General features: G+C 58.1%; 2 protein-coding genes across 4 annotated transcripts; one reads left to right on the plus strand and one right to left on the minus strand.

Annotated features, from left to right (window-relative positions):
- The first annotated feature begins 23919 nt into the window (after positions 1-23919).
- On the plus strand, positions 23920-206218 carry INPP5A (inositol polyphosphate-5-phosphatase A). 3 transcript variants are annotated; one of them, XM_032607390.1, is made up of 16 exons: positions 23920-24269; positions 87789-87830; positions 108207-108307; positions 111792-111879; positions 144211-144274; positions 152037-152140; positions 157951-158003; positions 159438-159557; positions 169924-170008; positions 185270-185365; positions 185461-185535; positions 191329-191402; positions 201073-201184; positions 203780-203848; positions 204660-204747; positions 204834-206218. In XM_032607390.1, the coding sequence occupies exons 1-15, from the start codon at positions 24195-24197 to the stop codon at positions 204738-204740; spliced, it is 1239 nt and encodes a 412-aa protein (XP_032463281.1). In that variant the 5' UTR covers positions 23920-24194; the 3' UTR covers positions 204741-204747; positions 204834-206218. The 3 variants fall into 3 exon arrangements, with proteins under 3 accessions (XP_032463281.1, XP_032463280.1, XP_032463282.1); XM_032607389.1 differs by having other exon boundaries at positions 204660-204696; XM_032607391.1 differs by lacking the exons at positions 144211-144274; positions 152037-152140 and having other exon boundaries at positions 204660-204696.
- A 1740-nt stretch (positions 206219-207958) lies between these two features.
- NKX6-2 (NK6 homeobox 2) lies at positions 207959-209409 on the minus strand. Its single transcript, XM_032608888.1, has 3 exons — positions 209004-209409; positions 208741-208913; positions 207959-208462 (listed from the first exon to the last, which is right to left on the minus strand). The coding sequence occupies exons 1-3, from the start codon at positions 209407-209409 to the stop codon at positions 208208-208210; spliced, it is 834 nt and encodes a 277-aa protein (XP_032464779.1). The 3' UTR covers positions 207959-208207.
- Positions 209410-220431: the final 11022 nt, after the last annotated feature.

Raw genomic sequence — 220431 nt, forward strand, 5'->3', positions numbered from 1 at the left:
GTCTCTGCGTCCTTTCCCGATGACCCCGGGTGATCTGAGTTGGCCAAACTGGGATTTGAAGTGACTTGAGGAAGGTTGGGGAGAGCAGAGGGGCTGCAGTGAGGGGGGCTGTGGTGAGGGGGGCACTCAGCTTCTCACTCCCCATGACGTCAGCCAGTGGTTGGCCTCCTGGAGCCCAGCGTCCTGGGCTGTGGATGGCAAGGCGTGAGGTTCCGCAAGCAGGAGTGTGTGAAAGCACCTTGTGAGCTGTCAGCATGTTCCCAGTCTTTGTCACAGAGGAGATGTCCTGAGTCCAGGCTACACCTCGGACCCCCTGGGGTGGGCCCCAGCATCAGCATTTCTATGAAGAGGCCCTGGTCCTTGAGAAGCCTGACACCCCGACAAACCAACACAGGTGTGCACGCCCCCGGCCGTGCCAGGAGCACCCGGGCCCCGCGAGCAGCAGGCAGCCTCACAGATCCAGTGGGCGAGCCTGGCTGGGAGGACTGGAGAGCGAGGCTCCGGGCACCACGCAGGCCGTCTGGCAGGTGACCACGTCTCAGGCCTTATTAGCAGTTGGATTCTCAGCAGCCAGTTCCGGGCCAAGCGCCCTGGGAACCAATCTCACGCACCTGCTGGGAGCTGACGACAGAAGCCGGCCCAGCTTCCTGCCCACCAGCCCCAGGTGGTCCCAGGGAGGCTCACCACAGGCCCGGAGGTCAGAACCGGCTGGCCTGGCTCTCCGTCTGCCGGTCCCGGCCAATTTGAGTTTATAGTTTACTACGCAGACCAGGCAGAAACCCTCCAAATTTCACAGAACGGTCAGTAATGTCCCAAGTCAGCACACACGGGGACCGTGGACATCTGGACAGACGGGCCCTCCCGGTGGACAGGAAGTGGTCATGTCCCAGGCAGAGTGACTTCTCCACACAAGCGTCAGCAGGAGACAGAAACATTCCCGAAACAAAAGCAGTTTCCTCGTTTGCTTCTTTGAGCCTGAGGAATGACATGGGGAGCGAACGCGGGGTCACCTGGGGTGTCCTCGGGGGATGCTGAGTGCACCTCCTGGAGAGAAGAAAATCTAGCAACGGTGGGGACATGGCAGGGCAGCCCCTGGCTTTCCGCAGGGGCGCTGGCCAACTGGAGGCCACGGCAAGGCACACGCAGAGCCCAGTGGAACCCGGATCCGCTGTGCTGGCCCTGGGGGCTGGCCGGGTCAGCCAGGGAAAGAGCGTTTGCCCCCGGACGAACGGGGTAGGGAGGTCCTGGGGCCGAGGGTAGGTGCACACCCAGCCCCGCCTGACCCCGAGGACGGTCATCCTGGCCACCCCCATCTGCCCACAGAGCCACCGGCCCTGCCCTCCTGCTCCCTGGGCACCAGTGGGACAGTCTGTGGGCCTCCAGTGGTGCAGACGGTCCAACGTGCCAGCTGCAGCTCCTGAGAAACGGCCTGGCCGCTCAGGGCTCAGTAGGGTCCCCGACCCCTGGGCCCTTCGGGGCTCTGGACTCTTCTCAGCAAACAGGGATGCAGCTGACAGCTTTCAGCCACGTGCAGATGACCCTCCTTCGTGGAGCTCCCGAGGGTCCCGGTCCCCACGTGCTTCACCCTCAGGGCCAGGAAGCCAGGAGTGTGCCTGCCAGGAGGCAGCCCCCAGACTCGGACTCCCTGACCTGCTCTCGGGCCCCATCGAGTGGGGCGGATTACCTGAGTGCAAACCCGGGAGCAGTGCTGGGCCCCGGGCTCACTGCATCAATGAGGGGAAGGTTGAGGGGCGAGAAGCCAGCTACTGCTGGGCCAGGGAGGCGAGCTCCAGGGAGGGAACGGCAAGTGCAAAGGCCCGGAGGCAGGATGAAGTCGGCAGTTTCTTGGGACAGACAGAAGGGTGGAGGGACGGAGGGAGAGAGCTGGGCAGGCGGCACAAGGCAGCTCCCTCTGCTGGGCCAGGGCCGGCCCGCAGAGCCCCCTGCAGCCCCAGGGTGGCGTGAGGGCAGCCCGACCCCCACTGTGTCTGCGGGTCAGGCGTGCAGGCTGGAACGTGTCAGACTCTGCGGCTGGGGAGGGATGGGGCCTCCACCCAGGACTCAGGAAGGAAGACCCATTATCCTTGGAAGGAGAGCCCATCTGGCTTCCAACGTCCAAGTCAGCATGGTCAGGAGTGAGATTCCGGCTGCGGAGAGGGGGCCTGGACCTGGGCGTCTCGTCCCCGATGAGCTGGCCCTGCAGGCTGCTCTGGGCAGAGTGTCTGTGTTGAAGTGATCCCCTCAGCTGGTGGGGCAAGGTGGTGAGTGTTCTCTGCTGCTGCAAGCTGCGCGGTTGGGTCTTGGATGGAGGTTGGCGCCTCCCAAGCAAGCACAGACATCCATCTACCATGGAACCTCACAGCCACCCTCACCCCAGCCCTGGCTCCTGTCGACCCAGGCTCGGCCCAAACGGCTCCTTCTCAGGAGGCACCGACCAGCAGCTCAGGTGACCTAATGCTGCACCAGACCTTGAGCCCTGACCTTTTGGCCACACCCTCACCTGGGACCCCGAGACTGGGCGGGGCCCTGTCCCATCGTCCCTGCCCCCACCACCTGGGACACACGTGTTCTCAAGCCGGAAACACTCAGGCAGAAAGCACCAAGAGCCTCGCTGGGCCACACGGCACCCACCTGTGACCTCAGGCCAGCCAGTTGTGTCCCTAAGCCCGGGACACGTCTCAGGTGGAGCGGGGATGCGGCCTCCTCCCCCTCGTAGGATTAATGGGACGGTCCCAGGGCCCTTGTCATGACCCATGGCACACAGTGAACACCTGAGGGATGTCAGCCAGGTTTGGGCATGATTAGGGATCCGGGGAGGTGAGCTGGGAGCTACTGATCCTTCTAGAATAAAATGATGTCTTCATCGTGTAGAACTACAAATAGCTGGAATTTTCAGAACGATATTAATTAACAGTGGTGAAGGGATAGGTCTGTTGTGACTGAAGCCGTATCAGTCTAGACTCTTAATTACAAAAGACGGAAAAGCCAACTGAACTAGCTTCAAGGGCATTTATTCACTCACATGGCTTTGAGATTCAGGCATGGCTTGATCAAGCATCCCAGTCTAGCTTCTAAGTGTGTTTCTATGTTCCAGCTCAGCTCTCTTCTTTGTCATAACATGCCTACAACAGCTCTAGACCATATGTCCACTCGGGGAAAAATTCAAGGGAAGGGTGAGCATGTTTCTTCCAAAATTCCCCAAAAAGTCTCGTTATTTTCCATTGGCTATCGCTGGGTCAGTTGCCCATTTCTGGCCAGGAGAACAGGACGTTTTGATTGACACACCTGGGTCACATGCCCACCCCAGGATGGGCTGGGGAGGAGAGAGAAGAAGTCTGGCAGGCAAGCATTGACCAGCATAACTGTTGTTCCACATTCTGTAATATTCTGTTCAGAGTTTGCTAAGAATGCTGGGAAAGAATTTCGAAGTTTATCAAAGGCTCTTTGGCATTTGCTGAGAGGATAAGAGTTTTCTTCTTTGACCTTTGGCCGTTGTAGAGCTTATACGCTCCTTGAAATTCAACTATCTTTGCATTCCTGGGCTAAACCTTACTTCATAGGTTATTCTTTTCATTATCTTCTTGAATTTGATTTGCTAGTGTTCCGTTTATGATTTTTGCACCTGGGCGGTCTATAATTTTCTTTTTTGAATCAGTTTCAATTTCTTGATCAAGATTATGCTAACATCATAAATTGAATTAGGAATTATCTAGTCTTTTTCTTTTTTTCGGTACGCGGGCATCTCACTGTTGTGGCCTCTCCCGTTGCAGAGCACAGGCTCCGGACGCGCAGGCTCGGCGGCCATGGCTCACGGGCCCAGCCGCTGGGCAGCATGTGGGATCCTCCCGGACCAGGGCACGGACCCGTGTCCCCTGCATCGGCAGGCGGACTCTCAACCACTGTGCCACCAGGGAAGCCCTATCTAGTCTTTTTATCAAAAAGTTTTTATACCTTGGGAATTGCCTGTTCTTTAAATGTTTGAGAGGATTACTTGGGAAAACTTGAGAACATTCTTCAAAAATCTTCTACTGTTATTTCCATGTCTAGTCTTTCTCATGCTTCTTAAAGCCATTTTGCTAATTTATATTTTTATAAAATTACTTTCATTGGGATTTTTATATTTTAATTCCATGTCTGCTGTTATTTTAATTTTGCTTACTTATATTTTAGTTCTTTTTCTGGATTCTGATTGCCATGGATGTCCTCATTTCTTGCTATTTTGTCCATAGACCAGCAGCTGGAGTTATCGATCAGTTTTTTTTTTCTAATTTTGTAGCTTTTTCTTCTGGGATGATCTGTTCTTTCCCCAATTTTGTTTTTAACTGCTGCAGCTGGTTGATTCCAGATCTTCAGTCTCATTTAGAATGGCAACATGCCAGAGTTGTGACAAGTAGTGTTTTCCATTTCACTGTGTCTTACGCACCCTGGGATTGCGCCTTTGCTGGTCTCTTTGACCCAAGAGCTATTTTGGAGGATTTGCTTTAATTGCTAGCTGCTGGGGTCTCCCTGTAAGCCACGAGAGGTGGCACAGCCCAGCGGGGAGTAGAGGCTCCGGGGCTGGCGGCCACTGGCCCTTGGGGGGCCCTGGTCTGGAGCAGGACGGCTCTGTCCCTTCGCCTGGTGGTGGGGGACACCACGGGTCCCTTGTCCAGGGAAGCGATGGGTTAACGTACCTGTGGCCTGGGCCCAGTGCCACAAGCTTAAGCTGCTTCAGGGTCGGTATCATGCTGTTATTCATGTCGAGTTTACTTCGTTGTGGCGAAAAAATGTGGTCTCTACGAGAATATTTTTTGGAATTATTGAGGTCTATTATATGAACAAACTTGAGAAAGATCTAACACATGCTTGCAAAGAAATGTATTCTTTATATGACACACGGCATTTGACGAAACAAACTTAGGTCAAACTTGTTATTTAAATCTTAAATCTCCTTCACGTGTCAAAAGTGGGCAGAAGGACGTCGTCATCTCCCGGCACCAATGGACCCCCGTGAGCGGGCCTCGGTGTTCAGAGTGTTTGCTCCTTATACTTGCTGTGCTATTATCCAAAGCCGGGGCTTCAAGCCCTTTATCCCCCATCACGTCCTGTTACTTCCATCTCGGCTCACCTCACCTTGCTCACCTCACCAAGAGCTGTCTCTCTTAATGGCACCTCTTGCCTCACGGAAACCATGGCTCCTCCTCGACCTTATGGCCTCCCCGCCTTCCTGCAGGTTCCTCAGCTCCAAAGATGTGCTCTTCTGGTTGAATCACCAGAATGATGACACTTTGTTGCCCTTAAACAGGGCTATGGTGTGAGCTCTGTGGTGTGTGTGCACGTGTGTGCTGTCGGCGGCGTGCGGGGGGGTGTGTGTGCACGTGTGTGCTGTCGGCGGCGTGCCCGGGTGTGTGTGCTATTCTGTTGTGTGTGTGTGTAGGGATCCACCCGTGTTAGCCGGCAGCACGTGGGCATTGGTTTTCTTCCTCCGGGTCCACCTGGGGGCTGGTTGCACCCTGTCCCACAGCTGGACAGAGCCCCTGGGGGCACCAGCCCCATGTCCAGGGTTCCTGGGTCCTCCAGTCACCTTTGCCCCAGGCCCCGAGGTCACGGCTGCTGCTCGCCTGGCCTACAGTCCCCTTGGGGGGCTTCCGAGCAGGGTCCACGTGCACCCAGAGGAGGTCCTCAGCCCTCCGCCTGCCTGGCAGGGTTCGGAAGGAACAGAGTCTCGAGGGGTCCTCAGGAATCAACACAGCTGCCTCACAAAGCAGTCCCCATGGCTGAGGGGGCCACACGGGTTTCCAGCGAGCACAGGCCGGGGGTCCTGAGTGGGAGGCCATCCAGCCTCCTGGGGTGCCGGCAGAGGGATGGCTGCCAGCCGCACTTCCCGGGATATCTGCCAGATTCTCAGAGGAACGCGTAAGCTCTGGTTTCCCCAGCTGCTGTGGGGTTTTGTGTTTTTCCTTGTCTTCGAGGGTATCTTAGTGGGAAGTTTAAGAGGACGCCTGGGACGCGGCAGGGAACCAGATAGTTTTAATGGAAGACTCTTTTCCAAGTGATTTTGAAGTTAATGAAAAGCAGCACAATGCTTTCATCGTGGAAAATGGCTCTTATACATCTTTTTATTTTCCCTTACTTCCTAAAAGACAGACTTAGGAATAAAAAAAAAAGATGCAGAATCAACAAGGTATAACTTACTGTCATTATCCATCTTTAGGAAGCAGTTTCTTCCCTAAATATAACAGCATCCTGATACTTGAAGCAGAGAAAACAACCAACAGACACGGCAAAGACTGTGAGTCCAAGGTCAACACCAGCAGAGCTGTCTCTCTTAATGACCTCATTCTGGGAAACGCATGACAACGTGCACCCCGCAGCTGCACAGCATCGGGACACTGTGGGCCGGTGGGAAGACACCGCAGGCAGACTGGGAGGCAAGGCCGCCGTCCCTTCCCTGGGACATGTGTTTGTCGAGGCCGTGGCAGCCAAAACTACAAGGAACTGCTGGGAAGGTGCAGCGCCAGGGCCTGTAAGAACTGCCCTTTCCAGCCGGAGGGCTCTGGGGTCTCGGGTGGGCTCACCAAGTCCACCCCCACCCCCAGCTCCAGGTGTCCCGTCAGTTCAGCCCCGCCCACGGCAGAGTCGCCCCAGTGCCCCTCCCCACCTCCGAGCCCAGCGTCCCCACAGAGCCGCTGCCCCGACCTGGGGCCGGCCCTGGCTGCCAGGGTCCTCCTCCCATCTCAGTCCAGGGGTGCCGGAAGGCCTGACCACACAGAGACAGGCTGGGCCCACGCAAACCTCCTGCTGGGTGGGAAGGTGGTGGTGAGACGGACGTCCCTCTCTGGACCAGAGGATGCTGAAGAAACGGTAGTTTACTCCAAAGGGACCAAAGCTCCCACACACACGAGTACGCACATGTGCACACGTGAGCATGAGTTTGCCCACACGTGCCTGTGTGTCCACCGCCCTCCCCGTAACCCACACGTGCTTCTCCTAGGAGGGGACGGAAGCGGGGCCTCCGGACCGCCCAGGTGGTCGAGTGACACAGCTGGGCGGGAGTCCGGCTCCTCGGCCCCGCTCCGCTCTGGTGACCTGCTCTAGAAACCCTTCCAGTAATAAATGGCCCAGCGGCCGGCTGCTCACAGGAACTGGGCTGCTGGGGGCAGGACCAGCCTGGGGACACTCGGGAAGGCACCTCGGGCACCCAGTGCCAGAGTGAGACCGCCCGCCAGAGGCAGCTGGGTCAGGACCGCATTGGGGGCCAGGGAGGGGAGAAGGGTGGGTGGCCCCCAGGACTCCCAGATGCCTGCAGGGAGCGGGGAGACCCAGGCCCAGCCCCCCTGGGGCTCAGCACGGCTCCCCAGGAGGTGAAGGTCAGGCCACATTCTTTGCTGAGGCTGGAATTCTGACATCAGATTTTCCATGCTCTGCTTGGGGGAGGAGCTGGCAACGCAGGGAGGGAGGAAAGGGGTGGGTGGGGCGGACAGAGGGCCGGAGGCTGCCAAGCACCCACGGCTCCAGGCCCAAGGCGGGAGGGCTCCACTGGCCCTGGCCTGACTGTGCCCAGGGCCCGGCCTGCCCACACTCGGTCGCCTGGCGCGTCCCGGCCACTGGCCACCGTGTGACTTTCTCATCCCAGCGCAGGGCCTTGCTGAGTCACATGGGGCTGGGTTAGGGACTCTAAAAATAGCCTGGCAGCCGGGGCCAGCGCGGGAGTTATTATTAGGTTGGGACGGAGCCCTCCTCCCGGGGGGCTCTCCCTTCTAGGGGGCCCGGAAGAGCTGGGGCCTTGGCCAGGGGAGGCCGGGCTGCTGAACACCCCACCCTGGACACTCAGGCCGATCCCTCCTTCCTGGGGCCCAGGGCTGCAGCTCCTCCACCTGAAATCTCCCTGGACACCCCCTTCTTCCCCTGCTCCCATGGTGCACCCTAGGGTGGGGGGCGCTTCTGGACCCTCTCAGAGGTCAGAGTGCCCCCAGAGAGCCTGCAGACGGGAGTGACCTTTGCTCAAAGAGAAATCACAGCCGAGGAGCCTACAGCAGCTTTGGCCACATCGGGGTGCAGGTCCCCGAAATGCCCAGACCTGCAGTGTGTTTCCTTGGAAAAGCAGCTGCCAGGCCAGCACCTCTCGGGGCACCTCGAGCCGTTCACGTGAGGCCATCGACCTCAGGGTGGCCATGTCGGCCAGTGAAGGAACAGTGGCCCCCAGATGTGGCTCTGTGAGCAGACCCCGGATGAGAGGGCTGTGCTCTGAGCCCCTCCCGCAGAAACTCTTTGGTTAACTTCTGAGACCCTGTAGGGCACTGACCCAAGGGCATGCTCACTGGGCCTCCTGCGGGCTGGCCCCCTCCGGGCCAGAAGGATCACCCCAGGGCTCAGGCCCCTTTCCCCCTCACCCCACCCTCACCCCACCCTCACGCACCATCTGACCCAGCACTTTTGGAACCAGAGGCCTCGGTGGCTGAGAAAGCCCCGATCCAAGCTCAGCCTCCGTACCTCCAATCCAGAGACCCTTCAGGGGTGAGCCCACTCGAAGGCCGGACTCTGGCCTGGCCCCAGAGCAGACCCGTCCCCATCCCGCCCACACGGGTCATCTCTGGTGCTAAAGCTGCATCCACGTGGTGGTGCAAGAAAGCGCTCGTGTGCCAGAGTGGACTTCTGGACTCAGAAGGAAAGAACCGACAGCCTGGGGCAGGGCCACCTGCTTCCAGAAAGGGAGTGAGGTCCATGTGGCTGGCGGGGCTCACCGGAGCAGCAGCTCCCCGGACCGGCTGCTGTGACTTACCAAATACTAATAGGGAGAGCCCCTAGGTCGGGCTGCCAAAAAGGTACTCAGGCCACAGATGCTCAGTGCCTCCCAGAGAGATGGCAGCTCCCAGGAAGCAAGAGACAGCATCGCAATCACACCCGCGAGCTGTCCCAAAGCACAGCAGACACCCGAGGGCGACATGGCTGGTGGCTGAGGTCGAGGCTGGCCCCCCGGTGGTGGGCTCACCTCTGACCCTACAGCGGTCGCTTTCAGACACCCCTCCTGGTCCTTTGACATTCTAAAAGAAGAAAGCATTTCCACACTTGCCTCCCACACCTTCTGAACTTCAGACTTTTCCTGCTGAAAAAGTAATTTGCAGCCTGAAAGAGGCTGCCAGCTGGTCCTCGCCTGCCGCCTCCTGATGTCCTCACGCCGGGCCGTAAGCGCGAGCAGTGCGCGCGCCGGGTGGCTGTTGAGCCCCCGCATCAGTCAGCCCCCCTCCCCAGCAGAGATCCCCCGGGTGCACAGCGGCCAGCTCTGCTGGGCGAAGGTCGGCGTCCACGCCGCACTGAGCGTCGTGAGACAGCAGATCTGAGCTGTTGGGACGAGAACAAGTTTGTCCTGGGGCTCAGAGCTGCCCATGGTGTGGGCTGCAGCCATCACGTGCTGGAGGCAGCCACCTGCAAATGTCCCACTTTCCTTCCACTCGCCGTCACGTACATCACCAAGAGCATCGAATCTTCCCAGAGGTCGAGGGGAAAGCGGGAATTCTGCACCTGATTTCTGGTGCTGTGGGCTGCTGCCCTGACAGGCCCATCTTCCCAGGCGTCCTGCCCTCAGCCCCGTGCTCCGCAGCTGAGGCCTGGGGAATGGGGCGGGGCAGCACAGCCCCTGCTGGGCCACAGGATGAGGTGACCCTGAAACAGACGCTGCCCCGCAGGACCTGCCCTAGCATCAGGACTGAGGGAAACCAGCACCCCAGGCTGCCTCTGCCCTGTGCCACCAAAATGCCCTTAGTGCCTGGAGCCCAGGTCAGGACAGTAACCTGCCCACACCCTCCCTCAGGGGATCAAGGTGTGCGCAGGTGAGATGCTGAGGAAACGTTTCAGGAGGGATGGACATCTCTTGAGAGGGAGCTGGGTGGGTTCTGAGTCCGGCGTGGAGGAGATGGGGGAGGAGATGGGGCCGGAGGGCGGGGTCGTGCCCACTTGCCCTCAAGCCTCGATGAGGAATTAAAACCCCACATTTACCTTTTTGCTCAAAGTGCGTGCCACCCTTTGAAAGGAGACATCTGTTTTCAGGTGAAGAGAAGACTGACAAGGGGACAGGTGTGACATTTATGCAGCCAAGATCAAGGTCTCGGCCCGGGCAGAGGGAGGCTGTGGAGAGGAAACAGAGCAGGAGGGGGACGGAGCCACCTGCCGTCGGGGAGCTGGGGGTCCCTGGTGGCGGCTGAGGGGGCGTCTGACATGGCCCTGGCACCTCTGCACAGCTAGCAGCTGCCACCAGGCGTCCCACCCCGGGGTCCACCCGGCCCTGCCTCACCAGCCAGACGTGCGCTGAGGACAGCTGAGCGCAGGGCCCCGGCCTCGACCGGGAGGAGGAGGGAAGAAGGGTGCTGGGCTGCCCTGGAGCTGGGCTTCTCCTGAAACTGTGGGGCAGGGGGGCCTTGCACAGCAGACCTGGAGAGCAGCAACGGCGCCGACCCGCTTAACAACTTGAACAGACCGGCCTTCCTGCTCCAAGGGCTCGGCTGCGCTTTGGAAATTCCACTTGCGGACCAGAGCTCCAGGAGGGCTGGATTCCCGCCACTTCCATCGCCATCCCCGCCTCCTTCCTCCTGCCACCTCCCTCTCCTCCCCCTCCCCCCTTCCCCTTCCAGAGTGTGGGAACCTCCCCCCATTTCTAGGCCTCCAGGGGGCCAGACAGAGTCCAGAGGCCTGGGGTCGGGGTGGGCATAAGAGGCTGAGACAGAGGAGACGCAGGGAAGTGGGAAAGCCCGGGAGGTGATACACCAGGAGGCCCCCCAGTGAGCAGGGACCCTGTGTCCCGCCTCAGGACAGGGCCCGGGGCCCTGGACCAGATGACGTCCAGGCCTCTGCGGTGCTCGAGGTGGGGCGGGGCAGGGGGCACTCAGGCAGAGAGCTGCTCTCCTTGGGGAGGTGAGAGACCAGCAGTCAGGCCCCAAACCGGGGGAAGCCCGGTGCCTGAGACTGAAGACCCCGGCCTGGGGGTGAGCACCCCACGGTGGGCTCCCGCCGGCTCAGAGCCCCCCTGTGAGCACAGCCGAGTAGGAACCAGAGACAGGACCCTCAGCACCGACCTCTCTCTGCACACGGGCTAACGGGGGTCCTGAGACCTGGTGCTTCACGGCCTCACCAAGGTCTCCACTGGGGGAGGTACCACCCTAAGCCCTGCCGTCTGTGTCTAGGTGTCCAGCTCCATACACGCCGGGCGGGACGTGGCCACCGGGGACCCTGCAGCAGTGGGGTGGGGGGCACAGGGAGGGAGAGGTAGCCAAGGGCGCAGGCACCTGGTGGCAGAGGAATGCAGGAAGGGTCCCCAGACCCCATCAGGGACCGTGGCCTGAGCCCTAGGGGCGGTCCTAGGGAAAGATCCGGCCACATGGGCCCCCGCCGGCCGGCTCTGGGAGGGTCGGGCAGGGCGTGCTCTCTTCTCGCCATCCTGGGTGGTGGTGGGGCCCCGCTGGGCACACCCGCCCTGGCCTCTGTCCAGCCCCTCACCGGGTGAGTCACTGCCCCTCGGTGCTTGCAGGGCCTGCCAGACCGGACTGCCTGCCGCGTCCAGGACGCACCACACACGGAGCGGGGCTGGCGGTGGAGGCCTGGACGCACAGCTTGGCCAGCAGAGGACTCAGGCCTCTGGGCCCGCTGGCCAGGTCCTCGGCTCCAACACGCCAGGAGATGGAAATGTTCCTAAACCCGTTCACTTCACAGCTGCTTTTACTTCTAAGTCTGTGCTTAAAATAGCCTGGAGTGGCCGCTCTGGCTCCCCTTTTCCGCGGTTGAAAAGCGGTGCAGCCCGCGGGGAGTGCTTCTGTCACGGTGGCGCGTGCGCTGCAAGGCCTCTATCTGAAAGCCAGGTGAAGAGTTTGCTCCATAAACTTGCTCTTTGACTCGGACCAGAGGCCTGGCGGGGAGGAGGAGGCAGCACAAGGCCGTGCAGTGGGTGCGAGGGCTGCTTCCCTCACGCGGTTGCGCTCAGAGCCAGGACCGCACCCAGCGGGCAGCCTGGTGCCCAGGCTAGAAGCTGGCTGGGCCCTCACCTCACCTGCCGGCCGCGGGCGCTTCTCAGCGGCTTTGCCGAGGTCGCACGGGGGCTGAGGGAGACGCCTGGAGGCCCCGCACACACCCGCCGGCCAGGACCGCGCTCCTGTGGGGATGTCCGAGGGCCCGCCACGTCTCCTCTTGCAGGGGAGGGCGGCGGTCTTCCCGTCTACCTGCGAGAGTCAGGCTGCCCGCAGGGAGCCCCTGTGTCCCCCTCCAACCCCAGGGCTCACCTTCCTGCATCTGGGGTTTGGAGGGGAGCCCAGCAGAGTTCCCTGGCCAGCCTGGATAAGGGCCCCTGGGTTCTGCAGGCGCAGGTGACAGGTAAGCTGTCCCCCGTGGGGCAACAGTGAGCACCCGCCCCAGCTGTGCTGGTCACAAGTAGCCCCTGGACGCCAAGGAGACTCCCCGGGCCTGGAAACGGGTGACACCCAAGGCCTAGTTTAGAGCAGGTGCACGGCCCAGAAGTGCGCACGCGGGGCACCTGTGAGGGTGGTCTGGGCCTGAGCAGAGGCCACCCACCACACAGCTGACACCCTGGACACACTCCTCAGTGCTGGCACAGACGGTGCTCATCCATGAGCAGGTTTCCTCGTGCGACTCTGATTCTGGTCTCATGAAGGTTTTATTTCTGGTCTCGTGAATATTTCATGCCATGCTTAATTAACATCGGCCCTTTGCTTCTGCACAAAAACAATTGCATGGCCTCTCGTTTGGCAGCCACTGCCCTGCCCCTTCTGTCCCTGGTTTTGGTCACAACAAGGAACTTCACAGTCATGCTGTCACTCAGGCCAGTGGTTGGGGACTTTGGCGCTGTGCCCCCGATTTGCACGAGAGGTCCCAGTGTGTTGAGGGTCACCGCTGAGAGCTCTGCCCGGGGTGGGGTCCCCTGAGAAGGGGGGACAAAGCTGACCATGGCGGACACCTGGCTGGACGGCGCGTCCTGGGTGCCGATGCGCTGGGGCTGCCAGGGGCAGCAGCGGCCTCCGGGCCTCAGGCTGTCTCTGCCTCTGAGGCTCTAGCTGTCCCAGGCTCCACTGGCCTGCCTGTCTGCAGGCTCCTGCTCTGCGTCCTCGCAGGCGGCCGCTTCTTTCCTTCCGCAGACGGCTTCTTCGGTGGCTTGGGGAAGTTGGCTGAAGCGGCTGCAGCCGGGGAGGTGAATCCCCCTGGACCCTGCACCCCCATGAAAGGACAAGCCCAGTCACTGGCACCAGCGGAACAGGGGAGGGGTCCCCGAGGAAAGGGACCTGGAAGAGCCTGAGGGGACGAGTGAAGGCCACGAGGGGGCAGGGGGCCCCCAGACAGTGGAGGGGGTGGTCCCGCCTTGGCTCAGCGCCCTCGGAAGCCGGAAGCCGTGCTGCTCAGGAGTCAGCCAGGAAGGGGAAGGGAGCGTCCCGGCTGGGAGGAGCCAGTGGGCTCTGAAGGATGAGGACAGCTGTGTCCAGAGGCTGGGTCCCTGTCTCTCCCTCCCCGGGTCGGCAGGAGAGCGGGGCCCTGTGGGCGCCCACGGTGTCAGGTTTACCTCTCCCCTAAGCACCCTTGGGGAGCTGGGAAGCATCTGTGCTCTGTGCCTTGAATGAGGACCTGGGTCGGAAAGTCCGGCCAGAGAAACACAGCGCTTTGCCCGGGACCAGGATGGTGGCCTTCTCTAAACCGTGCGTGTGGTTAGAAGTACAGCCAATCTCCTATACCCACAGGGTCAGTCTCTGAGTCCTGGGAAGAGCCCCACGCCGCCACCCAAGCAGCCCCAGCTGCCCCCGGGGAGTCTGTGTCCTCTCTGGGTGTGGCCCACTGTCCCACTCCGCACCCCCCCACCCCATGGCCTGCTCCCCTAGGCCTCCCCAGGGCACCGCTGGAGCGCCATCCCCTTCGCGGGTCAAGCACCGAGACCCCAAGGGAGCCCGGAGAAGCTGGCCTGGAGCCGTGAGGGGGACGGGACTGTGGTTCTCTGTTTCCCCGAAATTTCAGGGGCTCCTGTCTGGTTTGTCTCCTGGGCTCTGGCTGGGAAAGGCGGAATCTGCAGCTTTAAGCAGGCTTTTAGTTTCGAATGGATCTTCTAACTAACAAGACTGTTCCAGGAATTGATCCTGGACTCACTTGGGAGGTTGGAGGGTGAGGCTGCCGGCTGTGGTGCGGGTGGGTAATCGTACCCGCTGCAGCTCGGCTGTGAGCTCTGGGCGATGCCTCCTGCTGGCCCACGAGCGTGGGCAGAGGTGGCTGCTGAGCCCAGCACGGCGACAGCAGAGGAAACCGCACGGTGAGGTCGAGGCTTGAAGACCCAGGCCCCCAGCGCCGCCCTGGCCGGGCCAGCAGGACCTGCCAGGAAGGCTGTTCTTCTTAAAGAATTGCTGGAAATGGTTTATTATTCACGGCAGGGCATTTAACATGTTCCGATAGGACAAGTTGTAAAGTAAATATGTCGTTGGCCTCATTTCAAAAAATAAACAGTTTAATTAAATCTATTTGTGGTTTGAAAAACTATCTGTCATGCTTTTTCCATTCTTGGGGATATCTTAATTTAGCTTTAAATAGCATTAACACCGTCATTTCAAATCAGTTAATGTGATTCCCTGCCTGAAAAATCCAAGAGAATGTCTAATAAATAATCGAAGAGAGAAAACCAGAAGCAATAGTTTCAACGTTTTAAATGTATGTTTAGATTAGTAGCATTTCTATTTACAAACCACACGAGTTGGACTGTGTGACTGAAGACAGTCACATTCCTAATGACAGTACAAAAGATGAAAATACCCAGGAATAGATGAAAAAAGTATGCATGACATTAAACGTTTAAAAAGGAAATTACACCAGAGGATATATAAGAACCCTTGCATTAATAGAAAGTCTTGTTTTTTATATTAACACATTTTAACTTTATATTTAAGGGGAGAGTAAACACTTCCTACTAAACAAACAATGCACAGTATAATATTAGAATACTCTTAATATTACTAACAGTATATTTCTGTTTAATAGAGGAACAAACAACATAAATACATATAACAAGAAAATGAAACGTTTGGTTTTTACTAATTTTTCTTATTAGACTTGAATTTTCCTAAGATATGAACAAATGGTGAATTCAAGTAGCTCATGTAACGAGCAAAGAGGTATTCCTAATTAATTATAATTATACCCCAGACATCCCTGCTTTTAGGAGTGAACCTGTTTCAATAAGATATTACCGGGTAGAAATAAGTAAATATTTTAAATAGAAGAAGATTTGAAAACACGTGGCCTTTGTAACAGAGGTGAGGCCAGTGTCTGGGGTCACCCTAAAAGGACCACCCACATCAGGACACTGGAATTACCTTCGGCCACTAGGGGATGGGGCTTTGAGTAGTGACTTAATAACCATCCGCAAATGTGTGAAAAAGGCTTTCAGGGGACCAGGTGACCAACCTTTTTTTTCCTTTTTTCTTTCTTCCTTCCTTCCTTTCTTTTTTTCTTTCTCTCTTTCCCTTTCTTTCTTTCTTTCTCTCTTCCCTCCTCCCTCCCTCCCTCCCTCCCTTCCTACTTTCCTTCCTTCCTCAGAAAAACTGGCTCTAAAATACAGTCCAGGTGACGTTAGCCTGCATCCAAGAACACACAGGGACACACTTCCTTCACCGAAGGCTGGTGGAGGTGCTTCGGTGTTTCCTACCATTTCCCTTAAAAACAGAGGAAATAATACAGCTGACAGTAAGTGATTTACGAGGATCCACCAAAGCAAAGATGTAGTCTGTTGGCAAAAACGAATCACTGAGAAGTTCATTTTAATAGAGAGACATATGTAATGCACATAAGTAGTGAGATTTAATTTTGAGCAGGCCCCTACTCAAAATAGTGTCAACATTTAACAGAATGGTATCTTCTCATTAAACCATTTCCACTTAGTGGACCCTTTATTCCCGTGTTTACCTGCTCCTTCACCAACCATTCACTTCCACGCAGGGCTGAGTCTCCACATCAACAAATAAAACCAACAGGATCCTGTCTATACAGACCTCAGGAAAGAAGGGGAAAGAAGAGACGTGTGCTCACAAACTGCTGTTGATTAAGGGCTAAGATACCTGTGGAGGGTTTTTTCTTGTAAAATAAAGTTCGGGTATTTTTGTATTCTTCTGAAGATTCGAGCAAGGGACAATGGAGACGAATCTTCTTAAAGCCGATTTGATAAATACAAAGTTGCAAAATAGAAATGACAGCTGAGTTGAGAATCCTTGAAAAATGGAGGCTGTGGGTTGCCTGTGCGAGCAACGCTGATTATTGAAGCAAGAGCTGGTACTTCCTCAAGAGCCGGTCAGCGGGAGGAACACCAGCTTCTCGCTTGAGCCTCAAGAGGACCTGAGACACGTCGGGAGCTTCGACAGCTTTAAAAGAGCAGTGCCAACTCAGAGACAGATCCTCCTTGTACGATATTCCTGACTTTGTTTCAGTTATCATTTGGGACTCAACAACTCGGGAACCAATTCGTCCTTTTGGCTACAAAGGATTAACCTCTGGCCGGGTGGTCCCTGGGCAGGGCTGGCCCACCGTGGACAGCCCCATGCGGAAATGTGAGCACTTGCCAGCCGGAATCATGGAAACGCCAACATTTCTGCCTGCGCGATATTATGTAAATAATCTGGTCCCGTCAGCAATCTGTCTCTGCCAAAGGAGAGGAGTTACGCACCTTCGCCAAAGCAGCAGGCCTCGCGTGTGCTCGGAGGCGGCTGATTGCAGAGGCTGCTGAGACTTTGCCACGAGGACCCCCAATTCACTCTAATTTCCTCCAAAGGCGAGTGACGGTCTCACCCCCTGGTAGGGCCGCAGGGAAGGTCAGGATCGGTCAGTGCTCTCCGGGTGAGTGGCCGAGGGGTCCAGACTGCAAGGCCCAGGCCGGGCATGTTGCCTCAAACCTTAGGAAAATTTTGGGAACAGTTATGGTGCCGTTAATCTTATGGAGCGGATTAAGAACAAACGAAAAAGAGGAGCTAGAGAGGACCTCTGAAGGCAGAACAGGCGTCCTGCAGACCAAGCATCAGGCCTGCTGGTGAGGGCTCACTCTCCAAGAGCCAGCTTCCTCAACGTCCAGGGTTTGCAGAGTGTGTCCTGGGACGCTGGAGCCCCAGTCTCCCTGGTTAGCGACTCCCTTCCGTGGAGGTTCTGCTTCAGCTGCTGGAGCAGGCCATGAGGTGTGAGGTCCAGGCCAGGGCTCTCAGCCTCTCATCCTGGCGCCCCCTCCCTCGCGGGCGCCCTCCCCGTGTGGGTGAGGAGGAAGCCCTGCTCCCAGCCAGTGGCTGCTGCTCTGCAGGCCCGGATGGAGACCAGCCTCTTGCGACTATGTTTTGAGACTCACGACACTGGGAGTGCGTTTTCTAAGAATGAAAGTGCAGGTCTGAACGGGGGCTGTTTTCTCAGGAGCTGTCACAATTAAAGCTCCACATCGCTTATTTGAAACCCTTGGGACCAGATATAATTTAGGATCCAGATCTTAGAAAGATGATAGTCTACGCACCCCACGTATCACGTACCACAAACAGCAGGGGTTGGGGGAACCCACATCTGAGCCCATATCCAAGCGTTTCAACCTATGGGAAACAATACAGTTGCATTCTCAGGCTGAGCAGGGCATGAAGACTGTTTTGCTGTATTTTCCAGGTTATGACTTTCCAGGTTATGCCAATAAACAAATTAAAAAACGACTTCCCAATTTTAGAGGATTTGGGTTTATGTTACTCTGCATAAGAAATTGTAGATGTACATAATCGTAATGATTAATTCCTTTTCCTTTTCAAACATTTTAGATTCACCTTATTGAGGTATGATTTTCTTACATAAAATGCACCTTTGTTCAGTGGACATTTCCGTGAGTTTTGACGAACGTATACACCATGTAATACCACTACAATCGAGATCAGGAATGTTTCCTTCTCTCCAAAAAGTTCCTTCCTGTGCCCCTTGCACGAAATCCTCCCCCACCCGGCCCAGCAACCACTGATCCATTTTCTGTCACTGGAGAGAGAGTTACCTTTTTCAGAAGTTATGTAAATGTTGTCACCCCTTTGTGTGCGTTTGTGTCTGGTGTTCCTGAGCCTGTCTTATGTCATTTCTGTTACTGAATAACAGAATAATAGAACAATAATAGTATAGTCCATTGTGTGCAGACTCCAGGATTCTTATTCTGGCCATTTCTTGATGGACGTTGGAGTGTAAAAAGGGTGGCTCTTTTCATTTTTTTAACGGTGTTTCTCAAAGAACAGAGTTTAAAATTTTCGATAAAGTGCAACGTTTTTCTTTTTCATTTATGAGCAGTGCTTTTGGTGTCTTCTCTAAGAAATCCTCACTTGCTCCAAGTCTCAAAAATGTCCTCATGTGCTCCTAGAAGTGTCATAACTTTAGCTTTTGTGTTTGTGATCCATTTTTAGGTTAATTTTGGTATCGTGTGCATCAAGGTTTATTTTGTCTCCTATGGATGTCCAATTGATCCCAGCACTATCCACTGAAAAGACTATTCTTTTCCCATTGAATTAGCACCTTTGTCTAAATCGATGACCACATAAATGTGGGTTCTCTGTTCTGCACCATTTATTTACGTGTCTGTCCTCGTGCCAACAGAACTGTCTTCATTTCTGTAGCTTCATGGTAAGTCTTGAATCAAGCAGTGTAAGTACCCAAACTTTGTTCTTTTTCAAAACTCTTCTATGTATTTTACATTTCCATATATATTTTAGAATCAACCTGTTAATTTCTAAAAAAAAATTCAAACAGAAAAAGCCTTCTGAGATTAGACTGGGGTTGCATGAAATCTATGCATCAGCTGAGGAGAACTGACACTTCAGTATCTCTGAATCTTCCAACCTACAAACATGGTGTATCTCCCCATTTACTTAGGTCTTCTTTAATTTTAATCCTCCATGTTTTGTAGGTTTCTCGTACAACGTTTGTTACATTTATTCCTACACATTTAAATTTTCATGCTATTGTGAACGGGAATGGTTTAAAATTTTATTTTCCCTTCTTTAGTTACATTTATTCCTACCCATTTTAATTTTCACGTTACCGTAAATGGAAATGATTTAAAATTTTATTTTTCTAGTGTTCGTTTCTGATATATAGCCGTATAGTTGATTTCTGAATATTAACTTGCATTCCATGACCTTGTTAAATTCACTTATTCAGTGACATTTTCTGTAGATGGCTTAGGTTTTCCTACGTAGGTGATCATGCTGCCTGAAAGCAAAGGAAGCTTTACTTCTTCCTTTCCAATCTGTATGACCTTTATTTCTTTTCCTTATTTTATTGTACAGACAGCTCTTTCGTTCATGTTGAATAGAAGGGGTGAGAGTGGCCACTCCTGCCTTGTTCCAAGACTCAGGGAGCAAGTGTTCAGTCTGTCAGCACTAAATATGATGTTAGCTGTGAACTCTTCCCAGATGCACTTTATCAGATTTAGGAAGTTCCCTTTATTTTTAGTGTGTGGAGAGTTTTTATCCTAAAAAGGATGTTCCACTTTGTCAAATACCTTTTCTGAATTCCTTGACCTAATCACGCAAAACTGGAAACGACCTCAACTTACAACACTAGGGTGTCACTGGTCAGGTGAATGGCAATTAATGTAAATACTTCACATTAATAACACATAGGGAGAGTTTTCAGTGGTGCCGAGTGTGCAGGAGGGTCAGAGCGCTGGGGATGGGGCTGAGTGTAAACAAACCTCGACAGAAGTGCTACGGAGATGGTGAGATGCTGGGGATGTGTCGTGAAGTCCTGAGTGGCTGCTTCCCCTTGTCCCGCTCTGTGTACAACTCTCTTGTTTCAGACATCCTACGGTGAGCGTTTGGCTTCCACGAGGAAACGTCCAGTAAGCTGGCAGGGCACCACCTCAGCGAGTCCCTGCGCACGCATTCCCTGCCTGCTCTCCTGCGGGAACCTCGGGCTTCCTGCGGACCTTTGCCGTCTTAGCCATGGCGTCCAGAATAGCACACAGCACAGAGGAGGTGCTCGATAAATGTCAGCTGAAGGAATAATGAATGAATGGCTGGATGGAGGTGAAGGCTGCGTGATGCTGCTGGGGACCAGCTGGGCCTGGAGGCCTGGCCCCGTACCAGTTGGCATGTGAAGCTGGGCAGCTTTTTAATCTTGAAGGCTTGGTTTTCTTATCTATAAAACAGGGATACATACCTCTTAAGGCTGCTGTGAGGCCTAGAAATAAGAATTGAAAGCACCTCACACACAACCGGTGGCTGCCAAGTGATAGAATTACTAAGCTGATTAATGAGGAGAGTATCCAGATATTTCAGAGGGAAAGAAACCTCACTTGCTCGGATGAATTTGAGGCCAGGGAGTAAAATTCCCATTACCTTACTAATGGCAAAAAATACCTCTGGCTAAAGCAACTGAGTCCAGCCCCTCAAAAAGAGGACAGAGCCCTAGATTCCTTGCACTGTGCGTCCAGCCAGCCTGTCTGCCTACAGAAAATTAGCTTGAGTGAGTCAGTTAACCTAGTGTTTTTACATACAATAGAATAAGGTTGACCCACCCTGCAGGAGTATTGAAGATGGATTATTAAATGATTGAAGCACATTTCGCAGCTACAAAGTGCCTGCTATCTATCTGTCCATCCATCTGTCTGTCCATCTGAAGAAGAAGAACTCTTTTTTTTTTAAATTTTTATAAATTTATATATTTAATTTAGTTTTGGCTGTGTTGGGTCTTTGTAGTTGTGGCTCGCAGGCTCTAGAGCACGGGCTCAGCAGTTGTGGCTCACGGGCTCAGTTGCTCCGCGGCATGTGGGATCTTCCCGGACCAGGGCACGAACCCGTGTCCCCTGCATTGGCAGGCGGACTCAGCCACCGTGCCACCAGGGAAGCCCCTGAGGGAGGATAACTTCTAAGCCTGTGGAGGAGGAATCCCAGCTGTAAACCTCTCAACCATCGGCTAATCTGAATCCATAAGTAAATTGGTTACTATCTTAAACGAAGTAAACATGTGATACACTTAGTGGCTAACATACTATCCTTTTTTAAAAAAAGCTTACATATTGCTGTTTAATCAAAGAATTGGGTCAGCCTCCCTCCTGGGAGCCCAGAGGGTGTCTGGCTGAGTGGGCCGGGTCGCAGTGGGCTGGCTCCCCTGAGGAGCCCGTGCCGCAGCCCTGGCTGCCTCCACCTACCCTCCACCGCCCTCGAACACTGAGGGGCTGAGCCAGGCCTCTCCTGGGCCAGGAAAGCAGCCTTTGCAGAACGTCTTCTTTCTCCTCCTCTTGCTTCTTCTTACTATGATTGCAAAGGTAACAGACATGGAACGGTTTTCCAAAGGTAAGAAGGGAGTCAAGCAAAAATGATTTTAGGAACGTGGCTTCTAACACAGGTGGTCAATGTTCCACGTCTCTGAAAGTTGGAAAGCCCTGGCCCCGGGCATGGTGATGGCTTCGGCGTGTCATCGATTCCTGTGATACATATTCACGGAGTGTTTCTTTGTGACAGGCTGTGCCTAGGCGGCGGGGGAGGGGAGGCAGTCAACAGGCAGAGGGGAAAGGAGAGCCTGGCTTCCATGGTGAGATGGGTGATGTGAGGGGGATGCATGGGGTGCACTGGGGGCGCTCAGAGGGGTCTGATGGAGGAAGGGGCATTGGAGAAGCCAAAGCAGAAGAGGTCAGTCAAGTCACCTCTGGGGCACAGAGACGAACACGGCTGCCATGGCCTTGACACGGCCGCGGGCCCACGAGGCAGCGCGAAATCAGGGGTGTGCGGCCACCCGCTGGGTTTGAGGTGGCTCTGCCCAGTGCGGCGGTCGGGCACACGGCTGAACCAGGAGACAGCGATCACGGTGAGCACGGCCCCAGTGGGCTGTGTGCACAAAGAGGCGCAGTCTGAGGGCCTGGAGGTGAGGGGGCCACGGGTCCCGGGGCGAAGGCTGGTTGACTTTAAGGAGTGGGTTGGCAGCAAAGGGAGTGGAGACATGGGAGAAAATGGTGGATGATGGCACCACCCTGAGGGGGTGGCCAGACGGAGGAGGCCCAGCTGCTGGGGGGCCTCAGACTGCAAATGTTCCCCTGTGAAGGGTAAGGGCATCCCTGGGCAGGGAGGACCCGCTGGCGGCTGGGAGAGAGAGGGGAAGGGGTGCCATCTTGGAGCGAGGGGGGCACCTGTGCAGAGGCCAGGAGTTCCGGTGCTCAGCACAGACACCCCCTGGGACCTGAGCTAGGGCCGTGGGGCTGGAGTTTCTCTAGTTAATTTTCTCTAATTTAGGCGCAGTCTCAGAGTGAGTGTGTGTGTGTGTGTGTGTGCGTGTGTGCGTGTGCGTGTGCATGCGCGCCAGCGCATGTGTACCTATGTGCCGGTGTGCACGTGGGCAGTGGTGTTTCTGGGCCACAGAGGGCTGGGGAGGGAGTAAGAAAACAGCTCGAGGGGAGGGGAGGGGAGGAGGCGATGCCATTTCCTAGGAAATAGGTCCCAGGCATCAGTGATGCCCTTGCATATGGCTTCTGCTAAGGGCATCCCTGGCATGTGCTGCTTTTGTAAAAAAGTAAAACAAGAGATGCTGTGTCAGTCAGCTCACGCTGCCGTAACAGACTGGGCAACCTAAACAACAGAGGTTTATTTCTCACAGTTCTGGAGGCTAGAATCGGGGATGCTGTTCCAAAGGGTCCTGTGTCTGGTTTGTGGATGGCCACCTTCTTGCTGTGTGTTCCCATGACCTCTTCTCTGTCCTCTGTTCAGGGTGGGAGGCTGTGGGTGAGGGACAGCAGGTGCTCTGTGGTCTTTCCTTATAGAGACGCCAACACTGTTGGAAGAGGGCCCCACCCTTAAGACCCCATTTATCCTGAATTAGCCCCCAGGAGGCCCCGTCCCCACAGGCAGCCACACTGGGGGTTGGGCTTCAATCTACGAATTCTGGGGACACATTCAGTCCACAGCCGACAGCTGCTGCATGGACGGGACAGCGGTTTTAAGTGAAATGGGTTCAAGTTGTCAGGCTGAGCGGTCGCTGTAGGCAGGAGGGGATGCCTTCCCTACAGGGCCCGCAGCCCAGGGCCTGCGCCCCAGCTCCTGACGGGTGGTGGTGTCGCCTGCCCTAAGCGAGCAGCGCGCACATCTCTCGTCTCCCCGTGGACACTGTCCAAACCGGCGCCGTGGAAAGGCGGCCGCGCGGCCGAGATGCGCCTTCAGAGCCTTGAGAACCGTCCTGGATACGCGGTCACCGTCACCTGCAAAGACCGGGTGGACAGAACCTAGTGCCACCGTCAGTGTTGGCGGCTACTTGTCATTTTTCACTGCACTGTCCGCGCGTCTCCCGTCACCAGTGGCCATTTCATTTCCGCGGACGGCCTGGCGCGGAGGGTGGGCTGGGGAGACCCCACCGACCCCAGCGCGCCTGCTGCCTTCAGCCGTCCGGTCCGGCGGCCCGGCCTCGCCGCCCTCCTCTCCGTGGGTCCGGCGCAGTCCGCACAGGGCCACGCGCTCCCACTGCAACCCCTGCCCGGCAGCAAGAGGGTCGCGCCCGGTCGAGCCCGGAGCAGCGCGCGGCCCCTTTAAGAAGCGCCGTCGAAGCAGGGCCATGACGTCATGGGGTGCGGGAGGAGTCAGTGCGCCGCCGCGGCGTGGGGTAAGGCGGGGAGGCCGCTGACTGACAGGAGCTTGGCTGAGAGCGCCGAGGCCGTCGCAGGAGCGCCCCGCGCAGGCCCCACCCCTCAGGCCCTGCCTCGATTCCACACCCCGCCCCCCCACACCCTCTCCGCCTTCCCCGCAGTCCCCGCCCCTGCAGTCTCACCCCGCCCACATGCCCCTCCCCGCCCCTCATATCTCTGTTCCTCCCCCCTCAGGCTCCGCCCTGCCTCTCGTATCCCCGTCCCACCTCCCTCAGGCCCCGCCCCTGAAGCCTGCCACGCCCCCTGGCGGTCCCGCCCCACCCCCGCGCTCGCCCCGCCCCCGGCCCGGGCGGGCCTCGTCTCAGCTATCGGCAGCGGCGGCGCTGCGGGAGCTCCGGCGGCCGCGATCCTAATGGCTGCGCGCGGGCCGCGCTGAGCGCGGGCGGAGAGCGACGGGCGTGGGGCTGCGGAGAGCGAGAGCGAGCGCGGCCGGACCCTGGCCAGGCCCCGCCCGACCGGCCGAGCCCGCGATGCGCCCCGGGGTCTGCCCCCGGCGCAGCTGACGCCGCGGCCCGCGGAGACCCCGGCCGGTCGGCCCCGAAGAGCGGCCACCCCGGCCCAGGCCGCGATGGCGGGGAAGGCAGCCGCCCCGGGCACCGCGGTGCTGCTGGTCACGGCCAACGTGGGCTCGCTCTTCGACGACGTAAGTGCGGCGCCGGACGCGGCACCCTGGACCCCGGACCCCGAGCCCCGGGACCCCGGACCCCTGTCCTGAAGCCCGAAATCCCGGGACCCAGACACTGACCCCAGAGCCCCGGGACCCCGGACTCGGGCCTGAAGCCTGGGACCCTGGGACCCTGGGACCCAGACACTGAGTCCTGAGCCCTGGGACCCTGGAACCGAGACACTGAAACTTGAGCCCTGGACCCAGGACCCCAGCCCTGAACCCTGGCCCTGGGCGCTGGAATTCTGGTCTCCTGGTCCAGCCTTCACACTCCATAGGTTGAACCCGGAGCCCAGTCCCTGAACCCAGGTCCCTAAACACCAGTCCTAATCCCTGTCCAAGGTCCCCAAATCCTGGCCCCCGAGCCCTAGTCCGAGGGCCCCATACCCTGAACCTGGTCCCAACCCTGGTACTGAATTTTGTCCCCAGAAGCTCAGCCCTGAATCCTGGTCCCCAAACCGTAGCCCGTGTCTCCCGAGCCCCAGCCCCTGACTTCTGGCCTGTGACTCCCGACCCGGCCCTCCGTGGCCCTTGCCCCTGCCCGTCTGCCTGCTTTGTCTGCAGAGCTGTCTGTGGCTGCTCGGAGGTGTAGGCACCCTCATTTTACCTTGTAACTTAGTAGCTCTCTAGTTCTCAAACAAGGGGTTTCTGTTGAAAGCCCTGGAGGACTTTATGTTTCTTGTCTGTTAAAGAGAAAGATGCAAGAAGCTTTTCAAGGCCAGAGAAAAGGATGCTGACTGCCCAAGGCCTTTACCTTCTGAGACCTCCCACCCAGGCACCCGAGGCCTTTGGGAGAAGAGTCTGCCAAGGCCCGGCGCTCCCCCGGCTCCCGAGGCCGGCGGAGGCTGACCCAGTTCGGCGTTGCAGCCACGGTGCCACCCCGCTGTTGGTACTTATACTGCCAACCCAAATAAAGCAGAATGTGGCTCAAGTGGCGTGCTTGTTTAAGAAAAAAGGGTGATGGCCCAGATGGAGCCTGAGGCGGCCTCGCACTACCCGCCCCCTCCTCCCCCAGCTCCTCCCGCGGTGAGGGTGCGGCCACTGACCACGCAGACCACTGGTGCAAACATGACTTGCATCCCTGCCTCTTCCGAGCCTCCCTTTGCTGGCAGCGAGCATGGGTGAGATGTTTCTGTAGGCTAAGTTCATGTACAGGCGAGGTGTGATTTTATTAATCAAAGGTAGGCGCTATTTTTGTGTTTTTCTTTTTTTAACTTCCAAGCGCCATGTATTATACTTCCCTGCTGGAGATGAACTGCTGGCCCTCTGACTTGGGCACAGACAGGACAACTTTATCTAGTTTCGTGATTGATCATTTTCTACAAAAGTGCCCGGTATGGGTGTGTGTCTGTATATTTAGCATTCTATTCTCGGCTTTGCAGTAACATCCACGCTAACATGGTTTTACTCAGATGATTCAGATCCGTTAGCTGTGGCTTCAAAGCCTCAGAAATGTCAGGAAAATTAAGCACGGTGGGGGCATTTCAGTCTCAAAGGGAGGAGAATTTTGCTGTGCAGACATTCTTTCCAGTAATCTTTGATTCCAAGTTAGAGCATTTTTGTTGTGTTCCGACTGTATACACACACTTCTCTCTGTGGACATTAAAGTGGATCCCTTAATTTACTTTTGTTTAGCAACAGGTTCTCTCTGAGTCTTCATTTTTCTTAAAGGCTGTATGGAGTTTTGCATCTTGTTTGTATCGGGAAGGAACCTTTGTTTTGGTAAGCAGTGCGTGGGTTAATTCTGCAAGGTGGCTTCTGACTTAAGGGCCAGTAGAGACATATCTGTCCTCACCCACAGCTTTCTTAACGTGTGCAGCTTGGTCTGGGGCCGCTCTTCCCCAGTGGCCTGGAAAAGCAGGGGTGGGTGTTAACCAGTCCCCTGTAGCATGGCTGGTGAGAGCAGCCGGTTCTTGAGTGAAGGACATTTTAACTCCTTGGTTTATAGTAGGTTTCAGAAGAGCTGCTTGGTGACTCTGTCTTTGTGTGACATGCGCCCCTGTTGACCCACTGTTCAGACGGTGGCCCGGCCTGGGCAGGGATTTGTTCTTGCCCAGTTTCATCGTCTGGAAACCAAGCTCCACTGAGGGGCCAGGCCTCACAGTGTGTGGCATCGGCCTCTTTCTGGAGGGTGCGGGCCGAGGAGGAGGGGTCTGAGTTAGAAACAGGCCCTGCTGGGAAGGGCGGGCACTGTTGCCTTTCGTGCTCAAGTGACGGGTGATGCGTATCTGCTTCCGTAGTTTCGTGGTCTCCCCTCACTACCTCTTCGCCATCCAGAGGCGATCCCGTTAAAGCTCTGGATGTGGACTTTCACCATGGTTTGGCCCTGACGTCCTGAGACCCACAGGGCGTCTCGTCTGGCAGGCAGCTCTTTCCTCGTCTGCCCGCCCGGCTTGGTTGGGTCTGGGACAGTGCGGCTACTTTAGTCCCCACACAGGGCCCTCGGGTCGCTCCTCACCCTGTGATGTGACACACGAGGGGGTGGTCACCGTCCAGAGTACATTGGTTCTCAGGCTTTCACCCCTTACACCCTTAGAAACTATGGAGAGCCCCACAGAGTCCTTGGTCTCGTCGGTCATAACCACCAGTGTCTGCCAGGTCAGTGGGTGGACCCTGAGGCAAGTGGAAACTGAGACAGTTTCAGTAGCTCTCCGAAGGGTGATGTCATCGCATGTCACAGCCCTGGAAAGCTCCACCGTTCGTGCTTGAGACGGCGGGATGGAAAGCGAGCCACGGTGCTGCACTGTTGAGGGCATAGCCGTGACCTGCTGAAGCCCTGACCTCCAGGGCCCCTGTCTGAGCTGGGGCCCGTCCTGAGCCTGCGGGGAGGGGCCTGGCCTGGCTGGGCTGCCTGGGCCTGTTCCAGGGGGCCCCCAGAGAGCCCGGAGCTCTTCCCGGCAGTCCCCAGTCGGACCGTGCTGCCACCCCCCCACCCCGTCGCTGGCAAGGGGTGGCTAGGCTTGCAAACCTAATTGCTTTGCTCGAGATAGCTGGATTTTTGACAAGGGAGGTTTCTAGCTTTTGGTTCTTTACGTGGTTTTGTTGTCGTTGTTGTTTTGCTAGAAGTGAACTGAGAAGGTGGATTCTTGCAGGCTGTCGTTTCAGAACTCAGTCCCACCCTTACATGGTAAGACTGTTGCTTGGGAAAGAGACGTAGCCAAGCGGTAGGATTCTGAGAGCACAGCTCGCTCTTGGGTGTCTGCCTGGAGGGCCGTTGTCCTGCTGCGTATTCGGAGCTAAACGTCAGTTTGGAGCTGGTTCCCTTTTTGCTGGGCCAGCTCCTGAGCAGCCCCTCTTTCCGCCCGGACCTGGGGACAGCAGCTCGCTGCGCATGTGGCTCTGTGTCGGGAGTCCGCGAGCCCCTCCCCTGGGCTGGGCACCTTGGGCACTTGTCCTCTGTCTCCCCCGCCCCAGCCCCGTGTGTGTGTAGGGCCTCCCCCCTCCATCCCGGGGTGCGGGGGGCCCGCTGGGGCCTCATGCGGGGCCAGCCTCGGGTCCGGGCCTTCTCACTTGCTCTAATGGTGTGGATCCCTCCCCTTCTTTGAGGAATTTCGTTTGGTGACGGCTTCACTGAGGCGTCACTCACACGCACGGACTTCACCGTGTAAAGTGTACGACTCAGTGGTTTTTAGTGTGTTCTCAGAGCTGTGCTACTATCACCGCAGTCAGTTGTAGAATTTGTTTTGTACCTGAAAAAGAAACTCTGTATGCCATAGCCGTGCCCCGCCCCCCGCCCAATTCCCTCCATCTCCCCTGAAACCCCCACAGCCCCTGATAATCACCAGTCTGCTTCCTGTCTGTGCGTCTGCCTATCCTGAATGTTTCACGTAAGCGGAATCACGCACGCGGCCTTCTGCATCTGGTACCGTGTTTTCAGAGCTCAGCATGTCACTCCTGTTGGTGGCTGAGCACCGTTCCACTGTATGGCTGTGCCCTGCTGTGTTTATCCAGCGCCAGGTGATGGGTATTTGGGCAGCCTGCACCTCTGGGCTGCTGGGGACGTTTACTTACAAGTCTTCGTGTGGACGTGTTTTGCTTCTCCTGGGCACATTCCTGGGGTGGGGACTGCTGGGTCTGCGGTGACTCGTGTTTAGCCTCTTGAGGAACTGCGCTCTGTTTCCCCGTGTCGGCCCCGTCCTGCGTTCCCACCAGCGGCGCACGAGGGTTCCGATTCCTCCACGCGCTCCAGTGCCGGGTGTTATCTGTCTTTTCTCGAAGACTTGCATTGGGGCCCCCACCTCCCAGCCTCCTGGGGAGTTAGTTTCTCTAGTCGCAGGTCTTTCACTAGCATCTCTTATGTGGATGCCCAGGACGCAGGGAGGAGACCCAGACCCAGTGAGGACCGCCTCCCTCCTCCTGCCTTTGCCTGGGAAGGTCCAGCGCTTTCGGCCAGTGCCGTGAAGCAGGGGCCGGTTCTCGTCAAAGACATTGGGTTTTCCGAATTTCGAATTTTGGAGGTGGCGGTTCCTCTGTTGTCCATGCAGCCCCTGAAGCCCCCAAGGGCTCTGCTGTGCTGGGGCAGGGGTGGGGCTGAGCGGGCCAGGCCTTTTCACAGGCCCCCTTCTGGGCTCTCCCGGCTCCTGTCCCGTGGGGATGGCCGCGGGGCCATGGCCGCGGGGAGGTGTCTCCACATTCTTCTGGCATTACTGCCTCTGACCTGAGATCTCAGTGTCCTTTCTCTGTGGGAATTTGGTCTGTTTGTCCCAGTTGGGGACTCTCCGTAGATGGGGGCCTGCCCGTCCCGTCCCCAGGGTGGTGGGGTCAGAGGAGTCGGTGGGCTCATACTGGTGGTGTTTCAGAACTGCTTCCTCCACGCTGGGAAGCTGTGCCTGCACCCCGCACGCCTCCAGCCAGCGCCGACGAGCTCCTGTCAGGCCTGCCTTGGATGCGGCTGGAATTTAAACCGACGTGCGGTCATCCGTCTGGGGCCGTGCCTGCCTCCTGGTCCCTCCTGCCCTCGTCCCCGATCTCTGCCGGCCCTGGACCGGCCGCGAGAGCACACTTTCATCTGCCGCGCCTCCCGCTTTACCGGCTCTGGAGATGCTGAGGGAGGGTTTAGGTTACTGGTGGGGGAGGCACTTCTTAGGTTTGAGGTCTTAAATGCTTTGCGTGTCCTGAGTCCAGAGGAGTGAGCACTGCCGGGGGACCTGCTGGACAGCCCTGGAGGATGCTGACACGGGGCGCGTTCACGTCCACTGCCTCTCAGCCTGCGCCACTCCGCGAGCTCACGCTCTGGGCCCACGTCGGGAACTCCGTCAGCACGTGGACTGCGTGCCCTTCTGGGAGTGAGCGGGCAGGGGAGGAGGGGCCGGCGCTGCTGCCCTGGGGTTGTCTCTGGTGGGAGTCTCTTTCTGGGGAGAGAGGCCCCTGCTGGGGGTGATGCCATGTGTGTCGGGTCTGATTCGGAAGTTACAGGACTCGGACCAGGCCTGCCTGCCCGCAGCTTGCCCTTGTTTAAAGAGCCTCCTGTTTGACCCGAAGGGAGGGATGCGGAAGCCGGGGAGGCTGCCTGGGGGAGGGGGCAGGGCTTGCTAAGGGACTAGGGTGGGGTGCCTCCTTAAATGTTGACCTCCTCAGTGTTTGCCCCGGCGGGCGGGTGGGCGGGAGCATCTCCTGTTGGGAGGCGAGCTTGGTCCAGGAATGGGGTCCAGTAGGTGGGGGTCAGCACAGGGCCAGGAGGCTAGTCAGAAAGGCAACGTAGGGTCTGAGTGGAGTCTCGGTCCCCTGTCTGTTGTCACTTCTCGGACGCGGCCCTGCTCTCCCTGTGTTTATACGGGGCGGGGAGGGGAACCCTTCTGATGTGAGCGAGCTGAAGGAGGATGAGCGTGGGCCCGGGGAGGAGAGGAGTGGAGAGAACGTGGCGAGTGCCCCAGGTGGACACGGAGGCGACTTTCGGGTTCTGTCTTTTGTTGCTGCTTCGGGTAATCGGGGCACACGGGACTCTCCTGTCTGAGCCTGAGAAGTGTCCAGACGTGAGCTCCTCTGCAGGCTGGGGCTGGGCAGGTCCACTCCCAGCGTGGCTCTGAGCTCGTCGGAGAGCTCATCCTGACGAAGGTACCGCCGAGAATGCCATCGGGTCTCGTCTCTGGTGGCGAGCGAGGGTGAAGCAGCAGCTCGTCTGGGGTGTCTGGAGTGTGGGACCAGCACAGGGCCACCACCCAGCCGTGTGACTCCAGAGTTGGAGCGGGCGGGGTAGCCTGTGGGAGCCCCATCCCTGTGCGTCTGGGGAAGGCCGGGCACACGTGGGCCTCTGTTTGGGAGCATCCAGGCCCTTGTTTAGTCATGGTCCCTGCGTCTGCTTGGCCTCTGGTGATTAGACCTGTTTTCTAAAACTTAAAATTTGAGTTTACAAGGTTTGTTTTGGGAGATGGATGTGGCCCTGGGACAGGGCATCCCCTTGGATCTGCTGCACTGCTGGGGGCGGGGAACAGTGTGGAGGGCTCACGGCTCCGTCGTGGGAGGAGGTGAGCAGGGTGAGTGAGGTCCGTGGAGGCGTGGCGTGCGCCATGCACACCTGACCTGAGATGCTCCGGGAGGCGGCTCGGCCTGCACAGCTGTCGGCATCTGAGGATCTGGGGCAGGTCAGGGAGGGACCAGCCTTGTGCCATGGCTGGTCTTGGTGCTCTCACACAGCAGGGGGTTCCCGGGCTGACGGTGTGCCTTGACCATCAGGGAAGCACGCTGGTGCCGACCAGGCTCAAGGAGTTTTGGTTTTCCCTTGAGTAAGAATAAGCCAGCTCCATTTCTGGAAGCATGGCTGTGGGGTCATGATGGGTCATCGTGACCTTAGGCCCTTTTTTTCCTGGTCCTTTGCTGAGCAGAACGCCCCGAGCTCTGGCCCCGTCTGAACTACCCAGGACACCTCTTGGGTCTCCGGGCACTGCAGAGCCCACGCTGAGTCTTCCTCCCTCTTCGTGTGCATCCTGGCCCGGTCACTGCATGTCGTGCCGGCCCTCCCGGCTCATCTGGCCTGCGAGCACGGGAGCTGGTGTCTGGAGCTGTATCCTGGAGGTCGGGGGCCCCCGTGTCCCCCCTTGGAAGAGTCTGGCCACAGCCCTGCTTTCAAGACAGCCCTCAAACAGCCCTCCTTTTCTGCCCCGCCTCTCGGGGCCTCTGAATGATGAGCAGTTATTCTAGGAACTGAAAGGGCTTTGAAAGCAGAAGGCCCGGCTTGGGCCTGGGTCTCGGTGGAGGGGCAGCTCCACCTTTAGTGCCTGTCCAAGGCGGTGCACTCCAGGGTCTGCAGGGACGAGCGGGGACGCAGGACAGCTCCACCTCTGTGTACACGTGACGGGGCGTGTGATTCACCTTTTTATCGCCATTTGCACGTCAGGGAGTGTGGAATGACAGCGGCACACTGGCCGCAGCGGGGCAAGGAGGGAATGGATGCCCTGGCGGTCGTGAGGCACCTGTGCTGGCGGGGCCCCGTCCTCTCCTTCCCCACAAGGCCTCCGTGGGCGGCAGTCTTGTCCTCACCTGTGTCCAGGGCTGAGCTGCGCTTGGGCTGCTTAGCCGGTCTGTCCCAGCTGCTCCCCGCCTGGGGTCCTGACGTGTGGCTCCTGCCCTCGCCTCCCACGAGCACCTGCAGCTATCCCGGTTCCCGCTGCCCGGACGGAACACGCGTCTCCGTGCTTTGGCCTAAGCCCCTCTTTTCCCAGGAGCCCCCCAGCGTCCGGGAAGGCAGGATCGCACCTCCCTCCCGGCGCAGCTCTGCCGCCTTGTCCGCCCCACATCCCTTCCCCACCTCCAGTAATTACAAGCTTTGGGCTTTTGTCATGTCTCATTACATTTGCTTGTGCTGGCCTCTGACCAGCAGTGCAGGGGCGGGATTTGGGGCTCAGCCCTGATGAGCACAGGGGCAGAGCGGACGTGGCTGTAGGGAACCAGAGTTGCTGCCAGCCTGCTGGTTGCTGGACCCCCCTGTCAGAGCTGGGTGGGGGCTGAGTTGGGAAAGGTGCGTGCCCCACTGGCCTGGCACCTCGCGGGCACCGGGGGACCAGTGTTAGAGCCGCTCTCGGAGGTCGGTGGACAGGTCTGTGGATGCCTGGGCTCCGGCTGGCTTTTCCTTCTCGCTGGGACAGTCTGGTGGAGGCACGATTTGCGTCTCGCACGGTTCACCCAGCGTAAGCGTGTGGTTCGATGGTCTTCAGAAAACGTTTGCCATCGCTCAGCTGTCACCACGGTCCAGATTGAAACACTGCCCTCCTGGCCTTTCGCAGAGCTCAGCCCCAGCCCCTGGGCGGCTCTCCCCTCCACCTGCCCTCACCGCGGATCCCACAGCACCGACAGTCCGTGGCCCTCGTGGTGCTTCTCCTGCTGAGCGCTCGTGGGTGGATGCACCGGCAGCGGACTCGGGGTTGTTCCCGGCTGGGCTGCTGCGCGTGGCAGGGTGCAGCCTCTGGGTGCCAGGCCTGGTTGTGTGGCGGGTGAACGTTTACCCTTTCTGGGCACCGCTCACCTGCTGTCAGAGCGGCGGCTCCACTTCCCGCCTCTGGCTGCGTGGGCTCCAGCTAAGTGTGCTCCGGCCCCTCCGCGCGGGGCCACTCGTGCTGACGTCCCTTTGATGGTGGGTGTGGGCGGAATGTCCTTGTGGCCTCTGCTTCTGAACAGTAGGCCTCCCACTCAGATGGACGGTTTGGCATATTTGTGACAGTTTTTGGCAAACTGTTGACTGGGTTGACAGGGGTGGCTCCTTGGGGCTGTCGCCCTTCTCACTTCCTGGCGGGGGGACAGAGGGTGCCAGAATCCCCCCCAAGAGGCCTGCTTTGCCCAGGCAGAAGGGGGCTGTGGTCATGGCGCACCTCTGAGCACAGTTGCGGGGGAGGCGGGGCGAGGACAGGGCCGCTGTACGGCGGAGCCCGGCGTGGACGGCGGGACGGCATGTCTCCCGGCAGGGCTGGCGTGCTGGCCGCGTCCCACGCCCTCCCTGGAGGGTGCTGAGCAGTCTGTTCGAGGGGGCAGTGGTGGCGAGGGCTCCCTGGAAGGGACTCGGGTGTCCTCCCCGCCCACTGTCCCCGGACATGGGGGACACCACCCCAGGTTAGGGGCAGAGCGTGCCTCTCCCAGGGGAATTCTTTTCTCCCAGCCCCTGAGGTGTGATGGCCCATCTTGGGGGCTGTCCTCCACCCCCTCCCCTTTGCCTTTCTCCCCCGGCTGACTGGCTGTTAAGCCCAGTACAGGTCTCAGAACGTCTCCGATAGGCCTGCTGGTGCATCGCCCGCCACCTGCCAGGCTGCCATCCCTCGGGGCCCTCACCGGGGCAGCGGGGATGCTCTCAGGGGGAGCATCTCCGTGAAGCTGCCCAAGATCGCCTGCCTGTGGGACAGAAGCCCAGCCCCGCAGGTGCGTCACCTCCTGGCAGGCACGCGGCTGTCCTGGTCTGGGCTCGAGGTCCAGTGAGGAAGTGCCTCCGCAGGACGGTGGGGGTGGGTGTCAGATGCCAACGTTTCCAGCGACTTCATGGTAGAAGAGCAGGAGCCGCCACTTTGGCCTGTTCCTCCTTTAGGGAAAACCTTGTGTGACCGCAGAGGCGACAGGTCTTCAGGCTCTGAGAGGCCTGTCCCCAGCCTGGCCTGGCCTCCTGCCGTCTGTGTCACACCTGGCGGTCGTTTCTTTGCAGCTGGACTTCATGGAGGCCTTTGGGGGTGCAGCTGCCCCTGCTGGGGCCTGGCCGTCCTTCGGGGGCAGGGGTGCGTGTGCTCAGGGCCCACCTGCAAGGGGCCGCACTGGGGTCCACTTGGACCAGCGTCTTAGTTAGCTACACGGCCCGTTAGTCCTGGGGTCCTGAGGATGAGTTGGGGGCAGCTGCCCCGACCCCAGCACGGACCCAAGCTCCGAGCACCCTACCGTGCCTACGTGGGCTTTGGGGTGGCTGTCAGTGGTCGGATGTTGAGTAGAGAGTTGGGTGGGGGGAGCTCTGGCCACGCGGGTGAGCCTGTGTGTGTGAAACAGACCTGGCTCGAGTGCTCAGTGCTTTGAAAACCATCACGAGGCTCCCTCTGCAGCATCCCCGGGAGCCGTTGCACTGAGAGGCCGCTGCGAAGGCTTATGAGCAGACAGACCCACCTGTCCTAGTTTGCCTGACGATGTCCCGGGTGCTCTCAAGTCCTGTACCTATTCTGCCTCCCAGGGCTTCATTGGGGTGTCCTAGGGGGCACTTACTTTGTCCAGTTCAGGGCAGAGCACGCTCTATGTTCGATGTATTGTAATTTGGGGTGATGTGGGCTTTACTTTCAGTTGGATTTGTTCTGTTAAGAATGACATCTGTCCAAGTAACAAACAAATTTGTGGGGACATGTGTTTTGCTTTTATTTTCTCCTTCATCACTGTAACGGTTTTTCAGATCTGTTGCAACTTCCTGTTTTTGCTGTAGCACGACCGCTCCCCTCGCCGCTGCGTCCAGGCGGGGTGCTCTGTGTGCGTTCCAGGCGGGAGGTGGCAGGCTGGGCCGTGAGGGGCGAGGGTCATGGTTAGTAGTGGTGCTGACAGAACATGGGTGAGCGGCCAGAGCTGACCAGCAGGGGAACCAAAGCAGGGCCCGGGGGCCCATCTGGGGACTGTCTCACCAGGGCAGGCGGCGTCTCACCTCAGCTGCTGAACCCTTGCCCCGAGGACTCCAGCCTTACATATGGGGCCCGGGGCACGCTTGGTGCTTTTGGGGGTCGTTCGGGCTCCCAGGTTCCATGGGGTTCTGCTGTGTCCCCTGCCGAGATTGCAGGCGCACGGTGACACGGGGACCGGGAGAGCTTGTCTTTAAGGGCTCCTAGTAGCGTGGCCCCAGGGGCCCCGGGCTCCTGTGTCTCTCCAGAGCCAGGCCCTCTTCGAGGGGCTGGAGCCGCCCCTCCCCACGCCGCGCTCCCGCCAGCCCGGCCGCCAGGCCCGTCTGGGGCGTCCTCTGAACTGGTGGGCGCGGCAGCCAAGCGCTGGGAGCCTCCCCGAGGCCCCTCGCGTGGCGCGCTGCACCCTGGCCCCGCACCTCCCGCGCCTTTTCCGTCCGTCCTGGACCGAGACAGGAGGAGGGGTTGGCGGGAGGTCACGGGCAGGTGGAGGCCTGGAGAGGAGAGGACGGTGAGGAGGGCCCTGGGAGGGGCGTTTTGGGAGTTCGAGGAGGAGTACTTCGAGAAGGGCGTGCTGGGGGTCTGAGGCGCGGGGCCCGGGCGGCCCCAGAAGCTGACAGGTCCGACTGCTCGTAGCCTGAGGCGCCTGTCCTCCGGGGCACGGCGCCTCTGTCCTGGCCGTCCAGGGACGGGCACAGTCCACCTTCAGGGCACGGGGGACCTTGCACCGGGTCGCCTGGCTCATGGCTTGTGTGCGGGGCCCAAGCCGCCCCAGCTGCCGAGCAGAAGCAGGAGGTGAACAGGGATCTGGCTGGTGACTCGGGGTGGCTTAGGATGCCCAGAGATGCCCTGAGCGCAGAGACCACGGAGGGCCCCCCGGGGCGAGAAGCAGGGGCCGGGCCTGACGGCTTTGGGAGAACTAAGGAAGGGGGGCCGTTGGGGCCACTGTGGGGCAGGAGCAGTGGCAGGAAACGGGGAGCTGGGTGCGCTGGAGAAGCCACGTGGCCGGCGTGGGTGGCGAGCGCGGAAGCCTGGCGCTGCAGGCTGAGAGGCCGTGCCTCCGATTGTGCAGGAGCCCCTGTTTCTGTCGCTCACGGGGGACGCAGCTGGTGACGCAGCTTCTGCAGCCGGTGGGAGGAGGCCCTGAGGTGCGGGTGCTGCCCCGGCCCCCTGTCTCCCGCACGGGCCTTGGGTGCGGACAGTCGGCTCCCTCCTCCAGGGAGCTGCCTGGGACCTGTCTGTAGTTTTTAATGACTGATAAGCGAGTCAGTCCGGAAAGGGAAGAAGGGGGAACTCGGGGCCGGGCCCAGCCGGGAGGGTGAGCAGCTCTGAGCCACTCAGGGAGATGCAGCCAGAGGTTACTGGCGCCCCTGAGGTGCGCCCTGAGGTGTACGGGAGGGGCCCTTGAGGATGGGGTCCGTCGGGAATGGCGCTGGAGGAACCCGGGACGGCAAAGCGGAAGCACCGACGTGCGTGCTTTCCATTGCTGTTTTTCCAGTACAATAAAACTCCACTCAGAAATGTAAAAATTTATGCTAGTTCCTAGGAGAAAGTTGACGTCTCTGAACCTTGATAACCTTGATAGTTTTAGTTTCCTCTAATGAGAAAGATTGTGTGGTGTGACCCACAAAGGCTCTGAAATGTCTCCCCTGTATTCTGCACGGTGTTGCCTTCAACGCTACCAACCCGGACAGACCGCAGAATGACTTCAGCGTTTTGTGGCAACGGCTGCATTCCGGACCTGTGCTGTGTGAAAGCAAAGTTCTAACTGTGTTCTGTCAGAGAATGAGCACCCGCCTACCGCTGGGTGGAGCCACCTGGGGGTCTGCGGGAGCCTCTGGGGCCCAGTGGGCTGCGGAGCTGGGCACGCATGCTGGACTCCCTCAGGAAGGAGGGGGGCACCGGGGCCCAGACACCTGTCGCGGCGTCCGTGTGTTCTGGGGCGCAGAGCTTGTGGCGGAGGCACCCCCAGGCCGGCCCTTCCTGTTGCAGGTGGGCCGTTGAGTCCTTGTGCTGGGGTCACAAAGCGCAAGGGTCCTGGGGCACTCCTGCCGCTCCCACCCTGTGCTGCGTCCCCTCTCGATGTTGCGCCACTTCCTTGGCGTTGTAGCAGCCGTGGGATCCACTCTCCCGCACACAGCGCACTGCCTTCGCGGGGGGACCCCGAGGGCCAGTGAGCGCCCTTTTCCTGCGGTCACAGTGCCGAGCCCCCGGCATCTGGAGGGCCTGGCCCACGGGCTGGTGTGAGCCGCCGTCCTGCGCGCCTGGGCAGTGTCACGTGCCTGCGTGTCACGTCCACCCCATGCACACGTGCATGGGCGTCACACACGTGCACGTGCACCCACGCCTCTAGTGATGTGGGGACGCCTGGTAATCACATCACACCAGCTGTTGGTTCTGTCAGATGGTATGACGTGGAGTCTGTTATCATTTACTTTGTTACCCTGCTTGCTTGTAGTATCATTTTTGAGCCTTTTTCCTTGGATTTTCCAGGATGTCTGTTTTAGAATTATGTAGCTCCTATGGATCTTGTATCTAAATTATTAATAGAGTTATTTGGTCAGGGAGGTGATCATAGGGTCTATAGAATAGCTACTGTTCTTTTTGTTACTGACACTGTTATCTGGGGTCATTTATCTCCTCAGGGCTGCGATTACACAGAAGTCCAGGGAGGTCTGTTTGTATAGGACTTTCGACTGCAATTTCTTTCCTGTATCTCATGTTGTGCTCGCGAAATTTTGCAACTTTCTTGTGTTTTTTCTTCCTGTGCCGTGGCACTGTTTGAAAGCCCCTGACCAGAGATTGGTGAGTCTACCTGCCTAAAAGCACTCGGAGTTCCCGAGCGATCCTCCCCACTTGGTCCAAGGGCACCTTTCTGTTTCCTGCCGTGGGTGACTTCCTCGGACCTGAGACTTGGGCAGCCTCGGGCAGCGCGGTTGGGACCTGCTGATGAAGTAGGAGTCTCTGTATCTGGCCGGGGGCAGATGAGTGCGCTTGGAGCAGGTAAGCTTAGGGAGAGTGTCGGCCCTGGGAGCAACCCCTCCGCAGGAGAGGCCTTCTCCTGCTGTCCCCCAGCACCAGCCGTGAGTGGCCCCGGTGCTGTGGGTGGAGGGTTCCAGGCTCCCGGAAGCTCCTTAGCTTGAATGAGAGACTGCAGAAATCTGAAGACGACGACCATTTGTCACTTTGGGGCTTAGTTCGCTCCCTTTGTGTAGGGCTGAGTAGATTTGTCTCTTCTGGCTCTTTCCCGAGTTGCTGTGACTGTGGGGTGGCAGGGGCCCCACCGAGGGCCTGCAGGCCCGCTGTTTGTCAGCCTTGGGCTGTGATGGTCCTGAGGTCAGACCGCATCCGAGTTACAAGGTGAGTGAGAGCGAGTGTGGCTTGCAGTGGGCGAGGGCCACCTGGGGCTCTGTGTCAGCTTTCTGTCTGACAGGGGTGGCACAGTGCAGGGTCACAACCTCAGATGGGCTTTTTACCCCGGGTGTCTGTCAGAGCATGGAAGCCGCTGCCCCCACTGCCCTCCTGGTCGGTCCCCCGCGGCCTGGCTGGTGGGGTGCCCGGCTGACCCCTCTGAGATGGGCCTCCATCCCCTCCTGCTTCAGTCACTGCTTTCCCAGGGAGCCTGTTACTGTGAAAGTGAGCAGATCCTCCGCCACGATGAATCACAAAATAAGGGGTGATTGAACATAAATGTGACAACCAAGACTTTTTAGCTTACAGAAAAAGCAGCCTGGTTGCCAGATGTCGAGTTTCTGCAGGGCGGGCAGGGGACTTCAGAGGTCCCCTTCCCTGGGCGGTCCTTCCTGCCCCCCACCCGTGCGTCCTGCTCTGCCCCGCGAGGCTCTCGCTCCACGGAGAGGGTTAGCGCCCTGATCGGGATGGTCCCGTGGTGCCCGCCGGTTCGGATCTCCTGCCTGGACCCTGAGCCCAGCGTGGCGCACGCGGCTAAGGTCGCCGTCGCCGTCCCTCCTCTGCTCTGGAGACCTGAGTCCCCGATGGGCAGGCTGCCTTTGGAGGGGGGGCCTGGTGTGTGTGGCCCCTCCCGTGGCGGCGGGATGGGGAGGGCACCGGCGGCTCCAGTGCGGGGGAATGTTCGGTGCGGAATCCCGTTGCTCTTCTCTCCACGGGGCGGGGCGGGGGCGAGCACAGTCCACGTCACCGCATGTTCACCCACCTCGCCGCGGTTGACGTGCCTTGACTCTAGCTCCTGCACTGTTCAGAGGCAGATCGGCCCCGGGTGGCGCGTCCCCGCAGCTTGGCGCCCTCTGTCGGCAGAGCTTCTGGGCGCTCGCCGGCTCCGGCGCACGTCCAGCCCCACCAGGGCCCCGGCCGGGGCTCTGCCTGCCCCTGCGGGCGCCCCACATCCAGGAGGCACCAGGGCCCGTGGACGTGTGTTCTCGTGGGAACCAGTCATCTCAACGGCCCCAACATGAGGCCTCTCGTCGCTGTGCCCACCAGCCCCCTTCAGCCCGAGGCGGCCTCCGCCGGGAGCCTCCCAGCTCCCCCCGGACCCCTAAGCTGGCCTCTCCCCGTCTCAGGGTCCCTGATGAGGACCCGATGAGCTGCTACTGAGCCAGGGTGGGTGGTGGGGGAGTCCCTCCTGGCTTGGGAGGAAAGCTGGCGCACCATGGGTGGGGTGCTGTGCTCTAGCCTTTGTGCGTGCTGTCAGGTGGGTGGGTTGTAAAGGGTTCGCACGGTGGAGGATGAGTCATTCCATCTGGAGGGCTGTATCAGCGGCATTTATCGTTGTTGTTGTTGTTATTTAAAGGTTGGGACAAAATTCAGGTACCGTAAGGTTCGCTCTTTCTGTGCATGCAGTTCAGTGTTTAACATATTCTCAGGGTTGCGCAACCATCACCACTAACCCCAGAATGTTTTCGTCACCCCTAAAAGAGACCCGGTACCCCTTAGCAGTCACTCCCCGTTTCTCCCTCCCCCCAACCCTGGCCACCACTAGTCTACTCTGTGTCTATGAATTGGCCTGTTCTGGACGCCTCATATACGTGGAATCAGACAACATGTCTGACTTCTTTTTCTTATCAGGTGTTCAAGGCTCATCCACGTCGTACCTGTGTCAGCACCTCACCCCATGTAGTGACCGAGTGCTGCTTCGTTGCATGCCAGACCGCGCTTTGTGCATTCAGCAGTGGATGAAGCCAAAGCTTCTGTGAATAGTGTTGCTGTGAACGTTTGTGTACACGTTTTTGTGTGAACATGTTTTTAATGCCCTTGGGCGTATAGCTAGGCATGGAATTGCCGAGTCATATGATAAGTCCTTGTATAACTTCTCGAGGAGCTGCCAGACTATTTTCCAAAGTGTCTGTACCATTTTGAATTCCTACCAGCAGAGCACAACGGTTCCAATTTTTCCACATCCAAAACAACCCTTGTTGTTCATCTCTTTGAGTCTATAGCTGTCCTGGTGGGTGTGAAGTGGCGCTGTTTTGCGTTTCCCTGATGACTATTCGTATAGATATTGAGTGTTCCCTCCATGTGCGAATTAGGTACTCGTGTATGTACTTGGGAAAAATGTTTATCATTTAAATCTTCTGCCTGGTTTAAAATTTTTTTAAATTGTTGAATTTTTCTTTATATATTCTGGATACTAGATTCTTATCATATATATGATTTGCAAATATTTTTTCCTGTTCTTTGTGCTGTCTTTTCACATCCTTGATAGTGTCCTTTGAAGCACAAGCGTTTAAAATTTTGATGAAGTCCAATTTATCTGTTTTTTTCTTTGGTTGCATGTGCTTCACATTGTCACATCTAAGAAACCATTGCCAACCCTCCTGCACTGTTGATGAGAATGTAAACTGGTGCAGCCACTACGGGGAACTGAATGGAGGTTCCTTCAAAAATTAAAAATACAACTCATATGATCCTGCAATCCCACTCCTGGGCATGTGTCCAGAAAAGACAGAAACTCTAATTTGAAAAGATCCATGCACCCCTATATTCATAGCAGCACTATTCACAATAGCCAAGGCATGGAAACAACCTAAATGTCCACTGACAGGTGAATGGATAGAGAAGATGTGGTCCATATACACAATGGAATATTACTCAGCCATAAAGAAGAATGAAGTAATGCCATTTGCCACAACATGAATGGACCTAAAGATGATCATACTAAGTGAAGTAAGTCAGACAGGGAAAGACAAATATCATACGATATCACTTATATGTGGAATCTAAAAAAATGATACAAATAAACTTATTTACAAAACAGAAATAGACTTACAGACACAGAAAACAAACTTACGGTTACAAAGGGGAAATGGGGGGAGGGATAACTTGGGAATTTGGGATGAACAGATACACACTACTATGTATAAAACACATAAACAGGGCTTCCCTGGTGGCGCAGTGGTTGAGAGTCCGCCTGCCGATGCAGGGGACACGGGTTCGTGCCCCGGTCCGGGGGGATCCCACATGCCGCGGAGCGGCTGGGCCTGTGAGCCATGGCCGCTGAGCCTGCGCGTCTGGAGCCTGTGCTCCGCAACGGGAGAGGCCACAGCAGTGAGAGGCCTGCGTACCGCAAAAAGAACCAAAGCAAAACACATAAACAACAAGATCCTGCTGTATAGCACAGCGAACTGTATTCAATATCTTGTAACAACCTGTAATGGAAAAGAACATGAAAAAGAATATATGTATGTATGTATGTGTGTGTGTATATACATGTATATATATGTGTGTACATATATATACACACACACACATATATGATGGAATCACTTTGCTATACACCTGAAACAGCGTAACTCAAATATACTTCAATTAAAAAAATACCAATAAAGATGTATTAAAAAAATACACATAGGGAAAAAAAAGAGAGACAGCAAAGAAAAAGGAAACCATTGCATATCCAAGGTCACAAAGACCCCATCTTTTCTTCTAAGGCTTATAGTTTCAGCTCTTAAAGTCACGTCCTTGATCCGTCTTGAATTAATTTTTATATATGGTGTGAGGTAGGGCTGCCCCCTCATTCCTCTGCGTGTGTGCATATCTAGCTGCCCCAGCACCGTTTGTTGGAAAGACTAGTCTTCCCCGTTGAATTGCCTTCTTGAAGATTAATTGATCACAGATACATAGATTATTTTCCTGGACTCTCAATTCTGTTTTCTTCATCTGTATGTCTGTCCCTGTGCCAGGACCGCAGAGTCTTGATAACTGTAGTTTGTAGTAAGATTTTTTTTTTTATTTTTGAGGTACACGGGCCTCTCACTGTTCTGGCCTCTCCCGTTGTGGAGCACAGGCTCCGGACGCACAGGCCCAGCGGCCATGGCTCATGGGCCCAGCCGCTCTGCGGCATGTGGGATCTTCCCGGACCAGGGCACGAACCCATGTCCGCTGCATCGGCAGGCAGACTCTGAACCACTGCGCCACCAGGGAAGCCCTAATTGTCTTTTTATTACTGAGTTTGTGAAAATTAATAAAAGGAAACCTCATTTAAAATGGAGTTGGGAGGCCAGCAGAGGGAGCTCCCAGGCAGGTACCCATTTTTATTTTTATTTTACTTTTGGCTGTGTTGGGTCTTCTCTGCTGTGTGTGGGTTTCCCCTAGTTGCGGCGAGCGGGGGCTACTCTTCGTTGCGGTGCACGGGCTTCTCATTGAAGTGGCTTCTCTTGTTGCGGAGCACAGGCTTCAGTAGTTGTGGCGCATGGGCATAGTTGCTCCGCAGCATGTGGGATCTTCCCGGACCGGGGCACGAACCCATGTCCCCTGCATCGGCAGGCGGACTCTCAACCACTGCGCCACCAGGGAAGCCCTGTAGTAAGTTTTGAAATGGGGAAGTGTGAGTCCTCCAACTTTGTACTTCTTTTTCAAGCTTCTTTTGTCTGTTCTGGGTGTCTTCCATTTCCACATGAATTCTAGGATTAGCTTGTCACTTTCCACAGAAGAGGCCGCTGGAAGTTTGATGGGGATGGCTTGAATCTGCAGATTGCTTTGGGGAGCGTTGCCGTCTTAACATTACGTCTTGCTGTCCATGGACCCAGGATGTCTTTCCATTTATTGAGGTCTCTTTAATTTCTTCCAGTGATGTTTATACTTTTCAGGACAAGTCTTACACGTCTTTTGTTTACCCTATTCCTAATCTTTTTACTTGTAATTAGGTCTGCTCGGATTTCCTGTTTTTTTCTGGGTTAGTTTCAGAGTTTGTCTTTCTGGGAATTTGTCATCTCATCTAGGTTACCAGTTTGTTGGCAGACCTTTGTTCATCTTATTCCCTTGTGATCCTTTTTATTTCTGTAGGGTTGGTAGTACTATTCTCGCTTTCATTCCCGATTTTAATAATTTGAGTCGTCTGACTTTTGTCAGTGTAGCTAAAAATTTGTCAATGTCATTGATCTTTTTAAAGGACCAACTCTTGGTTCCACGGACGTCTCTCTGTTGCTTTTGTGTTCTTTGCGTTGGCCGCGTTCCGGGTTAGATCACACAGAAGCCTGTCTTGGACGTCTCGTTGCTGCCGTGGCTCCCGGGGAGGATTCCATTCTCTCCTTCTGTCTTGCCTTGCCTTGTGTCTGGTCGACACTGAGCCGTCCTCTACTTGTTCCTGAGGCAAGTGGCTGCCCTTCTCCTGAGCCGCTTGTGGTGGCCACAGGTGGCACGTGGCTCTGACTTTGGGTCCTCTTCCCATGCGATGAGCTTCGGGGCAGTTTTCCTCTGTGCCCGGGCGAGGTGGCCCTCACTGCAGGTTCATTGGCTTCGCCTGTTGCTTGAATGAATGCAAAGTCAGCGCAAGCCTGCTTCCAGCCTGGTGCCCCTCTGGGCACTCTGGCGTCCCTGGGACCTGTGCCCGCAGCTCCGAGACCCTGAGGGTTGTCACGGATGCACGTGCTCCCTTCTGCGTGCGGGCTGTCCTCTCCAACGTAGGAAGGCGCAGCGCGTGCCTGGGGTTGTCTGCAGCCAGCCTCCCGCTGGCCCGCGGAGGCCATGGACCGAGGGGAGCCCGCACAGTGCGAGCTTGGTTTACCCATCTGATTCCGGAGGATGACCCTGCAGTTGGCCCTGGTCTCCAGGGCGTGTGGACACTTCCTGACTCAGGGGCAGTTTTCCAGAGCCCATTAGGACCAGAGGTGGCCGTGAACCCTGCTGTCCGACCCCGTGTGTCTGCCCAGGAGGGAACCGGCTTCTCACAACGAGGCAGGTCTTGCTTAACCAGTGTGAGCAAGAGATTGACTTGAATCCGCGAAAAATGGAGCTTCTCGTGGAACACACTGACCCCAGTGTCCCCCACTCTTCCTTTCCCAGTGAGACTGTCAGCGGCCCCCTGCTGCGGCTCGGCCACTGCACGGTTGCCAGGAGCCCTGAAGGTTAAGGTCACAGTTCCCAGTGTGGAACCTCTTTGGGGGTGACCTGAGGGAGTCTCAGCTCTGAGGCTCGGCCGCAGTGGTGGGCTGGCCCTTGCCGACCGCAGCCCTGGCCCCTGCCTGGCCTAGGAAGAGGCCCGCCTCAGCCTGCGTGGTCAGCCTGGCGTCCACACCTGGCACTTGAGGTCCTCGGTGGTCCGAGCTCCGTCCTGTGTGCGTGGGTTCTGTCTGAGGGCGAGTGCTGGGGCCTCCTCGGAGTGGAGCCCGCTCCGGGGGGCGACTCTGCCCACCCCCGCTGACTTGGGGTCTGAGCCCTGCCCTCAGTGGGGCGGAGTGAGGGGAGGATCATGGCCAGGTTACCTGCTGCCAGCGCAGGGCTTGAGGTGCAGGAGACAGAGCTGCTCTTGCACGTCTGAGCAGAAACGGAAGTTTTAACAAGCAGGTGGCTTCCTTGTCAGGCCGAGTCTGCCCCACCTCGGGCCCTCGCACTGCCGTCGGGCAGAGGGCACCACTGCCGGCCCCGCCTGGCGGCTTTGGACAGCTGGGTCCTCCGCCCCTGCCCTCGCCGAGGTGGGTGCCAGGCAGGCCTCTTCCCGTCACCGGTGTTGGGCTCGGCGGTGTGGGTGGAGCCCAGGGAACCACAGTGACAGGAGGACGGCCATGTGGGCCCTGCCAGGGGCACCGTCACCATCAGGCTGCGCTTCTCCCCCTGCCGGGCATTCAGACTGGTAGGTCGTTGACACACCCCAGTTTTAAATTCTGGTTACTGTGAAAGACAGTAATACTTTAGCTTAAAGTATTCTTTTCCAACAGCTTGTCATTAGCTGCCTGAAAACAGACATTTTAGTCTAAAATGTGAAAAGAAGAATTAGAAAGTGAAAACTCACTTCGTGGCTCCTGTTTGACTGACTGACAGGTGCTTCTGTGCAGCGCCTGAGACAGCAACCGCGGGGGCGAATGCAGGGCCGTGTCCTCGGCATCTCGGGGGCCCGGCCAGGACCTGCGGCCCCCAGGCGCGGAGCTGCCCGTGCGTCCCCTCTGCTACCCACGATGTTTGGAATCGGTTTGCGATGGAACACAGGGTGTTTGTTTGTATTTTCCTAGACATTTTAAAAAGTGGCATTTGCTGGGTTCTGAGATGGAGACCACATGAGTGTGTGTAAATTTAACACATCTGTCTGTAAATAGGTGTTGTTTAAACATAAACTACCTTCCATTTACTGTTCCTTAGTATACACTGGTTTTTAAAAATACACGAGTGGTGAGCAGTGTGGTCTCTGAGTTTCACTTCAGGGTGACAAAGGATGCAGAGCAAAGTGTTGATTTTAAGGAGGGGCATTGGTCCTGGCGGGGCTAGAAGGCCTGGAAGTGTATGCCCTTCACCTTGGGCCTCTCCTTCCTGAGTCTGCGTCACGAGAAGGAGTGGGCGGCCAGAGCCTCATGGACATCGTTCCTGGGTTCAGACGTGGCCTGGGCACCGTCGCTGAGCGGCAAGATCCCGGACGTTTGGCCCAGGCCGTTGACCCGGGAAGGGAGGAGGGAGGCCCTCCTGCCGGTCGGGGTCTCAAGGAGCAGCGAGGCCCCAGCAGGACTGTCTCTGTGTCTGGGCTCCTCTCAGAGGCCAGCGCAGACGTGGCGCCCACACCCAGCACCCCTGCCCCGCCACGCCTTGTGTACCCGCCGTCTGCGCGTTCCCAGACGGCCCACCTGGCTCCTCCCTCGTGTCCCTGCGAGGGCCGGGGCGACCGTAGCTGGCTTAGGTGCCACAGAGGCCTCGCTTTGCTGCTGGGGATCCGTGCCCATCCCAGAACTGGTCGTGTTTGGAGGCGGCTAGTCCGCCGCCCACCCTCGAGGTAAAGGGCAGTGACACCCACTGGTCACAAGGGGGCGAGGGATGGCATCCTTGAGGAAAGGGGGCGCCCCGAGGGGCTGTCCTGGCAGCAGCACGCTGTCTCCTCCGAGACTCGCCGAGGCTCTCCCATTGCCCGGTGGCCGGCCGTGGGCCTTTCTTCCCGCACTTTGCTCACTTGGGGGCACCCACCTGTGGGCTCCCACCTGTGGGCTAGGGCTCGCGCGGCTGGCGCCCTGGTGTCTGTGCGTGTGCTGGCCAGCTGGGAAGCCCTCAGAGGCTTAGCCAGAGTCTGCCAGAGGCTGAGGGGTGGCTTTGCCCAGTACTTTGAGGTTGGGAACTTTGACTTTGAGCTGGATGTGGACCGATAAGACGTGACAGGAATGGATGAACTTGCACTTGTGTGCAGCCCGCTCTCGTCTGTGGACCAGCTCCTGTGTCCACGGTCATCTGTGGGCCAGCTCTCATGTCCGTGGGCCAGATGTGTCAAGTGCTGGGGTGGCACCTGGGAGCTCGAGCACCTCGGAGCTGGGAGGGCTGTGGCTGGGCTGGCCGGGGCCTTCGGTGCCGTCCTCCCCGTCAGGGCCACTCGTGTCGTGGGGTCAGTTGGCCAGTTTTCCAGCTGCAGGAACTTGAGAGCTACTCCTGGCCCTGCTTGACTGGTCGGCCCCGCCTTTGTTCTTTTAAGACAACAAGCTTCGGGCGTGAATGTCTGTGACTCAGCTTCTGAGTCCAGCCTGGCAGAGTGCACTGTGGCATCCCTGAGGGCGCCCTGCTGAGCCTGGGCCAGTGGAATGCTCACTGGTCCACCCACCTCCCGGGTCCCCCGCGCACCCAGGCAGCCCTCCTCCCCGCTGCGGCCCCTCCTGACCCTGACTCCTCTCCTCGGCACCTTCTCCTGAGGGGCGCGGCCCCAGGCAGGTTCCTGGGGGTGGGAGGGCCAGCGGAAGGAGCAGTGCCCGAGGCTGCTCCCCCCAGAACTGCCCCCGGTCCGGACCTTCCTCTGAGCTCCCGGCAGCCGTCCCCCCCTTCCCAAGGTGCTCAGCCAGTCCACACCCGAGCTCTGGTCCAGACGTCCCCCAGCCCAGGCCACGCCAACTCCTTCAGTCACGAGCTGACCAGCTCTTTCCCAGATCCAGTCTGTTAGCACAGCGCTTCCCAGCTCGCGGGGCCATTGTCTGCCTGGGGCCCCGCAGGGCCGTCCGAGGCGCTCAGTGCTCCCCCTCCCCTGGCAGGTGCACTGTAGGGCCGGGGGCCGGGGGCGCATCCTGGAGTTCACTGGGGACGTGCGAAGGCCTTGACATTGATCGTGTCAGCTCTGTATCTTGGTCTCCAACCCTGGGAAGAAAACCTGAGTCAGAGACGAAGGCTGTGGCCTTTCCTTGAGGTGACACGTGTCAGGCCCGGACCACTGACTGTGGTGGACTGTGCTGTCGCTGGGACGTGGAAAGACCGGGGGTCAAGGCCAGACCCTGGGAGGCCCCAAGGGCCACTTCCTGCCGGAGCCTGAACGGAGGAAGGTCCGGCGGGGCGCCCGCTTCCCGGCCCACGAGCCCCTGGGGCCCGGCCTGCTCCCCGCTCAGCCTGGGCCCGCCTGGCCCTCGCAACTGAGCTGCCCTCGGCCTGTTGCAAGCGGAGCAGAACCTCCTGGAAAGTCTTCAGAGGAACAGTCGTCAGGCTGGAACAGTGTTCCAGTGCTTGCGACGGTGGACTGCCCTGGGCCGGGTCCCCTTCGGGGGGATCCCCGCGGCCCTAGTCTCTGGTGGCGCTGACATCTGGGGACACGGCAGAGTCAGGACAAGCTCCGGGGCCCTGGCGAGCGGGAGCCGCAGGGCCTGCTGGGAGGAGGCGCCCGAGGACCTGGGGAGACCCCACCCCGGGTGGAGGGCCCAGTCGGGGGAGGGCGCCAGCTGCAGGCCTGCCCTGCAGCTCTTGCAGGAGGTCCGGGCGTGGGAGGAGCTTCTGGGAGGCCGAGTCTCCTTGGCCGGCCTGGGCTGGGCATCTGTGTCCTGGGCCCGGGGCGGCAGCGAGGTATGGGGGTCTGAGGGTGTGGTGCTTCTGGGACCCCTGGCCACGAGGAGGGGAGCAGATGACGGGGGCCTGCGTCCTTGTGGTCTCCATGTATGCGTTCTCTCTGAAACGTTCTCCGGACTCCTGCTGTGGCTGTACGAGTAGAGGGGTGATGGGTGGTAATAGTCTGACTTGGGAGCTTGGGCAGGACCGGAAAGCAGCGTGAGCTTTGTTCAGAGTCTGGGCTGTGAAGCCGCTGAGGCCCCTGGAGCCGGCCGAGGGGTCAGGCCGGCGCCGGGTCTGCTTGTTGCCCTCCCCCCTGCCCCCCCCCCCCCCCCCCCCCCCGCCCCGCCCTAGAGTTCTGGTTCTGGCGTTTCCGCGGCCCTGCGGGGGCGGCTCCATCTTTCCTGGCCAATCAGGTGTCTCAAATGCAGATGTTGGCTTCGTATTTACAGCAAGGGAATTAAACGGGAGCGTGTTCGTGTTCGCTAGTTTTACAGAAAAGCTCACGTTTTGTTTTGTGTGTCAGGGCAGGAGAGCAACAGAAAATACCAGTAAGTCTGAAAGGATCATAATTATGGGTTGCCGTGGTGAATAACTTTAAAATCGAGAAGAATTCTCAGGGCTGCTACTGAAAACGAAGCATGAGGGGGTGTCCCCAGAAAGATGACACCAGAAAAAGGAGCGGAAAGAGGAAAACAAGCCCAAAGTCTCCCCGGCACACGGGGTCAGCTTTATGGTTCCACCGTGATTGCTGGTCGGGACTGACACGCAGGGGCTCTAGTGCCTGGTCTTCATTACTCCGTGCTTTGGTCGAGGCGTCAAGGACGTACATCCACTCGAAGTTCATCTGTCAGGGCCCCCAGCACAGGCTCGCAGACGCCACCTCGGAGGGCAGGCGTGCGGGCCAGGCACATCTTCGGGCCCTGGATCTGCGGCCTCCTCTCCTGTCATCGTGCTGGTCGCCGTCCTCTGAGTGTGGCAGTGTGTCCTGGGGGGCCTCTCGGTGACCTCGTCAAGCCCTGGGCTTCCTCCTTGGCCTGGGCAGCCCTGCGTGTTGTGAAGAGCATCTTGAGTGTGTCTGGGCAGTTGTGACCTTGCCTCTGGGGGCGTGTGACTCAGGGCGTGGGTCGTCCCTGGCTGTCAGGCCAGCGCCTCTCATGCCGCTCCTGCCCCCCCCCCACCCCGGCCTGTCGGTCACCTAGTCAGTCCTTACGCACCCACGTGATTGAGAGTCAGTTCTAAAAGTTCTGGAGTTGTTTGGAATAGAATGTATACATCAAGAGTGTTGTTTAAGTGGCTGAAAGCTCCTGATGAGAACTCAGCAGTGGGGTGGGGCAGCACGGGGGTGTGCAGTGGGATTTCTGGGCACCCAGCACGGCTGTTAGCGGGGTGGCTTTCCCCGGGGCCTGGGCACTCCAGCCTTTGAGGTGCTACGTTCAGGGTTTATTCACGCGGCACGTGTGTACCGTGTGCCGGACCCCACGTGGCCCGCGGGGTGGTGCTTGTGGGCAAGCTGTGCTCGGAGAGGCCGCTGGCTGAGCCTCACGGAGCCACCCCTGCTCCGCGGGGAGCAGCGCGGATACGGCGAGCCGTCTCTAGGGCGCTGTCCTACAGCCTCCGTGCTGAGCAGTTTGACATGTCTCCACATGTTTCGTAGAGCTTGTTTTAAGTGGTGCCTATTTGAAGATTTATTTTAATTCCAAATCTAAAAACATGAAATGAGCCAGACTTTTCTCTAAGGCACTTTTCCTCTCTTGGTCTTCAACCTACAGCCGTGGAGGCACGCCTGCTGGTGTGGACGAGACTCCAGATGTTTGGGGTTTGCCGTCGTTCTGAGCGCGGCCCTTGCAGGTGCCCCTGGACTCGAGTGTTAGCCGGTGGGCGAGGTCGGGGCTGGAGCATCCGTTTTGGCCTAGACCTTTAGATCAGCAGCATCGCCTTCTCCACACACACGGATACGGCTCTTCCCCCTGATTTACAGGCTCTCAGTTTGGGCCTATGTCTTGGAGGCGACTTCAGCAGGACCTCGGGGCAGGCCGTGCCGGGGTGGTCTGGGGGTGTGGCTGCCGCCTTGCCGCTTGCACTGCTCCCCTTGGTTCTCCAGGGACCCTTATCAAACCTAAAACAGCTCTAAGGCATTAATTTGTTCAAATATGTTCAAATAATTTTGAAAAAATTAATGAAAGGGATACTTTTCTAGCAAAATATACATGACCACGTTGACCCTAGAGGAGAGAGAAAAGCTGAACCAGCCAGTTATTTGAGAAGAAAAGATCAGTCGATTTGTCAAGGCCACGGCCCCAGAAAGCCTCCAGGTGCAGATGTTCCAGAGTGGGTCCCACCAAACGGTCAAGGGACAGCCACCTGCAGTTCTGCTTGACCTGTCCCCGCTCCAGAGTGACTCCAGGGCCACGGAGGCAGGACCGTAGACAGCTGCAGTCCCCCTTCTGCCTGGTGGCGGGATGGCCCCAAAGAGGGTCAGCAGCAAATAAGAGGGGTTAGACCCGTAAGCACTGCTTCGTATTCAGAAAGTTTGGGCCGTGTAGTTCGGCGTGTTATAGTTAATAACTTATCAATAGGAAGAACCCCTCGCTTGGTCACCTCTATAGCTGCTAAAGATGTATTTGATAAAGTTCAACATCTCTGGCTTAAAATTGGTTACTCTTAATAAAATTGAAACAGGCAGCTATTTCCTTAATATGATTTAAAACATGGAAAGCAAACATCTGCAGTAGATTCAGGGGTAAGACAAAGATATTTGCTCGAACCGTGATTATTTAATATGTTCTAGAAGCTCTAGCGAGTGTAACTAGCAAATAAACAAGAAGAGTGTAGCTATTGAAACGTTAGAATGGACAAAGTGATCCACGTCTGGAAAAGTCAAGAGAGTCTACCGCAAACCTACAGTGTACAATAAAAGGAGTTAGTAGTGAATTTAATACATAAAGTCGGTAGCATTCTTATATATCCAAACAGTAAACAGAGGAGATCCCATGTGTGATCATAAAATACACAGGCATGAACTTAAGAAATATGCTGTCATTATGTCACGTCAGGGTGGGTGACCTCGGTGGGACTTGGGGCCATGATGCTGGCCCCCATCTCCGGTTAATCTGGTGCCTGCGTCTCCCCACCATCAGGTGACCCTCTTCCTGTCCTGCCCTGCAGTGGGGGCCGGTCACCAGGTCCCCAGCCCCCTACACTCGAGGGGGTAACAAGCCTCACCTCCTGGGGCATCCACTTGTACTGTTGGGTATCTCCCAGTTCTTCCCGTTTATTTATTCTTTCAGTTGTCCGTTTACGCCAGTGTGGATTCATGGACATTTGTCGTATTCCTGGGTCACAGCCCATCACTGTCATACATGGGGGCTCAGACGGCCCGACTCTGGCCGTGGCTCTGTGTTCACGCCCATCCTGCCGTTTTCTGAGCACTTCCTGACTTTGCAACCCGACAAGATGCTCCGAGCAGCTCGGCTTGGAATTTCCCTGCCCAGCCCTGAGTCGGCCACTTCTCCAAAGAGTCTGGTTCTTCATTGGAGAATGGTATTTAGAGACAGGATCTGGGCGCTGGTGTGCCCGTTTACCCCAGCGGTGTCACGTGCCGCTTCCTATCAGGGAGGGAGTCTTCCTGGAAGGCACCCCAGGATTCCCCGGTCTTGTCCAGACTGTCTGCTACCTGCCCCAGGCCAGCCGGCCGAGGGAAGTGGGATTGCACAGCCCTGGGATACCCCTGGGTGGGCACATTTGCATCTGCAAATGTCTGGGCCCTTGCCCCCCTAGACTACCCGCAGTGCTGTCTCACATCTCTTCTGCACTGCTTTGGAATTCGACAGGTACAGGGACATGCAGTGGCAGCCAGGAACACTCTATAAGAAGAGTGGTGACTCAGAAGGGATGCTTGAGCAGATGTTACAGTGGACCACAGAGCTGTGGGACTCAGACAGTTTGGAACCGATATCAAACAGAGGTCAGGGGACTACAGTTGCCCAGGCCGAGTTGTACATTTGAAAGTTGCCAAGAGAGTAGAGGTTAAACGTTGTTGTCACAAGGGAAACTGTGTAACTGTGAGGCGATGGCTGTCACCTAAACCTACTGTGGTGATTATTTTGCAACAGATACAGATATCAGTCCATCACATTGTTCACCTGAAAACGTACACAGTGTTCTGTGTCAATTACATCTCAGAAAAGCTGGGGGAAAAGAGAGGTGGGTCAGGGGGACGTGACAGTGCTAGAAAGAGACACAAAAGTGCACGGGAACTTGCCACGTGACGGAGGCGGCGTTTCCCTCCCAGCAGACAAGTTTCAGTGAGGGTTTCTGAGGCGGCCTGGTGGCCCGTGAAGAGCAGAGCTGAGTCAGAGACTGACTGTATTTCACCACATCTGAGAGCGTCACTGGGGCAGGGGACCAGGAAGGAGAAAGAAAACCACTGCCACAGTAGGATCACCCACCACGCGTTCGCTGGTAAATTTGCACGTGAAAATAGATAGAATAGCGAATTGGAGAAACAGGAGCAGAAAAAGTACCAAAATAATTTTAAAAATCTCGGCGTAGAGAAGACCTCTTTGAGTAGCACACGCGCACACGCACACGTACATGTGTGCACACACACGCACAGAATCCACAGGCATCTTAGGAAAGTCGGTACGTTTGTTCTACATGTGTTGGCCTGTCTGTTCTGTTCCAGCCCCGTTCTGGGCTCTGGGGAGAAGCTGGTGAACTGAACAGAACAGAACAGAAAGCCCTTGTGTTCGAGCATCTTATATTCCAGCCAGTGTCTAACTCATGTTCATGTTCAGAATGATTATTTCCATTTAGAACTGCCTGTTCAGGTGAGGCTGCAAGGCTTGGTATGCTTCTGAAAGCCACTCTTGCACCCGAGGCCCTGCCATCTGCCCCGAGGTCCAGCTGACCTTCCGGTTTTATTATTCCAGTGCCTGGTTATTTAAAATACATGATTTAATTTTCTCTAAATACAAAGTTTATTGTAATGTGAATTATACTCCCACTTTTTTGTGAGTCATCACGTGATAACTTAGTGCTCAATGACAACATATGGAAAGCATTTTTGAAAATTTTGGCGAGACCCCAGCTGTTCTTGTGTCCATCTGCTGCCGCCCGTGTGAGGTCCGGCCGACGCTGTGTGGCCAAGTCCTCACGGAGACCGTCTGCACGAGCGCTGCTGGTCAGCTTTGTCCTGATAGTTCAGAAGAGTGCCTAGCAGCTCCATGAGATCAACAGGACTTTTAACCTGTCGTTAAGTAAGCCCTGAGTTTTCCATTTCAAGCAAATTGTTAAGAATTTTTCAGAAACAATTGAAGCTTAGTTAATAAAGATTGAAATTTTATTGCCCAAAACATGTAAATTCATTACATGTATTTGCAAAAGTAAACATAGATTGCAATGGTATATTATTTGTACGTTTTGGAAATTCTTTTAAATACTGGACATCTGAAAACACCTGATTAATTCTACTCGCGCAATAAACTGCTAAATTCTGATACTGCATCTTTTTCTTTTGGACCGTCATTGATTCTCTGTGGTTAAAAACAATTTAAGTTTTACTTAAATGTCTCATTTTATGAGGCTGACTTAGGATAAATCTTGTAAGGTCTTCCTCATTGGTGAGCCCCGTTTGTACTCTTGCCGTGAGCCGTGGCCGCCTGGACCCCCACTGGGACTCAGGGCACGGCGAACCACTGGCCCTCGGCACGGGCGTGGGGAGCAGCGTCCCTTGTGGGGGGTGGTTTCCTTCCAGATTCTGTTCATAGACTCTTCCTGGTGCCCCGTGCTTCTGGGCAGTGTCACAGGCTGCGGGGAGGGCTTGGGGCCGGGGAGCTGTCCTCCGGTGTCCCTCGGTCTCCTCGTACCCCTCCCCTGGTGCACCTGAGGACGAGCCACCTACCCACACAGAGGCCTTCGCTGTCTCTTCATTTTGGGTGTTTGCATTTAGCATTCTGTTAGATGTTCTTGTCTTTCTAAGTATCAGCGTCCTCACGCTTCCCCCCAAATTGCAGAGCACTGGTGGTAAAACCAAGGGCCAGCTGAACCGTCTGGAAGGGGCAGTAATTGTAGTTTGGGGTGGTGATGAGGGAGTGGCTCTTCTGGAGGGACAGGGTAACTGACGGAAGCTGGGTGTCTCTCAGCTGTCGGGACAGCGGGAGGCTGGACCCCGACCTCAGGGGTGTCCACGCACGTACTCAGGGGCACACGGCAGTCCCCCTCCCTCCTGCGCTGTCGTTCACCGCCGAGGCCGGCATCCCGAGGGCTGAGGGCTGAGACAACGTTGCAGCTCCGCCCGGCTGCCCGGCCAGGGCTGGCTCTCCCGCCAGGGGCTCAGGCCCTGGGTCCTTCGGGCACATTGCCTGGCCCTGACCAGCGGCCGCCTGGGCCTGCCGACGGGGCAGGGACCCTGGGCTGGAGGCCGTAGGTGAGCAGAGGGAAGGGCAGACGAGCAGCGGAGGTGGGTCCCCAGATTCCAGGTTGAGGTCCAGGACCGGCCCGTGGGGCAGGTGGCGGACGCCCGTGCGTGCACGTGCCTCCCGAGCCCCCAGGGCCGGCCAGGGTGCCCCGCTGGTGGCCCGACGGCTGCCGGCCGCTCTGTGCGGCCACACGTGCTTCTGTGAGCTCGAGACCGTGGAGAGTCAGGACCACCACCTCGGACGCAAACAGCTGTTAGGGAGCTTACCTGACTCAACCCCAAAATAGCCAGAGTGGGTCTGGGAGCCGCGGGCCGAGCGGCGCCGGGGGCAGGGCCAGGCCACCCCTCTCCGCTGCTGCTGGCTTCCTCCCTCCTCTGTGGCCCCGTGGAGTCGGGCTGCGGGTCGAGGGCCTCCGTGCAAGTGCGCGTGGGGAGTTGCAGCTCATGTCTGTGTCAGACGCCCAGCTGAGGACGGTCATCCAGTGAGAGCGTCGTCCAGGGAGCCAGGGCTCTGGAAGCCCCAGGCTCCGGACCCGGGCACCCCGACCCTCGAGCCCCGGAGAGGCCTGCCCCGATCCAGGTGTATCGGGAGTCCGGCCCTGCGTGCGTGTGGCCCAGTGCTGTGCCCATGTGAGGCCGGAGGCTTCAGTGGAGAAAGTTAGTGACAGGACAGTGCCCTTGGCCCAGTGGTGTGTCCTTTGGGAGAACACTGAGAGTGTCTTTCTCAGCGGTGTGACCCCCTAAGCGTGGGGCTGAAGACGGCTGGATGGAGAGGTTTTCCCTGCGGTTCTCATAGGCGAGGCGGACGTTGGGTGTTGGGGGAAGCCACGTCCGAGCGGCCGGCAGAAGCAGAGGGCGTGGCGCTAGGGATGCTCGGAACCGTTTTTCCCTCGAGTCCACGGGTTCACGGTGAGGTGCATCTCATTTGCTCTTTTCAGCGCGTCTGTTTTCATGAAGCATTTTAATGTTGCGTGTGGTTGTCTGCTCACGCACGTGGGCTCAGGGGCTCATCTGGCTTTCCTCTGTCGCTTTTGTCACCGGGACAGAATTCAGGGGAGGCTGCGGCTAGGCAGGGAGCGGGGTGCTCCCTCGTCGTGCTGAGGGCTGACATGTCGAGACCTGGATCATTTCCTGAGTCAGAACGAAAGTCCCTTTTACACGTCAGCTGAGCTTAGTTGTGTATATGCTGCTTTTTGCAGACGTTGGGTTTCCTTGAGCTGTTGCTTGCGGTAGACGTGGCATGTGGGCCCCGTGAGGACGGGCATCGTTCCTGTTTAGGGCGCCCCCGGGGCTGGCACGGGCCCAGTGGACACAGGCTGGGGGAGGCTGTTTTTCCTTCTAACTTAAAGGGGTCTGTGAAGGCGGCTTCAGCGAGATGCACCTGGAGCTCCGGGGCACGGGAGCAGGTGGCAGGCAGGACACGTGCTTTCCCGGTGGGGAGGAGCCTCCCGTCTAGAAGCCTGAGAGCTGAACGGACGATAAAAAGTGCAAAGCACGACTCGGGCTGCTTTCGGGGCCCCTGCACATGAGCAGACATCGTCTGCAGTGTGGCAGGTGAGGTTTCTCTCCAGCACAGGCGTGCCGAGTGAGGGGTCTGCTCCTGGAATTTTGAAAGCCGGTTAGGCAGTTTTAACGGTAACTCGAGGAGGGAGCCCCTGCAGACGGGGGTCGCAGGCCCACTGGCTGTCCGGGCTCCTCTGTGCGTCACCTAAAGGCCCGCGGTCTTCCTGGCGGCCTGGGGTTTGCTGGCCTCTGAAGGGTTGCCAGACGCCTGCCTCTGTGGCGTGGGCGGCACCTGCTTTCCGCGTGTTGGTTGCTTTTACCTGATACCTGGGCCCCTTGCAGATACCCACGGACAGCCCCGTCCCAGACAGGGTTTTCGGTGGCCACCGGCTTTGGCCCAGTGAGCTCACGGGGTCAAAGCAGGTGGGGGGGCAGGGGGTGCACAGGCAGAGGCCCCGGCGGGACCCGCAGGAGGGAGCAGCGCCCTCGACAGACACGCCATCGGAGCGTCAGGCTGGCTAGAGACCGTAAGATGAGTCACCGAGCGATGTGACCACATCCACAGTCATCTGGAAACTAGTGAGAAAGGGGAAAGACCACATCATCCCACTTCCTCACCCGACCACAGCATTTGAGTGTATTTACTTCTAGGCTTTTTCTTGTAGAAATCCGTTTATTTGAAATTCTGTAAGCAGTGTTTACACTGGTTAGGAGCGGCCAAGAGTGAACATGAGCCCTTGGCTCGCGGGTGCCCCCGCTGTTGGCCAGCACAGCTGCCCTGCTTGTGCCCGGTGGCCTCGCGTATCCGCGCGCCCGGGTCCAGCGGGCGGCCTCTCTTTGGCTTCTTTCTTTCTTGTTGAATCGCTTGCTGCCAAAGGGCCGTCTGATGTAATTAACGTCGTGGCTCTTGTGGATTTAAAAACCCGTGGCTCCTCTCCACTCCTGGACACGGTACTTTGGGGAAAGGATTTCCCCTGCTCCACCCCAGGCCTCTATGCACTGCAGCTGCAGGCTCGCCCGCGAAGCCCCTGCAGCAGTCTTCTTTCTGCCCTTCCCCGCTCGCCCTTGGTCATGTTGGCGGAGGCCAGGCCCGGTGTGCAGCCCTGACGCAGCAGCGGGCTGTGGGCTGGGAGTGCTGAGGGCCCCATCTCTCCCCCTGAGGGCCGGCCCCTCTCTCCTGTGCTGGTCACGGCAGATGGAGCTCTGGGTTGGTAGGGTTTTGGTTCTGTTTGCAGGCTCAGGATGGGGGGACCTATGTTTCTAGGACCTAGTCCTGGGGGAGTTGGGGGGTCCCTCCAGCCTGCGTGGACAGAGGGAGAGAGCCTGGGCCTGGTCCCCGGGGCAGCATCTTCCTCCTGTCCCTCCGTCACTCCCCGACCCTCGGCCCCGCCCCAGGCCTGCACTGCATGATACGGCCACCTGCCTTCTCACCGGCTCGGCCAGCAGTGCACGTGCAATGTTTCGGGCTGTCCTGGAACATGGACCATCTGCGTTACTTTTAAGTGTTGTGTTCACCTTCAAGATCAAGCGGATGTCTCAACGGGCTCGTGCCCTGCCCTCACTGACCAGAGTGCACGCTGTCCTCTTGGACCAGGGCCTGGGAGAGGCCGGCTAAGAGGTGGGCGGCGGCCTCCACTCTATCTTAGAGAAGATCTGGTCCTCGTGGGTAGGGTGTCGTTCCCGGTGCTTCTCTTGCGTGCTGGGCGGCTCTCTCCGTCCCCCTCCGTCCCCCTCGGGCCCCTCTCTCTCCCTGGTTCCTGGGCAGCCTTGGAGCTCCTGATATGAGAGAGAAGCGTGGGTTTCCAGGCCTTTAGGGGCTCAGCGGCTGATACTCAGGGGCGAGCAGCCGTGACGTTGTGATTTCCGGTTATTTTAGTCGCGGGTGTATTTGCTAACGTCAGCAGTTTGGCCTCACTCAAAATTTGTTTTGAGATTAGACTCAATATTGAACTTGAATTGAAAGGAGAAAACTAGGGCCCTCAAATTAAAATAGTACAGAAAAAGTTATTTTACCCTGGGGAGGTAATTATGCCCCCAGCAAAATACGTTGCAAACTTGGACTCGGCATCAATAAAAGAAGACAAGCACCCTCGTGTCTTTGTGCCTGTTGCTGATGCTGTGGCACGTGACCCTGCACGGGACCAGGACTGAGTAGCTCCACCTCCCGCCCCAACACTCAGCCTCGGATCGCCCTTCACGTTGTTATGGCAGGTTTTGCAGCACAGACAAAACTTTACGAAGGCCCGCGTGCGTGCGTGTGGGGGGGCGGGCACTTCAGTGAACGCTGGGGACACGTGCTGCTCACCCCTCTGCTGGCCTCTGGAAACCGGAGGGAGTGAGACCCCTGGCTGGAGGGGCTCTGGCTGGGGCAGGGTGGAGGCCCGCGAGGAGGAGGGTGGGTTGTGACCGACACCCGGGAAGGTGTGCAGAGGGGCTGGACCACAGGCCCTGGAGAGCAGGGTGGGCAGCCGGGAGTTAGGGGGCCAGGGGCGAGGGCGGCGTCGGGCTCGGCGTGGGCAGGGGGTGGGAGAGTGGTCCAGCGCGGGATGGCCTGGCCGCGGGGCTGTGGCCCTGGGAAGGGTGTCCCAAAGCCTGCTGGGGAGCTCGGTCCCGCTGTGGGTGAGGCGAGCCGGGGAAGCTTAGGGTTGCCTGGGTTCACATCTTCCTGGCTGTGACCCTGGGTTTCCTCCGTGTCCAGGGGGGGTCCGAGGACCCATCCTCCAGGTGGCGGTGAGAGTAGCCACCACTCCCACCCCTGGGGGTGGTGGCGCTGGTGGGGTGCAGCGGGAGGGGCGAGCGGGGCAGCTGGGGGGCCCCTGGGGTGAGAGTGCTCCTGGGAAGTAAGGTCACAGATCCCGGCCCCTGTGTGAGAGCTGGTGGGAGCCACGTGGGAGCCAAGGGGGTGCTGGGGCCGCAGGAAGGGCCACGTCTAAGGAACAGGCAGAGAAAAGGGCAGAAGCACGTGCCCGGCCAGGGGTGCAAGACCGGCCCCCTGCGGCGGCAGGAAGAGCGGTCCCTGGTGGCCTTGCGTTCTCTGTGCAGGGTTGAAACCCACGGGGAAGGGGGCGTGGCAGGCCCTGGGCGCTTCTAGAGTTCTCCATGGGTGGGGACGGGGGTGGGGGAGAGAGTTCGTGATTTTCAGCGTTCTCTGTTCCGTACCACACGCCGTCCAGAGGGCCCCGGAGGGTTGACCCGCCATCGTGGAGGCGCCCGCGGTGACTCGGCGCGTCCCGCAGGTGTCCCGAGCAGAGTAGGCGTGGTTTGTGTCCTGTGGTCCCTGGGGGGCTGCTGCTGGGCTCCAACAGTGACGCTGTCACCCATACCACTCCTCCGGGGCTGGTCTGTGTCGACTGGGCCTTTGGTGATGACCTGAGGGGGTGATGCTGTGGCTCCAGACAAGCCACAGCCTCTCGGGCAGGACAGGACGGCGGGATCGAGTGGCTCTGGACAGAAGCAGGGACAGGAACGACTTCCACGGGGTGGTGACGCTTCATTTCAGGAAGCTGCTGCATCCAGACTTCCTTCTAGCCTGTTACCGCTTGCGCGTCGGGATCACACTTGACACTTCTGCAGCCTCTCTCGCCATGGCTGGAAGCTTTCTGCTCCCGGGAGCAGGCGGGGAGAGGGGGGCGGGAGGGTGGCGCCCGTCCTCTGTGGCCTCCCCGGCTCAGTCACTGACCCCACTCCCCCCTCACTCATTGTTCGTGGATGCTCCTTTGCTTTACTTAATAGGAATTTTGGAAAAGTGCGTGTTTTATGAATTTACTTTATTTTCAGGAAGATGTTTTCCACTTTTTGCTTTGGAAATATGATAAGATTTGTAAAAGCGTATGCCCTGTCCCTCAGGACCCCACGCCTTTCCTGCCCCAGTTTCTCCTGACCCCAGTCCACGCCCCTTCACCCCTGCCCCCCACTCCTGCCCCATCCTCATCCCGCACCCCGTCTGGTGTGAGGTTGGGGGTACCACTGTGGACCTTCGGGGCAGGGGACCAGGAAGCGGGTGTCACATGACACAGCGCTGGCTCCCGTGTGCGTCAGGGTTGGAGCGGAAGACTGTCCACCCAGAGCTCAGTGGAGCTGGGGTCCGCGGGTCCCTCAGTCCCCATTCCGGGCCCGTTGTGTGTATTGACTGGGGCGCTCACCTCCACCCTGCACCGGGAGTATCGGCCAGTGCTGAGCGGGGGTCCCAGAGTGTTCTAGGTCAGGGGAGGGGACGCTCTGAGTCCTTGGGGGGCTGTTGTATGTTCTGTGTCCAAGGGGTCTTCTATGTGGAGGAGGAATGTTGTAGTGGCAGGGGGAGATGCTCCAGGTCTGGAGAGATGCTCTAGGTCCAGGGAGGAATGTCCTGAGTCCTGGGGTTGTCCTAGGTCTGGGCAGGGAGTGTTGCAGGTTGAGGGAGCCCTGGAGGGGGAGGGGCTCCCAGGCAGGGCCAAGACCTCGGTGTTGCGCTGCCCCCGTGGCCACCTTCCCCCAGCCCCGGCCTCTGTGCTTTGGCAGCCCAGCACTCAGCTGTGCGCCTCGGCCGTGGGACGCGGTGCTCATTCTTTGAACTGGTGCAGTTTTGACTTAGTTTCCCCCAAAGCAGTGGGGGCCTGTTGGGGGTTTTCAGTAAGAGTGTAAGGGTGGGAGTGCGGAAGGGTCGCTCTGGAGAGTGAGCTGGTGGGAAGGGGGGGGTCCCAGGGGAGGGCGATTGGGCGTCAGGTGGCCTCCAGGTGACCTCAGGGAAGACTGAGGCTTACTAAGGTGAGGGCACCCTGAGGCGCTGGGGCAAGGTCACGCGAGGTCACGCATTCTCTTGGGGGTCAGCAGGCCTGGAGGGGCAGGGTCTGCTGCAGGACACGTCATGAATAACAGGAGAGGCTGTTGGTCCGGAGTAGCGTTCTCTGCGAGCCCGGGTGGCCAGAAGAAGGGCTGTGCTGGCTGGAAGCAGCGGGCGGTGCTTGTTTGTTCGGGAACGTGTGGACAGGAGGGGCTCTGTCTTGTACTGACCATCTGATAACTTTGAAAACAAAACCATGATTTGGGGAAAGCACAGATTTTTTTCCAGGTGTATGTTTAGAGCTGGATGGGGTGAAGCCTGCCTTCTCGGAGCCCGTCCCGCTGCTGCCGTGGTCACGAGCCTCCATGTGCACCAGGAGGCTGGGGCCACAGACACTGCCAAGGGTTCCGGCGGGAGCTGGCTCCACTCAGGGCCTCCTCTCTGCTGAGACTCAGGGGGGCAGCCTGGGGCGCCCAGCCCTGAGGGGGAGGCTGCCAGCCAGGCCGGCCGGGCAGAGGTGGGCGCCCAGGTGTGGCCTCCAGGTTGCGTTATGTGACAGGTGTTTCTGTTCCGTGCATCAGATCTAGTCCTGACGGATTCACATGGTTTAGGGGAGTTGGTGACTCAGCCAGTGCCTGCTTACCCGGCTGCAGGCTAGCTCCCCAGAGGGGGCCCTGGCTCCTCAGAAAGCCGATGTCTGCACAGAATTCCTCAGCAGGAGAGGCCTTGTCTGAGTGGGTTCTGAAAGCTCCGGCCTCCCGGGGGGTAGGGGGACTCTGGGGACACAGCGGGTAGGATGCTGAGTCTGGCGTGTCGTCTGCAGGGCACGTTCACGCGGGTTTCATCTGCCGGGGACAGCGGTGGGGTGAGATCCTGCCGGGCCACGCTTCCACAGAGGCACATGTGCACACACCGTACGTCACAGGCGTCGGTGACCCCATGTCCTGCGGGCACAGGGGGGACTGACCCCGCATCCCTGCTCGAGCCTGTGCTCGAGCTGCCCATGTGCCCTCCTCCCCACTTGCCTTCCTTTCCTTCCACGGTTCAGGGTCCTTGTAACAGTGCACTCTGGGCACCATATTCTCTATCAGTCAGGCAGCTTTGGGTGAGAGGGGCAGGAACCCCGACTTGGAGAGGCTTGAGTCCACGTGGGATCTCCTGGCTCATGTGACTCTCTCCACGCTGGGTTGGCTTGGGCCACAGGCTGTCTTGCCTCCTGGTTGCAAAGTGGCTGCAGCCTTGCAAACTGAGCTACACTCACCATATCACCCAGGGCGGGGTGGGGAGATAGAGGCAGGGAGTCCTTGGCCCCCAGGGCTTCACACTGACCGGATGGCTGGTCGTGGGGCTCACCCCACCCAGGACACCCCCTGTCCCTCAGCAGTTGTGTGCTTTCTGTTTCGGGACCGGGCTGCACGTCGGGTGTTTTGTGTTTGCTGGGGCATCCCTCGGGGCTGGGGAGCCCAGGGCCGTGCGTGAGACTCCCACCGCACCCCCTGCCGCCCCCGTCCCCTGGGCCTTGACTCTTTCTGGACCTGGGGTCGGGCATCGGGCTCTGGGGGCTCTGAGCCGTCTCCCAGCACTCCCGGTAGCTCGAGGGCATGTGCAGAGCTACCCTGGCAGGGGTGGTGCGGGGTGATAGCCGTGGTTTCCCACCAGGAATGCCGTGCACCGCTGCCAGTGGTGGTCCTGGGCCGGGGGCTGGCGGGGCGGGCGGGCGAGTGCGCAGCTGGCTTACGCATTTCCCCGCGTGTGTGTGTCAGAGGCCATGGGAGGACGATGCGGGGAAGAGGCAGGGCCTCCCGTGCGCTGGCGGGAGCCTCGTGGGCTGGGCTGGTCAGATGGTCGTCGGACGTGGGGAGGCCCGGCCCTCGATCTCCTCCCCACGCCCTCCCGTTCCATACCTCGGCTGCCCTCACCATCCCTTCTCTCGTCCCCAGCAGGCGCTCGTGTGGAGAGCGGGCCTCTCTCTTGGCAGTGGGCAGGCTCGTGTGGGTGCCGCTCCATTGAGCGCACGCGGCCCTGCGGTTTTTCAGCTGAGCGCTGATGGCAGGGCCACTGAAAACTGGGTTCGGGCGACCGGGGCTCCTTGGCTCCAGCTGTGGGGAGGTCAGAGGGACAGCGTCCCGGGAAGTACCTGGGGCGATCTGGCTCCCTCACAGGAGGGACGTGTGCGTGGGGGAAGGTCAAGGGGAGGGTGCCAGCCCTTGACCTTGGAGGTTGGACGCTGTTGGGGGTCTGCCTTCCCTGAGCCCGGGAAAGGGCCTCCAGCGCACAGAGCTGGCGCCCCTCTTGCTGAGTTGGGCTTAGGTGGGCCGGTGCTGGCGGTGGGCCGGGGGAACTTGAGGGGCCGTGCCCCTGGGGGCTGCCGCGTCTCCCCTGCTCATCAGCCGGGCCCTTTGGGGCCAATACGCCCCCTCCTCTGCGGCCTGATTCCCGCCTGCTGTGCCCAGCGGGGAAAGCCGGGGCGTGGGAGGTGCTTGTGCGCGTGAACCAGCCCTGCCTGCAGCTGGGGGCTTCAGGCACCCCCGGCACCGTAGACCTGTCCCTCTCCAGCCTGCGGACCCCGCGGGGCTTGGGGTGGGGCTGTGACGCTCAGCACTGCTCAGGGCCTGGCGCCGTTGTGATTGCCAGTGAGAAGGAAAGGAGAAGCTGGAAACATTTTGCATGTATTTATTTTACAGCCGCCCTATTTTTAGACTTAAGTTACTTTGGACTTGAATTTACAAATTTTCAGAACTCTCCGGAGACTCAGAATTAGCATGTCTGATGGTTGCAGGCAGGATGTCGGGCTTTGCCGCTTCGTGACCCTGACCGTCCTTCCTTCCGTGGCTCCCGACTCCTGGCCTCCTCTTCGGCCCCCAGCTGTCCTGGCTCACGGGGGCCACTCCCTCCGTCCCCCAGCATGGGCTGCAGAGGGCCCCTGCCTGGAAAGACGCCCACCCCTGCTGCGGTGCTCTCCTCCTGGTGGGGACTTATGGTGGCTCTTGGGTTGGGGCTGGATCAGCTTTATCAAGTAACCTGCCCAGAGGTCCCCGGGGCTGTGTCTGCTTGGTGTGAGAGGAGGGTTCATTCAGTTTGAGAAAAAGAAAAGCAAAATCTGTCGTCCTGGAGCTGGCCATGCTCTGTGGCAGAAGTCACAGAGAGGACCTTGGAGACCATCAACTTCAGCCCTTTAGTTTTTCTTTTAAACTCTTTTCCAACGTTTTATTATACAAATTCCAAGAATGCAATCAAGTTGAAACTTTTATCATTAGCACTCGTTTGTCAACCACTTAGATTCTGTCACTAACATATCACTAGGCTTGTTTTATCACACGTTTATTACACGCCTATTCATCCATCAATCACTCTTGTCTCTTGTGCATTTCAAAGTCCCGGGCTCCTTCCCCTGTCTCCTTGGGCAGATCCCTCTGCCGAGTTCCCCTCGTGCTGTGGTGGCTTTGGCTCTTCTCCCGGAGACACACACCTGCGCTGTTTCCACGTGCGGCCATTAGGGGCAAAGACACCGTGAACGTCCTTGTACAGACCTTTTTGTGAGCATGTGTTTTCACTTCTCTTCGGCAGCTCCACCTGGGAGTTGAATTGGGTTGTCGTGGGCTGCGTGTGGGTTTAGTTTCCCAGGTGACCCAGCCGCCTCCCCCCCCGCACGCCTGTCCCGCCGTCACTGTGGACGTTGCGTTGCTCCTCACTGTCCCCCCCCCTCCCCGGGGGCTCAGGTCTTTGCAGTCTTAGCCCTTCCGGGGGGTGTGCGCTGGCACCTCGTTGCTTTGCTTCGTGTCTCCCTGACGACTAATGGTTGTAGGCGTCTTTTCAGGGGCTTGTTAGCCATTCGTGTATTTTGAGGGGGGGGTAAAGTATCTGTTGCTATCTTTTGCCTATTTTGTTTGCTGAGCTGTTTGTTTTTATTACTGAGTTGTACGAGTTCTCTATGTATCCTGGATGCCAGTCCTTTGTCAGATGCATTTTTGCAAGTTCTCCCAGACTGTGGTTTGCCTGCTCGTTTTCTTAATGGTGATTTCAACCCCCGGAAGTTCTTACCTGTGACTCTTTCATGAGTGATTCTCGCTTTTTGTGCCCTAAGAAATCTTTGCTTACCAGCAAGTCGTGAGGACGTTTTTCTTGCTTCTTTCAGGAACTCTGCATTTAGGAGTTCCATTCATCCCAGATTAATTTTGTGTGTGATGTGAGGTCTGGGTTGAGGTGCGTTGTCCCCACATGGATGTCAGCTGGTTCATTGCTACCTGTTATAAGAGTTTGTTTTCCGCCGTGCATTGCTTTAGCACCTTTGTGGAAAATCACAGTATCAATGTGTGTCTCTTTCTGGACTCTGTTCTGTCCCATTGATATGTTCAGTGAGTTTTACTGCAGGACCACCTGTCTTGATGAGTGTAGCTTGATCGTAAGTGTTAATGTCAGGGCAAGTCCTCTGTTATTCTTTGAAGATTGCTTTGGGTATCCTAGGCCTGTTGCATTTCTGTACATGTTTTAGAGTTGGTGTGTCAGTTTCTACAGGAAACCTGCAGAGGCCATGGCTGTGGGGTTGCACTGAATCCATAGGCCAATGCGGGGAGAATTGACATCTTAGCTATTCTGTGTCCTCTGCTCGTGGACCAGGCGTCACTTCCTTTAGGTAGGTCGTTAATTTTTCCCGCAGTATTTCGTGGTTTTCAGCGTAGAGGGCTTGCATGGCTTTTGTTAAATGTATTCGTATGTAATTTACATTTTTTAGATGCTGCTGTAAATGGTATTTTTAAACATTTCATATTCCAGTTGTTTGCTGTTGTTACATGAAAATGCAAATGAGTTTTTGTGTATTAATCTCGTGTCCCATGACCTTGCTAAATTGTAGCTCTTTAGAGAAGTTAGGACTCTGTGTCGGCTCCACATCTGCAGACAGACGGGCTGCCCACCCCTCTCTGTGCCTCCCTGCCCAGTCAGGACCTTCCGCACCGCGTGAGACAGGTAGTGAGTGTGGGCCTCCACATCCGTCTCTTCTTTTAGGGGAAAGGATTTAGTAGCTCATCAGTAACAATGGTGGTGGCTGGAGGATTATTTTTTTCTTCTTTTTTTTCAGTTGTCCCATATCAAACTGAGGAAGTTTCTAATTCTTACTTTGCTGAGAGGTTTTTTTTTTTAACCACGAAAGAATGTTGAATGCTGTAAAATGCTTTTTCTGCATCTATTGAAATAATCCTGTAGTTTTTTTTTTTAGTCTGTCAATTTGGTGGATTATATCCGTTTTTCAGGTGTTGAACCAAACTACTGCATTCCTGGGCTACTTTGTCATGTTATATTCTTTTTTCTTTTTCTTTTTTTTTAATGTATTTCTGCACTTGGTTTCTGTATGTATTCATAAGAGACATTGGTCTGTAATTTTCTTTCTTTGCCATGCCTTTGAAGGCCTTTGGTATTAGGGTTGTGTTGGCTTCTTAGAAGAAACTGGAGAGTATTCTCTCATCTATATTTTCAAAGAGCCCTGTGCGATGGTTGGTGTTTCTTCCTTAAGTGATCAACGGAATTCACTAGTGAAATTAGTGAAATCCACTAGTGAAATTAGAAACACTAGTCTGTGTTTTGTGGGAAGGTTTTTGGTACAAATCCAATTTCTTTAACAGATAAAAGTGTTTGGTTGTGTGTCGTTTTATTTTTAAGGACTGTGTTCATTTCACCTGCATTGTCGAAGCCCGTGGTGTGATGTTCATATTTCCTGTTATTACTTCTGCGTCTGTAGTGATAGCAGCTCCTTGTTGATTCCTGACACTGATTATTTGTGTCCTTTCTTCTTGCTCGTTCTACTCAGGGCTCAGCAGTCTCACTAGTCTGTCCTCTTGCTGCCATCTTGGCTGAGGGTGGTGATGGCAGCTTCCTTCTGCTCAGGACTCCCTGGCCCGGCTGGGGCTGCTTTGTTTTTGTAGGTTGAAGTGGAGGGTCCGGGCCCCACTTTAATGTTTCCAGTGTAAAATGTGGCTTGTTTACAAACCAGAGTGAATTGAGTGTTGGCCCTGCGTCCTCGCCATCCCTCCCGGGCCTGCCTGCGGCTGCCTCTGGGAGAGGCTGTCCTGCTGCCTGAATTTCTGCCTGTGACCGAGCCGTCCGTGTGGCGGGGAGGGCGCTTGCCGTCCGTGTGGCGGGGAGGGCGCGTGCCGTCCGTGTGGCGGGGAGGGCGCGTGCCGTCCGTGTGGCGGGGAGGGCGCGTGCCGTCCGTGTGGCGGGGAGGGCGCTTGCCGTCCGTGTGGCGGGGAGGGCGCTTGCCGTCCGTGTGGCGGGGAGGGCGCTTGCCGTCCGTGTGGCGGGGAGGGCGCTTGCCGTCCGTGTGGCGGGGAGGGCGCTTGCTGGGGCTCTGGCTCTGGCTGGACCAGGGCGAGTTCTCCCCTCTCACTTTTCCATGGACCTGCGATCGTGTTCTTCAGACACCCACGCTGCCTTTTCCCCTGAACTCTATGCATTTTGTAATTTTCCCTGGGAACGCGCTCCCCATGACGTGGACGATCTGCAGTCCAGCCCGGCGGGAGTCTCGCCCTTGCTCCGCGACCGCTTCTCCTGGCCCTGAGCCAGGCCACCTGCTGCGGCGGAAGGTCACACGGGACGGCTGGCCTCCCCAGGGTCCCCGCGACAGCATCAGTCCACCGTGATCAGAGCCGGGAACTGGCCACGTGTCCCCAGACCCCAGCGTCCGTGTTTGTGTGCAGACGAGGGATGGTGTTGTGTTGCAGGTGGGAAAGCCTGTCGCTGAGCGTGGGGTGTGTCCTGCGGGAGAGCCGGGTAGGGGCTGCCTGGCCAGGCCGGGTTGGGCCTGTTCTCCCTTCGGGGTCTTCAGAGAGGCAGAGGGAGCTCCGTCAGAGGTCACGTCATCTCCTGTCCTCCCAGGACCGTCTCTGGCTCTCGTGCTGCACCTGGGTCCACCCGGCAGGGGTGAGGGGCCCTCAAGCCCACCGACAGGGCCGCTGTGGAGTCCTGTCCTCGCGACGGTCACCTGGACAGTCCCCTCCCGGAGAGGGATGTGTGAGCCTGTCCCCGGAATCCTGCGGGGACTCCTCACCCCGCACTCAGAGGGGTGCCCACTGTCACTTGTCACATGGGGTTGGGAGGCCCCCTGACTGAGCAGCCGCGCTGGACAGCCAGCTGGAAGGGTGGGGGGCAGGGGACCAGGGACTGTCCCGCCACCGATGGTGTGGTGATGGGTCTGAGGTCCCCAGGGGGACAGCAGCTTAATTGTATTTCTGGGCTCCCCTCTTGCTGAATTTCCCAAAATTTCTGAAAAGACTGTGATTCCCTTTTGAAAAGAAACCTCCTTGTAAATGAGACAGAAAGGCATCGGTGCCCTGACTCGGGAGAGGGGCAGGTGGACCTCCACCCGTCTCTTCCCCAGGCAGCCCCCCCACCTCGGGGTTTCCTCTGTTGCCCTCCCGTGTTTCTAAGTACAGGCTCATGTTTGGGGTCTGTGGCGTCTGTGGACTGAGCTGCTCTGAGCCCCGCCCTCCCATGCAGTTCTGGGCCAGGGCTCCATCAGGTCTGAGGTCCTTGGGACCACGCGCACGTTGTTCATGGCTCAGCTGCATGGCCTGCTCTCATTTTATTTCTGCTCAATCACGTTTTTATTAAAAAGAAAACAGAAGCAGTGGGAGGAGAACAGCACAGGAACCGTGTTAACGGGCTTTGGAGGGTGGGAAGGGGACGGCCGGGCGGCAGCTCAGGTGTGGGCCCCTGCACCAGCTGATGCCACATGGGGGCAGCAGGATGGAGGCAGGCCTGCGGGAGGCGGGTGTGGGGCAGGACGGGCAGTGAAGGCCAGGTGCCCGAGAGGAGCCCCACCCCTCCTCTGTGTCCCCAGGCACCGCCCCCAGTGCTCCGGCAGTGCTGGCCAGGGGTCCTGGCGCGCCCCACTTGCTGTTCTAGCCAGAGCGACGTCTTGGAAGGATGTCGTGGTGCCAGAGGGAAGCGTGGTCCTGGGGAGAGGTACACACGCGTGAGGCTCTGTAATGCGGATGCGCTCAGATCGGAAGCTGAGGTGTGTTTCCATGCCGATGTGCACACCTGCCTCGGGTGTCAGCCTTTTAGCTATTTCCCTCTGCATCTGCTGCTTACGCTCCAGCTGGATGGGTCTCTGTTAAACGGGCTCAGCTTGGTCTTAGCCCTAATGGCTGGCCTGAAAGGTGGATAATTTCATTTTTTATAGGCCGCTATTTCAAAGTTAAACTTGCCTTGTTTCTTAGAATTTGATCCTGTTTGATGATTCACTGTCATTTAAATATACTATGTTCCAGGGCACTCTTTAGGGGAAAATGTTGATTTTGTTATAAAAGTCCCCAAGCCCTCCTTCCCAATGACTACGGTTCTCAGAGTTTCCGTCTTTGTGAGAGGTTGTGGCGTAATTTATCGAGACGTGCACTGGCTTTTTGCTTTTCTTTAATTAGAGGAGGATGTTGTTGAGTTATCCTTCATGGGAAAACCTCTCTCGCAGTTCTTATTTTCATTTTGTCCTGATTCTCTTACTCTGCCAGGTTTATCTAAAGGCACAACGTGTGAAGAGGAGAGACGGGTTTCAGGGCGTGCGGGCTGCAGGCCGGACCGCTGTGCGGCTTGCCCTTGCCATTTGGTGGAAGGCCCATCGTTACTTCCTTCTGCAGAACTATTTTTAACCTCAGTATTTGTGACTGCACAGACAAGATTTCCTTTCTCTTGAAAGGAAACGGTTTTCCGCAGGGATAAGCGGGTGGCGTGGGGCAGGATTTCCTGAGGAATCGGGCAGCAGGGCGGGTGCACGCCTCGGGGCGTGTCCCCAGGGGCCTTGCCCGCAGGATGAGGGAGCCCAGGGCCCTCGTTTGTTTCTAAATGACTCCCGTTTGAAAGTTTTAGGAAGTGCTTGAGAAAGACGAGCTTGTGTCCTGTGTCCACGGTCCTGGGGTGTCACCGTTTCCTCGGAAGGCAGGTGCGCTCAGCTCTCTCGTGGGCTGGGGCTGCTGCAGCCGGGACTCTGGGGCTTTGGTGGCCTTGAGTCCACATCTGCCCCGGGCCTGGGCTCCAGCGCCATGCGGCCCCTTTCCTGCCGGTCACAGTCGTGCTTCCCGGCTGAAGGACAGCGCCCGCGCCAAGCAAGTGGGCAGGCTTCCTCCTCTTCCAGCAGGTCCAGAGGAGAGGGATCTCGGGAGGCGGGGGAAGGGCCAGAACTGGGGTGGGGGCCTCCTGGTTCCCGGCCCTGAGAGCCCCCAGGAGGACAAGATGCCCCAGGGGCCGGTCAGCTGCAGAGGCGGCCCGCCCGCTGCTTTGCGGCGCCTTTGCGGCCACGCGGCCCCTGCCCCTTCCCGCCGGCCGCCTGCCCTGACGGGCTCCCCTGCGTCCTCTCCTCGGGGGGCCTGCCTCTGCCAGTTCTGCCCCTGCTCCCCGCGTCCGTCCTCAGGCCTTCCGGGTGGAGGGGATGCTTGCTTCTGCGCAGCCGCCGCCGCCCCCAGCACTGTCCTCCCCGGAGCCAGTGGACTCTCGTGGCCCCGGGCTGTTGGCCTCCTTCGGGGACCCTCCTTGCGGACGCGTCTGCAGGATTCATGACACTGCAGTCAGTCGGTCGATGTCTGAGCACCTGCTGTGTTCCCTGCCTGCGAGGCCCAGGCAGTAACAGAGGGACAGAGGGGCAGAGGGGGCGGGGCCCATCCTGTCCTCTCCTGGCCCTGAAGGGACTGATCTGAGGTGCTCTCTCCGGCCCGGCTCTCGCACCTGGCGCATGTGCACGGTGTCTGGGGTGGAGGGGGGCTCCCCGTCGCCCGTCTGGCGCCCTGCAGCCTCCTCCGGGACGGCACCGGTGAAGAAGGAGTCAGGGTGGCCCTGTGATGGGTGGACGCCCGGGCACATGGCTGCCAGCGCAGCTCCCTCAGAGTCCTGAAGCCACGTTTCATGGATTCTCAAAGAACGTTTTCTCCACATTTTCCGTCTGTCTGAATTGAGACTAGTCTCCAAAGTTCAAAACCTCATGGGGTGGCTGACGTAGGGGCGTGTTGGACGCGTGAAAGTGACCGTCATCACTGGTGGAGGCGTGCCGTGGCTGAGGGACCATCCCAGAGCTGGCGGCCTTCTCAAGCGGCCGGAGTCTGTCCTGCGGGAAGAGGGGGCACTCGGCTCTGTTCCCGGTGGGGGCCCTGGGCTGGCGGGGCAGTGCCTTTCTAGGGCCCTGGGGGGGGAGCTGGGATCTGGCCCCTGGCTCCCTGGTGCCTCGTCCTAGGCGTCCCTCTGCCGCTCTCAGCCTGGCTCCCTCCGTGACGCGGAACCCTGGGCCGCGGAGAGAGCGGGGCTGGGAAAGCGGGCGGCCGCACAGGCTCAGCTGAGCCCCCGGCTGGGAGGGCGGGTGCAGAGGCTGGGGGGCCCAGGCCAGCGGGAAGCAGAGGCCCCTCAGGATGTTGGGCGGCGGTTGCTCAGGGAGACCACTGGCTGGTGTGGGCAGGATGAGGCGCCAGGACCAGTGCCGCCCTCCAGGCCGGCCAGGCTGTCACCCCAAGGTGACCACCGAGGGGTCGGGGTGGGAGAGGGAGGGGGATGGAGGGGGCACTCGGTGAGAGCTGGGACCTCCGCTGAGGGTCACAGCTGCTGTCGGGATGCACGCGCCCTGCTCACGCTCTGTTGGCCTGGGGTCACGGTTTGTCTTTCAGTCCCGTCCCCACCCTGGGTCCTTCTGCCGCTGACCGTGGAGGCTGCTCGTCCTGCAGGGGGCCCGCAGTTTGGGTCCCTGGTTGTGTCTCCCTCTTGGTTTCGGGTTGGATATTGGGGGCCAGGTGCCCCCTGCCCCACCTCGGGAGCCCAGCTCCAGGAAGAGGGTGGCCTCCGTGCAAACGGAAGGTCAGTCAGGGGTCTTCTTTGCGAGGCTCTGTTTGGGTTTTCTCATATTTTGCCTTCTTTTTTTTCCTGGATGTTAAGAGTTCTTCAAATATTAGGAAGATTAACTCTTCATCTGTGATATATATGACAGATATTTTCAATCGGTTTGACAGTTTTTGATTTTGCTAATTTTTTTGCCATGCAAAAGTTGTTTGTTTTTTTTTTAATTGTAGACGAACATATCATTCTCTTTAAAAATTGTATTTGGATTTGAGTCATAGTTTGTTTCTCCGAATGAACTTTAGAATCAGCTTATCTAGTCGAGCTGGGTGTGGGCGGTTCACTTATTGGCATCGTCTGGGGGAGAACTACTGCCTTTATGGTGCCGAGTCACCCTCTGAGGACCAGAGAGGGCTCTCCAGTGATCCACATCTGTTTCTTGTCTCTGCCCGGAATGTCATAACACTTTTCTCTTATAAAATTGTCACATTTTAAAATTTATCCCTAACTTGTGCCTTTTCTTACGTTGCTGCTATAAATGGGGCTTTCTTTCCCAGCGCATCTTCCTACTGGCTATTGTTTGTGTTTACGATGGCTGTTGATTTTGGTATGTTAACTTTATATCCTGCTATTTTCCCTGAATTCTTCTGTTGTTTGTTTTAGTCTTACCATCGATTCCCTGGGCTTCCCAGATGCACTGTCGTGTCATCTGTGGATGCAGGCAGCCCCGCCTTCCGTTCAGCTGTTATACCCGTAGTTGTTTTCTCGCTTTGATCTCATTCCCTAGTATCTTCGATGTAAGGTTATGTGGACGTGGGAATAATGGGCATCTTTGCCAAGTTCTCGACCTTAGTGGGAGGGGCTAGTGTTTCCCCTACAAAGAAGGGGCTAGCTTTAGGATGAGGTGCGAAGGTGTGCGTGGTGTATAACTTTTCCAATACATATATTCTGTGATATTCAAAGTTGTTGCTATTAAATAAGAAGCAATAAAAACAAAGAAAGCTTTTCAGTCCAAAATAAAATACAGAACTATGCCATTAACTGAAGGAACACAGGAAGGATAAACATAAATCCAAATATTGTTGAATAAGAAAACAGGAAAAACCCAGGAAAACAGTAAATTAAGGAAATGTTAAGAGTTGTTTGTTTGAATACGTTAAGTGAGATAAATATCTGATAAGCTGATTATTGGAGGGAGGGAGGAAGGGAGGGACAGGCAGATAGACTAACCACACAGTATCACTTGGGGACAAGGATTACTCATACAGTTTAACCATTTGGATTACATTGTAAATTAGATCCTTACCGTAGACGTTATACCAAAATAAAATCTGAGCAGAGAAAAATGTTTAGAGTGACATGTTTCATTTCATTATACGCACACAGACATGTTTGTAATAGCAAGGACATGTATGGGTTTTCTATGCTGTGTAACAAATCATCACAGACCTTGTGGTTAGGATAAGCAACCGTTCACTATGTCAAGTTTCTGTGGGGTAGGAGTCGGGACAGCTGAGCTGGGTCCTCTGCACAGGGTCTCATCTGGAGACCCCAGGAGGGAAGGTCTGTGGATCAGCTCCCTCAGGCTGTTAGCAGAAATCATTTCCTTGTGGCTGTAGAATTCATGGTATCTTGCTTCTTCGGGGCCAGCAGGAGAGAGAGAGAGAAAGCCCTTTGCTCCCAGCCTCTGACGTTAGATCCTCCTTTAAATGGCTCACCCGATATCTGATAAGGTCGGACCTACCCAGCATAATCCCACTCTGATTAACTTAAGATCAGCTAATTACGGGATTTCATTACATCTGCAAAATCCCTTCACCTTTGCCATATGTTACCCAATCATGAGAGTGACATCTTACCGTATTCACAGCCCCACCCCCACTCGAGTGGGAGGGGTGGTGCAGGAGCGAAAGCCTGGGTGGGGCACCTGCAGGCTTGTTGGGGTTCTACCTGCTCAGGGAGCACCTATCAATTCTTGGTTCATTACAGTTTTATCATAAATGTTGCTTTTATTGAAAAACTTCTCAGTTCATTTTTTAACCTTCATTTATTTCTTCTCCATCATTTTCCCCTTATTTAAATCCAAATATTTGACCTATATAATTTTCCTTCTCCCTGAAAAACTTTTGAAAACATTACTTTCAGGTCATGTCTACCTGTGATGAATTTCCTCAGTTTTGTTTGTCCAAGTAAGTCTATTTCCCCTTCTTTTGAAAGATGATTTTGCCGGATACATAATTCTAGGTTGGTGTTTCGGTCTTCTTCTTTCACCACTTGAAAGATTTCACTTCACTCTCTCCTTGCTCATGTGGTTTCTGTTGAGAAGTTCATGTAATTTTCATCCTTGTTCCTCTATAGATGAGGTGACTTTTTCCCCCTTCCTTCTTTCAAAGTCCCCTTGTCTTTGGCTTTCAGCAGTTTGTGCCTAGGTTCAGACATTTTGGTACTTATCCTACTTGGTGTTCTCTAAGGCTTTTGGATCTGGTTTGGTGTATGTCCTGAGTTTTGCAAAGTTCTTGGCCATTGTTTCTTGAAACTTTTCTTCTGCTCTCTTCTCTCTTTCTCCTTCTGCTATTCCTGTTACATGTACGTTCTGTCTTTTGAAATTGTCCTACAGTTCTTGGATGTTCTGTAATTTTTTCATTTTTTTAATCTCCACATTTCAGTTTTGGAAGTTTCTGTTGACGTATCTTCAAGCTCACTAATTGTTTCCTTGGCTGTGTCTAGTCTGTTAATGAGCCCATCGAAGGCATTCTTCATTTTGTTACTGTTTTCGATTTCTAGTATTTCCTTTTGACTCTAAGAGTTTCCATCACTCTGCTTATATTACCCATCTGTTCTTGCATCTTGTCCACTTTTTCCATCACAGTTATTTTAAACCCCCTTTCTGATAATTCCAAAATCTGTGTCGTAATTGAGTCTGATTCTGATGCGTTTTAAAAATGTCTTTAGGGAATTCCCTGGCAGTCCAGTGATTAGGACTGTGCACTTCCACTGCCAAGGGCCCGGGTTTGATCCCTGGTTAGGGAACTAAGATCCTGCAAGCTGCTAGGTGCAGCCAAAAAATAAATAAATAAATAAAATAAAATGTCTTCAGACTGTTTTTTTTTTTTTTCCTTGCCTTTTACTATGGCTTGTAATTTTTTTTTTTGAAACCTGGACATGATGTATTGGGTAATAGGGACTGAGGCCTTCAGTGTGAGGCAGGAGCTGGACTGTGTTTACTGTTTGCTGTAGCTGTGGTGTCAGAGGCTTCACATCCCCCAGTGTCCTGGTTTTGGGGTTCCCCTAAGTACTCCTCCTACATCTGACCCCTGTTTCGGCTGGAGTCACTGCCATTGCACTGGAGCCCTCCTGGTGTGGTGGTAAGGAGTGGGGGAAGGGGTGTTCTACAGTCTGTGATTAAATCTCAGTCTGCTAGTGGCCCCGTGTCCCTGGGCTGTGACCCTCACACATTTCTTATTTCCTTCTCCCCATCCCTTAGATGAGGTAGGGAGGCTAGGAGTGGGAAACGTCCTTCCCGCAGGTGGGCTAAGGCTCCGGCAAAGTCCTTCTCTGCCAAGTGGGCTTTTGAGAACACGTTGGGTGTATTTCACAAAGGTTACTCTTGCCCTCCTTCTGCCAGAGCCAGGAGGGGATCTTCACTGTGAGCACTCTGTGGGGTACCTGGAAGTAAAGCCTAGAAATGTGCAGGCCTGCTTAGAACTGTGGTCCCAAGGAGTTCCCCACGTTCATGCTGTCTGCACCCAGCCTCCAGCCTTTCTTCAAAATTACCATCTATTATAAAGTCTTCCAGTGATGTTCTGACTCAAGCAGCTTCTCCTCCAGGTCTCAGGGAGGTGGTTTCCTAGCCATTGCAGCTCTCTGATGGGTCCAAGAAAAGACGTTGTAAGGATAAAAGTGAGGACTTGCAAGCTCTTTACGTCATGGGTCTGCAGCTGCAAGTTTCTAGTTAACATTTCGGTTCATTTTAGAGATAATCATTTGATTTTCTTAGTCTTGTTAGTATGGTAGGTTGTATCAGGGGCTTTCCTCATATCGAACCGTCCATGCATTCATGGTTTATTTCACTTAGCTCTGGTTGTGAATTTTCAATGTGCTGCTGCATTCTTTGTGGTAGGGTATTTGCACTGACAGCCATACGTGAGACTGGCTTGAAGTTCCCCCTCTTTATGTATGCTGTCTTTATCTTGTATATATGTCAGTATTACACCCTTTTATCATGATAGAGACTTTAAAGTTTTTCTTCTTTTTCTGTGACCTAGAGCTGTACTGTCTAATAATGGCTAATTATATGTGACTGTTATACTTAAATTAATCAAAGTAAAATAAAAAATTTTTAATTCAGTTATTTAGTCCACACTAGCCACATTTCAAGTGGAAATTTAGCTGGTGCCAATAGAGAGCATCTTTATCGTCACATGAAGTTTCACTGGACAGAGTCAGAGAAACTTCCCATGTCTCTGAAATCTGCACTGTCCAGGCCAGTGGTCACTAGCCACAGGTGGCTTTTGAGGAGATTTGTATGTGTGGTGTGTGTGTGTGGTGTACTTGTGGTGTGTGTGTGTATGGTGTGTATGTGTTTGTGGTGTGTGTTTGGTGTGTGTTTGGTGTGTTTGTGGTGTGTGTGGTGTGTGTGTGTGTATGGTGTGTATGTGTTTGTGGTGTGTGTTTGGTGTGTTTGTGGTGTGTGCGGTGTGTGTCTGTGTGTGTATGCTCTGTGTGTGTGGTGTGTGTGTAGTGTGTATAGTGTATGTGTGTGGTGTGTATGGTGTGTGTAGCGTATGTCTGTATTTATGGTGTGTGTGTGGTGTGTGTTTGGTGTGTGTGTTTGTGGTGTGCTTGTGGTGTGTGTAGTGTATGTCTGTGTGTGCTTGTGGTGTGTGTGTCGTGTGTGTATGGCGTGTGTGTTTGTGGTGTTTGGTGTGTGTGGTATATGTCTGTGTGTGTATGGTGTGTGTGTGGTGTGTGTGTTTGTGGTGTCCTTGTGTGTGTGTGTGGTGTGTGTCTGGTGTGTGTGGTATGTCTGTGTGTGTATGGTGTGTGTGTGTGTGTGTGTGGTGTGTGTGTGTGGTGTGTGTGGTGTATGTGTCGTGTGCTTGTCTGTGTGTGGTGTGTGTATGGTGTGTGTGTGTGTGTGTGTGTGGTGTGGTATGTGTCTGTGTGGTGTGTGTGGTGTGTGTATGGTGTGTGTGGTGTGTTTGGTGTGTGTGTGGTGTGTGTATGGTGTGTGTGGTGTGTGTGTATGGTGTGTGTGTGTGGTGTGTGTATGGTGTGTGTGTGTGGTGTGTGTGTGGAGTGTGTATGGTGTGTGTGTGTGGTGTGTGCTGTGTGTCTGTGTGGTGTGTGTGTGGTGTGTGTGTCGTGTGCTTGTGTGTGTGTGGTGTGTGTCTGTGTGGTGTGCGTGTGGTGTCTGTGTGTGGTGTCTGTGTGGTGTGTGTGTGTGGTGTGTGTCTGTGTGGTGTGTGTATGGTGTGTGTATGCTGTGTGTGGTGTGTGTGTGGTGTGTGTATGGTGTGTGTCTGTGTGGTGTGTGTGTCTGTGTGGTGTGTGTGGCGTGTGTGTGGTGTGCTTGTGTGTGGTGTGTGTGTCTGTGTGGTGTGTGTGTGGTGTGTGCTTGGTGTGTGTGTGGTGTGTGTATGGTGTGTGTGTGTGGTGTGTGTATGCTCTGTGTGTGGTGTATGCTGTGTGTGTGGTGTGTGTGGTGTGCTTGTGTGTGGTGTATCGTGTGTGTGTGGTGTGTGTGTGGTGTGTGTATGGTGTGTGTGTGTGGTGTCTGTGGTGTGTGTGGTGTGTGTGTGGTGTCTGTGGTGTGTGTGGTGTGTGTGTGGTGTGTGTATGGTGTGTGTGTGTGGTGTGTGTGGTGTGTGTATGGTGTGTGTGCGTGTGTGGTGTGTTTGGTGTGTGTATGGGGTGTGTGTGTGTGGTGTGTGTGGTGTGTGTATGGTGTGTGTGCGTGTGTGGTGTGTTTGGTGTGTGTATGGGGTGTGTGTGTGTGGTGTGTGTGGTGTGTGTGTGGTGTGTGTGGTGTGTGTATGGTGTGTGTGTGGTGTGTGTGTGGTGTGTGTGTGGTGTGTGTATGGTGTGTGTGCGTGTGTGGTGTGTTTGGTGTGTGTATGGTGTGTGTGGTGTGTGTATGCTGTGTGTGGTGTGTGTGTGGTGTGTGTGGTGTGTGGTGTGTGTGTGTGGTGTGTGTATGCTGTGTGTGGTGTGTGTGTGGTGTGTGTGTGGTGTGTGTGTGTGTGTGGTGTGTGTGTGGTGTGTGTGGTGTGTGTGTGGTGTGTGGTGTGTGGGTGTGTGGGGTGTGTGTGTGTGGTGTGTGTGTGGTGTGTGGTGTGTGTGTGGTGTGTGGTGTGTGTGTGTGTGGTGTGTGTATGCTGTGTGTGTATGCTGTGTGTGGTGTGTGTGTGGTGTCTGTGTGGTGCGTGTCTGGTGTCTGTGGTGTGTGTGTGGTGTGTGTATGCTGTGTGTGGTGTGTGTGTGGTGTGTGTGGTGTGTGTGGTGTGTGGTGTGTGTGTGGTGTGTGTGTGTGGTGTGTGTGGTGCGTGTCTGTGTGGTGTGTGTGGTGTGTGTGGTGTGTGTGTGGTGTGTGTGTGGTGTGTGGTGTGTGTGTGGTGTGTGTGTGTGTGGTGTGTGTGTGGTGTGTGTGTGTGTGGTGTGTGTGTGGTGTGTGTGTGGTGTGTGTGTGTGTGGTGTGTGTATGCTGTGTGTGTATGCTGTGTGTGGTGTGTGTGTGGTGTCTGTGTGGTGCGTGTCTGGTGTCTGTGGTGTGTGTGTGGTGTGTGTTTGCTGTGTGTGGTGTGTGTGTGGTGTGTGTGTGGTGTGTGTATGCTGTGTGTGGTGTGTGTGGTGTGTGTGTGGTGTGTGTGTGGTGTCTGTGTGGTGCATGTCTGTGTGGTGTGTGTGTGGTGTGTGTGTGGTGTGTATGCTGTGTGTGGTGTGTGTGTGGTGTGTGTGGTGCGTGTCTGTGTGGTGTGTGTGTGGTGTGTGTGTGGTGTGTGGTGTGTGTGTGCTGTGTGTGTGCTGTGTGTGTGTGGTGTGTGTGTGGTGTGTGTGGTGTGTGTGTGGTGTCTGTGTGGTGTGTGTGGTGTGTGTGGTGCGTGTCTGTGTGGTGTGTGTGTGGTGTGTGTGGTGTGTGTGTGGTGTGTGTGGTGTGTGTGGTGTGTGTGTGGTATGTGTGTGGTGTGTGTGTGGTGTGTGTGTGGTGTGTGGTGTGTGTATGCTGTGTGTGGTGTGTGTGTGGTGTGTGTGGTGTGTGTGTGTGGTGTGTGTGGTGTGTGGTGTGTGGTGTGTGTGTGTGGTGTGTGTATGCTGTGTGTGTGGTGTGTGTGTGTGGTGTGTGTGTGTGGTGTGTGGTGTGTGTGTGGTGTGTGGTGTGTGTGTGTGGTGTGTGTATGCTGTGTGTGTGTGGTGTGTGTTTGGGGTGTGTGTGTGTGTTTGGGGTGTGTGTGTGTGTGTGGTGTCTGTGTGGTGTGTTTGGTGTGTGTATGGTGTGTGTGTGGTGTCTGGTGTGTGTGGTGTGTGTATGGGGTGTGTGTGTGTGGTGTGTGTATACTGTGTGTGTGTGGTGTGTGTGTGGTGTGTGTGTGGTGTGTGTGGTGTGTGTGTGGTGTGTGTATGCTGTGTGTGTGGTGTGTGTGGTGTGTGTGTGTGGTGTGTGTATGCTGTGTGTGGTGTGTGTGGTGTCTGTGTGTGGTGTGTGTGGTGTGTGTGGTGTGTGTATGCTGTGTGTGGTGTGTGTGTGTGGTGTGTGTGTGTGGTGTGTGTGTGGTGTGTGTGGTGTGTGTGTGGTGTCTGTGTGGTGTGTGTGGTGTGTGTGGTGTCTGTGTGGTGTCTGTGTGGTGTGTGTATGCTGTGTGTGGTGTGTGGTGTGTGTGGTGTGTGTGGTGTGTGTGTGGTGTGTGTGGTGTGTGTGGTGTGTGTGTGGTGTGTGTGGTGTGTGTGTGGTGTGTGGTGTGTGTGTGGTGTGTGTGGTGTGTGTGTGGTGTGTGTGTGGTGTGTGTATGCTGTGTGTGGTGTGTGTACGCTGTGTGTGTGGTGTGTGTGGTGTGGTGTGTGGTGTGGTGTGTGGTGTGTGTGTGTGGTGTGTGTGTGTGGTGTGTGTGTGGTGTGTGTGTGTGGTGTGTGGTGTGTGTGTGTGGTGTGTGTATGCTGTGTGTGTGGTGTGTGTGTGGTGTCTGTGTGGTGTGTGTGGTGTGTGTGTGGTGTGTGTGGTGTGTGTGTGGTGTGTGTTTGTGGTGTGTGTATGCTGTGTGTGTGTGGTGTGTGTTTGGGGTGTGTGTGGTGTCTGTGGTGTGTGTGTGGTGTGTGTGGTGTGTGTGTGTGTGGTGTGTGTGGTGTGTGGTGTGTGTGTGTGGTGTGTGTATGCTGTGTGTGTGTGGTGTGTGTTTGGGGTGTGTGTGTGTGTTTGGGGTGTGTGTGTGTGTGTGTTTGGGGGGTGTGTGTGTGTGTGTTTGGGAGGGTATGTGAGTTACTGGTCTTCTGACTTACAGAGACTTTTTGTGCAGTGATATGCAGATTAGCCCAATAGCTTTCTTGTAAGCTGCAAGTAGTTTTCCCTGTTTGTCATTTGCCTTTTTTTCCCCCGTTGTTCACAGTGAATAGTAGTTGTTTCAAACGTTGCTAAACTATTCTGAGAGCTTTCATTGTTTTTCTCTGCCTCAAGCTTTTCAAATTAACAGTTAAAAACATGAAAGTAATGCATGGTAATAATTATAAGAATATTAAAAATGAAGAAAAGAAAAAGCTTCAAATACAACTACTCAAATTTTGGTGTTTTTTTTCTCAGTCTTTTTTTTTTTTACCCTGACAGAAGGTTCAAAGCAGCTGCCCCACAGGGAGGGCCCACGGTTACCTTCTGCTCAGCCATTCATTCCTCGTGGACCCACATGGGTCCCTCCGCCCTGCGTTAGCCTTGGCTCTCTGGGGACGAAGTGGAGGGCGAGGGTGGCCCGTTGCTGCAGGGTCCTCTGCAGATGGTTGCGCTGGTCTGGTCCTTGCCGTTGGGCTTGTGCATGGGCACGAAGTATTTTTGTGTTCCTTGCATCTCTGTTAAGGTATAGACTGCTTCCATGTTAATATGTGCTCATCAGATGCTGTATTTCTTGGTAAAATACACCTAGCATAGTATTTACCATTTTAATCTTTTGTAAACGCACAGTTCATTGGCATTACATCCGTTTACAGTGCTGTGTGCTCGTCACCACTGTCTATACCCAGAACTTCTTTATCATCTTATGGATTTCTTGCTGCTGCCTCTCTTTCCTTCAGCAGACATACTACATGACTTTCTTTATCGCTGAGCCATCCGCAGTACTATTCTGAAGTATTCTTAATTGTAATTCTCTTATAAATGATGTTATCGTGAACTTCTTTGTGTGCAGAGCGTTTTTGTTGTTTAGAATTACATTTTTTAGGATCGACGTCCAGAAATAGAATTTCACATTTGGAAGGAATGAGCATTTTAAACATTTTTCCCAGCCACATTTTGATAGTTTTTGTATTATTCTGCAAGGTCATGAGAGCAAATTGAGGGTGTTTAAGAGGTGAGCAAGGTGTGTGCTTTCTTCGAATACACACATAGCCCTGCCTGGCTCACGCTTTGGGCTGAAATGAGAGTATTTCTTTAAGAGCTAGTACGTGTGTTTAGCATTTATTCTTACTTGAGTGGCTTTAAAAATCACTCTGCACTAGCCAGATATGGGCTGCAGCTCCGAGGAGGCCTCCAGGCCTTGCCGCGCAGAGTCACCAGCTTGTTGATTTAGCCGCTGGGACATCAGTGGCCCCGTGATTGCAGCCCAGCAAGACCTGTTTGGGTGGGGCTCTCCGTTAAAGGGAGCCGTGCTAAGGTAGGTCTAATTTTATAGAAAATTCTGGGATACGTACACTTGAAAAAATCATTTTTGTGTTTGGTCTTGGCAGAAAAGCAGGCCTCTGTGTGTGTGTGTGTGTGTGTGTGTGTGTATACATGCACACGCACTCACGTTTTAATGTGTGAGCATGTATTTTCTAGATATTTGGAACCACAGTGACAAAGCTTTTCCGGTGTTTCTGCTGTACCTTTCCCTTTTTCCCACGGCATCGTGGGAGGTGTGTCAGGCGTGTGCACGCGTGGCTGTGCCGCTGTGCGCTTATCCGGGACAGGCCCTGGGCGGCATCCACTCTGTTCCTCCAGTAGCAGGAGCTTTCGGTCGCCCTGATTTACCTCCTTGAGGACATCATGGTCTGTTGTTAAACTCCTTACATTCTGTGAGATAAGATTTGAGGCAGATATTAGGATTTCAGACTGTAATTCCAGTTGTAACTTTCAAGAATTTAGTGTTTTTCCACACATCTTCAGGAATGCATTAAGAAAGGGAAACAATAGGGCTATATGCTGGGTGGGGACATTCTTATCTGTAGAATTTTAAAATTATGTATTATGTTGGCATTGCAGACCATCTTCTCATTCTTATTTTTGTTTCCAGTGTTTGCCCTTTCGATGTGTGTTGTGTGGTCACGGTACGTGGTGACATTGTGCTGTGTTCGGCAGCCCCAGAGTTTTCTGTGTGTTTCCATCGGGTGGACCTATGGGACTTCCCTTTCTTATCACTGGGCTTGAAACTTTTTTTTTTTTAATAAAATAAGAGTAAAATGCAATAACGTACATAGAACAGCTCCAGAGACTGCTGAGCCACAGCCTTGGGGGCTTTGCTCCAGTGGAGCTGCAGCTACTTCAGACTTGTTTCTCTTTAGTTTTGTCGTGGTCAGATACACATGACATACGACTTACCACGTGACCCAAGCGCCAGGCTCAGTGGCATCAGGTACATTCACATCGTTGTGTAGGCGTCGCCACCATCAGCTCCAGGACTTTTTCATCTCCCGAAACTGAAACTCTGCCCCCATTAAACACTCTGCATCCCCTCCCCATCACCCCGGCCCCCACCATCTGCTTTCTGTCCCTAGGGACTTGACTGCTGTAGGGACCCAGCATGAACAGAGTTATGCGGTATTTGCCCTTTCGTGACGGGCTTATTTTGCATAGCCTAATGTCTTTAAGAGTCATCCATGGTGGAGCACGTCAGAATTTCCTTCTCTTTTCAGGCGGAATAACAGTGCAGTGTGTGGATGGTACCACACTGTGCTTGTCCATTCATCCACCAGCGGACAGTTGCGCTGCTTCCACCTTTTGGCTGATTGTGAATAACAAATGCTGCTGTGAACGTGGGTGTGCAAATGGCTGCTTGAGTTTCTGCTTTCGATTCCTTTGGATAAATACCCAATGTGGAATTGCAGAATCGTGTGGTGAATTCTACTTTGAATATTTTGAGGGACCACCGTACTGTTTTCCAAAGTGGGTGTACCATTTTACACTCCCACCAACGTGCTCAAGGGCTCTGATTTCTCTGCGTCCTCACCAGCGCTTGTTATTTTATTTATCTATTTTAAAATGATGGGTGTGAAGTGGTACCTCACTGTGGTTTCGATGTGCATTTCCTTAATGGCTGGTGATGCTGAGCATCTTTTCATGCGCTTATTGGCCCTTTTTGCACGTCCCTTGGAGGAATGTCTATTCCAGTCCTGTGCCTGTTTTGAATAGTCTTATTTGTCTTTTTGTTGTTGAGTTGTGAGAGTTTTAAAAAATATATTCTGGATGTTAACCCACTATCAGATATATGATTTGCCAGTATTTTCTTACATTCTGTGGGTTGCCTCTTCACTCTATTGATAGCGTCTTTTGATGCACAAAAGTTTTAAATTTTGGTGTAGGCCAGTTTATTTTTTCATTGGTTGCCCGTGCTTTTGGTGTCATGATCCAAGGAATCATTGCCAAATCCAGTGTCATGAAGCTTTTCCCCAATGTTTTCTTCTAAAAATGTTATAGATTTAGGTCTTATGTTTAGGTCTTTGATCCATTTTGAGTTAATTTTTATATATATTGCTAAGTAATAGTCCAACTTTATTCTTTTGTATGCAGATACCCGGTTTTCCCAAAATTATGTGTTGACATTACCGTCTTTTCCTTATTCCATGGTCTTGGCACCTTTGTGAAAAATCGTTCGACACACATGTGATGGTTTATTTCCGGGCTCTCTTCTCTGTTCCACTGGTCTATACGTCTGTCTTTGTGCCCGTCCCATGCTGTTTTGATGACTGTGGCTGTGAAATCAGGAAGTGTAAGACCTCTAATTTCTTCTTCTTCTTCAAGATTGTTTTGACTATTTATGGTCCCTTGAGATTTCATATGAATTTTAGGATGGGTTTTTCTATTTCTGTAAAAAAAGTAGTTGGAATTTCAGTAGGGATGCCATTGAATCTGAAGATTGCTTGGGATGGTATCAACATCTTAACAATACTGTCTTCCAATCCATGAGCTCGGGATGTGTTTCCATTTACTGATACCTAATTTCCTGCAGAAATGTTTTGTAGTTTTCAGTGCCTTGGTTATCTTATCAGTTTTCTTGCCTTGGTTATCTTATTCTTTTTGATGGTATGGTAGATGGAATTTTCTTTATCTCTTTTTTGGATTGTTCATTGTTAGTCTATAGAAAACCAGTGATTTTTGTGTGTTGATTTTGTACCCTACTACTTTGCTGTAATTCATTTATTAGTTCTAACAGTTTTTTTTTTTTTTGGTAGAATCTTTAGGGCTCACTACATATAAGATCATGTCATCTGTGAACAAAGATAATTTTATTTCTTCCTTTGCAATTTGGATGCCTTTTGTTTCTTTTCTTGCCTAATGCCGTGGCTAGGACTTCCAGAACTGTGTTGAATACAAGTGGTGAGAGTGGGCATCCTTGTCTTATTCCTGATCTTAGGGGAGAAGCTTTCCATTTTTCACCATTGAGAATAATGTTAGCTGTGGGTTACTTCTATTTTGAGTGTTAGAATCTATAGGCATTTCCCCCCTTAGGTTCCTTTCTGTGCTTTTATGTCTAGGCAGGCTATCTTTCTAGCATAAGGACAGCTATTTGCTTATGTCTTCTTCTGATAGTTTTTCCTGTTTCAAGTTTTGTGTTTATCTCCTGAAGTCATGTAGAGCTTATTTTGTTTGCAAAGTAAAGAAAGGATCTAATATAGCAGTTTAAAAATAAGCATTGAACTAGTTGAGTACGACTGCCTTGGCCCTCACCAGTGTGACGTGCCCCAGTACTTCCTGCGGCTGCCTCAGTTCTGTACTTAGGCAGCGGGCTGCTGTGTCTTCGAGAGTCTGGGTGCCTTTCTCTGTCAGGGGGTGTGGGACAAGCATGCTGAAATGACTCTCAATTCCTTCACGCTTCCTGCCGAAATAGAATTCTTTTATAAGGTCCTTTTTTGTTTTCCTTAAAGTCTAAGCATTATAGAAAAGTACAAATCATCCCACAACCCAGAAGGAGCCATTGTACATGTGTCCCCAGCTCTCTGTGTGCAGGGCGGTGCAGTGAGCAGGGTGGGCTGAGTGACCAGGGGCCACACAGCACTGCTGTCTTCAGTCCAATGTCAAATTGAATTCTATTGGAATTTTCAGGAGAAAAAAGTCCTCGCTTGCAACTGAAGGAACTTGAGAAAAATGCAAACTATATATCTCTCTAAAATTCTCCTAAGTATATGAAAACTTAAAAACAAACTTTAAGAATTTGTAGTTTGAAAATACATCTTAACTTTAGACCATGTTCGTGAACTGCCTGCTGTAAAGAAATCACTCTTGTTCTGCAGTGGTTCTTTGCTTGCCACCCCCCCCCACCCCGTATAGATTTAGTATCTGCATTTTGTCAGGTTTCTGACATCACATCCCTTCACGTCTAGTCCTTAGTCCTGTGCGTAGGTGGACGTTGGGCTCGTCCCCGTGGTCTTCCGGTTTCTGTTTCTGTTCCTGAGTTCTGGGCCTACGGGTTCCGCATCCGTCTGTCAGTCAGTGACCAGGTTGGTCTTGCTGTCTGTCTTTCCGAATCCCCTTTTCTCAGAATACTGTTCCCTCGCAAGTTTGGTCGGTTTTCCTTCCCTTTTAGGGAAGCATTTGCTCTACATTGGCTTCTGGGCCCTTTGTGTCCCATTTTCCAGCTCCCTCCTCGGGGATGCCCACTCCTGCTGCTCCGCACCCTCAGGCTCCCGCACTCGTGGACTCGGGACTGGAAGCTGAATCTCTTTGCCCTCTGTCTCCAGGCCGAGCCCACGAGCTGAAATGCTGGTGGGCCCTCTGCGCCCCCAAACCAGCACCCTTGCCCTCAGCCCAGGACAGGGGTAGGGGGGCTGCCCTCCCCTTTCACTGGCTCCTGGTCAGGGCATCTGGGACCTTTGCACTCGAAGTCTTCTTTCTTTGATCACCCCGGGGCCCAAGGCCGACTGACTGGCCATCCCTCCTCGCGTCCTCGCCATGGCGCGGGTTGCCCCGCGTCCCCGGTTCAGGTGGGGGATCGTTCGGGTCGGTGGGAGAGGGGTGCGCGGTGCTCTCCGTGCTCTCAGAGCTGTGCCGCCGTCACCACCGTCAGCTCGGACCACCTCCACCCCTCAGCCACACCCGGGACCCGGCAACAGTCTGCGGCCTGTCTCTGCGGACCTGCCTGTTCTGGAGTTCCGTAAACCGTCATCAGACGTCATCTGTCCTTTAGTGACGGGCTTCTTTCACTGAGCACAGTGTTCTAGAGGCTCATCCACGCCGTGGGCCATGTCAGTGGCTGTCGTGTTCTCTTGGACCACGTTTTGTCTCTCCGCGCACGCTGGGCTGGCCTTTGGGCAGTTCCTGCCTTTCGCCTGCCGGGATTCTGTGGCTACAAGTGCTCGTGGCCGAGCCTCTGCTTGGACAAGCGTTTCCACGTCTCTCGGGCGCATCGCTGGGCCACAGCCGGCGTTTTGAGGAAGCGCCAGACCGTTTCCCACAGCGGCCGCACCGCCCGCACCCTCCTCCTCCGCCCCCAGCCGTGTCTGAGGGTCCGTTTCTGCGCAGTCTCCCCAGACTTGCAGGCTTGTCTCTGTGTCAGCGTCCCGGGCTGTGGGGCGGCATCTCGCCGTGGTTTGGGTTTGCGTTTCCCTGACGCCTAGTGATGTTTGGCATCTTCCATGGGCTGTTGGCTGTCAGTCTGTTCAGAGCCTCTGCCCGGTCTTTCCGTGGGCGGCCTGCCTGCTCGTGCTTTTCTTTGCTCACCTGGGAGGGTGACAGACGGAGGCACGGCGTGCCCTCCTCCCCGTGCAGGACGTGGGGGCTGGAGGCTGGGCCCCGGCCCCGAACTTGGCCTTGGAGACTGGAAGGCCCCACACCCGGCTGGACGCTGGCCTCCGTCTCTTGCGCGGATGCGTGGAGCCTCGTCTGCACCCTTCTGTGTGGTCTGCGAGGCTCCGGTTTCCCAGCCGTTTCCCCTCGTTCATTGCTCAGCCTGCAGTGCAGGCTACCCGCCCTCGGGACGCACAGAAGCATCAGCGGGCGACAGCACCTCCCGTGTGGCAGCCGTGCACTCTGGCGTCGTGGGCCGTGGGTGACGCGTTTGGGCCCAGCCGTGGTCAACCTGGACTCTGGCTCCGGGCCCACAGCCTCGCCGTCCAGAGCTCTGCTCGGATCAGGGGTCTGAGTCCTGAGGCGTGGTGGGTGGAGTTTTGTTTTTTTGTTTCGAATTGTGGTAGAAAACACAGAACATTAGATTTGTCATCTTCGCCATTCGTAAGCGTGGTCCAGCAGTGTCAGGGACGTTCACACTGATGTCACCAGATATCAGGAACTTTTCATTTCCCGTGTCTGAAACTCTGCACCCACTGGACGTATGTCCCTGCTGTGTCTCCCGTCCCTGTCCAGGCCTGCTGTGACCTCTCAGCACCTTGGCCTCGTTAGGTTGGGTTGGACCATGCCCCTCACTCGGCTGGCTGGCCTGGTGGTCCAGGACCCTGGCAGGTCGTGCGGGAAAAGGCGGCGTCCTGTTTTCTCAGGGACCGGCCACTCGGTGTTGCCTGTGTCCTGGGGTGTCCGCAAGCCCGAAACCAGCACTCGGTGCCGCGCGGCTCTTTCCACGTTCTCAGAGCCTGGCCCAGGCCCCCTGCCACCTGGCTGCGGGCAGCCCCTCCCAAGCCCCCCGCCCCGGGGAAAGAGCAGGGCTGTGGTGCCTGCCCATCACCAGGCAAGGCTTGTCCTCGCTCTGCCCCTTTTCCCTGGACGAGCTGTGGACCAGCTCCCCGTGCAGAATGGGGTCTCCCGGGTGGAGCAGCGCGTCCTCGCCCCGTGTTGCGCCCCCATGGTGAGGACGGCAGATGGGCTATCACATTGGCGTCTGCTCGCGGACGTCAGGGCTGTGTCACTGGCCTGACTGTCTTTTCTTCTTAATTTACAGCCAGAAAACCTCCAGAAGAACTGGCTGCAGGAATTTTATCAGGTAAGAGCCCCGTGGCGGCCGGGCCTGCGGGAGGGGAGCGGCTCACATTGCGAGAGATCACGATTCGTCCTGTGGCCTCGCGCGGGCAGCTCAGGGGTCCCATCCACTTCCCAGTTCCTCCTCGGAGGCCCCTCCCTTCTCAGATGCCCCCACCCAGGCCGGGGTCTCTGGTTGTCGGAGGGGAGGCTGTCGAAAGCTGGCGGGGACATTTGGGTGCCTTTCGGGGCGCCCTGGGTTCTGGGCAGAAAGCACGGTGACCGGCTGGTGGGTGGACGCCGGCCGGAGGCTCTGGGGGAAGCCTGTCGGACGAGCGGCTAGTTCCCGGCACCTTCCGTGGAGCAGCTGTTGATTGGGCCCCTCGTCTGTGGTCAGTTCTGTCCTGGATGCCGGGGGGGCCGCTCTGGAGGGATGACAGAAGACTCTGTTCCTAGAGCCTGTGCTCCACGGGGACAGGCAAGGAACACAGCCAGGACCAGCTCAGACGTCTCCCCATGAGGACCAGCCTCGCAGTATCGGGGTCCTTGGCGGAGCGCATGGGACCCTGACGGGGCGTTGAGAGGCCACTCTGGGAACTGGTGGACAAGTAGGGCATCCCGCTCAGCGGGGCTGCAGGCTGACTGTGGGCCACCAGGAGGCCAGTGTGGCCGCAGCCCGCAGAGCCTGGGGTAGGGACAGCGTGACGAGCCCAGCACGTGTGTTCTGTGAACAGGAGGAAGTGCGGATATTGGGGGCCGGCCTCAGGGCTGCTGAGACCCCAGGGGCTGAGGGGTGGCACCTGGCGGGTCCCCTCGGGGGCGCTCGGTGTCCTGACCATCCCATGTGGGACACGTGGGCCACTGGGCAGCCCTGGGCTCCTGCCGTCCCTGCTGGCACTGGGGGGTGGCCACCTGTCAAGTCTGTTGGTCTGAGCTGTCCACGCCTGACCCCACCAGATGCTCAGCCCACTGGGGGGACGGGGGTGGGGTGCGGGTTCTGCTCCCGCCCTGGAGATGCAGCCGGGTCCAGAGGGAAGAGTCCAATGAGGTGTGTCTGCCTGGTCTATTTGGAGGTGGGCGGTGGTCTCGGCTGGGAAGGCAGGCGGGTCCCTGGGGAGCATCTGAGGCCCCGGAGGGTGGGGTTGGCAAGAGGCCGTGGCGGGGGTGTCTGTGGGAGTGAGTGGGGCTCGTTTCCCCATCACCTGGGGATTCTGAGCTCTTCCTTCCCCACATTCTGCCCTGCCCAGGTGGAGAGCTGACCTCAGGGCCCCGGCCGAAGCCTGGCCTGGCAGAGCTGTTGCGTCAGCTCCAGGCAGGCAGCTGTCCGAGGGGGCAGGGCGAGACCACCTTCCTGGTCGAGGGCTCACCTCGGGGGCGCGGTCCGGCTCCAGCGGCTCCCTCTGCCTGTGGCCGTGGAGTGAGAGGCCCTGGTGTGTGGCCGTAGCCATCCGCCCAGCTCTGTCTGTTCCCTGGTCTGTGTTAGTTTCGGCCAGAACAGCTGTCATGTTTGTTCGTTTGTTTTTCATGGCTGGGCCTCGGCAGTGCCCGAGGAGCACAGGGTGTGAGATGTGGCGGGTAGCGGGCCTGGCTCCGGGCTGGGAGGGGTCTTGGCGGTGATGCCCTCAAGGATGCAGGTGGGAGGCCTGTTCGGGCGCTGGGCTGCCCTCGGTGAGAGGCCCCTGGGATCAGTCACGGGGAGCCGGCATGAGACGCCGACTTGACAGGCCCCAGACTGAAGGCGCGGGGCTCACGTCCAGCCTTCCTTTTCCCTCCTGTTTTACTGATGACCTGGAGCCTCGGTGCAGTTAGGACAGTAAGTAGCCGGTGGTCTGGGGGTGAGTTCAGAGGGCGGCGGCTCCACTTTTTGTGAACTCTGACCCCCAGGAAACACAGACCTCCTCCTTTCTGAGCCTCCTGGCTGCGCACTCAGCCATGTCGGGCTGTTTCCGGAACCAGAGACTGACCGGCGGGTAGGCAGCTTGGTGCTTCTCTCGGGGTCGGTGTGCAGGGCGCCCGCGTCCTTTCTGGAACACTCCGCCTTGGCAAAGGGAATAGAAGTAAGGAGTGATGAGAGCTGCGGGACGTTCTTCCCGGTTTGTGAGCAGAAGCCTCTTGAGGAGGAAGAAATTTCAGTGGCAATTCTTAAAAGTAAGATTTTAACACAAGCCCCCCCCCCCCCCCCCGCCTTCCTTGGGCCGACTTGGTCAGTGGGGTGCTCAGCCCCCTGCCCGCAGCCCAGCGGCTGTGGGTCGGGAAGCCGAGCAGCCCCACCCAGAGCAAGGCTGGCGCTGGCCCAGGGCCCAGGACGCAGGGCCTTGAGACATGGGGAGCTGGGTGGCTGTACTTTTTTAAAAAAATCCTAGAGTTTCTATTACGCGGTTATGATATTTTTCAAAGTAGTCTTTTAATGACCTGCTTTTATAAACAGGAGAACTGAATACAACCTTCATGTTTTCTAGAACCCTTGGAGTAATTTTTGCTTTTTTGTCAAACTTGATCACCGTAAAAATGCAGGAGACAGGAGGAAATACCGTTTATGTTCCCATCCTTAGTTCTGAACTAAGATTTTCGTGTGCTCTGTCCCGAACGTGGCCACGGCACCAGAGAGGGTGGTCAGCCTTCCAGAAGATGCAGAGCCTGGCCTCACCCCTGCTGGCCTCCCCATGCTTCCCTGCCCTCTGTGCCCATCCCAGCTGTGACCTCTCCCCAGGCCTCAGACTCCTGGAACCATCGCCAGCGACCCTCACCCACTTCCAGGCCAGCGGCAGCCTCGCCAGCCCCCTTCATGGTCCCTCGGGAATCTCCCTCGGGGGGCCGCCACACCCCCGTCCTTTCTCTGTGAGCAGCGGAGTGCCCTGCAACTGGAACCCAGGTCCTGCTGCCCTCCTGCTTCCCGTCTCCCGGGCTGAGGGCCCAGGGTCCATGCGGGGCCTCCAGGCGGCCCCACCCACCCCGCTGCCTCCTTCTGTGCCTGCTCTGTTCCCAGGCACGCCTGGGGTTTGGGCCTCTGCCCTTGCCCCCCCGCCCCACTCTCCTCGTCCTGTGGTTGCTGCCCCCTGGAGAGGCCCCTCCGGTCACCCTCTTGGCCTCCCCCAGCCTTACCTGGCTCTGTGGGCTCATCACTACCTGGACTTGTATTCTACACATACAGCCTCCACCTCTGCCCCCAAGTTCATATGCTGGGGCCTCATCCCCACTGTGATGGCATTTGAGGCGGGTCCTTTGTGAGGTGATCACGTTCAGGTGAAGTCATGAGGGTGGGGCCGTCATTGGATCAGTGCCCTTATACAAAGAGGAACAGACCATGGCTTGGGAGGTGCCAGCCTCCGTGCAGGGTGCTGGGGGCCAGAGGGGAGTGGGCCAGACACCCCGCCCTCAGGAACTTCCACGGTGCTGCCAAGATACAGCCAGAAACAGCCCAGGGTGGCCTAGGGCTGCTCTGGGCTGGGCTGCAGGAACCGGCTTGCAGGGTCCTCAGGAAGGCCCTGGACGAGGCTGCAGCCAGACCTGAGGACGGGCAGGCGCAGCCATTCTGCCTCTGATGGTCACTAATCCTAGTGACTGCAGGCCAGGTTGGTGGGAGGTCGATTTTAACTTTCCAGTTTACAGAGACGGTGCACTTGGGGCAGGGCCCGTCTTGCTGCTGCATCCCTAGAGCCTGGAGTGTGTCTGCACGTGGTGTGTGCTCAGCTCTCAGCTGAACAACAGTGAGGAAACAGCACAAAGCAGTGGAGGATAAATAAGTGTCCCCACCCCCATTCTGCCTGTGCTTGATGTCACACCCTCACGTCTAATGTCTGTGTGTCCCGGGGAAAAGGTCCCTTCCTTAGCCAGTCGCAGGTCAGCGCACTTGGACATCTTACTCCTTGTTTGGTAAACTGGGAAATCTTTCTCTGTAGATTAATATACACTCTCTTTTAATGGCTTCAGGGTATTTCATCAAATGGATGGATAGGCCATCATGTTTTAAAGTCATTTTTCTATCGATGGTCCTTGGCTTGTTTCAAGTTTATAGTAATGCTATAGATAAATTATAAAACAGGTATGACGCTGGCTCACATCCAACATGAAAAATGAGCAAGTATTGATGATTTTTTATTGAGATAATAAATATTTGTTATTTACTAATGAGAGATCCGGTAAGATGTTAGAACTGATTCAAAGAAGAATCCAAAGAGCAAACATATGGGCTCTCCTGTCTGCGGTGCTGAGACGAATTTGTAGAAGGGATGTAGGACTGGCCAGGAATGAGCTGTGTGCCACCAGACACTGGCATTCTTTTTTTTAAAAAAAAAAAAAAAAATTTATTTATTTATTTATGTATGGCTGTGTTGGGTCTTCGTTGCTGTGCGCAGGCTTTCTCTAGTTGCGGCGAGTGGGGGCTACCCTTCGCTGCAGTGCACGGGCTTCTCATTGCCGTGGCTTCTCTTGTTGCAGAGCACAGGCTCTAGGCACACAGGCTTCAGTAGTTGTGGCACGCGGGCTCAGTAGCTGTGCTCGCGGGCTCTAGAGCGCAGGCTCAGTAGTTGTGGCACACAGGCTTAGTTGCTCCACGGCATGTGGGATCTTCCCGGACCAGGGCTCGAACCCGTGTCCCCTGCATTGGCAGGTGGATTCTTAACCACTGCGCCACCAGGGAAGCCCGACACTGGCGTTCTTGAGGTCAAGAATCTTTGCATCACTGCTGGTGTTTAGAATTCACAGAACTGTAAAACAGCTCAGAGATCATTAAAGACAGAGGTAACCCGAACAGGGACAGGGCACCTCTAATCTTTTATGCCCATTTGAAAGTCTTTCACAATTTTCCCTGACAATAACTTAAAGAATAATGGGATGAGTAATATCTTCTTCCAGCTAACATGGAGAAACAGGTACCAAATTTATCCTCCTGCTTAAACAAATTAAGATCAGAAAACATATATGAAACAGTAGTTTTCAGACCTCAAGCAGCAGGCAGGACTGAGGGGATGAGAAAGGAGCCTGTACTCACCCCAGTTTACAGCCAGAGAGAACTTCTAGGCTAGTGTCCAGCAAGACAAAATTTACAATTTGATGGTTTACAACCAATAAAAAATGACCACGCAGGCAAAGAAGCAGGGAAACAGGACCCTTAAAGAGGAGAAAAGTCAGTCAACGGTATGGCTAGAGGTTTATCAGTTTTATTGACCTTGGAGAACCTGCTTTTGGTTTTATTGATTGCGCCAATGTTGTTTTCTGTTTTCTCTTTCACTGATTTCTGCTCTTTATGTTTTCCTTTCTTTTCATCACTTTGGGTTTAATTTGCTCTTCTATATGTAGTTCTGAAAGGAGAAGACAAGAGTGACCAATTTTAGAAATTTTACATTGGGGAATCATCACTAAAAATCCTGCAGACAATAAAAAGATAGTAAGGGAAATATCATGAACAACTTTTTGCTAATAAATTTGGACACTTACATGAAAGGAAGATGTTTTTGGAAAAACAAAGGATCAAAGCTAAGTCAAGAAGAAATAAATGAGCTCTCTATTAAATTAAAATTCTGCTAAACACTTTCCCTCAAAAAAAACTCTCTAGGACCAGATGGTTTCACTGACGAATTCTGTCAAACATTTAAGCAAGAAACAATAACAATTCTACAGAAACTTTTCAAGAAGACTAAAGCATGGGCGATGCTTCCTAACTCATCCTGTGATGCAAGCAGTGCCCTGACAGCAAGGGCAGACAGAGGCGCCACAGAATAAAAAGATAGATCTGTATCCCCCACGGAGTAAATGCCAAAATTCATGGAGCTTTAGCAAATCGAATATATGAAACTATATATATATATAAAGATACAAGCGACACAAGCATGCGTATAAACAACAACATATCAAAAAGTTAATGCATTAGTACCAAGGAACAGAAGCCTGGTGTTAACATACGAAATTAATAAGTACGATTATCCGTGTCAGCCGACTGAGGAAGACAGACCACGTGATTATCTCGGTAGATGCACAAAAAGCATTTGCCAAAATTCTACAGCCATCTCTCATGCAAACTCCCAGCAAACTAAGAATAGAGAGGAGCTTGCGCAGGAGCTTCTGTAAAGGGCACTACAAACCCCACAGCTGACGCAATGCTTTTTTGCCTCGGGAGTGGGAGTAGAGCAAGGATGCCTGGTCTCACCTCTCTGTTCAGTGTGGCAGTGAAGGTCCTAGCCAGTGCCGCCAGGCAAGAAAGGAAATAGAGCCACACAGATCTGAAAGGAGGAGGTTAGACTGTGTCTGGGCCGAAGGCATGACTGGGAATCATGAGGAATCCACAGAAACTTTACTATTACAAATATAAGTCAACTTATTTAGTTTGCAACATACAAGATCAATTTGAAAACATATTTTTCTGTTAGATATGATCACTTATTACAGTAGCACCAAAATGAAATACTTGGGTATAAAGCTAATGAAATATGTTAATGTCTGTACACTGAAAACATAAAACACTGATGAAAGAAATCAGGGAAGATACAAGGAAATGGAGAGGTGTACCATGTTCATGGACTGCGAGACTCAATTATGCTAACATGTCAACTCCACTAGTTGATCCACCAGTTTTGCAGTTCCAATCAAAATCTCTGCAGGACATTTTGGTAGAAGACTGCAAGATGATTCTAAAATGTAAAATGTATATGGCAGAGCAAAGGAACTAGAATAGCCAAAACAGTGTTGGAAAAAAAACAGTTAAGTTTAAGGAGTCACACTTTCTGATTTCAAGACTTTCTACAAAGCTACTGCAATCAAGACAGTGTGCTTTTGGGAAAAGGACAGAGATATGGATTAGTGGAACAGAAAAGAGATGCAGAAACAGACCCACAAATATGTCTAAGTGATTGACAAAGGCTATAAAAAGACTATTCATTAGATAAGGGACAGTCTTTTCAACAAATGGTGCTGGACCAATCAGACATCCATTTGCAAAAAAAAATTTTTCCATACTTCACACCATACACAAAAATTAAAATACATTGTAGACTTAAATGTAAAAGTTAAAATTATGAAATTTCTAGAAGAAAACTTAAGACAAAAATTTTGTGGATGGGGCTTCCCTGGTGGTGCAGTGGTTGATAGTCCGCCTGCCGATGCAGGGGACACGGGTTCGTGCCCCGGTCTGGGAAGATCCCACATGCCGTGGAGCGGCTGGGCCCGTGAGCCATGGCCGCTGAGCCTGCACGTCCAGAGCCCGTGCTCCACAACGGTAGAGGCCACAACGGTGAGAGGCCTGCGTACCGCAAAAAAACAAAAAAAATTTTGTGGATGGCAGCTAGACTGGTGGTGGTGATCACTCTGTAGTGTATACAGGTGTCGGTGACAATGCTGCACACCTGAAATGTACATTAAGCAAACAGACAAATAAATTTAGCTCTAAGTCCCGCCCCGCCCCCCCCCCCAAATCTTTATGAGCTTTGGTTAGGCAACGATTTCTTAGATACAACACCAAAAGCACAACTCATAGAAGAAAAATGCTGATAAACTAGAACTTTGCATAATTAGGGACTTCTGCTCTTTGTTAAGACACTGTTAGAGGAAAAGGCACCCCAGATGTGGGAGGGATATTTGTAAATCACTTTTGATGAAGGGCTTGTATCCAGAAAGTACAAGGAACTCTCAAAAGTCAATAATAAGAAAGCAGAGAACCCAGTTTACAAATGAGCAAAGGATTTGAATAGACACTTTACGGAAGAAAATACACAAATGGTAAACGTGTGAAAAGGTGCTCAACATCACTAGGCTTTCAGGAAATGCAAATTAAAACCACAGTGAGATATCAGTTCGTATGTGTCAGACTGGATACAATTAACAGAACCCTGACCACGTCCTGCGTTGACAAGGATGCAGCGCATTCTGAGCCTGCTGGCAGGAACGCAGGATGGTGAGGCCACCGTGGGAAAGCCTGTCTGTCCATTTCTGTGAAGTCAACACATGCCCACCACGTGACCTAAGATTCCCACCCTGTTCACCCACCTGACGTGGACACGTATGTTCGCACGAAACCTGAGGCGGTGTTTCCACTGCTTTCCTTGTCGTCCTCTGCGAGCCAGACTCTGGTGTGTGCCCTGATCCGCTAATGTGGCTCATGGGGACAGGAACGGCGCACTCCTACAGGAAGGACGGGGGCCTGGAGGAGGCGAGACCAGGGGCACGGGCCTGCTCGGATTCTGGGTGGCGCCGGGGGTGCAGGAAGTGCCAGTTCTTCCCTCCGCCCCCTGCTGTGGGCTCGGCCGCCGCGGGTCTGCAGCTGCCCTCCCTCACCCCGTGCCCAGCCTCACCCTATGCGTCAGCGTTTGAGGTCCTTTACAGAGACACAGAGCTGGTGATAGGCTGCAGACATCGCTCGCCTGTGCTGTGCCCGTGGACGCCGGCTCATCCTCACGGCGAGTGAGGCACAGCACAGCGATTCCAGGGGACCCAGTGGTGCCCCAGCGGAGAATCCTCATTGGCCCTTGAAGAGCCACTCGCTCGCTGGTGTCATCGTGGCTGCATTCTTTGCCCCTGATACTGGGACGAAGGCCCACCCCCCCTTGGAGCCCACTGACGTGGTGCCACCGGTGTGTCCAGGCTGCCCTTCTGGAAAGTGCTCTGACCCCTGACCCCGGGACCCCCTCCGAAGTGGATACTGGGGGGGGGCTCACGCCCACAGGGCCCCGCAGCTCAGCAACTGGTCGGGTGTGATGGACTTTCAGTGATAGGGCAGAGGGTTCGTTGTGCTGCTCGCTGTAACGATGCGAAGGCACCTGCGTTAAATCCACACGCATGGGAACAACGGGCCACAGGACTCCAGGCGACCCATGTCTCACGTTCCTCCGGCCCGTTTCCTTCAGTTGTAGCTGCCGCGTGGCGGGCGCTTGCGGCCTCTCACTCCTGCGATGGGCTCAAACTGCCAAACTCTGTTTCCCACGTGAGGAAAGGGAGGTTTAGAGGTTCCGAGACCTGCCGGGTTGCATTAACAGGACGGTGCCCGTCGCTGTGATTCCAAAGGCCCCTAAGCTGGGAGACGCGGTGCTGGGGGTGCGAGGGCCACAGAGCAGGCAGAGGGAGGAGGCGGGGGGGGGGGCGTTGATGGGAGTCGGGCCCAGGGGTGGAAGGGGGTCAGGTGGCCTCCCTGACTGAGGACAGAGGAGGAAGAGGCGAGGACACAGGGATTCCGAGGTGGGGAGGAGAGCGGCGGGAAGAAGGGGTGAATGCAGGCCGGCTGGAGAGGCGGGGCCAGCTGGAGGGGTGGGGCCTGAGGACCTGGGGGGACTGGGCTCACCCGGGCACCCGGGACCCCAGCGCAGGGACCACGTGGCAACTGGGAGAGGCTTGGAGCCCCGGCAGGGAGAGGAGATGGGTGCAAGGCGGGGAGCCTGCGGGCCGGGACTCTGGAGGCTGCCTCCTTGGGGTCCAGGGTCCCAGGGAAGAGATAGTCTTTAGGGGGTGGCTGGGGCTGGGGGGAAGCCACTGTGATGAAAGGCCGGGGCGGGGGTGGGGGCTTATCTGGACTCTTATACGGTGATCACAGTACCCTGTGCGCTGCAAATGGCCCCAAGGAACACGGGCCGGCTTCAGGAAGCAGGGTTCCAGAAGGGATTCCAAGGCACCTTGTGCTGTGCCCAGGAGTCTGTGGCCGCCAGCGGGCCCTACGGTCAATGTGGAAAGCCGGGTGGGCGCGTGCGGGGCGCGCAGTGGCCTCACGTGTCGGCCCAGGACCGGCTTTGGTCCTGCTCCCACCTTGGTTGGGAAGAGTGCTTTTTAAATTAAAATCAATCCGTTCATATAAAATCTGATGTCCCAAAGCAACAGGTTTTGTTAAGAGTCAACCAAGCTCCATATTTCTGCCTCTTTAAAAGGAGCTGTCCTGTGTCCAGCTGTCTGGATCTGGTATAAAGCAGTGGCTTGCCCTCCCTGCCGGACGCTGCTTCACCTTTGCAGTCGGCGGTCCAGCGTGCCTGTAGGTGCCACGGCCAGTGGCTGCACTAAGAAAACTCCAGCCCTGCACTTTGGGCTGGACGGCCAGGCCCGCACCCACCCCAAGGACGCGGAGCGGCCCTCCTGCCCCACACGGGGCCAGGGAGACAACTTCGCTGATGGGACGGCCAGGCCCTCTGCCTGCTGGCGAGGTCACAGAAACTCGTGGTGTCCTGGGTGCCGGCCGGCGGCTGCTATGGGGCCTGGGCTCTGGGACGGCGCCCCGTCAGGGCACCAGGAGCTGAGTCTGGGCCTCCTGGGGGCGGGCACCCAGCCTCCACCCACAGCCAGTCCCAGCGCAGCCCCGGGGCAGTCCGGGTGTCCAGAGGACACCCCCGCCTGCCCAGGCCAAGGGTGGGCAGACATTGTGTGCAGGGTGTGCTCAGGCATAGTTGGTAAGTAGCAGCCATCTTTCCTCTGGAGGAATTCCTTTGTCCCTTTTCGGCTCCTTATCTTGGCTCTCCCGGCTTCCACTGGGCTGTTTGTAGGATGTAATTCCTTTTTAGGTCACTCAGATACTTCTCTTTGGAGAAAGCCTAACCAGGCCTGGCTGTTTCTATTTTTAGTTGGGGGGAGGGGATGGCAGGGCTGCTCTCCTGCATTCTGGGAGCCGAGGGCCGCCCTCTCACTGGGCCACCTGCACAACATCAGGAAGGGGCTGCTTTTTGGCCGCATGGTGTGTATTTTTTGGTTTTTTTAATTCCCTAGGCTCTTCCTTGCCAAAATTTCTACTTCGCTCTTTTCCAAAATATTTTTCTTGAGCCTTCCTATGAACGAACCCACCTATTTTTATCAGTTGCCTACTTTTTCCCTCAAGTTCGCAGAAGCTCCTTTTTTTGGTAAAGAATTTTGGCCGAGCACGTGTGCAGTTTGGGCAGTGACCTTGTCCCAGGTGGGCCGGGTGGGAGCCAAGCCAGAGCCCAGGTGGGCCGAGGCGCCAGACACCGACCCTCCCGGGGGCCTGGAGCCCTCTGCCCCATCCAGTTCCCGCTTTACTGAGTTCCTTCCAACCAGACGTGACCCGAGCGTGCTGCCCACACCTTGGAGGGACATTCCTGTCCATCCTCAAGATGTCCATGCCATCGGACCCAAAGGGATCTCTGTCCGGGCTCATTCAGGTTCCAGAGCTCCTTCCCAGAGGCTGGGGAAGGCCAGCAGCTCCATCCTTAGCTGCCCAGAGAGCTCTGGGCCGGAACTGGCACGTGTGGCTCTGGGGCGGGAATGACTGCGCGGCCCCGGGGCCTGGGTATATCCCCACAGCCGGTCCCGGCACCGCAGCATTTGTGGTGGCGTCGAACTGACATGCCGTCTGGTGCTTCCTCTGTGTCTGGCCTGTGCGCGGCGACTGTCCCAGGCAGGCGCCTAGGGACGTGGACGCTCAGAAAGCCCTGGGCAGCAGGCACGGGGACTTACTGTGGCCCAGCAATGACCCTTCTTGGTGAGTGGGCCACGGAAGCGGGTGCGCCATGCAGCTGCGGCCTGGACTGTTCCGTGCGGTCTGTTAGGGCAGCGTGCGCACGCGTGTGTGTGCGTGCGTGTGTCTGTGTGCACGTGTGTGTGTGCTCCTGTGAGTGGGAGTTTCTGATACTGGCCATGTACACATGTGTGGTTGTGTGTCTTCCCGACGAGTTCTGTCTGGTTACCACGCATGCTCTTCACCCCCTGGGGTCCCCTGCCGTCACTGAGGAGGCCTCCCAGGCTTCCCGTGTGTCCTTCTGCCCGTTCCCTTCCGCGTGTGACTCTGCACGCCCATCTCCCCTGGTGCTGGCGCTGCCTTGTCCCGCAGAACCTTCCATGCTGTCCCGTACAGGGGCCCCTGCAGCCCTACCACTCAGCGTGGGCCCAGACCATCCACATTTAACGTAACCATTGATACGGTTGATTTGAGGTCCGCCGTTTAATTATCTGTTTTATGTTTGTACCTCCTGGTTTGTCCCTTTGTTTCCCCATTTCTGCTTTCTTTTGGATTCTTTCTTTCTTTTTTTTTGTTTTGCATTCTATTTAAATTTGCTTATTGGCCTCTTGCCTTTTGTAAACTATTTTTAAGTGGTTGCTGTAGGTTTCGATACACGGGCCTAAAGGTTTCCCCCTGCTTCTGGTTAACGTTATGCTCCTTCACGTATGATGTACAAACGTTGGCATCGTATGCGTTTCTGTGTGGCGTGTGCTTTAGGTCCACACGCGTGGAGGACTCCGGCAGGCGGTATTATCATTGCTGCTTTAAGTAGGAGTCAGCACCACCTCCCCGCCCCACAGCCCATCCCGCCTGCTGCCTGGTTTGGGATCAAGTTCCTGGGAGTGGCCACGCCTACTCACACAGCATCTTGTCCACACCTGCCCAGTGGCGTTGCCGCGGAGACTGCTGGCCTGCAGAGCCTACCGTCTTATCTGGTTCTCGAGGTTAACGTTTGCCCAGCCCCGCTCCAGTAGATCCTCAGGAAGGGCTCGTGGGGACAGAACTGACCGGATTTTCTATGTGGAGAACTGCTTTTCTCTGGCTTTGACGTTTGAAGGGCAGTTGGCTGACGTGTGTGTAATCCTTGCCTTACGCTTCGTCTCACTGAGGTCTTCAGTGAAGGCTGTTCTGCTGCTGCCGTGACTTGTACGTTGGTCCTGATGAGGGTCTCATTGATGTTGTTTCCTGGAGACCTGGAGGATGGTGTCTTTACCTTTGAAATCTAGTAGTTTCGCTAGGGTATGTCCAGGAGTCAGTGGTTTGGGGTTAATTTTCTCAGGTGCTCAGTAAGCCCTTCAGTGTGTGAGTTCAGGTCTTTTCCTGTTTTTGGAAAGTTTTCTCGGGTTATGGTTTTAAGTATTAGCTCTGGTCCCTGGGTTTGCCCTTCCTCTCTGGGGCCCGTGGTGGCAGATGTTCTTCTTTTGCTGCCTGTCGGCCACCGTCACTCCTTTCTCCACTGCTCTCTTCATGACGCTGTTTTCACTTTCTTGCTGAATTTCCCTTGAAGCTGATTCTCCCTCGGGCACTTTGTAATTTGCTCTTCTTCTCTGTGATGATTTTGTCTTTTTCTCCCATTTCTTTCCTGAGGTTAGTCCACACTTTTCTTTCTCTCTTTTGGGTCCATTTCTAGTTTAGTTTTGTGTTTCTAATTCCAGGTGTGTTTTCATCACCTCCGTGCTTGTTTGAGTGCGTTTGCCTCCGTTTGCAATGTCGGCTTGTAATTCTGTGCGGCTTCGCGATTCCTTCTCCGGGCGGAGGGCCTTTTCCTGGCGTGGGACGTGTACATTTTTGCTGACTTGTTCACAGCGGCTTTGTAGGGACTTGAACTTCCTCTGGCTTGTCCCCACGGTGTCGGCATGGGTAGGATTCCTAGCTTCACAGCGCCCTCTTCTGTCCGTCCAGCGAAGTCCGGAGCACGGGGGCCACCCTGCCTGGCGTCGGTCGGGCAGTGAAGGGGCAGCCTCTCCTCTGTCTCAGCGTTTCCGTCTCCCCCTTTCTCCTCTGCCCCTTTATCCGGTTGCCAAGGCCACCTGCCCTCTTGGCTTCCCTTTTTCTCTCCAGAAGCAGAGTCTCACCAGCGCCCTGCAACCTGGTCCTGTGGGCCGGAGCTTACGGGGATTTTCCCTGGAGGGTTTCTGGTCTCCAGCCCCTCCCCCAGCCCCTCCCACGCCCGCAGGGCCTGGGGCGTGCAACTGCGCATTGTGGACTGGTCACCAGGCTGTGCGTTAGATCCAGAACTTGTTATCTTATCACTTGAGGCTTGTGCCCTTTGACCTACATCTCCCACCCCCTTCTCCCTCCCCAGCCCCGGAAGCTGCCTTTCTATCCTCTGTTTCTCAGAGTTTGGCTTTAGATTCTACGAGTGAGTGAGGTCATACAGGGGGTCTCTCTGTGACTCGCTTCGCGCGGTGGGATGCCCTCCAGGTTCTCCCTGTGGTCGCGGCTGGCCAGGCAGCTGGGATGCTTCCTAAGGAGACGCTTGCCCTCCTTGGTTTCCTTCCCCAGAGGCGCAGGTACAGAGAGAGGCAGGATGAATTCTTGCCTCGTTCTCTTTATCTACCAGTTTTCAAAAGAATGTCCTGACTCCAAGACGACTAACGTGTGGGGTTTTTAGTATCGCTGTGAACTCGTGGATACAAATATATTGGTGTATGTGATTTTCAATCCAATTTATGCCCTAGTGGCCTGTCCTGGATGGAGTTGCGGCGTTAGTCACTGCTCTTAACGTGCCTGCAGGAAGGCATCCAGCCATCCACGTGACGCCGTCAGGCTCCTCCTTCACCGTCGTGAAGCCCCCGCGCTGCCCCGCTGGTGCTTTTGCTGCCAGAGGTGGGAGCGAGGCTCTTCTGAGTCTACTCTTAGAGCAGGAGCTCCCGGTACTTGGCTGCAAGTTTATCTCCGGCTGTTCAGGGAAAGCCCGTGTGGATCTGTTCCGTCACCTTTGGTTGTAAATGAAACGTGCGACTTGTGGGCGTAGAGAAATGGCAGCGGCGTGCCCCTTAGTGTGCGCTGTTCGTTTCCATGATCATTCATTACTTTTCTTCTGAAATGTTTTGTGATAAGGATCTTGTCATTTGAATAGCTTCGTTTTCAAATGAGACGTGACTTTGGCCTCTTTATGTTACATTTCGGCGTGATTTCATCTAAACACCTCCTTTTGGCTTTTGAAACGTCCTCTCATGCCCGCTGTGTGTGGATGGGGCACCTGAGGCCACGCCAGCTGGAACCTGCGACCAGGCATGGCCGGGCCTGGCGAGCGGCCCTCGAGGTCGCCGACGTGTGCGGGGTCCCGATAGGTGGCATGTCGGGCGATCTCTTAGCAGCCCTGAACTTGGGGCCTGTGTCCATGCCACTTGAGGTCACTGTGGTTCAACAGGGCCGCACTGCTCCCTGGAGCTTGGTTTTCCAGGGTTGCCGCTCCCTGCACCCCTTGGCCACCTGCTCTCGTGGTGGGGAGCGAGGGCCTCCCCTCCTCCACTGTGTCCCCATCGGGCTCCCTGCCCCTGCCGCCCAGGCTCCACTGGCAGGCGCTCCGCCAGGTGCATCCATGTAATGCAGGTGGTTCAGGTTTAGGTGGACGGGACCTTTGTCAACAGCCAGGCGGAAGCACCTGCTGAGGTCTCCTGCACATGCTTCTCCACGCAGAGGGGAACCCAAGTAAGACACACACTCGCTGGGAAGTTCATAACCGTCGTGACGGTAACCGCTCATGATCTGACTTTTCACACGTGTGCGCTTAAGGCAGGTGTGCCTGTTGTCCCTAAAGGTGGTCGTGCTCGGCCATCGGGAAGTGTCGTTCGGGTCATTGTGTGGAAGACGCTGAGTTTCAAGAGTTAAAATAATATCAGTCATTTTATTTGGCTGTTGATTTAAACTGATGATCAATGGAAATTCAGTTTCAGGTTAATTTACTTTCACTATAATTTAAATTTGGAATTAAATTTAGTTTAAGTTTAATTGTGTTTAAATTTAAATCTAATTGTGATTACCAATTAAAATGTGTTGGATAAGGGTCATCCTTCCCCAGAAAGTGGCTCAGTCGGGGATGGTGTTGTGGGCACACAGGGGCTTCACCTCTGCTGGGTGGGGCTCCCCAGCCTCTGTCTGGGCAGAGCTGCAGCGCAGGGAGTCCAGCCGGAAAGTCTCCCTCCCGCTGTGCTGGGACAGATGACTTCGTGTTTGAGTAAGACCAGAACACAGTGGCGGGGACTGGAGGGCAAGGCGTGGAGGGGCGGGAGCTGCCCGCACGGCTCCAGGCCAAGGACACGTGGGGACATGTGGACACGCGGACACGCGGCCCTGTCTGTGTGCCGAGTCGCAGGCGCCGGCACTGGGCAGGCTGGAAGCACCTGCATGTCTGTGGCACGTTTGCACCCAGCACCTTGACTGGGCTGGAGCGCGGCCTTCTGAAGAGGGACTCAGGTCGGGGGGGCTGTCAAGAGAAGAGGGACAGCAGGTTCCTTAGTCAGCAAGCCCTTTGTCTGTGCCCAGGGCTTTGCTAACCAGTGGTCTTCAGAGACCATGGCACCAAAGGGGGTCACAGATGTGGCCACCCTACAATTGTCCTTCAGCCTGGGACTCGGGAGACTGGAAGGTGGGTACGTGGTGTGGCGGAGGCTGCAGCAGAGGGGGCAGACGGCACCCCCCCCCCCGATGTACGGTTGCATGTGACCCACACCGGGCTCTGTTGCTTGCAGAGTGCCAGCCAGTGCCACCTGTGCGTGGCTTCTGGGGGCGTCCTGTGACACAGTGTGTAGGCAGAAGTCCCTGGCGAGAGCTTTCTTGTCTAAAGTAGGCAAAGCACTAGAAAAGAAGCCCTTTCCCCTTTTCCTTTAACCTTATGCCCTTTCCACTTCTTCCCGCCTGGAATGTAGGCATGAGGCCTGGGGGCTTTGCAGCCATGTTGCAGTCACGAGGATGACAGCCAGTGCTCGCAGTGGCAGAGCAGACATGGTGGAAGCAGCTGGTTCCTGGATGCCGTCTGCGAGCAGGTGCCCCATCTCTTCCTGCCAGCCCGGCCTCCTTATGCAAGCGGCTGGTTGTTGGTTTTCTGTTGTTGGCCAAGCACAGTCCTAATGGAAACCTCGTAAGCCAGCTTTTCTGAGAATTTCAATTCTTCATTTTGTCCCTTTCCTTTGTGAGTTTACAGCACGAAGAAGTGCTCCTGGAGGGCTTTCAGGCACCACGTCTTTTCTTGGAGATGGAGATGCAAGAGGCCCTGGGAGGAGCATGGTGGGGCAGGGGAGACACACGTGGAGATGAGCCTGGGATCAGACGGACTTGGTGCGCAGGTGTGCGGGCTGGGAAGACGAGAGGCAGGGGAACCCCAGCTCTGCTCTTGCTCTGGGCGCTCTGTGGTGCAGCCCCGGACCCCAGCCTCGCACGCCAGGGCGAGATGGAGCCGTGCGTCCAGGAGCCAGCAGACCCTCCGGCTTGATGCTGAGTGTCGCCTCTTCCCAGTTGTTTAAGGCAAAACCCGAGTGGACGGGCTGGTCCTTCGGGAAGAACGTTGGCAGTGCTGTAGGGAGACGTGCTCTGCGCAGGGTGACCTCAGACTGAGAGGAGTGGGCTGTCTGGCCCCGTGAGTGCCCGGGAAGCCCACAGCGTGCCCATCGGCGTGGTGCCTGCCCCGTGCGTCCCCGGTGCCGCTGTAAGCTCAGGCGCGGCCCCCCACGGGCGCGAGGTCCCAGCCTGCCCACCCCCGGGCCGGCGTTTGCTTCCTCAGCTGTGGCTGTGAAGGGGCTTCCCTGGCCTACAGCAGGGCCAGAGCCCCAGCAGCTCCTGGAGCACCCACCTCGGTGGTACTGCCAGGCCCCTTCCCTCGCCGGTGCCCGGTCCCCGCACCATCCGTACACAGGCCTCGTCTCTCCTTTGCAGCTGAGGCTCGGGCGGGTAGGTGGGGGCTGCCCTGGGCCCCTGCTCCTCCAGGCCCTGTAGCTCAGGCAAGCCCGCCACGGGTTTCAGAGGTAAACCACCGCGGAGACGGCTCCACGTCCCAGGAAGGGGCCCCTCTGCTGGGCGCCGCCCAGATGCTCTGGAGTCCGCACGAGGGGCATCCGCCCACTCCCGAGGGGCTGCTCTTTTTGGATTCCTCCATTTTCTGAGATTTGTGGGATCAGAGTCAAATGTCTGAGGAGTTTCCTATGACTTAAAGAGTGAATTCTGTGCCATAAACGGCGATTTCAATTTAAACCACAGCTGAGAGTCGTCTCACGAGGGCGACGTGTATGGGATTCGGGTGAAGGCAGACAGGTGGGCAGGCCTGCCCATAGAGACCCCGTGTGTCTGTGACTTAACGCGGCCGCACGTGGGCCCCTCGTCCTTGCTGCCCTAATTCATAATGGAAAGTCCTTGGAAAGCGGCTCCGCTTGGCTTCTCCTGGGGACTTGGGTCGTGGTCCCAGCCACGATCTGGTGACCTGCAGCCTCGGTTACAAGAGGTGACAGTGTGAACTGCAGGAACCTGTCACTGACTCGGGGCCCCGTCTTCACCCACAAAACCCAAGCGTCTCTGGGGCTTCCTTCTCCTTTTCCCGCCCCTGTTGTAGAGCTGGGCAAAGAACACGCTGCAGAATTACAGGAACTGGTGTCACGAACCTTACAGTCGCGCTCGTGACGATCTGCGTGTGTCAGAGCATCGCATTCACTTTTTGTGAAGTCACCAGCTTCCCAGGGAGGAACTGCTCCTGGGGGAATTCTGTGCCCCCTTTGTGAAGGTCTGGTTTTATATGTTGTTCCGGGTACTGCAGAGGGTGGGTGACAGAGCTGCACACATCAGGGAGCCTTTGGTGGCTTCCGTGTGACCAGGCTGCTGTGTGCAGCTGTGGGCGTGGCTGGCATTGTGCACACTCGACCTTGGGCCTGAGGGCAGGTCGGTCTGGCGATCTGACCCAGGCTGGCCCAGAGCCTCTCCTGACTGGGGTCCCCTGTGCCCTTTGCATCCAGGCTTCAGGCCCGGAGACCATTCTGCAGTCTTTTCCGGTTGGTGAATGTGATTTGCTGCATGGATACCCCTGGGATTCCTGAACTTTGTCTTGTGATCGTTCCGTGCCGGCAAGGGCTGCCCGGGGAGCATCGTGTGTGAGGGCGCCTGCCAGGGGGCCACCGGCGGGTGGCATCCAGCTTGTCTCGGAGTCTGTGTTTTAGCGCCTGTGCGGAGCAGGACTGAGCTCGCACGAGGCAAGCCGCCTGTTCCTCCCCACCCCTGCCCCCGGGCAGGGCTGTGGTGCCACCAGCTGGGGAAACGTCTGGGCCTGTTCTGGTCCCCGTCCCCGAGAGCCTGAGCCCTGAGGCTGGTGACCAGGGACAGAGAGAGTCCACGCCTGTGTTCAGTGGGAAGAGGAAACACCCCAGTGGGCGTCCCGTAAACCCGCTTAAATAGAGCATAGGGTGCGAGCCAGGGCAGGCCACTCTACCCGCTGGTATCGCCTTTCCCACGCGGCTGAAAAGTACACTTTCTGGTCTGAATTTTCCTCCTGTTTAAAGAGCCTCCCCGTCTTGGGGATTGTGTTTTGATGTCACAGCTGGAGCAGGACCAGGTCCAGTCACTCTCCCCGAGGCTGGACGTGCTGTCTGCCGTCTGCGGGTCAGGGGCAGCTACTGCTGGGCAATGCTTCCTTCTGAGACTCGCAGAAGCGTGGCACCCAGGGCTTGATGCCCTGCGTCCTCTGTCCCCGTGGCCGACTTTCTGGCGTGGCCTGGCCGAACCCTCGATGCAGCCACTTCCCATCAGGGACCACATAGCTGTTGTTCCCAGAGCACCCATCTCCGCAAGGCCCGTTGGATGCAGCCCTCACCTGTCCATGGTGCACTGACCTCCGGGCAGGACACGGTGGTGGCCAAGGTCGGGTTCAGGCGCTGACACTGTGGCCTTAGGCGCGGATGGCCTTGTGTAGGGGACCTGCCTCTGGGATGGTGGGCTTGGGGAGGGACAAGGTAGTTCTGTGGGTTTTGGTGAGGGCTTCAGAGCCGGCAGTGTTGCCGTGTCAGCAGGTACCAGGGAGGGGTCGGAGAAGCGCAGAGCCGAGGAAGGGCAGAGGGGCGGGCGCAGGTGGGGACAGGCAGCCTCTCGGCCTCCAAGTGCCCTGCCTGGCCTCCTGGTATGCCTCCATCGCTGCCCTTCCAATCCCAGGAGCCCTTGCCCCTGCTGCTCCCCCAGGCCGTGCTGACGCCCCCGGTGCATGTCCTGGCACGGCCGCCTTGTCACCACACAGTGTGCCCCATCGGTGACTCGCTGTCCCCGGTACCCCAGGAGGGCAGGGCCATGGATTCCTGGCCCCCTCGTGAGCACGTGCGGGTCGACACCTGCTCAGGTGACCTGTGGGTTGCCCGGAGACGCCTAGCGTGGCTTACGGCAGGGGTGAGACGCAGGTCCGTGCCACCGCCTGGGGGTGGCTGGGTCCGTGCAGGGTTGGGTGTGGGCAGCGGGGGGCAGCTGGACGGCGCTCTCGGGACCATCCCTGTGAGCTCCCTGGAGGAGCCGCTGGGGGGGGTCAGCGGCCGCAGCTTCGAGGACGACTCCAGGTCGAGTGGCCGAAGTGTGGGCGGGTTGGGTGCTGCCTCGGGGCCAGTTTAGTCGGAGCCCAGCAGGCAGGGGACCCTGGCGACCAGGGAGACGCGGCGGGCCTGGCCCCGTGGGCTGTGGTGGGCGGGCGGCGCTGAGAGGAGGTGGGCCAAGCTGGCTCCGCGGCCCAGGGGCCGCGTGGCTGGACCAGGTCCCGCCGGTGGCCGTAGCAGCATCAGTGACGGCTGCCCTCACGTGTGAGGTTAGGATGCATGTTTGCTCCTCTGGGCCTTTGCAGGTGCCCTGCAGCTGCCACGCGGGGCTCTGTAGTTGGGAGGAAATGCCCAGATGACCGAGGAAGGTTCTGAGGAATTGTAGTAGCGGGGAGGGAACGGCCCTGGGGCCCGAGATCCTCAGGACTTGTGGGGAGAGCACTGTGGCAGGAGCCCCGCGGGGCCTGACGCTGCCGCGTTTCCTCCCCAGGTCGTGCATGCGCACAGGCCGCACTTCCTGGCCCTGCACTGCCAGGAGTTCGGAGGGAAGAACTACGAAGCCTCCATGTCGCACGTGGACAAGTTCGTCAGGTACGTCCCGGGGCAGCCGCTTGTCCCTCTGCTTCCTCCTGGGGTGGGGGGCACGCTCGTGTGAGCGCGAGGCCCGGGGTGGGGTGACAGCGCCCTCCGGGTCCAGGCCGAGATGCGGTCACGTGGCCCGATGGCCGTGAGCCTACTGCTTCTATTTCTGCTTCTGCTGCGGCCGGGGACAGACGGGGCTGATGTCCACGCAGCAGCCCACAGCTTTTCTGTGACAGCGGGACGGGCACAGAGCGCCATCGTCGGTGTGGCTCTGTGGACGGCGGGCCTGCCTGGCGCCACACGGGAAGCGAGGGCCCGGGCCTCGGGAGGTAGGCGCAGGGGCGGGGGCAGGACAGGTGGGACGGCAGGCCTGGGCCAAGAGGCTGCGTGCCGGACAGCCCTGGGTATCAGCAGCCGCCGGAGCGTCCTTCCTGCCTCTGGCCCCAGTGCCTGGGGCACCCTCTCTGCACTGTGTCCCCTGCGATGTGGCCCTGTCCTCCCAGACCCCAGACCCCGGGCCCTGTGACTGCTCCCACCGGTGGAGTGTGGGGAGGTGACACGTGCCACTTGTGAGGCTGGTCGTTGAAGGCGGCTGTGGGTGGGGTGGGCCGGGGCCATGTGGGGTGTGCAGGTCTGCGGGTGGGTGGCCTCTATAGGCTCTCAGCCTGGGGCCCCGCCTGAGGCTGAGTCCAGCTGCTGTCCCAGGCCTCGGCCCCTGTCACAGTCCCCAGTGACGTGGAATGACACAAGCCATCCGTGTTTTCAGCTGTCAAATTGTGGGGTCCTTTGTTAAAAGGCAGATTTTTAAAAGCTACCACACTTTCCCCAAATAATCTATAATTTAAGGCAATTTCAGTCAAAATGTTTTCTTAACACCTTAACACTAGAATTAATATGGAAGTGCCGAGAGGCAGGACTCGCTGCAGTACCACTGAGACACAGCAAGGGGGTGTCCTCAACCCCCCCGGCCCGAGGGCCTCGTGCGTGTGTGCGCGTGTGCGTGCAGGCGGCACCTGGATGCGCGGCAGCGGAGCTCCTGCCCCGCCTCACCCCAGTGTGTAGCAGGTGGCGGCTGGGTCAGGGGGCGGTACCACCGGTGTCCTGGGCCAGGAAACCATGAAGCTGGGTCCCCAGCACGTCTTGTTCTCTCCACACACAGGGATGAATTTCAGTTATTACTGAGTCAATGTAAAAGGCCCGAGGACAATTCAAGAGTAAAGTCTAGGAGAGCATCTAGGGAGAGATTTCTTTAAAAAGGTGCAAAAGTGCAGCCCACAAGAGGAAAGACTGACGCATTTGACCATGTTGAAGTTAAAAGCTTTATCAAGAGACACTATAAACAAAGTAAAAGTTTAGCCACACCTGGGAAAAGATATCTGCAACATACTTTACTGACAGAAATCGTCAGTATTTAAATATATAAAGAGCTGCAGTAAGTCAGTAAGAAAAGAACACCTTTGGAGAAGCTGGGCACATCAGCGACAAGCAGACGCAGGTGAGGGGCAGCGCCCGGCAGGGCTGTGCGTCCGAGCTCGCGGGATCCCACGGCTCCCGTCCCCCACCGTCCCCTGCCGTCCCCCTGTGCTCTGCATCACATACATGTTGTTATTTTTGCTTGAAACCGTCGGTTGCCTCTTGAAAAGGTTAAAAAGTGAGAGAACATGTCACCTGTTTGACTAGAGTCACCTGCCCTTCCCGGGGTGGGTCCTTCTCCGTACAGTCAGCTTTCTCTCCAGCACCATTTTCCTTCAGCCTGAGAACCTGAACATTTATCTCAACACAAGTTGCTGCTGGTCAATTCTCTCAGCTTTTGTTTATCTGAAAAGGGTCTTTGTCTTTGTTTTTGAAAGATGCTTTTGTTGTAAGCAGAATCCTAGCTTGTCCATTTCTTCCCTTCAGTGCTTTAAGGGTATTGTCCCATTGTTCTCTGTGTGCCATTGTTCCTGAGGAGAACCGGGCTGTTGTTCTCGTCTTAATTTTCTGTATATCGTGTGTCTTTTTTCCTGACTGCTAAGTTTGTCTTTCTAGCTGGTCAGCAGCAACTTGATTGTTTTGCTTTAGTTTGATTTTCTTTGTGTTTATTTTGCTTGGGGCTCTTTGAGCTTTTTCAACCTGTAGGTTTATGACTTCATTGAGATTTGGGAGAAGCTTTTGCGTGGTTGCTTCCCTTCTCTTTTGTTCTTGGACTCTGGCTTCCTGATGGGAGACTGTCACACAGGTCTCTACAGCTCTTTCGCTTTTGTTTTTTTTTTTTCAGTCCATTTTTCCTCTTTGCTGCAGTTTGGATATAGTTGTGTCTGTTCTTCTTTACATTTTAATCTGCTGTTAGGCATATTCAGTGAATTTATCTCTGAGGCTGTATTTTTCAGCTCTAGAACTTTCATTTGTGTCCATGTTTTCCTTTAAATCTTTGGTTACATTTCTAATATCTGTTTCAAGTTTATTTTCAGCAAACTCCATCATTTTTATTCTTTCTACATCTGTTTCTGTTGCCTTTTTTTGTAGATTATGGGTCATATTTGTTGCTCTTCAACATGTCAGTAATTTTGATTCTGCTGCTGTGTGTGTTTCGTGTCTGCGTCTTGCCTCGCCCCCTAAAGCATGTTGGGGTTCATCCCAGCAGGCAGGTAGGTGCTTGAGGACTAGTTTGATCCTCTCAAGGCTTATCTTCTTCCTTCCCCTCCTCCCTATTCCTTCCTGCCTTCCTCAGTGTCACTCCTTAAAGCTGGAGCCCCTCTTCTTCCTGTCCTGAGTGCTGGCTGGTCACACAGCACCCATGTCCTCCACCCCCTGCCGGGGCACTGGTTGGGGGGGTGTCAGGTGCCTCTGTCCATCCGGCGCCATCACAGAACTCAAGGGTGCACCACAGCTCTGTCCCGGCCATGTCTGTAGAGATGGCGGCGAGGTCACCTGCTGAAGGGTTTTCTGGTGACAAAGTGTGGCCGTGAGGTGTGCAGTCAGGGCTGGAGCCTGTTCATAAGGGACGTCTGGAGACCCTTCCTTCCTTCTTGCTGCAAAGCCTTGGCCACTTGGTCATGGTCCTCAGCTTCTCTCCCGTGAGGAGCGAATGCGGGCGGGACTGCCCAGGCCTGGGGGCGCCTGTGTGGCCTCTGTGAGGGCCGGGTGCAAACAGCCAGGATGCCCCACAGGCTGTGGACTCGAGCTTTCCTGGTGTGTGGCCCTGGGTGAGTTCCCTGTGTCAGCTTCCCGAGGGGCCCCCATCCTGCTCAGCTCACGGCTGGCATGGAGCGGCCTGCGCTGAGGGTGCATAGTGGGTCTCAGTTTATGCCACCTTCGCCTCTCTTCCCCTCCCCCTCCCCGCCTCCTTCCTTCCCCTTCCCCTCCCCCCCCTTCCTTCCCCCCGTTGCTGTTGTTTTCAGGACAACGTAAAGCATGGTTTCCAAGCTGCCATTCCTGTGCTTCGTAAGCGCTCCTGTAAGAGCGTGCGGTGTCCGTGTGGCTGTGCGTTAAATGCTCCCTCTTTTCCTTCCAGAGAGCTGCTGTCTGGTGATGCGATGAGAGAGTATAGCAGGGCGCGGGTCTACCTGGATGAAAACTACGAGTCCCAGGAACACTTCACGGTGAGCACACTTTCCTTCCTGGAGTAAGCGTTGGCCGAGCCAAGAGTCTGCTGGAGCTGCCATCCTCTGATTACGTAAAGAGACTCGGTGGCCAGCTCTGCCACGGGCACAGGCGGCTGTGCGTGAATTACAGTGTGACAGTGGTCTGGGGGACGGTGGATGCCCGGGGAAGCAACCCCGGCTGGCGTGGTGGCCACGGGCGTGCCGGGTGCAGGGCCAGGCGGGGGCGTCTCGGAGCAGCGAGGTCGGCCGGCTTTGAGTGGCCGTTGCTGCTGGGAGGCTCTCACCGTGTTTGGGGAGCCCTGAGGCCGCCTGTGCTCCCTAGTGTCTTGTGTCATCTGTCCTCCACGGCCTTCCGCTCACACCGTTCCCTGCTGCAGGTGCTCTTTGCTGGGTCCCCTCCTCAAGGCATCCCTGGCCCAGGGATCCGGCAGCAGGTGACCGTATGCCCGCTGCCTGGACCGGGGCTTGCGTGCGGGGAGCGGGGGCTGGGAAGAGCGTCCTGTGTAGAGCGGCCGGGGCAGAGGTGCCACCGCGCTTCCCCTCTGCTTAGAGAGGCTGCTGCCAGGTTTCAGGCCTTAAATTCGGGGCGTCTGATGCCAGTTGTGAGGTGGTCACGGGCTGCAGGTTCGTTTCTCTGTCTTTAGCTGCATTTGCAAGATCCTGCATCCCAGGGTCTTGCCTCTGCCACGCTGCTCGCCGCGGGGACCCTCCCCGCATTCGCAGGGGCCTCACCCCACGGTGGCGGGCCCAGCAAGGCCTCGAGGGCGGGGACACAGCCCCCCTCTCTCTCCCCTTTCTCCCCGACGGCTCCCTCTCCGCAGTTCATCCTGCAAATAAAAATGCTTTCCCCAAGTGGGACTTACTCAGATGGAAACGGCAGCGTCTGGAGTGAGAACCACACCGTTAGCAGCAGCTTAGGGCCACAGCGTCAGGAAGAGCTCCCTGAAGGGCCGCAGCCGCAGGAGCTGTGGAGAAAGAAGGACTTGGCGATGGGCGTCGCCCAGTGCCAGGACGTCAGGTGGTGTCTCTGGAGCGCCAGGAGGGCCGGGAGAGGAAAGGGCTGGAAAAGGTCGTGGCTGGGATCTGTCAGAGTTTGGTACAATGTGTAAACCCCATAGATCCAGTCACTGTGACAAGCGTCAGGCCGTCAGCATCGTCCCCGGGCTGCTGCTGGCGGGTTAGCGGGGCCCCTCGTCGCCTCCCCCTCTCAGAGACCTCGGTCCCTGCTCGGCCAGTAGAGCCGCCATGGCCCACCGTGGCCCTGGTCGCCTCTGCCTCGTGGACACCATGCTCGGGTCCTCACAGTCTCCTTTAGGTGGCAAGATGGGTATTTTACAAGTAAAAGGATGAAGAAAAAGACCATCCACATGGGTTCTGAGAAGGTAGGAGTGGCCAAGTTGATACCGAAGGAGCCTCCAGAGCGAGAGCTGTGACGGGGCCAGGGCACCGGAGGCAGCTCCCCAGGGGGATGTGGCAGCCCATCGTGCGGGTACCCGTGTCAGAGCTACGTGTGTGGGAAAGCTGGCAGAGTCCCTGACAGCCGGCGTGAGCTCACGGGCCTCCGTGGGACACGGGGCTGGCGGCTGCACGCGCAGCCCTGGGACGTGGACAGGGCTTGTGGCACGTGGCATGCCGAGGGGCAAGGCGGCCTCCACTCCCTTCCCTGGGAAGGCGAGTGTTGCTCTGACGTTTGTCGGGGTGGGTGCAGGGTCGCCGGTGGTTGGGAGGGGGTCCGTCCCGAGGACTCGAGCATTCCCACCCTGGCGGCCAGAGCACAGACGGTCTGGGGCCTGGACGAGCCTCGGCCTGTGTGTGCACATGGAGCATTCCACACACTGAAATCGGAGCCGAAAACGCAGCTCAGCACGTGTAGGAGGTTGAGGTCACACAGAGGAACTAAACTAGGAGTAAACAAAAGCGGTGTCTGGAAATAAGCCCCAAATCTTTGGAAATAAACAAGAAACTTGTAAATAGCCCATGAGTCACAAAGGACATTAGAAATTATTTCCAATTGCACGAAAAACAAACTAAAAACCTTCAAAATGTGTGTGATGCACCTAGAGTAGTGCTTAGAGGGCAATTTCTAGCATCAAATGCTTACATTAGAAGTTTTTAAAATGAAGAGCGAATTTAACCAACGCCCGTACAAGAAAGGAAATCGTAAAATAAGACAAATCAGTGAAATAGAAAATTAGAGAAAATCAACGAAATCAAACTGATTCCTCAGAAAGGCTGACATATCTGATACACCTTCCCCAGCGGACCAGAGACTGAGGCAGGGGTGGGTGGCCGAGGGAGCGTGGAGGCGTTTGTTTCCCTGGGGCAGAGGCCATCCATCCGCTGAGGGAGTTATTCTGGCGCCGGCCTCCGTGCCCCATGGGGCTCTGTGTGCGCCTGGGACTGAGTCAACAGTGAAGCGTGGGTATCAGCTTGTCAGTGGACGGGGCCCTGGTTCTTGCGCACAGAAGCTGCGGCCCCAGGAAGGCCAGGAGCTCCCACTGTCTCTGTCTGTGGAAGTTTTCCGAAATGCTGAGTTTTCTAGTTCTCCGTGGTCTGTTTTGTGTCACCTGTCGTGACATGCTGACGTAAAACCTGCGTCTCTCCTCCAGCCAAATGCTTGGTGGGCTGAGAAAAGGTTTGCGTTGGAGGCGCCTGGGGGCTGAGAGCTCCATTTCGGTCTTCCTCATCCCTGGAGATTTATCTTAAAATGTGACTTCCCAGTTTGCAGTGGAATACAGAAACCTGCCAGAGCGTTGCCATCACTCAGCAGCTTCACTGGAGAAGTAGCCGTCTTGCAAACTGTTGGTCATCAAAAATTATTTGATAACAAAAGTTGGAAGTAATTTTAAGTACCAGAGTTAGGTATTTTTACGCTGTGGACCAGCCACATGGCGGAGTAACGCGCAACCACTGCAGACACTACAAATGACACGCCTGGAAGATCTTCCTGTCCGGTTGGTGCATGGAGGTACCTAAGGACGATATTACCTCCAGTCTGTTCCTCCACCGGTCGACTGTCACATTTACATCTGAGACCAGCGTGCATCCAACGCCCCCAGCATCTCTCAGAACCGGCAGCGTTTTCCTCTCTTGGTCTTAAGTACGCTGATGGCACGTTAGTCGGTGACAGGGCCATCCTGCTTGGTTCCAGTCTGGGATGGCGCTCAGGGCTGGCACCTCCCTGGGCAGGACTGACCCTGCACGGGACGGCACCGCATCAGACATGGAGATGAGCCCAGGTCTGAGGCGCTGAGGCTGTGGCTCCAGGTGTCTGCAGGACTGGACAGTGTCTGGGAGTTGAGGATGAAGGTCCAGCCTGCCCAAGGAGGGGTGGGTGTGTCGGCTGGCCCTGCGAGGCTGTGGCCTGGCTTGCCTTCCAGGGTTGCTGTCCTGCCGGCGGTCCCCTCCTGCAACCACAGTCCAGTGTGGGCATGTTTCCCGGGGCGGGGGTGTGGGGGGCGGCGGGAATGGCCCAGCGGTGCTCCGCTCTCCGGGTCTGGACCTCATCCCAGACTCTTCCCCGGGGGAGGTGTGTGTTTCTCACCCGTCTCCTGACTGGGACCGTAATGGCTTGTGATAAAATCCTGCTTGGCCCTGGCCCTGCGGCCCTATCCCCGTCGTGCCCGTCCATCGCCCCTTCGGTGTGTCGTGCGTGGAACCGCCTTTGCTGGGTCCCCTGGACGTCCTGTTGGAGGGGACCTGGGCAGCGCTGGCCAGGTACATGGCCACCCTCTCGCCCCAGCCTGGTGGCCTCTGGCTGTCAGAGGGAGGAAAATTTAATTTTTACAAGATTAATAGTATTGGAACAATATTTTTAGCTGAGTGTGGTTCAAATAATAGGCCATTAATTGAAAAGGGAAATTGAAATGAATTTATCTTGTACATAAATGCTGTCACAGGTACTCATAGGGATCAGAAAATTGCAGCCTGTTCCCAGAAGGAGCCGAACCTGCAGCTGCACCTGGCGATGAGCATACTGGTGGGGGGCTCACGGAAACATGGGGGGCTGTGTGTCCTGGGGGTCGGCGTCCTGGGGGCCTGTGTCCTGGGGGTCGGCGTCCTGGGGGGCTGTGTCCTGGGGGTCGACGTCCTGGGGGGGCTCTGGGCCAGCAGGGTCTGCAGCCTGGAGGAGCTGTGGCTGGGTGGGCAGTGAGCTGGGGGGCTGTGGCCTTGGAGGCAGGGGCACACCAGGAGCCTGCAGGTGCTCATTTTCACCAGGAGATGGCGGCAGAGCAGCATTTCCCATCCCAAGCAGGAGCTGCTCGAAGGGCAAGTTTCAGACTTGAACAAAATGATTACGGTAAATTTTGTCTGCCTCTAAGAACCATCCCGAGTGGCCGCTCACTTAAGCACGTGGCTCGTCTGGTCTGCTCAGGCCTGAGGAGGCAGAGTGTCCCCCACTGGGCGTCCTGCGGCGGGCCACCCTCCCTCAGGCCCTGCCCACTGGCCGGGTCCCCGCCCGCCTGCATGTCCTTCGGGAAAGTCGAGCTGGAAGTCTGTTCGTCCAGAGGTGCCACTAGCGTGGCGTGCTGGCATCGCCCGTCCCGTTCCCGGGAACTCATTAACCGCCGTCATGGGCCAAGGACCTGGCCCTGGGCGTGGACACAGCCACGGGCGGGCCGCACGGGACGGAGGGAGCGCTCAGGCTGCTGCAGCGCCTCAGACGCCGGGCCCTCGTCTCTGGGCACCGGCCGCCTGGTGTGCTTGGGGTTAGCCTTCTGATTACCGTGTCTTCCTCCTCGAATCCAGAGCCCGGGAGCAGCAGCCTTGCTCCCTGTGCTGCCCGGGGCCTGGGCTGGTGCCAGTGCCGGTGCCCGGCAGCCGTGCTCTGAGCAGGGAAGGAGGCATCCTGGGGCAGAGGGGCCAGGATGCAGTGGTGGGCTGGACGTGGGTGCCCCCAGCGTGGGTCCAGAGCCATGGATGCACCAGTGTGAGCTCACGGGGGGTGCCGGCCTGAGGACAGACCTCCAGGCCATCGGGGTGTACGTGCATTGAAGACCGCGGGTTGGGCGAGTTTCCCCGAGAGGAGGCTGGGAAGACAGAAGGCTCATGCAGGGCATAGTTGGGGAGGTGGGGGCAGGGGCGGGCTGGAGGGCACGCGACAGTGAAGGAGAACCCCCGGGGGAGGGGCTGCCCCCCAGGCACCTGCCCTCCCCGGCCCCGCCCCCTGCCCAAGGCTGCCGGAGCGGACGTGGGCTTCTGGACGGGGTGCCCAGCAGAGGAAGGGCGGGGCTGTGGAGCCAGCGCCCTGGACGGCCTTCGCCCAAGCGTTTTCCGTGGTGAGGTAAACACCCTGGGTCTCCTGGCCGACGTCAACGCCCGACATCCCCCAGTGATTTTGTGTTTGGCTGAAAGAGGCAAGGGGGCCCAGTTTTAATCCCCCGGAGAGTTCAGACGTGGGTTCTCTTCCCGCCATGCCAGGTGTGCTCACTGAAGGTGACCGTCTCCAGAGAGCGCAAGCAGGAGTGCCCAGAAGAGGCCACTCCGGTGAGCCCCTTGCGGGGTCCCTTGAGGTGTGGCTGCGGGAGTCCTGCAAGGCCTGACCCACCCGCTCCCTGTTCCCACGGCGGCTCCCGAGTCCCTCCCAGGCACCACGTGGTGGGGTGAGCCCGGTTATTGCTGGGACGCCCTTCCAGCGCAGGGGGTGCGGGTTCGATCCCTGGTTGGAGAACTAGATCCCACATGCTTGGCAGCCAAAAAACCAAAACGTAAAATAGAAGCAATATTGTAACAAATTCAATAAAGACTTTAAAAATGGTCCACGTGGAAAAAAATCTTAAAAAAAAATGCAGAGGCGACCAAGAGAAAGGGGCACGGTTGTCGTTCAGCCGTCCCTCCTGCACCGCGGTGGTGCTGCGTTCTGCAAGCCTGTGTCCCGAGGAAGGTGGCTGCCACCCCGACGCACCCTCTGTCCTGCTCTTTCCCTCCTCCGTCCCCTGCAGGTACTGCAGGCCCTTTGCACCAGCCCTGCCCTCCCCGGGTGCCCTTGCTTCGCAGGCCCCGTGGACCGCCTGCCCCAGGAGAGGTCAGAGTGCTAGCCTGCCTCCTCCCGGGCCTCTCCCTTCCCTCCTCCCTCCAGTGCCCCTCCTTTTCATACGCACACCCTGCCCCTTCCCAGGGCCTGGCTCCCCACGTCTGTCATGCGTGCTCAGTGGCAGCGTCAGCACCCCCCTGTACATCATTGGATTTAACCATGGAGTCCAGCGGAAGCGCGTTAGCAGTCGGGCACGTGATGTGAACCTGTGACTTTGTCAGAAAAGTGATTCATACAAGAATGCTTGGAAGAAACCTTCTCAGTTACAAGGATGGGCCCCAAGGTGGGTTGGGACTTTCCTCAGAGGAAGGAGAGTGGGCTGTTTATCAGTGTAAGTTCAGGGCTTCTCAGGGCTGGTGAAGGCTCCAAGCAGGCACAGCCAGTGGCCACTCGCGTGCCCCTCTCACCTGGGGCCCCCGCATCCTCCCCCGTCACCTGGTCACCTGTGATGAAGAAGGGGAGGAGAATGGGGTAGGCATCTCGCTCCTGAGGCAGGACACGCAGCCTGGCCCAGAGACCCCAACGTGCAGTACCAGAGGGGCCACCCGAGGGGTGGGGCTGACGCAAGTCCCTGGGGAGCCCCCTGGTACAGAGGGTTGGTGCTCCAAGCACGTGAGGTGCAGGCACAGGCCCTTGCTTGGTTTTCTCCCTGAAACACCTGCTGGTGGAGCAGCTGGCGGCCATGGGCATCAGCTCCAGCCTGCTGGGCAGGACCCCCCAGAGCCTCCCGACCTGGCCTGCTCGGGCGACTGGGCGGGGAGCCTGGAGGGCGTCGTCCCCTCAGAGGGCGGGCGGCCCCCACCGTCTCTGCGGCGGGGCGGGCATGGCTGCCCCGTGCCCTGGCCTCACCCCTCCCCTCCCCGCCCCTCCCGCAGTGGCACCACGTCAGCCCCGCACGCGTCTGTGCCGGGAGGGGCCTTTCTGGCGGCGCCTTCGCGAGTCCCCCTTGTCTGGCGTCAGCCTGCAAGACCTGAGCCGCGTGGCCGTCTGTCCAGTGGGCGTGACGCCTGGGGAGCGCGGGCCGGAGGCTGGCGGAGGGCTCCCCCTGTTGGCGCTGGGCTGGGGTCGTGGGCCCGGGGGGAGCCATGCGGTCGAGGGAGCCATGCGGTCGGGGCAGCCACACGGGCGTCCGTGGGCTGGGAGAGTGCCGACTTCCCCTCAAAGCTCGGAAAGTGGGGTTGCGTCTGGGCAGACTGGTCAGCGGCTGTCAGTGGCCGGCACCTGTGTCCTCAGGGCACCGGGAAGGCCGGCGGGGGGAGGATCTCCAGAGCTGCACCTGGAAGATGGAGGCCCTGCGCTGCCCAGGGTCCCAGGCTCGCCCTCCTCTGCTTCCCACCACTGGCCTCCAGCTTCATCCGCGGCTAACTTGGCCCCTGGAAGGGGCGCATGGGTGGGCTTCATTTCCTGTGGGGTGAGAGTGCGGCCAGACCAGAAACCCACTGACACAAATTCAAGGCTCACAAAGGTTTCCCGGGACCGTGGCCTCACTGGTCGGGGGCGGGGGTGATGTTGAAGTTGGGAGAAGCGACCCTTTCAGGCCCCTCCAGGAGGCACCTCTCCATCCCTGGCCTAAAACTGCGCTTTGCAAACCCACCTGTCCATGGGTCCCCAGGCCAAGAGCGCGCAGTGGCCTGATGGCATTTCTCCCTCCACGTCAGACCAGGAGGCCCAAGGACAGGCCCTGGCGCCTGGGGTGGGCGTGGGGGTCTGTGTGTGCCCCAAGGAGGTCCTCGCCCTGGAGGGTCCATCTGCGTTCCCACTCACTCCACTGTCCATGCTGGTGGCTCCTGGGCCGGGACCCCGTGAAGGCAGGTCACCACCAAAGCAGCTCCCTCTTCTTCCTTCTCCTCCCTGTCTTGGGGGCTGCTTCCTCTCCTCACCGGCGGAGCACAAGTCTGGAGGGTCCACGCTGGCCTCAGTGGTCTCCTTCTGCAGGAGGGTCTGGGCCTGCCTTCCAGCCGTGGTGGCAGCTGCTCTTTTCTGTCGTGTCCCAGGGCCCTCCCCCCGCCCCTCGGTGGCCCAGTGCCTGTGCAGGGTCAGGCCGGAAGCCACGCTCCTTCCGAGGAGACGCCCTCCTGGACCCTCCTGGCTCCTTGCTCCGAGACCTGCCCCTTCCCTGTCTCTGCTCTCCTGGATAAGATTTTAGGGAAAATTTATAGAAAAGTAATGGAGCTTACTGACGTTCTCTGATCCAGGGAAGGGGAGGAGGGCAAACGCATCCTGATGAGGGAACCGACCTACTTTAGGGGGCCCCTCCGGCCCCGCCCCGTCTCCCAGCCTCTCGCCCCGCCTGTGGGTCCAGACAGGCCTGATAAAGTGAGGGGAGCAAGATTGGTTTTCCGAGGGCACCGGGCCCTCCACGCTCAGCTAAATCACAGCTGTCGGCCTCGGGGGTGGGGGACAGCCGCTCCCGCTGCGGCCCCTGCAGCCCCGTGGGACGTGGTGATGTGCGGCCGGGCAGCGGCAGGGGCTGCAGGGAAGGTGAAACTGTCATATCGATCTTTTTAGCACTAAAATATGAGCCACTTTACTCTGCTCCCCGCTGCTGTGATGTGAAAAATAATAACTGAGATCCAAATTAAAAATATTGATCTCTGGAAGGTGCTGGAAGTAAATAAACTCCTCCCGAAGTTTTCGGGTCAGCCGAGAGACGGCACTCAGCAATAAACGTGTCCGCGGGCCAGAGCCCAGGGTTCTTGATCTGTTTTTTCTTTAAATTGATTTTTCATTATTTACTTCCTAAAAGTGTTGGAATTTGGTCCTCAACTGTTAAATCCCAGCGTTTGGGCGAATTATTTCTTTGGGGCTTATGAGGTGCGCCTAATCCACTTGTTCATTGATTGATTGATTTTTGACTCAATAAGCTTGCAGCCGGGGCCTTATTTAGGGCTTCCAACATAATTTTTTATGCATTTAGGCTCGACTTCTTTATTTCCCTCTAACGGATGAGCTGGGGTTGGGCTATCAAGCGAGGAGGACAGTTGCTGGGCTAGTTTGATCTGGCCGTGCGTTCCGCGGAGCTGGGTGTGTCCTGGCTGTGGGCCAGCGGTGGGGCAGAGCCCTCCGGGGCCTCTGAAAACCCACTTGCCCACCGGGCTGTGACCCCAGGGGTCCGAGAGCTGTCTGCAACCACGCGGCTTGAGTCTTGGATGCGGTGATCTTCTGGGAGCCCAGGAGACGCCAGGCTGGGTGCTTCCGGAGGCTCTCCTCTCCAGAGGCCCCGAAAGCTTGGGCGCATCGGGTCGCCGCACAGTCTGGGTCCGCGGGCCTGGCAGGAAGGCGGGAGGGCTGGGGACTGGGGACCACTCGGGAAGGACAGAGGAAGTGCTGTGTGGTGCCTTCTGTGGGGCCGTTGTGAGGTGAAAACTCACCTGGGAAGACCTGGCAGACTTTAAACGTGTCTCGTGGCCGACAGCGGGTCCTGCTGCCCCGAGAGCCAGTGGCCGTTCCCACTGGTGGCTGGAACAGGGCACCGCCAGGCGTGGGAGCTCCCTGGGCTGGACCCCGGGGTGGCAGGAAGAAGGGGGCTGTGCCTAGGGCCCCGGGGGGGCGGTGTGCTGCCCCACCCCGCGCTCTGTGTGCCCAAGGCTGCTGTGTGGCCCTTAGCTCCAGGAGGGCCCCTGTGTGCCTGCTTGTGGCCGTGGGAAGCAGTGGCTGCAGGTCCTGTGTGGGCTGTCCCACAGGTGATGCTGAGTGCTGGTGCCATGGAAAGCACGTGTGCAGGGCCCCGTGTCTGCTCCGGCGGGAGCCGTCCATGGAAGGCCTCTCCCGGCATCCTCGCGCGGCCCATGGTTGCCCATACTGGGTGCAGGAGGAGGCCAAGGCCGTGGCGGCTTGTCTGCCTCACCTGGACTTGAATCCCAGGCCACGAGGCTGCCTCAGTGCCTTGCCCGAGAGTCTGGGGTCCTGACCGCCGCCCAGGCCAGGCCAGGTCGGGAAGGCTGGAGACGTTTCTGAGAGTGGCTGGCGTGCTGGCCAGAGGGAAGGAGGGCCACTGGCTGGGGCACGGAGGTGTCACTGGGTCCCGCAGAGGACAGAGCCCTCGGGGGTTTAGGCGGGCCTGTTTGGGAGGGATGGAGGGTCCAGGAGGAAGGAGCTGCTTTTCTCCATCCTGTTTGGAGGTGGTGGAGTGAGGGGGACATGGCAATGGCTGCTGTACCAGCATGATGGTAGGGTGCAGGACCCCAGGTGTGGCGTCAGCCAGTCGGGGTTTTGGGTGGGAGGTGGGAGGAGCCCCACCAGCCTGGACACGTGGCCTGCCCTCTGGGGGCTGAGATGACCCCTCTCTAGCAGGGAGCTTGTCCGAGTGCCAGACACCCCTGAGTGTCCAGTCCTGGGTCCTGTTTTCCAGCCGTAATGCCCATTTCTGGAGCACTGGTACCTGCCCCTCGCTTTGGGCACCACTTCCCCCCAGAAGCCACGTTTCAGATGAGAACATGTGTCTTGGAGGATGACGTGCCCTTCAGAGGCTTGCTGGCTGCCGTAGGAAGTTCGGAGCACTGCCCTCCATTTCCCACCAAAGACCAAGAAGATTGCCCGGGGGCAGCCGCAGAAGGCTCCTTGCGCAGGCTTGGCCCGGTCCTGCTGCTGTGTTGGCACGCACGGAGCCGAGACCACAGGCGTCGGCCTTCTGAGAGCTGAGTCTGCTGTTCTCGGCAGGGGGCTCGAAGGTGCAGTGGAGCCTTTCAGTTTGGCTGCAGGACACGCGTGCTGTGCTCTGTGTGCTGGGCCGCCTGTGGGTGCCACGGACGCGGAGACACGGGACACACGCCACGCTGCCTGCGATTCCCCATGCGCTACACACAGCGCACTCACGCTCTTTGCCCTCGTGGAGCTTGCACACTCCAGTGAGCAAACATGCAGACACGCGACACTCAACCCACAGCATGTGACGTGCTGCATGTGACCCTACGTGTGACCTGACATCCTCACACTCTCTGCCCTCGTGGACGCTGGGGCAAACACACAGCTGTGCAGTTAGGAGGTGTGAAGAGAGCTGATGTGCCCGTGTCTGCTGCCCGGAAGCGCCCGCGGGGCCTGATGGTGACAGGAGTGGAGAGCAGGCTGCTCTGAGGACGGCATTTAGTGAGACCCTGAAGGATGTGTGGGAGTGGGTGGGGAAGGAGGGGGGAAAGGGCAGTCCAGGCAGGGCAGTCATGTGGGCACAAGACCAGGGCAGACTCGAAGATGTGCCCCCTGGGCCCCTTTGGGGATGGCCTGCTGCTGGCCGTGGGGCACGTGGTCCTGGGTGGCCTCCCCTGCCTGCCTCCCCCTGAGGCCATGTCCTGCCTGGGCAGCCCACCCTAGTGACTGAGGGAGTGAGGGCATAAAGACCCAGCATCGAGGCCCCATGGGGCGACTCTAAGGGAAGAGAGGGAAGGGCAAGGGCCAGAGGGGCAGGGACCCTGGCAGTGCCTACTTCCAAGGCCACACTGGAAGGCAAAAGACAGACCTTAACCTCTGGCATGCCGGAATTTCCATCCAGAATTCCCATCCAGCCACAGCTTATAAACGTGCAGAAAATGGTACTTCAGATATGTAAGGCCTTTTAAAATAGCATGTCCCCAGTGCCCTCTGTCAGGAAGCTTTGGTTCTCTACCCAAAGGTCCAGGAAGCACAGGAAGCAGGGGTTTGAGCACACCAGCTCCCTTGAGGGCAGGAGCAGAGAGCTCAGACGTGAGGGTTGGTTACCTCCGCCCTGACCAGGTGTCTGCTGGGCTCTTAGCAGAGGACCTTACCTGGCTCCCTGGGCGTGAAGGCTGGATGCCCTTTCTGTTCAGCTTGGGAAACACTGATGTGTGCTCCTCTGTGCTAGGCCTGATTCTCAGCTCTCAAGGGAACCCCCAGGTCAGTAGTGAAGGGAGATCCCAGGAGGATAACCATGTAATAGGCGAGAGAGCAGTCATGCTGCTGGTTAAGTTTCTGAGAGAGAGTCTCCAAGCAGGTGAGATTGATGTGGAAACATACTGAGATGAGGTTTAGAGAGTGTGTGAATGACTTATGATAAATGTATATTCAAGAACTCAGTTAACAAAAAAAAGAAGGCGGTAACGAACTCCAGGGAAAACAAAGAGCTGTTCAAGAGAGGAAAAGCAGTTGTAATGAAATAAGTGGTTCTATTGTGAAGAGCATTTTCAAAGTTATAATGATATCAATACTGATTATTAATTTAAGTAAAAATGTGTTTTTATCTGGAGGATGGGGATGAGGGATAGTGTGTGTGTATGTGTGTGTGTGTGTCATGTGAATGAAGGAGGAAGATGGTGTAAAGGGATTAAATCCTCATCCTCCACAGTGGAAAAATCAGTAGTCAATATTGAAGACTAGAAAATCAAGAAGTAGCATTGTAAACGTTAGAGATACAGAGGGACATGCCAAAGGAAACAATTAAAAGAGAGTAATAGCCTCTGGGGAGTGAAACTTGAAATGGTCAGAGCACTGCTATTTTTCCATTATAAGCTTTGCAGAACTGTGACTTTTTAAGACAAACTTTTAAAAAAAGAAATAGCAGGAAGAGATTCCTTCCCTTATTGCTGACCTCAGAGGAGACGGCCGAGGAGCAGGTGGAGGTGGTGCCCGGGCGGCCTGGCCTCAGGGAGATGGCGTGTGGACTTGTGCGCTGATGCACAGAGGTGGCTGTGGGCAGTGCATGGGGGTAGTTCCGGCCGTTGAACACAGGCTGTCTGAGAGAGATTACAGTGAGGGAGGAGGCTAGCATCCTGGAGATTCCTTGAGCATCAGGCAGAGGAATTTGAGTGGTCGGCAGGGAACCACTGCAGAGTTTTGGGAAAAGAGGTAAGGCCATCAGAGAGGCAGGGAAGGGATGGGCGGGTTGTTTGGAATGTGAAAGGCCTATAGATGTGGCTTTGAAGTTCTTGTTGAAATCAGTACCCAGAGTGCACCAGAAGTAGTGACCCACTTTGGTTTTATTTTCTTGACTCCGTGCCTTCCTTTCTCTGAGCCTGAGCCATCCAGGGCACGTCCCCTAGTGAACACTGAGGAGAAATGGGCCGAACCCAGGAGGTGAAGACAGCGCAGACTCTGAGTCTCCTGGGATGAGGAAGCCAGGGTGTGACCAGTCCTGGAGTACAGCTTACAGCCCCCGTCCCTGCACACACACCCTTTCACTCCAGCCAAACCACACTGCACCTCCAAATGCATATCTCCACCCCTCTGTGCTGTAGTTTTGAAAACACAGTCCAGAGCCAAGGGCAAATTGTTTGAGGCTTGAGATCAACTTTACTGAATTGACTGCATTGAACGTAGTGAGGACAATATCTCCTTCAGGGAAAAACAATACAAAATGCAGTGCTTTCATGACTAGTCAGAATGGATTTGCTAATGGAAAAGTGTTTTGTTCATGTCTTTAAAATCTAGTCATGTAGGTACAGCTTGTAAGCTGTCAACTTGTAAATGATTTAGGTGGAAAATGAAATTCCAATAACGTTACCATTTATAGTAGCACCAAGATGTGAAATACTTAGAATAACTTAGGCCAAAGATAAGCACTACAACACACTGTTGAGAGAAATTAAAGAAGAATGGAGAGATATACCATGTTCATGGATTGAAAGGCGCAGTATTGTTAAGATGTCATTTCTCCCAAAATCTATGTGAAGATTCAGTGCAGTACCAATCAGAATCAGAGCAGACTCTTTTTTTTTTTAAATAGACGTTGACAAACTGGTTCTAAAATTTATATGGAAATGTAAAGAACCTAGATTAGCCAAAACAACTTTGAAAATGAACAAAGATGGAGGAGTTATACTACCTGATTAAGATTTATTATAAATCTACAATACTCAGGACAGTGTAGTCTTGTAAAACCAGAGAAATCGATCATGGAGCAGAATGGAGAATCTAGAAACGGGCCCACCCCACCACTGATTTTTGATGAAGGTATTGGGGCAACTCAGTGTGGGGACAATAATCTTTTCCCAACTGGTGCTGTAGCAGATGGCCATGTACAACAACAAAGCCTCAATCCTTACTTCAAAACTTATGAAAGTTTAACCCAAACAGACTACAGACCTAGTGTAAGAGCTAAAACCGTAAAACTTCTACAGGAAAACATAGGAGGAAATCTTAGTGACTTTGGCTCTGGCAAAGAGTCCTTAAATATGACATAAAAAGCACAAACTACTACTAAAGAAAACATTAAGCTATCATCAAAATGAAAAACAGTTGTTCTTCAAAAGATACAAAAATAGTTCACAGCCAAAGAAAAAATATTTGCAAAATATCTCTGACAAAGGACTTTATGTAGAGTACTACATATGAAGAACTGTTACGAATCAGTACTAACCAGACAACTGAATTTCTGAAAGATCTGAACAGACAGTTCACCAGACGAAGTATAGAAATGGCAAATAAGCATGTGAACATACACTCAACACCATTAGTCACTAGAGCAACGCGACGAGGAACACACTGTTTGTTAAAGATCACAGATGTTCCACTATTGGCTTAAGTGAAAAGACGTCGCGTCAAGTGCTGGAGAGGGTGAGGAAGAGCTGAACTCTCAGATATCGCTACAGTGGAAATGTCAGGTCACACAACCACTGGGGAGACACGTGGGGAGTGTCTTAAGTCAAAAATACACCTACCATATGACCTAGCCTTTCCACCACTAGGTACCCAGCCAGGAAAGATGAAAGCACATGTCCACACAAGGACTGTACGTAAGTGTTTATGGGAACTTTACCCCCAAACTGTGGACGACTCAAACATCCACCAGCAGGTCAGTGGATAGACCAGCTACAGTACCACTCGGCAGTGGAAGGTGAAGAACTGTTGATACAGGAGATGGTACGGATGGATGTAGAGATTATGCCAAGTGAAAGACGCCAGACGAAACACACATTCTGTGTGACTCCGTTTGTAGAATCTTGAAAACGAAAACTGATCTACAATGACAGAAAATAGTTAGTGGTTTCCTCAGACAGGGACTGGAGGGATCCGGGGACCAAGGGACACAGGGAAGCCCCCCCGGATGATGGACGTGCTTGTTACCTTGATTGTGGTGTTGGTTTCACAGGTGTGTAGATATGTCACGCCTCATCTAATTGCAAACTTTAAGTCTATACAGTTTTCTATATCCATCAATAACACTGTGAAAAATATCTAGTCATGTGGTTAATGGCTGATAAGCAAACCTTAAATGATTTAACTGAAAAAGGAGATTTCCATTACAAGCTGACTGCAGGTAAAAGCCACACAAATTGTTCTGTACGTTTATGATGGAGGAAACTTAACGTTCCGCAGGAAGTAACAGCAGGGTGTGAATAATTTTCAGTGTCACATGTGCCCTATGCAGATATTATCAGTATAAAATTCATTCTTTAGGTAACATAAGGCTTTATGGATTTTGAATGTAGCATTGTTCCAACTCAGTGAAATGATTAGTGTTGACTTTGGTGCACACTTTTTCCTGACTTTGGGCTGGCGGGCGCTGTCTTTTGCTGTGTAGTTGGCCAGTCCGTTTGCACGTGATGTACATTCCTGTGATGGGGCCTGTGAGACGGGCGTGGGGTCTGCAGGCTGGGTGTGGGGAGGGGCTAGGAAGAAGCTCCTGGGGCGGGGGGGGGGGGGGTGCAGGAAGTGGCTCACGCGCAGCCATGCAGTGTAGGAGTGAGTGGTCCCCATCGCGGCCGCGGCTCCCCCGCCCACCACAGGCTGCTCACACAGCTGCCCGTGCTTGCCGGCCCCGGGGTCCCCAGGCTGTCCCCCAGCTACATAGCGCTCACTGTGTGCGCAGGGTCACGGCCGTATCGATGTGATTCCTTGGTGAAGGGGCCCCTGTTCCTTTGCCCAAAGCCCCGCTTGGGGCAGTTTTCCTGATCCAGGAGGTTGTTTGTCTCTGCTTCCGTCCCACCACGGCGGGCCACTGGCAGGGCCCTTCCCTCACCCTCGGCCGGCTCTCTGGGTGGGAATCGGGCCGGGCTCTCGGTGGCAGTGGCAGGGCCCGGGTGACGATCGGTCAGGGGCAAACGGGTGTGATGGAGCGCGTGTCACCCGCCGCCTGGAAACAAATGCAGCTCCTGGAATGTCCTGGTGAACAACTGAAAAATTGCAAAGCTCTTAAGGACTTTCAGGCTTGTTAGCATTTTTGACAGGAAATCAGTGAAGCAGTGAACATAAAGAGTGGTCCCGTCGACTCACAGTTTACCTGTTGTCCGTTCATTCAGCCTGAGTGACGCGCCCCCGCCCCGCAGCCCTGAGCTCGCCCAGATTACCAGGCCCCCGTCCTTCTCCCGGGACCCTGCGCCACTGCGCCGGGGCTCCAGCCTCACGCTCCCAGGGGACCCCCAGGAGCCCTCCGAGCAGACCCCTCCTCTGACGCCTGCAGCTGGACGGCAGACTCCGGGAGCTGAGCTCCAGGAGTGTGACCCATTGGGTTTCACAGCCCGTTCCCAGAGGAGGGCGGGCACAGGGTCCCGTGAAGGCCTGGTGAGGAGGGGCTTCCTGAGGCCTCCCCGGAGCTCCCGGGGAGGTGGGCATCGGCCAGCCTTCCGTGTGGGCGACGCCTGAGTTCCTGTGATGGGCCGGGGTGGTGTGGGCTGGCCGGGCTCTGCCTTGTAGACCGTCCGCAGCCCGTCGAGGAGAGCGAGGTGCAGGGTCTCCGGGGAAGGACAGCCTGCCGTGGGCCAGCGCCTGACTCGTGCCCGCTGCGTGCACGGAGCTGCGTCCGCCGTCCGGGCGTTAGTCCTCACGCTGGACCATGAGGGTGGCCAGTGCAGGGCTTTGCTGGCTGGTCCCCGGTTGTCCTGTGCCTTCACCCCCAGGCCCACGTGTGCGAACAGCACAGCCTGGTGCCCGCCACGCGCAGCCAGCTGGCGGAGCTCCTCCTCCGCGTCCGAGCCTCGTGGTGCCCCTGGGTTGTAACTCAGTGGGGGATGTGGCCATTGGGCTCCGCGTGTCGGCCACATCCTTTCTGGATTTATGTCTGTTAGACTCGCCCATCCAGACTGTGCTGCTTCCTGTTGGTCCCAGCCCTGTCCCTTGAAAGAGAGGAAGTGGCGTTGGGCAAGCCCGGTGCAGGGTTCCCGCCGGGGGGCCGTCTGCGGTGGTGCGGTGTGGCTCTCAGGGCTGGTGCTGGATCAGGGCCCCCATCGGCGGGGGACTTGTTGGCAGGGGCTCCACACCCCCCTGTGCAGCCGGGTGCTGAGCCGTCAACAGGCCGCCCCTCCCTGCCCAGACATTTCTGAGGTGGTGGCTGGGTGCCAGCGTCTCTGGGCTGCGCCCCCCCAGGGTGAGTCCCACCAGCTGAGCTGTTCCTACTCCAGGCCCATCGGACAGGAGGAAACGAAAAGGGGACGGAGCTCGGAAACTGTATGTGCGTCCCGTGTTCCCTGCAGAATTCCTGGTGTTTTCAGAAAAGGCCCACAGTGTCGAGCCCGTCACCTTCCACCTAGAGCCGCCCTCCCGGGTGCCTTGTGTCCCAAGAGCCCCGGACACCACCTCTGAGACTCACACGAATACCTGTCCTGAAAATCAGCGTGTCCCATGGTTTTCCCTTGATTTTGTGTCTCTTGCCTTTCAGAAGTCCTGCTTTTTAACTATTACAGGGAAAAGTGGGCTGAGATTTGGGGTTTTCCTCGTTGTATGATTGTGTTCCGGGTTGAAAGGGAGTAATGTCAGCACCCTGATGGCCCCTCCCCGCGTTTGCCTTAAAATCGAATAATCACGTGCCCAAGTCTCCTCCACGTCACGGTTAATTTTAATGCATCATTAAAAGTTCCTTCCTGTCTAGTTCCTCACCTTCGAACCTGATAATCTGTAGTTGGGATGTTTGCAGTTAGAAGCCAAAGAGGAGAACCACGTGCAGACATGCTGCTACGATTGCGTGGATTTTCCGCCATATCCTGCTGGCGGGACGGTGCCCACTGCGTCCCAGTTGTTGTCGCATCGACAGACGGGCAGCAGGCAAGGCCCGTTCAACATGCAGGCCGTGGTGGGGAAGTGCTGACCACAACCTCCCTCTTCTGCAAAAAGTGGAGGGACATTCAGGCGACGGAAGGCTATAAAGCCCGCTCAGCTGCCCTGGATCGGGGAGGCCCTGGCCCTCTGCCGCGGCTCTCCTGCTCCCAGCCGCCTTCTGGGGTGGCCCAGTGTCCGCGATGGTCCAAGGAGGCCCTGAGAGATGGGCTGCAGGGCACTTTCACATCTTTCAGACGGAAACTGCTACACTTCTCTCTTCATCTTGATATTAATGTTTGGTTGTCAGCTTTTATTGGTGATTTGAAGGATGAGGCCCAGGGACGGCAGGTGTCCCCTTGGAGCAGCCCCTCCGGTGCTGTGGACACCGTCCCCCGTGTGTGCCCCCCCCCCCCACCCGCCCCGGTAAGTGGCTCAGGTGGAGAAATACCTGTGCAGGAGAATCAGTCAGAGGGTCTGACTTGTACTCTGGGCCCATTGCTCCAGGTACTGGGCGAGCAAAGGTGATTTTTTTGTTTGTTTAATTTTTTTTTTATTAATCCTCCACTCCCACCCGCCACTCAGGAAAAAAATGGCCGGACGCATCTTTCCGGGCTGGGGCCAGACCAGCCGGGAATGGGCAAGGCTGAGGTTTATGTATCAGTTTACGAGAGACAGTAATGCAAGATGTGATTGTGCCTGTCTAAATGTGGCTGCTACGAGCGGCAGCAGCTGTTACACTGTGACCTGAACCGGTGGGGCTGCGGCCCCGTTTGGGTCAGAGCTACGCTATTTAATCAATGCGCACTCTTGTTCCAACCATCGAAATTATTTAAAGGGTTTTCAAAAGAGAGAGAACAAATCAAATCAAATCACAACTGTTGTATCTCATTCCGGAGTCAAGTGTAGTTTTTAAAATGTGGGCCTTGTATAGCATCTCCTCCCAGTTTTCATCTATTATCACAATAATTGAGTTTGTAGCTGGAATTAAATTTATCAAATTGTGTTATCCTCTTTAGAAATTGGAGAGGTAGCCTGGCAGGGCGCGGCCGAGTTAATCCGCTTTGCTGAAGCCCCCGGTGGCTCCACGAGGCCCATCCAGGCAGCTCAGACATCTTCCTGTCACCCTGGACACGCTGTAATTTCTCCTCAATCCCTTGTGCAAATAATGACATTTGAATCGAGCATTAACAGGCTTAATTACTTTAAAATTGTCATTTTAATTTACACCGATCTAGTATTGATCATACAAGCAGAGATTAAGCTGTTCAGTGGAGCGGATGATGGGGAATTAAACATTAAAGGGCCCTCCAGGGGCTGCGCGCCGCCCGGCGGGAGCGCAAGAGGGATGATGCTTCTCGGTAATGAACTGGCAGCATGCGGGGACATGAATCTCGGGCTCCTGGAAAAGTGGAAATAATGGGGTTTGGGCGGCATTTGCAGGTTATTCATTCGCTGCCATGCATCAGTTCTCCGGTGGTTCATCTACCTCGCGAACATTTGTTTATCTAGCAAATTCCGAGCTGTGACCTTTTGGCTGAGCACATCGACCAGAAGTTGGAGTGGAGATTTTTCAGGTGTAACTTTTGTAAGTGTCTGTTATGTTTTCTTATGTCTCGGTCACACCCAACAGACGCCTCCGTCTTTCAGATGCGCTGGGGATCTGGGCCGCGTGGCGACAGCGGGAGTTGCGGGGCCGGTTTAAGCGGCACTTTGGTCCCTTTTCAGACGACACGACTTGAGAGTCTTGCATTTTCAGCAAGGAAGTCTCGGCCCTTTGCCTCCTTCCGGTTCGCCTTTAAGTTTTCTTATAGTCAGAGCGACCCCCGACCGTACAGGTGCTGCTGGTGGAGAGAGCGTGGAAATGAAGCGGAACATCCCCTTTTCAGAAGCAAGCACGTTGACAGACTCCTCCCGGCTCGCGCCAGAGCGCATCAAATGTCTTAACCTCAAACCGTTTCACTCTGTGGAGGTTACGTAATAAAAACTTAACGTGATTGATTTTATAGCTCAGCAGGGAAGAATGAAAATCTGGATCCGCGATGGCTTTATTTTAAACAGCGGCCTAGAGATTGAATCAGAGCCTGATCGGGGAGGTGAAGAAACGCCGCTCCCTCGCTCAGGAGAAGCGTGGATTTGCACTTGGGAGCATTGGAAGGGCTTTATCGTTTCTCTTCAGCGCGACTTACAGGCTTGTCTTCCTTTTTACTGGTTCTTGACTAGCTCACCGACCTTCAGCCTCAGCAGTAGCTCTTTCTGTTTGGTTGAGTTCTGTGGCTTTCTGCAGAAACGGCCTCGCTCTGACGCATCAAAGCGCTACTCGCTTTTATTGGGCACCTCCTGTTTGCCAGGATTGTCCCGAAAGCGCGACCGTGATCCCCCCATTTTATAGCTGGGGACTTGGGCACAGAAAGGCCAGAAACACTAGCGACTGGACCCGGTGGGCAGTCCAGAGGGTCACAGGCACGGCCCCTGCAGCCCTGCCCGAGGCGCAGATAGACGCTAAAGAGAGGGAACGCACACGCGTGTTATCTTAACCCTCCGCTCTTAGACCTGCCAGCACATCCTTACAGGGGAGGACGGGGCCTCAGTGACCCGGGTTCATAAACTAGGCAGGACGATTCCCAAGGACACTCCTGGGACAGGTGGCCGTGCTCTGTCGGGCCCTTTTCCTTGACAGCCGTGGGAGGGTGACGGCCAGTCCTCCGTGCGCTCGCCAAGCCCCATTGGCGTGGCATTGACGCGCCCGTCAGCTGGTCAAGGGTGGGTCGCGAGGCAGCCGGCAGGGCGGACTCCAGGAGGGCTCTCCTCTCTGGCACGGGACGAGGTGCCACCAGAGGCTCATTGAGACTGTCCGGGCATGGGGATGACAGGCTCGCAGCGCTGGGGTCTTTGCTGTGAGCCCCAGGGCAGCTGTGCTCCATCACGGCTCTCCCTGATCTCGTTACGTGTGTTTCCCGAGGTGGCCCCAGCTCTCCTCGTCGGAGTCGGGGGGTGAGGCTGCACGTCCCACGATGACTCAGTGGCTCCCAGTGCATGTAGTGTCGCGCGTGCACACAGGAGGGCCTGCCCTCCGTGCCCTCACTGCCCCCAGCACTCGAGGGGCGTCCTGCGTCCCTGCCCAAGAGGCCCCCACCCCCCCTGCAGTTTCTGTGGCCCCTGAGCCCCCGGGTCCTCGCGCCACCCCTGGCCAAGCCCAGGCCCACAGACCTCCTCCCGAGAATCCCCTCTCCCGCCAAAGCCTGGCGCCGCCCCCAGGCCTCCGGATCCGCCTTCTGCCCGGGCCCGGCCCCGGGGCCCAGGCCCCCTGTGTCCCCCTCACCACTTCAAGCCCCGTCCCCTTCCTGCCGGCATCCACCCGCGTGTCAGACCCTCCCCCCAATCGTTTGCCAGTGACTCTGTGACCAGTGGGCAGGCAGGACGTGTGAGGCCCCGGCCACTGAGGACAGGGTGCACCTGGGCCTTGTCCGCCCCATCCCGACTGTGCAGGGACGTTGGGCTCACGGCCTGGGGGGACTCGGTGTCCCCACCGGCCTCCTAGGAGGTGCCGTCAGGAGTTCCCCCGCCATCGGTTTTTCCCGCTGGGCCTGATTGTCCCCATCAGCGCACAGGCCAGTGTTTCCCTCTTTTATGGAGAAAAGCTCTCCCGACCTTCTCCTCCCCTAGATTCTCTATCCTGGGGAAACACTGATTTCTCTTACTTTCTAAGGGAAGGGAGCTCTTCGGTTCCGGGGGGAGTGCAGGCGAGGAGTGGTCGTCGCGCTGCTTCTCCGTGACCTCGTCGGTAGGGTCAGTAGGTCCCATTCCTGTCGAGGCCGCAGGGGGCGGCTGTTGTGACCTGCCTCAGAGAGAGAGGCAAGGTGAAGAGGGGCCTTCCTTTCACCTTATGGGCATCACGCTGCCCACGTGATGTGAAATGTGGGGCGCATGGGAGCCACCGCCTTCCTGCCTTTATCTGGTGCAGTGCTGGGGGGGGCAGCAGGCTCACCGAGGGGGCGACGCAGAGACAGTGGGAGCCTCTCCCGGCTGACCGCCCCTCCCTGCTGTGCCATTGTATTCCCTGGGCCACGGCGGGGGCTCCGCGTGGTGGAAGATGCTCACCATCCGCCCAGCCTGGTGGTCAACTCTGAGCAGCTGCGTCCCGATCCAGCGCCACCCGCTGCGGGTCAGAGCGGCCCTGCAAAGCAGACACGGGGCGCACCTCCCACGCCACCGCTGGGGTCCCAGTAACGGGACTGGGGTCCCCAAGTCAGGAAGAGCAGGTACGGGACATAAGCACAGGGCGCTGCTGCAGGGCCGCGCTCTGGACCCCTGCGCTGCTCACCCCCGAAGAGGGCGAGGGGAGGAAGGTGGGCTGGAGCCAGGGCAGCGGCGGCCGGTCAGCGTCGGGCCGGGCAGGTGAGCGCGGGTGCCGAAGCCTGGGGGCCGCTGTGTGCAGCTGGCGGGGCCCTGACTCCAGGGAAGGACAGGAGGCCGCGCCGCTGGTGCTCCTTTGAGGACACTGTGTCCGTGGTCTCTCCCAGACCTCTGTAGGCAGACTGGACCGGGCACCCCTACAAATGAGGCTTTCCTGGTGTGTTTGCCCAGGTCACAAGGCTAGAAACTGCAGAGCTGAAGACAAGATTAATGAACTTCAGCGGGTGGGCCAGCAGAAAATGGTGAAAGGAATCTGGAAAGACAAAGGCTGGGGTGGGAGGTGTGTGGTCTGACAGACGTGGAACTGGAGCTGAGGGGAACGCTGAGGGCATCAGTCGTCGTGTTTGAACAGAGAATAAGTGACCGTTTTAGCATATAAGAGACAAACACACAAACTCTGCAATCCCAATGGGCCCCAAACAGGATAAAAAAACAAAATCTGTGTCCAGACAACAGATGATAGTGAAAGTGAACAGAGCCCTGGACAAAGGGGCAGAGACAGGGTCCCTCCCACGGGGCAGCCGTGACGCCGACGGCCTCCTTCCCAGCCGAGGCCGCGTCCCAGAAGGAAGCTGCTGGCGTAGGATCCCGGATCCACAGAACACCTTCAGGATGGAAGGTGAAATCGACGTTTTTATTCAAATGAAACCAAAAAGGATTTGTCCCCAGCAGACCCACCCAAGGGGCGATAAATCCTCAAGGACGTTCTTCTTGCGGAAGGAAAAGGACCCCAGGTGGAAAGTAGAGGCCGGAGGACCGCGAACGGTGGGCACGTGCGGGGCGAACGTGGGGGCAGGATGGCCTGCAGTGTAGACGCGGGGTTGAAACCCACCAGCACCAGCACGAGCAGGAGGTGGTGTCAGTGGAATCGGTGTCCGCAGGGCTGTGCCGCGCTGAGAAAGGGCCGTGAGGCTTGAGCGCTGGGGTCCCTGCGAGCCGTGCCCTTCGCAGATGCGGCTCTTGTAGCATTTCTGTGGGCTCAGGACTGGGTTAAATTATTTGAAACAGAAGTAGGTGGCAGTTTCCCAATATAATTGAAGTTTAAAAATCAATTAAGCATTTTCAGTAGCATTTTATATTCCCAGGCTTTTCTGATGGTAGAAGGTGGTTTGTAAACGGCGTGCGTCCGTGTTGGCTGCTCTTAAATGCATTTTTCTTTACTTAATCCTACGTCCATAATGCGCATAGCCTGTTTCTCCAGAACATTTGGAGGAATGAAATTGTAATTGAAAAGCTAATGATTTTTAGAAGACAAAAGCTGAGAGTCAGAGCTGTTTTAATAATTACGATGCAAACTCCCTACATAATTTAATTGGCATAAAGTTGATTGATTTACTTGGTGAAATCATGTAGACGTGGAAGTATGACAACAAATTGCATAATTAAAACTGTTGTTATTTTAAGTCTGGTATTCTTCTTTGCTTGTTATCAAAACTTTCCATTTGCAAAGGTATTATTATTGAAAAGAACGTTCCTACCGCAAAGGAATCTCATTTGGGGACGAAATACTTAGGTGATGTAAAGTTAAAGATGGTCTGTGGGGGCTTGCCGACAGGCTCGGGGTCTGCGGCATTTCTCACCGTTGCCGGTGAGGTTGATGGGCCCACAGCGTGAATTCCGTCTCGTGGACGGATTTACTTTCCCACCTGCTGTCAGGCGTCAGCTCCTGGAACTTGTTAATCAGGCCAAGGCAGTAGCATTTCCCTTTTGAAAAGGAAGGTCCAAGATACTGCCTTGAACAAAAGCGAGTGATTCCGTGGGGGGAGGAGGGTGTCGGGTCGTGGACAGGGGCCTCTGAGAGCGTCTCCCAGGTGCTGGGTGGGTCCGGGGCCCCCACATGTCCCTGCCCTCGGGGAGCAGCAGCTGCCTGGGATGCTCAGCTGCGAGACCCTGCCACAATTTCTTCCACATCACCACTGCCCCGAGCCGTGGGATCCGGGTCGGTGCCCAGCCCCGGGCACTCAGCGTGCCGGCGGGTCAGGCCCCATGACCATGCCCCCTCAAGACCACCCCCAGGACACCTCCTGCCCTTGTCCTGTCCTCTTCCCTGACTGTGCCTGGCCCCCGCTGACCATTCCTGGTCCCCACTGACCCCCTGTTCTCATGACCTCCCTCTGTCCCTGCTGACCCCCCGGTGTCCTTACTGACCTCTCCGTGTCCCCGCTGACCCGCCGTGTCCCTGCTGATGGCCCCCTGTCCCCTGCCCTGTGCACTGGCTCTTGTCCTTCCTGGGGGGCTCTCCACACACCAAGCACCCCATTGACATCTGGGCCCAAACGTCTGTCCTGGACTCCGGGCCTGATGTCCCCCTGAGGTGTCTTAGGGCCATTTCAGCCCCAGCTTGTCCATAGCTGGACGCCTTCCCTCCCGAACCCTCCCCGTCTCAGGCGATGGCAGAGCCCACCTCCAGCTGTCTGGGCAGCACCCCAGCTCCACCTGTTCTGTCAGGATGTCCTGGGGATGGCGCCCCCCGCTCAGAAGCTGACCGTCCCTCCGAGGCCCCCGTCACCGCCCCACGCCCGCGCCGCCCTCAGGCTCTCAGGCCAGACTTCACGCTGCCCGAGTGCGGCTCGATATGGTGCGGACGGTTTGCGGGGTGCGTGGGTTCCCTGGGAGGGCTGTCCTGGGCCCAAGGTCGCCGTGCGCAGGTTGGGGTGGGACCAGCGTCCTTGCAGCGTGGGGCCGTGGCGATGTGCCCTCCCCGCAGCCCGCCCGCGAGGCCGTCTGGTGACACGCCAGCCCTCTTCACGCGGTGACTGGGAGAGGTTAGCAGCATGTCACCCTGGTGGGGTTTGTCGCGGGCCAGGGGACGCTGAGTGGCCGTCGCCGCAGTTTGCCCCCCGTCAGGACCGCCGTGCCGGCACTGGGTACTGGGCAGCCCAACAGGGGACGGCACAGCCAGGCTGTGACGGGGCCCAGCGCCCGGGGGCACAGCATGCCAGCCGCTCTGGTGCACGCTTTGTAAAGTGCTTTTTAATCCAGCAACGGAATATCATTAACTTCGCAAGTGGGTGAATACAGTGGACAGCCGATTTGATTAACTTCAGATGCCGCAGTCGGCGGGAGACCAAATGACATTACGCACGTCCCTGGCGCAGGCGGGCTGCCTGGACTGGGGCTGCAGGGTCAGCGGGGGTCCGGGGGCGTCCTTCCGTGTTGAGCCCACAGGCTGATGTGGAGAGTCAGTCAGCTCCTGTTGGAGGTCGCAGAGCTGCTCGGAGAAGCAGCAACACCTCAACGCAGTGTCCCCGCGGCCGCCTGCTGGTGACGTGGGCTGACGCGTCCAGTCGTGCCGCCTTGTCCAGTTAGGCTGCCTGTCCGAGAGTTTATTATACGGAGAAGATCAATGAAGCTCTGCATTGATGGAAGCAAGAGCCTTGTTTCATTTATTATTGTTTATAATCTAATGAATGTTATCGTAACTTTGCTTTGATTTATTACTGCATCTATTAAATTGTTTTAAAACCCGGAGTCTTGGGGCTTACTCTTGTGAAACGGTTGTTCCCCTTATTGGTGAAAGTGCGTTATCCTTTGCAGTCAGGCTCAGCTCCTTGGAGGCGCTGGAGGCTGCGTTAGGTTGTCCTTTGAACTCTGTGCGTTGGCTCCAGAGCCGTGGACCTGTCTCTCATCGGGGTGTCCTGCGCCTCTGCGACTCTCTCGTCTGACCGGTGGATTCGTGCCATGTGCCAGGCCTTGTGCGGGGGGCTCAGAGGTGACCGGACCACCCTCAAGGAGCTCCCTCCACTCCCGGTAAAGAAGGGAATAAGCACACAGCCAGAGTGGGCAGCACTGCAGAAAGACAGGGCTCTGCGGGGCTGCAGTCCAGGAGGGCTGCTCAGAGGAGGCAGCATTTCCATGGAAACCTGCAGCCTCAGGGCTCTATTCCCATGGAAACCTGTGGCCTCAGGCTCTCGTGAGAAGAAGCTGGCACAGCAGGTAATGCCTTGATGACGGCAGAACTTGGCCATCTCCAGGCCTGGGAGGGCCAGTGTGGCCAGAGCTTTGTGAGCTGGGCGGGCTTGTCGTGAGGAAGGGTGACTGGAGAGCAGAGGAGCACAGGGCCAGACTCCTGGTGGCCCTGGCAGCAGGTGGGGGAGAGGCGGGGAAGCAGTGGAGGAAACGAGGGTCCCACCTGGTGCGGGGCAGGGGAGGTTAGAGACACGTTTCTGTGATCGCGGAGTTCATGCAGGGAGTGGACGTTTGGGGCGGACGTGGTGGTGGAGAAGCAGCGGGAGGTGTCTAGAGAGAATGAGGTTTTCAGTGGGAGCAGGAGGGGGACCGACGCCGTAATGTCTGAGTCGGAGAGGCTGGACTCTTGTGGGAAGTCGCGCGGGGACTGAGTGCCCTGCACCTGAGGCTGGCCTCCGGGGTGGGCGCTGCAGGGTGAGCTGATGGCTGCCGCCACGTGGAGCTGGGGAAGAGACCCCGGGGAGGCCGAGAGTGGTGTCCTGACACCCAAAATGAAGGCCCATGCAGGAGGACGGGTCGGTGACAGGAGGACAGGTCCCATGTTGCTGGGAAGCTCAGGGTCCCAGAAAGTCTCCTGCGGATTTGCAGCTGGGCCGTCACGAAGACTTGGCTTAGTGATTTCACCGGGTGGTGAGGACAGAGACAAGGTTGGGAACAGGCAAAACCCGGGACACGGCGCAGCAGACAGAATCCAGCGAGGCGTAAACACGTGCATCGTGATCAAGCCAGGCCGATGCCAAGAATGCAAGACTGGCTTAGCATTTTAAAATCTCTTAAAGCAATTGGCTGCTTTAACCATCCAGAAACCAGACCTCAATATGGTTAAAGATATACCATGTTTATGGGCAGGAAGACTGAGTAGTATCACAAAGACGTCAGCTGTCCCCGAGTCGATCTGTGTGTGTGATCCTAACCCCGGCAGGATGTTTCGGGTGTAATCTGGCCGTTGTTCTGGAGTTTTATATGCAAGTATAAAGGGCCGAAAATCACAGAAGCAATTGTGAAGAAAAGCAAAACTGGGCATTCATTTATGCTACCTAATATCAAGACTTATTATAAAACTAAACTAGGAAAAAGTGCTATTAGAAATAGACCAATGGAACAGAACCGAGAGCCCAGAGAACAGATCCCCAAACGGATGGAAATGTGGTAAATGAGTCGTCACATACGTAAAGGGGAAACCGGACAGTATGGAATTCCATATGGAATGAAGTAATGCTAGATCTCACCTTGTGCCATACCCACGAATAAGTCCCTGTTATTGTAAAAACCTAAATGGGAAAGAAACAACCTTACACGTTTTACATGGAATATTGAGACTCATTGTGGGATCAGACTAGGGAACTGTTTCCAAACAAGACGTAAAGGCGAAACCATAAAGGACTATGTCGGCTACTTTGACTACCTTAAAAATAAAGGCTTTCCTTTCATGAAAGATACCATAAAAAACTGACTAGGTAAGCCACAGAGAGTGGGGGAATTCTCTGTAATACAAGCAGTAGACAAGGGAAATAGAAAATAAGCAAAGGGTAAGAACAAGGTGTTCCCAGGAGAAACCCGTCTCCACTCCTCTCAAAAAGAGGTGCTCAGCTGTACGAGTCGAAGGAAAGTGCAAACAAGGCAACAGCGACGTGGAATCGCACCCAGTCGGCTGGCAGAGATCGAGGCGCGCCGGCACCAGGTCCTGGCGAGGGTGTGGGGCCGCAGGCACTGCTGGGCGCCGTGTAGAAACCTGTGTGGAAGACGCCCAGCCACCGTGACCCAGAAACCCCAGCCGCATGTCACATACACGTACACGCACATCTAATACACGCGGGTGTGTATCTCTCCCGGGTGCTCAAGGACACCGTGCAGTGTTCGTTTCAGTATTGGTTCTAATAGTGAAAACCTTGGAAGCAGTCTTCATGTCCAACAGCAAAGCTGGATAAATAACTTGCAGTATTATTGTATATTGGATCTTATAGCATTAAAAATAAGCTAATGTTACATGTTGCAACATCAAACGTTTCTCAAATAGAACTTTGAATGGAAAATAAAGCAAGTTCCTTAGCCAGAGCAATGTTGAGGAAAAGAAATGGAGCTGGAGGGATCAGACTCCCTGACTTAAGACTGTACTACAAAGCTACAGTCATCAAAACAAGTTCCTGAGGAGGGAGTAGGTACGATGGTGCAGATAAAGTTGGTGAAGGCTCTGAGCCCTTCCAGGGGTGCCTTTGACCTTGGTCACCGACACTGAGGATGGCAGCCACCTCTGGGGGGACAGTTGCGTTGGGAGTGTCCAGCACAGCGGACGCCTTGGAAGCCCCCACGTAACCTAAGGCCTTTCTAGAGCAGTTGCTTAGTGCCCTGCTCCCCCCATAACCCCCATGCTGACTTTTGTGCCGATCACTTTATTCCTTCGTTCTGTTTAAACGCACTCTTTTGATTGTGTTTCTGTTACCTGGGCGCCATGCCCTATGAAGTTGCAGGACCTTTCGTCTCTCAACATTGCGAAGCCCCGTGTGGTTTTCGGCCTGGTTGGCTTGTTCTCCTTGCTGTGCAGTGCTCCACTGTAGGGCTGGAGCACAGGTGTGTCTTCACCTCATTAGGCATTTGGTCGCTGGGTCTGTTGGGTGTTTCTGGCAGCGCCGCCTGCCTTCCCGTGCGTGTGTCCTGAGAGCCCCGGCTTCCGAGAGAGAGCTCTGTGTGTGTGTTTATGCACGGCTTCCCCTGGATGTAAACTCGCTGTGAGGCCGTGGAGCTGTGCGTCTCCCCATGGCTGTGTGCTCAGAACTTGCAGGTCCCCCGTGTCACGAGGGATCCACAGCCAGCCTGGGTCCCCATCACAGCCTCTCGTGTCCTGAACTTTGTTCTCCGCGGGTGGAGATGTTTGCATCTGATCCTGTTGGAATGTCAGTGCTGAGCTGAGCACAGCTGCTTCCCTGACGCCACAGCGCGTGTGCACATGCAGGACCGTACCTCATTTGGGGGCCCTGTGTCCACGGGGCGCTGTCTGCTCCCCAGGATGGAGCAGGTGACATGTCAGGGGTTCATCATAATCTCCAGACCAAGGGGCCTTTCCAGCCGTGAGTCATTCACGCCCATTGATTCTAACGTAGAGCAGCTCACGTTCTGTGGTTTGCTGCAGACTTGAGGATTAGTTATCAGCTGTGTCTTAGGAAGTTTTTATCGTCTTCTCAGATGCACTTATTTTATTTTTTTAAAAAGTGACATGTTGAAAATGCTTTATCCGTAGAAACAATGTAATGTAGTGCCTTCCGGGAGGAGCTGTGTTGCATTTAAAGGCAGTTGGCCTTCCCGATGGGCAGATTCCCTGGCCCTAGGCTGTGTGTGACCACCTGGCTCGCCCTCTCCTGTCCTAGAATGCAGCAGCTGGCTTCTCGGGGAGCCCCCTGCCTGGGGGACGGCGGTGGGTGTTCCCTGGGACTTGGAGGAGGGACGCTCCCTTCTGCAGGCGCCCTGGGAGCTGAGACCCGGCCTTCTTGTTCCCACGGTGCCCTCAGAGGCACTGTTAGCGCCTTGGGGTAGTGTGCGAGAAGCACGTGTATGGTTTCCTCTTTCATCGCATCCGGAGAAGAACATTTCGCTCCTGTGCCCCTTCCTGCTCAGTCGATTTGACTTGAGGGTTCGGAACTGTCTGAAAGCCAACTGGACGTGGGGGCCGAGGGCTAACCTGTACCTGGGCCGCTGACGTCGGCGCAGAAATGATCGGTTAATGAATGTCTGATCAGTTTGCAAATAAAAGGTGGAGGGGTGTTTCCAAGCAGTAGCTTTTGCCGGTGAGTCCCCAGCCCGCGGCGGGTGGGCGGCGGCTCCGTCCGTGGTGCCTTTCGCAAATCCACACTTCGCCAACGTCTGCGGATGCGTGGCTTCCTGTCCAGCGTGGGGGACGTCTGCTTGTGGCCCCATCCCGTGCCCTGGCTCTGTGTATCTGCAGAGCGGCCTGCGGCTTTCAGAGCTCAACTCCCACAGGCAAACGAGCGCCCAGGTGTGGCCTGTGGTCCCGTCAGCCGTTAGCCAACCTGCTCCAGGCGGGGGACTGGCTTCGCAGCACTGCAGACCCTCGAGGATCCAGCGGAGCCGGGCAGGTGGGACCAGGAGCCACACGGGCCGGATCCGGTCCACACCCAGCACCCCTTCAGAGCCCTGTCGCGAGAACTCTGGCCTTGGGTCCCCGTAGCCGCGGGGTGAGGCCACCCCTGAGGCCATTCTGCTGCCAGAGGTCAGGGCGCCCGCCCTGTGTCTGCTGCTCCGGGGACACAGGAGCGGCTGGACTGCATTTCGCTAATGGAGAATTAATAAGCACTCTTGACAGTCAGGTTTATAAATATGTAAAAAGTATTTTAATTGTTTCTAGCAAAACAGGCAAGGAGTCAATACTCTGAGACGTGACGAACACACTGCTGACAGGTGCGGGGTCAGAGGACCCGCGAGCCGGCGTCCCGTCGGCAGGCTGCTTCCTGCCCCCTGTCCTCACAGCCTGTGACAAATGGGCCCTGAACTGTATCGATGGAGTCGGTCAGACGTTGAAAAAGTTGAGTTGAACTTTGGCTTGAAATATTCATTAGAGCTAATTATGGATTTTCTGACTTTGTGAGTTACAGCTCTGCACCTGCGTTGGCAGTTGATTTTCCATTTATTTACTGTAAACTTCTTAATATCATGTTAGCTTTGTCACATGCAATGAGGCAATAGTTCAAATCTTTGCAATTGCGTTATTTACGTACGCTTTTTCTGAGTGCTTTCTTTTTTTTTTGTTTGTTTGTTTTTTTTTTTTTTTTTTTTTTTTTTTTTTTTTGCGGTACGCGGGCCTCTCACTGTTGTGGCCTCTCCCGTTGCGAAGTACAGGCTCCGGACGCGCAGGCTCAACGGCCATGGCTCGCGGGCCCAACCGCTCCGCGGCATGTGGGATCTTCCCGCACCGGGGCACGAACCCGTGTCCCCTGCATCGGCAGGCGGACTCTCAACCACTGCGCCACCAGGGAAGCCCCTGAGTGCTTTCTTTACCCAAGCAAACGGGAAGACATCCGTTCGCTCGTGGGTGTGGTCCTGCAGCTTTCCAGGGCCCGGTACTGCCCACGTCCCTCTTCTTGGAGGGGCCTTGACTGTCCGCGGTCAGAACAGAGAGCGAAGGCTGGTCCTCGGGTGTGTGCGCCAAGGTGCCCAGCTCCTCTGAGAGGATTCGGGGCAGAGACCCGATGGGTGAGTCAGGCAGGCAGCACGTGCGCTCCGTTTACTTTGTGCCTGCGCCGTGGGGAGCCTGTCGGCACTGACCACGTGCCTGAGTCCCCGTCACACACATGGATACACACGAAAAAGATGTGTAACCACACGCGCGCGCACATACCCGGTTAAGTCTGAATCCCAGGTAACAAGTGACCTTTGGTGCCAGATGACCCATCCCCACCCCAGCCTGGTCCCTGCACTTTGGCCTCTTCCTGAGGGGGGCGAGCAGGGCCGACTCGTCGCCCAGAGCGGCTCCTGGCACCCGGCGGGCGCTCCGGGGCTGCTCGTGTTGTTGATCGTGGATGGGCAGGGCCGGTGGCTCCGGAGGCTCTGAGGTTGCAGCTCAGTCCTGAAGGATGAACAGGGATTGGACCGGGCAGCGGGCGGCCGGCCCGCCGAGGGGCAGGGGGAGCCACAGCGAGGCTGTGCTGCTCGGAACGGAGCCGTGTCCTCACTCAGGAGCCGTCGTCCACTCTGTCCCGACCCTCGCCCTCTGGACCACTGGACCCTGCAGCAGACGGGAGGCGGCGGGGGCGGGGTGGGGGCGTCCACAGGGGAGATGCCTACTCGGGGTTGGCTAGCGGCCGGCGCTGCTGGCGTCCTGGGTCGGGAAGTGTCTGCGGCTGACTGTTGAGTTTGGGGGCTGTGATTGGGCTGCAGTGAGCTGAACTCTTTTTCTCACCCACAGAGCTTCTTAGTCACCGCTCAGGACTGCTTTAGAAACGCTCCCGTGCTGGCCTCACTCCATTTCTCTGTTTGCTCTACAGGCACTAGGAAGCTTTTACTTTCTTCACGAATCCTTAAAAAACATCTCCCAGTTTGACTTTAAAGGTAAGACTCCATGCGTGCTCTGCTGTCTTCTGGGATTCTCCATCTTGGTGGACCCCCGACCCCCTGCCCGCTAGTCTGGCTTCTCCTGGTCCCTCCCACCCAGTGTTCCTGCGAGAGCACCACATGGTCTGGGTTTGATCGAGGGGTTTGCGCAGTCACTAAGCAGGGAATCGTGAGGACACCTGCTTTCTGGCTTCTCTGAGGCCGAGGTGGCCGGCCTGTGCTGGGCGGCTTCCCCCTCCCCGTCCCGCCCCGCCCGCGGCCGTCCCAGCCCGTTCCCGCACCTCTGCCACCCCTCATGGCTCTAGCGGGTGACTCTAGCTTTCCTATAATACAGTCAAGAGGAGAGGGAAGTGTTTTGTATCTGTGTACCTGTCGAACGTGAGAAAGTAAAAAAAATGAGAAACACAACTGGAGGGTAGCATATTTCAGAAGAAAATGGGCGAGAGCATATGTTTGTGGCAGAGCTAGAAAATGTAGCCCCGTGTTTAATGGGTAAACACTGTGTGTCTGTACTGAGAAGAGTCACCTAAGATGCTCATGACATGAGGGCGTGTGAGCCTGTCCCCTGATCTGAGGAGTTGCCGTCTCTGCTCCATTCAGTCTGCGGGATGCGTGTGCATTTATCTTCCACGCAGGGTCGTCTCTTCATGTTACATGTAAATCCGTCTGAGCTCCACTTGGGCTGTTGAGCCAGATCGCATTAATCTGAGATGCCTCCCGAGGTGAGATAGCTGTGGGAGTGGCTGATTATGTCGGTTTGTTCAGATTCATTGTCACCACTAACTCGGGAGACGGATCGCACTCTCCAGGTTGGGAAGCAGTGATTCCATCAGCGTTGGGAGCAGGGTCCCAGCCAGCAGGCGATTGTTCACCGGCCCTGCAGCCTGAGCTTTCTCTGCTCTTGAGACGCAGCGTCTGCCTTTCCTGCCGAGGAGCTTGGAGCGGCCCAGCAGACCTGGCAAGAGCCGGGACTGGGGCCGCTCTTCCCATGACCCTAGCAGACACTGGACATCGAGTGTCCTGTCCTCGGGCTGCAGAGCTGTGAGCAGAGGGGCTGTGCAGACACAGCGGCTCCAGACGAAGCTGAAACAGAACGGCTTGCGCTTCTAATAAACCTGCACCTCAGGCTCCACAGGTGCCACGTCTGTTGAACTTTTCCTTCTTCCAAGTAACCATTTGCAGACATATTTTATTACTAAATCAAACTCGTCCGAAAGTACCTGGCTAGCACACAGTTTATTTACAGCCGTACCTTCGATGTACATTTATTTGACTCTAGCAAAACCTCCATGCTATCACTGACAAGAACCATTATAAGATGGGCAGCGGCCGTGCCCTGAGCAGGCGAACCTGGCGGGAGGCTGTGTCGAGTCTGAAAACACCCCGGGGCGTGGCGTGGCAGGTGTTGCTGCCGACGGATCCCCAGCGCGGGCGAGGCCGGTGTCTCAGGCAGGCGTGGGCCGCCGGCCCCTGCTCCACAGCCCCAGCTCTTTGAGGCTCGCACTTCTGCCTGGAATTGAACTACAGCAAAAGCAATCCAGGTTTGTGAAGTTTGAATCAACTTTTGAAAAGAAACAGCCTGAATTTTAACAAATGTGTTCCTACTTAGAAACTTGAGATGAAAAGGGATGAAAGGGACTCCAGTTTCTGGTCCAGCACGTGATGAGCTTGGAAGCTGTCACTCAGTCCTCAGGAGAGACAATCCAAACAAGCTGAAAATGGATGATTCTTCTTAGGTCCCTCAGAGGAGCAAGGTCACAGGGCAAACTGCTGCCCCCAAACCGGGGAGACGGACAGACGGGCCCAGAGGGTCAGAGCCCACTGAGCAGAGAGCACCACAGGTCAGGACACTAAGACAGGCCGAGCCTGGGCAGCTGGTGGGGGAAGCGCACCCAGGCTCAGGGCCTACACTGTCGCGGGCTTTACCTCCTGGAAGCTAACCAGGTTCTCACGCCGAAGATGAAAGAAAAATCCCCAGACGTTTCTGGCAGGGGAGGGGAAAGTAGCTATTGTGAAGTATGCCCAGACAGCTCTGTTCTTCTTAAAGGCCTGCCCTCAGGGAAACCCTGAGCCCAGCCCACTGGGGTCTGATCAGGGCCTAACCAACGGGGGAGGGAGATAGCCGATTGCAGCCTCCTCTAGCCTTCCTGTGCAACCTGGGAAAACAAGAAGAGCAGATTAAGTCCAAAATAAGCAGAAGAAAGGAAATAATAAAATCGGAGCCTATACGTCAGTGAAATTGAACAGAGACACTCAGGAGAGAAAAGCAATGAAGCCAAAAAAGCTAGTGCTTTGAAAAGATCAATAAACTTGGTAAACCTTTAGCCAGGCTAACCAAGAAAAAAAGAAGACACAAATGACTAGTATTAGAAATGAGAAAGGGGTCATCAGTACGGATCCTGTGGACATTAAAAGGATGATAAAGGTATATTGTGAACAAGTCTGTGCCCATAGATTTGATAACTTAGATGGCCCACTTCTTTGAAAGGTACGATCCACCAAAACTCATTCAAGGAGGACTAGATAGTATGCATGGGCCTTTGTCTATTAAAAGGAATTCAATCAATAATTAATAACCTTCTAAAAACATAACGCCCAGATGGTTTCCCTGGTGAATTCCACCAAACATTTAAGGAAGAAATTATACCAATTCTCTACAATCTCGCCCAGAAAATAAAGGCAGAGGGAAAACTTCCTAATTCATTCTATGAGGCCAGCATTACCCTAATAACAAAACTAGATAAAGGTATTACAAAAAAGGAAAGCTATAGGCCAGTATCTCTCATGAACAGAAGATGCAAATTCCTCAATATAATATTAGCAACTCACAACTAACAATGTGTAAGAAAAATTATACACTATGACCAACTCAGATTTATCCCAGATATGCAAGCCCGATTCAGCATCCAAAAAATCAGTTAATGCAATCCATCACATCAGTAGACTAAGGAAGGAAATCCCATGATTATATCAATAGATACAGAAAAGGCATTTGATAAAATCCAACACCCACTTACGATAAAAAATCTCAGCAAACTAGGAACAGAGGAGATCTTCCCCAACTCAGTAAAGAAGATCTACAGAGATTCTACACTAACATCAGAATTAATGGTGAGAAACTAGATACTTTTACCCTAAGGTCAGTAACAAGGCAGGGATGGCCGCTCTCACCATTTCTCTTCAACATCATACCGGAAATCTTGGCTAATACAATAACACAAAAAAAAAAAAAAAAAAAAGGAAATTAAAGGCTTATTGATGGGAAGGGGCTGTCTTGGTTCTTAGGTGACATGTTTACATAGAAAATCCCAAGGAACCACCACCACCAACAGTAGCAACAAAAACTGGTACCAGTAAGCAAGGTTGCAGGATATGAGGTTAATATCATACGTCAGTGGCTTTCCTCGATACCAGCACTGAACAGGTAGAATTTGAAAGTAAAAACACTATCATTTACCTTAGCACACGTACAAAAAGAAGTACTTAGGAATAAACCTGACAAAATATGTATTATCTACATGAGAAAAACTACAGAATCTGATTGAAGGAATCAAAGAAGGCCCAAAGAAGTGGAGAGGTGGTTCATGTTCATGGATAGGAAGCCTCCGTATTGTCAAGTTCTTCCCAACTTGATCCATAGATTCAACACAAGCTCATTCAAAATCCCAGCAAGTTATTCTGTAGATATTGACCAACTGATTCTAAAGTTTATGTGGAGGCAAAAGACCCAGAAGAGCCAACACAATATTGAAGAAGAAGAACAAAGTCGGAGAACTGACAGTACCCAACATCGAGACTTTCTATAAAGTTACAGCAATCATGACGGTGTGGTGTTGGTGAAATCGGAGGACTGACACTACCCAACATCGAGACTTTCTATAAAGTTACAGCAGTCAAGACAGTGTGGTGTTGGTGAAAGAAGAGTCAGATAGATCAATGGCACAGAAGACAGAGCCCAGAAACGGACCCACACAAATACAGTCAATTGATCTTTGACACATGAGCAAAGGAAACAAAACAGAGCAAAGAGACTCCTCAACAAGTGGTGCTGGAACCTGCCGGACATCCACACACACAAAGAGGAATCTAGCCACAGACCTTACACCTTCACAAAAACTTTAAATGGATCATAGACCTAAATGTAAAATGTGAAACTGTAAAACTCCTAGATGATAACATAGGAGAAAATGTAGGTGAATCTTGGGTTCAGTGATGACTTTTTAGATGCAACACCAAAAGCATGATCCATGAAAGAAATAATTTTAAGTTGGACTTTACTAAAGTGAAAAACTTACATTCTGCAAAAGACACTGTTAAGAGAATGAGAAGACAAGCCGGAGATGGGAGAAAATATTTGCAAAAGACACACCTGATAAAGGACTGTTTTCCAACATATACAAAGAGCTCTTAAGACTCAACAATAAGAAAGCAACCCAATTTAAAAGTGAGCTAAAGATTTGAACAGACATCTCACCCAGGAAGATATACAAATAGCAAATAAACATATGATGAAAAGATATTCAACATCATATGTCACCAGGGGAATGCAAATTAAAACAACAATTAAAACCACTACACACCTATGAGAATGGCTAAAATCTGAAAACTTGACAACGCTGTGCTAGCAAGGACGTGGGGCAACAGGAGCTCTCACTCACTGCTGGTGGGATGCAGAACCGTCCAGCCTCTTTGCAAGACAGGTTGGCAATTTCTTGCAAAGCTAGACATACTCTTAACACATCCCTTGGCATTTACCCAAATGAGTTGAAAACTAATGTCTGCACAAAAACCTTTACAGCAATGTTTATAGCAACTTGATTCGTAATTAGCAAAAACTGGAAGTAACCAGAATATGTCCTTCACAGATGAACAAATAAACAAGCTGTGGTCCAGAGACAAGGGAGTATTATTCAGCAGTAAAACTAAGTGAGCTATCAAGATACAAAAACTCATGGAGGAACCTTTTAGGAGGAACCTAAAATGTGTGTTCCTGACGGAAAGCAGCCCACTGGAGGAGGCCGCCTGCAGCATGTGGCCAACAACTGAGGAAGGGACGGAGACAGTAGAAGCATGGCTGGTTGACAGGCGCTGGGGGAGGGAGGGATGGACAGGTGGAGCACGGGGGTCAGGGCCGTGGAAGCGCTCTGCGTGCCACTGCAGCGGTGGATACATGGCGTCGTGCGTTTGTCAGGACCCCTAGCGCGTACGAGCCCACCACCACAAGATGCTGGGAAGCTGTTCGGGGGGCGGATGGGAACTCTGCACTTGCAGCTCAGTTTTTGTAATCCCCGAACTGCTCTACAAATACAGGCTCATTTTTAAGGAAGAGGCCTCCTCCGCCCCACCCCCCGTCTCCTTCTCTTTCCTCAAGGGAGCTGGGGTTTCATCTCAGCAGAGCTGCCCGCTGCTGCAGCCCCTGCCCTGTCCTCATTCCCAGGAGCCTGCAGGTGGCTGCCCATGCCTCAGGGCTGGTCCTGCACCTGTGCCCACCTGGCTCACCGAGGGCTGGTGCGTCTGCCCTGTGGGCATCCATGCGTCCTGAGGATGTCTGTTTGGGGGGGCGTCCACCCCTCTGCAGCTCATGAACCGATGCCCCCAGTGGGCTGTTTTGGTGATTCAGCCTTTGCTACGAGGATCCCCATCCTGAGCAGACCTTTAGAAAGAACTTTCTTTATTCTCAGGTCCAGGCGATACTGGCGGTTAGCAAAGGGGCGTAGGAAGGAGGGATAAATAACCCCCTGCAGGGCGCCCAGACAGTGGGCCCGCATGGCCCCAGCAGCAGCTCGGTGCCTCCCAGGGACGAGCCCGGATGTCGGGAGGAGGGGGGTCCCTAGGACCTGGCAGAGGCGGCCGCTGCCAGAGGCTGGACCTCCGCCCGGCCCTCACCCTCCTCAGAGGCCTCGTGGGGGCCCAGGGCCACCCCTCACTCCTCCATCAGGCTCAGCTCCGCCCTGCTCCGGGGCTCCCCTGACCGCCCCCCAGGTGACACCCTCCCGTCCTCCACACTCGGGGAGTATCCACGTCCCGTGTCCTAACCCACGTCCATCTCCCCGCCTCATGCCCAGGCCCACTCTGCGGGTCGTGTCTGCATCCCATGTCCGCGTCCTCAGCTTCTGGCCGGGCCCCACGGCACTCAGTGGACGTCCTGGTGCCCACTGGTGCAGGGAGGGCCCAGGAGGGGAGTTGGAGGCCCGGGCGGGGTGGAGGGAGGGGCGAGGCGGGTGGGTGCACACTGCAGGCTGCAGCCGCCTGAGAGCCTGGCGCCCCGGGCGGTCTGTGCGGGACAGGCCTGCCGTCAGCAGGAGTGGTCAGCTGCCCCGCTCTGGGGCCGGGGTGGCCCGTCCGCCTCGCAAAGGGGAGCTGGACGCGACGTGCCAGTGACGGCAGGTGTGCCTCGCAGACAGCACTCCCCCCCCCCGCCCCCCTGCCACCCTGATGCCGGCTGTGCGGGGTGATGTTTGATCAACGCTGTCCTTCCACGGAGATGGATGGGTGGTTACAGTAAGTGCCTCCTGTGATTAACACAGTCCTGCGTCATCCCCACCGCAGGTGGGTGTCATGAGTGGGTCGTGGCTTCGTGCCTTATCTGTTTACACTGGCCTGTGCCCACCTTCCCAGGCACCAGCCTCCTGGCTCGTGGGTTCACCTGCGTTTCCCCCGATGGGCGAACCCGGGGGTGGGAGGGTAGCCTCAGAGCCAGCTGCACCTGTCGTCTGAGGCTCGTCTCCGTGGTTTGGGAGCCAGGTCAGAGGAGCAGTGGGTACAGCGCAGCTCCGTCCTGGGGGAGGGGTCCACGTCACGTGCTGTCTGTGTGTCAGTGGGCCCGTGGGGGCAGGCAGCCCAGAGACTGCAGGCGAGGCTGCCCGTGGGACGTGGAGCAGGGCCTCCACAGACACTCTGACGGGACGGCTCGTCCTTCGTCCCAAACACCAGGGATCTCCACACACCCCAGGACCCTCACCCCAGTGTCCTGGCCCGGGAGCAGGGGACAGGTGATGCTCCGGCAGCCGGTGGGGGCAGTCTGGTGACCGCCTGGGCTGGGGTCTCCCCGTGGCGGTCTCGGCAGGCCCCCCGTTGACTGGGCTCTCTGCTGGCATCTCGTGGGGAGGCTGACAGCCTTCCCACCCACCAGACAAGTAAGAGTTTGAGGAATAGACACATTTGTGCATTAAACTCCACGGTGGTCTCTGAAAAGGAACGATCCCAGGTCTGGGTGTGAAAGGACCAGGCCAGGCCCTGTGTGCGGGGCGTCAGCCAGATGCGGGGAGAGCCCGCGGGACACTGGACGGGGCGGGTGGCCCAGAGTGCCTGGCCTTCATCCCTTTCCCCCGTCTCACGTAAGGACTCCCCTTCCCTGGTTAGGAGTGATGTTGGCTGGATGCAAGGAGGAAATCCATGTTATTAAATGAATTCATCTTAAGTGTGAGTGGACGGTAACTCCACGGCCCTTTTAAATACAGTCGCACTTTGCTCAGAGGATGCCAGTTAGCCCCTGTAAATCCGCAGGCCGGGAGCTCGGAGCGGGTAATGACGCCCCATGTCAGATTCCAGGTCCAGGGATGGCAATGCACGAGCCATGGCGTCCCTGGGAGCAGCTGCCCTGCCTGGGGGCATGGCCCTCGTCGGGTCTGCCTCCTGGGCCCTCCCTCGCCTCCACAGCACTGCCCGGGTGGGACACAGGACCCCACGTGGCCCTGAGCTGGGGGGAGGGGGAGAAGAACTGAAGTTACCCCCGGGTCCTTCTTCTGCTCTTTCCTAGCCAAGAAGTATAAAAAAGTCACTGGTAAGGAGATCTACTCAGACACGCTGGAGAGCACGCCCATGCTGGAGAAAGAGAAGTTCCCGCAGGACTACTTCCCCGAGGTACGTCGGGGCCCCGCCGGCCACACTCGTACTAGTGCGTTTACTTTCAGGTGGAATTTAGGACGTGAAATCTTCATACTTCACAGTGGGGATCCCCCGGCTGCCGTCACGCTCCAGTATTCTGTCCTGGGAGGTTCTAAAACCCACGTGGGTTCATCTGGGCAGTCTTAGATGAGGGCTGGGAGAGCCCGTGGTGTTTATCGTTACGTCGGTAGGTAAATTTTCCAATCATCATCGTTTCCAGGCAAAGGAACCTTCCCCCAGAGAGGCAGAAAAACCATAATCTGTTCATTTGGGGCCTGGGGTGTGCCAGGGGCCTCCCAGCAAACCTCAGCGTGAGCAGGTCGATCTGGCCAGTGATGCAACCCGAACAGAGAGCTCGGGTGTGCTGGGACAGTGGCACTCGGGGGGCTCTCCCCATCCCCAGGGTGCTGAGTGAGCCCCGGGCTCTTCCCTGGCAGAGCCTTGGGTGTGGCCAGAGAGGCGCAGCCGTATACTCGGAGCCGGTGCCCCCACCCTGTGCGCTTCAGCAGAGGGAAGTGCGGGGTTGCTTCTCACCCTCTGCTCAGACACAGTCGGGAAGCGTGCATGTGTTTCCTCTGGGTTTCAGTGCATTTTTGTCTCGTTTGTTATTCTTATGTAGCCATTACGCTGCACACAGAATTTTGGATTCTGGGATTTTTAGCGAATACTCTCACGGCCAGCGTGTTTGGAGTCTCGTCACCTGTGTAGTCCGGGTGTTGATCCAGACTGGATCACCTTCCCTTTCGGGGCCTGTTGACTCGCAGTAGGAAGTGACCCGTGACTGAAGCATTCGGGGGTGAGACTGAGAGCCGGGCGGCCCCTCCTCACAGCTGCGTTTCCACACGGCCCCTGAAACCTCACGGGGCAGGTCTGCTTGGTCGAGGATTGCCCACCATGACTCTGTGGAGCCGCCCCTCCCGCGGCACTGGGAGCTGATTTCAGCAAGGCCGCAACTTTATTAACTTGCTTTATGACCCGATCCTGCGGTGGAGGAAAGGCGGCCGGCGCCTTGAAGGATGGGCCGCGTCCCCGGCCAAGGACGCGGTGTCAGGGGCCCGTCTTCCGCCCCGCCCGCCGCTGCCCCTGCCCCTCGGCACTGCTCCCCTCTGCTCTGCGTCCAAGGTTGGAGGAGGGTGTGACTGGAAAGCTCCGGAAGCTTCCGTTCTCAGCCTCCCATGAGTGCGGCCGAGCCCGTGAGCCCTGCAGTCCTCCCGGGACGTTGGCCAGTGGACGTGTCCAGCAGGAGGCCGGCCCAAGGTTCCCCGGATCAGGGCGAGGGCTGAGAAGTCAGTTTCAGAGGCCATCAGTGCCGGTCTCCTGGCCCATCCCGATCCAGACTCACCCTCCCTCCCCTGCAGGTAGCACGGGAGCCGGCACTGGCCCTGGCCTGAGAGCAACCAGGGACCCCGGTGAAAACGGCGCAAGCTGCGGGGAGGCCGGGGGCGGGGCCTGCAGCGCCACAGATAGGGTCTCGGCCTCTTCCCCCATGCGGGCACCTTAAGAACGGGAGAGCCAGCTTACAGAGGCCCGCTGGGGACAGCCCTGAACGGGCCAAGGAAGAGGCTCTGGCATGTCAGCCGCTGCTCTGCAGGAGGGACCCTGACGCCCCTGCTGACGTCCAGGGTCCACGCACCTCGCAGAGAAGGCAGGGCTGCTGGGGACGGCCGCGAAGCCAGCCTCGCCCAGATCAGCGCAGGGGCTGGGTGGCTGGTGGGCAGTGCTGGGCCCGGGCCTGCGTGGGGCTGGGCGGGGAGCACATGAGGCAGCCCTCTGAGCAGTTAAGTATCTTTGCAGCTCTCCCCTTTAACTGCCACTGGAGTCCTGAGCCGCGGCAGGTGCCAAGGCGAGCTGGTGGCCTGGGACTGGCGGGTGGCAGGGATGGCAGGCGGGCCTCTGCTCTTCCCGAACCCGCCCGTTCCCTCGAGGTGCTGCTCCCCCAGGCCACTGCCCACCCAGGGGACGCCTGGTGCCTGGGATGGAGTTCCCATTCTGCGCCCCCCGCCAAGGACTGGGACGCAACTGGGTGACCTGGCTCGTGGTTGGACGCCCAGCGCGCGGCCCCCGTCGCCCCAGGGACTCGCTCAGCCCACAGCTGTCCCTCATCCTCTCATCACTTGCCGATGACTCCAGAATTTGGGGTCCTCTCACTTCACCTGTGCCCTCGGAGCTGGGGTCACTGGAGGCTCCCGGCATCTGTCATCCAGGAGCTGTGCTGCTCCCGAAGAGGAGGCTTCTGTGACGGTCACCGTGTCCTCCTGGGTGGGCAGAGGGGGCCCCACTGCTTCCTCCGGAGAAGGTGCCCGGCACCTGGGCAGGAGCCTCTGCGTTCCCGGCTTGCCCGCTGCCCGCCCCCCGCCGGCCCTCAGGCTCTGCCCTGTGCGGGCTCCCTCCCCAGAGGCCGCAGCGTGTCTGGGGGTCTCCCCGCATTTCTCTTCCCACCAGGGCCCAGGCGGCTGTGAAGCTTGGGCTGAGGTTGACCTGTGGGGGGGCGGGGGCAGGTGTGGGGACCTCAGCTGTGGTTCCCACCTCCCTGCACACCCCATGTGCTGTGCCCTCCGAGGTGCTGGCCGGTGCCGGCCGGGGGCACTGAGCCCTCCTCAGACCCAACTCCAGGCGGCCTCACTGTCATCCACAGGCAGAGGGGGGAGCGCGTCTCTGGGCGGAGGAGGCTGGGGGGGTCTCTGGGTAGACCCCGATGTCTCGACTAGAGCGGCGTGTTGCTGGGACAAGGTGACCCCCGCCCCGGGGTGCTGGCCTTCCTGGGGGCCCCGTTCTGCTCCATGGAATTGCCCGAGCGTGTGCTCCGCTGGGTCTGATGACGTATGAGTTTTCAGGGCTTGTTCATTTTCCTCTCATCTCCATAAATTAACAGAAGGAAAATCTTATTGAGAAAAACACAAATGCTTCTGATGTTTGTCAACTGCGTGGAATTTCTCAGGTGTAAGAAACTCCAGGACTGTTGCCGGGCTCCCGTGTCCTGCTAGGAGCCCCTGCCTGGCGTGCGTCAGGTCAGCAGGCCGCCGGGCAGGGCCGCGGTGCCCAGGAGGCTGTGCTGTGGCTGCTCCCCTCCTGCTGGGCCTGCAGGCCAGGCCTTTAGCCTTATTGGAACACGTTTTGGGGGAGGGAATTAGTTTAAGACTGATTTCTCTTTCTTTTATTACCGTCACTTAAGGGCAATCTAAACGTAATCACCATGATGGAGGTGTGATGCAATTCCAAATAATTACAGCCCACTGCACATAAAACCGACAGAACTTCCCCTGGTGGCTTGTGGGCGCTCTTGGCTCGGCGCGAATTCCACGTGCTGCCTCTGGGGGAAGCACTCCAGACAACGCGAGACCGTTTTTGAAAGGCAGGTCTGCGTCGTCAGTCGGGGCCGAGGCATTTTATTCCTCTTGCCCGTGGTGAGAAATTGGTTGTTTCCATACATCACAGGGACCGTTCCAAGCTCTTATGAAAGATGAATTAATTTCACTAATGCTCTGAAGCGGGCCTTTCATGGGGAGGCTGGGTGGTGATAACCTTCCCGCAGCCTCCCTTTTCTCACCGTGATTTATGCCGTCTTTTAGTAGATGAAACCGCCTGTATTCGCCATCCATCTGCTGGTAAAGGAATCCTATTAACAGGGCGTCTGAGCAGAGACTTAATATTGTCAGGTGGACGACGTGGCGGCCCCCCACCGCCCCGCCCAGACCCGGGCGTGATGTGGTTCCCACTCCAGTGTGAGAGCCTCTCTGAGAACTGGGGTGGACACCCCCGGGGCACCCCAGCCACTGCCGTCCCGTCTGCCGTCGCCTGGAGCCTTGGGTGGCTTGAGAAGGCGGCCGATGACCAGTGAGCCTGGGAGCGTGCACTGGGCTGGGAAGAGGCAGAGGAGGCCCAGCCCCGCCCGCTTGCACCCCGCCTCCATTTGCTACGAGCGCCTGCATCCGGAAGCTTCTGTGCTGGAGGCCCCAGCCTCCCTCCGTGTGTGCTGACCACAGGCTGCCCTGCCGGCTGCTCCCAGGGAACCGGCCCAGACCCTGGTCCCGCTTCCGGAGGCTCGCCCTGAGCCCAGGAGTCAGGCCGCCCTGTGCTGCAGCTCCTGGTTTCCGAATGTGCACGAGGGCACCAGGGTGGCAGCGCCTGCTTCCCACTCTCTGCAGGATGTGGCTCCAGACGGAAGACAAGTCGCTGGTTCTCCTGGAGAGGCTGTGGCGGGGCGGGGCGCCCTCGACAGCCGGTGTGCGTGGTGACCCCCTCCCACTCCCGCTGCGGCAGTGGGAGAAGGCGACGGACCTTCGGGTGGATTTGACCGGGCCCACGTCCAGCCTGGCTCCCCTGCGGCCTGCCCCAGCGGGTGACCACTTGCCATGTGACCTTGGGTGCGATTCTCAACCTCGAGGGCTCCTGGGTCCCGCAGGTGCTGCGCTGAACAGCGGGCTGGATTCTGAACCCGACGTGGTCAGAGAGAGGGTCAGCGAATCAGCGGTCCGGTTGAGGACGCGTCCGGAACTCAAGGCCGTGGTGACCTTGTGAGAGCAGTCTGGGCAAGGGGTGGGGTTAGGAGCCCACGGGGCACCAAACAAACGGAGCGGAAGAGGGCGGAGCTCCTCGTGACGGCTGGCTGTCGGGGGCGTAGAAACAAATGGCACGGTGGTTAGGGAGGCGCGTGGAGAGCGCTCTAGCCGCTGAACTGTCTGCACGAAGTAGAGAAATGCGTGGCTGACCTGGGCCCCCACTTCCCTGGACATGGCCGTCAGCAGGCAGTGCTTTTCGCCGCGTCGGTCTCTGGGTCCCACCCGGCTACTATCTCCGGGACCACACGGTCTCCGCCCTCTGCCCCCGCCTGTCACCACGGCACAGCCCCACATGCCCCCTGCCCGAGGACCAGCCCCTGTGCTCCGTGGACGCTTGACACGCTGCCCTGGGATGTGGGCAGAGGGTCCCGGAGAAGACAGACGTTCCCTCCAGCACCGTAAAGTTTGCCACCAGGGATTCAGGAAGGTCCCCGGTGCCTCCCGCAGACTTGCAAGGGCTGCCGGGCGGAGCCCCACTCCCAAAACTGCTCAGGCCGTGAAGCTACCCTGTGCTGTGTGGCCATTTAAGTGAAAGTTGATTATGACACTGTCACACGCGGCCCCCAACACGGAACGTCCTTCGTCACAGAGCGGCTGCTGGGCAGCCCGGCTGCATCCCACCCTCCTCCCCTCCCAGCGTGAGCACGAGGGGACGAGGTGGCCGCTGACGCTGGGCGGGGCAGGTGCCGCCCCAGCTGCGGGACAGCAGGATGGGTGGCGGCTCAGCGAGGCTTCTCCCAGCTTCTCCAGCAGAAGTTCTTTTCTTTGAGGTGGGGTTGGTGGAGCAGAAGTAAAGATGGGGTTTCTGTGTCTGTCTGCCTCCCGGGGTCCCACACGGCTCTCTCGTGGCGATAACGCCGCAGGCCCCGAGCCTGCTAGTGGCGGCCTCTCCACATAGACCGCACAGCTTCCTTCCGGCTCAGACGCGTCCTGTCACCCGCCAGGCCTGCCAGCTGCGTAGGAGGTCTTGCTAGAGCTGCCGCTCGGGGCCCCCTGAACTTGGCCAAGGGCGTCCTCCTATCCATTGGGGCCCCCCATGGCCTGGCCGACTGAGCCCCTGCAGCTGGTCTGGGAGATGGTGGTGGTCGTGCCTCATGGTCCCCTCCCTGCCCGCAGCCAGTGTGGAGCCCGTGTGGTCCCACTTTTCTCGGCGCCCCGACTGCCTGTGAGCCAGGCGTGCCCTCCTCCCCCCTCACTGCTGACAAGTGTGACCTGTTTGTTTTTCAGTGCAAGTGGTCGAGGAAAGGCTTCATCCGGACGAGGTGGTGCCTTGCGGACTGGTACGTCCACCGTGGTCCCCTGCGTCCCAGGACGCTCCCCCTTTAGCACTGCGGGGGGCACTTCCGTCAAAGGCTGCCCGACCTGACCCGACCCTCTACTCTTTGACCCTTTTTGTTCTGGCGACTCCGTGTGACACAGAGCGTGGTTGCCGGGCACATGACTCTGGTGTCCCAGCACTCACTCCCACCCGCCCCCCCATCCCATGGGGGCCCTGGCAGGCCCTCCCCATGGCGGTCCCCCTGCTGCTGCGTCCAGCAGCGGGTCCTGCTTCCCTGACGTGCGCTCGGCCACCTGGGGTCGGGCCCGAGGGACTGAGGCCACGGTCTGCACCGTGAGGTCCTGGGCTTGGGGTGTCTCCCTGGGGAGAGGCCCGACCTGCCGCTAGCTGACCGCTTGTTCAGGCCAAGGCTGCGGCCCATCCTCAGGAGCTGCACTCCCGTCAGGTGCCAGCGTCAGCCAGTGACCGCGGCCCCCCTGCTATTTCCACGCGGGCCCCTCCTTGGGGCCACGCAGGTCAGGGCGTTCCCTGAGGCCAGGGTCCCAGAGCGTGAGAGGGAGCTGAGACAGCCGCAGCCTTCCTGATCTGACCCCCCAACTCCTGCCCTTGTCCTTAGTCCCACGGGCCCCCCCGGTGCAGCGTGGGAGGGGCACGGGGTGGCCGCCTGGGGTCAGTGGGTCCTCATGAGGCCACAGGAGAGAATTCGAGCTCTTTATCTGGCCCGGGACAGTGCTGTCAGGTCAGCGCACGTGTCTCACTGGATCGTGGGGCCTGGTGGTCCCAGCTCTGCGGATGGCCCCCACCTCGCTGTGCGGCAGACAGGCTGCAACGATGCCCCAGGGCTCCCTGGGCCCGAGAGGCTGACAGGCCAAACCCGCCTCGCCACGTCCCTGCAGAAGCCCAGGCGACACTGGGCTGCTGGGGTTTCCCCAAGGGTTTTCCAAGGGCTGTGAGCTTGGGGCTGCTTCTGGAGAGTGAAATGAATCCCTTAGTGACCCTCATGGCATGGGGACCCCATGGTGAGCACTGGGCGGCACAGGGGGCTTCGGGCTGTAGCACCAGCTGCCCGCGGAGGGAGCTAAGGCCTGGGGAGGGGCCTTGTCCCCCCTCCCCCCTCCCGTCACCCCTTCCCCGGCCTCCCTCCCGCTCCCCCCGCCCCCCGTTCTGAGGAAAGTTCCTGGGATCCTGTGTAGGTCCCTTTCTTCAGAGAAACAGCTCCCTTTTCCGTTGGCCGAGTACAGCGTCCATGTGGGGACTTCACTGTGTGAGGACTCCAGGTCTTGTGTGTCCTCTCTGACCACACCTCGGGGGAGGACACACCTGGGCAGCGTGGGTGCACCTGCCTTGAGGAGCCAGGTGGGGCGGCATGGGGGGCTGGCCCAGGCGGCCGGGCAGCTCCAGCCCTCCTCCGAGCTTCCTGTCTCTGTCCCCACAGTGCCTTCGACTTGGTGAACATCCATCTTTTCCACGATGCTTCCAACCTGGTTGCCTGGGAGACCAGCCCTTCTGTGTACTCGGGGATCCGGCACAAGGCCCTGGGCTACGTGCTCGACAGGTGGGTACTGAGGGGGGCCTCCCCCCGCCCACCTCCTGGGAGGAGCGTGGCTTGCTCTTTAAGCCATTTTTCCTATTTACCAAAAATACGAAACTTGCCAGTGTCGACCCAGGGATAATGCACAAAGCCCGACCCCTGCACCAAGGCTCCCGTTATCCCGTCCAGACGCGCTGGACAATGGGTGGCCTCACTTTCTTTTCTGTCTTGGGGGGAAGATGAGCCATGGCAGACGGAGGTCTCCTTTGGCCTGGGGTCCCGCTGGCCGCGGGCTGAGTCTTCCCAGACTCTGGCCCACCCGCCGGGCTCCGGCTGTAGGCCCCTTGGAGCGGCTGGCCGGGCAGGTCTGCCCTGCCCGGCGGAGCGCCACCTCCCACACCGCTCTGCCCCAGCTTCCCAGCCCGGCTGCGGGCCCCTGGCCAGAGGGGAGGCAGCCTCAGTGGTCGTCAGAGTGCGCGAGTTCCTCCCATCACCTGCCCAGGCTCCCAGCACACCCCTCCGACCGCCCTGGCCCCCGTCACAGCTGGTTTTCAGGACCCTCCCCCCGGGTCCCTCTGAGGCCCTCCCTCTGTCTGCGATGGTCTCATGTGACCTCTCACGGGGTCGCCGCTGATGGGCTGTCATCTGGGAAAGAAAGGGAGCTCCTCACACCCAATTAACAGGCTGCGTCGGGCCCTGATTTGCCGGAGCGCGTCCAGCGGCCGAGTCCTCAGCTGGAGTCCTCTCCCACCAGCGCCCGTGCCCTAAGTGGGGCCTTTGGTCCGCTTGGGCTTGGGGCGGGGTCTCAGATCTCCCCAGGACCTCGCCAGCCTGCCCAGACCATGAGTTGTGCCTGTTCCTTCTGTGCGCGCTCGGCCGAGACGCGCCCTGGATGGAGCCGGAAGGCCAGGAGCCTGTCCCCATGCCACCAGTCAGCGGGACGAGACAGTGGCCGCCAGTTCGCCTCCAGGCTGCCGGAGATCAGGCCCCTTGCCCCATCCAAGGCCCCCTCGTGGGGGACACGGGGGTCTGCTTGCCCTCACCCTGTCTGCAGCCAGGCGCCAGCATCGCCCAGTCTGTGCTAAGGCCCTGGGCTGTCCGCCCTCACGGCACCAGCCTGATGCGCACGGTGCCTTGGTCCGGGAGGAGGCCCAGGAGCGCGTGCGGTCACATCAGACTTGGGAGCGGCCCTTCTGGGAGGGCTCATCTCGCAGCGGCCAGACCGGCCTCCCGGGGCTGCTCGGCTGGGGCGCGGCTGGGGCCCTGCGGTCCCCGGGCCCTCTCTGGGGCCTCCTTTGGGGCTGGAGCCGGCTGGATGGGGAATGAGCTGGGCTTGGCGGCTGTGGTCAGGTCGTCAGATGGATGGCCTGAGGATGTGTCACTGCCCCAGACCGCCTGTGCTCTGCAGCCCCCGGGAAAGCGGCCTCTGCGTTTCGGGCCCTTCCCCAGCTCTGCGTTCCCATGAAGGGCTTCTGTGGGGCGCTCAGTCAGCCGCATCCGGACCTCCGCCGCGCGGGGCCGGGCCGCCCGCACAAAGGGCCGCTCTGTCGGCGGTGAATGACGGGCCGCCCTTTCATCGGGGATGCTAACCTTTTGGCAGCCACCAGCAGACCGCATTCTCTCTGCCGATTGGGAGGACAATGCCATGCTGGCCCTTTGAATGGACGCTGCCACCAACAGTTTCCCATTCAGGGCGTTGGGAACCTCTGGGAACATTGTCTGCGGCCGGCGTGGACGCAGGGAAACAGTGCGGAGTCCGAGGGGAGCCCGCCTTCCCGGCTTAATCTCCCCGTAAAGCCTCGCAGGCTCGCGTTTCCATCCGAGCGAGGGTGTCAGGCCCGGGAAAGGTGGCACGTCAGCCCAGGTCCTGTCCCCACAAGGTGGTGGGGGGACCTCGGGTTAAAACCGAGAGGCACCCGGTGCTGTGTTTGCAGTTTTTCTGTGAATCCAAGATTATTCCAAAATAAAAAGCTTGTTTAAAACAAAACAAAACAAAACAAAAAACCCTGAGAGTCAAACTCTCGTCTGAAGTGTGTGAACTTTCAGAATTATTTACACTACGAGCAGCGCCCGCCATGCATGTCCCCTGCAGAGCACCATGCCCATGACACCCTTGCTGTGACGGGCTTAGTGGGAAGGATTCCCCTTGGAGACGTTGGAAAATAGGATTTCCAGTGTTAATAAAGGGCGGCCAGTGGGTTCGTCTGGGTTTTTATGGTAAATTATAACTGATGTTTTTGTGCAATAATTTTTTGCTTTAAATCTCTTGTTCTGGGACTTCCCTGGCGGTCCAGTGGTTAAGACTCTGTGCATCCAATGCAGGGGGTGTGGGTTTGACCCCTGGTCGAGGAACTAAGATCCCACGTGCCGCGAGTCGGGGCCAAAAAAAAAAAAGAAAATTAAAAAAAGACCTCTCGCTCTGCAAGGTTAAGAGAAGACAAACCTCTAATTAGCAAAGGGCGTCAGGCTCAGAGACGCTGCAGTGGGCTGTGTTGGGGCCTCTGCGCGGGGCCTGGGGTCCTGTCTGCCTGGAGGGGTGGCTCAGACCCTCCTCGGGGCTCTGGGGGGCTGTGTGTGCCGCGTGCACCTTTGTGCCCCCGTGGGGACAGGTGGTCCCTCTCCAGGCGCACAGTCGCGCTCCTGGGGAACGTTTGGGGCATTAACTCAGCAGCAGGGACTGCAGCTCACACAGTCCTTCCTGGACTCTCCCAAGCTTTCGGCCGTGAAGTGAGATTTTTTTTCCACAAGTGACAGGGCTCTTGTGTCTCCCTATGCAATGCGGCCGGGCCAGGTCCTCAGGAACATTTTTACATCACAACTGTGAAATCTCTGCATAAAGCGCCCCTTTGTCCCCCAGTATCTCTTCACAAATACAGTCCATTGTCACAGCGCTGAAGTTAATTTGATCAACATTGGGACATTTAACTTTTATGTCCGGTCAAAAGAGTTGTTTCATGCTCATTTTGGGCTTTCAAAGAAAATGATTGCCAGAAAAATAATGCTGCCCAGAACAATTCGGAGCAATTAGTTTCCCAGGGCGCGGCGGTGTGATGCGGCCGCCACACAGCTCCCCTTTGTCGTTCTGCGGGCGGTCATCCGTCAGCTGTCAGCTGCTCAAAGACCCTCGTCTCAGGGTTTCTCTTAGGGCCATTCCCAGAACTCGCCTCGCTGGTCAGCCAGCAGAAGAAAAGCCACCGGTCTCCAGGCAAAGACAGGCTCGGTGCTAAGGATGCGGGTCATCGGGACGCCCCACGTGGCCGGTGGCCCCGAGAGCGGGCTCTGGTGCCTGTGGCCCCCACCTCCCCACTCAGGCGTCCCTCAGCCTGGAGGCCCAGGTGGCCACTGTCCCGTGTCTGTTTGGAGCCCAGCTCAGACGCAGGAGTCCTGGGCCCACCAGGCAGCGTCCTCGCCGCCCCAGCTCCTCCCCAGCCGAGGGCTGGGCTCCTGCGTGCTCCTGGCGTCAGGCATCCAGTGAGGTGTGGAAGGCTACGATGAAAGTCATGCGCCCTCCGCTCGGCAGTGTCAGGTTTACGTTTTTCCGTGCTTGTCCTTCTGTCCAGAAGTGAAACGAGGGTGCCGTCGGTGCCCCTGTGTTCTCTGTCCTGAACCCTCGTCGTACCCGCCCCCCCAGTCTGCCCCCCCGCCGTCTTGATCCAGTGCCTGTCTTTCCTGGACCCCGTGCACATCCCTGGACCGCTTGTGTGTGTTAACATGTGTGCAGTATTGTATATGTTTTTATTGCATGTTTGCATCCTCTGTTGTTTTGGGGGATGCAGGCTTCCGTGAGCCCCTTACATGATGTCCTGGAGTGTCACGTGAACGGCAGCACGGGCACCTCCCTCTGCGGCTCGTATCGTGGGTTTGTCACTCCCACCCTCCGGCTCCATGTCCCTCGTGGCAGCTCCGTCCGTGCTCGTCCACCATCTTGCTGGCCTTCGTTTGCGGTGTTCTCAGGGCTTCGCTAGCATTCAGGACGTCTCGTCCTTCTCCGCCGGACTGTGGCCCCGCCAGCTGCGTGCTCACCCAGGCTGGGGACCGCGGGTGGTCTGCATCTCCCGAAAGCCGCTGACATTCAGCATTGTTTCCGACGTTCTTTGATATCAAAAGTCTTAAAGCCTCCCTCGGCTTTCTGAGCTTCCAGCTCTTGTTTTCTCTTCCGGGTACGCGGGGGAACCGAGGGGCCCCAGGAGGCTACGGGTCTTCTCTGCTTCTCTGGCTTGTGGTGGCATCTGAGCAGAAAAGGCGTATTTAACGTTATGATGCTGTTTAAAGAACGAATGAGAGAACTGCTGACGGGAAGCTCAGTCTGACGCCTGCAGGAGGTCTCCACCCACAGCCCTGCCCTGGAGACCGTTGTCATCAAAGGGAGCATGGACATCCAGAGGGTGACAAACAGCGATTTGATTGAGAAGTGCCGGCCATGGTGGGGCCTGAACCCCTCCTGTTCCCCCCGACAGAGGCAGCCTCGTGGGCTGGGGGACATCTCGTTCCACAGACAGGAAACTCAGGCCCAGGCTGGAGCCGGACCAACCGTGCAGATTACTGGAGAGCCCGCAGCCACGATGCACTTCGTTGCCCTCAGCTCTGGAGGCCACGGGTCTGGGGTCAGGGGCCGGCGTGGTCCAGCTCTGGAGAGACCCCTTCCTGCTGGACGCCGCTGGCTGCCTTCTTGCTGTGTTCTCAGGTGGCAGGAGAAGCCCTGGTGCCTCTTCTTACGAGGACACCTGTCCCATCGGGTCAGGGCCCACCCTCATGGCCCCATTTGATCTGGATCATCTCCTGAGCGCTCCGTCTCCAGTACTGTCTCAAGGGGCTGGGCTTCCACGTAAGACTGCAGGGACAGTCCAGCGCCCGCGGGGCCTCCTGGCCTCATTCCAACAGCCGAGCTCCGGCCACCAGCCGGCTGAGACCAGAGGGGCATTTCAGAACCAGGCGCGGTCCCTGGAAGCTTACGGAAAAGAGTGGGTTCAGTAACCAGCCACAGCGGCTGCCCCGGCGCTCTCCGTGTTCTGCTGCTCGAGGGTGTGGCCTTATTGTGCTGAGACTCCCCCTGGTCCACCCACGCAAGTGGCTGAGGGTTCGTGTGTCACCCGTGCTGGGGAGCCCTGGGCCCAGCCCCAGGGCGCCTGCTGCTGCAGGAGGCATGGGTGACCTCACAGGTCACGGGGGCGCCAGGCCTGGGTAGACGCCGGGCTGGAGGGGCGCGTGGTGCCGGCTGGCAGGGCGCACGCATCGCTGGGACTCGGCTCAGGCTCCGTCCCTCAGATGTGTCCTTCCTGCCTTCAGACGGGATCCTCCTCCTCTGTCTCTGCCTCGGGGGCGTCTGGGACAACCCACCTCCCCACAGGCTCCCTCGTGCCTGCAGCTGTCACAGTAGGGGACTGCCCCCCGGGGCTGCCAGCCCCACCGGCCCAAGCCCGAGGCCAGCACGCGGGGCAGAGTGAAGCGTGCAGTCCTGAGAATAGCTTCCAGGACGGTCGGTCTGTAGAAGGCAGCTTAGATGCACGTGTGATAAACCCTTCAATCTGACGCTTTAAGACTAAGGGAAACTCCAAAGACCCTGAAATCAGCGGCCAGTCGTAGGAATCTCCTGCCGTCCATGCTTCGCTATTTCAACTCGTTTGACCTGAGCACATGGCCTCTCCCAGATCTGAGACGAAACCTGAGGTCGGTTTCCACCACGTTCAGTAGCTAAAAATAACAAAGGAAGGACCCTGGAGTGCAGCCTGGTGGGCAGGCCCAACGGCCCCTCGTCTGCCCCTCCGCCCGGCGTCCTGTCCAAGGCCCGAGCCGCCCCCGGTAGAAACGTGTGACCTCAGGTATTCAATCTGTGGCCCCTTCAGGGCTGTCGCCTCTGCCATCGGGCTCTTCAAGCCGTGAGGCGTCCTCGGCCCCTTCCTTCCGCACAGGCAGCCTGAGCGGGTGGGGACCCTTCGGCACAGCAAGGTTCCTCGCGTCATGAAATCGCCCGTGAAAACAGAAAGAGACTCCGTTCTCAGGGCCTAAAGCATTGATTTTTATGGCTCTTCTTGTAATTCTCTTTCTGAATTAGGCACATGGTATTGATGTGGACCTACTTTTTAATCATAATAGCTACTGACAAGGTAATTAATTTTAAAACAACGCTTCTTTCCTGCTGGCCCAAATGGCACTATGTTGAAATTAAAAGTGAGGGCTGCGGGCCGCGGTCTGGCACTCGGACGGCTGCTTCCCCGTGACAGCCCTTCCATCTCGCCTCGGACGGCGATGTTATTAATGGGCTCAGGCCATTACATCAAAAGGAGCAGGGCAGGGGAAGATGATAAAGTTTAGGGTTTTAATGATAGAATTACAAGACCCGAGACAAGCTGATGAAATCACGTCACCCGTCACCGCGGGCCACCCCGTCTGTCACCAGAAAGAGGCCGCGGGGGCCGTGTTCCAGGAAGGCCGCCAGATGCAGCATTCTCTCCCTCCGAACCCCCAGAGCTCTCTAAAGTTGACTTAGTCCCATATTAAATCTGAAATTTGTTATCTTTTAAAAAAGAAATTACCTCTAAACGGATTCTGCCATTTAATTAGCCAAATAGTCTTTTGCTTCCCCGGTGCAGTGTCGGCCGTCTGCACTGCTTCCTGGTCCCTTGTTTCCCGCCCATCCGTCAGGGCGAGGACGGTCAGCCGGGGTCAGCCGGGCTCACGCTTCACCCAAATCGTCTGACGCCTGCCCGCCTCCACATCCTCCCGGGAAACCGCCCGCATGGGGACTGGGGCCCACGCCTGGGCCGGACCTCCTGTGCGTCCCTCGTGGCCCCCTGGAGCAGGAGAGCTAGTGTGGCCGTGACCTCCAGCGCCCTCGGGCACCTTCCAAGGCTTCGACCCCAGGAAATGTGGATCTCCAGCCTTTCCTGCCACAGGGCTGGAGCCCGGCTTTCCAAGCCAAGATTTAAAGCAAATGCTCTGGCTCGAGAAATAGTTCAGGATCGAGGGGCGCTGTGAGCGCTCTGGCCTCGCGTCTGAGCCGTGTCCGCGTCGCCTTGCTCAGGTGTCGCGTGTGACCCGACACCACGTTAAGTGTAAGAAGCCGCGAGAGAGCAGCCGGTTCGCCCGTGAATGCAGAGGTTTCTCCACTTGCCACACCGACTTTTCTCGAGGACATGGTGCCCTGGGCTTCTTAATAAACAGAAGCTGATACACCCTCAGGATAAAATGTGTAGGTTTAAAGTGGACATTTAAAGTGTTTCTGCCCAGGAAGCGTGACAGCTCGCCCTCCTTCCTTCAGCCAATCAAGTCGAAGCTTCGGTTTGGTTTAGTTTTTCTTAAAAAATAAATAAAAAGAACGAAAGAAAAGAGAAGTCCCCTTGAGTGGCCTGAGGTCCGAGTGGCGGTGGTGAGGAGGTGCCGTGCGACCGCTGAGCCCAGACCTCGCGGGGTCCCAGGCGCGGTGTCAGCTTGCTCCCCAGCCCCTTGCCCCGGGGACACCCCAATGGGCACCCCCCAGGCTCCTGTTTGGAGGCAGCCTTGCTGGGCCGGGGGCGCAGGGGGAGGGGGCTGAGGCCGGGAGGTGCCCCCGAGGGCCTCCAGGCGGGCTGGGGCCGACGGGCCTCGGGGAGCTGCAGGGACTGACGGTCCTTGCGCTGGGGCTGAGCGGCTGCTGGGCGCAGAGCGGTGACGGGGGGTCCCAGAGCCATGAGGCTGGAGGGTGAGGCATAGGCCCTGGGGCCGCAGGCGTCTCTGGCCTCCGCACACAGCCAGAGTCACTTGGGAGGGCTGCAGTGAATAGCTCCGTTTGGGGTTTTTTAAAGAGCAGTGTGGCAGAGCCCCAGTGGTTGTGTCTCTCTCATCCACTCACTGGTCCTGGGAGGCGGGGCCGGGAGGGTCATTGCTGCTTCTCCTTTCCTGGTGGGGCTTGTGCTCTGGGTCCCCCTCCCAGAAGATGGGCGACCACGGAGTCCGTGCCCCGACGGGACACCCTATCGGCCTTTCCAGGAACCTGTGCAGGTTCTCTGAGGTATTTTCTTCTTCTACAGCTTTAGGGCAGAAGAGATTAACTTTCTTCAAGATGGCTTGGATAGCCTCCTGCTGACAGACAGTCGATGGGGGTGGGTTCCTCCCCCTCCCCCGCAGGTGCCAGGCGGTTGGGACGGGGTGGGGTACACGGCCGGTCCTAGATGTACGGCAGCCGCAGGGCCGACCCACCAGCCTCCCTGTATTTTCATCCCTGAGCGATGTCTCCTCCACAGAAAGACTTAACTTTTTTTTTTCTTTTTTTGCTGTACGCGGGCCTCTCACTGTTATGGCCTCTCCCATTGCGGAGCACAGGCTCTGGACGCGCAGGCTCAGCGGCCATGGCTCACGGGCCCAGCCGCTCCGCGGCATGTGGGATCCTCCCAGACCGGGGCACGAACCCGTGTCCCCTGCATTGGCAGGCGGACTCTCATCCACTGCGCCACCAGGGAAGCCCAGAAAGACTTAACTTTTCACACAAGAAGTGACGTCACTTGTCATCTGCACCGTTAATGACAATCTGTTAAAATACGTCCTTTGTCTTCAAATTCGCATGTGTGAGAATCAATCCAACTAAACAGGAAAACAAGACTTTTTGTGGAATTTAGCTCTGTGATACAGCAATTAACATGCAAGAAAATATGAAAACAGCTGAGACGATTCCTAGAAGAACTTCAACAAGCAGGGCTTCCCCATGAGAAGTCCTATGATTTAAAAGCAACAGGAATAGATAAAAGATCTGCAGAAAAGGAGAGTCTCAAAAAGACCCATGTAATCTAGGGACTCCTGTTCTGTACAAACTCAAGGGGAAGAGGACTGAATGTTTAATAAAGGGTTTGGATCAGTCGACTGTTGGGAAAATCGATAAACTAAGACCCCTTCTTCACACGTAATTCCAGATGGATTAAAGTCTGCACTACAGGCTCTGCCAGGAAGATGAGAGAAGGACTTGTCGGGAATCAGCCTTGGGGGGAGAAGGGCCAGCAGCTGGGGGGACGTGGGTGTGTTTCCTGCGTGAAAATTAAGGCTCGTGCGTGACAGGTACCGTTAAGCACAGACAGCATCACCATCACACTTCACAGGGAAACTCTTGGAGCTGAAAAAGCAGGAGGCAAGGAACCAGAAAGGAAAGCAGGCCAGGCGCGAGCAGAAGCCACCAGCTTGCCGTCCCCGGGGGTGCGGACGGGACTGTCCCTCCAGCCCAGCGACCACCGTCGTGAAACAGCGGTGATGTCATCGCTGTCAGTCACCTTTCCTTTCTCAGGCTAATGCATCAAGTTGGGAAGGCCGCTCCGGGGTTGGGGGCATGCCTGCTCCCTCTGCACTGGGGGCCGGACGGGGCAGGGCCAGCGGCACCCAGGTTTCTCGGTGCCGGCCAGATATTTCTGAGTCGATCTGGGTGAGGGGTGCTCCCGGCTTTGTCCACCTTTAATATTTATTTTCTCAGAGTCCATCGCAGCACGTGGGCCATGGGGGCGGCGCCCCACGCTGTGCCCGTGGGCCCTGCTGCTCTGTCTCGGCGGGGGTGTCCGTGCAGCCACCAATGGGCGGTGGAACTGGGGACCTGGGTCGCTGAACCTCCCTTCCCTTCTGCCCAGACCACACGTCTGCTCTGCGGCCTGTCTCGTTAGCTGTGGTTCGCATTCCGCTTTGAGTTGGAAGTGACCCACACTTGCTTCCTTTGCCCTTGAGGCCAGTGCAGCTGGGACCCTGCTGCCACCAAGGGCGGGGAGGGCGTGGGGGAGTGAGTGAGCGGAGGATCGGGCTTGGGTGGTGTCCTGGCCTCTTACCGGGGCAGAGGGGTCTGTACGGGGCCGGGGTGGGGGTGACACTGACATATCACTGTCACGTTTGCCACGTGTGCGTTTCTCAGCTGAAAAATCTCTATGAAATACATTGTGATTGATTTAAAATACGTGGCAAAAGTTTTTTGAGCCAGGCAATACTTAGCTTAAAAAAAAGACATAGTCACTCTCACTTTGTAGCTTCCAAACATCCATGTGGGGATAAGCTACAACGCTGAGAATGAGGTCAGGTGTCCACCACCGATGGGAGGAACCGTCCACGGACCAGACGGGAGGCGTCCTGGGCTCATGTGGGTTGCCCGCTCCTGGCTGCTCTCCTGTGTCTGGCGTGTGGCGTGGCCCTTTTCCTTTCCTGGCGCAGGCTGTCGTTGCCCGCCAAACGTGGTTTTCACGGCCCCGGCCCAGCAGATGGGACCACGCTGGCGCACACCTCAGTGCTGGCAAGCTAGGAGCCGTCTGGGGAACACGTGTTGATCACGGTCACTGGGGTGCAAGCGTCCTTCAGCAGGAGGCGGTGAGAAATGCGTGGTGGGGCGCCCGGGGAGAGGCCGGGCGTGGCGGGCGTCGTGCCTCAGTAACCCCCTCTGCTTCTCTCCTCCCAGAATCATTGACCAGCGATTCGAGAAAGCGTCCTACTTTGTCTTTGGCGATTTCAACTTCCGGCTGGATTCCAAGTCCGTGGTGGAGGTAGGCCACGCCGGGAGCCTCACGCGTGTTCGGTCATGTTGGGAAGACAGCGGAAGCCCGTGATCCTCGACGGGCGCGTTCCCACTGTCCTGCTCACTGGTTCTATTTAAGGCAGAAACTCCTAATGGAGAACGTTTTACTGTCAAAAGGGGGCTGTTATGGGAGCCCCTCCGAACGAGTAGTTGGGCAGTGGTTGGGTCACTCAGCACGTGTGCGCTGAGCCTGGAGATTCCTCTGTTGACCGTCGAGAGAGGAAAGAGGAGGAAGCTACCTGTGAGAAGGCAGCCCCTGGTCAGCTGTATGCGCCAGTTCCCCCCAGCTGTGGGAATCTCCTGGGTGCCCTCAGGCCCCTGGGTGACGCTCCCGCTGAGTAGCAGGCGCAGGTGGAACCTGAATGGGCACCAGCCGCGAGGCGACCGGGTTGGAAGGCCAGCTCGTCGGCCCCACCAGGTCCCGCCACGTGGCCTGGAGCGTGGTCTCCTCTGCGTGGGGCCAGCTTCTCCCAGAGGGTCTGCGGCCCTGAGCCCCGCTGCCGCGCCTGCCCCACTCTCCTGGGGCTGCAGTGCTGATGGCAGGGCCCCAGGCCACAGCGAAGGGGGCCTGCCAGCCGCCCAAGGTGAGCGGGTCCACCCAGGCCCAGGTGCAGGAGGGAGACCACAGCGTGCAGGGTCCAGCCCAGCCCTGTCCAGAGCAGGGCACACACAAGCGTGTGCCTGCAGTGATGGTAGAAACAGCAGGGGGAGACCCCGGTGGTCCCCTCTTGTCATCTTCCTTTGGCGTCTCAGGTACAAGTAATCCTCCCTTCTCGGCAGAAGATTCTGTCTTAAAACTGAGCAGTGAGAGGTGCCTGAGTGTGGGGAGGGGGCTTTCGACCACTCGGAGTGTTTTCAAATAGACAAATGAATTCCACTGAGGACCATAAAATCCTGCGTTTGGTTCTGCTGACTTTTCCCCTCCTCATTTTGAGTTTGGCTCAATCAGCAACCTGGATCCAAGGTCCCATGGGTTCCGTGCCTTTGAGCCATGGGTGCGATGCCCGCCTGTTGAAATCCGCCAGGGCACGTGTGATGCTGTGAGGGGCGTGGGGAGCCCGGCCCAGTGCCCGCAGGCCAGGCGCCCTCACCAACAGTGCCTCCTCTGGTATTTTAGCCGTGCTGGTTTTGCTGGGGTGAGCCCCCGAGCGCAGGTCACTTCCGGCTGGTACTTGGGCCCAGTGAGCCTGCTGTGCTGGAACGGCCTCTCTGCTCGCCCGAGGGCCCCGTTCTAAGGGCCCTGGACAGACCGGAGCCGATGGACGGGAGCCGCCAGCCGCAGGCGCATTGGGAAAAGGTCCGGGAGGTTTCCAAAGTGGCCTTTTCTTTGCCAGCAGAACAAATGCCACAAAAAGGGCAGAGGCTCTGGACGCAGGCAGAATTGTCACGGGACGTGTGGCGCGTGCGGGGCTCCGGTTTCCATGGGGGGCGCCGAGCAGGGCGCGTGGCCGGCTGCGGGGAGGCTCCTGCAGAGTCGTGATTTCCTTTTCTGAGTGGGAAGCGGGAGGACACGGCCCTGGGCGTGAGCGGGCGTGAGGGGGGCGTGAGCGGAGCTGGGCCGACTACGCAGGGTCGTGACACGTGTGGCTGCCGCTGATCATGTGACCCCCTCCCCTTCCCCAGACTTCTCTGTCTGGCGCCCTTTCTCCTGACCCTTCACCTTCAGACCTTGGCTTCACCTCAGGGACCCGTCCCATCCCCTAGAGGAAGGACTCCTGCCACACGGTGACCGCACAGGTGGCCGGTGCTGGCCGGGGTCCTGATGGACCCTGGACTCAGCCAGGGAGGCGCTGCCCGCGGCTGGAAGGCTCCATCCTTCCGTGTTTCCTCCCAGAGTTGGCAGCCCGGCCCCGTATCATCAGGATGTCGGGGCTGGTGGTACAGGACCCACGGCCACACGTCCTTGACCGTGAGTGAGAGGGGGCAGAGCCTGAGCAGGGACGCAGGCGCTCACTTCCTGGTCAGTAACAGCCCGAGGTCGTCCCCCGAGCAGCAGAGCTTTGAGGGCCAGACCGCGGAGGAGGGAGAGGGCTCGCCCCCGCGTACTGAGGGGCTGCCTGGTCTGTGGATCCACAGTGAGACCCCCGATGGGCGCATTGTTCTGAAGGCCACCCGGGGGCCCCAAGCGTCTCCAAGGACCAACAGCCTGAAGGTTCCAGGCCAAAAGCCTCGATATTTGGTGGACTGCCCAGGTTTTAATAAGTTCCTCTTCCTTCAGGAAAGTACAGGGGATCTTCGTTCTTGAGCGCTTTTCCAACTAATTAACTGACTTAGATAAGGAGCTACACGGAACGCTGTGTTTTGTAGGCAGTTCTCACAAACAGCTGATTTTTCAGGGAAGCGGAACTACGTGCACGAGCTTCCCCTCCTGGGCCCCTGCGGACCCACCTTGGCCTCCCCGGCCCGTGGCTTCCCTTGGCCTGGCCGCCCCTGGACCTGCCCCCGGCCTTGGTGTCCCGCTGTCCGGGCAGCTGGTGAGCACACCTGGGAAGGTGTGGGGCACGGAGTGTCTGCCCCTTCCCTGTGTGGGCGGCTGTGTGTGAGGTCAGGTGCCGAGCAGCAGTTCTGCTGCTGGTAAGAGTCACAGACGTTACGCATTTGTGTGGCCCCTTCCCCCAGGAGGTCATTTCCTAAACAGTCGATCATCCGTCTGCTCTAGGCTATGCATTTCCATGTGCCTTAATCGCAAGCCCCTTGGACTGTGCTGGGGACCCCATGTCAGTAGTCCTGAGATGTCAGAGGGACCCACGGCAGGGACGGGTCCTGGGCACACAAGGGCACGCGAGGGCTGACCCAGGCGGGCCGCCCACCACAGGGGGGCAGGAAGCAGAGGCCCTCCACCCCGCCAGCCCCGCCCACCCCACCCCGCGCGGGAGAGTGGGTTCTGGTGAGGGAGCGTGGCGAGGACGTTCTCGGGCCCGAGGAGGTCCCACTGCACCCCAACGGGACGTGGTCGTTTTGAGCAGCAGCTCTTCCCAGCGGGCCTGCTGGTAGGCATCGGGCTTGGCGGAGCGGGACGGCTCCAGGAGACCCTCGTCCTCCGGGCACACAGAGTCTCCCTCGCGGAATCGGCGGCTTCACCCAGGGCTCCGTTCAGTCTCCTCGCAGCCTCTTCTGGGAGCCGCCCGGAGTGTGGCAGCGCATCTAAGTGGACCTGAATGCCACCAGGACACCCCCGCACCCCCAAGCTCTGGGCTTGCCCACGACAGCTCGCTGGACACTGCCCCTGCCCCGCTGCTGCCAGGGAGTGTTTGCTCTGGCTGTGCACCGCACACGTGAGAAGCCCAACGCTCCGTTGCCCAGGGCTGTGAATTTGGCACTTTCAAAGGAGGGAGGAATCAATAGTGTTTAATTGAATTACTTGCTCGATGAATAAACAGATGTGTCTGAGATTCGTGCATTAATTTTTGGAGGGTTTTCTTGTGCACGTGGTTCTTTAAACCATACGGTCCATCTATCCTGTGGATAAATGGCTGTTCAGTTGACGAAAACTTACGTCTCTGCACACAGTTTTCTGTGTAAGTAAAGCAAACCAATGGGAAATGATTTTTATTCCCAGCACGTGGAGTATGATTTTTGGTATAGCGAGTTTTTAGGACCGTTTGGTCAAATGAAGACTTTAGCCCTAGGGATTAAAGACCATCTTCTCACGCCTCATCAACACAGTCATCAGCTGTTCACAAAACATCCAGGCTGTGCAGGAAGCTGCCATGCAGTCCCGCGGCTGAGCGCCCTGGCAGAGAAGCAGGGATCCAACGGGGGAATCATAGGCGGATAGCGTAGCGCATGACACCCGGACCCCACCCTTGCGCCCACGTGTCCCCTCCGGGTTGTCACGTCACCTTTGGCCCCAGACGTGTCCAGCTGATCAAGAAAATTATAATGAACTTGGTATGTTCTGAAGTTCCCACGGAAGACACAGCTTGTGCCTGGTGGCACCTTCCCGTGTTGTGTTTCGTGTCCCCGCCTGTGCCAGTGTTCCGGCCGGCGGCTGGGACACTGGTCTCGAGGCAGAAGTCTGAGGTCGGGGGGCTCCCTCCTGCCTCCTCGGCTCTGGTGGCCCAGGCGCCCCTGGGCTGTGGCCGCGTCATCACTGCCTCTGCTCCGGCCTCACGTGCCTCCTCCCTGCCTCACTGTCCTTGTGGGGACAGTCACTGCACTTGGGCCACCCTGAATCCAGGGTGAGCTCGGCTCGAGAACGTTGACCAGTCACATCTGCCAAGGCCCTGGTTGACAATACAGTCGTGGGCTGAGGTCTGGGTGGACGTGAACTTGGGGACACTCTGCAGCCCCCTTCCTGCCAGAGCCCCGTTTCCTCTCCCACCGCTGGAGAGATCGATGCTAACTCAGAAAACATACTTGTGGGCAAAGCTAGATCTAAAAGTTTAACTGAAAGAGACCAAGTTTCTTTTGCTGAAGCTTAATTTCAGCAGCATTCATTAAGCTACCTGTTTAGGTCTTGAATTTTAAAACACCATGGAAGCACCTCTTGGAACACCACAGTCTGCTGGCCGGCATGGCTTTCTGAAAGGGTTTCTAACTGTAGAAACAACTTAGAGAAACTCTGCGGACACCAGAGAAGAGGTCTCCGAATTTTCCCGAAAGGTTCTTAGACCGAGTGGATGGCTTCTCGAGGCCTACCAGCCGTCCCAGCTCCCAGAATGTGCAGAGCAGAGTGAGGACAAGGCCACCCGGGTGTTCCGTGGCTCCGGGACACCTCTTCAGGGGCTTTGCCTGTTACAGGAGAGCCTTGTATGGAGGTGAAGGCAGCCACTTCTTGGGACTTGCACAGCGGGGAGTCAGCGGGGCACATTTGGGGATGGGCTGCCTGGTGGACAAGGCCTGGCTGGGGCCACAGGGTCCTGCAGGTTCTCAGGCAGCGCTCGGGGGCATCACTGAGGGTGGCAGGCGGCCTCCAGGTGGGCACTGGAGCACCAGGAAGAGGGGGAGGGGGCTGGGATGCAGGCAGCTCATCCTCTGCCCCACCCCCTCCAAGGACTGTGCCCAGGAGGTGCAGCCATCTGCCCTTTCCTTCCAAACAACACGGCCCAGGAAAGAGCACTGGTCAGAGCAAGGCGCACCAAGGCTTGAGCCGGGGCCCAGGCCTCGAGCTGTCCCTTCCCCGGGTGAGCGGTTGCCCTCAGCGGTGACCCTCTAGAGACACCGGCATTTCGTGCCTACAGACCGGGTCCTGGGGTGGGAGAGGCCATGCCGGCCCCGACCCGTATGCCTGGGGAGGCCGGTGTCCTCAGCTGGTGGGTCACCCCACAGACGGTTTCCAGATTGCCTAAGGTCAGCGTAGCACCCGAGGTGACCACAAGCGCCCCAGACAGCACTGCAGTCGTGCAGGTCAGAAGGTCCGAGGAGACGCAGGGATGGGGACGCGGGACCTCCGTCTGCCGGCGTCGTCTTGTCTGGAGGTGGCAGGTGACCCCCTTGAAGAGGGAAGTTGAGGTCATCCTTTGTGCCAGCCCAACGAGAAGCTGGCTTGGCTGGGCTTTGGTATTGGTTGCTGGTCCCCCACTAGAGTGGCAGGTACACCCTCCCCAGCTGTGGGCCCCTGAGATGCCCAGGGACGCCCTGCCTCTGGTGCTCACCCCGCCAAGCTCCTGGAAGCGCCCAGAGGGGAGGCAGGTCCTTCCGGAAACACGAACATCCTGACCTGCAGGGAGAAGGAGGCCGCAGCGGGCAGGGGCTCCCGGAAGGACGAGTCGGCGAGGGGCTCCAGGGCAAGGTGGAGGCCCACTGGTCCTCTGCAGCAAGGAGTCGCGGGCATCTCGCTGGCACCAGCGTCGGAAAGAAGTGCTTTGTGCAAAGTGAACGGCTGCCCCTCCCACCCCCGGAATTAGAGCTTCGCGTTTCAGATGCAAATTAATACAAACATGCTTGCCTAGCAGAACTGAAAAGATGATCCTGTGATCAAACTTGGCACCTCTTAAGCCGTAATTAAAACAGACAAATGACAAACACTATGACCATGCGCCGTCTAATGGGCTGTGCATCCCGCACTAATTAACAATGCAGCCTCCCACTCAGCTCCGCAGGCGGGATTGCTCAGAGTATGTTTCATGCCTGGCGCAGTGGCAGCTGGCAGCTGGGCGCTCAGCTGGCCAGTGACAAAGGGTGACAGCGGTGCCAGGCGCTCCCATCTCCGTGCACCCCGGCCGCACCCTCCTGCCGTCCGTCACCGCTGACAGCCGTGGCGATGGATGCGTTTTTGGAGGCTGGCGGCTGTTTTGAAAAACCGGTTGCCGGTTGCTGACAGGTACAGGTTCAGGTGCCAGCAGGGCCTGTGAGGACCCTGGCTTCTCAGAGGAAGCAGCCGTCCCTACGCTCATGTTCGCGGGGCAGGGGCAGGGCGGGGGGTGGGAGCCCAGGCGGTGCCCCAACAGCCGGGGTCGCAGCACTAACCGCGCCCGCCTTGGAAGAGGACCAGGGGCACCGCACAGCCCGCCCCGCATCCCAGTGCGGCCAGGGAGACTCTGCAGGCTGCCCGGTGGCCTGAGCCCCTGCCCCAGACCACGGGCATTTCTGCCACCCAGCCTCCTGCCCTCTGGCTGCACATGCGACCTGGCGAGGGTGGGTTCCCACTCAGCCAGGAGGGGGCATCGCACCTGGTCGTTACCTGTGCCGGCCCTTCGTAAGGTCCCGTGAACTGTCCCCAGCCTGTTTCTGCATTTTCTCACTTCTCTGATTCAAGTTATTCTTTGGAACTCAGGGAAGGCCTAGGAGGCTATAGTTTTTCTGCAAACAGAGGCAGGCAGGGGACAGGGGCAGGGAGTCTGTCCCGGGGAGACAGAAGGAGGTGACAAGGGGTCCTGCTCTCCCCCCTGCCCCTTTTCCCCCACTGCCCGGCAGGTCTGAGTGCTGGTGTGTCTGTGGAAGGCCGGGGACGTTCTCGAGAGGCCAGACCAGGAGCGTGGCAGGTCCCCCGGCCGGATCCCCTGCGGGCAGGGCGACCCCCGAGCGGCAGTCCCGTCCTGCTGGACACGAGCCTAGAAAGAGCCCGCGCTGCTTCCTTCTAGAAAAATCAGTCAAGCTCCCCTGGTTTGCGCAGCCGGCCGCGGGCGGGCGCTGTCGCCCCTCCGTCAGCAGGTCGGGAGCTGGCGGGGTGTCTTGGGGAGGAGATGAAAGGGTCTTTATGGCGGTTGTTGTTCTCGTGAACAGCTGATGATACAGAACAAAAAGGACGAAGGCGCCTCTGACGCTGACACAGCCTCACAGCAGCGCCTCTCACGGACCCCGGGCAGCGGCCTGCCGCCCTCCCGCGCCCGCCTGCTCCCGCCCGCTCCCGCCCCCCGTCTGCGCCTTCAGGCGCTCGGAGTCCATGTGCTCTCGGCCATCAAGGATGTCCCTCCTCCCGGGGGCTGGGGTTTGCCAGGAAAACCTCTGAAAAGCTGCGCTTCTCCAGAAGGGTCTTCCTTGGGGAAGTCAGAGTAAACGGAATGGGGGGTGTTCGGGGTCGCTCCCGCCCGATGCAGGGCGACCTCCCCACGGTGCTTCCCGGTGAAAGCCCGACACGGCCACACCCCTGCTCGGCCTCAGGTCCTCGGCGCGCACCCAGCACGGTCCTTCTCTGTGTCAGGCAGGCCACTGGGACCCTGAAAACCGAGGAAGTTAGCGCTCTGCTGAGCTCCCCCGAGGGCAGGGTCCCTGCCAGGCCCCTCCTGCGGCCGAGGCAGCAGGTGCGCGTGTTTCTTCATGGCTGTCGCCGAGGCAGCAGGGTGTGTGTTTCTTCATGGCTCTCGCGGGTGCCTGCTCTGGGCCCCACTTGGTGCAGCTGAGAGGCAAGACGCTGCCCAGTGGCCTCGTCTTAACTACACGAGCTCCCCGCCCCCCGACACCCAGGGACAGCTGTCACGGCCCGGCACCTGGCCGCAGACCTTCCCCCTAGAGCACGGTGACCTCCTGGGCCTCGGGCCGGCCTGGCCACCACTGGAGGGGCCCTGGAGCTGAGCACGGGCCAGGCAAACCAGGGTTCTTGCTCTCCAGAAGATGTGTGTGTGTGTGTGTGTGTGTGTGTGTGTGTGTGTGTGTGTGTGTGCGCGCGCGCGCGCACACCGAGGGGCTGTGTGTGCATGTGTGATAGGGAAGGAGGCTGAAGCTTAGGCTGGAGCTCGTTGGACCACATGTCCGTGCACTGGGAGGTGCTGTTCCTGTCGCAGGCTCAGTGGCCCCGGCTGTCCCCCGGGGGCCCCCACGGCAGCGTGTACCCTGGGACCTGCTCACCCGGCCGCAGGCGGTGTGGGCGGCTCCGAGACGCATTTCTATCTGTCTGCCCAGCGCCTACTTTTCAGGCCGTGGCACGTGTCTGCCCTGAAGGGGATGGTCAGAGGGTTCGTGAAGACTTTTCCTGGGCACTTTCCTGCGGAGCCGTGAGTTACCTGTGACCGAGGCAGGTTCTGAAGCCGCTGACTCCGCGTCCCTTCTTCTCTGCTCCCTGGACACCTTTAGGACTGAAATGACGTCTGTAGACGCTGGTGACCAAGGACCGGCCCATCCCTGGGACGGATGGTGCTTCTCTCCTGTTCCTGGCGGGTGGGTGGGTATCCAGGGCACGGGGCTGGCTGGCTGATTCTCCGTACCCACCTCACAGTGACCCAGCGTTGGACCAACACCTCCCACACGCTGACTTGTGAGTGAGGTGCCAGAGGCAGCCTTTAACCCCTCGATTCCAAGAGGTGGATCTGGGCAGCCCGGGTCGGGACCGCAGCACTGTGGGTCCTGGAGACCCCGTTCTCCTTCCAGAGCTGAGGCAGGTGTGGGGTTAACCCGGGTCTGCCTCGTGCCTCCTTCCAGAGCTGAGGCAGGAGGCAGACCCTGGTTAACGTCCAGTGTCACGGGGAGAGTCATCACAGAAAAGGTCACGTTTATCCTCTAGAGTGGGATCTGTTTTCCAGTCATTTGAAAAAACTCTAAATGTAAAAGGTAATGATTTTCCATTAACTTGTTCTAAAGAAAACCCATGTAAAGGACTCAGGTCTCTGTTTGCACGCCATCGCTTAGAAATCCTTCTCTTTCTCTCTGTGGTCTCTGCTGCAGGAGGATGCAGACGGAACGTTCATTGTGCGCCTGTTTATTTGTAGACATTTTTATGGCTAGAATTTAACCAAAAGTACCAGGATGACAAGAACAGCCGTGGGATAGGGGTGAACTTGATGATGAGAACAGCCGTGGGACGGGGGTGAACTTGATGACGAGAACAGCCATGGGACGGGGTGAGCTTCTCCCTGACGCCCTTGGTTGGCTGGTTTTCAGTGAAGGGTGTGCGTGCCGAGGCCCGCTTTCTCTGACGTCTCTGTGATATTCGGGGGGGACCCCGAGGACTCAGGGCCCTGCAGCCCAGCTGGGGCGGCAGCTCCACGCCGAGGTCCTCGTGTGCAAATTGCTGGCCTCGGCCTGGTTCCTGCTGGACGCACAGCACAGAGACGGCGAGGGTGTCCGAGTGCCTGGGGAGGAGATGGCCGCCCCCGCATGCTGGAACCAGGAGCTCACCCTGTTCCAGCTCCCCGACGGCTTCCGCTCCCGGAGCGCGGACCCCTCTGCGCAGAGGAACAGGAGCTGAGCGCGCGGGCCGGTGGGAAGCCGGGCTCAAGGCCGGCCGTGCGTGGCTGCAGGTGGGCGGGGCGTCTCCGGCCCCTGCTCCCGGGAGGTGCCGGCACCGGGGCTGCAGACACAGCTGATGAAGCACTGCTCTGTTCCCGCTTCTGCTTCCAGCAGGTGGACCCAGAGCCAAGCCCCACGGGAGTGGCCAGAGCGCGGGGCCACCGCCCATCCCTGGGCCGTGGCGAGTGGAGGCTGGGCTCCCCACAGCGCCCCACCCCCGTCGGAGGTCTGGGCCTTCCTGGCCTCACGCCCTGCGTCTGAAACGCAGCTCAGAGCAGCCAGCCACCCCCTCACGCGGGGTCTCCAGAGCAGGGTCACTGTCCTTTTGACATTGCGCAGGAGATGAGGCCACGGATGTCGGTGGGTGGAGGGTCCTCGAGGGGCCGGGCGGGGCCAGGGCTCCCCCGCGTCTCCCCTGAGATGCCAGAGGCCAGGCCGGCGGCCCCGCCGAGCATCCTCACCCAGGGGCACGCCACGTCCGGGCTGTGTTGAAAGCCCTTGAGGACGTGTTTCTTTTACGTGCTTTTCCTTTCAGCTTCTCAGGGGTCGGTCATACGCGCATGTTTGTGGCTGAAGAGAGAACCGGTGGCCATGGCCGGTCGGCCTCTTTGTGCCCCGGCTTTGTTTCCGATTTCACGCTATCAGAGGGTCCGCGTGTTTTCCTGCGTGAAGTTGTCAGGGGATGAAAGCTCCGGAGCGGGGTCGCACGCCAAGGGCCGGGCATGGAGCCCACCCGCCAGCCTCCCGCCCTCCCCCTGGCCCCTCCGCACAGTAATGGTGTCGAGCAGGCTGGCCCGGCCCTTCGCTGCAGAACCAGCGCTTCCGTCCAGACCGGCTCATTTGTCTCCCTTGGGGCCAGAAGGAGCCTCGTCCAAGGATAAAACAGGGCGGCCAGCTCACCCTCCCCAGCGGTGGCCCACTGCCCAGGCGCGGACGGCCGAGCTGGGTCCCTGACGTGGTCAGGGGAGGGGGAGGTGAGGACGCTACCAGCTCCCTGTGTTTTCGGGAACAGGTAGCTCTGTGACGGGGCAGGTGGAGTTACCGCCCCGTCCTTACTCGGGAAGGACCCCAGCGGCGCAGAAGCTGTGTCCAGTCTGGTGGGACGCAGTGTGCAGCGGGCCTCACATTGGAGGCTGCTGGCTGTCCTTCCAGAGGGCCCGCGTCCATATAGAGATGCTGGAAGCCAGACCCCAGGCGGCGGGATGCCACCACGGGGACAGGGTGGACCCTGCGGGGCTGGGGGGGTGCGGCTGGGGGCTCCACAACTTCAGGAAGCCACTCTTTGGTTATTTTTCATTTCAAGGCTGTTGTATTTTCCACTTGATGGAAAAAAAGGTTAATCCAGCCCCCAAGGTCTGAGCAGGGGACAGGGGACCCCGTGTAGGTGCCGGCTCGCCACCCACGCCCTTGACTGGAAGCGGCCTTGTCACCAGCAGGTGGGTGTCGCCGAGAGAATGCTGGACCTCCAGGGGGCCGGACACCCTTGGTCCCGCTGGTCCCTGTTTCTGGGGGCCCGTTCCATGGTGTGAGCTTCTCCTGGGGGCCCAGGCAGAAATGGGGGCTCCGCGTTCCGTCCTGCAGGGGGTCTGCGTTTCAATAAAAAGAGGAGTGCTGTCCTCTTACTCAGAATGAGCCAGAACATTTCCAATATCTGCTGGTAGTGTCTAAACTTGGGTGCCAGAGTGGCTTGGTGGTTCGTTTTGATTTTGTTTGAACCTCCCTGCTCCCCACGTGGAGGGGAAGAGCGCAGAGGGCTCAGAGGAGAGACGCACGGGGTCGGCCACTGCCTGTACCTGAGACGGCCGCAGTCATCTGGCCACACCGGTTTTCCTTGCTGCCTGAAATCAGGATTAAACCTGCCCCACCCTCTGTGCAGCCCCATGAGTGACGGCACGCCAGACAGTGACCCCGCTCACCGCTTCTGAGCTCAGGCCCTGACGAGCCCCCTTCCCCGGGTGCAGGTGTGTGTGGGGAACCAGAGCAGCAGGGGGCAGGAGGCCACAGGGATGAACTGCACGCACGTCCCCTGCTGCCCCCCACGTTCCGCAGCTTGGACTCCTGGTCACCTGTCTATGCCCAGCCGTCCCGGGGACTCTGGCACTCCTCGGAGCCTTCTAGAAGCCAGGGCGTGAGGCCCGTCGCTGAGAACGGGGGGCGCCTGTGGCTCTCGGGGACCTGGGGGGCTGGCTGCCGGAAGGGAGTCCGTGCCTCCACCAACACCCAGTCTGTGTCAGACTCGTAAACAACCGCCAGGATAACTCGGGAACGAGGTGTCGTTGGGGCGGGAGGCGTCCCCCTGAGCCCGGCCCCTCGTCTGGAGGCCCGAGCGCCCTGCGGGGCACGAGGGGAGGGCGCCGCATGCCAGGCTGCCAGGGAGCACCCTGGGGGGCGAGCCCCAGCGCCTGCTGACCCCTCCCCGCGCCCGCACCCTCCGCGGGGTCTAGAACCCGCAGGGCAGGGCCCACACTCGGGCTGTGGGCCGGTGGGCTTCTTCGGGGTCCCTCAGAGACCCCTGCACGCTCATATGTCGGGACTCCCGACTCCGGTGGAGAGAGACCCAGACGCAGTCACCAGGCCACACCGGGCTTTGCAGACAGAAGCAAGACCAGCTATTCGTGTTCATTCGAACTATGCTTCCAATACCTGCATTGCTTCCTATGTTTTCGCAGGTGGAGGGAATAGGTAGAATGGAAGTGTGTTCTGATTCTCTTTTTGCCTCTGAGGAGAGAACAAACCCGCTGGGCCACTGGGCAGGCCTGTGACGATGGGGCATGCCCTGAATTTCTGTCCTGGCCACCTGGGAGCTCTGTAAGACAGGCTGTGTCCCCTCAGCTCTCCTCCACACCGTGTGGCCCGCCGGCCATTCCCTGCCTGCCCCCAGCCCCCCTCAGACCCTGTCTCTACCTCTCACGCTGCCACCCCGGCCTTTGCCCCACCAGGGCCCTCCACCTGGAACCCGGCTCCATTAGCTCCGTTACACGGTCACCATCTCTCTAGTTACCCTGACACCCAGCCCCAGGCGTGCCCCCCTGTATACACTGCACGTCCTGGACGCCGACCACAGGTGCCCACCGGCCCGGCCTACACTAGGTCCTTTGGAAACTTGGGGTGTGTGTCAGCTGGGGCTCCTGGGGGATCCCCTTCCTCCGGGCCTAGCGTGCTGGGTCCAGACAGAAGCCGGGTCTCTGGAATCACAGTAACTGGGTCTGAAGCCTTGGCGAGCCATCAGTAAACGCAACTGAGATGCTTTTTTTTAATACCTACTACCTCTCAAAGTGGATGCACAGAAGAGAGCCTTATGGCTTTTATTTACCATTTAGAAGCTTAGCAATTACAATGAGAAAACGACCGGTGTGCCTCTGACCTCCACAGACAGAAACTTACCGCCCAAACTTTCCAGAAGGCGCGTCGTGACCCAGACTCTGAAACCCGCCGTATCCCCCAGGTCAGGCTTCTCAGACTCGAATGTTCCTGACCAGCTCCTGGCTGATCCCAGGGCCTGTCCTCGGGTACGGGGCTGGCTGTCCCCCTACCCCCGTGCCAGTCTGGCAGACAGCAGAGTGGGTTCTGTAAGGCCGCATTCGTGGGCTTGCCTGTGGGGACCCCAGGGGCTCTGTGTGCATAGAATCTGGACCCTGGTGGGGAGCGTTTGTGACGGCGGGATGGGGGCAATGGGGCGGGCAGCTCTGGGAGGAGCGGGGCCAGCTGCACAGGCACCCTGAGCCCCAGGGGGTTGTGCGGATTCAGTGGCTGTAAGACTGCGGGACTCGCAGAAAATGCGGCACACTGCGCCTCTGGGCTGACACCGGCGTGGGGTCCTGTGGGCGCCGCCCCAGCAGCCTGTGCCCCTAAATTCCAAGCGAAAAACCAGGGGCTCCGGGTGCCAGTAGGACAGTGCTGGGCCGCCTCTCCTGTGCCCTTCCTGCCGCTGCTGATTGTGAAATAAATCTTACACGGCTCTTTAAGAATAACATTTGGGAAATTGTTTTCTTCTTTCAAAAGAGGAAAATGCCTTCCTGTAAGTAGGCGAGCCGGAAAGGCCCTGGCCCAGGGGTTTCTGCATGAGTGGTCACGACTGCGATTGAAAGGCCCGCCCGGGAGGAGGCCTGGCGGGTGTGGGAGAGAGGACCGAGGCTCGCCGAGGCCCCTGCAAGGGCTGGGCCGGTCAGATGTTTATCCTCTGGGAGCCCATCTGAAGTGGCGAGAGATAAAGCAATTTTTTAAAAGTTTCCAGCAGATGCCTTTGGGAGAAGACCATGAATTTCCTGAATCACGTCCGAGAGGCTACAATGCCGTCTGCCTGCCGAGCGCTCCCCATTCACTGTGCTTAAGCCACTTAAGCGCCTTAGCATCTGGATGGGGTGACCTCCTCGCCGGGGGCTGGGCAGGGTGGCCGCGCTGGGCCGGATGGTCCAGGCGCTTGTTCTAATCCGGCCGTTTGAAGGCAGCCAGACTGATTTGTGACACATGAGTCCAGAAGCCAGTGTGGGGGGCTTGACCTGAGTAGCTGTCTGTGCTCTGAATGTCAATGCCTGTCCTGGAGCGCGCGGCCCAAGGGGGATCGGCTTCCGGCTTCCGGGCCTCCCCGGGCCCTGGGGCCTGTTGCTGGAGGATCTCCCGCAAAGCTGGCTGCTTCGAGCCTCTGAGCCCCGCGGCCTCTGAGCGCCCCCCCCCCCCGCCCCCGGCTCCGCCATGAAGTGACCTCACGAGGGCTTCTTAGACAAAGAGGATTTTTTTTTAAGTCAACATTAGTTCAGTTGCGGTGGTCTTTCTTTCTTTCTTTTTTTAATAAAAATCACCTAGTGCTTTTTCCAAAACAGCCCTATCGAGGTATAACTTACACACGAACTGAAATGCAGCTGTGACCTTCTCACCCCACCTGGCCCCCGCGGCCCCTGCTCTGTCCTTTCTGGACTCCGCGTGGATGGACTTTCCCGAAGGGAGGTGTGCGGGGCCTGGTCTCCGCACATCCTCGCCGGCACTTGCCGTACACCTGGGGTGTCTCTCAGCCCGTTTAGAGCTGCACTTCGTCTCTGCGGTGTTGGTGTGGTCAGCGCGGCCCTGCGGTGCCCCTAACTGCACCAGGCCTCGTGGCCTCTGCGCCAGCCTCCAGCCTCGTCCTGACTGGGGAGCGACCCTGTTTAACCCCCATCCTGCTGCCTTTCCTCACCCCACACCCAGGTTGGGACAGGAAGGATTTTCTAAAGGAGCCTGGATTTAATAGAGTTTTCAGCCTATCTGCAGTCAGCCTATCACCCGTGCCCTTCCGTCTGCCCCGCCGCAGCTGGTGGGCGTCCCTGCCCAGGGCCCCCGGCGTGGCCTCTGTGTCCCCCGTGCTGCCCCCGGGGTCTGTCTGGCTGCCCTTCACTGTCCCTCCCGCTGTGGCTGTGGAGGACCGCCAGTCAGACTGTTCCCTGCGGAGCCTCCACAGGCCCCCAGGGTCCCTGGTCCTCGGGGCAGCCTGGGGCGGCGGGCAGAGGGCCGGGTGTGCGGCCCCGCGTGTCTGGAGCCGCGGGTCCCTCCACGGGAGGTGTGAGCCCCTGAGCCGAGGTCGGGGAGCGGTGGAGGCGGGCAGCGGGCTGGCATGTCTCCGGGGACTGAGCTCCTTCCGTGTCTTTCCCAGACTCTCTGCACAAAGGCCACGATGCAGACCGTCCGGGCCGCCGACACCAACGAAGTCGTGAAGCTGATATTCCGAGAGTCGGACAACGACCGGAAGGTGAGCACCTGTAGGTGCGGTGGGTGCCGTGCCCTGTGGGCCCCGCGGCGGGACAGGTGGGGCCCCGCCTGCTCTGACGGCCCTTCCCTTGGCAGGTGATGCTCCAGCTCGAGAAGAAGCTCTTTGACTACTTCAACCAGGAGGTTTTCCGGGACGACAACGGCACCGCGGTGAGCTCTGGCATCCGACGTGTGGCTGGTCCCCCGGCAGCTGCTGTGGGGTGGCGCTGGCCCCCGGCCCCTCCCAACGCCCCCGCTTTCCCAGGACCATGCTTCCCGGTGCCGTCACAGCCTGTGGGTCGGCTCCTGAACCTTCACCCTCCCGTCACTTCTCCACTGGGCCCTTCCTGGGGGCGCGTCCTGCCGCCGGCTGGGCTGCGGCCACCCGCCTCGTTGCCTGTGCCGGCCAGTGTGGCTCTCAACACTGGGGTCCTCCCCGGTGAGAGGCAGAGGGCTAGGAGCTTTGGGCGCGGAACCCCTGGCTCAGGGCCGGCCCACAGAGGCCTGGGCTTCCTTTGGAAAGAAGAGAACCACCGTGCAAATTTGCGGGGGCATCTCTGTGGCTGCGAACACACGTGTGCGTGTGTGTGTGTGCAGAGGGAAGTATTGATATGTGTGAGCAGATGCCTGCAGTTCAGACCACCCGGCGGGCACGGCCCCTGCAGCGGGAGAGCCGAGGGGGCCCTGCACCTGCGGTGCCCTTTACTTCTTGTGCGCCAATTGGGCCTGCTTTTGACTCATCGGCGCCTGAGGACGGTTGGGACACCTGTGGGAGCCTCACCGCACGCCCAGGTGTGCACCTGTGCCTCCCCCCTCCCGCCTCCTGGGGGCCTTTCTGGTCTTTCCGCCCTGGTAAGGGGCCGTCTGTACCATTGTCCCCATTTTCAGTTCCCGGTTCACCCCACCTCACCTGCTTGCCACCAAGACCATTGTCACCCCTCAGGGACGTCTTTATCCCAAAGGCCAGGGATGGTGCTTGGATTTCAGGGCCTGCCTCTGAAGCGTCCCCCCTGGGACCACACCCCTCATGGGTCAGCTCCCTGGTCCCCCTCTGCCCCCAGCTCAGCTCTTGTGCCCTGGGCGCCCCTGAGTGGCCTGGTCACCCGTTGGGTCTTGAGTTTCCAGCTCTGGACGATGCCTCTGTCTCGCGTCTACCTCAGGCCCCTCCGAGCACTCACACCGGCCCGGCTGGGGGCTCCGTGCCTCTGTGTGGGAGGGCCCCTAGCTCTCGTGCCAGGCGCTCAGAAGAGGGCTCACGTCTAAGTGGAGAGGGGCTCTCCAGATGTCCAGCAGACTCTGCCAGCCCGTGAACCCGCCCTACCTTCCTGTCCTCCCCGGAAGCCCTCGTCCCCTGCCGGGCCTCCCTCGCCTTGCACGTCCGGCGGCTCCTGGGCCTGAACTCGCCACACGTCTGAGTCTGCCGCCGCCGGCCGTCGCCCCCTCTGCCTCCTTCCCGACCCCTGCCCCTCTGTCCACCCCCAGCCTGGAGCCCGCCCGGGCCTGGTCACACGCCCACCCAGTCAGGCCCAGCTTTGGGCCTTGGCCACCTCCCACCGCCGTCGGGTAAAGCCCGGGACCCTGACCTCTCCTCTGAGGCGCGGCTCACGCCCGGGGCCTCTGTGCTGACCCCCCACCCCTCCTGCAGCCGCACGGGGGGCACCTGTGCCCCCGCGGATGCTCCGAGCCGCCTCACGCACTTCCCCCTGCCTGTCGTGCTGCGTCCCCGCGTCCCCGCGGCCAGTTCCCAGCTCGGCTGTGCAGGGGGCCTCGGGTCCCGGTGAGGTGGGCTCCTGCTGTGTCCCGCAGCGCCTGGGCTCAGCACACGGCACTCACGGCTCAGCTGCGGCCCTGCTGGGCTGGACGGGAGGCTCTGTAGGGCGCGGCCGTGACTGGCTGCCGTCCTATGACTTCCCAGGCCCGGAACACGTGGGGCAGGTTTGGGGACACGACGCGTTCAGTGTGCCTGTGTGGGGTGAGGTGCCCAGGAGACTCGGCGTGCCGTCCGCTCCCTGGGCAGCCGTGCGACCCTCTGAGCTTGGAGTAGGGCGGGCGGGGTGGGCTTTGAGGGCCCCTAGCACAGAGACGGCCCCTTGAAGCCAGGGACAGTGTGGTTACCAGGGTGAGCAGAAAGCGGAGGCGCCCTGGGAGGGGAACGGTGGACACAGAGAGTGGCGCTGGGGTGGCCAGGGGGCCAGAACGTTCTGGAAGGAGCCAGGACACTGGCGAGAAGGAAGGTCCACCGTGTGAGGGAGAAACAGGGTCCTGAGGCAGGTATGCGGGGCGGGGGTGGGGGGGGCACGGGGATGTCACAGTGGGTCCAGAGTCCCCGCTGCCCTCGGTTAGCACTTAGAGAATGTGTCACCACCCTGGAAACTACAGATGTCACCGTTAGACGTAAGCTCTAGTTCTGTATTTATTCACCATGTGAAACTGTGCTCCTTTAAGGTGGAGCAAAGTTAGTTTGAATATCTGGGAGAAGTTTGAGGCTGACTCAGATGAGAAGATGCAGTGGAGTCGAAGCGGAGACGAGGTCTACACGTGGGTCTGGAAGGCCCGTGGTCCCGCCTGTCGGGTCAGGAATCTCCGGGGAAGGGGGTGGCCTCGTGCGTCCCCGTGGTGCAGGGCCGAGGCTCCGCGGTAACTGCCCTGGCAGCTCGGCGTGTCAGTCCCACTTGGGAGGCGGGCGTCCAGAGCCCCCTGGGGGACGATGCATGGCCTGCGGAGCCCTCAGAGGACATCTCACCTTCACGCGAGACGCCCACAGCAGGATGGATGTGCTGCTCCGGCCTCGGCCCCCAAATCCATCGCATCCTTGATCAACCACCAGCCTTGCTCCCATCTGACAGAAATTTAATTCAAGCTGGCTCTGAAAATAATTATTGTATTTTAAGAGTAGTAATCATTGGCCGGGACATGATTGAATGTGTCCATGCCTATTGACTTTTTCTATGATTTATAGCTTTGTTTAGTCGATATTCCCATCGAAATTGTATAATTAATTATAAGTGTGGCTGTCAGGGCTGCAGGATGGAGTGCCCTGGTGAGGATTTGGAGAGATTAAATTTTCTGCGGCTGTCCCAGGGCAGGGCGCGTGAGTTTTCACCACGCTCGGCCTGTTGGATAGAGATGTTTTCTGGGTGTGTAGCAACTGCTCCAGCTCAGGGCGCATCGATTTTCCGGCCTCTTTCCCTTCATCAGCGCGGTGTCTCTGCAGTAACTGAGGAATGTGTGCAGCCGGGACAGCGCCTGACAGATACGTACGACCAGCCTCCGCTTAATCATTGTCTACACACGCCCTACTCTGTTTTCCACTTTGTAATCAAGAAGAATGTTAAAGATACATGTGAAATTAGTTACCACTTTGTGAAAAATCTCAGAGAGATACAGATTACCCTTTCAACAGAAATGCACTGTCATTTCTAATCGGAAACACCTCACGCTGGCCTCCTGTGGCAGCAGCCGTGGCTCCATCCCCCATCGTTCCCGTGGACTCAGGGCGTGGAGCCGTGGGGGCCGTGGGGCAGCAGGAGCAAAACACAGCCCGGGGTACAAAGCGTGTAGGAAGCACTCCACAGTAGAGAGAGTCCACAGACATCAGATAACTGAATACTTGATAAAAATTATAAGATGAGATTTAAAGGTATTGAAAACGTGAAAGCATCAGAAACACAAACAAATACCATACCCTGAAAAAAGCAGGCAGATTAAAAGGTATGAGAAGTGCCAGCAGCAGTCACCGAGGTGGAAGTCTCCACAGGTGGGTTAAGCGTCAGGACGGACGCAGCCGGACGGCGGAGCTGAGACCCCAGCGCGGCGCAGACCTCGCAGGTCGCTGGGAGGCAGCGCCTGGAGGCTCAAGGCGGGGCCGGAGGGCCTGGTCCTCAGGAGCTCGGCGAGTCCTGAGCCGAACGCCAAATGCGAAGACGGAGAGCAGCCCGAGCGCCAGGGCCCCACAGGAAGGACGCGGGCAGCGGGCCTTGTGGGAGCGACAGCCGCCGACGACCGAGGGATCGGCGGGAGGCCCCGCGGCGGGGCCAGAGCAGCGGCACCGAGCGAGCGTGCGGGGCTCTGCGGACACGCGTGTGCCCGTCGCGCACGGGACGGGGCGGCGAGCCCGTCGGGACGCCTCGCGGACTTACTGTCCAGGATGTTCCTTTTCTTCTCTCAAGAGTCTGAGTTAAATTTGGGAGAAGCTGAAAGGCTTGGCAGCTCTCGGTGGGTGAGGCTCGGGCCGCTCACCGCCTGCAGGTTCCCAGGTGCTGGACCGAGTCCTCTGTGGGGAGGAGGCCGCTGCCAGCGTCGGGCTCGGTGGCCGGTCGTCAGGGGTGCCGCGGATGCACCTTTCCTGACGGTCGCGCCTGCCTGCAGCCGCCACGCAGCATCACGGCTGTCTTCCCGTCTGACCTGCGAAGGCCAGGAATTCACGCTTGGAGCTGGCCTCCGCGGGGGTGTGTGTACCTGCGAGTGTGATGCGAGGGCATCTCTAGGCCCACGTGCGTGCAAACACGTGTAAGCACGGGACTGGTCCAGGCCTCACACTCATGCTTCACCCCCCCCACCCACACACACACACAGTTCTCCTCCATCCCCGGCACCCCTGAGGCGCTAACTCTGCAGCCTTCCGGAAGCTGTTGGCCTGGGCTGCTCCCTGGAAGTGGGGTGTGTTTCTCCTTGATGCAGAGGCAGGGGCCACTGGGGCCGGGAAGCTGAGGGGCTTGGCCACCCCCCCGTGCCCCCCCGCCACCCTTCCCCTCCCGTACCCACAGCTCCCGCCCTGTGCCTCCCCTCCCCCATCCCCAAACCCTTCCCCCACCCCATGCCCCTCCCCATCCTGCATCCCCTCTCCTGGCCGTGCACCCCTAGGGCCCCTGGCATGGCCGCCAGGGGGTGCTGAGTGGGGTGAGGTTTGCCATGGGCGCTTCTTCGCAGCAGATATGGGCTAACAGGTGTCACCTGTGGGGTCCAGTATCCAAGCCTCGCCAGGCAGGGTCCGAGGCTCTTTGTGCCCCCATCTCCAGGTGTCCAGGATGCTCCAGGAACCTGTGTGAGACTGAAATCAGGCAGCTGTGTCTGAAGTGGTCCCGTTTATGCAAAAGGAGCTTTGGCTTATCCCCCCACGCAAACCACAGACGCCATCAAGGGCTCCTGCCGGGGGAGGTGTCAGCTCTGCCTCCCTCTGACCGGCCGATGGCTGGCCTGGTGCACGCAGGCTCAGCGGCGAGGGCCACGTGCAGGTGGCTTAGGTAGCAGCCTGGCGCCCGGTAATTGCTGTGTGCACAGCACCGCTAACTGCACGCTCTGGGAGTGATGGATGAGGTAGCAGAGGGGGAGAGGACGGGTGTGGCTTCGGGCTCCCGCACAGCTGCAGGGGACTTGAGTGATGACCGCGTCCCCAGGGTGTGCGTGGCCATGGTGGCCAGACACTGCCAGTGCCCTTCCCTCCTGGGGGCACGGTGCCCCGTGGGGTGTGGCTCTGAAGGGTCCCTCAGGGCCAGGTCTTGTTTTTTATCTTCCTGTGTGAGGTCAGTGCTCTTACTCTTTTGACTTAGTTTGGGCAAAACGGTGTCCCCCCTGCTGGACACTGCCTGAGGGCACCTCGGAGGCGACGCCAGCGCCCACGGCGGCAGCACCGCGTGGTCTCAGCAGGGCGAGGTGGCCCTGCGTGGCCAATCAGCACAGGTAGTGTGGGTCCAGCGCCGGCGGCAGCGGGGCTGAGTCCGGAGCAGGCCTCGCACAGAAGGGCCTGCAGGGTGCCCCGGGTCTCTCCGGCCACACGCCCGGGGGGCCTGCCCTCGGGAGGCCTGCACGCGGCCCGGGTGATGTGCAGGGCAGGTGCTGGAGCAACACCTGTTTCCCGGAAGTTGCAGGTCCCTGCTGCAGACAGACCCTCCCCCAGGGCTTCTTGGTGCCCCCTGGGAGGCAAACCAAAGTGACCCTATATTTTTTTCTGTTTCTTTTTTTCAGCTCTTAGAATTTGACAAAGAGCTGTCTGTCTTTAAGGACAGACTATATGAACTGGACATCTCGTTCCCTCCCAGGTAAGGACCGCCGCTCGCTGGGCCAGCAGGTAACTGTCCTCCTGTCCGTGCGTCTGTCTGTGCCCACCTGTGCCTCTTCCCCCTCCCCCACCCACCACTGAGCACAGCAGGGGTCTGTTCGCTCCTTTCTCCCAACATGGCCTCAGATTAGCCTACGAGGGACCCACACAGGCAGCTCTATGTTCTGGATCTTTCTGGAACCGTCGTGGCATGGGTTTTGGTTTGGTTTGTCCGTGTTTGTCTTTCTCGGGTATGTAAGCTTTTGCTGGATTTTGCTCTGGTGTTCACAGAGTCTTGAAATCTGCAGCAATAACAGTGCGTTCCCTCCCGACCAGCCCGGGGCTGCAGAGGGCCGGGGTTGGGGGAGAGAGACGATTACGAGGTGGCCAGGACACCGGGTGGGCGCTCGGCCCGCGGGCCCGTCTGGAAAGACACGGATGCCCCATCACGGGCCTCTCCCACCCATCTCTCTCCTTTCGTAGATTCCAAGTACGAATTCTTATCACTTGGGAGAAAACGGGCCTTGGGCAGCTTCAGGGAAGCTTTCTCAGGTAGACGGGACCTGGTGAGCAAGTGAGGCCGAGAGCGTCGCCTGGCCCCCCCGTCTGTGTCGGGCCTGGCAGTAAGCGCCTCAGATCCACGCCAGAGGAACGGTTGGCTTCAGAGCGCGCTGGTGGGCCAGGTCCTCTCAGGCTCCCTCTGAAGGTCACCCCCTGCTTCCTGGGACACTCCGGTGGTCAAACGTGTGCAGGCTTGAAGGGCCCCCCACCATCCACTGGACATGGGACTCGCTACGGGTCCAGGCTCTGGCCAAGGCGGCCGGGCGCTCGCAGCTCAGGGTCGGTGCCCAGACCAGCGGTGCGAGGTTCGGGGGCCAGGGAAGCAGGGACCTGGGCCCTTGGGGTGCCTGCTGGGCCCCCAGCAGCGGCTCCAACACCCGTGAACTCGTGACTCAGCATTTCAGGATCAGAAGGGCGGCCCTCAGCAATGCCGTCCAGGTGCTGACCACCACGTTGCCCAGTCTCTGACGCTACTTTAAACGTACACGTCACGTGCGGTGAACCGTGCTCCCAGGTGCAGCTAAAGTCGAGAGACGTCCTGAGAGACTTGCTCGGCCCGCGCCTCCTGAGGTAGTGCCAGCATCTGGAGCGTCCCTCCCGCTTGACCGGGGTCCAGCGCCTCTCTCAGGGCTGTGGAGCCGGCCAGGAGGGAGGGGGCCTGGGGCTGCCAAAGGCATAGCCCTGTGGACACGTGTGCCCGGAGCTGGCGTCAGCCCCTCGAGCGTCTCCCAAAGGCCGCAGCCTTGAAGGTCACCCAAGTGCAAGGTGCAGAAGATGCAGGCAGGACCGGCCACAGGACCTCGTGGTCCGTGCTCAGGTGGCCGAGGGACGAGCCCCCACCCCTAGGCAGCAGAGAGACTGGCACGTCCAGAGTCGGGAGGGACAGGGCTGCGTGGTCCAGCCAGGCCCCGGCTGGCGGTCTCCAGGAAGCAAGGGCCGTCCCCCCGGAAGGCGGCCGTAGCCCCGGCCTCTGAGATCCCAGTGGTAGGTGGGGGTGGGCATGCTCTGGTGCCAAGCTGGAGGAACTCCAGGGAGGGCCTGGGGTTCGTCAGGGTACCTGGGGCTGCGGGCACCTCGAGGGCACCCGCGCTCAGTCTGGGGCACACCTGCCTCGGTGTTTGATGGACTCGTGTGGCAGGAGAATGACCCCGAGAGGTCCCGCCCTCGTCTGGGAACCTGTGGACGTCCTGTGACTTTGCAGGTGCATTAGGAATGTGCCCATGCTGTAGGGGTGGTGTCCTGGGCCACGGGTGCCCCCCGCAAGCCCGTCACAGCAGAGGCCCCCATCCTCCTGGAGGTGGCGGCTGCCACCCGAGGGAGGTGGCCTGGGTGGGGCAGGCCTCCGGGGGCACTGGGAGGACCATCAATTTAGGGGCCGGGTTTTCTCCCTTTAACTGGGAGGTAGCATTCGAAGTCTTCCGAGGTGGGAAAAATCGTGGTTTACAGACTGAGTCATCAGCTCCCAAAGCTGGGGGTCCAGCTCACAGTAGGAAATATACCTGCCTGTCAGCCCTGTCACAGCCAGTGGTGCAAGACCCACCAAAGGGTCCTGAGGCCCTTCCGGCCACTGCCCGGCTCATCCATCCCTCCCCCACTGCCCAGGTCATCTCCCCGCACTGTCCAAGTCACCCACCCCTGCCCCGCTTCCGGGGTCATCGTTCCCCTCCCGCACTGCCCATCTTCCCCCTCGTCTGGTGCCTGGGTCACACCCATCCCCTCCCTTGGCTCTGTTGCATTTTCAAAGCATGTTTGTGACCATCGGGTAGAGCTCACAGCCCCCCTGGGTTGCCACGTGGGGTCTGGAGGGCTGTTCCAGACATGGGACAATGTCAGCGGAAGCAGAAGCGGGACAGCAGGAGGGACTTGGTTAGAAACGGTGGCTGTGTGGTTTGGTACCCAGATGTGGTCTCTGACTGTGCCGGAAAATAAGTGATCTCAGGCGTGCTGTGTGTGTGTGTGTGTGTGTGTGTGTGAGCTGCCGTGCACACTGTAGGCACGTGTGGATGTGGCACACATGGGTGTGGGTGCACGTGTGTGCATAGTACGTGCACGTGGGTGTACCGTGTGTGCAGGATGTATGCGATCGGATTATAGACTGCTTGCGTGTGTTTGTGCAGTGCATGGGTTTGCGTGTGTGCATATAGTATCCACGTGTGCACAGACGTGGGTGTGCACACGGAGTGTACGTACGTGGTGTGGGTGTACACGTGTGCATGCAGAGTTGTACGCATACATGGTTGTATGCAGACGTGTGGTACGTGGGTGTGTGTGCATGGGTGTGTGCAGTATGTCGGGGTGGGGGTGGGTCGTGTATGCACGTGTGCACGGTGTGTGTACGCATGGGCCTGTTTGTGGGGGTGGGTGTGCGTGCGTGCAAGTACATGGCTGTGCACAGGTGTGGGTATGTGTGTGCATGAACCGTGTTTGCACGTGTGCATGGTATGTGCACATATGAGCGAATAGGTGTTTGCACGTACACGGGTATTTACATGGGGGTGTGTGCGTGAGCTTGTGTGCAGTTCGCGCGTGTGGTGCAAAACTCGTGTGTGTACGTGTATGCACGTGTGCTTTCTGGGTGTATGCACGGGTGGGAGTGTTTCTGGGGCATGCAGGGGGTGTCCTCTGTGCACAGCTGCTAGCCTAGGGCCATCTCCCGCTCTTGGAAGCTGTTGGGGGCTTCTGGCCTGGCGTGGTTTCCTTGCAGACCGTCCGTCTATCGCTTCTCTCCGAGCTGAGGGGTGGGAGCCACTGAGGAGCCGCCTGAGGAGCCTGGCGCCCGGGCTGCGCTGGTCCTGCGCGGGGAGGGGCAGGCAGGGGCAGGTGGGCAGGGGAGGCGCCCTGGAAGGAGGCAGGAGTCTGCGGGGGTGCCCGCCAGCTGCACGTCCTGCCCACAGGGCCGTCCTGCGTCCAGGCTCCACCACGCTGCGCTCTTTGAGGTGGAAAGGCGGAACCTCCCGCTTCTGTTTCTTCTGGTGTGGCTGAGCCCGTTGGGACCTTTCCGGAAGCCGTGCTGGTCAGTGAGGGACACCACGTCTGCGTTTGTCTGCGTGGCCTCGGGCAGGGCGGGGTGTGCATGTGGCAGCCCCTCAGTCACAGAGAAGGGCCACGCCAGCCCCTTCCCACGCTCCCGAGGCCCGTGTCATCCTCACGACTCCGTTCTGTGAAAACGGCCCTTCCCTCCCACGTGGGCCAGGCGGTCGGGACCAGAGGCGCGTTGGGCTCCGAGGCCATGGGCCCTCGCACGTGACTCTGGGCGTTTGTGGGGACGGTCTGTGCTTCACTGGCTGCCGGACTCTGGCCCCTCCTGGGGGCGGGGGACGGGGGGTGTGGGCAGTGTCCGTTCAAGGGGTAGTGGGCACCCCAGGCCGTCGTGCCTGTCCTCACCCAGCTTTCCTCTCTGTGAGGCCTGTTTGCTCCAGCTTGTCAGCCAGGGAATTAGCAAGAGCCATGGGCATCCCTGGTGCCAACGGGCAGTGCCACGGGAGCAGGGTGTCCTGAGCGGCATCCTCTGGCCGTCGCGCCTGGTTTTCAGAACCTTTCTGCGCCTTTTGCCTTTGTTATCCAAGCAGTGGACTCACCGCAAACTGGCTGTGGAGTCCTGTTCCCCGTTCTGGTGGAGGCGAGCTCTCAGCTGCTGGGGGCCAGGGGCTGGGGGCGGGGTCAGTGCAGAGCCTGGAGTGGAGGCCACGGGGGCCCCCGTGGCTCCAGGCTGTGGCTAATCGCATACCCGGGACAGTCCTCAGAGATGCTTGAGCAGACAGGTCTCCTAAGGAGAGCGAGGGGGACCGGGGCGAGTTTCTTGAGCAGAGGCGTTCGTGACTGTTCTCCGCGGGCTAACAGAACTCCACTCCTAATGGACTGTAACTCAATGCTGTGTGTCACTTTGCTGAAAGAGGTGCTAATATTTCAGGCGTTTGTAGAGCCTTCAGTTCTCGTTCTTCTCGGCCTCGGGGACAGTTTTGCATCTTCGTGAGGGACAACCACGAAGTGACCGGCGGGTTGGGGTAGAGGCAGGGAGCGCGGCCAGGCCAGGCTAGTGGGCGCACGGGGTGCCTGCCACAGAGACCCTCCGGGGCCCACCCTGCGCTCCAGATGACGCCCGCCAACCCCCAGTGGCCAGGGACGGCAGTCGGGACCAGGCCAAATGAAGGCCTTTAAGGCCACGTGGTGTTTCCACGTGCTGGTGATGTAAAAGGCTTTAAGTTCGTGCTCAGAATAACTGGTGGGCAAAGAGTGTGATGCTGGCGCTGGCATGAGCCGTGCCCACCTGGTCTGTGTGACCGGCCTCGAGGGGATGCAGAGCCGCTGGCATGAGCCATGCCCACCTGGTCTGTCTGTGTGACCGGCCTCGAGGCTGGTTGTTTGCAGTGGACAAGGCGACAGTCAGCTTTCCGTGTCCTGTGTTGTCATCCTGTCCACCCTCCCTGCTCTCCGGTCCAGCGTCCGCTTGCGGCTCCCACTCTCAACCCGGATTTGGGCCGATCGCGGGAGCCCCCCTTTCCTCTCCCCAGGATGGCCCGGCGTGAGTGGCAGTGCTTTGGGACGCCCCAGAGGTGACCACCAAAGCCTGCCCTGTGCATCCAGCAGGGAGTTTCTAACGTAGAGTGTTTTTCTGAGTTACTGTCGTTGGTTTTAAAATAAAGAGATCAAAGTATGAAGATGAGATGGCTTAGCTGCCTTTTCCACTAATGTGGTGGCAGCAGGCTTCCCGTGGTGTGGAATCCTCCCGCGGCCCTGCACGCAGCCCTGCCCTGGACCCAAGTCCCTTCGGAGCGCTGCTGCCCACCTGCACCCTCAGAACCGCCCCCGCCGCAGGAAGCCTCCCATCACTGAGGCTCGAGAATTCCCAGAGGTGGCGGGATGCGCCCCACACGCTCCCCTCTTGTCCCACTGACTCCTAAACTGTGTCTCCCAGGCCTGAGATTCAATCAAGGAAGCATTCGCGTGGCTTTGCCTGGGTGGGGCTGAGGAGGGGACCGCCCCCAACACCGTGACAACAGCAAGTAGCCTCTCCGTGTAATCGCAAACATAGAGCTTACCTTCCAGCCGCTGACAGGGTCTCGGGGCCCCTGGGGGTCCACACGTCACGGCCGAGAACTCCCCAAACCTGGAAGTAACCAAAACGCCGCCATTAGCGGATAGATGTCGGCTGCTGAAGCGGCCGGACCGCTGCTCCCCGCGGGCCTGGGAGCAGCGGGAACCAGGGGGCCGGGCGCTGCTGTCTGTGGCGCGGGAGCCGCCGGGGGGTGGAGGGCTGCTGCGGCCCCTGCGCTTGTGGCCCTGCGTGACACGTGTGCCTCAGAGTGAAGCTGACCAGGGAGGTGGACGGACGCACAGTCAGAGTACATACCTCGCCGGAGAAAAGTCACACCTTCCCAAGGACGGACAAAAATGCTCCACGGTGGGAAAAAGGTTTTTACTGGGCAAATTTATTACAGAAAAAGACCCAGCGAGAGCTTTCGAAAAAGACAAACATATACACAACACAGGGATGAGATATACCACACGGCAAAAATATACACAACACAGGGATAAAATATATCACACGGCTCTGGCCAGAGGAGGCTGTCTCTCTCCAGTGGATACAGTTATTTTTATATTAAAGATTCGGAGGCACTTTTCAGACTTCTTTCTGGGCCATAATTCAACTTTGGACCATCTATAGGTTCCTGTCGGTAACGATAAGTATAAGATGGTGACAACTGGACAGAAAGGCTGAGCTCCCTGCTGTGTGCCCGGCCTGTTCTTGGGAAGGGAGCCAGGGAGCTTGTCCAGCTGGTCACCGAGCCCCGGGTGGATACGGCCCACACCGAGGCACGGGGGCAAGCGCTGAGGGGCGAAGGGAAGCCGCCGGTCGCCCCACGGGGATGCTGCGGGCACCTGTGTCCACAGAGCCGGGTCAGCTCTATGGCTCTGACCACGGGCCCCTCCTCCCCACGGCAGTGTGAATGTTATTGCCCAGTTCAGGTGCAGCTTCCTTCCGCCTCCTTTTCTTTCCCAGGAGTCTCAGGTGTTTGGAAACTGAGTTCCTGCGCGGCCACGGCCTGCCGGCCTCCGGGGCTGCCATGCACGGGTGGACGGTCTGCCAATTTGCTGGCCAGGCGGGCCCGTCTGCCCTCAGCAGGGCCGTGACTTGGGAACACTCACGTTCTCCCCGAGCGAGAAGCCCCGGAGGGTCTCCCCCAGCACCCCCAATTCTCCGCCTCCCGCTTCGGTGAGAACTGGGCCTGTCTTGCCAGGTTCAGGGGCCCCCGCCCCCTCCACCCTCAGGGTCCTCCTGAGCCCGCGTCTCTCGCGCACAGCGGCCGGCCCTGCGGAGTCGGGCGGCCGACACAGTGGGCCTTTGTGCCTCCGCGGCCTGGCTGCTGGCCTCGGGCCCTGGTGACACCACCCGCCTGCCCGCCGCTCAGATGTAGGCCAAGCCTTGTTGGCAGCGCCCTGGCAAGGGGGCCGCTTGCCCACATCCTGAATCCTGCGGGAAGGAGCCCGAGGGGCTGGGCGGACAGGTGGGCGATGGTTAGCTTTATCGCAGGGCCATTCGTTGTGGCGTCACTCCCCACCACGCGGGGCCAGGCCGGCGGCTCGTCCCACGTCCCCGCCCTGCGCAGCGTTTGCTTTCAGATAAGTCCGCGTGTGCAGCGAGCATTAATCATTGGCAGCCCCGGCAGGCAGCGCTGGGCCATCCTCGGAGTGGCCTGGGCAGGGCCCCCCTCTCGGGCCCATGCTGGCCTTGCCCGGCCCGTCTGCACCGGCACCGCCCTGCTCACTCCTGGCCTGGCTCTGGGAGTGGCTGGCCCCTTCCGGGAGTCTGTCCACAGCAAGGGCCCCCGGTCCGTGGGGTGAGGGTGCCGCCCCCAACCGCCCTGCCCGTCCCGGCCAGGGCGCCCCTCATGGCCAGCTGCTTTTGCCTGCTGAATCACACGTGGGCAGGCCCCACGGCAGCAGCAAGGTTGAGGACACGGACTGAAGGCCCGGGGGGAAGCTTGTCACGGCTCCGGGCCTCCCGGGCCCTTCCCTGTTACTCCTCACCAGGCTGACTGTCCCCGTGATGGCCTGTCAGTCAGCTCCTGGCGGTGGACGGGGGACTGGACTCGGGCCCGGACACCCTGTGACGATGGCTCCGCGGTGTGCGTGGGGACTGTCCGTCACTTACCTGAGTGGGGTTTTCGTGCTGTTTCTAACGCAGGACGCTTGCCGTGGGCAGGTCCCCAGGGGGCTCTGTGGGCATTGGGGCGCAGCCTCAGTGGGACCCCCGACGGCCAGGGCTCCCGAGGGCTCTCCCGTAGCAACAACGTCATAGGTGCAGCTGAGGGTCACGCAGTGGTTCCTGAAGCCCCCGGGACTCGATCCCACTCCCGTCTGCACTGCGTCTCTGAGGGATGCTTTGAGCCGGCCCGTTCAGCACTCCTGGAGCAGCGTGTGTCTGTGCGGCTCCTGCCTGGCGGGGGGCGTGGGCGAGGCCCGGGGTGGCTGGCTCCACCTCCCAGACCTGTTGACCGCAGATGTCCCCCCAGGTGAACCTGGCCCGCCCCGCCTCACGGTCAAGGACCAGCTTGGGTGGGCTCAGAGCACACACGACCTTCCCAGCCCCGACCACAGCCCTGTCGGCCGCTCTCTCCCCTGACCTTGGCCTCCAGTGGAGGGGGCCGGGGGCTTGCTCTGTGCTCAGCACATCTTGCGCTGGGCACTCAGGGTCGGCCCGTGCGGACCCCGATTCCTGCAGCTCCCGGGAGGATGGGGTGGGCAAGCGTCGCTCCTTCAGGACCACAGCCAAGCTAGGCTGGGACGTGCCTGAACAGGCCCGCCGTTGGCCGCCCTTTTCCCTGAAGGAAGTTGTCGGGTGGTCAGCGCTCCGTGCTGTCAGCAAGGGTAATGCTGTTAGAAGCAGAGATTAGGGGCGTTTTGTCTGTGGCCGTGTTCGCTGCCTGCGCCTTCAGTGAACTAAATCCCTGCAGGGCCTGGGGCCGTAGGTCGCCGTTTCTGGCGAGAGTGCGTGGAACGCTCTGGAGGATGGAGTCGGCTGAGAACCGTTAACGCGGGTTCTGTGGACCCTGACCACGGGCCACGGAGGGAGGGAGGAAGGGCAGAGGCCCCACGCGAGCAGGTACCCAGGACAGAGCAGCTCAGGGAGACGGTGGCATTTTTCTCCTCCAGCTGAAAGCGCGGGAAAATTTAATAGAGAGTACGGCGCCATTCACAGCAGATACCATGTGGTATTTGGGAGCTGGCCTAAAAAGCACATTAGACCTTGGCAAGGAAAAAATTCAGACTATTGAAGGCCATAGGAGGTGCACCACGAGAAAGCAGACCCACCATCCTCATGGGTGTGCAGGGAGCACGGCTGAGGGTCTCCCAAAGCCCGTTAGTTCATTCTGGTTAAATGCACCTGCTGTTAGTTCAGTGCAACCCAATCCAAATGCCCACGGGGTGGGGTGAGCAGCTTTACATGGACCAGGGCGGGCCCGCTGAGCAGTGCAGAGCCCGGAGCCGGAGGTTCCGGTGAGTTCTGGGCCTCAGCCAGGCGGCTAGTGGCAGGGTGTCGGGGGCTCAGCTGGTGGTCACAGGCCCCACCTGCTTCTCGCCATGTCAGTCGGTCGGCTGTGGTGGCTCCATTCCCAAGGGGCCCCAGGCGTCTCCCCGCTGCCGCACCGGGCCGGTGGGCGGGAAGCAGGGCCCGTGCGGCCAGGGCAGTAAGTCAGGGCCAGGCACACACTCCACCACAGCGAAGGTCCAAGGCCACGGCCCCGGGCACCTGGGCGTTTCCTGAGGTGGACGCCTCGGTGGGACATGGGTGTGGCGTCAGTCTGGGCCCAGGCGTCCGTAGGCTCCTGGGCAGGTTTTCGTTGGGCTGTAGGCCGCATCCAAAAATAAAACCAAGTTTAATGGACGTGTCCATGTCCTTGGGGAGGGTTTATCTGAAGTGCTGGGGGGGAACAGTCCTTTGACTTTATTCTGGAAACTTCCGTCTGCCTGTTCTCACCCTGGACAGGCTCGGCCTTTCTGAGGTGCGTGGGGCAGAGCCCACACCACCCTCCCCCCGGGCGCGGAGGAGGGGCTGGAGGAGGGGCCCCGTGGCTGCTGACCGGTGCCTTCCTGTCCTGTCTCCCCAGCTACCCATACAGTGAGGACTCCAGCCAGGGCAGGCAGTACATGAACACCCGGTGCCCCGCCTGGTGTGACCGTGTCCTTATGTCCCCGTCCGCCAAGGAGCTGATTCTGAGGGTAAGTGTGGGGGCTGTGCGGGCCAGAGCCCTGGCGGGTGGGGAGCCTCGGGTCAGGGGACGTGCCCTCCTGCCGGCCCGGATGAGCCCTGACCCCGTTCTCGGGGCTGGGATGGAGCCCGATCTCCAGTGTCTTTCTGGATTCAAAATAGACATAAACTGTCGCCAGTGCTTTAGGAATCGTTTAGTTTATTGTGTCCTCGGGGTGGGGGGGGGGTCAATGAGCTCTTGTCTTCGAAAGAGCTTGGGAGCTGTGAAGTCTGTCCTTATTTTCCTAAGTTGTAAATCAGAGCCAGAGTCACACTGGGGCTTGAGAAGTTAAAGATGCACGGCCAGCACTCAGGAGGCAGCCCCGTGAGACTCGGTGCGGGGAGACTTTGAGTTTCCTGGAGCCTCCGGATTTCCCGGGGTTTTTCAATGCCCACGTTTAACACAAGAGGGCTGCTCTAAAGAATCAGTATCTGCATTGGTTTTGTCAACCCCATCAGTGAAAAAATATAATAACGAGGTGCGTTGATTCATCAGGGCAGCGGTCTGGCCTCTGCGTGATGTGGGCCGCCAGCTAGGAGGGGGCAGGAGGTCCCCACGGCCCAGGCCGTCCCCCAACCTCAACCCAGTACGTTTTGGGCTCTAGTCACCACCCTCCACAGCCCCCGAGGCTGCTGCAAGGAGCCCTGTCTGCGCCACTGGACCCCGGGCCCTTTACCCAGAGACGCAGCCAGGAGGGCAGAGCCCCCTTGGCCTGCCCAGGTGCACGCCCGTCCCCCTGCTCAGCAGCCCCTGCAGCCCCCCTCCAGGAGGCCCCGCTGCTGGCCTTTCCGGGGCGGGCCAGCCCTCCACGCTCTGCCTTGAGCCAGAGCCCCCGGGTGCGTGGGGAGGGAGGCCGCTGGGCCCGGGTTGGAGGTGGGGACGCGTTGGGTCTGCGGTGAACTTGCTCTGACGGGGCCTGGGGGCAAGGGCCTGCGCCCGGCTGTGACACGCCCGCCCCGAGAGCACATCACAGAGGACAGGCGCTGGCTGGGCTACTCCCACAAGCAGCCTTCCCGAAGGGAGCTGCACGGGACATTGGCCCTGACCACACAGACCCGGGCAAGCATGCCTGGTGCCCGGCCTTGGATGCAGCCCTGCCCTCTCTGCTAGGCCTGCCCTTGGGGCCCTGAGATGCCATGTGAGGAAGCAGAGAGTGGACAGTGGACATAGCGGCTCACACCGGCAGGCGAGCTGAGCACAGGGCTGCGTCCAGAGAGGGTGCCTCAGGGGCCTCGGGGCGCAGAGAAGAGGCGAATATCCTCTTCCAGGGAAAAAGACATCCTGCGGTAAACCCACCAAGACAGCAGGAGTGCGTAGGATGGTGAGGGGGTTGCCCAGGGCTGCAGACGGGTCCAGCAGAAGGCGGCACTGCAGGCTGTGTTACCTGCGTTCACATCATGTCAGCTTCGGGGCCCGAGACTTGATGCTGCAGACACAGCGGGGACAGAGCTCGGCTGGGTGGCCCAGTGTGGGGAGGGCCCAGCGCCTTCCTGGGGGGGTGGTAACCCCGGCAGGCCCTCCCCTGGGGGCTGGCCGGCGGGCGGCAGGCGTTACCAGCCCACTGGCCGTGGCGCGAGCAGCTTCCGCGGCGTCACCCATCATGCCGCGCTCGGTCACCTCAGCACCGTGTCCGTTCTGCTTCCCGGCCCCGGAACACGGAGGTGGCGGGCGTGCTGAACGCGCGGCGAGGTGAGCGGCGCCCGCTTAATTTGTTTATCTGTCTCACGACTACGCACTTGGAAATCCAGTTTTATGCTGCCTTTGTAAATCACCACGCTGCGCTTGAACGTTTCCCCACTCCGGGGAGGTGCTGTGATGGCGAAGGATGCGCAGAGGGGTCTGTCCTTATGCCTTCTGGCAGCGACCATGCTGGAAAGTAAATCTGACCTTAAGCTTCCCGCCGCATTAAAGATAATTCAGTTTATAGTCTCAGACGCTTCAGCCGAGGATGTGAAATCCTGGCCCAGTTGGAGCCACAGCCGACTGACTGCGGGAACACACCCTTGGCCGCACACCTGGAGTTAAGGTGCCTGTAGGCCGGCAGAGGAGGGAGGGCACCCTGTGCACACAGCCTGCGTCACTGGGCGCAGACCGCTGGGTGCGGCAGCGTGGCGTTCGGGGAAGTCTGTTCTCGTTTGAACAGGGAGTTCTGGGTCACAAACAAATGGCAACAGGGCAAACAGGAACCGGGTGGGCTTCCTCAGTGCCGGGGGCACAGCTGGAAAGAAAGCTCACAGCTGCCCCGACTGCGGCGAGCATGGTCCAGGGCCCGGCCCAGAGGCAGAGGGGAGCTCGGGCTCCACACCAGCGGCCCGTGTCGCCACCTCCCAAGGCCGGAGCCCTCCCACCTGGGACAGCCGGGTGCCGAGGTGCTGCCCGGACTGCCCGGACCTCCCTCCTAGGGGCCAGAGGCACACTGGCGGCTCTGAGCCGGCCAGAGCCCCACGGAGACGTGGGCGGGGTGGCCGCGGGCGGAGCATCGCTGGGCTGCCACCCGCTCGCTGCTTTCCCAGGAAACCCCACCATTTCCGCCTTCCATGCCTCTCCCTCTGTTTGCTTTTCCCAGTCGGAGAGCGAGGAGAAGGTTGTCACCTACGACCACATCGGGCCCAGTGTCTGCATGGGAGACCACAAGGTGACAGAGCCGTGCCGCGGTCTGGGGGCTGGGCCCGAGGGGCGGGCCGTGGTGGGCTCTCCAGGCTGGGGGCCGTGGTGGACTCTGCTTCCACTGCCCCTCTTCTCCGCCTCCTTAGTCTGCTTCACAGAGGAGGCCAAGTTGGTCTGTTTTTATTTAACTTTAATGAAATACCAGAAGGTAGGTGGGTAGGGGCTAGATAGGCAGGTAGATAAGGCAGAAGTGACTGGTCACAGTAGAATAAAATACACAGTTTTACTATTTGTAAAAGGAGGCTGTGTCCACCACTGGCTATTTGTGGAGGCCGTTTCCTGAACGTGCACTCAAGTATATTCCTGGCTTCCGGCGACCACCCACCACCAGTGCGGGCGGGAGACGGGCGTGTCACTGACCCAGTGCCTCGGGGGAAACACCGAGTATTTGTTCCGGGACTAACTTTGTACGTGTGACTGGCCCGGGCCCCTCCGAGGCGGGTGTGGTGACGGGTCGTGTGTCACCATCAGCCACGTGAGAGACGTTCACCGTTTCCCATTTTCAGGGCCTCTGGGCGGGTCGCCCACACTGCCCAGTGGGCCGGATCCCAGGACGGGCTCTGTCCTTCCCCATGTTCTTTGGGCCTGAAATCAGCTCTCACGTTGTCTTTATCTGGAAACAACACCGTCTTTAGAGAACACGAAGGCCCTTTGCCTCTAGCCTCTGGTCGCCCAGTCCCACCAGCTCCTCGAGAACTGGGGCCTGCGGGCCGCGGCCGGGTAGCCCGGGAGCGGGGTCTGGGCGCCCAGTTCTGACAGCCTCTCTTCTCCCGCTGCAGCCCGTGTTCCTGGCCTTCCGCATGGCGCCCGGGGCAGGTAAACCTCACGCACGTGTGCACAAGTGTTGTGTGGTGCAGTGAACTGGTGGTAAATATGCCTCCTCCCTCGAGTTCACCTTTCTGAGCTTTTTGTGGTGTGTCTGTCCCCTTAACAAATGGCTGATTCCACGGCAGGGAAGCGATGCCAGCGCCACGAGGGGACCCCCGGCGAGACCCCCCTGCAGCACAAGGAGCCGCGCGCTCCGACAGCTGCATCGACAGACCCGCCTGAGCGCCACTGCTAGACGGCCGGCCCCACACGCCGCTTCAGCCCCGGACGGCGCTCCGGACGAGCCTCACATACCTCACTGTCGTGTCTGCTCGTGTGACATCAAGTAGAAACATTGGGAGTTTTTAAATAAGTCACAGTCCTGTCGCCAAAACTCTAATAGACAGCAAAGAGATTCTGCATTTCAGACTTCACGGTTTTCGATTTTTAATTGTCAGCGTGGAGGAGCTTGTCCGGCATAGAAACCCCACAGGGCTCGGAGTCCCCTCCGTGGCGGGGCGGCCGGGGCTCTGCCGGCCGGCGGCGTGGCCCTCGCTTTCACTTCTGGAGGCCCCTCTTCCCTGTTAGTCACTCTACTGCCATGTTACATGGTTTTTGAATCACACTGCAGCTGCTTTCCATTTTTATATATATAAATATATATATAAATATATACTTTTTAAAAATAATTTATAAACCTTACCAAAACTTACGCTAAATATACTTTCCAGTATGAACGCTTGAGTGTCATATCAGCAGGTAGAATTGGCGTCTAGGGGTTTGGTTACGTGCACGTCAACACACAAAGCTATACAACAAGTACTACGACCCAGCAGAGACGTCAGGGGTCAGACCGACCACAGCACATCCATACGAGCAGTTGGAGACTCCTAGGCCTTTTTCTGTCTAATATTAAGAACTGAATGTGAAGTTTATAGCTAGCTCGGGTGTACCTTTTAAGAATTTTGTAAACCGTCTTGTCTGTCTTTTGTTACTGTTCTATGGTGCCAAGTATTCTACATAAAACAATAATATCATGGGAGAAATAAAAATAGCTAGTCTGCTTCTGATAGAAACTGCTTGTAACATGGCCTGTGTATAAAAACATCCAGAGAAACAAACTGTGCGCGTCCTTGGACGCTGAACCTCTAACGACCTGTCGTAACCCTGCTGCACGTACTTGCTCCTGGCACCCGGCGGAGCCGTGAGAGGTGGTCCCAGGGCCCACGGATGAAACACGAACGAACGTTTTATGAACTTGCTTTAACACTACAGAATTCCTGGGCTGGGTGAAGGCGCTGGGTAGAAGCTTGCTTTAGATAAATCACAGCCGCTGCGAGTGAGCCGGCGTCCACGTGCCGAATCTGTGTCCTTGACGGTACCGTCGGGGTCTGCGTCCAGCTGCGGTCGCTCTGCTCTGGCCGACTCACAGCGGTTCTGTGCAGCGGGGTTTCAGCTGTCGGTCACTCAGGAGGCCTTTGGAAATGACCGCCCCGGTCCCTAAGCAATAAAACCGATCGTGGTGAAAATATCCCGTCTGCTTTGCGTTTCCTCCTCCCGTGCTCCGGCCCGTCGTAGCCTGCGGTGCAGGCTACGCTCGGCGCTCGGCGGCAATCCGGGACTCCACTGTCGGATGCCGTTACAGAGCTGAGCTCTGGCGTGAGAGCAGAAAGATCATCTTTTGGGTTTTACTGCAGAGGTTACTGCTGGGGTTTACCCCTCAGCATTGTTTAAATGAGATTACATCAATGTGTTGCTTTCCTCCAAACTTGAAAACTGGAAATTCCTTTGCTCTTAACTTGAGCTGAAAGAAGAGTTCACTCGCATAAATTCTGAAACAAAATGAATGCTCCCTTAGAAAACCAGCCAGTGAAGAACGTCGGTATTTTAAATTAATGCAGCCACGTAGCAAAAAACACCCAAAAAACAAAACTTCAGCCTTTTACATTTCTCTTTAACGTTTTCAGTAATGCCTTCCAAGAAGGATCTTTCTTGCAGTAATACAACCCTTTATATTCAGTTATGCAGCCACGTGGAGCGTCCGGAGTCTGCACGGATGGGGTGGTCTTCTGTGGACCAGAGCAGACGCAGGCTGCTGTCAGCTGGAATCCTGGCCCTTGGATTCCGGGGTGAGGGACAGGCCAGAGAGAGGGCTTCCCGGACCTCCGCGGGGCTGGGGGGCCGGGTCGGTCTGGCCGATCCAGGGAGGTGCCCCGGGTGGAGGCCGGAGGAGCTGCCCAGGAGGAGGACAAGGTCCAAGCACTGGCCAGACGTGCTTCCCCTGCATCCCAGGGTCAAACGGGCAAAGAAAACTCCAGGGCCCCCGACAGAACCGACGCCGGGGCAGCAAGATTATCTTGGATTTCTCTTTGTAGTCCCGGTTTGAATTAAACCCCGCTTTCCACCGATGAAAACAATATTGAACCGCAGGAGAAGTGGTACGGTGCTGATGAATTTTAAACCTGATTTACTTCAAATTATGTAGCTACCGAGGCTGGGCACGTTCCAACCTACATAATCACGGCAAAGCACGCCAGCAGGTCAGCAGGAGCTAGGGTCCAGCGGCGCCCCTCACCGCCCCCACACCCACCAAAGGGGAAAGCCACCACTCCGGGTGGGGCAGGAGCGGGGGTTCACCTGGCCCTTTCCGGCAACCCCAAATGTGTTTAAATCTGCCCACACCTCATCCACCTAAGCCAACAAAACAGCGGGCCTCCAGAGCCCTGGGGAGGGCGCCCCGGGCTGGGGGCCGGTGGAGTTGCGGGGTGGGACGGGACAAGGGGTCCTACCTGCTGCCCCGCGCGAGCCACAGCTGCCTGCGCCGGAGGAGCCGCCGCCGCCGCCGCCGAGCGCCCAGCGCCCCGCTCCATCCCCCCGCCGTCGGCTCCGCTCCCGCTCGCTGAGTCCTGGCTCTTCCCGGCCCTCGGCCCCGGGCGGCCCCTTCCCTTGGCCGGCAGCCCGAGGGTTCTCGGGCGGGGCCGCCTTCCCCGCGCCGGGCCTCGCGGTGCCCTCGGTCCTGCGAGCTGCTGCCGCCGGGGCAACCCGGGGCGCGAGGCGACCGGGACTCCATCGCACCCCGATTCTGAGCCGGACCTGCGCCAGACCCAGGCGCCCCTTCGGCCGAAGGCGCGGACCCCGCGGCATTGAAGACTGGACAAGGGGACCCGGGACACAGGGCCCGGCAGAGGGCCGCGCCACCGCGCCTCGCCCGCGGTTTTCGATAAGGAAGAAACACGCGGTGCAGCCTCGGGAGCCACGGCTCCGACGGGGGACGTGTTAAATAATTTATTGATTATACAAAGTGATTCCTCTCAGGACGCGCGGCAGCGGCGGTCCCGATCCCGCGCCCACGCCGAGGACAGGGACGCGGGCGCTCTGGGGTCCCCGCACGCCGAGCCCGAGCCAGGCCGCTTTATAACTTATTCTGTAAAAATATATATACACACTCCGGCGCGGGCGGCTGGCGAGGGCCGCCGGCCCGCGTCCCGTACCCTGGTTGTCCGGCCTCGCCGCCGCGTCCTCACGAGGCGTCCCCCGCGCCGCCGCCGCACGGGCTGACCAGCGCCAAGTTCGAGGGTTTGTGCTTCTTGAGCAGCCGCGTGATCTTCTCATCGTCCGAGTTGGGGTCCAGGGGCCGGTTGTACTCGTCGTCGTCCTCCGCGTCCGAGCCGCCCACCTTCAGCTTCTCGGCGTCCGAGTCCTGCTTCTTCTTAGCCGACGCCATCTCCGCGGCGTGCCGCTTGCGCCACTTTGTCCGCCGGTTCTGGAACCACACCTGGGGTGGAGGATGCCCATCAGGCGGCGCCTCCCGAAGCACCCGGCCCGCGGCAGCGTGGCCCCTCGGCGGCCCGGCCGGAGACGCCGGCGGCCGCGCGGACGCAGAGGGACGCCCGAGGCCACCCCTCTGCCCGGGCCGGGCCGCAGGGCTGGGCGCCCCCGGGACCGAGGCCAAGGCCGACGGCCGCTCGCAGACCGTTCGCAGGACGCGGGGGAGCGGGTGGGCCTGGGCGCAGCGGGACCCGCGGGGTGCCGCCCAGGCCGCAGACGCCTCACCTTGACTTGGCTCTCGGTCATACCCAGGGAGTAGGCGAGGCGCGCGCGCTCCGGCCCCGCCAGGTACTTGGTCTGCTCGAAAGTCTTCTCCAGGGCGAAGATCTGCTGGCCCGAGAAGGTCGGCCGCGAGTGCTTCTTCTTGCCGTCCTTGTCCAGGACCCCGCTGGCCTGGGCTGCAAAGGAGGGCGGGTGAGCGCGGCCGGCGGCCCCGCGCCCCCGCCCGCCCCGCCGCCCCACGCCGAATCCGCGGGTGGGCCACTTACCCGGGCCGGCCAGGCGCGGGTCCCTCCAGGGCGAGCCCTGCACCACGCCAGGCCAGAAGATTGGCGGGCGCCCTGGCAACTCGGCCAGAGGCTTGGGGTAGCCGCGCGCCACGGCGGCCGCGGGCCCGAAGTAGACGCCGGCCGACGAGGCGAGCCCACTGAGACGGGGCAGGCCGCCCAGGAGGCCGCCGCCCGCCGCGCCCACGGGCCGCCCCAGGATGTCGCTGATGCCGTGCGGGGTGCCGAGCGGCAGCTGCGCGCCGAGGCCGCCCAGCGCGGGCGCCTTGAAGCCGGCCGGGCCCTGCAGCGCGTACGGGAACAGCGACGTCTTCATCTCGGCCATGTTGTGTAGCGCGGCCAGCGGCGCACTGCTCAGCACGAACGCGCCCGGGCGGTTAGCGTCCATGGGCGCCGCCGCCGCCGGCCCGGGCGCCCATCCGGGCCCCGCCGCCGCCGCCCGCGCCCGCCGGCCCGGGAAGTTTGCGCGCGACCCCGGCGGGCGCCGGCTGCAGCGGGGTCTCGGGGTGCGGGCGCCGACGGCGCGGATGGCGGGCGCGAGGGAGGGCGGCGGCTCCGGCGCGGGGTGGGCGGCGGCGGGGGTACTCCGCGCTGCGGCGGTGGCGGCTCCGGGGCCGGTCGGAGCGGCGCCGCGCCGCGCGGGCTGGACGCGCTGATAACCGCGGGGCCCCCAGGCGGCGCGCGTGCTGATTGGCTGCCGGCGACCGCGGCCCGGCCATTGGCCAGCGCCCCCGCCGTCTGCGCGCGCCCCCGCTGGCCGCGCACTCCATGAAGGGCCCATTAGCCCGGCAGGTGCCTCCCGGGCCGTAAATTTGCCCCCTGATTTATCTCCCCGGGGACGAAATAAATCCCGTTGGATGGGAGTTTAGTTAGGCAAAGGTTTTAGTGGGAAATCAGGAAAAAATACGAGAACATATTTTATCACCGAAAGAATGCAGATTTGAGGATCCACTTGGCACACTCCGTGCGCCCCATTCGGTGAAGAGGCACAGGCGGGAGGGCGCGGGGATTCAGCAGGCACCTTCGGGATCACAGTCCGCGCCCCGCCTTGCGGCTTCCCGGCCGCCCCGGTCTCAGGTTTGAGGGAGGAACGAAAACATTTCCGGGAACATTCTCCTCTGGGATGCAGAAGGGCGGAAGAAGCGGGACGTCAAGAGTCCACGGGCCGAATGCTAGACTTGGCCCGCGAGAATCTTCTCTGGTTTCGCCAACCAGTGGCTGGCGCCGTGGCGAGGCCTGTCCCGGCGCCACACGCGAGGCTACCGAGTTAAGCGCGCTGCCGGAGGGGCGGTTCCCGGTCCCCTCCCTGCCAGCCGGACTGAACAGTGTCGGGTCAGGGCGCGGGGACCGCCCGGGCCTCCGGGTCAGTCGTTTCCCGGCCGCGAAGTCGCAGCTTGTTCCCGGGGGGCGGGGGGGGCAACCTGAGTCCGGAGCTTGGACCTGGGCGCCCCGACCTAGGGCACAGCCGTTCCCTTGTGAAGCGCGGCCCGAGCCGGCGGTCGGGGACCCTGGCAGGCTCAGAGTCCGGGTCCCAAGGCGTGCGGGGCCACGCTCAGGGCCTTAACGTGGGTGTGCGCCCGAAGTGCAGCCAGCGGGCTGAAGCGTGGCCTTTTGACGGGCACGCAGGGCCCATGGTGTCCTCCTCTGGGTGGAAAAGCCTCCCACCCCGTGGAATTGCTGTGCGGGTTCAAATAAGATCGCAGGGGACAGCGGGCGCCGGCGGAGAGCCAGTGCTGAGTACGGTTCTGGACGTCGCCTCCTTGCTTCTCTTGGCTGGTGTCACAGCAATTACTACGTGGCGGCTATTATTATTATTGGCTGCCTGCAGGGAACGCGACGGGAACGTGTGCGAAACGACGGCTGCAGTTTCGTGGCTGGGCGGCGGTGTGCGCCAGGCCGGCCTCTCTCGGGCCTGGTGTGGTCGGTTAGCAACGACGTTCCCGTTTCACCCCGGCCGCCAGGGTTTCTGTGGCGCGGACGAAGGCGACCCTCTCGGCATTGTGCAGGGACCCAGCGCCCGCTGGCACTGAGACCTTTGGGGGGGTCCATTTTCGTTTTGTGCAGTTAGCTTTCGGGTCTTGGCGCTGCGAGTCCTTACGCCAGATCGCCGCTCAGAAAGCCATTGGCCGCCGGGGCTGGGCGGACGTTCGGTGGCCGCCCCTGCCCACGTGTGCGCGCACCGTGCTGTCCCGGGCGGCGCGCCGTGGCGCGTGGTGGCCCCGGCTTCAGGCGCGGTGCAGTCCGCGCGCATGGGAATTTCTCTCTTCCCGCCTCCTCGGTCGGGGCCGCACTCGCGGGATCCGGGTGTGGCTGCCCCGCAGGCGATCGGCACCTGCGGAGCCAGGCCCGGGATACCTAACGAGCACTCACCTCTCGCTTTCCCGCGCTACCTACGGGCGGCCAGGCCCCGAGGCCCGCCCCGGGCCTCACTTGAGCCCCACTGCCTCGGGCGCAGCGTAGGTGCTCCCCGAGAGCCCAGCCGCAGGGAGGATCCTTCCCAGCAGGGTTTGGGGCCCTCTGGGCTCCTCGGAGGCGGCTAACGGTGGGGCCAAGGTTCGGGCTCTGAGGGCGTGGCAGTTACTGGCTTGGGGGCGGGGCCAAGTGGGAGGGGCGGGGCCGGGTCCCTACTCCCGGCACCGAGGAGCCGACTCTGGGCAGCTGTGGTCCGACAGTTCTCTGGGGCGGGCCGGGAGCGGCGCGCCCGGACGGGACGACAGGGCGCACTGTCCTCCCTGCGACTCTGGCTCGGTGGCTGGAGGAACACCGCAGCTCTGGGTGCCGCGCTGTGGCTCCTCGAGCACCCGGGCTGGGGCCTCCGCAGCCCTTTTGACCGCTGAGGAAACAGACACCCCGAGTCGCTGCCCTGAGTCCCGGGTCTGTCTACGCAGCCGGGCCCTCCCTGGACTGCGGCCGGAATGCTTGGGGTCGCGAGTGGGGCTGCTTCTCCCCTGGCCGCAGAGTGCTCGGCTCTCCAGGGAGCCAGTGGCCCTGGGTGCCGGATGGGGGGCCGGAGTGCGGTTTGGAAGGCCCAGAGAGCATTGGGGGCGCCCGGGGTGCGGGGTGAGGGCGGCCTCTTCTCCATGCTCTCTGGCGGTGGGTGTCTCGGTGCCCTCCCCATGCGTCCTGTCCTGCCCGGGGCGCGGGGGTTCCCAAGCCCCGGACGCAGCCCCCCAAGCCCCCAGGACGCCACGGCACGGGACACCCTCCCCCAGTGCCCCAGTCCCGGGTGTGTAGGCTTGATAACTTGCTCAACTTGCCTGCCCGCCGTCTCTGCGCGCTTCGAGGCTGCGCCCCTCCACCTTCTACGCGGCTCCCACGCCACGCCCTCCTCCTGCGCTCCCGGGAGCCGCCCCCTGGGTAGGATCAAGGGAAACGCCCCTCGTCCGGGGAAAGTGCCGTGGCCGCCTGCGGGGAAGGAGCGCCTCTCGGCCTCCGGCGCTCGTGCTGATTGCCGCCGGGGTGGAGAGGTTCGCGAATGCCACCTCCTGGTGCTGAAGGAAAGTCCTGCCTGGGAAGGCGGCGGGCACTTCGGCGCTCACACTTAGACGCTGTGGGAACACGCAGAGCGCGCGTTTGACAGAGACCTTTACTTACTCAGCGCTTATTTATTGGGCACCTACTAGGTGCCAGGCGTGCTCTGGGAGAGCCATGTGAAGGCAACGAACTCCACCTCTGCACCCCGCCCTGCCCCCAGGGGAGGAGTGGGTAATAAACAATAAACCAAAAAACTTCCGGAAGTCCCTGCTGGAGGGGAACAGGACCGATGATCGCTGGGAAGGGGGAGGTCAGGAAAGGTGGTCCTCCTGGAGGGCCAGCCAGGGCCAACAGGTGTCCAAGTCCAGGGTGGGTCAGAGCCCGGCCGGCAAGGGGGGGGGAGGGAGGGGGGGCGGAGAGGGAGGTCGGTAAGGGCGCTTGCACCTAGAAGGAGCTTGGATTCTATCTCCAACCACACCACACAGGTACCCCTGGAGTTGGCAAAAAACCTTGTCAAAGGAAAGATTTGTCATTTTGCGGGGCTGGTAAGTCATGGAGCTACCTGCTCGGTGGCTGCTCGGTGGCTTCCCGCAAAGGGCAAAGGGCCCTGGCTTTGTCCTCCCATGTGTGAGCAGTTGTCAGCCTCTGGGAGCTTGAGGAGGTGACCACACCTGGGGGCGGATTCAGGGAGCTGCCGACCCAGGGTTGGTAGGTCAAGAGAACCAAGTGCCGCCCGCAGCTCTGTGATGAAGGGGCAGAGGCGCGGTCACCTGGGCCCTGGAGCTGCAGGAACTCCCAGGTTCTGGAGATGCTGAAGGAGCCCTGCTGGCGCAAATCCCACGCGCCCCCAGCAAACGCCCGGGCCACAGGAAAAGACCAGACCCCTGCCCATCCCGCTGGGCGCCCTCCACTGGCTGGCCCCCGGAAAGGCGGCTAGCGGACACCCGTCACTGCCCAGGGGCGCCAGTGGAGGCTGCTCTGCTCACTCCCAGTGCCACCAGGGCAGTGACTCTCGCTGTCTGGAGGCAGCGAGAGCACTGAGTGCTGAGGGTGTGCGGGGCCTGGGGTGAGGGGAACGGGTGGCTGGTAGGGGTCTCCAGCTGGTCACCGGGCCCCGCCTCACCCCTCTCCCACCTGCATTAGGGCCGAGTGCCGCGCACCACGCTCCAACTCGGTCTAATCCCCACGTAGTGACCCGTGTGCCTCAGACTGAGGCCCCCTGTGGCCTCGCATCCCTCTGACCCCCACACTGGTCCGTTTGCTGCCGCCCTGCCTTCCGCCGTACCCCGGACCACTGTCCCCCCGTCTTCCTGTGGCTCACTTCCTGCTCCCTCGGCTCTGGGCTGGACCCTCACCCCCAGCCTCCGCCAGGCTGGCCTGCCCGTCTGCACGGCAGCACCTTCCAGAGAGTGAGCACCTGGGTGCAGGGTCCCCGTGCTCCGGCCACCTGGAGGGCTGAGTAAGAGCTGCCGAGCCAAGGAACGAACACGCACCCAGGCCCAGGCTTCTGAGGCTTTCCCGGAGCCCGTGCTCCGCCAGGGAGATGGCGCCGCTAAGAGGCTCCAGACACCCTGAGCCAAAGGGCACCATGGCCACGTGGGCCCCAGAGGGACGCCCGTGGGAAGATGCCGGCGAGACCCTGGGAGGCGGGGACTGTTGGTGGGTGGGAGGGGCCTCGGAGCCGGCCGGCCGAGGGGCCCCAGCTGACCCCCTCCCCGATCTCTGGGGGCCTCCTATCCCTCCCCCATCCTCTGTGATGCTCTGGCTTCACTGGACTTGAAGCTCCTCCCCCAGCCTGGGCCGGGTGGGCGTCTCCCACCTTGCAGAGCCCCTCCCCACACCCCCAGCTCCTTCACTTCTTTAAAGGTTATGTATTTTGATAAATGTAATAGCCCTAGAGGAGTGTACAGAGCTATACTACGCGTTCTTGTCACAAACCCGAGTCTCTTTTACCATTTAGCTGTGCTGGCCTCACCTTTCTCCTCCTGAAGGAAGAGCCCGTCTGCCAGGTTGAGATCTGACACAGAGGCTGGGCGTCCACCAACACGCTGGTCTCCCAGGACCTGTGGCTGTGCAAGCCACTGGTACTGGGTGACTTGACCTCACGACTCTCTTTGGGGCACGTGGCCACAGGCCTCTCGTGGCTGCTAGGAGGTGCCCACATATGAACGAACCCCTCTGTTGATTTAGGTCCAATTATTTTCATTCTCTTCTCAGGCAGCTTCTTAAGAGGGTGGCACACTCCACCCTCCCTGGCCAATGCATCTGGGCTCAGCAGGGCTGCCCTGTCTGATGGGCAGCCTCGGGGTTCAGGCGCCTGGCCTCTGCACTGGGGGCGGCACTGGCCGTACTCCCACGACTGCCGGAGTCCCGCGTGCCTGGTCCTCCTCCCTCCTCCTTCTTCTCCTTCCAGGGTCCCTCCCCCAGGTCTGCTACTCTCCACTCATCTCGCACTCCCCACGTGAATGTCCGACAGGCATCAAGGCTGTGTGCCTCTTCCCTTCCAGGTGTCCTGCAGGGTCCTTGGTGCAGGACAGGCTCCAGCCCACCAGGGGCACAGGCTGCTAAGAGCTTGAGTGAAGGAATGGCTGGATGAATAACTCCCTGGCAGAGAGGATTTGGGGCTGAAGAGGGAAACGTCCCGTGTGGGTCTGGTCCAGGCCAAAGGCGCGGGCGAACCCGCCCCCAGTCCCCCCTCGCCCCGCCCCCAGGCCCGCCTGGTCCCAGCTCTCGGGCACCTTTCCTGGGGTCGCCGTTTTGCTCTGCTTTCCTGCTTCTGGGTGGCGCCTGGCTCTGGGTTGGAGAGTGTGGCCACCTTTCCCCTCAGCCACATCCAAGCTGGGCCTGGCGAGGGCTCTGGCCCCCTCTCCACACCCGGGAGCGGGGCCACCACTCCCTCCGGCTGCGGAGGGCCGGGCTGGGGCGTGCGTCCCCAGATGTTCTCACCCGAGCTGGAAAGTGTCCCCCAGCCCATGGCTGTGGAAACGGGAGCCAGGCGAGGGGCCCCGGGAGGAGGTGGCCTCTGCCCTGACGGCAGGTGGCGGGCACCTGGCGCCTCGGAAGCACTCTTCTGGGCTCCCAGGACTCTTGTCTCCCTCAGGAAAGGACAAAAAGCTGCAGCCGTGAATCCGCCCCCGAGCTCAGCCCTGGGGCCTCGCGGCACCAGATGCGCTGTCGTGGGTAATGAGCTCTCTCCCGAGGCTGCTCTCCTAGGGGTCTGACCGCGTGCCAAACGCGCTAATTGGGCGCCAAGTACAAGATTTGTGTTAGGGCGTCTGCTCCAGCGCCTTTGCTGTGCTCCCAGGATGGGCCCAGACAGCACTGGCCAAGGAGACGCTTCCGGAAGGGCTCCTGGCTACACTCCAGGCCGCTCCGGCCCCAGGGTGGGGCTTCCTGGTGGGTGAGGGATCCAGCTGTGCTGTGGCCAGTGCCCTCCCATCACCCCCCCTCAACCCCGCCGAGCGGGGCCTGGGCTTGGGCCTCAACGTCTTTGTCCTCGTACCCCCAGGTCTTTATTAAGTGCCTTTCATGGCGGAGAGGGGCAGACGGCAGGCAGATTAATAACCGAGCCTGACAGACGCAGGGTAGCATTATTGACACGGTGACCCCTGCACTGCTGCTGAGGGCGCTTGCGGCTACCTGGGGGAGGGGCAGCTTCCCTGGAGCCCCGCCCAGGAAGTGGGGTTCAATCTTCAGGGGAGGAGCTGCCTATGATGGGAACCAATTTGCACTTTTAAAGGGCCACTGGGCGGCGGATGGAGGGCTGGACCCGGCGGGGTTTCAGGTAAGAGTGAGGGGGTCCCCTCCCCGTTCCCGGGGAGGGGCCGGCTCACAGGGGGCCTTGGTCTAAGGAAAGCCTTACAGCCGGTGCACAGGTCAGGGCTACTGTTTGCCATAGACTGGGCAGCCTGTCCTGTAGGCTCCTATACACGAGGAACAGCCAGGCTGTGAATAACGCCCCTGACTTTGAGGCAAAGAACACCCCACACCCCTGGCAGCACACGAGGGGCTTCCGGCTCCCAGCCCAGGCTGCCCGCTGCCCAGGCAGTGCATCCGGCAGGGCTGGGGAGGGGAGTGAACTGGGCCCGGGGGTCGGTCTGGCACATGACCCCCAAAGGCTCAGAGGCTGTGTGCGGCTGCCCGGCCACTAAACCCCTCTGCCACGGGGGTAGGGGGTACGGACACCCCCAGGCGCTGGTGGCCTGTGGCCTCAGTATGTGGCTTGGTCTGCAGCGGCCCAGTGAGCTGCCTCTTCCTACAAAGGGCCCAGGAGAGGTTGTTCAGCTAAGGAGGTTAATCCATCCTGCCTGGCCCAGGGGACTGGCTTTGCTTCTCCCGGGAAGACCCCGCTCTCTCTCCTGATGACCAGCTGATGACCAGCTTGGCCATGTGATCGCTGTGGCCGGGGAAAGGTAGGCAGGACAGACGCCAGCCCAAGTGGAATCTTAGGATCCCTCGTGTCCACCAGCTTCCTCGCTCTTTGTCTCAGCATGAGAATGGCGCGTCCCAGACCTGCCCCAGGTGGGAAGGCCGAGATCCGGCGGTGCGGGTGTTTCTTATACAGCGCTGCTGAGCAGAAGCTGGCTAATGTATGAGCAGAGGGTAACGAGGGACTCTTTCCAGACCCCCAGGTGAGGAGGACGATTTATGCTTTGACGTCTCTAGTTGGGACAAGCGTTTATTTGGGTGACACTGGAGGGATCCTTGTGGTTTCCTCACTGTCACTTTTCCTGGTTTATGGGGCAGACAAGGAGTGTGTCCCAGTGGTCCTGCACGGAGACTTGAGGGGCAGAGACTGAATGCAAGCCCCTGCCCTCCAGTGGCAGGGACAAGCTGGCGGGAAAGGCCTCTGGACACTTACTCAGGGTCCTGGGACAAGGAGGGGCCTAGGGACTCCCGGAGGCTCCCTGAGGAAGGGACGGAGAGCTGAGCCTCCGGGAGGGTAGGAATTGAGGCTGGTTTCTCCTGCTCTCAAGGGAAGACTTACAAACCCAGGAGAGAGGCCCGCACGGGCAGGCCGGACCCCAGCCACCACACGGCTGTCCTCACAGGTCTCTGGGAGCCCACGTGGCGGCCTCACCTGACACCCTGGGATTTCCACCCCTGGAAAGACCCCAGGAAGCCCCCAAGGGAGCAGTAGGAGGGGGCTGGAAACATCCAGCTGCCTAAAGAGACGGAGGCCAGGGCAGAGGGCAGATGTCACCGAAGGGGACTTGGGCCAGACCACGGAGGCCAAGCACTGCATCCCTGCCTGGCCCAAAGGCAGAAAGCAGGCGGCTGCTGGGTCCCCGACTCAGTCTGTGTGCGGTGTCCCTGCAGCTTCCCCTAGAGGCACAAATGTGAGGATGGACATGGAGAAGAGACGCAAGGCCCCGTCCCTCCCCAAGGCCCCGTTCCTCCCCAAGGCCCCACCCCAGAGGGTCGCCAAGATTTCCCCTGCAGCCCCTGCCTTGCCACCCGAGGGCCAAGGGAGAGCCTCAACCCAGCCTGGGCCTGGACATTCAGGGGCCTCTGGGCACACGGGGTGGGGGGGTCTTGGGCACGTAGAGGGGAGTCCTGGGCACACAGGGATGCAGACTGGGACTCCATGTGCTTTGTGGGCTCCAGCCACGGTGCAGACCGACTGACTGCAGCGTCTGGATTGTGGTTCCACCAGCGGGAGCCCTTGCTGGTCCCAGGCCAGGGCCGCATTCTTGACATCTCTGGAGAGATGACCGCTGTCAGAGATTTGGGTGGAGAGAAATTGCATTTTCAAACAAAACTTTTTTTCTGGTTATGGTGACAGACACCAGGTGTGAAACATTGAACACAATGAAGAAAGTAACTGCCGCGTCTCAGCCCTCAGCCCCAGGCGGCGGTGTGGCCAGCGTCCTTCCCACCTCTGTCCACTCACCCTCCTTCACTCGTTCATACGACTGCTGAGTGAGCACCTGCCGGGGGGAAGACACTGCCCCAGGCCCCGGGGACAGCGACCCCCAAGGACAGAACGCACAAAAGACCCCGCACGTGGGAGGTCTCACTCTCTATAAGATCCGCCCCCCACAGAACTAACACACACACTCACACACACACACTCCTGTCTGTGCGCCTTTTCCCACAGGGCCTGTGTCACGGCATCTTCACAGAACCGCTGTTCAGGGCCCGGAATTGCTCGGTCCTGCAGACCAGGTTTGTGGGTGTCCCGTAACGGGTGTCATCTTTAGCAGTTACACTGGGAAGACCACAGGGTACGCATGCAAAACCTCTGATAGCCTTGTTAGGGCAAATTACTGCAGGCCCCTGACCGGACCTGAAGGTTTCTGTGTTAGTCCTGCTGGTGTGTGGAGCTGCAGCAGGTGTCTTCGGCCTCCGTGATCTTACTTCGTCTTGCTTTTCTTCTCGCCTGCGGCTCCCCCGTTTCTCATCCTTTGTCGCCCGGTCTGCTTTTTAGTCTCTTTTGGCTTGGGCACAACGTGGGGACCCAGGAGCTCCCCCAGGAGTCCTGGGCGGTCCAGGCGAGGAAGGTAGGGCTGTCCCTGCCGGACAAACACAGTTTGTGGCTGACGTACAGACACCTGTGAGCAGAAACCGTGGGCCAGACAGTAAAACCTCTGTCATCTCGAGACAAAGCTACAGTTGACAACAGTGGAAGCTACAAGCTGTTCTGAAGACAAACCTGGCACCAAAATCCTTAAGAGTTAAAAGAAAATGACAGAAATGCACAAAGAAGCAAAAAGAGACGCAGTTGTGGTCATGAACTTTAACTCACCTTCCCCATCCAGAAGGCCCAAGTCAGCTGCGGGATGGGAAGGATAAATGATCAATGCTGGGGTCTAATGAATGTATCGAATTCTCCATCCTGAACACAGAGGCATGACAGAGTTACATGAGTTGACCATACATTATTCACAAAGAAGATATCAATAGTTTCACCAAAATAAACAGACTGCTTGTATCCTGGGAGCACAGTAACCCGGGGTGCGGCCATGTATGAAGTGTGAGACGCCCACAAAGACAGGCAAAGTGGGGGGACCCCGCTATGACAGCACTTATAATATACTAGCACTTTGGGAAAATCTGCGTGTCATTTCATCATTAAATATATGGACACTTACCCAAAGAAAAGTCCTGGAAGTACCCGTGGCACCAAACCCTGCCCTGGGGAGGAGCCTGGGGAGGAGGGGCGGGGCTTGGAGTGGAAGGGGCGGGCAGATCTTGCCCGCCTTCCTGCAGCGTCTGCTGCGCTCTTCAGTTTTTTTCTATGAGCAGGGATTACTTTTACTAATAAGAACGACAAAGGCCCGCATCCTGGGAACTGAGTGGCCATCGGTCATGACTGACGAGGCCAGGCTGGGGTCCGGGAAGACCTGCGTTGGTTTGAGCTCGAGGACCATTTTCTCCGGCCGAAGTGAGTTCGGAACAGCCTGCCCTGTTGGTTGTGGGTCTGTCGGCAAAACCAGCAACGCAGCAGGAGGATGGCCGAGCCTGCGGGGCCGGGCGGCAGCGGGATCAGCGGGCCGAGGGTTGGGGCCGGTCAGGCGCTGCCCGAAGCAGGCCGTGGGGCGAGGTGGTCCTGGCCACGGGGTGGCCGTGACGCCCCCGTCCCCTGAGCACGTCCCCCCTGACTGGCTCCTGAGTGCACCACGAGCTTGCCGGGCCGCAGCCTTGGGCTTATCCGCGAGCCGACCTCGCCCGCTCGTGGCCCTGGCTCTCACGAGCCTCCTCCGCAGACTGCACCCCGTGGGACCTTCACCGCGAGGCCATCCCCGTGCCTGCGTGGGAGCTGTCGTGAGTGCGAGGACTTCGGGGCTGGTCCCCGCAGCAGCGCGGCCTCCTCGGGGCCGCCCTGCGCCGGGAGAGGCCTGTGCCGGCGAGGACCCCGCTCCTTGCCGGGAGCGCACCGACGTGCGCGTGCCTGCGAGCTGCCTCACCCCGGACTGCAGAGTCGGCTAGAGGG

This window comes from Phocoena sinus, chromosome 16 (assembly GCF_008692025.1).
Source record: "Phocoena sinus isolate mPhoSin1 chromosome 16, mPhoSin1.pri, whole genome shotgun sequence".
Lineage (NCBI taxonomy): Eukaryota > Metazoa > Chordata > Mammalia > Artiodactyla > Phocoenidae > Phocoena > Phocoena sinus.

What these genes read in the sequence shown, in the direction of transcription:
- INPP5A (XM_032607389.1), top strand. Translation starts at nt 24,195, where the DNA reads ATGGCGGGGAAGGCAGCCGCCCCGGGCACCGCGGTGCTGCTGGTCACG. An exon ending in AGGTGGTGCCTTGCGGACTG is followed by an intron (nt 158,004 to 159,437) that starts GTACGTCCACCG and finishes CTGTCCCCACAG; the next exon opens with TGCCTTCGACTTGGTGAACA. An exon ending in GACATCTCGTTCCCTCCCAG is followed by an intron (nt 191,403 to 201,072) that starts GTAAGGACCGCC and finishes CTGTCTCCCCAG; the next exon opens with CTACCCATACAGTGAGGACT.
- NKX6-2 (XM_032608888.1), bottom strand. Translation starts at nt 209,409, where the DNA reads ATGGACGCTAACCGCCCGGGCGCGTTCGTGCTGAGCAGTGCGCCGCTG. An exon ending in CCCGCGCCTGGCCGGCCCGG is followed by an intron (nt 208,914 to 209,003) that starts GTAAGTGGCCCA and finishes CCTCCTTTGCAG; the next exon opens with CCCAGGCCAGCGGGGTCCTG. An exon ending in TGACCGAGAGCCAAGTCAAG is followed by an intron (nt 208,463 to 208,740) that starts GTGAGGCGTCTG and finishes CCTCCACCCCAG; the next exon opens with GTGTGGTTCCAGAACCGGCG.